Source organism: Dasypus novemcinctus, chromosome 2 (genome assembly GCF_030445035.2).
Source record: "Dasypus novemcinctus isolate mDasNov1 chromosome 2, mDasNov1.1.hap2, whole genome shotgun sequence".
NCBI lineage: Eukaryota > Metazoa > Chordata > Mammalia > Cingulata > Dasypodidae > Dasypus > Dasypus novemcinctus.
In genome coordinates this window covers 125,193,416-125,463,140 of record NC_080674.1, presented here as the reverse complement: position 1 = coordinate 125,463,140, position 269,725 = coordinate 125,193,416, and the positions used below count along the sequence as shown (strand labels likewise).

The following is a 269,725-nucleotide window of genomic DNA, read 5'->3' as shown; positions in this document are numbered from 1 at the left end:
TTTACCTGACTGCTTCAGGTCAGTTTAGCTGAGGAGATTGTTTATGCCATCACTAAGGTCTTCCCATTTCTAGTCTGGTCTTGATCTGAATTTGTTACAAGCAACTGAAAGAAGCCAAAGTCAGTTGGCATTAGAGTAGACATGGAAAAAGTATGGAGGTCTAGGAAACATGCTTAAGAGTAAGAGGAGGGCAGTGGATGTGGCTTAACTGATAGAACGTCGGCCTACCACACGGAGGGTCCAGGGTTCTATACCCAGGGCTTCCTGACCCGTGTGGTGAGCTGGCCCATGCGCAGTGCTGTCACACGCGAGGAGTGCTGTGCCACGCAGGGGCGCCCTTGCGTAGGGGAGCCCCACATGCAAGGAGCAAGGGCCCAAGGAGAGCCGCCCCGCATGAAAAAAGCACTGCCTGCCCAGGAGTGGTGCCGCACACACGGAGAACTGACAGAGCAAGATGACACAACAAAAAAGAGACGCAGTTTCCCAGTGCTGCCTGATAATACAAGTGGATGCAGAAGAATACACAGCGAATGGACACAAACAACAGACAATGGGGGTGGGGGGAAGGGAAGAGAAATAAATAAAATACATATTAAAAAAAAAGTAATAGGAAAAGAACAAAATATCGTTTCCTTGGATATAAATTCCTTGTATTATGTTGAGAGTTTTGATTACCTTCTCTATGGGCTAACTCTGACAAAATTTTAGTTAGCATTTTCACTCGTCCAATTTATTCTGCTTAAAGCTCATTATTATCTGATACATTAAAATTAATATCAATATTAATAAATAAATCTTTTTAAAAATTAAAAAATAAATTAACAAAGGGTGTTTTAGATAAAATATTTGCTAATAATTCCTGAGGGAAGGAGTTGTGTTTACACAGGTTGTTTATTAAATTCTTCTTTCCTTATCACAGATCTTAATCCAACCTTTATCTTCATCTGAGGTACCTCAAGGACTTGACTTTGGCAACACTGGTACTAATAGGCCTAGGATGTAGCCAGGGCAGAATACAGCTGTCTGCACCTCTTTGTGTACCCTAGGTCTTTGCCTATGGCATTTATTATCTATTAGCTATGTATTATTTGTTTGGTATTTCCATACCTGTCCTGGAGATAGCTCCTAGAACTCCCAGTGCCTGGGATGATGTCTTGCTGGAAGGAAGAGAGGGAGGGACGGAGGGAAGGAAGGAGCAATAGAGGGAGGAAAGGAGAAGATGGATTAGTGTAGAACTAGTGATAGGGTCAGGGAAGTTGGCCCAAATACTATTGTCATTATGTGTTCCCACCTCCTCTCTACCTTCCTGTTGCCTAAAGTTTTGTGCATCTGTCTAATTTCTTAGTAACCCTAGCCTTGGAAAGAAGTAATTCCAATATTTTTCTCTATTGTTATATGTGGATTCAGTCATTTTAGTTTCATCAGTAGTAACAGTACAATTGAAAAAAAAATTTTTTTTAGGATGTTCTGGGGATTTAACTAGGACTTCATACGTGGAAAGCAGGTGCTCAACCATTGAGCTACATCCACTCCCCAATGAGAGTTGTTTTTTTTTTTTCCTTCTTCTTTTCTAAAGAAGCTTTGGATTACATAAATATTACATAAAAAATATAGGGGATTCCCATATACCCCAACCCTTACCCCTTCTGCACTTTCCCCCATTAATAACATCTTTCATTAGTGTGGTACATTTGTTAAAATTGATGAACACATATTGAAGCATTGCTACTAAGCATGGACTACAGTTTACATTGTAGTTCATACTTTGCACCATATAATTTTATAGGTTTTGACAAAATGTATAGTGGCCTGTATCTGTCATTGCAATGTCATGCAGGACAATTCCAACGTCCCCGGAATGCCCCGTGTTACACCTCTTCTTCCCTCTTGGTTTTATTGTTTGTTTGTTTGTTTGGTTGGTTTTGTTTTTAGAAGGACCTGGGATTGAACCCAGGGCCTTGTATATGGGAAGCAGTCAGGTAACCACATGAGCTACATCTGCTCCTGAACAAATTTTCAATGTAGGCTATAAAATAGGCTGCGCTGAATAATTCACAGGTCAATTATAAATGGTCTTGCTCATCCTCCTTTTTTTATTTTATTTTGTTTTGTCTGCTCTGGCCACATCCTAGTCCATTAGCCCCAAGGAAAATTGTGTTTTTTTTGTTTTTTTTAGGAGGTACCAGGGATCAAAGCTGGGACCTGTACATGAGAAGCAGTGCTCAACCACGTGAGCTACATCTGCTCCCTCATCCTCCTATTTAATATTTGATTTTTATGTCTCTGTGAGCCCTTGCATAAGATCTCCTTTTTTTTTTTTTTTAAGATTTATTTATTTCTCTCCCCGTCCCCCCCCACCCCTGTTGTCTGTTCTCTGTGTCTATTTGCTGCATCTTCTCTGTCTGCTTCTGTTGTTATCAGCGGCATGGGAATCTGTGTTTCTTTCTGTTGTGTCATCTTGTTGTGTCAGCTTTCCGTGTGTGCGGTGCCATTCCTGGGCAGGCTGCACTTTCTTTCGCGCTGGGTGGCTCTCCTTACAGTGCATACTTCTTCTGTGTGGGGCTCCCCGATGCAGGGAACACCCCTGCGTCGCACAGCACTCCTTGCGCGCATCAGCACTGCGCATGTGCCAGCTTCACATGGGTCAAGGAGGCCCGGGGTTTGAACCGTGGACCTCCCATGTGGTAGATGGATGCCATAACCACTGGACCAAGTCCGCCGCCAATAAAAGCTTCTGAGACTGAAAAAGAAATAAAGAAACTTTACTTTAATTTCCCACTCTACTCTAACTTCTCCCTGGGATATAAATGTATTAATTTGGAACCACACCCACTTTTTGCCTTAAGGATTATATTAAATAATATATGATAAAGCACAACAAAATACGGTAGTTAAAATGACTTTCTGGAGTATTGATCTTTGACTCCAAAAGACAGTAGATTAAGTATATTCTTTCTTTCTGATAGCAAGATAGCTATAGCTCACTAACCTGAATAGGTTTTTTTCAAAATAGGATTTTTTCAAAAGATTATATTGTCAATCTTCTTAATAGTTTAAGGAAAACATATTGATTTAAATTTTTAAAAATATTATTGCAAAGAATAGAGAATATAGTCATATTGTTTAAAATTCAAAGGTACAAAAAGGTATATAGTGAGGTATCTCCCTCCTGCCCTTGTCTCCCAGTCACCTAGTCTTGGGTAGTCTTCCACATATATTCTCATACTGATTTTTTTGTATATTATTTTATTGTACAGTTGATATACTTTTTTTTTCTTTAGGAGGCACCAGGAACTGAACCCCGGACCTCACATGTGGAGGGAGGTGCCCAATTGCTTGAGCCACCTCTGCTCCCTGCTCTTTTTTTTTCCCTCTGCTCATTGTTTGCTCATTGTTTTTGCTTGTTGTCTGTTCATTGTTTTCTTTAGGAGGCAACAAGAACTGAACCTGGGACCTCCCATGTGGAAGGTGGGCAGTCAACTCCTTGAGCCATATCCACTCCCCCTCATACTGATTTTTGATACCTCCCACTTAATCTAAGCAGATCTTTGGCTGAACCCCTAAATATCAGGATTCAATTCTTTCCTAGAGGATTCATCTTCCCACTCCCTCAAGCCATTTGCTATAAATTGATTCACAAAATGGAAAAAAACAAATGAGTACAATGAAACTCCCATTTGAATGAACTTGATAGGACATCAAAATTGCTTAATCTAAATAACGTTTAAAAGTAGATTTCAGATGGCAACTTTTAAAGAACTAAACAAAGCAAGTGTATTGCTTCTTGGATTTGTCTGTCAGTGAGGAGGATGGTGTCTATTCAAGGTTTTTGTTTTGCTTTTTTAAGTCTTATCATTTGGAAGAATGTCAAGTTGGGCTTTAAGACTACTCCTGATGTTGATGGAAGGTTCTGGGTTCTGGGCTTCTTGGTTCTTGACTTATGTCACATTAAAGAATTTAAGGACGTACCATAGGTAGGCAAGGGAGTAAGGAGTTGATTAAAAAAGAAGAAAACAAGAAAAGTACACCATTCCAGGCATGGAACACATGTGTAGTCAAGAATGAGACTAGTGCCTGAGACCCCAGGTCAGGGCTTTTTAGTCTTTCCTCCTCCTTCTTCATAATGTTGGGGGAGGGGTTCCGGCTGTTTGCTGCTCTGATTGGTTGCCCCACCTGTCAGCTTTCAGGGGCCAATTATGAGGCATTTTAGGGTATCTGGGGCTTTTCCTTGACCCAGAATGGGATTATTCTCATGGCCAGGATTTCAGGGGATTCCTCAGGAGGTTTCTGGGCAGGGTCTCACACTATATGGTCTGCCAACCATGTTGTCTGCTGGGCCTCAGCTGCCTTCCCCTTTCACTATACTAACCTAATCTGCCTCACTAACAATGCCCCTCCTTTTACCTTTTACCCCTATTTGGGGCTCTTTGAAGGGTGTTACAGTGAAGATCTAAAGTAAAGTATTCTCCTCAGGGTATATGCTATGGGACCCAGTAAGACATCTTTCTCATGAAGGCTTTTGAGTACTTCTTGGAATTAATCCCACTTCACTGAGATTCAATAAAGCTTTACCTTACATTAAATTAAATATACTCTTACGGCAATATCCCAGGGTTTTATTAACTCTATTGTCATAAATTTATACTAACAGAACATGTGCTAACTAATTGGAACAGTGTTTTTATTTTTCATTATCAAGTACTGTAACCAGGCAACCAGGAATCAGATTAGAATCTGCTATATGCTTGACACAATTCTCATTGCCCTCAAGGACTCCATCAACAAGGTTAGAAACTCCTGTGACAATTTCAAGCAACTACAGAATTATTAGATCACCTGGTTAATGTATTTTTTTCTCAAAGTGCTTTGGAACAAGTGTTTCGATATTTCATTACTCATTTTAAAAACTATGATGCTTCAAATGGGTTACCTGAAATGCCATCCCTTGTTAGCACAGGCTTTTACCTGGTAGGCTGACAATAAGCTTACCTGGGCCCAACCTGTTTTTTACTGTAAGTGAGAATTTTAATAAAAATGAGCATTATATACAAAATACTGCTGCTTTATTTCTGGTATAAACTCTTATAAGGAAATTCATGACTGAAGGAAGGGATAATGAAATATCTGTTATCAGAGAGGTATTTTTGGTTTATGTCATTTAAAATTTTCATAATATGCTTTCTACCGCAATGCTGTTTGTTAGATTACTTATAAAGTGGTTATCTCAGAGACTAAGATACAGAGATAATGATGACAGAACTAATAGGAAACTACTGAATTGTCTAACATCCTTTCTCCATAGGCACAATTCAGGGAAGAAAGGCTCTTAGTACAGGATTTAAGCTCTAAGTAAGACTATTTGTTCCTAAAATTCTCATAAATACAGCAGATATAAGTATTTTTTTAAAGGTGAAAGCTATATCCTTGTATTTCATTTTAGCAGTGTTTTTAGGTATTTGAATCCCCTAAAATTTTCTCTCCAAAAAGCTGTTGAAGATCAGTGGGAATAGGGCAATGTTATTTTCTTACCTTCCTATGATTTCAAAAGTTTATGTTTAAATAAGTCTCCTGACAATTACTTTAGAACTGACAGATAATGACTCAAGTGGACCTGTTCCACATCTGACTCACTGAGACTCTGCTGTATCATTTGACTCATCTGCTTTTCCCATTTAGGAAATGTCTCTATAAATATATATAAGGTGCTTGTAAGAATGCTCAAATGCACAGATAAAAAAACGCTAGAAAATTACAAGATTAGAGAATCTAATATAGGATATAGATCAACTCTGAAATAACCTATTATGTGGCAAAACAAAAAACAAAAAACAACCCACAACAACATGAAGCCATAAAAACCCATTTAACTGCATGCTTCTGGTCATTAGGTTAAATGAGATAAATTGAAAGAAACAACCATTTGGTATTGGATTTAATTTTAAATTGTTCCTTAATTAAATCTAAAAATCCACAATATGCAGCTTATAGTAAATTAAATTAATTAAATCAGTTACTTATTCCACTTTTGCTAAGTAGAATTGTCTGTTTGCAGCATAAAGTTTTAAAAATTAACAAGTGTCAGTCTACTAAAACTATTTCTAGGGAGAGAAATTATGATGCAATGTGTAAACAATATGCTTTTATTTAAAATAAATGACAACTTTTAAAAAATAATAGACTTTCATTTTGAGAAGAGTTTTAGATTTATGAAAAATTTAAGATAGTATAGAGTTTCCACAGACACCACTCCACACACACACACACCCAGTTTCCCTATTATTAACGTCTTACATTCAGGTGAAACGTTTGTCACAGTTAAACCAATATTGATACATTATTATAAACTAAAGTTCATAGTTATTCAGGTTTCCCTAGTTTTCACCTAATGTCCTTTTTCTCTTCCAGGATCCCATGCAGGATATCACCTAACATTTAGTTGTCATGTCTCCTTAGGCTTTTCTGGGTGGTGAGAGTTTCTCAGATTTTCCTTGTTTCTTATGTTCTTGACAGTTTTGAGGAAAACGGTAGGTATTTTTTAGAATACTCCTCAATTTGGAATTTGTCTGATCTTTTTCTCATGATTAACCTGGGTTGAGGGTTTGAGAAGAAGATCACCCAGACAAATTGCCATTTTCACATCAAGGCTAAAATCTATCAACAAACATTATCACTATTCATGTTGACTTCCATTACCTGGCTTAGGTAGTGATTCTCCAATTTCTCCAGTGTGAAGTACTCCCTTTCCCACCCTCCTCACAATTGCCCTTTCCACACCGCTCTTCAGAAGGAAACCATTATGCACAGCCCACACAAAGAATCAGGAGATATACTCCCTTTCCTTGAGGGAGGGGTATTTACATAAATTATTCAGAATTCTTCTGCACTTTAAATCAGTCTCCTCTTCTCCATTTATTTATTCATTCAGTCATTTGTTTATATCAGTATAGAAACATGGATTTTTTAAAAAAATTATTTATTTATTTATTTCTCTTCCCTCCCCCCCTCTCCCCGGTTGTCTGTTCTCTTGTTTCTTTGCCCGCTTCTGTTGTTGTTAGCGGCACAGGAATCTGTGTCTCTTTTTGTTGCGTCATGTTGTTGTGTCAGCTCTCCATGTGGGTGGCGCCATTCTTAGGCAGGCTGCACTTTCTTTCTAAATGGGCGGCTCTCCTTACGGGGCACACTCCTTGTGCGTGGGGCTCCCCTACGCGGGGGACACCCCTGAGTGGCACGGCACTCCTTGCGCGCATCAGCACTGCACATGGGACAGCTCCACGTGGGTCAAGGAGGCCCCGGGGTTTGAACCGTACACCTCCCATGTGGTAGAAGGACACCCTAACCACTGGGCCAAATCTGTTTCCCTACACATGGATTTTTATTTTATATTTTAGTTTATAACCCATACTACTTTATTTATTTTGTTGTTCAAATTATTCCATCTTTCACCATTTGGCCAACTTTAATTTGATTCCTGTGTACCTTTTTATTTATTTATTTTTAGTTTTGTTCTAGTAATATATTTCCCCTTGTAACCACAATCAAATATATAATTCAGTGCTTTTAATTATATTCACATTGTTGTGCTACCATTGCAATCATCCATTACCAAAATTTTTCCATCACCCCAAGGAAACAATCTGTATGAATTAAATATTAACTCCCCATTCTCTATCTCCATGCTGGCCCCTGGTAAACCTGTGTTGTAGAATTCTGACTCTATGTATTTGCTTATTCTAAGTATTTGATATCAATGAGGTCATACAATATTTGTCCTTTTGTGTCTGGCTTATTTCACTCAGTATGATGTCTTCAAAGATCATCCATGTTTATGCATGTATCCTAACTTAATTCCTTTTTAAGGCTGAATAATATTCCATTGTATGTATATACTCCAATTTGTTTATCTGTTCATCAATGGATGGACAGCTGGGTTGCTTTCATCTTTTGACAATTGTGAATAATGCCACTATTATCATTGGTGTACAAATATCTATTTGAGTTCCTACTTTCAATTATTATGGTTATATACCTAGTAATGGGATTGCCAGGTTATATGGTAATTCTATACTTAACTTTCAGAGAAAACTCCAAACTGTCTTCCACATGTAATGTAAAGACATGAAATGTAAAGTGGCTGCATCATATTACATTTCCACCAACAATGAACAAGTGTTCCCAGTTCTCCAGATCTTCTTCAATAATTATTTTCCCATTTTTTAATAGTAGTGGTTTTAATTTATATTTCACTAATGGCTAATCATGTTGACTACTTTCTCATTAATTATGTGACATTTGTATGTCTTCTTTGGAGAAATGCCTTTTCAAGTCTTTTGTCTATTGGACTATATGCCTTTCTGTTGTTAAGTTGTAGGATTTCTATCCATATCTCAGGTATTAAGTCTCAATTGGACATATGAATTCCAACTATTTTCTCCCATTCTATAGGCATACTTTCATGATGAAGTCTTTGATGCACAAAAGTTTCATGTTTTGATTAGGTCACATGTATCTATTTTTTCTTTTCTTGCTCTTGCTTTTGGTGTAAAGTCTAAGAAACCATTTTATACACAAGATCCTAAAGGTGCTTCTCTATGTTTGATTCTAAGTTTTATCATTTTTGTAATTATATTTAGGTCTCTATCCATTTAGTGTTAATTTTTGTATATGGTGTGAGGTAGGGATCCACCTTCATTCTTTTACATATGGATATCCATTTTCCCAGTACCATTTGTTGAAGAGACTATTCCTTCCATGGACGTGGCATGCTTAAAAACAAAAACAAAAACAACAATTGGCCTTATATGAAGGTTTATTTCTGACCTCTTAATTCAATTCCTTTGGTCTGTCTTTTTACTAGTACAAAGCAGTTTTAATTATATTGAGAAGTAAGTAACATCGCATTCCTCAGAAAAAGTCACAAATTGGGAAGTCCAATGGAGGTAATGATGAATTCCCCAGAAGAAGCTGGCTGGCTGAGGTAGAGATAGAAATTCTTTCTGACTGCTGAAATTCTGAGATCTCCCTTTAAGGTTTTCAAATGATTGGATGAGACTTCTCTCATTGCTGAAGGTGATCTCCTTTGTTGATTGTAGATGTAATCAGCCAAAGATGCAATCAGCTGACTAATAGTCAAATCCACAAAATACTCTTATAATAATCATCAGGCCAGTACCTGCCTGATCAAACAAGTGGACACCATAAACCCAGTCAAGTTTGACATATAATTAACTACCACAGGTAGTTTCCAGGTTAGTTAATACAATGTATTAATTTCAATTATATCATTAAGGGTTCAGGTTTTTTCTGTTTTTCATTCTGTCATGTTTGGCATGTTGGTTCTTGCTTTTAGGGTTGCTACCTTACAGGCACAAGATAATGTAAGATGAGATGTCATCAGGTGAAAGAGGAGGAGTCATTTTCTTTGTTGAGTCTCTTTTTATCAACTAGGAGCAACTTCTTCCTCCCCCACTCCCTAGCAGGCTTCCAGTCATGCCTCATTGGCCAAAATTGCTTTTAACACGCCTATGTCTAAACTATTCATGAGTCACAATCCCTGGGGTTGGGACTGCCTTAGACCTGAGCAAATAGGGTTTCTTTTAACAAAGAATAAAGCTAGGATATAGGCTGTAAAGAAGGATGGCTGTTGGCTAGGCAACCTATAGGTTCTGCCACACAAGTCTATAGCAGAGAAAAACCAGAAACACAAACACAAACAGCATAGTGGTCTAGATCATTTATGTAGGAGCAAATAGCCTGACTTGTGTTACAAATTCTGAAGGATTTATTATGTGGCTGCCTGGGGTGGTGAAAAGGACTAGGAATTAGATAGGCCTGGTCATAGAAGTAACCTAATCTTAGAGAGATAAATTTCTCTGCAATTCAATTTCCTCATATGTAAGAGGGGCATAACAATGCCTGCTTCTCAGAGCTGCTATGAGGATTAAGTCCTATGATGAGCATAATTCACCTAGAACACTACAAGATTTAATGACTGTATATTTTTCCCCTTTATTGAAATTATACAATAATTCATAATGACAGTTCCAAGTCATCAATAAATATTACATTTTATTCTCTATTTTCTGTATTCAAAGCAGATATTTAGTATGTCAAGTCTAATTAATATAAGAGATACTAGGCTCATAAAATATAAAGACTCAGTCATCCAGATGACTGAAATGGCCCATGAATAATATTAGCTGCCAAAATTTCAGAACTTACTAAGAGAAATATCAAACTCCTGAAAGAAAAGTTAGAAAAGTGTCTTCAGGACCTTGTGTTAGGCAATGGTTTCTTAGACTTTATAGAAAAAAAATAGATAAATCAAAATTAAAAACTTTTGTTCCTCATAGGACTTTTTCATGAAAGTGAAAAGGCAACCTATACAACGGGAGAAAATATTAAGAAGCCCATATCTGATAATGGATTAATATCCAGAATATATAAAGAAATCCTTCAACCTAACAACTAAAAGACAAATAACTCAATTTAAAAGTGGGCAAAATACTTGAATAGACATGTCTCAAAAAAGATATGCAGGGAAGCAGACTTGTCCCAGTGGTTAGGGTGTCCGCCTACCACATGGGAGGTCCGCGGTTAAACCCCGGGCCTCCTTGACCCATGTGGAGCAGGCCCATGCGCAGTGCTGATGTGCGCAAGGAGCGCCATGCCACACAGGGGTGTCCCCTGTGTAGGGGAGCCCCATGCACAAGGAGTGTGCCCCGTAAGAAGAGCCGCCCAACGAGAAAGTAAGTGCAGCCTGCCCAAGAATGGTGCCGCACACACGGAGAGCTGACACAGCAAGATGATGCAACACAAAAAAAGAAACACAGATTCCCGTGCCACTGACAACAACAGATGCGGACAAAGAAGTAGATGCAGCAAATAGACACAGAGAATAGACACACAGTGGAAGGGGAGAGAAATAAATAAATCTTTAAAAAAAAAAAAGATATGCAAATGGACAGAAAGCATAAGATGCTCAACATCATTAGCCGAGCCTGGGTTTGGTTCCCAGTGACTCCTAAAGAAGACAAACAATGAGCAGGTATTGAGCAAAAACTACGAATAGACAATGAGAAACAATGAGCAGAGAATGAGCAAAAGCAAATGAGCATGGAGCAGATGTGGCTTAAGCAGTTGAGTGCCTGCCTCCCATATGGGAAGTTCCAGGTTGTTCCTGGTGACTTCTAAAGAAAAAACAAACACAATGAGCAGACAACAAGCAAAAAACAATGGGCAGATAACAAGCAAAAACAATGAGTAGAGAATGAGTGCAAACAGCGAGCAAAAACAAGCAAACAGATGAGGGAGCCATCTCAAGTGGGGGAAACACGAGAAAAAATATTAAAATGTATATAAAAATTAAAAACAAATTTAAAAAAAACCACAATGAGATACCATTTCACACTCGTTGGAATGGTTGTTATTTTTAAATAAAATAAACAAGTGTTTGAGAGGATGTGGAGAAATAGGCACACACTCAGTCATTGCTGGTGGCAAACTGTGGAAGACAGTTTGGCAGTACCTCAGAAACCTAAGTATAACAATGCCATATGACCTGGCAACCCCACTACTAAGTATATACCCCAAAGAATTGAAAGCAGAGGCTCTAACAGATATTTGCACACCTATGTTCATAGCGACATAATTCACAATTGCCAAAAGATGGAACCAACCCTAGTTTCCATCAACTGATGAATGGATAAATAAAATGTGGTCTGTCCATACAATGGAATATTATACAGCATTAAAATGGAATGAATCACCATGGAATGCATCACCATGGATGAATCTTGAAGACATCATGTTGAGTGAAATAAGCTAAACACAAAAGGATAAATATTGTAAGATCTCATGACTTGAAACAATTAGATTAAACAAACTCATAGAGTGAGAATCTGGAATATAGGTTCCCAGGAAACAGGATAGGGAAAAGGAGTGGGAAGTTAAGGCTTAAAATGTGCAGGGTTCCTTTTGGAATGGTGGAAATATTTTAGTAATAGATGGCGGTGTGACCCCAATTAACAGCACTGAAATATATATCTGAATATGATTTTTTAAAAAATATTTTATTTTACTTTATTTATTTATTCCCCCCTCCTCTTTGTTGTTTGGGACCACTGTCTGCTCTCTGTGGTGGCTCAGGCCATCAGCTCTCCACGGCAGTGCAGCCTATCAGCAATCCATAGTGGTGTGGGCCAGCTTGCCTTCATCAGCAGGCCCCAGGAATCAAACCCAGGGCCTCCCAATTGGTAGACGGGAGCCCAATTGCTTGAGCCACATCTGCTTCCCCTGAATATTATTAAAGGAGAAAAGTTAGATTAAAAAAATTTTTTTTTAAATTTAATAAAAATTTTTTTAAAAGCATGGAATTACACTACACAAACACTGAACTCTATGTTAAACCATGGACTTTAGTTAACAGTACAATTATAAAAATGTACTATCATCAGTTGTACCAAATGTTCCATAGCAATGCAAAGTATTGTTGATAGGGTGGTATATGGAAACCTGTATTTAATGCATGGCTGTTCTGTAAATTCACAAGTTCTTTAATAAAGAAAAAATATTTTGAGAACTTGCTATATTCTATGTACAATATACATTCTCTCTCTTTTTTTATATTGGGAGTGGAACATGCTACTGGAATCAAGTGGATAAAGGCCAAGGATGGTGCCAAACATCCTACAAAGCACAGGACAGCTTCTACAACAAAGTTTCTCACTTTTTATAATAATGCTTTGGGATAGGTATTATTATTACCCATATTTTATAAATGAGTAAACTGACCTTCTGAGCCTTGAGAAGCCCAAGATCTCATAGCCAGGAAGAACAGTACCTGGGTTTATCTGACTAAAGTTCATGTTCTTTTCAACCATATCCATTGCCTGAATAGAGTGAAAGAGTGCCTGTAAAAGTGCTATTAAATATTTATAAGATCCATTTACAATATCAACAAAAGATATAATGTATTCGGGAATAAATCCTTTTTCAAAGTTGTGCAAGTCCTTAAGGGAAGGGGGAAAAACTATTGAAAAATGCTCAAGGAGTCTTAAATAATTTAAAACAATGAAGAAATAAATAATGTTCTTGGATAGTTAGTGTAACGTACATTTGCTGTATGGCTTGATAATATTGGTTTCTGCTAAAAGAAAAAAGAAATGTGATGGATGAAACTCTTTAGATGTGCTAAATATAGATAAGTAGTTAGTATGTAGACTGTGACTGTGTTAAACAGATAGAAAGTGGTGGGAGGACCAAGAGATATCTAATATTCTCCTGATTTATAGATTCAATACACTCTCAGTCAAAATTCTTTACGTGTTGGAGCAAAAATTGGAAGTGTTTTAATTTTTTTTATTTATGAAATTTAACAAACATATTAAAATGTGTAGTGCATATGCTCACACAAATACAACACACACACAAGATGGTAAATTCTACCTATCTGCCAGAGTTATCTAGCTCCAGTTGCCCATAGCTGTAACCTGCTTGAAAAACCTAACTTTATTAGCTTTCTTTCTTCCTTTTCCCGATCTTACTTCTCCATTCCTCTCTGGTGCTTTCTGGGTGTCACTTTCAAAGCAAACTCCCTGTACTCATCCTTGTCTCAAGATATGTTTCAAGAGAAATCCAACCTAAGACATGCTTCCAACCACCCGAATATCCCATGTACCAAGAAATGGTCCTGCAAAATCTATACTACAAACAGTTTCAAAGGAGAATATTATATTAAAAATATATTGGGAAGCAGCTGTGGCTCAATCAGTTGGGTTCCTGTCTACCATATGGGAGGCCCTGGGTTCATGTCCCTGGGCCTTCTTGTGAAGGCAGGCTCATCTGAGGCTGCAGAGAGCCGCCTGCCTGCAAGCGCCCCTGAACGCTGCCTGGCCCGCAGACACCGGGGAGCACGGCCGGGCCAGCAAGCACTGCAGAGAGCCAACTCAGCAAGGTGATGCAACAAAAAAGGGAGACAAGCAAAAACACAGACAAGCACGCAGCAAATGGACACAGAGAGCAACGAGCAAGCAAGACGCCAAGAGGGGAGGGGAAATAAAATAAAATAAATACAGAAACAGAAGAACGCACAGTGAATGGACACAGAGTAGACAGCATGCAAAAAAAGCCATGGGGGGGGGGGCAGAAAAAAAATATATTAAGTTACACATCAAAAATAAAATATAGTGCAAATTCAGTTAGATCATTTTATTTACTCATATTTATATTTCAATGCTGAATTATTCCATTTTTATCATAAAATAAACTTTATTATTAATACAGTATTAGGTTCATGTGTGAGTTAAATTATAGACCATACATCTAAAGTAAGAAAGAAAAAAGAGAAGGAAGCAAAGAAAGGAGAAAGGAAAGAAAGCAAGGGAGGGAAAAATAAATCTATCTACAGGGTGAATGTTCTATCTTAAATGATCTTTATGAATCATTTAGATTCACATCAAAAACAATATTTGATTCAGAAAGCCATGCCTTCAAAGGCCAAATATAGGATAAATGAACACTTCAGCCCTGAGCTTTAACATTTTTTATTGATGGTAATATATATACATCACAAAGTTTCCTGTTTTACCACTTATGTGTGTATAATTCAGTGACCTGATTTTGATCTCAGACAAAAAAAGAGGAATTATCAGCAGAGTGGCTATGGCTCAGTGGTTGGGCACCTGCTTCACTTGTACAAAGCCCTGACTTCAATCCCCAGTACCTCCTAAAAAAAATAGGTACTGTCACCTCATCAAATGAGCTACTTATGGAAAAATTTAATAACAAAAAATCCTATTGTTATTTTTATTTTTTGCCTTTAATTTCTAGTTTAATTTCAGGACAGAAAGGAATAAAAACAGGAACATTTTCTGATCAGTGATAGTTTAATAAAAATAGTTTTTCACATAATGTAACAAACATCTCTCAAGCTTTTAGAAAAAGAATATCCAAACCTTTCCTCTAAACCTACTCTAGAGATGTAAATGCAAGAATAATGATCAGAGAAAACTGTAAACTTAGTGAAAAGGAAATCTGAATTTAAAAATGAATTATGGTTAGAAAATTAATCAGGGGAAGCAGATTTGGCTCAACTGATAAAGCATCTGCCTACCACATGGGAGGTCCAGGGTTCAAACCCAGGGTCTCTCGATCCATGTGGTAAGCTGGCCCATGCGCAGTGCTGATGCGCGCAAGAAGTACTGTGCCACTCAGGGGTGTCCCTGCGTAGGGGGGCCCCATGCCCAGGGAGTATGCCCTGCAAGGAGAGCCACCCCATGTGAAAAATGCACAGCCTGTCCAGGAGTGGCGCCACACACACAAAGAGCTGATGCAGCAAGATGACGAAACAAAAAGAGACACAGATTTCCAGTGCCACTGACAAGGATGCAAGCGAATATAGAAGAATACACAGCAAATGGACACAGAAAGCAGACAGTGCGGGGGGGGGGGGGGGGGGCGGGTAAGGGGGGAAAATGAATAAAAAATAAAAAATCTAAGAAAAAAAGAAAAAGAAAATTAATCAGCATCAATTGTAACAAATGTACTGCACTAATACAAAATGTTGAGCATCGAGAAAGCTGCATTTGTTGGGGTGGTGTTGGAGTGGGAAAATGTGTATGTTGGAACTCTGTACTTTCTGTATGAATTTTCAGTAAACTTACAACTGCTCTGAAAAATTTAATTTACTTTAAAAAATCAATTGGATTTTTTAAAAAATGGGGTAATTTCCCCCAGTATAACGTTGAATACAAGTGTTAAAGTAAACATCTTGCCTTATTTCTTTTTTATATTTTAAACAACCTTTTTTCAAATTCAGAAAGTAAAAAGCAGCTTAACAAGTATGGAAGCATTACACACATTCTGTCCAGGCACTTTTAACATGTGTAATTCTAAATCAAACTCATTTGTTCCTCCAGTGTTTAGAAAGATAGGCAGATGAACACAAATTGATCAAATAAATTGGTTTTGTTTGTTTTTTTAACATATAATTTAGTGATACATATTAATAAAACATAAATCCATCCAAAGTGCACAATCAATGGTATTGGTGTAATCACATATTTGTGCAGTCATCACTTCAATCATTCTTAGAAAACTTTCTTTATTCTAATAATAATAACAAACAAAAAACAAAACTCATCACCTCTCAATCTCTCTATACTTCCCCTGCCGTACATAGCTATGTTTTTTGTTAAGCTGCCTTCTCTCTAGTATATTTGTATTTATATGCTGTAAAAAGTCTTATATATGCAATATCACCCATTTTCATGCTTTACATGATATTTTACTATCTTATACAGTATCGTTTTACAGTTTTTACCTGTTCTTCTCATAATATACATGACCTTAGACTTTTCCTTCAACCACTTACTGTTTGGCAGTTCTTAAGGAAGTTGAATATAGACTTGCCAAGTGACCTGGCAATACCAATACTAGGTATATACCCAGAATAACAAAGCAGAGACACAAAGAGACATCTGCATGCCAAAGTTCATAGTGGCATTACTCACAATTGCCAAAAGCTGGAAACAACCCTGATGTCCATCAAGTGATGAAATGATAAAAAAAATTGTGTTGTACACACACAATGGAATATTATGCAGCAGTAAGAAGAAAAGAAGTCCCGCAGCATATAACAACATGGATGAACCTGGAGGATATTATGCTTAGTGAAGCAAGCCAAACACAAAAGGACAAATACTGTATGACTGTGCTATTATGAACTAAATATATTGTGTAAACTCATGGAGTTATTAATAATAATTAGAATATAGGTTACCATGAAAAAGAAGGAGGTTAGAGAAAGGAAAACATTTTTAATCTGTGCAGAATTGGTAAAAATGTTGTTTGTCAATCTTTGGAAATGAGTAGAAATGATGAAAGCACATCATGGTGTTTGTAACTAGCAGAGATATTGTATGACTATGACAGTGGAGTTCTCAGTTTGGTTGCATTGGTCAATGTGTCTGTCTCTATGCCAGTACCGTGCTGTTTTTACCACTGTAGCTAAATAATATGCTTTAAAATCCAGAAGTGAGAGTCCTCCAACTTCATTCTTCCTTTTAAAGATCTTTTTGGTTATTCAGAGCCCCGTACCCTTCCAAATAATTTTAAGAATTGGTTTTTCCATTTCTGAAAATAGGCTGTTGGGGTTTTTATTGCTATTGCATGGAATCTGTAAATCAATTTGAGTAGAATTGATATCTTAACGATATTTAGTCTTTCAATCCATGAAAACGGAATATCCTTCCATTTATTTAATTCTTCTTAAGTTTCTATTAGCAATGTTTTGTAGTTTTCGGAATACTGGTCCTTATATTTGTCCTTTATATATGTTCTTATATTTGATTGTTATCCTAAATAATTGTTCTAGTGGCTATTATATATGGAAATATTTTTTCTTATTTCCTTCTCAGATTCCACATTAGTAGTGTATAGAAATGCTATTGATTTTTGTGTATTAATCTTGTATCCTGCTACTTTGCTGAACTCATCTATTAGTTTTAGTAGCTTTACTGTGAATTTTTCAGGAGATTTTAGATATAGGATCATATCATCAGTGAATAATGAAAATTTTCCTTCTTCCTTTCCTATTTGGATGCCTCTTATTTATTTATCTAGCCTAATTGTTCTAGCTAAAACCTCTAGCACTATATTGAATAACAATAGTGACAGTGGGCATTCTTGTCTTATTCTTGATCTCAGCAGGAAAGCTTTCAGTCTTTCACCATTGATCACAATGCTACCTCTAGGTTTTTCATATATGCACTTTACTATACTGAGACTTCCTTCAATTCCTATCTTTTGGAATGTTTATATCAGAAAAGGGTGCTATATATTGTCAAATACTTTTTCTGCATCAGTCGAGAGGGTCACTTGGGTTTTCTTCTTCAATAATAGTTGGAGACTTCAATACACCACTCTCAGTATTGGACAGAATATCTGGACAGAGATAAATAGAGAACATGAATAACATGATAAACAAACTAGACCTCACAGACATCTAGAGCATTGCACACCAAAGCAGCAGGATATACATTCTTTTCAAGTGCTAATGGAGTCGTCTCCAAGATAGACCATATGTTGGGTCACAAGACAAGCTTCAATAAATTTTAAAAGATTGAAATTACACCACACATTTTCTCTAATCATAATGAAATTAAGCTGGAAATCAATAATGGATGGAAAAAGGGAAAATTCATAAATATTTAGAGATTAGACAATACACTTTTAAATAATCAGTGGGCCAAAGAAGAAATTAGAAGAGAATTCAGCAAATATCTTGTGATATTCCTAGAAACACAGGAACCACTTACACTGGCAATAGAAGAAACAGAACACCTCATCAAACCAATCACAAGTGAAGAGATTGAAACAATCATCCAAAACTTCCCAAAGATAAAAAGTCCAGGACCAGATGGCTTCACAGGTGAAATGTACCAATCATTCAAAGATGATCTAATACCAATCTTGCTCAAGGTCTTCCAAAAAATTGAACAAGAAAGAATGTTACTAAACTCATTCCATGAAGCCACATCACCCTAATACCAAAACCAGTTAAAGATTCTGCAATAAAAGAAATTTACAGACCAATAACTCTAATAAATATAGAGTCAAAACTCCTCAACAAAATATTTGGAAACAGAATCCTAGAGCACATTAAAAGAATTATACACCATGATCAAGTGGGTTTTATCCTAGGTATGCAAGGGTGGTTCAACACAAGAAAATCAATTAGTGTAATAAAACACATTGATAAATTGAAAGTCACCTTGGTATTGTAGAAAATGAAGAAGAAAAAAATGTTTAATCATATTCATATCTCATAAAACTAAACCAAATACTATAGTATTCACAATAAGATCTGCTATATAAACTTTAGTTTATAAACAAAATTGACATCATAAATTAATCAGAATGATCCAAGCCTCTTAGAGTAGAAATTTTCTTTGATATCTTGTATTTGTACAGAAGTTTTCTTCATAAAGAGGTTTTATTCCCCAGAGTTAGACTTATTTATAATTTCCTTGCACATGGTTCTACCTCTTTTATTTGAACCTATAATTAACATTATACCCATTAAATATATGTCCCAGAGACTTAAATCTTCTGGCAATTCATATGCCAGTTGAGCCCTGAATCTCAGCAGAATTGCAGCCAACATCTACTCTTCAGTTCATCAGATTCGCCCAGGATAACTAACAAAATGATGATGATGGACGACCCCATATCAGGCTATCTACAACTGCAAGCAAGATAGTTCCATCCATCTGCACCATGAGATCTAAGCCCCCTCTCAATAGGAAGCAGAGTGGACATCACCATCCCCAAATCCTCAAGGTTGAGGAATGAACAAACATAAGTGGGGAACACAGCTATGGACTAAAATCGACTTATTTTTATTCTAGTAATGGAGAAACTTTTAACATTGATATAAAAATATTGGTCACCAGAGGTTCTGAGAGGGTGGAATAGGTGTAACATGGGGCATTTTTGGGACATTGAAATTGTTCTGTATATTGCAATGATGGATACAGTCCTTTATATATTTTACCAAAATCTATAAAATTGCACAGTACAAAGTGTAAACCATAATGTAAACTATAGACCAGGGTTAATCCAGTGCTTCAATATCCATTCATCAACTGTAACAAATGTACCACACTAAAGAGAGCTGCTATTAATAGGGGAAAAGGTGAGACAGGGAAGGGGTGGAGTATATGAAAATCCCCCTATATTTTCTATGTAACTTTTTTGTAATCTAAAATGTCTTTAAAAATAGTTTTCTTTTTTTAAAGAACTTTCTTTGGGGGTGAAGAACAGAGTGCAGCTATTTATGAAATTGTACCTTACTTTGACCAATGAATTTGATTAACAAAGTTTCTTAAGACTTCCTTTGTCGGTCTCTGAGGTACCTTTCCTTCCAGTTGAACACACTGATCCTATTATAGAAAAATTCAATCCAATTAAAACTTGGGCTGACCCTGACCAAGAAATGATGCTTTTATGGCTAAGACTCAGCCCTATCATTGAGGAATATCTGGTATGAGTCTTCCTTCTGTGTATCTGCTATGAGCACTGGGCACTCATGAGTTTTAACCTGCTCTCTATGGTCCAGTAGTATCTCCATATCTTTCTTGGTTTTATTGTGTCATACTCAACCTCCTTCTTGGAGTCAGCACTAAACTTTTGTCCTAGGCTATGCCTGTTGTTAACACCAACTCCTGTGATAGGATTAGATTTTCCTTCTCTAGTCCCTAAGTGTGGTCTGGGGTATCACGAATAGATCTATCATCTGAAACCAGATGTTGTCATTTATGTGCTTAACTATCATTTTCCATTTGAATACTGGAAATCCCCAATAAACCATGTGAAACAGCCTTGAATTTGCTATTGCCATTTCATTTGGCTGTTGTCTACACTCACTGAGGGCTAACTTTCCAACTCTAACCTGAGAATTAAAATTATCAAAACACCTGTATCCAAGACCTGGCTTCGCTAATATTTGGTGGTTGAGGGATGACAAGCAGGATTGTTCAATATATGACCTAGAAGTTCTCTCTGGGTTGCCTATCTGGAGCTCAGGGCCACTTTGCCTTTGCCAGTGGAAGGGCTGTGTCTGAAACAACTTCTCATGGCCCCAGTATTTCCCTTTTTTTCAATGGGAAGGATTATGCCCCAAACCAATGTCCCACAGGCTCAACAGGTACTAGCAACAAGGTTCTCAGTTCTCTGAAGAACTGGCACCTAAGATCATAATATTCTCAGACTATATATCTTTTGCTCGCAAGTCTACTCTCAACTTGTTCTATAAAGGAGAGTACAACAAGGCCCAACCCCATTATGCATCCACCTGTTCCCTGGCCCTAATTCACCTCTTTGTAATACTCAGAGAATGGGAGTCCCTTCTGCTGTGACAAACACCAAGAGATACTGTTGATGTTTGAAGAGCCCTTGTCTTGCAGGTGATATTTTATTTCTTTGACACTGAGCTTTCTCATCTGTGGAAAAGGAAAATATAATATTTATCTCGTAGGACCGTTTTGAAAATTAAATTCATTCCATTCATTCAACCCATAAGTGAAACACTAATCATTTAGCTCTCATGAAAAAGTTTGCTGCACAGTTTAAAATAAATCACCTTCAAGAGAGTTGTGCTGTCATGAAAAAAGCATGGGCTTTTGAGTCACAGATTTGGATTTACAATCTGACTTTGCTGCTTTATGTCCCTGTGATGTTGAGTAAGTCAGAAAAGTTGGATTAAATGGGCTGATATCTATAAAAGAATCAAGTACACACTTGGCACCTAGTACATGCTCAAAAAATTTTTTTATTTGCCTTCCTGCTTCCTTGTCTCCCTTCTTCACTTTCTCCCTTCCTCCCTACTTCCATCCATGCTTGCTTGCTTCTTATCCCATTCTGATTTATCCTTTGTTGTGCAATAATCTTGACTGTTTCCTATCCACATCCCCAAACTGATATTAAATGCTTTCCAAAATTCCACCAATTTCAAATAAGCAGCAGGGAATGCAGGAACGAGTCCTCAGTGGATATGGGAATTAATCCTTAGTGGATAGTGCCCCTTCCTCCTACAAAGGGGAGGTTGAGCAATGAACATCCATCCTTGCAATAGTGATTTCTAACTCATTAAAAAGTTAACTTTAACGTGAGTTGTCATCAAATTTGTTATCATTTTACAAATCTGGATTATTCTCCGCTTCCCTCTTCTGGTGACTTTCTTCTTTTTAGTTTTCTTCACAGTATGGCTATAATTTGGGAGGATGTAGTACATAAATCAGTAATTTTGGAGTGGCATCCACAAGTATCCCCTCCCCCAACTCTCTTTATCAGCATTGGAGATGGTATTGTCATTTCACACAATAGGCTTACTAACATCAGTGAAACCAGAGATACTGGGTAAAAAGAATCCAGCTAAAGGGGAAAGCTCTGATAGGATAGTGGAGGGGTTTTCCCTCTTGGGATCTGAGGCAAATGACTTCAAGGACCAGGCAGTTAAGCAAATAAGTAAAGGGGCAGGTATAACAAAATAGGGAGTAATGGAGACTACAGCAATTAGAAAATATATGCCTGACCTAAAGACATTCAAATTTAAAAATATCAATCATTAAATAGGTTAGTGGACTAAATTTGACAGATGGACCTGCAGTTTGTAATCTCTCCAGGACTTACAGAACTTGGTTTCTAGGGAATCCAGCAATAGATAACAGTAGTAAGCCAGGAATGTGGTCACCATTAGGAAAGCCCAGCAAGAAGGGTTGTTATGGCATGTGGTTTGATGAAAGTAAGCCAACCTTTAATAGGGTTCCAGTTCCATGAATGAGAGTAGTAGGAGGCATGACACAGTGAATTGATCAGGCACTCTGTGATATTAGAGGAAACAAGTCAGGAAGGCCTGGTATTAGGCAGGTGGTCATTACAGAGAATCAGAATTAGGAAGCAACAAATGGCAAGACCAGATATCACTAATAATTGAATAATTTGCATGTTGAATTAGTGATCCTTAAATCCCTTAAAATTTTTTTATTGCTTCTTAAAATTTGATTTTTAAATTGGTTATTATGGGAAATATGGAAAAGCATAATGAAAAATAACTCTGAGACTTTCCTACTTGAGGAAGACTGGTCTGTTTCCAAAGCTTGGAGTCAGAGAAAAAAAACTGCACAGAACAATATTAAACAGGCAAAGATGACTTTATCTCAGGGCTGCAATAGCAGGGGCAATAATAAAGTAGAATTCACCTCCTTGGAAACAAAGGTCAGCAAGCTTTTTAAGGGCTGAGTGTGAGTTGAGGAAAAGCACTAGAAGATAAGAAGGGGGACTGATCACTGGGAAGGGTGAGAGATATCCTGAGGCTGGGTCAGCACCACTTTATTCAGAACATTTCCCTTTGCAACAATTAGGGGAACAGGTATAGCTCAGTTGGTTAAGCACCTGCTTCCCATGTATGGGGTCCTGGGTTTGATCCCCAGTACCTCCTAAAAATAAGCACACAAAAGAAAAAACCCTTGGAGTAATTAGGCCTCTAGGAGGCTGTAAGGGCCTGGAGACTGGAGGAAGGAGATAAGGAACTGCCTAATGAGGAGCTTCTTAGGTGCCAGGGTAGTAGGAAGGAGAGGGAGGGACGAGATTGAGATTTAGAATAATTAAGAGTCTAAAATTGTCTTTTTTCCTTTTTTCCCCTGCAGTCTGAGTTGTTTTTCTCTGCAATCCTATAGCAGCCAGATTAGTTTCAAGGTAATCTCAGGACCAGGGAGGAAGTGGGTTGGGGCAAGCAAAGAATAAGTTTGGCAGCTTGGTTAAGAGAAAGAAAAATGGTTGTAGTCACAGGAGTCAAGTGCTTCTTCTGTCTTTGGGAAGTGTACTTGGGGAATATTGGAACAGGAAAATGGAGTAGGAGCTAGAATTGGCCTGTCCAGGCCTCATGAATCATCTAGAGCAGGACTGATTTCAGATTATTTTGGATTATTTATTGTGATTTTTGGTTTGAAAATACTATAATTGGAACCCAGAATATAAAACCTAGCTCTTGTTAGGTAGGTTAGTATATGGAGAGAGGGAAAATAGCTGGGGTCCACCAGAGAACGTGGCCATGAGACCCCATCCGGGAACCCCCTGAGGGGAAGGCTGCTACTAAATAACAAAGACCCTGCTGAGACCCTGGTTACCAAGTCCCATTTGGAACTCTTTCCAGGGTCAAGAGGAAGTCCCAGGTAACTGCAATAGGCCTCCCATTGGTCCCCTGAAAGCTAACAGGCAGGGATTATAAGGCAACCAATCAGAACAGCAGACAGCTGGGGCCCCTCCCCTACAGTAGGATGAGGGAGGAGGAAAGGTTTTAAAAGGCCTAACCTGGGGCTCCAGGTATGCATCTCACCCTGCAGCAGGCCTGCACCATGTCTCAGCTTGTGGACTTATCTCTCTCCTTGTTTCCCAATAAACTCTTTACTCCATCTTACCCTATGGCATGTCCTTAAACTCTTTATGGGACCCAGAAGTCCAGAACCCAGAGCATGCCACTAACACTTGTCCCGTTAGTTCTTCAGTATCATAAAAATCTTAATTTTTTTTAGTTGTGAACTCTCAGGATATAAAATAATCATATATTAATATTACTAAAATACATGTCCTAAATTGCTTTTGAGAGGTTATCAACTATTTTGGATATACAAAATGATCTCCCACATAATGGATTATATTGTCTTGGAATAATTATGGTTTGACTGAATATATGTGTAGAGAAGGATATGAATCTTTTTAGTTCTCAACTGTTAGCCTCTTCAGTGTAATAACTGTGGGCCACTGTATGTGTTAGTATACCACTGACCTTTCAAGGACAGGTAGCAAGTCCTTTCAAACTATGATTATCTGCCTTGGGACAAAATTACCTGCTGATATATTACCCTGCTGAATTCTGATTCTGGAGCTTGTATTCAAAAGTTGTTATCTGAATGCAAGATTGAATGATTTTTTTAAAAAGGTATCTTGGAAAAGGAATGGATATTTATGGGAGAAACATTTCAACCTACTATTCTCTGGAATATTCTTCTTAAACTGCACACATACCTCTTCTAAAATAAACAAAATAAACCATGCTTCATATGCCCATATAATGGCATTTTCATTGAATAGGGGCTTTGTTTTTAAAGAGTCTCCAAAATATGAAGTCTAAAATCTTCCATGTGTGACTGCCACAATGCACCACTCATGTGTCCTAACATCTGACATCTGATATTCTAACATTATTTATATATTTAGGTTTACTTTAAACTTCCTCTTTTTGTGTGTGTGTAATAACCACATCTGCTTTAGCAATTTTGTGATTTTTAAACTTCCTTCTGCAAAAGGATTTTTTTAAAAAGATTTTATTTATTTCTCTCCCCTTCCCTGCCCCCAGTTGTCTAATCTCTGTGTCCATTCACTGTGTGTTCTTCTATGTCTGCTTATATTCTTGTTAGCAGCTCCGGAAATCTGTGTCTTTTTCTGTTGGGTCTTGTTGCATCAGCTCTCGTGTACTTGGCACCACTCCTGGGCAGGCTGCACTTTTTTCACACTGGGTGGCTCTCCTTACGGGGTGCACTCCTTGCGCATGGGGCTCCCCTATGCAGGGGTCACCCCTGCATGGCATGGCACTCCTTGGGTGCATCAGCACCACGTGTGGGCCAGCTCATCACATGGGTCAGGAGGCCCTGGGTTTGAATCCTGGACCTCCCATATTGTAGGCAGATGATCTACCCATTGAGCCAAATCCGCTTCCCTGCAAAAGGATTTTTAACACATGCATATTGCTTGTATAATGCCATTAGCTCTTTGAAAAGTTAAAAAATGTAGTAAAAGTGGTGATAAATTGAATAATAAGTTTTGTATTTTTTTTCTTACAATTACAGCTTTTGGGGAGTGAATGTGGCTCAAGTGGTTGAGTGCCTGCTTCCCATGTATGAGGTCCTGGGTTCAAAACCCGGTACCTCCTAACAACAACAAAAAAAGAATTACAGCTTTGAAGCATTTTATTATTAGAAAATTGGTAATCATATACATAAATTTATATGAACTTAAAATTCATCATACATTTACTTCATTTTTTCATTTGACCTCATCTTTAGCTTCATTGATTTTGGCTGGTAAATAAGGAGATCCTCCCTTGTCTAGATGAAATAAGAGCTTAATTTGTTTGAGTGTCTCTTATTTTTCCTTTATTGGCAGTAGGGCTTATATGTAGAATTAATGTTACTTCCTATTTTGTAATTTGAGCTCAAATCCACCTCTGTAGTAGCTACCACTGAAGGCAGATTTTGGAAGACCTGAAAATTTTATTTAGGCTCCATATGCTTCATGGTTTGCAAACATAATGACCTGCAAATCCTGCAGCAGCAATGCTTAGCACAACTGCTACCACTGTACTGGCCATGGCTCCAGCTCAGTTCCCCTGACTCTAGTGGGAGTACAGTTCATCCCAGCCCAGAGTTCTGTGGCCATTCACCTACACCTCTATCTGAAAGTCATACTCACACCACCAGCAGCTACAAACCTACAAGTTCATAAATTCTTAAAAGGATTTATGCCAGGCATATTTTCCCCATAGGTTTTAGCTCAAGATTTTATATAATTACTGATGGAAGAAACAATGGTAAATGTCTCTAGCTAAATAAATGGTGAATGTTTACTGGATTAGTTAAGAAACAGCAACCTGGGAAATATAAATTGTAATCTTACCTCTTTCTGATATAATTTCATAATGACAACCTATTCATTTAAGCCTAGGCTATCTTGATTTTTGTACCTTAGAAAACTCGAGAAAGCATATTAATAAATAACCACTTAGCATTGTGACAAGAATAAAAGAGACTTTATGATATCATGGAGAAAGAGGTCAAGAGTTAGAAAATCTGGCTTCCAAACATAGTCTTGTCACTATAAAAATAGCCATGTTAATCTAGACAAGTCACTTCATTTTTCAGAGGCTATCATTTTTCCTTATCTGTTAAATACAGTTAATAATATATATCTTATTTACCTTGCAAGACTCTAGAGAAGAACAAAATGAAATAATGTTGGTGAAAGGACATTATAATTTGCAAAGTGCTATATAAATGTTATATTTTGGAAATAATACCAGGAATTTGCTATAGTAATCCTCTGCTACAGCATGGAATTCAATATAATGATGCTCTATTTCAGATTGTTCAAAGGAGTGTGTCAGTGCAAACGCTACATCATGTCATCTTTGCAGGAATTTCTAGACTGGTATTGTAATGAAACTTCAAAGATATTTATTTTGGAATTCTGATTCCATTTCTGTCAAATCATATAGGTGATATTTCAATGATTTACATTTGTTTGGAAAAATATCAGACTTTTTCCCAATTCATCTGTCTCCCATTCCTTTTGTCCCACTCCCACTGGCAAAAATAATAAATAAACAGATCTTTATAGACACATCAATAGTCACCTTTGTGAAGCATTCCAAACTCTTGGAAGTCTATAATAGAATCAAAGCATTTTGAAAAGGGAAACGGACTTTGGCCCAGTGGTTAGGGCATCCGTCTACCACATGGGAGGTCCGCGGTTCAAGCCCCGGGCCTCCTTGACCCGTGTGGAGCTGGCCCATGTGCAGTGCTGATGCGCGCAAGGAGTGCCCTGCCACGCAGGGGTGTCCCCCGCGTAGGGGAGCCCCACGCGCAAGGAGTGCGCCCCATAAGGAGAGCCGCCCAGCGCGAAGGAAAGTGCAGCCTGCCCAGGAATGGCGCCGCCCACACTTCCCGTGCCGCTGACGACAACAGAAGCAGACAAAGAAACAAGACGCAGCAAAAAGACACAGAAAACAGACAACCGGGGGAGGAGAGGGGAACTAAATAAATAAAATAAATCTTTAAAAAAAAAAAAAAAAAAAAGCATTTTGAAAAGATCTCATGTAGCTGTTCTAGGTGGAGTGAAAGAGACATATAGCTGATGTGATGGCTCATTTTATTCACTGCCCCTTCTGATATCAGGCAAAATCTGGTTAATTCCAGGTTATAGTTTAAATCCCTGACATTTTTAAAATCAAGAGACACAGTTAATGGGAAGCAGATGTGGCTCAAGAGATTGGGCTCTTGCCTATCACATGGGAGGTCCCAGGTTCAACTCCTAGTGCCTCTTGCAGAAGATGAGCAAGGCAGCAAGCTGGCACGATGGACAGGTGTGGTGAGCTGTCACAGCAAGATGACACAACAAGGTGACACGAAGAGGAAAGACAATGAGAGATAAAACAAAGCAGGGAGCTGAGGTGGCTCAAGCAATTGAATGCCTCTCCCCCACATGGGAGGTCCCAGGTTTGGTTCCTGATGCCTCTTAAAGAGGAGATGAGCAGATATAGAGAGCACACAGCAAATGGACACAGAGAGCAGACAGCAAGCACAAACAATGAGAAAGGGGGAATAAATAAAATAAATCTTAAAAAAAAAAAGGACACAGTTAAGGAATTCTAAATCTTTATTTCTATTCTCCCCTTGCCCTTATATTGCAGACTCTTATAGCTACTATATATTTAATAGCTCTCTGTAACTTCCACATGAGTACTTTATTTTTTTTAAGATTTATTTTATTTATTTCTCTCCCCTTCCCCCCACACCCCACCCCAGTTGTCTGTTCTCTGTGTCCATTTGCTGCGTGTTCTTCTTTTTCTCCACTTCTGCTGTTGTCAGCGGCATGGGAATCTGTGTTTCTTTTTTTGTTGCATCATCTTGCTGCGTCAGCTCTCTGTGTGTGTGTCGCCACTCCTGGGCAGGCTGCACTTTTTTTCACGCTGGGCGGCTCTCCTTACGGGGTACACTCCTTGTGCATAGGGTTCCCCTACATGGGGGACACCCCTGCGTGGCAGGGCACTCTTTGTGTGCATCAGCACTGAGCGTGGGCCAGCTTCACACAGGTCAAGGAGGCCTGGGGTTTGAACCGCAGACCTCCCATGTGGTAGACGGACGCCCTATCCACTGGGCCAAGTCCGCTTCCGGTCACATAAGTACTTTAAACACTTTTATTATTGCAGTCTTCCTTATCTCATGTCAGCCAAAAATCTGAGTTCCCCCAATTCCTATTATCCCATCAGACTATTTAAACCATCAACCAATCTTTTGACTCTACCTCTAAAATACCTCTAAAATCTAAAATCTAAAATACCTCTAAAATCGGTCCATTTTTCTCCATCTTACCTATATAACCCTAGTCCAAGCTCTATATTTCTTTCCTCCTTCCTTTTTTCCCTTTTTCCCTCCCTTCCTTCCTTTCTCTCTCTCTCCAATACACATTTTTATGTACCATTAAGAGAAGTTGAAGATATGATACCTCTTAACTCCTAAACACTTCATGTATAATTCCCAAATACAAGACATTCTTTTATACAACCAGATATAAATTTTAAACCAGGAAATTAACATTGAAAAACACTGTTATCTAATCTACTGACCTTACTCAGATTTTCCCAATTGTCTCAATAAAATATATTCTCTTTTAACTACCTTCAATCTGCAGAACATGCATAAGGACTGTGTGCTCCCTAGCAGGTCATGAATGATTGGTCCATATAGCACTACTACAGTCTTATTTCTCTTAATTATTTACATTGTACCATTATGAAAATGCATGAAAAGTGGAGGCTTGGCGCTTTCTAGCATTGCTTTGCTGTCACATCAGTAACTTAAAATTTCTGGGTCTGTTTGCCTAGCTATAAAATGAGTAGGTTATAATATTTTCTGTGAGGGTACAATCATTATAAAACTCCATAATTCTATGAGAATGGTTTCTGCTTCCATATTTCAGTTTGAGTCTGAATTCTAGCACCATTCTGAGACTCCTTGTAAGAGCCGGCCGGGTTCACTACACCAAGGATAGAGTGATGAAAGTCACAGTTCCTGACCTCACGGTATTCATGTACTACTATAGGAGCTCACTTATAGGGTTGATGCTTTGGGGGAAACAAAGATGAGAAAACCTGGCCTCTCTTGCTAAAGGATTTTGACCCAGTATATACTGGTTGTGGAATTTGAACTTTAAAAATGAAAAATTAATAATTATTTTTGCAGTATTTTTCCTCGAGGGTATTTAAGGATGAAGAACAAAAGCAAGGGTGCTTTGCAAAGTTCATACTTCTCTTTACAACTCAGGCAACAACTCTAAAGGAGGGCCAGCTAGGGTGGGAGCTTAGAACTTTGTTACTGGCTCAAAGGAGACAAGCCAACAGAGGACATCTTAGATCAAGATACTCTCTGTGGCTCAAAGCTATCATAAGGGTGAAGTTTCTTCCCTGAATTTCGAGGCTGAGAGGTTTATCTCCTTAGATAGATAGTTTAACATATGGAATGATATCCATAAGCCTAGGTCATAGCTATCAGCTTCGGAATCTTTGATAAGGCCTGGGTGGGTCCCAACAGTCTCTCCTCCATCATCTTTTTGTGGGACCTCTCCACCCATATTCTTTGAACTTTGCTTCCCTTTGACCCTCTACCTTCCTTCCACCGCAGGGACAAATGCTTTATTTAGCATTACAGACAATAGTTTGGTAGGGTACTATCATAATCTCCTTCTATACTTAACATTTTCAGTTAATCTTCTCTCTTTTCTACTATCAGCAGGAGTTGTTAGAGGAAGGAAGAGGAGGAAGAGACGGTTCCTCCTAGTGGTATTAGTACTAAAAATGCTCCCAAGTACTCTTCCGTCGCCATTTTAAATCCAGCTCCATACAAGCTAACGCTGCTGCCCCGGCGCTGTCTGCGCACCAACCGGCTCTGCTGTCAACTCCGCCACTGTGGGGGACATGAATGAGTATAGCAACTTATAGGAATTCTCATAGGGATTCAAGATTAATGGGAGCAAGAAGCAGCAGGATGACGGAAAGATGTTTATTGGAGGCTTCACCTGGAATCAAGCAAGAAAGATCTTGTCTTTAGACAGATCTCCTTTAGAGTATTTGTCTCGTTTGGAGAGGTTGTAGACTGCACAATTAGGACAGAACTAGTCACTGGGAGATCAAGATGATTTGGATTGGTCCTTTTCAAAGGTGCTGCTAGTGTTGATAATGTTTGGAAACTGAGGGAACTCAAACTGGAAGGTAAATTGCTAGACCCGGAAAGGGTGAAGGTTTTGAAATGAGAAGATCCAACCTTCCCCCTCCCCTCCCCCCCCAACAAAAAAAACCTTTTGTGGGGGATTGAGCTCATATACTTCTTAAGAGCAAACAAAAGAATATTTTGGAGCATTAGGAGGGATCAAAAATATTCAAATTCCCACGGATGCAAAACGAATGGAAGAAGAGGATTTTGTTTTATCGCCTATACAGGTGAACAGTCAGTGGAGAAATTATTAGAAAATAGGTTATCAAATTGGTTCTGGGAAATGAGATATCGAAGTTGCACAACCCAAACAGGTGTTAGCAGATTTTGTTTAGTTTTTTTCACTATGCTGGAGAAATGAATTTTAAGAGCACCTCGGGTGAGTTAGGCCATAATTTATTCAGGTAGGGAGGGAAGAGAAATGCGAGAAAATAACAGAAAATAACAGAGCAGGGGTCTCAGGTAGTGAGAAAGAGGATGAAAAGGGATAAAGAGGGCTAATTTACAAGCTACAATTTCCCATAAGTTCCCCAGGGTTACTTGTGTGGCCACATGGCAGAGGGAAAATGGCCAAAGCAACACGCACAGAGAAAGACAAGTATGTAGACAAAAAGTGAGAGAGCCCGGGCACGGGTTTACCATTGGTTTTTAAACTGTTAATTATTCACCCTTCTGGTAATGGGAGGGGAGGGGGTTCCAGCTGTTTGTTGTTCTGATTGATTATCCCACTCATCAATTCCTTAGTGAGCACCCAATGGTAAAATTCCTAGAGAACATCCGGGCTTTTCCTTGTTTCCAGGAAGAAGTCTTTGTTCTAGGTAGCAAAATCCCAGGGGTGGGGTTTGTCCAGCCACCATCTTGGGGATTTCTGTTGTTCACGTGGACTCTGCCAGATTTCAGATCCGACTATTAATTCCCTATCTTCTTATCCTGCTTCTTAGGCATATAGGTGGCAGCAGAAACAACAGAAAGCAGGAAGGGGGTTGCAGATGGTGGAAGACGGGTACTAGGGGTGGGGGCAGAAACAGGAACCAAGTTTATTTAATTTTATTGACATGTAGTTCACAAGCTTTATAATTCACACATTTTTAAAAAGTGTACAATTCAATGTTTTTTAGTATTTTTTGCTGGTTGTCTGTTTTCCTTTAGGAGGCACGGAACCGAACCAACTGCTTGAGCCACATCTGCTCCCCTGGAACAAAGGTTTTTTTTTTTTAATAACTTATGATCAAGGATATGGAAATTATAATGGTCCCTATGGTGGTGATCAAAACTGTAGTGGCTATGGTTGATGTGATTATACTGGGTATAAACTATGGGAACTATGGCTATGGACTGGGATATCCAGACTACAGCAGCCAACAGAGCACATACTGCAAAGCATCTTGAGGAGATGGCCATCACCAAAAGAATTACCAGCCATTCTAAAGGAAGGCATTGGAGAAGAGAGGAGGAAATGCAAAAGTAACCCATCTTGCAAGACAATGTTGAATACTGGTCTTCTATTTATCTAAGATGATTATTTTGTAAAAGACTTTCTAGTGTATAAAACACAATTTGTACAACTGTATATAGCTGCCAATTAGTTTTCTTTGTTTTTACTTTGTCCTTTATCTGAGTTATGCCTCCTTGTGGATATTTGTGTTTATACAAATTTTATTTATATGATTTCATGTTAAACCTCAATAAATGCTTCCTTATGTGATTATTTTTAAAAAATCCTCTGGAGTGATATCTATACAATCATTGGTTCTAGTAAAAATACTTAGCAATCAGTAAGCCTTGGGTCCAAATGACCAATAGAAATGGATGGAAATAGACTAAAAAAGTTCTTTGGTTATTGAATCAAGAGGAGGGAACATGTACCTCTGGCAGCACATAATATAAATCAGCATTTTAATAATGAATATTGCTGTATCTATACATACTTGCTGATCATCATCTCTGCATTCAATGATCTCATGATTTATTCTCTTTTTCCCCTATATCAGTAACCACCTCTACCACAAAGGAAAATGACTGAATCTGTCCTTTTTGGTTAGGAATTGGAGGTTGAATTTTATTAGGTTTTTAAAATCTTTATGTGTGTTGTTTTGGGGCATACAAATATTTTTTGGTTTTGTATAATCTAATCATTTTTCCTTATGCTTTTGTCATATTGCTTTTACACTTATAAAGAGCTTTCCTATATAGATATCAACTAAATATTAAAATGTATTTTCTCTGAACTTATTAGGGATGGTATAATTTTAAAATCAACTCCTTATCTGCCACTTATTTTATTTTTTGATGTCATGCATAACTCTAACCTATTTATCCAAAGACCTCACCTTCCCAACATCAAACTTTGAATAACATGATTTTTCCATTGCAAAATTACATTCCCTATCCTTTTGTAGGTTCTTCTATATACTGCGATAAATTCTTTTCAGTGTTATCTATTTTGTTGCATTGATTGATCTGAATCATCATAGCTTTACATGCATTACTATTTAGGAGCAGAACAAAATGCCCCCTGGAATTGTGCAACATGGCTGCCTTGTCTAGAAGTGTCCCACTCTTTACCATCTCTCACAAAATTTTTCTTTCCTATTCTCATATATTTATAAGAAAAACTATATTGCAAATCTGGCCCCCACACCATTTAGGTTTATTTATTTTTTATTTTATTGAGGAAATAGATACTTACAATAACTGCATTCATATAAAGGATATAATGAGATTTGACATATTTGTCCCCCAGTGAAATTTCCACAATCGGTATACAGAACATTTCTATCATCCCCCAAAGTTTTCTGAGCAACTTTGCAAACAACTCTCCTGTCCTGGCCCCAGGGAACCATATGTAACAGTTTTCTGTTATTACAGGTTAGTTTATACTTTCCAAATTTTGTAAAGGTGAAATCATACAATGTATTCTTCCTTGTGTCTGGCTTCTTTAACTCCATGTAATGATTTTGAAATTCAACCATGTTATTGGATTTATTATGGTAATTCATTCCCCTTTTTTGCTATGGATTATTCCATTAGTATGGCTATAAAACATTTTTTAAATCTGATGATCAGTTGATGATTTTTTCCTCCAGTTTTGGGATATTGTGAATAAAGCTACTCTAAACATTCAGATACAAGCCTGTGTGTAAACATATGATTCCCTTCCCTTCCCTTCCTCCCCTTCCCTCCCCTCCCCTCCCCTCCCCGGCCAGGGATTGAACCCAGGACCTCATGTATGTGTGAAGCCAATGCTCAACCACTGAACCACACCGCCTCCCCTGAGTTGGATTTTTCATTTGTTTGCTTGTTTTGCTTTGTGCTTTTAGGAAGCACTGGGGATTGAACCTGTGACCTTCTGTTTAGGAAGCAGGCACTCAACCACTTGAGCCACATCCACTCCCCTGCTTTCATTTCTTTCGAGTAGGAGTGGCAGGGCTAGGTCCAATGGTAGATATATATTTAACTTTTGAAGAAACTGCCAAAGTAGTTTTACCATTTTACTTTTCCACCAGCAGTGGAAAGGTCCCATTTAGTTTTGCATTAACATTATAAAATTTGGGAAGAAACGACATTTTCACAATATCCTTTTAAAAGACAAATGCTATGTATCTTCAGTTTTCAAAATCTTTCAGTGAAGTTTGATTTCTTTTCATCATATAGGACTTGCTCCTTTCCTGTTAGGGTTAGTCCTAAGTATTTTATGTTACTGTTATGGAAACGAACCTTTGTAGTGTAGGTTCTAATGGCTACAGTTATTATTATTTTTTAAAAACTTCATTTTTTTTAGAATGGTTTCAGATTTATAGAAAACTTGTGAATATAGTACAGAAAGTTCCCATGTACCCAGCATTCAGTTTCCCCTACTAGTAATATCATCATTAGATGGTATATCTGTTACAATTAATGAACCAGTAATAATATATTTCTGTTAACTAAAGTCCATATTTTATTCAGATTTCCCACAGCTTTACCTAATGTCTTTTTTCTGTTCCAGGATCCTGTCTCCTTAGTCTCCTTTGACTGTGATAGTTTCTCAGACTTTCCTTGTTTTTGATCTTCCTATTTTGTAAAATTCCCTTCAACTGAGATTTTTTTTAAAAGGCATATTTATTGTGATAACTGATATACAACATAACATTTCCCATTTTAATCACTTCTAAGTATACAATTCAGTGGTGTTCAATTGGGATTTGTCAGATGTTTTTCTCATGATTGAACTGGGGTTGTGGGTTTGGAAGAATAATACAGAGGCAAAGTGCTCTTCTCATTGCACCATATCAAGAGCACACACAAGCAACATGACTAATCGCTGTTCATGTGGCCTTCATCAGCTGGCTGTGGTAATATTTTACAGGTTTCTCTACTGAAAAATCACTCTCTTATCCCCCTTTCAAAATATTACTTGGAAGGAAGTCACTATGCAAAGACCACACTTAAGGTGGGGAGTTATACTTCCCTCCTTGAGGGTGGAATATTTACATAAATTATTTGGCATCCTTCTGTGCATAAACTTTGCCTCTTCTTCCCCATTTATTTATTCAATCACTTATTTATATCAGCACAAACTTATGGATTTTTATTTTATTTGTTGTTTTATAATCCAATACTACTTTATTTTGTAGCTCAAATTGTTCTGCCTTTGGTTATTAGGAACTCTTCACTTGGTTCCTGTGTCCTTTGACATGCCCTCATTGTTGATTTTTTGGGGAGGTGGATGGAGGATACTTCCTTCCTTTCTGGCACTACAAGATTCTCCAGGCTCATCTTATATTTTTCTGCCCTAGTGCTAGAATCAGCCATTTTTCCAAAGAGCCCTGGTTTCTTTTATTGGAGAATAGTATTAGAAACCATTGTGCTTGTTGCTACTGGAAAGTGTTACTTCTAGGCCCTCCTGGCCCTCAGAGCAAGGAAATATATGTGCATATGCTAACTCATGTAGAGACACATATGTATAAATATTTCTGTATGTAATCTACTGTATCTTTATTAAGCTAAACATGTGTTCACATTGATGTCTTCAAATATGATCCATTACCACATGGATCATTCTAATTTCCTCCTTCTGTTTATCTGTAAACTCCCATTTGTTGGGGAAATAGTATTAAAAACAAAATCTTTTCCTAACCCCAGAAAACCTCTACACAAATGTAGAAGGAAAAGAAAAACTATTTTATTATTGAATAAACATTACATCAGATGTGATGCATCACAGGCAATCTGCTAAAGAGATTGCAAAGCCAGAAAGAAAACTTACCCTTTTTATATATCTAAGCAGATATAACCAATTAAATGCATATTGTCAAGATATCTTTCACATCTTTAGTACTAGAGGTAGGTTTACAATTTGGGGCTAGGAACCCCCTGGAAAATGAAACATAGACAGTGAGGCTGGTTAGTTTAGGGAATGAAAAGATGAGTCTGGGACCTGGCAGAAAACCACAGCTGTAAAACACATGGCCATGGGAACAGTTCCTAAGGGAAGGACCCCACAATATGGCTGCTGGAAGAACCTTGTGAGAATTCCTCCACTTGGAATGGGATTTCCTCTGGGATCAAGGTAGAGCCCCCGGCAGTGGACTTGGCCCAGCGGTTAGGGCATCCGTCTACCACATGGGAGGTCTGTGGGTCAAACCCGGGGCCTCCTCAACCCGTATGGAGCTGGCCCATGCGCAGTGCTGATGCACGCAAGGAAGTGCCGTGCCACGCAGGGGTGTCCCCCGTGTAGGGGAGCCCCACATGCAAGGAGAGCACCCCGTAAGGAGGGCCACCCAGCGCGAAAGAAAGTGCAGCCTGCCCAGGAATGGTGCTGCACACACGGAGAGCTGACTCAACAAGATGACGCAACAAAAAGAAACACAGATTCCCCTGCTGCTGACAACAACAGAAGTGGACAAAGAAGATGCAGCAAATAGACACAGAGAACAGACAACCAGGGAGGGGGTGGGGGAAGGAGAGAGAAATAAATAAATAAAATAAATCTTTAAAAAAAAAAATAGGAAGAGCCCTGGATATTCTTAAGGGGCCTCGCTATTGGGTCCCCAGGGGAATTGGCAGGTGGGTTAACCAATCAAAACAGCCAACAGCTGAGACTCCTCCCCCACACATTAACAAGGGGGTTAATAATGGTTTAAAAAGCAAGCAGAGACTAAATTGGCCCCCCTTTTTTTTTCAAGTTTAATCAACTAATTTAATTAGAATAATTTTTCTTCAAAGATTGTTATTTAAGTCTAAGGACCCTATTATTTATCATTATACTAATCCATGTTATGTTTTTTTTGTCTTTATTTTTTTAATGTTACATTAAAAAAACATGAGGTCCCCATATACCCCCCACCCCCCTCACCCCCCCACTCCTCCCATAACAACAACCTCCTCCATCATCATGAGACATTCATTGCACTTGGTGAATACATCTCTGAGCACTGCTGCACCTCATGGTCGATGGTCCATACCACAGCCCACAATCTCCCACAGTCCACCCAGTGGGCCATGGGAGGACATGCAATGTCTGGTAACTGTCCCTGCAGCACCACCCAGGACAACTCCAACCCCTGAAAATGCCCCCACATCTCCTCTCTTCTTCCCATTCCCTACCTCCAGCAGCCACCATGGCCACTTTCTCCACACCAATGCCATATTTTCTTTGATCACTAATCACAATAGTTCATGAATAGAATATCAGTAAATCCACTCTAATCCATACTCTATTCCTCCATCCTGTGGACCTTAGAATGGTTGTGTCCACTCCACATCTATATCAAGAGGGGGCTTAGATTCCACATGGATGCTGGATGCAATTCTCCTGCTTTCTGTTATAGACACTCTTGGCTCCCTGGTGTGGTAGTTGACCTTCTTCACCTCCATGTTAGCTGAGTGGGGTAAATCCTAAATTGGCCCTTTTTTAATTGCCTTTTTTCTCTCTACCTGGACTAGCATGCAAGTACACCTATGGACTTGTAATCTGTAAATTGCCCTTTTTTTTTGCCCTTTTTCCCCTCTCTGCCTGGACTAGCCTGTGAGCATACCTGGGACCCATAATCTGTTATTTTCTTTATCTTCTGCCATTTTTTTTAATAAACTACTTGCCTAACTAAACTGGTATGTTCTTAAATTCTTTTTTTGTAACAGCCAAGAACCTAGAGAAAATCTAGCAACTTATTTTGGCAAGTTCTGGGCTGGAGAAAGAAATATTGGTGAGTCTAAACTATTAACAGCCTGTTTAATGCCCTCTTTTGGCTATCCATTTTTAATGGGTTGCCCTTCAGGCCCCCATAAGACATAGTCCTGGGCTGAGCCAGTGGGCTGGGGAGTGGGACCTCTCCAACTGACCCCAGCCAGGGAAGTGGGGGCACAGGGCAAGGGCTCAAAGTAGGGCCCTGCCTAGACAGGGGTTCCCAGGCTGAGCTCCAGATGCAGCAGAACCACCGTTTTCAGGCATCTTCACTCTAAAGTTGTGGCCTTGTTAGCAGCTGCAGGCCTTGCTCCTAGACCTGGCTACCACTGCCTTCTCCCACCCTCACCCCTTGGCAGCAGCAGCCATGGCAGAAGGCCATCTTCCTACTGATCACATCCAGCAACCTGGTCTGGGATGGGGTAGGAAAGCAGTGGTGGGTAAGGCTGAGGTGGGTGTCATGGGGTGGCCAGTGTTCTCTTTCCCAGGGGGGTCATGGATCAGGGGCTGTGTTCATAATTCACCTCAACTCCACGTTTAATCTTTCCACTTCGGACCACTCAATTTCTCATTTCGGGTTTGTGCTTTGGAATGTCTTAGAAACTGAAAATGCATTTGCTAGAGAAGTTTTGCTTGTACTCTTAGGGTTCTTCAGGGCCCCAAGGCCTCTGTTAGCTGGAACAATTGACCTCTAATCTCTTAATGGCCTTTGATCACTGGGTAATTGGGAAACTCCCAGGCAGTAGAGGCACCAAGTAAGACTGCTTCTTATGACCTCTGAAAGAATAGGTGGAAAAAAAGGAGGATTTTTAGTCTTTTTCCAGGAAGAATCACATGCCAAGCTTAGTAGCTTCAGTCCAGAATCTAGTCCAGGCCTCTCCCAACTCTAGGTCATCCTGGGAACGCCCAGTTGTAAGGACTCTGACTCCTGGGGTGGTGGGAACCAGAGCAGCCAAAAGTCTCCAGAGTCTTAGCTTGGGCACTTCAGTTTGTGTAACAGTATAGATGGTCTCAGACCCTGGAATGACAGGGGTGCTGAGAACTGGGGCAGTAACTCCGATTGTCCCCCGACTTAAGTGCTTGTGTGCTTTGGTTTGGAAAGCAGCCAAACATTGCCCAAGGCTTAAGTGGATTGGTGCTTCAGTAACTGTTCCCAGCTTCTTCCACAAATTTGGCTTGGGTACTTTGGTCTGAATCCTGGATTTAGGCATCTCCCAAGACCTAGGCTGGGCATGGGGATGTCTGTTGTCAGTGCTCTGGATAAAATTCTCAGGACACTGAGACCAGAGCAGCTGCTCCAAATGGTTTGGAGTGAAAGTTTTAGTTAGACTTGGACTCTGGGATCCTGGGTCAAGCAACTAAAAGGTGCTTCTTCATTCTTCCTATAGTAATGGGCATGGTCTCTAGCCTACCAGTAGACTCCCCATAGAGGTGTCTTCTCAGAGATCGGGAAAACTTACCTGCTCATGATCTATGTGGCCACAGTATAGCCAAGAGTAACCTCCTCACATGCCGTCAATTAAGATTAAATATCTAAAAAATGCAAAGGGTATAAAATTCTCTTTTCTGTTTTAATCTGTGCTTAGATTTGTGTTTTACTTTGAAATCTGTGTTTAACTTTGTCAGTCTGTGTGTGCCTTGGAAATCAGATTTGGGTTTATCTGTTACAAATTGAATAAAGGTAACTTAAAAATGAGACTTTAAATGCCAATACTCTCTTGCAATTGGATTTAATGTATAAATCACAAGCGGAATTGGTTCAACTGCTAGAAAAGCAGAAAAACTTAGCAAAGTTGTTACTAATAAAATTCTTGTGGCTTAGTTAATAAAAGTACCCAGTTTGCTTTCAAGTGGAAACTATAACCAAGAATTAAAATCATTATATAGATGCCTTTATATTAGAAAGAGGCAGAAGGATAATGTCTGAAATTTGTATAACTGAGTGGATTTTGCATAGACTTCAGCTATTGTAATGGTAATCTTCACTAATTTACCTTTGATTATGTTTACTTCAGGTATAATCACACCTTTGTATGCTAGCTATTGTGATATTTATAAACTGAGTTTGCCTTTGTTTATGATTATGTCAGGTCTTTCTAGTCTCACCCCTTGCTTTTGCTTATAGTTATTTCATAACAACTTCTATCCCTTATGACTCAGGGGAAAGCAAATTTGAGACACTCCTGTCTCCTGTCCTTGCACTGGTATTAGTGACCCTGCTTTCTCTCGTGGCTCCAAGTGTGGACTAAACTGCTGCCTAGTGGAATACTTGACCCTGGGGGTTGAGCATCAATTCTTACAGTCCAGGGACTGCTGGATTCCTGTTATCTCTGAGGACTGCAAAGTGGGGGAGGTGAGACCTCCCACTTCTAGTGTTAGGATTCTTAAAAGCAGTAATTCAGGAGAGAAACCAGTTTCCCTGAGGCTTCAATGACTTCAGTGAGTATATACTGGAATTAGTATTTTTCATCCAAGGTCTGCCAAATAAAGTTCTGAAATAAAGTTCTGAAGCAAAGGAAAATTATATTTTGAAGCATTGGGGACTTTTTGGTTATAAGCCAGTAATTAAAGAACAAAATTCTTGTGCAAAACTGCATGGTTACAGTGCAAATTAGAATAGTTAAACATAGCCTTTGAAGATATCTTTTAAATGTTATTTTGCATCAAACTTATTTTGTAAGAGAATGAAAATTATGACAGCGAGTTCTATGTTTGTGTCAAACTGTCTATTCGTGTCTGTCTGTCAGATGGTAATATCAAATTAACAAATGAAAATTCTTAAAAGAGCTCTAGTCAAATTGTAAAATCAAATATGCAGTTATACATGTGAATAAGTATTTCTGGAGCCCAAATTAGGCTGACCAAGATGGAAAGGTCATACAGAAATCTAAATATAGAAACTATGGGAAAGGAAAAAAGTTTTTCCTAAGCTCTTTAACTTGCCTGACCCCCAGGGCCTTTTCTTTGGCAGAGGTGTGACATTGAAACTCTATCTTTCAAGCTGGGGAATTAAAAATCATAGTTTGTCTTAAAATTCCTCGATTCAAACATTTTAACAGCCATAAAATAAGGGTGGCTAATAATTCTATTACCAAATTTCAATAAGTAAAGAAAAAGTCCTTAAAAGCTATGGAAAGGTTTTTTGAAATATATTAAACAATTTATAATTATTCCAGAACCTAGAAGTCAGTTTGCCTTTAAGATTATTCACAATTAAACTTTATTAAGCCTTGGTGTTATCTCCTTAGGTTTATAAAATGCCAAGTAAATGCCAAGTAAATTAACATTGTATGTATTACTTTTTAAGGTGATGAAAGTTATAAGTTATGTCTAATGAAATTAAGTTAAAAATGTAGATCTTTTAAATGGATAATTTCATGGGTTGCTAATTATAATTTAATAAGCTTATTTTAAAAGATAAAGTAACCAGTCTATGTGGTTATGGTTAATTATAAGCAGTTTTCTTTTAAACTGAAGCATTTAAATGGCTAATACCAGGAGTTATTGGCTAGGCTGGTCATTGAGCCCTAAAACAGTAAAGGTATCTACTATATCTCTGGTTGTGCTCCTGAAGTGGATGGAGACTATGTTGCTATTTCAGACACCTGTAGCTGCCAGTAATGGTTTGATATGGACATTGCCTCCAGACTGGCTCTGTTTCATACTGTGGAAGGGTGCTGTGTATCAGGCCAGTAAAACACTGGAGCCTACCTTCCTAGCTTCTTTCTAGGTCAATGGTCCTGCAGCATACTGGCTGTGTGAAGGGCATATTAAGTGGAGCAATGATTATCATAGTCATGTAAGTAGAATTGAAACACAATTGGCATGTATGGTATTAATAGCAAACCTGGAGCTTAAATCTATTAAATTTCAGCTCAAAGAGAAACATATGCATTTATTAGTACATTAAAATTATTAAGTACGGTACCTATTTCTCTCCTGCTCTAGATATATGCCTAGTGATTATGCTGATATCTTTTCTATTCTAGATCATATGCAGAGGGATAGTGAACATGTTAAAAGTCCTGGTAAACTTCATTTTCTAAGTAGTTAATGAACATGCCTATAAAATAAAGGATTTAGGTATCTTGTCAATAGCTATTCCTCAGGAAATCAATAGTAAAGTAAATCCTGTTGTTTGGGAAACCAGGATACATGGAAAGACCCTCTGGGTTCTCCCAGTTTCCACTGCTTATAATACCAGCCAGTCCTTCTAGCCCTTATTCCAGAATCTGTCCCACTCTTACCCTGGGAGGACTGGCACATCCACATGCTGTCCTGCCAGAGCTAAGCATTTCCCAACAGAAGGGAAACAGCAAACTAGGTGGCTAGGACCCACTTCAGCTTAGCTCCTTAAAGATGGTAAATTGGTAACCTTTCCTCACCCAGGACCTGGAAACCACGTTCCAGTCAAAACCTGGCAGGAGAATAAGCCTCACTCACAATTACAGCCAAAATGGAAGGGACTTATTCTGTGGTTTTAATCACTCCCACAGCTATTAAAGTTAAAGGAATTGCCAGGTGGGTGCACTTACCCTTAATGAAGCCAGCTGCTCAAGGAAGTGCCAGCTCACCAGAAACACCTGACAGGATGTATGAATGCCAGTCCTTGGACAGCCTGAAACACTTCTTCAAGAGACAAAGTTGGAAAGCGGATGTGGCTCAACTGATAGTGTCCACCTACCATATAGGAGGTCTAAGGTTTGATATCCAGGGTCTCCTGGCCTGTGTGGTGAGTTGGCCCATGCACAGTGCTGCTGCGTGCAAGTAGTGCCATGCCATGCAGGGATGCCCCCCACGTAGAGGTGCCCAATGTGCAAGGAGTGCACCCTGCAAGGAGAGCCACTCCATGCAAAAAAAGTGCAGCCCACCCAGGAGTGATCCTGCACACATGGAGAGCTGATGGAGCAAGATGACACAACAAAAAGAGATACAGATTCCCAGTACCGTCTGACAAGAATGCAAGCAGACACAGAAGAACACACAGCAAATGGACACAGAGTGTGTGGTGTGGGGTGTGGGGAGAAGGGGAAAGAAATAAAGAAAAAATAAATCTTAAAAAAAAAGAGAAACAAAGCTAAGTTCTGTCTGTGTCAAAACCAGCTGTTCTCTCTAACTAACCCAAATGCCTATTGCTAGGGAAAGGGCAAGCCAGACACCCCTTAGGGAATCTTGTCTGGTTTCATTTCCTGCAGTTTTCCCCTATATAATGACTGAAGGGGCAATTCCTCTTCTCTTCCTCCTCTTAACTGTCTTAGGCATAAGCACCACCATGGAAAACTGAGCTTGGCAATTTCTATCCAATCCCATTGTCTATTACAATCTCTCCTTAAAACTAACAGCATAGAAGAAACCAGCCATGCCTTAGAAGCTCTAAGATAGCAGATGACCTTTCTTGTTGCTGTGGTACTGCAAAATCACAGGGCACCTAACATGTTAACAGCAGCACAGGGAGGAACATGTCTGTTCCTTAAAAAGGAATGCCATTTTTACATTGTTTGGAATAGTCCTAAACAACATTCAAAACCTACAAAATAAAGCCCACCAACTTAGGGAGGATGCAACCTTTGCAGGCACCTGGCCTTTCCTACTCTTGTGGTCCAGTAGTCCAATATCCTTTTAGTGGAACCCTGTATCTTCAAGATTCTAACTCAGTTTGCTTCTTCTAGAATCAGCACCTTGTTAACCACATGGGGATTTCATCCAGCTCCACTCACCATGCCAGATTCATCTTCCCTCAACTGTGATAGAATAGCAAGAGGGTTTTACATCTTGACAGGTAGGGGTTATGCCCCTAACCAGCAGGAAGTAATTACAGAAGAATGACCACTATCCTTCAGCACCCCCTTAAGAATAAAGGTATAAACCCTTGAGGGGGGAGTTGAGGCAGGTTAGTTTAGGGAATGAAAAGATTAATCTGGGCCTTGCAGAAAACCACAGCTGTGAAACACGTGGCTGTGGGAACACTCCCTGAGGGGAGGACCCCACAAGATGGCTCCTGGAAGAACCTTGTGAGAATTCCCCATTGGAATGGGATTTTGTCGGGGATCAAGGAAAAGCCCTGGATATTCTCAGGTGGGATAACCAATCAAAACAGCAAACAGCTGGAACTCCTTCCCTGAACGTCATCAAGGGGTAAGGTAATAGATGATTTAAAAAGCAAGCATGGGAAACGGACTTTGGCCCAGTGGTTAGGGCGTCCGTCTACCATATGGGAGGTCCGCGGTTCAAACCCCGGGCCTCCTTGACCCGTGTGGAGCTGGCCATGCGCAGTGCTGATGCGTGCAAGGAGTGCCGTGCCACGCAAGGGTGTCCCCCGCATGGGGGAGCCCCACGCGCAAGGAGTGCGCCCGTGAGGAAAGCCGCCCAGCGTGAAAAGAAAGAGCAGCCTGCCCAGGAATGGCGCCGCCCACACTTCCCGTGCCGCTGACGACAACAGAAGCGGACAAAGAAACAAGACGCAGCAAATAGACACCGAGAACAGACAACCAGGGGAGGGGGGGAAATTAAATAAATAAATAAATCTTTAAAAAAAAAAAATAAAAATAAAAAGCAAGCACATGATGGGAGTGAGGGTTGCTGGGGGGGGGGGAGTGGTGGGGTGGGGGTGGTAGGGTTGAATGGGACCTCATATTTTTTTAATGTAATATTTTTACAAAATCAATAAAAAATATATATATATATTACTTAGAAAAAAAAAAAAGCAAGCAAAGAGACTACATTGGCCCTTTTTTGTCCTTTTTTCTCTCTGCCTGGACTAGCACACAAATAAACCTGGGGACTTGTAATCTGTAATTCGCCTTTTTTCTGTCCTTTTTCGCTCTGCCTAAACCAGCCTGTAAGTATACCAGGGCCCCATAATCTATTATTTTCTTTCTTTTCCTCCATTTTCTTAAACTACTGACCTCACTAAACCGGTATATTCTTAAATTATTTTTTGTGCAGTTTATTTTAATAAAATCAGAATATGCACAACACATGCAGTGCTAGCATTGAAATTAATACAAAAAGCAACTCAAATTCTTTTTTATAACATAGCCACGAACCTAGAGAATATCTGGAAACAATGGGTGTGATATTTTCCTTTATCACATTAGAAAAAAATGACTTCCTTCCTTGAGGAAATATTCTACAGTGGTGAAACTTCAAGGAGCTTTATTTAACCTATAAAGAAAAGATCTACATACATTTCAAAGGGGACAGAGAAAGAACTTAGACATTTTCTAGACTAAATGCTTAAAGAAAAAGGGAGGGGGAAAGTCTCTTTCCCATTTTGCATCAGGAAAAATTAATTCTTCTTTTCCTTTTTTGATTTGTGTTTACACTTACACACTCCAACAGTGAGAAATTTGGCTACCACCAAATGCCATCCATTTTACTTAATTTTTCAAGTATATATGTACAGCAGTATAAAAATTGCTAACCTGTACTTTTGAAGGAAAAACTTTATCAAAAGAGTACAGTGCTTACATATAGTTTTATTTGCTTTATATAGACTCCATTCAGGGAGGCGGCTGTGGCTCAATCAGTTGGGCTCCCATCTACCATATGGGAGGCCCTGGGTTTGCATCCGAGGGCCTCCTTGTGAAGGCAAACTGGCCCACACCCACAGAGAGCTGATGGCCTGCACGCATGCTGTGGAGGGCTGATGCAGCAAGATGACGCAACAAAGGGAGACAAGCAGACACAGAAAAAAAAATGCGCAGCGAATGGACACAGAGAACAGACAGCAAAAACAAGCCACAAGTGGGGCGGGGGGATAAATAAATAAATCTCAAAAAAAAAAAAAAAAAAAAAATATATATAGACTCCATTTATTCCCAGAATTATATTTGACATATAGGAAATCTTGATTTTTTGCTTATTTCTCTAGTTTCTGGCTTACTCTTTATATTTGTCCTTATTAATCCTTAAAGTTTCCCTGTTGATTGTCTTATGTTTTCTAAATATATGTAGTATTATTTGGAGAAATCAAATTTTTACTCCTGTTCTCAACAGTAATATCTCTTATTCCAGAGTGTGCATGTAGGACTCAGGAATTTAATGTCTGCAACTGACCCTGGTTAGAGAAACACAAATTTTCATTGTATATGTGGCCATAAATACTTAAAGAATGTCAGCATTGTTATTTAAAAATAAGGATAATTTTCTTCTTTAGATAAGAAGAAGATAGAAAATATTTCCATCCTGGTTACTTTGATGACACTGAAAAAAATGGCTTTGTTTGAGACTAGCTGGGAGAAGTCTCTTATTTACATTAAAAAGAGAAAAACTTTTCATGCAGTTTTGGATCTAACAGCTTTATTGAGCAAGTCTTTCAGAAAGTAGAAGGGCGCTCCCCCAAGGAGTGGAAAGAGGAGGCTCATACATGGTGACTGTGGGACCAATTGAGGAAGTGTTCTGATTGGCTGACATTAAGTTTCCATTTTATCCCAAATTCCTCAACATTGAGGAATGAATAACACAAGGGGGGAGGGAAACCATGGACCAACATAGATTTATTGTTATTGCAGTTATTATCGTGTGGTAACAGAAGAACTTGTAACATTGATATAAAGATAGTGGTTACTAGAGGGTCAGAGGGGAGGGCTTGGGATGAATAGGTAGAACACAGGACATTTTTAGGGCATTGGAATTGTTCTATATGGTCTACAGACACATGACCCTGTACATTTGTCAAAGACTGTAAAGCTGTTCGACACAAAGTGTAAACCATAATGTAAACTATGGTCTTTGATTAGCAGCAATGGCTCAATATTGGTTCATCAATTGTAACAAATTTACCACATTACTGTAAGATGTCAAAAACAGGGTATATGAGAATCCCTATACTTTTGGTGTAACTTTTCTGTAATCTAAAACTTCTCTGGAAATAAAGTTTATTATTACAAAAATAGCAGAGAACTATATCATAAAGGAAAGTTTAATAATTTTAATATTATATTCCTTGATAAATGAAATTTTTAAACATTAATTAGATGCTCAGTATATAATAAACTACATAATTAGTCAAGGTTTTGCTTAGCATATTACTAGATATCCATGTAGCCTTTGATATTTACTCTAATTCCATGCTGTTTTTCATCTCAAAAAGTGGGGAGGCAGAAAGGAATAGGTGGAACACAGGACATTTTTAGGGCATTGGAACTGTTCTGTATGATACTGCAATAAGTCAAAGCCAATAAAACTGTACAGCACAAAGTGTAAACCATAAACTATACATGATTACTAGCAATGCTTCAATTTGTGTTATCAATTATAACAAATGTACCTCACTAATGTAAGATGTTAATAATAAGGGAAGTTTTATTTTTTCCCGAGTGGGGTGCCTTATCTGTTTGCTCATTGTCTTCTTGTTGTTTGTTTTCTTTAGGAGGCATTGGAACTGAACCCAGGACCTCCTATGTGGGAGGCATGTGCTCAACTGCTTGAGGCACATCCCCTTACCTCCCTATATATATATATTTTAAAGAACACCCTTTTTTTTTTTTAAAGATTTCTCTCCCCTTCCCCCTCGCCCCCAGTTGGCTGCTCTCTGTGTCCATTCGCTGTGTGTTCTCCTGTGACTGCTTCTATCCTTATCAGTGGCACCAGGAACCTGTATTTCTTTTTGTTGCGTCATCTTATTGTGTCAGCTCTCCGTGTGTGCGGTGCCATTCTTGGGCAGGCTGCACTTTCTTTTTTGCGCTAGGTGGCTCTCCTTACCAGGCACACTCCTTGCGCGTGAGGCTCCCCTATGCAGGGGGCACCCCTGCGTGGCATGGCACTCCTTGTGCGCATCATCACTGCGCATGGGTCAAGGAGGCCCGGGGTTTGAATCGCGGACCTCCCATATGATAGGCGGACGCCCTAGCCATTGGGCCAAGTCCGCTTCCCCTATATATTTTTTAACTTTATTTTCTATATTTAATAATTGAAAATATAAACAATAATTAAAAAATAAAAAGAAAACAGTTGAATAGGAACACATATCTCAATTAAATGTACTGTATACGTATACATTTTTTAAAAATCATGCAATACATTAAACAATATATTTGGTTCATAGTAATGTAATCAAACAGTATTTGTTCTTTTCTGTCTGGCTTGCTTCACTCAATGTAATGTCCTCCAGGTTCATCCATGTTGTCATGGATGAACTTTACGACTTCATTTCCTCTCACAGTTGCATAATATTCCATAGTGTGAATACATCAGTTTGTTTATCCATTCATCAGTTGATGCACACATGGGTTGTTTCCAACTTTTGGCAACTGTGAATAAGACCACTATGAACTTCAGTGTGCAGATGTCTGTTTGTGTCACTGCTCTCAGTTCTACATCTCTCTCTTTTTCATCTTTTAGGTTCAAGGCAGGTGGAAACTAGTTGTATCTATTTCTAACTCTCTAAAATGTTTTTTTAATTATTATTTTTTAGAGAACTGCACCATTTTCTTCTGTTTATTTTCTCTAAAGAACTTTTTAGAAGTACCTATTATGATTACCATATGAATTTTCTTATTGGACCTCTAATACAATGCATTATTTTATGTATAGATTTCCTAATAGAAACAGTTATTCTACTTTCCTGATAAACTCTACTTGATTATAGTTGATGATTAAATTATTACTAAAGGCAGTTTGCTAATAATTTACCACAATTTTTCTTATATTCATAAATGTAAATGGTATTTTTTTAAAAATTATTTTTATTTTTTTAGGAGGCACAGGGTTTGAGAACTCCTATGTGGAAAGCAGGTGCTCAACTGCTTGAGCCACATTCACACCCTTTGTCAAGTTTTTGATATCAGGATTTTCCTAGCTTCATACAGTAACTGAATAGCTTTCCATATTATCCTGTTTTCTATTTGAAATTATGCACTTGTAGAATCATTTGGTCCTAGCGTATACTGGAGGCAATTTCTTGATAACTTTTTCATGATACTGGTATATTCAGATTTTCCTTTTTTTTTTCTTTCTCACATCAATATTTGAAATTAAGGTTCTAGAAAATTATACATATTTTTTTGAAGTACCATTTACTTTTTACTTTATAATTTCTCAGAGGTCTTTCAGAGTAAAATATAAATATTTTAAAGGGATTTTAATAAATATTTTAACGGGATCTTTGGATTAGGCAGTCTACCACCAGGAGTGCCAATGGTCCCAATGAATTGAGTTAATTTGAAGTAAGAGATTTGAAAGCAGCCCAGTACTTCTCAGTCAATCTTTTCTCCCAATACTGCTGACTTCGAGAACTATTTGTGTCTATTCAATGCATACTTGTATAAGGAGACAGGCAAGTACCTTGGTACTGCAAATCTTGGTTAATCATTCCAATTTGTAAACTCTCAGTTTCTATGTGACCCTGGGAAATTACTGAATCTCTCTATTCCTCAGTTACTTTCTTTGTAAAATAGAGATAATCATAATGATTATCTCAAAGGGTTGTTGCTAAGATTATTTGAGATAGTGTATATGAAGGGCTTAGCATAGTTCCTTGCAAATAGATATGTTCAATAAATTTTTTTTCCTAAGACTAATTAAATTACTATTAATTAAACCATATTTTTCCAATACTAAATAAACTATTATATCTGCCAAGTTCTTTGGAGTAATTTACAGTCTGTACTTTATTTTCTATATATTTTATATTTACTTATCTAATATCCTTTAGAATTTAGTACTCTAAAAAAGAGGAAGGAGAGAGGAGAAAATGGTGGTAATGAATTTCTGCTATGGTGAAAATGTCCCCCAAACTGGATTGTGGTGCTTTTAAAAAGCAAATACATAAGCTAACAGAAACAGACTAGTCTGTTATAAAAAGATGGAGGAAAGAAATCCCATATTGCAGTGGTTCTCAACTTTGATGTTCATCTATTGAGTGACAGATTCTCTTTCATTAGCTTTGAGATAGAAATGATGTGATCTTGGATCAGGGTATAAGTAGGATGGGTGAGGAATGTTGGATTTTGAATATATATTGAAGGATAGAACCAAAGATCTGATGTGGGGTATTGGAGAGAGAAGCCAGGGATAGATATGTAGCCTTCTCATAACTCATCTCCTCTCTCATACTACACAGTTCTGTGTGGTATTAAAACTTTTCAATTAACAAATATTTGATGTCTAGCGTAAAATAGTATACTTGATGGTGAGGAGAAATACCAAGAAGTACAAGACAAGATACAAATTTCTGCTTTTCTAGATCAAGAAATTCATATAACGAAAGGAAGCAGGCATGAATACAATTTTCAATCAGTACAATCCCCACCTTTTGGCACTGAACAAATACATTAGCAGCTGTAGCCAGTGTGCGTTCACTTGGGACCCGTTTGGAGCCCAGCCATTTCTTAAATCACCATCCTAAGGCAGAAAATGCAGAAAGGTTCACCATCTGGGCGCTTTCTTTCTAAAAATATTTTTATTGTAGCAATATATAAACAACGTAACATTGCCATTGCAACTACTTTCAAGTATACAATTCTGTGGTATTAATTACACTCACAATGTTCTACCATGACCACCATTTACTACCAAAATTTTTCCATCACCTCAAACAAACTCTGTATCATTACTGTGGTATTTTGAGAGGGGATTCCCTTACCTGTCCCAACAACGCTACTAATCCCATAGGAACCCAAGCAGAGGTCAGTGCGCCCCTAGTCCTAGGTGAACTGTCCTACCCGACACTGACCAATAGGCTCGTCCCTTCCCTCAGTAGGGGCGGGATTTCAATCCTGGGCTCCGGAGTCCCGCCCCCTACGTGCCGTGCGTGCATTGCGACGTGAGGCGCGGGCTGAGTTTTCCGGAGCTGGGCGCCCCCAGATGGCGGTGAGGCCTCAATGCGACAGCCCAACCCGACCGTCCGCCATGGAGGCGCAGGAAGAGGCGCCAACGCCTGGGTACTCCGTCGCGCGGCCGTCTGGGACCTCGAGGTGTCAGACTCCGAACAAGGAGGAGCGGCGAGAGGGAGGCGGGGCACCACCGGCGGCCGCTGCAGACGCCAAGACGGACGGTGGCAGCGCGGACGGGCTCTGGGAGTTGCCGGTGGAGCCGACCGAGCGTAGGCCAGAGTGCAGCCGCTGCAGGTGACCGCAGGGCCGAGGGCGGGGACTGCATCCGGCGGCGGCCTTCGGAGAATGCTGCGGCGCCCCCTGCCGGGGAGGCCGTGGCGGTTCCGGCCTTGGACGCTGCCGGCTCTGGTAGTTCTGCGGTTGGGGCGGCGCGGTCAGCTGGTGGACAGAATTGGAATTAATCTGTGAAATGCCTGGCATAGCTCCTTAGTAAGAAACCTTTTATCCTGGGCCATGATAATTTAACGTTACTTCCTGCAAGACATTGAGTCTGGTAGAGAAAGTAAGGCGCGGTGGCAAAAATACTTATAATCGTTAACAACTTTTATGTCTGATAGTCATCTCACAGTAAAAAACATAAAATTGTTTGGAGGAGAGAGAAAAGCAAAAGGGCTGTTATATTAGTTAAGATGTGAAATCCGTTCATTCAGGAAAATTTATTAAGCATGTGCTGTGTGCCAGGCAGTGTGTGCTAGGTCCTGGGAATACAGCAATGAGTAAGCCATAGAGCCCCTTGCCCTTTGGGGCGCTTAGAGTTGAATGAAGAAGCTTTTTATTAAACAACATGTCCGATATTATTGAGTGCTCACAATGTGCCTGGCCATTTAAGTACTTTTTGGGATTCTTTGTACTAGTGTACTTCAGGATTGTGACAATTGTTTTTCCAGTTTATTTAAATTTCATGCTGTTTAGATAACCTTTTTTTTGCCTCCAAGGTGTTCAGGATCATTTCCCTTGGTTACTGAATGTTTCCAGCTATCACCTCTCTGTTGCCCTTGACAATTTAACCTTTAGATTGTGCATGTGGCATCAGCTTCCTGTGTTGCTTGTCTTTTAGGAGGCACTGGGAACTGAACCTGGGGCCTCCCATGTGGTAGGCGGGAGCTCAATCACTTGAGCCACATCAGCCTTCCCCGTGGTGTTTTTTTTTGACAGCATTCAGCATAACTCAGTTCTTGAAACACTGATCTCCTTTGCTTGTTTTACTCAAACTCTAAATCTGGGGTTTTAACCTTTTTTGTTCCACACACTCCTTTGCCAGTCAGGTGAAAACCACTGACCCCTTCTCAGAATGTAGCAGCAAATAACTTTATGATACTCAACATTGGCATGTCTTTAAATCAGATTTTAGGATTCTTCAGAATTGCATTTAACTACTTTCCCATAATTTCAGTACCTGATAACCTAACACGATTCAGTATCTGTTCAATTGGTCATTTTAGGCAAACATTTAGAAATTCGAGTTTTCCCATAGCCTCATAAAGCCATCTCTGCCATTCTTCCTGACCTTTTTGCAGGCAGTTATCCACACACTCAGAACATGCTACAGCAAAATAAAAATCATAGTAGGTCCACACTATACTGTGTATTATTTAATAAATATATCATATGTACACCAATACGTCCTCACCAGAATAATGTTTTTAAATGCATTAATTAATAAAATTACAAAGGAAATCAGTTACATATATTGAAATAGCAGTTTAAAATAAAAAAATTTAAATACTATATGTATGTGCTTCTTTTTTTTCTTTTTAATATTTCTCATTAGCTTTTTTTTTTTTTTAAAGATTTATTTTTATTTATTTAATTCCCCTCCCCTCCCCCGGTTGTCTGTTTCTGTGTCTTTTTGCTGCGTCTTGTTTCTCTGTCCGCTTCTGTTGTCGTCAGCGGCACGGGAAGTGTGGGCGGCGCCATTCCTCGGCAGACTGCTCCCTCCTTCGCGCTGGGCGGCTCTCCTTATGGGTGCACTCCTTGCTCGTGGGGCTCCCCTACGCGGGGGACACCCCTGTGTAGCACGGCACTCCTTGCGTGCATCAGCACTGCGCATGGGCCAGCTCCACACGGGTCAAGGAGGCCCGGGGCTTGAACCGCGGACCTCCCATGTGGTAGACGGACGCCCTAACCACTGGGCCAAAGTCCGTTTCCCTCTCATTAGCTTTTTAAAAAATTATTTTTTTTATTTCTCTCCCCGTCCCCCCTTCCAGTTGTCTGCTCTCTGTGTCCATTCGCTGTGTGTTCTTCTGTGACCGCTTCTATCCTTATTGGCGGCACCGGGAATCTGTTTCTTTTTGTTGTGTCATCTTGTGTCAGCTCTCCGTGTGTGTGGCGCCATTCTTAGGCAGGCTGCACTTCCTTTCGCGCTGAGCTGCTCTCCTTACGGGGTGCACTCCTTGCATGTGGGGCTCCCCTACGTGGGGGACACCCCTGCGTGGCAGGGCACACCTTGTGCGCATCAGCCCTGAGCATGGGCCAGCTCCACACGGGTCAGGGAAACCCGGGGTTTGAACCGTGGACCTCCCATGTGGTAGGCGGATGCCCTATCCCTTGAGCCAAGTCTGCTTCCCTGTGCTTCTTTCTTAATGCTTTAAATAATAATCCAATACATCAAAAATACAGGAAAGTTGAAGTTGAATTTTATTTTTTAAAGACATGTCAGTGTGCAGACCGTTGTTGTTTATCTTGAATAAGAACATTAAACTGTGGTGTAGTATTTGACCAGGCAACACACACATCATTTTGGACATGTAATTCAGTTCATTTTTTTCAGGACCCCTGAAATCTTTCCACAGACCCTCTGTGGATCCCTGGTTAAACACCCCTGTTCTAAATATTTGGTGTTTTCAGGTTTCAATCCTTGGCCCTCTTCTTTATTAACCCTACATACTTCCCATGGGTGATCTTAACAGTTTTCAGGGGTAAGTTATCACCTATACTCGGGTATCTCCACTCCAGACCTTGCTCCTCACAAGTGCTTACTGAGTGCTTTGCTAATCACTGGCCATACAGTTGAATACAGAGTCTGTCTGTCTGGAGTTTACAGCCTATTACTAGAGACAGACAGTAAATCAATAAACAAATAACTAAAAAATACAGTTACAGATAGGAAGAAAAAGGCAATAAAGGAAAGGAATGGGATACTATGATAGAAAACTGGATGGTATCAGAAGAGATCACAGAGAATATAGCATTTGTGTAGATATTTGAAGTAAAAGAAGGATCCAGTTAGAAGAAAAGCATTCCAAGAAGGGGAACAGGACAGAATGTGGTAATGTGGAGGAATAATCTTTATTACTGTGTTCTTAGAATATCCTAAATTGGATATTTTGAACTTTGGGCTGGACTGGACTGTAAGACTCAGAGGAAAGGGATCTTAAGTATAAGGATCTTTTTTTATTTTCTAGTGTATAGTATACATAGTGTATAGTTTACATAGCAGACACTCAGTAAACCTTTGAGAAGGATGGATCATTTATGTCTAGAAAGGACTTGTGTGTTTAGACCTAGGAGAAGTGTCAGAACAATTCATTTAAAAAAGTTATCTAAAGGGATGGGGAGGTAACATTTGAAAATGTTGTGGAGGGGACTCAGTAGGATGCTGGAAGAAAAAATGTTTCAAATACAAATCCAAGGCTAAATTATATGCTAGCTTTATCATAATTTTTTTATCTTTTAATTTTGAAATAATTTAAAACTTATGGGATAGTCCATACAAAGAACTTCAACATACCCCCACCACCCCATTACCATGATCCACCTACTTAATACCCAGATCCACCAATTTTAACATTTTGTTACCTTTGTTGTATCATTCTCTCTCTTTCTCCACTTTCTGAACATTTGAGACCAGGTTGCAAACATCATAATCCTTGAAAATGTAACGCTTCCATGTATATTTCCTAAAAAGCAGGATATTCACTAATGTAATCACCTTAAATGTAGTTATCAAGTTCAAGAAATTTATAGCTTATGTTATATATTCTAATTTAATATCCCAGTAATGTTCTTTTCTTCTCCATTCTTAGATCCCATCCAGTATTATGTATTGCATTTAATTATCATTATCTCTTTAGTTTATCTTTTACTTATTTAATTTTTATTGTGGATATGTGTATACAACATAAATTCATCCCAACCCCTCCCAAGCATACCGTCCAATGGGATTAATCAAATTCACAATATTGCAGTAACTTCACCACCATCTATTACTAGAACTTTCCCTTACCTCAAACAGGAATCCCACACTCATTTTGCATTAATTCTCCATTACCTTGCCTTTCACCCCTGGTAATCAGTATTCTTTCTGTTTCTGTGAGTTTGCATATTCACTGATATTTTCTTTGTGGTTACCATGGGGCTTAAATTTAATATCCTAAATCTACAACACTCTTGTTTTCTCTGATACCATCTTCGCTTCAACAGCGTACATACACTTTATTTCTGTACCCCTCTGTCTGCCACCTTTTTGCAGTTTCTGTCTTAAATTACATATTTATACATTGAGTACGAACCAGTGATTTAGCATTACATTTTAAAAATTTGCATCTTCTCTCTTTTTTTCTTTGTTAATCTAGCTAAGGGCTTATTGATTTTGTTGATCTCAAAGAACCAACTTTTGGTTTTATTTTCCCTACTTAAAAAAAATAGTCTCCATTTCATTAATTTCTGCCTAATTTTTATTATTTCTTTCCTTCTGTTTGCTTTGGGATTAGTTTGCTGTTCTTTTTCTAGTTCCTCCAGGTGTGCAGTTAGGTCTTTGATTTTAGCTCTTCTTTTTTAATACAAGTATTGAGGATTATAAATTTCCCTCTCACCACTGCCTTTACTGTATCCCATAACTTTTTTTTTAACAAATCATATTTATCGATGCATATTAATAAAACATATAATCTATCAAAAGTGTACAATCAGTATTTGGTATAATCACATAGTTGTGTATTCATCTCTTCAGTCATTATTAGGGCATTTTCATTAGTCCAATAATAATAATAATAATAATAATAATAATAATAATAATAATAAACTAACAAAAAATGCCTTATCACATCCCAGTCTCGATGCTTTTCCTGCCGTATGTAGCTGCTATTCTGTTTCTTAGCTCTAGTTTATCTGTATTTATAATTTGTAAAAACAGTCTTACATATACAATATTACCCATATTCGTATTTCACATGAGGTTTAATTATGTTATATAGTCCCATGTTTCATTATTTAGCTTCCTTCTAGTAATATACCTACCCTTAGACTTTCCCTTTCACCACTATCATATCCATATAAATAGCACTGCTAAGTACAAACGCTATGGTGTACTTTCACCTTTTCTATTCATTTCCAAAGATTTACGAACAACCGTTTTATCAGTTCTGTACAGATTAACTCTCAGTTTTCCATTCTCTGCCATTGCATTTTCTGGCCACCTGTATTTTTGTTATTAACTCAGTGAGTTTACACAGTATGTTCATAATGGCACAATCCTATAGTATTTGTCTTTTTGCATCTGGCTTGCTTCACTCAGCATAACGTCCTCTAGGCTCATCCATGTTGTCACATGCTTCATGACTTCATTTCTTCTCACAGCTACATAATATTCTGTCTTATGTATGTACCAGTTTGTTTATCCATTCCTTGGTTGGTGGACACCTGGATTTTTTCCATCTTTAGGCTATTGTGAATAACACCAGTATAAACATGGATGTACAGATGTCTATTTGTGTCACTGCTCTCAGTTCTTCTGGGTATATAACTAGTAGTGGTATTGCCAGGTCATGTGGCAAACCTATATTCAACATACGCAGGAATTGCCAAATAGTCCTCCATGGTGGCTGTACCATTCTGCATTCCCACAAACAGTGAGTAAGCATTCCTATCTCTCCACATCCTCTCCAACATTTGTAGTTTTCTGTCTTTTTAATAGTGGTCATTCTAATAGGTGTGAAATGATATCTCATTGTAGTTTTTTTTTTTAGGAAGTACGGGGAATTGAACCTGGTACCTCATTACGTGTGAAGCAGGCACTCAACCTGCTCCGGTCATTGTAGTTACCCACCCTTCCTCCCAGTTGGCTCCCTTATCTGTTCGCTCGTTGTTTTTTGGCTTTTTATTTGTGCTTGTTGTCTGCACATTGCTTTTTTTCTCTTTGCTCGTTTTATTTTTTCCTCTTTATCTGCTGGTTGTTGCTCTTTGATTTTTGCTCATTGTCTGCTTGTTGTCTGTTTTTTCTTTGGGAGGCACTGGGAACCGAATCCAGGACCTCTCATGTGGGAGGCAGGTGCTCAACTGCTCGAACCATACCTGCTCCCCAATGTAGTAGTTTTTTTTTTTAAGATTTATTTATTAATTTATTTCTCTCCCCTCCCCCCCTACCCTGGTTGTCTGTTCTCTGTGTCTATTTGCTGTGTCGTCGTCTTTGTCCGCTTCTGTTGTTATCAGCGGCATGGGAATCTGTGTCTCTTTTTGTTGTGTCATCTTGCTGTGTCAGTTCTCCATGTGTGCGGTGCCATTCTTGGTCAGGCTGCACTTTCTTTTGTGCTGGGCGGCTTTCCCTATGGTGCACTCCTTGTGCGTGGGGCTCCCCTATCTGGGGGGACACCCCTGAGTGGCATGGCACTCCTTGCCCGCATCAGCACTGTGCATGGGCCAGCTCCACGCAGGTCAAGGAGGCCCAGGGTTTGAACCTCGGACCTCCTATGTGGTAGATGGACGCTCTATCCACTGGGCCAAGTCTACCTCCCTTTAGTTTTTTTTTAAAGGAATTTTTAAAAGGTACATAGATCACACAAAATATTACATTAAAAAATATAGGAGGTTCCTATATACCCCACTTCCCACATCCCCCATTGCAGTTTTGATTTTCATTTCCCTAATTGTTAGTTGTGTTGAACATTGTTTTCATGCGCTTCTTTTTTTCCATTTATATTTCTTCTTTGGACAAATGTCTGTTCAAGTCTTTTTCCCATTTTTTAATTGGATCGTTTGTCTTTTTATTGTATGATGTTATTGCAGCATCTTTATACATTATGGATATTAAACCCTTGTCAGATATTTGATTTCCAAGTATTTTCTCCCGTTGAGTCAGCTGCCTTTTTACCTTTTGAGGTGCAAAGGTGTTTAATTTTATTAATTTTATTAAAAAAATGTAACATCTTGTATGATCTATGTATCTTTTTTTAAAAAAAGGCAATTAAATTTTAAAAATTCAAAAAAGATAAAATAGAATAAAATTTTTAAAATTTTAAAGAAGAACTCTGTTTCAGTTCCTATACAAGAATCAACATGGGGAAGTGGATTTGGCTCAACAGATAGAGTGTCTGCCTACCATATAGGAGGTATCAAAAAAGTGTGCTAAATGTATGCTATGGACCATGGTTGGTGGTAATAGCCCGATCATATTATTGCATAATCTGTAACATATGTTCCACCACGGTGTGCTATGTTGATGAAGGGGTGTTGTATGAGAATTCTATACATGTGCATGACTGTTCTGTAAGTTCACAACTTCTATAATAAAAACATATTTAAGAAATAATAATAGGGTGTGTTTGGGTGGAAAATACACCAAATATAAGATATGGACTATAGTTAGTAGCAAGACTGTGACAATAGTCTTTCATAATTTGTAACAAATATCTTACAACAATGCAAGGTGTTGATGGTGGGTTGATATATGGGGTCTCTGAATGATGTTATGCACATTGGTTTTGTAAGTTCACAGCTTTTACCTTATACTTATCTTTTTATGAATGTTCATGTATGAATGATATAAATAATAATAATAGGGTGGGTTGAGGGGAAAATATACCAAATGTAAGATACTTTGTTTAGCAGTAATATTTTGAGGTGCCCTTTTATTAAAAATGTTTCACAACAATTCAAGGTATTAGTGGTGGGGTGTGGTATGAGGACCCTGCATGCTGTTACACGTTTATTTAGTAAATTCACAACTTATACTATGCACTTATTATTTATGTATGAGTAATATACTTGGTAGCAGTTTAGTATAGTTAAGAATCGCAGAGATATCGGATTATCGTTGCAAACTAGTCTGTACCTAGGAATGATTAAATTATGATTAGGGCTTTGATCAGGCCATGTCAGTCAGTAGGGTGTTGAGTCCCACCCCTTGGTAGGTGGGGACTCACAGATAAAAGGCATGGCAAAGGACAGAGTTGAAGGGTTTGTAATGTTCGAGTTTTGATGCTGGAGTTTGATGCTGAGTCCTGGGAAGTAAGCTAACAGAGGAAAGAGAAGCAAAACCCTGGAAGAGAGGAACTCTGAGCCCAGAGAGAAGCGAGACCCGGGAAAAGAGGTACTCAGGAAGCCTGAACCTTCACTGACATGGGCAGCCATCTTGCTCCAACATGTGAAAATAGACTTTGGTGAGGGAAGTAACTAATTCTTTATGGCCTGGTATCTGTAAGCTCCTACCGCAAATAAATAACCTTTATAAAAGCCAACAGGCTTCTGGTATTTTGCATCAGCACCCCTTTAACTGACTAATACTTACAACAATAAACTTTTAAATGAAAAAAAAATAAAATGACCATCTCACTGGATACAGAAAAGGCATTTGACAAAATCCAGCACCCTCTCTTGATAAAAACACTTCAAAAGATAGGAATAGAAGGAAAATTCCTCAATATGATAAAGGGCATATTTTTTATATAAGAGGTTCTCATATGCCCTACTCCCCACCCCACTGCTCCCAAATCAGCAACCTCTTTCGTCATTGTGGTACATTCATTGCATTTGGTGAATACATTTTGAAGCACTGCTACACCACATGGATTATAGTTTATATTGTAGTTTACACTCTCCTCCAGTATATTCAGTGGGTTATGGCAGGATATATAATGTCCAGCATCTGTCCCTGCAGTAGCATTTAGGACAACTCCAAGTCGCAAAAATGCCCCCACATCACATCTCTTCTACCCTCTCCCTGCCTTCAGCAACTACCATGGCCACTGTCTCCACATCAATGATACAATTTCTTCAATTGCTAGAGTCACAATAGTTCTATAGTAGAATACCAGTAAGTCCACTCTAATCCATATGTTATTCCTCCATCCTGTGGACCCTAGGATGGTGATGTCCACTTCACCTCTAAATTGAGAGGGGGCTTATGTCCCACATGGCTGATGGATGTTCTTTCATTCTTTTGGTTATGGATATACAGTTCTTCTAGCACCATTTGTTGAAGAGACTGTTTTGCCCCACTAGCAAGGACTTGTTAGGTTTGTTGTAAACCAGTTGACCATAGAGGTAAGGGTTTATTTCTCGACTCTCAATTCTATTCCAGTGATCAATGTCTCTCCCTTTGTGCCAATACCATTGTCCCCCACTACCCCAGATGGCTCCTTTATCTATTTGCTTGTTGTTTTTGCTTGTTGTTTGCATGCATTGTTTGCTCATTTTTTCCTCATTGCCTGCATGTTGTTGTTGTTTTTGCTCCTTGTTTGCTTGTTTTCTGCTCATTTTTTTCTCATTGTCTGCTCATTGTTTTTGCTTGATGTCTACTCATTGTTTGTCTTCTTTAGGAGGCACTAGGAACCAAACCCAGGACCTCCCATGTGGGAGGTGGGTGCTCAACTGCTTGAGCCACATCTCCCTACCATGCTGTTTTGACCACTTTATCCTTGTAATATGTTTCAAGGTCAGGCAGTGAAATTCCTCCTTTGTTGCTCTTCTTTTTTAGAATGCTTTTGGCTCTTCGGATGCACTTTCTCTTCCAAATGAATTTGGTAATTGTCTTCTATTTCTGTAAGGGAGGCTGTTGGAATTTTGATAGGTATTGCAGTGCATCTATAAATCAGTTTGGGTAGGATTGACATCTTCATGATATTTAGTCTTCTAATCCATGAACATGGAATGTCTTTATATTTGCTTAGGTTGTCTTTGATTTCTTTTAGCATTGCTTTGTAGTTAGGTCCTGTACTTCTTTGTTTACATTAATTACTAGGCATTTAAGTCTTTTTGTTGCTATTGAACATGGAATTTTCTCCCTGATTTCCTTCTGAGATTGTTCAGTCCTAGTGTACAGACACATACTGATACTTGCGAGTTGATCTTATACCCTGCCACTCTGCTGAACTCACTTATTAGCTAAAATAGCTTTGTTGTAGACATTTCAGAATATTCTTTAAAAATAAATTCTAAATATAGGATCATGTCATCTGCAAATCATGAGAGTTTTACTTACCCTTTTCCTATTTGGATGTCTTTTATTTTTTTTCTTATCTAATTGCTCTAAGCTAGAACTTCTAGCACAATACTGAATGACCGTAGTGATAGTGGGCATCTTTGTCTTCTTCCCGATTTTAGAGGGAAAGCTTTCAGCTTTTCCCCATTGAGTATGATGTTGGCTCTAGGTTTTTCATATATGCCCTTTATCATATTGAGGAATTTTCCTTCTTAATGTGGTGTATTATATTAATCATTTTCTTATGTTTAACCTCTGTTGCATAGCAGGAATCAATCCTACTTGTCATGGTCTATAAGTCTTCTGATATGCTGTTGGATTCTATTTGTAAGTATTTTGTTGAGAATATATATATATATGTATTTGGACCTACCAGGGGCTGGAGATTGAACCTGGGACCTCATATGTGGGAAGCGTGTGCTTTGTCACATCGACTTCCCTGAGATGAATTTTTTTTTTTTTGTCTTTTGCTTGTTTTGTTTTTGTTTTTTTCAGGAGGAACTGGGGACCGAACCTGGGAGGTTTGTTAAGTTCTTGTATTTCTTGTAGAGTCAGTGTAAGTTGTTTGTATGTTGCTTGGAATTTGTCCATTTCATCTGGGTTGTCTAGTTTGTTGGCATATAGTTTCTCATATTACCCTCTTACGGTCATTTTTATTTCTGTGGGGTCAGTCATAATTTTCCCCCTTTTATATCTGATTTTATTTATCTGTATTGTCTCTCTTTTTTCTTTGTTTTTCTAGCTAAGGGTTTGTAAATTTTCTTGATCTTCTCAAAGAACCAACTTTTGGTTTTGTTGATTTTCTCTCTTTTTTTTTTTTTGTCTCAATTGTTATCTCTTACTATCTTCGTTATTTCTTTCCTTTTGCTTGCTTTGGGATTAGTTTGCTGTTCTTTTTCTAGTTTCTCCAGCTTTTCAGTTAGATCTTTGAATTTAACTTTTTTTCTTTTTAAATATAGGTGTTTAGGGCTATAAATTTCCCTCTCATCGCTGCCTTTACTGTATGCCATAAGTTTTGATAAGTTGTGTTCTTGTTTTCATTTGTCTCAATACATTTACGTATTTCACTTACAGTTTCTTTCTTGACCCACTGATTATTTAGGAGTGTGTTGTGTAGCCTCCACATATTGGCGAATTCCCCCCTTTCCCATCTATTATTGATTTCCAGTTTCATGCCATTATGATCTGAAGAAGGTGCTTTGTATAATATCAGTCTATTTTTTTAGTTACTGGTGTCAGAGTTTGAACCCAGGACCTAGAGTGTAGGAAGCTGGCACTCAACCACTGAGGCACATCAGCTTACCAATTTCAGTCTTTTTATATTTATCAAGAACTACCTTGTGACCCAATATGTGGTCCGTCCTAGAGGAAGATCCATAAGCACTTGAGAAGAATGTATAACTTGCTGTTTGGGATGCAGTGTTCTGAATATGTCTGTTAGGTCTAGCTCATTTATCATATTGTTGAAGTTCTGTGTTTCCTTGTCTTCTAGCTCTTTTGTCTAGTTCTGTCTAATGATGTTAGGGTTATGTTGAAGTCTCCAACTATTATTGTAGAGATGTCTGTTTCTCCCTTCAGTTTTATAAGAGCTTGTGTTGTGCATTTTGGGGCCCTTTGATTAGGTCTGTAGATATTTATGCTTGTTATTTCTTTCTAGTGGATTGTCCCTTTTACAAGTATATAATGGCCATCTGTATCTCTTGTAACTTTTTCACATTTATGGTCTTTTTTTCCTGATATTAGTATAGCTACCCCTGCTCTTTTTTGGCCACTGTGTGTAATACCTTTTTCCAATTTTTGCTTTCAGGTGATTTGTATCCCTGGGTCTAACACGAGTCTCTTGTAGGTAGCATATGGATCACTCATGTTTTTTTTATCCATTCTGTCAGCCTATATCTTTTGATTGGGGAGTTAAATCCATTCACACTTTATGATATTAGTGTAAATGCATTATTTACTTACATTTTATTCTTTAACTTTCCTTTGTAATATCTTATTTTTGCTAGCGTTTTTTTCTCTTTTGTCTATCCTTTCTGCCAATCCTGCCTTCTACAGTCTCTTTCAAGCCTCTCTCTTCATGCGCTGTGCTTCTTGGACATGTAAATTCATTTCTTTCATGAGAGTTGGGAAGTTATCAGCCATTATTCCCCCAAATACAATTTTTGCCCCATTTCCCTTCTTTTCTCCTTCTGGAACTCTCTTGAAACATATGTTGTTGAACTTTGTGTTATCATTCATCTCCTTGAACCCCTGCTTAATTTTTTCCATTCTTTTCTCTCTTCAAGTTTAGCTCTTCTGTCTTCTGCATCACTTATACTTTCTTTTATCATTTTGAATCTGCTGTTTACCGCTAGTGTTCTATTTTTTTAGGCGGTACCTGGGATTGAACCCAGGACCCTGTAAATGGGAAGCATGTGATCAACCACTGAGCTACATCTGCTCCCTAAATGAGAGTTGGTTTTTTCATTTGTTTGTTTGTTTTACCTCATTGATTTGATTTAGGTAATTTGCATGAAATTCATTGATAGTTGACTCAAATCCTGTTTCTCTTTTGGGGCTTTGTTATATTCCTTTGCTTGATCCATTTCTTCCATTTTCTTAGTATGGTTGTAATTTTTTGCTGTTGTCTAGGCATCTGATTAGGATGGTGGGTTTACTCTGATGCTCAATTTCTCTCTTGTGTGTAGGGTTTAGTGATGGGAGGTTGCGTGTTACTGCCTTTCTTTGATTCTTGATTCTACTTGTATTTAACTCTTTAGGAATTTCCCTACTTAGTTGCTCAAATCTGGGCCATGGACTCAGTAATGGGTTGCAGACCTACCTGTGTCCATAGGCCTTGGGGAAGGAGGCTATAAAGGTCAGAAAAAGCCTTTTTTACTTATTTACTTTTAATTTCCTCACATGCACTTCCTTGGTTTGCCAGCAGCTGGTGATCCTCAGTAGTCCTGTCAGTTAAAGACTGGTCGGAGTATGTTCACAACAACACGGACAGTCACAGTGTGGCAGAGACTCCTGCCTCAAGGCTATTCAGAACCTCACAATTCAGCTTTCTCAGAGGTTGTTCTCCAGCCTTTGCTGGCGGTTGTTTTCTCAGGTAGGAAATAATTCCACTCCTCTCCATGACCTCAACACCAGTCCTGGTCAGTAGGGAGGGTGATTGAGAGGGTCTCTTCAGTCCTGTGCCAGCTCCCAAGGCAAAAAATGGTGTGGCTCCACCTGTCCTGGAAGTGTTCGCGAGTCACAGCCAGCCACATTTGTTGGCCAAAAGCTGAATCAGCCTTAGGCAATGTCCCTCTCTTGCCTGTTTCCTGGGAAGGTAGAGACTTGAGGTTCCTTCTGTCTGTAGCCACCAGCCAGAGGCCAGAGAGTTCAAAGCTGTCTGCTTGGAATATGGGGAAGGTGCCTGTGGCTACAGCTGCAGCTTCTAGTTACTATCTTTCCGCTGAGATTATTTTCCTTTGCCCCTCTTTCTTCTGGGTTGTGTCCAGCCTTCCTCTGGTGTCCTAAACCCAAGAACCTTTTTTTTCTGCAGGCTGTTTCTGCCTGTCCTCTAGCTATTTTTCTGGGACAAAAGTGTGTCTTGTATCTGTACTTTGTTAATGTATCACATCTTTTTTGTCTCTCATTTCTTTTATTGCCGCCTCCCTTTGTGTATTGTTGGTTTTTCATGATGTAACTATTGATCCCTTTCTCATTTATATTTCTGTATATTTTAAAAATATTTTCTTTGTGGTTACCCTGGGATTTGTATTAAACTAAGTCTGTAACCTACTATTTGAAATGATGCCAACTTAACTTCAATAGCATATACATTCTCTGCTCCCATATCTCTCTGTTTTCCTTCTTTATGTAGTTTTTGTCACATTTCCTTTTTATATTTTGCAGGTCCATTACAAGGAAATATGATTATTTGCCAATCAATTGTATTCTAATTCCTACAGGAAATAAAGAGTAGAGTTATATAATGAGCAATACCGTACTATTGGGTTTTGCATTTATCTGGGTCAGAAATTTTGAAGTAAGCATGCTAGTTAAGGTTTTTTTCCCTTTTCTGGTGAGATTGATTACCTGTACTTCAGTGTCTAAGAGTTTATTACCAGTGCCAAGATATATTTATTGCCCATGTCTTTAAAACTTTGTGTAAAGAACTAGCCATAATTAAAATCCTAGTAAGACAGTGTAGAAAGATCTAAGATCAAATAATATAGTTTTCTTAGTTTGCGTTCTCCCTTGAGACAAATGTTTGAGTGTAAATAGTTTATTTGGGAGGTATAGGGAACATTGTAGAAGAGTGGGAGAAGTGATATGAGAAAGGTTTTCTAAGCCAGATACCCTAATAAGCAGTTGGAGCTCAGTCCTTTAGGGACACATGGGGAAACGCTGGGTAGTGTTTTAAAACGTATGCCTCACAATTATCCCACCTAGGGGCTGAGGAAGTTAAAGTAATTACACACTCCCGAGATGTTTGTGTGCAGCTCAGCTTTTGGGGTTGTGAAATAAGTCAGGCACAAAGAAGTGTGTATTAGTCGTTTTTTAAGTTGGCAGGGGCACATTGAAATGGTAGGGGCTGAGTAAATAATATGGATGATGCCCTGACAGTATCTCCTGTTAGAACCAAGAGAACTTTATCACAGATGTCATCTAGAAGACCTATTGCTAAAACAGAGAGGTGTTTGCTTGTGTTGATAAAATGTACTTAAAAAAGGTAGGTACTTCAATTCTTGATTACTTTTCCCTTTTTGACAATGAGCACAAATTATGTGTCAAGGAAAAGAAATGAAAAATAAGAATTGTGGCATCAAAGCCATTGGCTTGTTCATAGCACTATTATTTTTCTTGTGTGGCTAAGTAGCATTAAACTAAACTTAAAATCTTAAAAAAATTCGTACAAGTCTCTTTGTGCTGGTTTGAAGAAATGGACATTTATATAAAATGAAGAGAAAAACTCCAATAAATCAGCGATCGAAAATAGGTATTTTTTGGCGGTGGACTTGGCCCAGTGGTTAGGGCGTCCATCTACCACATGGGAGGTCCACGGTTCAAACCCTGGGCCTCCTTGTCCTGTGTGGAGCTGGCCCATGTGCAGTGCTGATGTGCGCAAGGAGTGCCCTGCCACGCAGGGGTGTCCCCCGCATAGGGGAGCTCCACACGCAAGGAGTGTGCCACGTAAGGAGAGCCGCCCAGAGTGAAAGAAAGTGCAGCCTGCCCAGGAATGGTGCCGCACACATGGAGAACTGATACAACAAGATGATGCAACAAAAAGAAACACAGATTCCTGTGCCACTGACAACAGCAGAAGCGGACAAAGACAACGCAGCAAATAGACACAGAGAACAGACAACCAGGGTGAAGGGGAGGAAGGGGAGAGAAATAAATAAAATAAATAAATCTTAAAAAAAAATGTATTTGGAATGTAGAAGCAAAAAAAGCGAACTAGACAACCTGTTGGATAGAATAAAAAAAAAAAGAAAATCGGTATTTTAAAACATAGGCAACTTTTAAGTAAGGGAGATGGGAAGAAAGAATAAGCAGTATGAAAATGTTTTCTGGTAACCAGACCCCCTCATTCTGTGCTTATTCTTCTCTGTAAAATACCTCTCTTGAAGGATAGCTGGTTCTTGAAACCACTTTAACCTTTGACCCCTTGCTTGTAAGGATGAATGTTTATGCTCTTCCCTTTAGTTTGCCAGTGGATTAAGGAACATAGAATTTGATTACATATGGACCTGGAGATTCAGTTTGATAAATCATGGATATTCTTTATTTATTTCAGCCATTAATTATTCAGTATCCATTCTGAATAAATGAACAGCTGGGGTCATACAAAAATGATTATGAAATTGTTTAAGAATTTATAATGGATTGAGTGAAAGAAAACATGTATCTAAGTAACTAATATATAAGACAAATTGTTGAAGTATAAAACAGGAGTTTGCAGAGGAAAGAGTGATAATTTGTTTTTAAGAAACTGGTATTTTTAAATATTTGCTTATATTTCTATAAAAGGAGAGAAGGTAAACAGTAGGTAGTTAACTTGAGTGTAAGATGGCTACTTTATAATAGGATTCTCAGTCTTAGTTTATCTGTTACTTTGTCATCACAGATTTAGTAGAGCTTTTATATAGCTGTTACAGATAATCATCTGTGGATGCAAGGCTTTTGTTCTCAGGGCATCTGGCCCCTCTGAGGCTTCTTTAATTTTAGTAATAACACTCACAAACTTTTCCTATAGATCCTATTGTAGGAACAAGCTTATTTCTAAGTCAGTAATCTATAAATTATTTTGATCACACCAGTTGATTAAAAAAATTAAGTTGTTTTTTTAGTAGATATACCTGTTTATTTGCAATTACAAAAATTTATTATGTACTGGTATATGTCTCAAAACATTCAAAAATAGATGTTAAAATGGATGAGATAATCATGAAATAAACTATTTAAAAAGTCTTACTAATTGTGATGGGCTCATACTATCGTTAACCATTTGTCTCAAGGCACATTATATACTTTGGTTGTAGTTCATTTTTAACAGTAGTAGATGTAAATCCACAGTTCACATAAACTTAATAAATACTGCTTTTTTTATATGGTTGGATCCCATTGGATTTCCTAACTAACAAAGAGTTTGCACTAGGAATAAGGAAGAAACAGTTCGTTATTCATTTTATAATTGTGTTATTAGAATTTCTTCAGTATAGATTCTTTCTGAATATATATTGTTTCCTCGTGTGTGCCACTATCAGCTTTCTAAGTTAAGTTTCTTCTTTCAGGATACTACATGTTAGGTTGACACATGACTATGTGATATTAACAAGCCAAAGAAAGAGTGTTAGTCCAGTGTTACTTTTCTTTTGTTTCTGAGATAAAAGTTTATTATAATGTTATATTAATAAAGGATTAATAATGGAAAACGGTTTCTTTTTTCATTGATTATGTTGAATAATCTCAGAAATTTCAAAACTAGTACTTATTGTTTAGATTAATTTCTTTAAAATGACAGCAGAGGGCACTCTGGTATTTTTAGCTTTCTAAAACCTATTGAAATTGGCAAGTTGTTGGCCTTTTTATGTGTAATGCATTGTGTCTATTCAAGTAATCCAATGAAAAGCTCTGAAATTCTTTGTTCTTTGCTTTTTCACTCTGTTAGGACTATAAAGATTTTGTTGAGTTTTGGAAAATTTGAGGTGCCTTATTTTTCTGGATTCTATTTTTTTGAGATTTTATTTATTTATTCCCCCCCCCACCCCGCTTCATTGTTTGCACTTGCTGTTCAGTGTCTGTTTATTGTGTGTTCTCTGTGTCTGCTCATCATCGTCTTTTTTTTTTTTTTTTTCAGGAGGCACTGGGAACCGAACCTGGGACTTCCCATGTGGGAGGGAGGTGCCCGATGACTTGAGTCACCTCTTCTCCCTGCTTGTTGTGTTTTCGCATTGTGTTTCCTTGTTGCGTCATTTTGGTGTGTCAGCTCGCTGCTCCAGCCATTGTATCAGCTTGTTGTCTTGCTCATCTTCTTTAGGAGGCACCAGGAACCAAACCTGGGACCTCTCATGTAGTAGGTAGGTGCCCAACTGCTTGAGCCACATCTGCTTCCCTGCTTTTGTTTAGTGGTTAGAAGAAATCCCTTTAAAATTGTAATTCTTGTATATCTATTTACTAACTTATAAAGTTTGTCAATGTGAAATTATCTTGATTAAAATCAGTGCTATGAGAAAAACAGCTTTCAATGTTATGTAAGAAATTTAATTAAAAATTTAAAAGCTGTTTTTTTGTTGGTCCTAGCACCTCTAGTTATAGGTCAGATATAATTTCATTAGTCTGCAGGCCGTAAGAGGTAGCATGCTTAGAGTGACGGATTACCTAGGTATTAGAGCATACGCTTTGGAAGTGAGTCAATCTTTGTCTGACATGAAGCCTCTGTATTTATTGCTACATCCTTAATGAGAATTGAAGAAAAAGCTTACTAGAGACAGTTCCCTTAGGGAAATTATTTGAAGATTCTACCTATTTTTAAACAATATAGTCAACATTAACTGAGTTGTATAGATTTTAAAGAAGATGATAAATACCAGTGAATGGAAAATTATTTTTAATGCATTGGCATTTTGTGAGGGGAGTCTCAACTCTTACTTTGATTGTGCTGTTTGTTTTTTAAAAAATTTTTAAGGAGGTCCAAGGGATTGTATCTGGGGCCTTGTTACATGGGAAGCAGGTACTCATACACTTGAGCTACATCCCCTCCCTGGTTGTGCTCTTTAAGTGAACTGAAAAAACAGCCATAAAATAATTACATTTTTATAACATCTGCCTGCAATTCAGTCTGCAATTCCCCAGAACATTCTTGGTGTCTCATTGTTACCAGAAGAAACTGAAAACCTGTAACATGCCCAAGATCCCATACAAGGCCATGACATGGTCAGTGATAAATTTTAATAGTTATGCCTCAAACCTGTCGCCAATTGACCTGTTTATATATCTTCAGATATTAGTTTTTCCTTTTAAGCTCTATATAAATTCTAGAAATAATTTGGCTGTTTTATTAAATGATTAGTCATTATTTTTATAAATAATCAGTTTTGATGTATAGTTATCTGGGTATTTCTTTGTGTGTGGATTTAAGTCTTTTTTTTTTACCAATCAGTTTTATTGATATGTCCCCTGCTCCCACCCTGCCTTTCGCTTCCTTACACTTTGCCCGCCTGTTCCTCGTAACCTCCCTGTATTATGGCCCTTCTCAGCAGCAGTTTGTGCTGCTGCCTCCCTCTGCCCCTCCTCCCAGCCACTGTTATCTTCCCCATCCCAGCCGATCGCTGTTCTCCCCGCCTCATTTCAACCACCCTCATCCCGTATCCGCCCCGGCACAACCTCGGAAACAACCCCCTCTGCCATCAATGGCTTACGTCATAAACCGCAGGTCCGCCCTTGCCTCTGCAGCCAATCCTCAGCTGCCCCGCGGACATGCCCCTCCCACAACCTCCCCGCCTCCATGACACTATAAAACCCCATGTACTTCCCGAATAAAATCAGACCTGCGCATAGACCTCGTCTCCGTGGTTTTTCCTCCATCGAACCGCGCGTCCCCCAAGCCTTGAGCCGCCTGCTGCCGCCCCGGTCCGGCCGTGGCGTAGGCCCGATCCCCGGCAGCGACTCGCCTGCAGCAACCTGCCTGCAGTGCCGCAGCGGAGGCCAACATTGATATATATTAATAAAGTGTGCAGTTCATCCAAAACGTACGATCAGTGGTATTTGGTATAATCATATAGTTATGCATTCATCATTTCAGTCATTATTAGAGCATTTTCATTACTCCAATAATAATAATAATAAAAACAGACAAATGAACAAGAAAATTCTTCACCTCTCAATCTGTGTTGCCCCTGATATACATAGCTACTATTTCTGACTATTCTTGCACAATTATTTGTTTATTAAGGAGTTTTACTGAGATATATTCACATACCATACAATCTATCCAAATTGTAATCAGTAGCTTTTAGTATAATCACAATGTTGTGTGTTAATCACCACAAAAAATTTTAGAACAATTTCATTACTCCAAAAACAAAAACTCCATACCTACCCCCTTAACATTTCTTCACCAGCTCTACATAACCACTAATCTAATTTCATCTTTATAAATTGATTTCTACTGACATTTTATATAAATGGAATCATATATATATAATATATAGTACTTTGTCTCATTTCTTTCCTTTAGCATGTTTTTTGTCTGATATTAACATTTTGTAGTATTAACATACATTTGTTCAGCTTCAAAGGCAGTCATATATATGCATTTTTACCCATATTCATAGTTCATAGGTGGTTTTACTATGCTTTACAGTTCCATGTTACATTTTTTAGCTTTTATGTTAGTAACATACATGACCTTAGACTTTCCCTTTATTCCCTCGCACCCCCTGCAAATGGCTCCCTCGTTCTGTCTGCTCATTGTGTCAGCCTATCTCTGCTCATGTGTCCATTTGTTTTCTGCTTGTCTTCTTTAGGAGGCACTGGGAACTGAATCCGGGACCTCCCCAGTGGAAGGTGGGTGCCCAAACTCTTGAGTCACATTCACTCCTAGACTGACTTTCCCTTTAAACCACTTTCATATACCCTCATAATGCTAGTTACAGATATTATGTTGGGCTTCCACCTTTTCTTTTCATTTCCAAAGATTAACACACATCCTTTTTACCAGTTCTGCACACGTTAATCCTTAGCTTTCCATTCTCTAACCCCATTCTGTTTTCTGGTGATGCATGTTCAAGTTAGTAACTCCATGAGATTATGCAATACATTTAGTTCATAGTAGCATACTTGTACATTATTGGTTCTTTTATGTCTGGCTTGCTTCACTCATCAAAATGTCCTCCAGGTTCATCCATGTTGTCATATGCTTTACAAATTCATTTCTTCTTACGGCTGCATAGTATTCCATTATGTGTCTACACCATAGTTTGTTTATTCATTCATTGGTTGATGGACAACTGGGTTTCCAGCTTTTGGCATTAGTGAATAAGCTGCTATGAACATCTGTGTGCAGATGCCTGTTCATGTCACTGCCCTCAGTTCTTTTGGGTATATATGCCCAGTAGTGGTATTATAGGGTCACGTGGCAAATCTCTATTCAGCTTTTTTAGGAACTGCCAAACAGTCCTCCACAGTTGCCTATACCATTCTACATTCCTGCTGACAGTGAATAAGTGTTTCTATCTCTCCACATCCTCTCCAACACTTGCAGTTCTCTTTCTTTAAAAAAAATTTTATGAGGTACCAGGCCCAGGAATTGAACCCAGAACCTTGTGCATGGGAAGCTGGCACTCAACCACTGAGCCACATTGGCTCCTGTCTTTTTAATAGTGGCCATTCTGATTGGTGTGAAATGATATCTCATTGTAGTTTTTCTTGTTTTAAAGATTTATTTTATTTTACTTATTTCTCCCCTCCGGTTGTCTGCTCTGTTGTGTCTATTCACTGTGTGTTGTTCTGTGTCTGCTTGCATTCTCAGTGGCACAGGGAATCTGTGTCTTTCTTTTGTTGCGCCGTCTTGCTGTGTCAGCTCTCTGTGTGTGTGGCGCCACTCCTGGGTGGGCTGTGCTTTTCGTGTGGGGCAGCTCTCCTTGCAGGGCACACTTCTTACACGTGGGGCTCCTCTATGCAGGGGACACCCCTGCGTGGCATGGCACTCCTTGTGCACAGCAGCACTGCACGTGGGCTAGCTCACCACACAGGCCAAGAGGCCCTGGGTTTGAACCCTGTGTCTCCTAAATGGTAGGCGGATTCTGTATCAGTTGAGCCACATCTGCTTCCCTCATTGTAGTTTTTATTTGCATTTCCCTAATTGCTAGTGAAGTTGAACATTTTGTTCAAGTGCTTTTTGCCTCTTGTATTTCACCTTTGGACAAATGTTTACTCAAACCTTTTGCCCATTTTAAAATTGGTTCATTTATCTTTTTATTGTTGAGTTGTGGCATCTCTTTATGTATCATGGATATTAAACCCTTATTGGAAATGTGATTTCCAAATTTTTCTCCCATTGAGTTGGCTGCCTTTTCAACCTTTTGACAAAGTCCTGTTAGGTGCAAAAGTGTTTTAATTTTGAGGAGGTCCCATTTACCAGTTTTTAAAATTGTTGCTCATGCTTTGGATGTAAGGTCCAAGAAACCTCCACCTACCAAAAGGTCTTTAAGATGTTTCTTTGCATTTTCTCCTAGTTGTTTTATGGTCCTGGCTTTTATATTTAGGTCTTTGATCCATTTTGAGTTGATTCTGATATAGGGAATGAGATAGGAATCCTTTTTCATTCTTTTGATTCTGGATATCCAATTCTGCCAGCACCATTTGTTGAAGAGACTGTTTTGTCCCATCAACATGGACTTTAGTAGGTTTGTCTAAAACCAGTTGGCCATAGAGGGGAGGGCTTATTTCTGGACTCTCAATTCTATTCCACTGATGGATGTGTTTACCTTTATGTCAATACCATGCTCTTTTGACCACTGTAGCTTTGTATATGTTTCAAGGTCAGGAGTGAAATTCCTCCTTTGTCCCTCTATTTTTTTAGAATGCTTTTGGCTATTTGGGTGCACTTCCCTTCCCAAATGAATTTGGTAAGTGCCTTTTCTATTTCTGTAAAATAGTCAGAATTTAATTGGTAATGCATTGCATCTATAAATCAGTTTAGGTAGGATTGATATCTTCCTGATATTTAGTCTTCCAATCCATGAACACAGTCTTTTCAATTGCTTAAGTCTTCATTGATTTCTTTTAGCACTGTTTTTTAGTTTTTTTTTGCAAATAGGTCTAGTAGTTCTTTGGTTAAATTAATTCCTAGGTATTTGAGTCTTTTTGTTATTGTAAATGGTATTTTTTCCTGATTGCCTCCTAGATTGTTCAGTACTAGTGTACAGAAATATTACTGATTTTTGCATGTTGATCTTGTGTCCTGACACTTTGCTGAACTTGTGTATTAGCTCAGGTAGCTTTGCTGTAGACATTTCAGAATTTTCTAAATAATGGGATCATGTCATTTGCAAATCGTGAGTTTTAGTTTCTCTTTTCCTATTTGGGTGTCTCTTTTTTTTTTTTTTTCCCTTGTCTAATTGCTTTACCTAGAACTTCTAGTACAATGTTGAATTACACTGACGACAGTGTTACCGGATTTTATCTAGGTTCTTGGCTATGCTGCAGAAATGAATTTCAAGAGCATGCTGGTTGAGTTAGGCCAGTACTTTATTCAGGTAGGGATGGAAGAGAAATGGGAGAAAATAACAGAGTAGGAGTCCCAGGTAGAGAGGAAGGGGGTAAAAAGGGATGAAGAGGGCTGATTTATAAGCTACAATTCCCCATTATAGATTATAAATCCCCACGTTTATTTGCATGGCCACGTGGTAGAGGAAAAATGGCGAGAGCAGCACACAGAGGGCAGGGAACAGGTCCAGAGGCAGGAGAGCAGGGTGAAAGTGCGCCAGGGTGAAAGTGCGCCCAGGGTGAGAGTGCGCTCAGGTCTTGTGGTTTGCTTTATAAACTATTAATTATTCCACCCCTTTGCTAATGGTAAGGGGAGGGGTTCCAGCTGTTTGCTGTTTTGTTTGATTACCCTATCCATCAATCCCTTAGTGAGGACCCAATGATAAAGTCCCTAGGGAACATCTGGGGCTTTTCATTGCATCCAGAAGAAATCTTTGTTCTGGATAGCAGAATCCTGGGGGTGGAGGTCTTCCAGCAGCCATCTTGGGGATTGCTGATGTCCACGTGGACTCTCAGTTTCCAGATGCCTCTGTTAATTTACTGTCTTATTAGCCTGCTTCAACAGTGGGCATCCTTGTCTTGTTTCCCATCTTAGAGAGAAAGCTTTCAGCCTTTCCCCATTGAGTTTGATGTTGGGTATGGGTTTCGTATATGCCTTTTATTGTATTGAGGAATTTTCTTTCTATTCCTATCTTTCAAAGTGTTTATATCCAGAGAGGATGCTGGATTTTGTCAAATAACTTTTCTGAATTGATTGAGTTGATCATGTGTTATTTTTTTCTTTCAGTTTGTTAATGTGGTATATTACCTTGATTGATTTTCTTATGTTGATCCACCCTTGCATACCCACAATAATTTCCACTTGGTCATGATGTGTCTTTTGATATGCTGTTGGTTCTCTTTGCAAGTATTTTGCTGAGAATTTTTGCATCTCTATTCATTATTGGTCTGTAATTTTCTTTTCTTTTTATGAAGCTAACATCACACTTAAAGCCTGATAAAATGTGTTGGGTATTTTCCCTCCTCTTCAGTTTTTTTTTGAAGAGTTTAAACATGATTGTTGTTAATTCAGTGTGTCTTCAACTGCTTGGTAGAATTCACCTGTGAAGCCATTTGGTCCTGGATGTTTCTTTGTTGGGAGATTTTTGATGATTGACTCTATCTTTTAAAATGTTCTTGTATTTTTGTAACATCAGTGTAGCTTGTGCATTTCTAGGAATTTGTCCATTTTATCTAGATTGCCAAGTCTGTTGGCATGCGGTTTCTCAGAATAGCCTCTTATGGCCCTATTTTTTTTTTTTTTTTTACAGCTTTATTTATGTTTTCCCCTTGCCCTCCACCTCCACCCTGCTGTTTTTGCTGTCTGTTTTCATTCCCTGTGTGACCTTCTGTATCTATTTCTCTTTTTGTCTTCTCATCTTTCTCCTCTAGGATTCACAAGGATTCAATCCTGGAGACCTCTGATGTGGAGAGAGTTTCTCTATCAATTGTGCAATCAGTTCCTGGTCTCTGCTGTGCTTCACCTTGACTCTCCCTTTTGTCTCTGTTTTGTTGCGTCATCATCTTGCTGTGTGACTCACTTGAGCGGGCACTGGCTTACCATATGGGCCCTGGCTTGCTGTGCAGGCACTGGCTCACCACGCTGGCACTCAGTTCGCCAGGCGGGTATCCACAGGACACTTGACTTGCCTCGTGGGCACTGGCTTGCCACGCAGGCATGCTTTCTCTTCTTCTTTTTCACCGGTAGGCCCCAGGGGTCGAACCCGGGGCCTCCCATATAGTAGGCGGAGGCCCAATCACTTGTGTCACATACCCTTCCCATGGTTCTTTCTGTTTCTGTGGGATCATTCGTAACTCTGCCCCTTTCGTTTCAGATTTTATTTATTTGCATCTTCTCTCTTTTTTCTTTGTTTGTTTAGATAGGAGTTTGTCAGTTATTGATCCTCAAAGAACTAGCTTTTGGTTTTGTTGATTTTCTCTTTTTTTCCTCAATTTCTTTTATTTCTACTCTAGTCATTATTATTTCTTTCTTTTTGCTTGCATTGGGAGTTGTTTGCCCTTCTTTTTCAAGTTTTTCCGGTTGTTCCATTAGATCTTTGCTTTTTGCTCTTTTTTAATATAGGCATTTAGGGCTATACATTTCCCTCTCAAAACTGCCTTTGCTGTTTCCCATACATTTTTTCTTTTTTTAACAGACCAGTGTTTTCAATGAACATGGGTACAAAAATCCTGAACAAAATACTTGCCAACTGAACCCAAAACAAATTTAAAAAGTTTTACATCACAATTAAGTGGGTTCACACCAGTCATGCAAGGATGGTTCAACACAAGAAAATCAGTGTAGTATGCCGCATTAACAAATTGAAGGAAAAAAACCCACACAATCACCTCAGTGAATGCAGAAATGGTATTTGACAAAATACAGCATTGTTTCTTGACAAAAAAACACTCCAAAAGATAGGAAAGAAGGAAAATTTCTCAACATGATGAAGTGCATATATGAAAAATCCACAGCTAACACTGCACTTAATGGAGAAAGGCTGAAAACTTTCCCACCAAGATTGGGAACAAGAGAAGGATGCCTACTCTCCCAATATTACTCAATACTGTGTTAGAAGTTCTAGCTAGAGCAATTAGGCAAGAAAAAGAAATAAAAGGCACCCAAATTTGAATAGCAGTGGTGATAGTGGTCATCCTTGTCCTGTTCCAGATCCCAGAGGGAAAGCCCTCAACCCTTCCCCAACGAGCATGATGCTAGCTGTGGACATTTCATATATGCCTTCTATCATATTGAGGAATTTTCTCTCTATTCCTGTCCCTTGAAGTGTTTCTACCAAGAAAGGATGCTGGACCCTGTTGAATGCCCCCTCTGTGTTGATTGAGATGATGATGTGGTTTTTCTCCTCCAGTCTCTCAGTGTGGTGTAATTATGTTGATTCATTGTCTTATGCTGAACTTGCCCTATACACCAGGAATAAATCTCACCTGGTCGTGATGTATTAGTTCCCTAATATGCTGTTGGATTTGGTTTGCAAGCACCTGCTGAGAATTTTTGTATCCATGTTCCTCAGAGAGACTGGTCTGTAATTTTCTTTTCTTGTAGTGTCTTTATCTGGTTTTGGTAGTAGGGTGATGCTGGCTTCATAAAATGTGTTGGGTAATTTTTCCTCTTCAATTTTTTGGAAGAGTTTAAACAGAATTGGTGTTAATTCTTTGTGAAATGCTTGGTAGAATTCACTTGTGAAGCCATCTCATCCTGGACTTTCCTTTTTTGGGAGATTTTTGATGACAGATTCAATCTCTTTAAATGTGATTGGTTTGTTGAGTTCTTGTAATTCTTGTAGCATCAGTGTATGTTGTTTTTGCATTTCTAGGAATTTGTCCATTTCATCAAGGTTGTCTAGTTTCATACAGTTTCTTATAATATCCTCTTATGGTCCTTTTTATTTCTGTGGGGTCAGTCATAATTTCTCCCCTTTCATTTCTTTTTTTTTAAAGCTTTATTTTTTATCACCCTTGTTGTTTGCATTTGCTCTGTCTGTCTTCCTTGTTTATTTTTATGAGGTACTGGGACCTCTGATGTGGGAGGGAGGTGCCTAATTGCTTGAGCCACTTCTGCTCCCTGCTTTGTTGTGTCTCTCATTGTTTTTCCTCCCTGCATCTCTTGTTGCATCATCTTGTGCCTGCCCATTGTGTCAGCTCTCTATCTTCTTTAGGAGGCATCAGGAACCTCTTTTCCTCGCTTTGTGTCTCTCATTGTGTTCTCTTTTCTTGTGTCTCCTGCTGTGTCAGCTTGCCATGCCTGCCCATTGCACCAGCCACACTGTCCTCTTTAGGAGGCACCATGATCTGAACCAGCAACCTTCCATGTGGTAGGTGGGAGCCCAGTTGCCTGAGCCATAAATGCTTCCCCACTTTCATTTCTGATTGTGTTTATTTTCGTCTTCTCTCTCTTTTTTCTTTGTTAGTTTAGCTAGGGACTTGTCAATTTTATTGATCTTAAAGAACCAACTTTTGGTTTTGCTGATTTTCTCTCTCTTTTTTTTTTTTTCCTCAATTTCATTTGTTTCTGCTCTTTATTGTTTCTTTCCTTCTTGTTTTGGAATTGATTTACTATTCTTTTTCTAGTTTCTCTAGTGGTTCGGTTAAATCTTTGAGTTTAGCTCTTTCATCTTTTTAAATATTATAGGCATTTAGGGTAATAGATTTCCCTCTTAGGTTGCCGTCACCGTATCCCATAAGCTTTGTTAAATTGTGTTCTTGTTTTCATTTGTCTCAATATATTTACTGATTCCACTTGCAATTTCTTCTATGACTCACTGATTATTTAGAAGTGTGTTGTTTAGCCTCCACACATTTCTGAATTTACCTGTTTCCTATCACTGATTTCCAGTTTCATTCATTATGATATGAGAAGGTGCTTTGAATAATTTCAGTCTTTTTATATTTCTTGAGAGCTGCATTGTGCCCTAACATGAGGTCTCTACTGGAGAAAGATCCATGGACACTTGAGAAAAATGTATGACTCACTGAGTTTGGATTCAACGTTCTGGATGTTTGTTAGGTCTAATTCTTTTATCATATTGTTCAAGTTTTCTTTTTCCTTATTTATTTTCTGCCAGTTGTTCTATCTAATGACATGAGTGGTGTGTTGAAATCTCCAATGATTATTGTAGAGATGGCTCTCCCTTCATTTTTGCCAGGGTTTATCTCATGTATTTTGGGCACTCTGGTTAGGTGCATAGATATTTATAACTGTTGCATCTTCCTGGTGGATTGTCCCTTTTATTAATGGCCTTCTGTATCTCTTATAATTTTTTTGCATTTAAAATCTGTTTTGTCTGATATTAGTATTGCTACTCCTGCTCTTTTTTGGTTACTATTTGCATGGAATAGCTTCTTCCAACCTTTTACTTCCAGTTAGTTTCTCTGGGTCTATGGTGAGTCTCTTGTAGGTAGCATGTAGATAGCTCAGGGCTTTTACCCATTGTGCAGCCTGTATCTTTTGATTGTAGAGTTTAATTCATTCACGTTCAATGATATTATTGTAAATGCATTATTTACTTCCAGCATTTTGTTTTTCGGTTTTCATATGTTATATTTTATTTTTGCCTGTCACTTTATTCTTCTGGTTATCCTTTCTGCTATTCTTTCTTCTATACTGTCCTCCAAACCTCTCTTTTCTCTGTATTTCTTTCAGGCTGTAAGGCTTCCTTTAATATTTCCTATGAAGTTAGGTTCTTTTTTTTTTTTTTTTAAGATTTTAAAAAAATTTATTGAAGTGTATCACTCATACATAAACATACATAAAGCAATAAATGTATAATAATAGTTGTGAAATTACAAAACGAACATAAGATGTTGTATCATCTTACAGGACTCTCATAACTCCCCCTACCACCAATAACTTGCATTGTTGTTAAATCTTTTTATCTAATGATTAAAGAGCATTGTTGGTCTGATGAGTCTCTACTCGCAGACCCCTGATTTCAGCTCTCTCGTTTGTTCTTTCTTTTTCTTTCTTTCTTTCTCTTTCTTTCACTCTCCTTTTCCTCTTTCTTTCATTCCTGATACCCTTTGGGCCCAAATCTCCAACAATAAATCTTTAAAAATAAAAAATAAAAAAAAACCTGGCTAAGAAAGAGAGAATACTGAAAAAAAGAGAGCATTGTCGAGATATTACTCCTAAAAAAAGTATTATCCCCCAAACCAATCCTATTATTATTTTCTTTACATCATTTATGTATGAATATACATAAACAATTAAGTATATAGTAAAAGTTGTGAACTTACAAAGCAAACATGCATAACATCATACAGGGGTCCCATACAGCAACCCTCCGCCAACACCTTGAATTTTTGTGAGACATTTATTACAAATTATGAAAGAGTATTGTCAAATATCTTATACTACTAACTATAGTCCTTATCTTAACATTTGGTGTATTTTCCCCCCAACCCAACCTATTATTATTTTTTAAATATATTTTTTATGACAGAAGTTGTAAACTTATAAAACAATCATGCACATGTGCAGAATTCCCAAACAACATCCCTTCATCAACACACCACAATGTGGTTTGTCATTTGCTACAGATAAAATAATATCATCTGATTGTTACCATGTCCCTAGTGTACATTTGGCTCATGTTTTCCATACTGCCTCAGTATCAACACAGTACATCTTTCGCATAGATGCAAGAGTATTATTTTATTGCTGCTAACCACAGTCCATATGTCACTCCAGCTATATTTTTCCCATGCTTCACATTCCCAACACCCTGCAGTAGTGATATACATTTGTTGTAGCTCATGAGGGACACTCTTGCATCTCTACCATCAACCACAATTCTCATCCACCTCTTGGTTTACTGTGCCGTCCAGTTCCTATATTATTTTCTAGCATTCTGTCAATTGGCATTTACATAACTAGACTGCCATTTTCAGTCACATCCCCATTTATAAACTAGCAGTTACTCACTGTGTGTTACCATCCACTCTATACATTTCCACACTTTTACAGTAAAGCTAATTAAAACTTCTACATACATTAAACATCAGTAGTCCACTCAGTCCTTCTCTTATCTCCTTTAAGAATCCACCACCTACCACCAGGTCTTGAAGATATTTTCCAATAATTTCTGTTAGAAGTTGTATGGTTCTTGCTTTTATTTTTAGTTTTTTTGATCCATTTTGAGTTAATTTTTGGAAAAGGTGTGAGATAGGGGCCCTCTCCTTTCAGCTATGGATGTCCAATTTTTTTGGCACCATTTGTTGAATTGATTGTTCTGCCTGAGCTGTGTGAGTTTGACAGACTAGTCAAAACTCACTTGACCACTCTCCTTGAGGGTCTGTTTCTGAACCATAAATTTGGTTCCATTGGTCTATTGTGTCTGTCTTTAGGCCAGTACCATGTTGTTTTTACCACTATAGGTAGGTATTATGATTTCAAGTCTGGAGATGAGGGTTCACTTTTCCTTTTTATGATGTTTCTGGCTATTCAGGACTCCTTACCCTTCCAAATCAATTTAATGATCATGTTTTCAATTTTTTCTTTAATGCTGGTGGAATTTTTATTGGGATTACATTAAATCTGTTTATCAATTTGAGTAGAATTGACATCTTAATGATATTTAGTCTTCCAATCCATGAGCATGGGATGTTCTTCCAGTTATTTAGGACTTTTTTGATTTAACATTGAGTTGCAGTTTTCTGAATACAAGTGCTTTACATCATTGGTTAAGTTTATTCCTGACTACTTGAGTTTTATCTGTCATATTTTATTTTCACCACTCTTTTGACACTTTTAGTTACTTTTATTGATATAATCTTCCTTTCTAGACTCTCTTCCAGGCCTTTCTCTCCTGTCTTTTCTTTTCAGGCTCTAGCAAACCCTTTAGTATTTCCTGGAATTCTGGTGTCTTGCTTAGAGATTCTCTCAGGTTCTGTTTATCTGTGAATATTCTAATTTTGCCCTCATTTTTTAAAGACAGCCTTGCTGGATATAAGGTTCTTGGCTGGAAGTTTTTCTCTTGTAGTATCTTAAATATATCAGACCACTGTCTTTTTGCTTCCATGGTTTCTGGTGAGAAATCAGCACTTAATCTTATTGGACATCCCTTATATGTTATGCATTGCTTTTCTCTTGCTGCTCTTACAACCCTCTCCTTGTCTTTGGCCTTTGATATTCTGATGAGTATGTGTCTTGGAGTTGGTCTATTTGGATTTTTTCGGATGGGAGTACATTGTGCTTCTTGGACAGGGATAGCTATGTTCTTCAATAGGGTTGGGAAATTTTCTACCATTATTTCTTTAAATATTCCTTCTGCCCCTTTTCCCTTCTCTTCTTCTGGGACACCCATGACATGTATGTTTGCACATCTTTTGCTGTCATTTATTTCCCTGAGACCTTGTTCAATTTTTTCCATTCTTTTCTTCATCTGTTCTTTTTTTTTAAAATTTTATTTTATTTATTCATTTAAAAAAAATATTACATTCATAAAATATGAGGTCCCCATTCACCCCCACTGCCCCCACCCCACCACGCCCCCCACAGTAACACTCTCCCCCATCATCATGACACATCCATTGCATCTGGTGAGTACATCTCTGGGCATTGCTGCACCCCATGGCCTATGGTCCATACCATAGCCTACACTCTCCCACGTTCCATCCAGTGGGCCATGGGAGGACATAGAATGTCCGGCAATTGTCCCTGCAGCACCACTCAGGACAACTCCAAGTCCCGAAATGCCTCCACATCTCATCTCTTCCTCCCATTCTCCGCCCCCAGCAGCCACCATGGCCACTTTTTCCACACCAATGCCACATTTTCTCGATTATTAACCACAATAGTTCATGAATAGAATATCATTAAGTCAGGTGTGCATAAGGGCAATCCTTTTGACAACCTCCAGACTCTTTTTTAGAGACTCATAGCCATATAAACTCATTTGTCCTTTCCATTTCCCCCTTACTTTAGGTCAAACAGCATTTTTAACTCCTGTTATTATATGTAGACAGGGATATTCTGCTGGTCCGCGCTGAACCTTTAATTCAAGGTCATTTTCTAGTTACGTCATCAGCTGGTACTTGGTAGTGATCCCTCGGTGCCAGGGAGGCTCATATCCGGGTGTCATGTCCCATGCTGGGGGAAAGGCAGTGCATTTACTCATCTGTTCTTTTGTATGTTCACTTTCAGAGGCCATTTCTTCAAGCTCACCAATCCTTTCTTCTGCCTCCTCAAATCTGCTGTTATATGATTCTAGTGTTTTTTAAAATTTCATTTATTGTACCTTTCATTCCCTTAAGACCTGCTATTTTTCTATGTATGCTTTCAAAGTCGTCTTTGTGCTTGTTCAATGTCTTCTTAATATCCTTAATCTCTTTAACCATCTCATTGAATTTATTAAGTAGATTTATTTGAAGATCTTTAATTAGTTGTCTCAACTCCTTTATGTCATCTGGAGGCTTATCTTCTTCCTTAAACTGGGCTGTAGCTTCCTGTTTCTTGTTGTGGATTTTAATTTTTGGTTGGTGTCTTGGCATCCGGTTTCCTAGAGTATTTATTCTGTGTGCAGTTTTTCTCTTTAGTTTAGGGCTTCCTATCATTTCTCCCTTGCCGGTTGTGCAGTAGGAGCCAAGCATGTAGTTGGTGCTCTAAGCTGTGAGGCTCAAGCTGCCCACATTGTACCAGGGAGCAATGAAGCTTCTTCTGTCTTTCTACTTTGCCAGCGGTAGGGACGGATTTACAGCTGTCTGGAATAATCCACGTGCAGGCCTAGACTGTAGTTGTCCAGAGAGACTGATGAAGCTTCACATCCCTTTCTCCCCTGCCTGGGGCAGGGATAGGGCTGCAGGTGTGGGCAGCAATCTATGCAGTGCAGGTCCAAGATAACTGCAGTTGCCCTGGTAGACTTCTGATTTTCAATCTGTGGCAGCCAAAGTTACCTGCAGTTACCTATATAGGCTGGTGCAGGGCTCCTCAGCTTCCTCCCCACCAGAGGCGGAGCTGAAGCCTAGGCAGGCTGCAGGCTGATCTGTGTGAAATAAACTGGTTCCTACCGGCACTGAGGGTTTTGGTCAGCCCAGCTTCCCCTCAGGCTCGGGGCAGAGTCAGAATGGTGGCTACTGGCCTCTTTCTGACTTGGGCTGGTTCACACCCCATCTGTTCCCAGGGTTATCCTTTAGCCAGCCAAGTCTACCAAATCAGTAGCCAAAATCGGCAGCCAACCGTCTCCTCCTCCCCTGGTTCTGGGAAATGGACCTTCCAATTTCCATCATAGAACAGCTCCTGTGTCAGTTTGTGCCGCCAGAGTCGGATAATTACCAGCCTCACCGGCTTGGCCGGTAATTTCCCGAAGAGGCTGGCGCAAGTCCCCGCAGCTTCCTCCCTGCTCGAGGTGGCACTGGGGCCTAGGCTAGACCTGCAATATGATCTGGATGGGAAGAAACTGGTCTCCACCAGCACTGGTGTTTTCAGTCCACTCTGCTTCCCCTCGTGCCAGGCGTGTAGTTAAGATGGCAGCTCCTTACCTCTTTCTGACTTGGACAGGCTCAAGCTTTAGCTGTTTTCAGGATTATACTGTAGCTCACTGAGTTTCCTGATCACTAGCTGAAATTGGTGCCCAGCTGTCTCTAACTCTCACGTTTTGGGGAAGTGGAGCTTTCGATTCCAGCTGTGGAACAGCTCCCAAGGCGGCTTGTGCCTCTGGTGGAGGATGGGCACTGGCCTACCAGGTAGGAGCGCTCTACTTTCGAGTCTTCTCTGCAGATGGGCAGTCTCCTCCTTCCACTCCTTCAAAGACATTGCAGGATGCTCTTCTGGTCTCCTGGAATCCCCAAACAGGTGCTTCAGCCAGCTCCAGAAAGCTCTGGGTGTTTGCTAACTGCCCTGTAGTAGGAGATGACTCTAGTAGCTCCTTACTCCCCCTGCCATCTTGCTGGTTGTCCTGTTTGTTTATTACTTGACTGTTGTTCACATTTTGCCATTTCTTTGTGTGTGTAGTAATTTTGGATGGCATAAGGGACCTTTTTGAATAATTTATTATAGAGACTTTAGATTTACTTACATCACTCCTAAAAGAACTATTATTCTTTTGTTTGAGCAGTTATCTTTTTTGGACTCAAACTCCATGCAGTATTTTCCTTGTAGTGGATGGCTTCTGATATCTCTATTTTGTCTTTTTTAGCTTTAGCCATGCTGTTTGGGGTCTACCTGCTTATGCGTAATACAGTCAGGATTTGGATAAAGTTCATACCCAAAATCGGCCTTTCTCCTTATTGATTTTTTTCTGTGATTTTCCCCTACACTGTCTGGGTATTATAGTTGTCCACTACCTTATCATCTGTTTCTTAAAAAGCAGTAAGAAAGTGCGTTTTATCCTATTTATTGATTAGTAAAAACTGGTACTTGCCTTCAGGGTAAAGTGGAAATGGGAATTGTAATCTCACTGTTTTAGTTTGCCAGTGCTAGTGTGACAAACACCACACAATGGCTTGGCTTAACAAACAGAAGTTATCTCATAGTTTTGGAGGCTAGAAGTCCAAACTCAAAAGTTTTGGCAGCACTTGCTTTCTGTGCATTTGTGACGTGCTCGCATTCTATGTCACATGATGATCTCTCTCTCTTCTTGTGCCTTTTCTCTGATTTCCTCTGTCTTCTGGTTTCTACTGAACTTCTGGCTTCATCTGACTAATCGTGTTTGGATTTCCTTTTTTTTTTTTTTTTTAAAGATTTATTTATTTATTTCTCTCCCCTTGCCCCCCCACCCTGGTTGTCTGTTCTTTGTGTCTATTTGGTGCATCTTCTTTGTCCGCTTCTGTTATTGTCAGTGGCTCGGGAATCTGTGTTTCTTTTTGTTGTGTCATCCTGTTGCGTCAACTCTCCATGTGTGCGGCACCACTCCTGGGCAGGCTGCACTTTCTCTCGCGCTGGGCAGCTCTCCCTATGGGGTGGACTCCTTGTGCGTGGGGCTCCCCTATGCGAGGGGCACCCCTGCGTGGCAGAACACTCCTTGCGCGCATCAGCACTGCGCATGGGCCAGCTCCACACCGGTCAAGGAGGCCTGGGGTTTGAACCACAGACCTCCCATGTGGTAGACAGTTGCCCTAACCACTGGGCCAAGTCCGCCACCTGGATTTCCTTTGTCTTACCAGGACTCCAGTAATGTGGATTAAGGCCTGATTCAGTTTGGCCTCATTTTTGTAGGATATTTGAAGATGCTATTCACAAATGAATCCACACCTCAACTAATAATAATATCTTCGAATGTCCTATTTACAAATGGGTTCACACCCACAGGAACACAGGTTAAGACATGAATATGTCTTTATGGGGGACATGTTTAAATCCACAACATTCATGTAATGGTAGTTCCTTTTATTTTATTTTATTATTTTGTTTTATTTAAATAATTTAATTAATTTAATTATTTTATTTTAATTTAATTTGATTTTATTTTACTTCTACCCCCCCATCATCGTTTGCGCTCACTGTGTCTGCTCTCTGTGTCCATTTGTTGCGTGCTTGTCTTCTTTTATTTAGGAGGCACAGGCCAAACCCAGGACCTCCCATATGGTAAGCAGGTGCCCAACTGCTTGAGCTACATCCTTTTCCCAGTCCCTTCTTTAATGTGTAGATCTGCCTCCAATCTCCCTGTCTTTGTTACTCCCCAGTACCTTTCAGATAGTGAAAATCTGGTTATCTGTCCACATCATATTGCCATTTGAAATACTACTTTGCCAAATACCTTTCGGTTTTATGCCTTCAGCATAGACAAGCATGATGCAACTAATTTCACTGATTTAAGGATGTTGTGGAGGATTTTATCATTGTATCATATAGTTTTCTTTTTATGAAAACACCCTGGGAGAAATGTGTTTTCTTTTTATTAGAAAAAGTTATGTTTCTTAGTGATTTATGATTTTTATCATATGGAATTTTAAGTGATATAATTGACCACACCTTTCCTTCTTTCAGATTCATTTTTGGAAAGCTTAGAGCCAAATTTATACTTACCTTTAGTAAATGTGTCTCTCTCTATTATATTTTTTTCAAAGCTTTTGCCTCTATTTTATTTCTCATGTGGTTGAGTGCCTGCTCACATGAATGAGGTCCCAGGTTCAATTCCTAGTACCTCCTAAAACAAAAATCAAAAACAAATAAAAAGAAACAGAAATAAAATCTGAAAAAAAAGTGTTTATAATGCATAATAAGAACTATTATAATTGATTGTAAAATTTGCCTTTCTTATCATCTCTAATTGTTAAGTATTTTGGGGACAAATACTATTAGGTTATTTAATTTAAGGAGACTGGGCTTTAGAAGTATTATAAGTGAATGGTACCTGAAAGTTGTTTTGCATTAATTGAAATGGTCATGCGATTTCCAGGGTTAGTGCCTGGAAGAAGCTGAAAAATATAGACTAGACCAAGACTGGAGCAAAATGAGGTGTTTTTTTTTTTAAGATTTATTTTTTATTTATTTCTCTCCCCTTCCCCCCCATTGTCTTCTCTGTGTCCATTCGCTGTTTGTTCTTCTGTGTTCGCTTACATTCTTATCAATGGCACTGGGAATCTGTGTCTCTTTTTGTTGTGTTATCTTGCTGTGTCAGCTCTCCATGTGTGCAACACCATTCCTGGACAGGCTGTGCTTTTTTTTGCGCTTGGTGGCTCTCCTTGCAGGGCGCACTCCTTGCACGTGGGGCTCCCCTGTGTGTGGGACACCGTTGTGTAGTACAGCACCTCTTGTGTGCATCAGCACTGCACGTGGGCCAGCTTACCACACGGGTCAGGAGGCCTTGGGTTTGATCCCTGGACCTCCCATATGGTAGGTGGATGCTCTATCAGTTGGGCCAAATCTGTTTCCTATAATGAGGTATTTTACTATTTTTAGTTTTTTTGGTGTTGGTGGTGGTGTTGTTTACCTGAAAGTTTCTTCTTTCCCATTTCATATGTAGGGCAAATTAATTTTTTGAATGGAAGTCAAATGGAAGATATTTGCAGAACTGAGTTTTAGGACTTAACTTATTTATTCCTTGAACTGTTCCCCAAATGATTTGAATTTAGCTATGTTTTTTAGGATAGTTTGGCTATTCTTTCATCTTTTCTAGCTCCTTTTTGTCTCTTTTACTACTTTAGTAGATTTATTTCCAAAAATCTCTTACCACAGAGGCTCAAAGGCAGTATGGTTATGGATTGTGTTTTATGTGCCAGGTCTAGGAATAGATATGTATGAAATAGACCCAATAGTTAAAATACTTTACGGTAATTGTTGTGATGATGATATATACAAGTGGCATTAAGAGTCTAGATGAAGGAACTTCTTGATTTATTTGGAAGAATTGGGAAAGGCTTCACAAATGCTTGAACTGATTCTTTTTTTTTAAGTACCAGAGATTGAACGCGGGACCTCACATGTGAGAAGCTGGTACTCAATCACTGAGCCACATCACCTCCCTCCCCTGAGGTTTTTTTTTTTTTTTTTTTGTATGTTTTGCTTTTTGCTTATTGTTTGCTTGATCTTTTTTAGGAGGCATTAGAAACTGAACCTGGGACCTCCCATGTAGGAAGCAGGTGCTCAACTGCTTTAGCCACAGCTGCTCCCTTGAATTGATTCTTTTTTGAACTGAGTCTTAAATGAGGAGTGGGTGTTTGTACGTAAAAATATATAATAATATGAGTTTGAAACAGTATATGTTATTACTGTCCAATAAAAATATATGTAAGCCATAAATGTGAGCCACATATATAATTTAAAGTTTTTTAGTAGACACATTAAAAAAGTGAAAAGAAACAGATGGAATTAATAATAATTTCTTTAACTCAGTATATACAAAGTTTTGTCATTTTCTCTTTTTTTCTGTTTTGATGTGTTTTTTTTTGTTTCCTCTCTGAGTTGGCTCCCTCATCTCTATGCTCATTGTTTCTGCTCATTGTCTGTTTTTTGTGTCAGCTCGTTGCATCTATTTGTCTTCCCTAAGAGGCACCAGAAACTGAACTGGGAAGTTCAGGTAGAAGGCAGGCACCCAACTACTTGAGCCACATCTGCTCCACTATCATTTTCAACATGTAATCAATATACAGTAATGAGATATTTTACTAGTCATATTTCAAGTGCTCAGTAGGTACATGTGGCTAGTGGCTGCTGTATTGGACAGTGCAGGTATGTGCAAAGCACAGGTGTGTGAAATAACACTTTTATACTTAAATTAGTTTGTATGTTTGCAGTGGAGGGTATGAGAAGATGAAATGATATGGAATGAGTACAGAGAGAAAGCCAAGGGTCAGATTATGGAGGAGCTTGTTTGTTATACCTAGAAGTTTGAACTTTGTTCTGTACAATATACAAAAGCCAGTGAAGAGTTTTAAAATTTTATTTTTCTATTTAATTAATTTAGAGAAATTGTGGGTTTACAGAAAAATCGTGCATAAAATACAGGGTTCCCATATACTATTCTATTAATACCTTTCATTGTTGTGGGGCTGGTGAAGAGTTTTAAGCAGGTTTGATTTTTAGGAATGATATCTTTGGTGCTGTGAAGAGGGTGGGTTGAGACTAGAGTCAGTAATACACAGTAAGGAGGTAGTTACCATGTTCTCTGTGAGAGGTGAGCTTGTGTGGGGTATAAGAGGTAAAGTCTGAAGTAAGCTTTACTTATATCCCTAACCTACAGACAGTATTCTAGATTGTACTATAGATTGCTCCTTCTGATTGTAGATTGGTTAGTCGGACATGTGACACTGTAGGATTTGATCATTTCCCTCTTACTTAACCTTTGACTTAATTATCCTGGAGCTAACTTCACTCATGGTTTTTCTGGTCAAACCAGGGGTTTAAAAAGAGTAAGATAGGCATAGGGGACCTCACATTTTATTGCTGCCATTTGCTATTTTATATATATATTTTCAACCTTATTTTGAGTGTTTGGAAGTTGTAGTACTTATCTGTGGTTGTATAACAAAACTCCCCAAATTCAGTAACTTAATTTATTATCTCACTTAGATTCTATTTTATTTTAATCCTTCCCCATAACTGCCCTCAGAGATGGCTCCCTCATCTGTCTGCTCCTTTTTTTTAGGAGGCTCTGGGAAGTGAACCTGGGACCTCCCATGTGGGAGGTGAGTGCCCAACTGCACGAGCCACTTCTGCTCCCCCTATTATCTCACATAGATTCTGAGGATCAGGAATTCTGGATTGGCTTAGCTGGATGGTTCTGCCTTAGGGTCTTCATGAGGCTTCTGGTTAGCTGTTAACTGGCGCTACATACTCTCAAGACTTGATTAGAGCTGGACAGTTAATTTTTTTGTTAAGCTGTCTTCATTTGGTATTACACTTATCATTAGGCTCCACTAATTACTAGTTTACTCTTCTATTGTTTTAGACAGTGCTGTAAGGGCTAATTTGCTCAGGAGTACGATCCAATTAAATTTGGGGAGAAAATGGATGTTGCTAAATGGTTGAGTGCCTGCTTCCCTCATGGAAGGTCCTGGGTTCAGTCTCTGGTGCCTCCTAAAAACAAACAAACAAAAAACTAATAACAAGCAAACAAACTATAAAACCAGCTCAGGGGAACTGATGTGGCTTAGTGGTTGAGTGCTGGCTTCCCATATACTAGGTCCCGGGTTTAATCTCTGGCCCTGGTACCTTAAAAAATAAAAACTGGGCACAAGTAGTTTTTCATGCCAGTCTTTGAGGTTTTTCTGACCCCATGAGTGCTCTTCTCCCCCTGCTCCCAGATGGCTCCCTTGTCTGTCTGCTTGTTGTGTCTGCTCATTATGTCTACTCATGGTGTCCGCTCATTGTCTGCTTGTTTTCTTTAGGAGCCACTGTACCTCCCCTGTGGAAGGTGGGTGCCCAGCCCCTTGAGCCACATCCAATCCCTGCCCATTGTGTCTCCTCATTCAACAGCTCATCTTCTTTAGGAGGTACTGGGAACCGAACCCAAGATCTCCTATGTGCGAGGGAGGCACCCAACTGCTTGAGCCACATTGGTTCCTCTGAGTACTCTTCTTAGCTGTCTCTTTCCTTGATTTTCATTGGTGAACTTGGCCTATATTTGAAGCCTCTTTCTGTTAAGAAGAGCCATTGTTCTCAAAAATCCTGTAGGCTTGAACTTTCCTATATTCTGTTTCAAATAGTCGGCTACTTTAAGGAGAGCTTTGGAACTCTCTTTTATTATAAATGTCCTTTCTTACTGAAAAAGCTCTCTGAGCCACACTAATCTGGGTGCTGGGCTGAGTAATACCTTGTGGTTTTCCTGGTTTGCCTCTCTTGGTTTGGAACCTCTGTCCTACAAGTGAGCTGGGGCAAGGGTGGTTGAGGCCCAGCATTCCCAGCCTACTGCTGTGATAGAGCCTCTGTCCTATGGGTAAGGGCTGGGTAGATGAGGGTAGAAGGAACTCTGTCCTCTTGGCCATACCTGCACAGAGTGGAGCTTGTATCAACTGGGGTGGGGAGGAGGTTGTAGGGAGCAAGTTTTGGCTCATATGCTATAGATAGATACTGTCCTTACCACGTTTTAGTAGATTTTCTTGAATGTTTGTTTATTTTTTCATTTGCATATGCCTTAAAGACAATTTCCTGATACTTTGTGTTTTTTTTAATTTTTAAAATTTTATCTTTTTAAAAAAATTTAAAGATACGTGGATCACACAAAATATGATTGTTTTTTTGTATAGTTTTTATCAACTTTGCTTCTTTTGCTAGGGAATGGATCCATGGAACTCATTATGTTATCATCCCAAAAGTGGAACCCTCCAGACTTCTTAATTCTAAATTTTCCTAAAGTTCAAAGATGTGTTCTCACTAAGAAAATTACCATTCCATGTAACTGAGGCTGATTATATATACAGGTTTTGGTTCAGATGTGAAACCCAGGCCTGCCAGTATCCGCATCAGCTCTTCTTATTCTCCTCTACTTGATATAGTAAAGTGGTTTTATAGTCATTAAATATGTGTAATGAGCTAAAAATGTTAGTCTCAGCATTTATTTTACCTATTTCTCTACTACCTACAGAAACCTACAGCTATTTACTTGATTAAATTTTGCAATCTCAGTATGTTAGTGTTTTTATATATTAACATAACATTTAATGCTTTTATTCATTCTTTCATTATCTTATAATCAAACAATTTATTGATATTTAAGTTGATAATCCAGTTAAATTTCAAACTTTTTAAAAGGCTTGTCTGATCTGTAGTCACATTTTATAAAAGAATTTTACTGAGATCTAAGTGAGTATTTCATTCATATACATAGCTTCATATAAAAAAATCAGAATCAAGAGTGTTTTAAAATATGAATGTACCTTCATCCTGTTCATCTTTCTGTGGAATGAGGAATTCTTTCTCATAGTAGCCCTGAATCTATTTCTTTGTCAGTGTACCCAGTTCTATCAACCACTGCTCCTTTCTTGTATTTTCTTGTTTTTATGATCACTGAAAGATTCTCTCCATCCCTATAAATCGGCTCACATTCTTGAGAAAGAATCTACTGTGGGACTGAACATTCACTTTGAATCATCATAGAGGTCACCAGAAAATTGATATATTGGTTTTTCTTGAGTTAGTCTTCTGCTATAGGTCCACTGGAAGTGGGAGCAGATAGGGTCATGTATAATGCATTTCTACTTCTACCTAAAGTATCATCTTTTTTTTTTTTTTTTTTTTTTAATTTTTTTATTTTTTATTGACTTTGTAATAATATTACATTAAAAATATATATGTGAGGTCCCATTCAACCCCACCCCCCCACCTCCCCTCTCCCCCCCCCCCCCAACAACACTCGTTCCCATCATCATGACACATCCATTGGATTTGGTAAGTACATCTTTGGGCACCTCTGCACCTCATATACATTGGTTCACATCATGGCCCATACTCTCCTCTATTCCATCATGTAGGCCCTGTGAGGATTTACAATGTCCGGTGATTACCTCTGAAGCACCATCCAGGGCAGCTCCATGTCCCGAAGACGCCTCCACCTCTCATCTCTTCCTGCCTTTCCCCATACCCTTTGTCCATTATGTCCACTTTTCCCAATCCAATGCCACCTCTTCTATGTGGACACTGGATTGGTTGTGTCCATTGCACCTTTATGTCAAGAGGAGGCTCAGATTCCACCTGGATGCTGGATGCAATCCTCCCATTTTCAGTTGTGATCACTCTAGGCTCCATGGTGTGGTGGTTGTATTTCCTCAGGAGTGTAGGTTGGGTAGTTTCCTGCAGAATAAAATAGTGGATATAACAGGTATTCAAAACAATTTCAGTTTTCTGTGTTGATGATAGCTAAGTGTGATTAGAACTCTCCTGTAGTAAGTGGGTATAGGATATTTTATCATTCTATTGTCCTTTCCAACTTCAGATGATTTAGAGGAGTTGACGGGTTCCTCTCTGACATGAGATGTATTCTTAATTTGGAATACAAATTAGTACAAGTGTTGCTTCATGAGTAAGCATGACTAATGAATATTCTTCCACTAAAGATAAGAATTTTTGAGGTACTTGAATCTATATAGACGGTAAAGTACTTGCTTGAAACTTTTTCAAAATTCTCGTGTCTAAAGTCTGATTAAATTCATTATTACTATTTCGTTTTTAAAGGAATCCAGCTGTAGCAAATCTCTTACACAATCAAGTGGGATTATGTTCAAGTTTTAGGTCATTGTATATTATTTTAAAAATTGACAGTTTTTCTTTTCTTTTGCTTTTTAGCCGGCCTCAAAAAGTATGTTTGTGTCCATTTCTACCAGTGCAACCGCTAAACATCTCTACCCATTTGTACATAATTCAGCATCCAGCAGAGGTGAGTTAGATTGTGTAAAATACAAATTCTAAATAGAATTTGAGAATGAAAGTACAAACACATAGTAAAACATATTCTTTCCTTCTAGCTCTTCAGTAATTTTGAAAATAAATTGATAAATGCTTTCTTTTTGGGAGGGAATACTTCCTTTTGTGTATTGTCTAACAGTATTATGTTTTAGAAACATAACATTTTATAAAAACTGTGTTACTACTAATAGTATAGAAATTTAGTACTCCAACGATTTTACATGAAGAGAAAATGAGATTTTGTGAGTAAAGAGCTTAGAAAATCATTCCTTTATTTATACATAGCTTATATTACTTGATGTCTTTTCTTGCTAAAATAGAAGTAACTGTCAGCATTTTAGTGTTATAAAATGACTGTATACAATGAATTTTAGGTGTCATTTAGATATGAATAGAACAAATATGTATATTTCATAATATATATTTTATATACAAAGAACTTTTATATCAATGCTTTCCCATAATGGTTAGAATTATAAGTATTCCAGTGTGTATGTGTATTTTTAACTCTTGATTAACTGCATATATGAAGAGGGAGAGGGAAGGAGGTCATAGCTAACAGATTTCAGTTAATACTAGTCTGGGCCCAGCAGAACAGAGAGGCAAGGAAAGAGGGCCTGTGTAGCTCAAGGCTGAAGAGACTAGCCGTATGCCTGATACCTCACAGCGGTGAACTCAGGAAGACAGTGGAGCAGCAGAAGCTGAGAGAGGAGGCCCAGTAAGAGACAAGCCCTATGCCTGGTTGCCCTCAGCTAAGCTCTGGGAGACCTCAGAGATAGGTGGCCATTGTCACCACATAGCAGGACCTCAGAAACAAGAGTAGCTGACTTTGGTGATAAAGTATCTTTGATGGTACCTTGATTTGGACATGCCTTGGAATTGTAAGCTTTTACCTCAATAAATCCCCTTTATAAAAGCCAACCCATTTCTGGTAGTTTGCATTGGCAACCCTCTGGCAAACTAAGACAGTAGAGTAGATGATAAGGAAATGATATGATAAAGCATTTCAAAGAGTAGATTTATGCATACAGAAAATTACTTAAGGATAAAAACAAAAGTTATGGGAAAAAAAAGTTCTGTAACAAGAAAGGAAATGTTCTCATGTTAAACTCTTTGGCCCTTGTGAACACTGTACATATAACCATGATGTGAACACTGTTTATTGATTTACTAAACATATTCAAGGGTGAGGAGTGGTATAAGATAGCTAAATCCTCATTTATTCTGAGAGGCAGAACTTATAAAATACAAAAGTTAAGAGTAAAGCCTCTGGAGCTAGACTGCTTGAGTTCAGATCTTTTATAAATCTGTAAAGTCCTTCCTTGGGCAAATTAATTAACCTCTCATTGCTTCAGTTTCCTCATCAGTAAAATGGAGATGATAAAAAGTACCCTTCTTTATTGATTTATTGTGAAAAGTAAATGGATCAATATATGTAAAACTCCTAGAATTGTGCATATTAACATTAGCTATTATGATGATGATAATTGGTAGTTTATAGAGAGTATCTAAAACTGATAAATCAAGAAATACCTATCTTATATACAAATATGGAGATAACTACCAGAAGAAATAGCTAAGAGTTAAAATGTCTCTGGGAAGTGGTACTGAGGAATGTATCAGGGAACAGATATGGCATTATAAATCTTTTGGCACTATTTAATATATATACACATATTAATTTGATAAAAATTTGAAGTGATTTAATCTGTGTCAAAGTCTAATAGGGATGTGAGGAAGGAAGAACATTTCATGAAACACTGGAAAATGTCTTAAAACTCCCATCTTACCTATCTCTGGTAGTCTCATTCATCTGCTCCCAGGCAGTCTTTTCAATCTCCTCCCCAGCTCCAGCCCACTACGTGTTCCTTTTAGTTAAAATCCTAGCAAATTCTGACTCTTCTAATTCCTTTTTTATTATGTAGATCACTTTAGCTTCTCCCACTGTCTTTATATTTTTGTTTTTACATGTTATTTTAATTAGCAAATAAAAGACTTGGGCAAAATAGGGAAACAAACAAATGTCCATGCAAAGAGCGTGTGTGTGCATTTCTTTGTGGTTTTTTAACACTGTTACTACAATATTTTTGTTTCTAATAATAGATATAAATAGATATATAAAATGCTAAGTTTTAGAATTAATAAATTCATAAGTTATAAAACAATTTTAAATCATTAGTTTGCTGAGTAACTCTGATGTTCCTAAAGCAAAACAAATAATATTTGGTATTCCTTAAGTACATTGTCATTTTTTAAACATACTAAAATAGTCAAATGATATATATGTATACATGCACACACATATATGAATTATGAAGAAAATACAAGTAGGAATATATAAATTGTTAACTATAAAATTGAATTGTATTTGTATATAAATTCAAACTGTAAACTGATTATAGCCAGTGACTGAGTATTATATTGTAGATCGAAATAATCAAGAAAAGTGGGAGGCTGAGGCAGATTAGCCAATCACCTAGCTCTACTAGCAACAACGATAGATTTCTTCTGAAAATAGGAAAGGTGGTTTTCAGTGTTGGGAATTAGGATTTGGTAAAAAACCACTGATTATTGTCAAGTTAATGGAATTTACAGAAATGACAGAAGAATTCTACCTCAGAAAATGAGAGGGACAAAGAAGCTGGAGAGTGCTGTAGTGAGGAATGAAGGGATGCCTTAGTTTCCTTAAAAGTCTCCAGTTAAGTAGAGGGTGGGGAGATTTCTAAAAAATTGATCACCCTACTTTCGATCTTCAGGTTTATTCAGTGGTCAAGTAGAACTATGATTTAAAAAAAATGAGTTCCTTTTAGTGTTAACCAGGATTATACACTAATCCATATTTAATAGTCTGAGAGGGAAAGAAACAAGGGTTGGAACCCTCCATTATAAGAAACCATGGCTCTTTGAAGAAATGGCTGATTCCAGAGCTGGGTTGGGAAAGTATAATTTGATCCTCGAGTATCTTGTGGTAACAGAAAGTAGGGAAATGTTCAAAAATGAACATGGGGGAAGCGGACGTGGCTCAGCTGATAGAGTGTCTGCCTACCATATGGAGAGTCCAGGGTTTGATCCCCAGGGCCTCCTGACCCGTGTGGTAAGCTGACCCACACACAGTGGTGCCACTTGCAAGGAGGGCCGTGCCACCCAGGGGTGCCCCTGCGTAGGGGGGCCCCATGTGCAAGGAGTGAACCCTGAAAGGAGAGCTGCCCCGCCCAAAAAGCGCAGGCTGCCCAGGAGTGCCACCACATACATGGAGAGCTGACGGAGCAAGATGACGCAACAAAAAAGAGATGCAGTTTCCCAGTGGCGCCTGACAATGCAAGTGAATGCAGAAGAACACACAACAAATGGACACAGAGTAGACAATGGCGGGGGCGGGGGGGGGGGAGGGGAGAGAGATACATAAAATAAACCTTAAAAAAAAATGAACATGGGTTATGTATAGGACATTGAAGCTAATTAAAAGGAGCTCCCAATAGACCTACAGCATTTGCACAGGAAGGATAGTTACTGTAATTGCTTATGGCCCATGAAATAAAATAAATTTCTGTGTTTACTACTGATGTAAATATGAATAAATAAATAACTGGGGCAAAGGCAAAGCTCTTCCTTAAAGTGGAATTCCAACTAACAAAAAAAATGATGGAAATAGAAAGTCATTTGGCATACATCACAGAAATGATTGTTTCAGTCAAGAATTATGAACAGATGCTAAAATTAGTGGACAAAAAATATGACCAACAGGAAATTGACATAGTTTCAAAGTATCCTCTTACAGGATATTATTCAGTGCCAAAGGGAAAATGATAAATCCAGGGTGTAAAAACTTGACAAATACCACCTTAGTCAAGTCATCCAAGTTAACATCACCTTTACAGGATAACTCAATAGTGTGTGTGTGCCGATAGGAAGTATTGAGGAAGACACAAACTGACTTCTGTGATATCCTTGTCCAAAGGCATATTCTGAATTAATCATGAAGAAACATAAATTTACCCAAATTGAGAGGCATTATTCACGATAGTTCACGGGCACTTTTTGAAAGTATCAGGGACATGAAAAACAAAGAAGGACTAATTAAAGAGACTAAGGAGAAGTGATAACTAAATGCAGCGTGATCCGGAATCAGATCCTAGCCCAAAACGAAGGCCATAATGGGACAGTTGGAAAAATTTGAATAAGATCTACAGATTAGATAGCAATACTTATATCAATGTTAATTTCCAGATTATCATTATACTGTTGTTGTGTGAGATGTTATCATTTGGGAAAGCTGGGTGAAAGGGTCATAGGAATATTTTCTAACACTTTTGCAATTGTTTGTATATCTGTAATTGTTTTTTTTTTTTAAGTTTTTTTTTTTCTTTAATGTTAAAAGACGCTCCCCCAGAAAAGATCAGGAATTTCTAACCTTCAAATTTGGGTTGTTTGCTGTGAAATGGTACAATCTAATACTTCTCCATCACTCCCAAATCTTTAATAAAATGCTTTGACCCTCCCTTCCAACAGGAAAAAAAAAGGTTGGAAAGGAATGTAGACGTACCTGTATAGAGAACCATTTGAAATATTAGAATAATGTGAAGGTTTTAAAAGATTTAATTAAAATGTTACTTGATCAATCTTCCTATAGAATAATATATATAGAATTATATATATTAACAAAAGTTGGGACTGGAGTATTTGCCTCAATATAAATCAGTTATTTTGATGACCAGATACAATAATAAATAATAGAGATGCAAAATGGATAATCATAATGACACTTGGTTTTCAATAAATTGGAGATGAATTGTGATTTAGAGGTTTTTTCTTTGATATAAACAAATGTTAATCTAAATATTGCTTTAAACACACATCATTACTTTAATCTAAGTTCCTGATATCATTTCTAGCTCACTTGGAAAAATATTTTCTCCATTATTCTCTTTTCAGTTTTTAAGACTATTTGAAAATTTAAATGCTAGCTCACTGTTCAGAGTTCAAACAATACATCCAATAAGTAACCTGAAATTCCACCCTTCCTCCCCACAGACAGCAATCAACAATCTTCTTTTGCTGCATCTCTTTAGTCATGTACACACATATAGTCATACATGTTGCTTTCATTATCGATGTTTTTTCTTTTAATTGAAGAGGCACACTACAAGAGAAGAACCTAATTATTAGAAGCAATGAGTATTAAACTATTTCAACAAAATCTAAGATTAGAGGAATAAAGGTTTAGAGAAAAGAGAAGTAAAGCTTTCTGAAGATTTAGTGTTTTGAGGTGTCGGAAGGAGCAGAGAAACAACGGTATATTGGAATCTCTTGATGGGAGTAGGAAATAGCTGGTATCTATTTTTATATAACATTTCTATTTGATTATGAGTATTGGGAAAGAAACGAAAAGTATACTTTAACTTCCAAATCTTTGGGTTGAATTGAGAAGAAATGGGGCAAATAGGTTTTTGATATAAGTAGGAAAAATAAAGATGAGGAAAAAACAAAATAAAATAAATATTTTTAAGTAAAGCCAGAGTTTGAGAAGTACATGAAAATATTCCATTTTTATAAACATATATGTACATTAAACTGATTATGTAAACATAAAGATCTAGGAAAAAAGTGTATGTCAGTTGTTAGGCTAAATAGATCAGGTTGAATTTTTTAAATTAATGATTGAGGCTTGTCAGACTACATAAAAACAAACAAATGTCCAAAACAAAAAACCCGGGCATATGTTACTTAAGGGAAGCAAATGAAGGTGATAAAGATAGGTTGGAAATAAAGGGGTCATTAAAGAAGGTAATGCAGGCTAAATAGAAAGCAGAAGTGCAAACATTAGTACAAGAGAGTCAAGAATTTATGGTTTGAAGCACTAAGCAGTATGAAGAGGGACAATAGCTAATGACAAAACACATGGTCTACACAGAAAATATAATCATAAAATTAGGAAAACTATTAGGAATATAAGACTTGATAAAATAGGGTAGGTTAGATTTGAATACATCTTTTAGAGTTGTAGTAGACTAAAGCCAGGCCCTAGACTTGTGTAATATAATCAGTAGACTCAGTTTGCCTGTATATTGAACCTTAAAGCCTTCAAATAGCAAAATACATGTTTTTTTTCCCCTATGTCCTTGGAAGATTTACAATGAAAAACATTATTTACTAAAAACTAAAAGTGAACATCCTTCAAATGGTGCAGCAGTTATAGTCACTCCCATTACATTGGTAATAAGACAGGAATGACTGTTATTGTCATTATTATTCCACATTATTTTGGCAGTTATAGCACATACAATAAGACAAGAAAATGATACAGTTGACAAAAGTGTTGGGAGACATAAAGATATAATAACTCCATTGATGATATCATCATGTTTCTAAAGACTCTGAAAGACCATACTAAGAACCTACTCAGAAATAAGTCTTTGGTTAGGTGATTTGATACGAGAAAAATATATCCTAATCAATAGTTACCTCTCTTGCAATATACATTTAGAAATGAAAATGGAAATACAAATTTCATTTATACTTTTTGCAAAAACTGTTAAATAGGAATAAATTTAAGAATATAGGATCTGTTGTTATGTATTAAAATAGTAATGATCTTAAATTCCCAAAACTTGTAAGCATCTTGATCACAAAGTAGAATGAAAACAAATTGAGAAAAATATGTTTTTGTGACATGTGATAACTGGATATTTGGCACTTCTTAAAAAAACCCAGTGAAGATTTGTCATGTTGAGGCAGATCAACCCCGGCTCTGACTTCTGGCTGTAATGTCTATTCTGCAAGATTGCTGCCATGCTTGTTGACACTCTGTGGTCAGACCAGTGCCTCCGGAGGATAGCCATGGATCTTTCACTGACACTGCATCAGACCTACCTCCCAAGCCCCACTTCTTAAAGTTATCCACCTACAGTACTGAGGTTATTGGGCTGATGGAGTTTAAGGACTTTGGTATCCTCCACTTTTAGATGTATTATGTGCCCTGACCTGGTTTTTGTGCATTCGTCATAGGAAGCTGCAATTAATCGAGCAAATAATTTTTTTTGAATCTTTTTTTAGGTCTTTATTTATTTTTTTAATGTTACATTAAAAAAACTAAGAGGTCCCCATATACCCCCCACCCCCCTCACCCCACTCCTACCCCCATAACAACAACCACCTCCATCATCATGAGACATTCATTGCACTTGGTGAATACATCTCTGAACATCGCTGCACCTCATGGTCAATGGTCCACATCATACCCACACTTTCCCACAGTCCACCCAGTAGGCCATGGGAAGACATACAGTGTCCGGTAACTGTTTCCACAGCACCACCCAGTACAACTCCAAGTCCCAAAAATGCCCCTCATCACATCTCTTCTTCCCACTCCCTATCCCCAGCAGCCACCACGGCCACTTTCTCCACACCAGTGCCACATTTTCTTCAATTACTAATCACAATAGTTCATGAATAGAATATCAGTAAGTCTGCTGTAATCCATACTCTATTCCTCCATCCTGTGGACCCTGGAATGGTTGTGTCCACTCCACATCTATATCAAGAGGGGGCTTAGATTCCACATGGATGCTGGATGCAATTCTCCTGCTTTCAGTTGTAGGCACTCTTGGTTCCCTGGTATGGTGGTTGACTTTCTTCACCTCCATGTTAGCTGAGTGGGGTAAGTCCAATAAACCAGAGTGTAGGAGTTGCAAGTCTGTTGAGGCTCAGGGCCTGGCTATCACATGGTCAGTCCAGAGATTCAGGTCCCCTGGATATACAGTAAACCCCAGCGCCAACTACAGATCTGGGAAAAGTAACAGGAGAGGCCTTTGAACAAAAATCACATTGGAATCCAGCTCCATCACACAGAAACACAAACTCCAAAGTAGGGCCAACAGACATGGCACTGAACTCCATCTGCCATGACCATAGAACCTGTGGGTCTCTTTAGCCCTCAGAAGAACCAATACCTGAGGTTGTATCTACTTTATCTGTCTCTAGGACTCTGCTGAGGTGTGCATAAGGGCGACCCCTCTGATAACCTCCCAGCTCTTTTTGGAGAGTCATAGCCATATAAACTCATTTGTCCTTTCCATCTCCCCCTTTTATTCAGGTCAAAAAGCATTTTTAACTCCTGGTATTATATGTAGACTGAGATATTCTGCTGGTCCAAGTTGACCCTTTTATTCAGGGTCATTTTCTAGTTACATCATCAGCTGGTACTTGGTAGTAATCCCTTGGCACCAGGGAGGCTCATCCCTAGAAATCATGTCCCATGCTGGGGGGAAGGTAATGCATTTACATGCTGAGTTTGGCTTCGAGACTGGCCACATTTGAGCAACATGGAGGCTCTCAGGAGGTAACTCTTAGGCACCCTACAGCTCTAGGCCTTGTTTTTATTTCAGGTGCACAGGCTCACAAGCATAGTCATTAGTATCAAGGGCTCATTGTTGGACCTTCCTTCTTTTTTGTTCTTTGCCATTGCACTTGGGGGATTTTTGCGAGCATAGTCATTAGTATCAAGGGCTCATTGTTGGACCTTCCTTCTTTTTTGTTCTTTGTCATTGCACTTGGGGGATTTTTGCGAGCAAATAAATTGTATTGAGCATTCAAACTTAGTTGAATGTAACCTAGTTTCAAATGCTGAGTTTATTTTGGATTTCGATCTGCTTTTGGTTTGTTACAACTGCATTTACACAACACCTGTATGAAGAAAACTATGTATTCTTATTGAAGAACATAAAAGAAGAAGTGGGCAAATGGAAAGATACTATATTTTTGGATAGGAAAATGAAATATTATTTTGAATCTCCTCCCACTCTTGTTAAATTTTGTGATTGGATAATTTTATCTTAATGTTTTTATGGGATAATTAAGACCCAAATATAACCAAAAGAATTAGGAACGAGAAAAATAGAAGAGACAAGTCTTAATAAATAGTGAAAGATACTTCACAACCATGAAATTAGAACCAAATGGTACTAGCATAGGAATAAAAAAATCAGTAGAGCAAAGTAGAGTCAATATAAATGAGGTTTGAGTAAGTAACAAAGTGGGCATGTAGTAGAAGCCCCAAGTCTGTCCAAATAAAACATTTGACTATAGAAAAATAAAAACTTAGAAAGGTATGGACAAAGATCTCACAAAGTCAATAGGAAAATGATAAATTGGAAAAATATTTGCTAAACATGAAGAGAAATATTGTTTGCATAACACAGAGAACTCTTACAAATTATAAATTAAGCATCAACAACCCAATTGAAAAATGACCAAAGGATACTGATGAATGTGCAGTTCACAAAATAACAAATATATGTGAAATATTACACAACACTTGACTTTTACATGAATTTCTAAGCTTTATTTTTAAGTAGAGAGAAGGCAGAATTTGAGAACTAAATAAAAAGATTCCATTTTTATAAACATATGTATATTAAGCTGATTGTGTGAACATGCAGTTCCTTGTGGAAGACATTAAGTTGTTAATACTGGGCACTTGACAGCTACTTTTGAATTGACATCTCAGAATGCCAACATCCAACTATAAAATTTAACTGAAGAACAACAAAAGAGACACTTAACATACCTTATTCCCTTCATAGTAGGAAGGGAAAGAAAATGGTTTATGTCACTTTATACAGTGTTTTTAAAAGATACCTAGACAACAACAATGCATTTAGGCACTTAATGTGTGTCAGTCAGTGTTCCAAAGCACTTAATAGATATTAAATTTAATCCTCACAACAGTACTTGAGATAGGTATTATAATCAACCGCTTTTTCTGGCTAAGGAAACTGAAGTACAGAGAAGTTGCCCATAGCTAACCAGTGGCAGAAGCAGGAATGAAGCCCAAATAATACTCCAGTCTATGCTGTTATAACCTCTACTGATTTCTGTAATCTGTTTTATGTTTTTGCTATCTTCAAATCTGGGATTGGCCGCTTTTTACTTATATTCTCTTTGGCTTAATCCTTCTAGATTTTTGAACGTGGAAAGTTGGAATTTAAAAAAATTTGGAACTCCTTTTTCCCTCATTAGAAAAAGAAAAAGAAGAAGAAAAATCCACAAAATCTATCCACAAAGAGTAGCTACTTCGGACCTACAAAAGGAGATTTATTAGATTGAGAGGGATATTTAATCAAGGAAAATGATTAAATAAATATTACTCTTGTAAAAATTTTGGAAAATGTGCATATTTGGCATTATACCACAGATAATTTATATTAATCTCCTTTGTTCTCTAAATAGTCTTGTGAACAAAAATAAATATACTTCTACAATTACATTTTAAAGGTTATATAGTAGTTATATATATTTTTTTGTTTTAAGAAATGAAAACATTCAGACTAAAATAAAATTTATAGAAAATCTCACAGAATCTAACTGTAGGATGAGTTGCTAGATCTTTGGTACTTCCCAACTCTTGACCCCATATTCTTAGGCCTTACCTGTGCTCCACTGTTGTCACTTTGCAAATTCTCCTTTGCACCAATTCATTGATTCATTCATTTGCAAATTTACACCTTATTCTTCACCTTAAAGGACTCTGTATGGTTCCATATGTCTTTCTAACTTGCTGCCTTCAGTTACAGTTAGAAATGAGAATTACTAAAATTATTTTTTGAGGTACTGGAGGGTGGGGATTGGACTCTGGACCTTGTGTGTGGAAAGCTGGTGTTCAACCAGTGAGCCACATTTTTCCTTTGTTTTTTGTATTTTCAGGAGGTACCAGGGACTGAATCCCGGGCTTCTCCCATGTGGGAGACTGCTTGAGCCATATCGCTCCCTCTAAAATTTTTACTATCTCTAAAGAGGTCTATGTGTATGAATTCGTGTATATCTGTCATCTGTATGTGTGTCTAATATCAGATTGTAAAGATTCAAGTTTATCTTTTTCTCTGAGTAGGGAAAACATTTATTTGTGATTGTTTTCATTCACAATTGCTTTTAGTACTCTTCAGAGTACTAATTTAGAGTAGTAGAATTCCATATTTTACTTCCTGAAGCAAATTCTTAAAAAATGATAATGGATTAATAGGGATTCTAGTTTTATGTCTTTCATAATGTCAAAAAAGACTTTCCAACTGTACTAGCCACATGTAACTATTGAGCACTTGAAATGTGGATGTGCTCTATATGTAAAATACACACCAGATTTTGAAGATTTAGTATGAAAACCAACAATGCAGAATATCTCAATAAAATTAAAAATATTGATTACATGTTGAAATGATAGTATTTTGTATATGTTGGGGTAAAGGTAATTTTACTTGTTTTTCACTTTTTAAAATGTTACCAAAAATTTAAGATTAGATGTTTGTATTAAAGGACAATTTAAATAAAAGCTAAAACATGAGTTTTAAACAAATAGAAAATGAACACATGCCAAGATTTTTAAAAACATATTAATTAAATTTAAGAGGGAACTGGTGGGGAGTGGGTATAGCTTACTCGTTGAGTGCCTCCTACCTGTTTCCCATGTATAAGGTTCTGGTACCTCCTTAAATAAAAAAATGAGGGAACTGGTTCTAGTTCAAAAGGGAATCCAAAGAACAGAGATATTTCTAGATCAACAGTACTGAAATAAATTTGCAAATGGACACAACTGGTTTTTCATGGCATTGGGGCAAAGGGAGTAAGGGGAAACTTGGAGACTTCCCTACACCAGACAGAATTTAGTTACATGTTTATGGACAATATTATTTGCGTTACTATCAGTTTTCTCCAAATTAATGTTAATCTCCACAAAGCTATAAAATATCCTAGTCAAAGATAAAGGTACAGCATTCCATTGAACGTATATCTAATAATGTCTTTTGCTTCTTCTAGCATCTTAAACTTTTCCTGAACAGTCTTCTCTCTTTTGATAGAAATAATGTCAGTAAATTTGGAATAAGCAAAAATGATTACTGGGAATCTCATATTGATAACTATGCTTTGTTTATAGGATACCTTTTATTGCACTGCCTTTGAGCTATTTTACAACTCTATAAATTGTGGATAACTGAGAGTAATGCAAAAATAAAAAATTCATGCAAATAAATTCTGCCTGGCGGAGTTTAACTTGGCTTCCTTCTTTTCTTGTGACAAAAGTCAGTTTTCAGGTTCATTTGTAAATACATTTCCATGTCCTTTTATTTCATATGAATTTATAGTTCTGTAACTTGTCCTTTGAACTGGTTGTAACAACTTACCAGTTCTCTCATATAATTAATGAGTTAAATAAAATCTTTGATCCTTATTCATCCATGTTATCATGTGTCCCAGTTTAATTTCATCTTACAGCACATAGTATTCCATTGTAGTATTCCATTGTATGTATATACCACATTTTGTTTATCCATTCATTGGTTGATGGACACTTGTTTCCATCTTTTGGCAATTGTGAATAATGCTACTGTGAACATTGGTGTGCAGAAGTCTGTTTGCATCAATTTTAGATTTCTCTGGATATTTTCCTAGTAGAGGAGTTGTGGATCCTCTGGATATTTTCCTAGTAGAGGAGTTTATGTTTAGCTTCCTGAGAAACCGCTAAACTATCTTCCACAGGCTGTACCATTTTACATTCCCACCAACAATGAAAGAGTGTTCCTCTTTCTCCACATCATCTCTAGCACTTATTGTTTTCAATTAAAAAAAAAAAGGCCATTCTGTGTGGTATGAGATGGTATTTCTTTGTTATTTTGATTTGCATTTCCCTAAAAGCTAGTGATTTTGAACATTTTTCCATGTGCTTTTTGGCCATTTGTATTCTCTTTAGAGACCTGTCTATTTAAGTCTTGCCCATTTTTAAATTGAATTGCATATTCTTTTATTGCTGAGTTATATTGTTTCTTTATATAGAATTGAAATCAAACTCATTTTGCATATGTGGTTTCCAAATATTTTCTCCCATTGAGTGGGCTGCTTTTTCTTTTACCTTCTTGGTGAAGTCCTTTGAATCACTAAAGTGTTTGAGGAAGTCCTGTTTATCCATGCTTTCTTTTTGCTCATGCTTTCAGCATAAGGTTTATGAATCTATCACCTACCACCAGGACTTGAAGACCTTTCCCTACATTCTCTTCTAGGAGCTTTATGGTTAAAACTGTAAAATGATTTTATCATTAGGACTTTGATCAACACTGAGTTACTTTTTGTATAAGGTGTGAGATATGGGTCTTCTTTCTTTTGACTATGTATATCCAGTTCTCCTAGCACCATTTGTTGAATAGATTGTTCTGCCTCAGCTGGGTGGGTGTATTAGTCAGCCTAAAGGAGTGCTGATGCAAAGAACCAGAAATCTGTTGACTTCTATAAAGGGTATTTATTTGGAGTAGAATCCCTAGGCTCTAAAAAGTCCAACGCAAAGTTACTTCCTCACCAAACTCTGTTGCTATGTGTTGAAGTAAGATGTTTGTGAGGGTTCAGCCTTCCTTTTTTCTCCTAAGGCTCTGTGGTCCCACTTTCTTCTTCTAAGGCTCCTCTCTCTCCCTGGAGTTTGTTGCTTTGTTCTCTTCACAAGTTCAGCTGTAGACTATCAGGTTCATCTCTTTTCCAAGGGCCTCTCCTCTGTCTATTGAGCTGTCTCTCTTCCTCTGTGTTTTTTTCTGTGTGTCTCCTTCTGTGTGAGAGTCTGTTTCATCATCCTACCAAAGGGGCTGGGACTCAATACTGAGTCATACTCTAATGATGTGATTGAATGGAAGCCCTAATCTTAACATAATTTAATCAGACTTCTCAGCTGAATCTAATAGAATCAAAGAGTTATTACACCCAGAGGAACAGATCAGTTTACATACAATCTGTGTCTCTTTTTGGAAGTCATAAATAATATCAAACTGCCATAGTGGGTTTGATAGCCTTGTCAAAGATCACTTGACCATAGATGAGAGGGTCTGTTTCTGAACCATCAATTTGGTTATATTGGTTTATGTGTCTATACTTTATGCCAGTACCATGCTGCTTTTACCACCGTAGCTAGGTAATATGATTTAAAGTCTGGAGGTTAAGAGTCCGTCAACTTTGCTCTTCCTTTTGAAGATTTTTCTGGCTATTTGGCACCCCTTACCCTTCCAAGAAATTTGATAATTGTGTTTTCCATATCTTTAAAAAAAAGCTGGTGGAATTTTTATTGAAATTGTGTTGAAACATGATTGTTACTTCTTCCAGGTGAATTTCCCCCTTTATTAATATATAATATCTTTCCTTATCTCTAATAACAGTTTTGCTTTTCAAGTCTCTTTCATCAGATACAAGTATAGCTACCCCAGCATTTTTTTTGGTTATTGCATGCATGGAATATCTTTTTCCGGCCTTTCACTTCCAATCTATTGATATCCTTGGGTCTAAAGTGAGTCTCTTGTAGACAGCATATAGATGGCTCACATTTTTTAATACATTCTGCTAGTCTGCATGTTTTGATTGGGTAGTTTAATCCATTAATATTCAGTATTATTACTGTAAAGGCAGTTCTTTCTCGCATTTTGACCTTTGGGTTTTATCTGTCATGTTTTATTTTCACCACTTTTTTTACTCTTAATTACTTTTACTGATATAATTTTCCTTTCTAGACTCTCTTCCAAGCCTCTCTCTCCTGTCTTTTCTTTTCAGGTTTTAGCACTGCCTTTGGTATTTCCTGCAAAGCTGGTCTCTTTGTTACAAGCTAACAGTTTCTGTTATCTGTGAATATTCTAAACTTGCCCTTAATTTTGAAAAACAGCCTTGCTGGACATAATAGTCTTAGCTGGCAGTTTTTTTCTTTAGTGTCTTAAATATATCATACCCCTGTGTATTAGTCAGGGTTCTCTAGAGAAACAAATCAACAAGAGATATCTGTCAATAGTATGCAATTCTATGAGTCTCTCACGCAGCCGTGGGTATGCACAAGTTCAGACAGGCCACAACCAGGGCTGCAGTGAAAGTCCAATGAAGGTTCTTGACAAGTTCTGGGAGATGTTGGCTGTCCAGAGACGAGCTGGGAAAGTCTCTCTCAGTGCTGCAATCACTTCCCCTTTTAAGGGATTCAACTAATTGGATTAAGCATCACTCATTGCTGATGGCAGTCTCCCTGACTGATGTAATTAAAACCAGCTATCTATGATTTACCATTGCAGTAAAGTCAATGGTGACTAAAGTCCATACATGCCCTTGTATTACATTTAGCCCAGTGGTTGCTTGACCAAACAACTGGGTGCAATTACCTGGCCGAGTTGGCACAATAGCCTGACCATCACAGTCCACCCCTTGTCAACTTGGCAATCATACACATTACCTTAAACCATACTTAGTCTCTAAGTAAAAACAATAACAGACATGCATATATATATATATATATATATGTATTTCAACCTAACAGTGTTCAACTCTCCTGCGTATAACCGGAAATGCATTAATTCCATACAGAATAGGGTGCAAGTTCTTGGGTGATATTCACTCTCAAACTTGACGTTCTCAAACATTATGACATGAAATGGATACAACTTGTTATAAAGGGAAAGTTTGGTGAAGAGGACAAAGAAATTCATTTTGTGTACATAAACAATCATCATAATGAAATAAGGAAGAAAGTTTCATGACCATTATAGTTCTCGTTTCTGGTCGAAGTTCATATTTATCACTACCTTCTTCCACTACCCATTCCATGTTTCCGTTACCCTCAGCAAGCACTTCAGCTGGCCATGGTTCTTTGCCTGGTGGGGTGACCCAAACTTTCATTCCTGAAGATACTGGGCCATTGTTAGTCCTGCTTGGATTGGGTTGTTGCAATTTTCCATTGACTTTAATCATAGGACATGACAGTACTAGGAGATGCCCTAGAGCACCTCCTGTATTCCAGGCAAACTCTTTTTTACCCCCATTATGTAGATGCAGTCCTATTTCCCCTTGATAGTCAGGATCAGTCACCCCAGTCAGTACAGTAATTCCCTTCTTTGACTCTTGATTCAGAGGTAAGAGGAACCCAAAGTGGCCAGGTGGCAGTTTTAACTTCCAATTCAGTGGAATCATTGCCGTGATCCCTGGTGACAGACTCTTCCTTATGGGACTAAAACCTGTAGACCAGCAGAGTTTGAGGTTGCAGGGAAAGGAAGCAAAAATTTTCCTAGTGGGTCACTAGGGGTAATAGTGAGTGGTGCCACTTCCATTTCCACCCCTTGATTCCTGGATCCATGGATCCTGGTTATGGGAGAAACAGCACCATAGAGTGGATTCTGATTTAGAGCATACACAGCCTCCTGGAGAACATTGCCCCAGCCCTTCAAGGTATTGCCATCTAGTTGGCACTGTAATTAAGTCTTCAAAAGGCCATTCCACCTTTCTATCAGTCCACCTGCTTCAGGGTGATGGGGAAAATGGTAAGACCAGTGAATTCCCTGGGCATGTGCCCATTCCCATACATCATTTGCTGTGAAATGGGTTCCTTGATCAGAAGCAATGCTGTGTGGAATGCCACGATGATGGATAAGACATTATAAGGCATCCATGGATGGTAGTTTTGGAAGAATCATTGTGTACAGGAAATGCAAACCCATATCCAGAGTATGTGTCTCTTCCAGTTAAAACAAATTGCTGCCCCTTCCGTGGTGGAAGTGGTCCAGTGTAGTCAGTCTGCGAACAGGTACCAGGCTGGTCACTTTGAGGAATGGTGCCATATTGAGGGCTGAGTGTGGGTCTCTGCTGCTGGCAGATTGGGCACTCAGCAGTGGCTGTAGCCAAGTCAACATTGGTGAGGAGAAGTCCATGTTGTTGAGTCCATGCATAACCTCCATCTCTACCTCCATGGCCACTTTGTTCATGAGCCCACTGGGCAATGACAGGAGTGGCTGGGGAATGAGGCTGAGCATTAGCCATGGAGTGGGTCATCTTATCTGCTTGATTATTAAAATCTTCCTCTGCTGAAGTTAACCTCTGGTGAGCATTCATGTGAGACACAAAAATTTTCATGTTTTTTGGCCACTCAGAAAGGTCAATCCACATACCTCTTCCCCAGCCCTCTTTGTCACTGATTTTCCAATCATGTACCTTCTAAGTCCTGGACCATCCAGCCAAACCATTGGCAACAGCCCATGAATCTGTGTACAAACCCACCTCTGGCCAATTCTTCTTCCAAGCAAAATGAACAATCAGGTTCACTGCTTGAAGTTCTGCCCACTGGGAGGATTTGCCCTCACCACTGTATTCAGGGATGTCCCAGAAAGGGGCTGCAGTGCTGCAGCTGTCCACTTTCAGGTGGTACCTGCGTATAATACAGAACCATTTGTAAACTCTTGGTACCAAGCTGTATTAGTCAGGGATCTTTAGAGAATCAGAATCAACAAGAGATATCTGTTAATCATCTGCAATTCTCTAAGAGTGTCTCATGCAGCCATGGGGATGTACAAGTCCAGGTTCCACACACAGGTCACAACCAGGGGCTGCAATGAAAGTCCAGTGAAGGGTCTTGATGAGTTCTGGGAGATGTTGGCTGTCCAAAGATGAGCTGGGAAATTCTTTCTCAATGCTGGAATCACTGCCCCTTTTAAGGGATTCAGCTGATTGGGTTAAGTGTCACTCATTGTTGATGGCAGTCTCCCTGATTGATGTAATAAAAACCAGCTATCTATGATTTACCACTGCAGTAAAGTCAGTGGTGACTAAAGTCCATACATGCCCTTGTATTACATTTAGCCCAGTGCTTGCTTGACCAAACAACTGGGTGCAATTACCTGGCTGAGTTGACACAATAGTCCAACCATCACATCCTGTCTTCTCTCCTCCATGGTTTCTCATGAGAAATCAGCACTTAATCTTATTGGGTATCCCTTGTATGTGATGCATCGCTTTTTCCTTGCTGCTCCCAGAACCCTCTCTGTTTTTGACATTTGACATTCCCATTAATAAGTGCCTCAGAATAGGTCTGTTAAGATTGATTTGGATGGGAGTATGCTGTACCTCTTGGCCATGGATATGTATATTTTCTATAGGAAATTTTCAACCGGTATTTCTTCAGATATTCCTTCTGTCCCCTTTTCCTTCTGGGACACCCATGACACATGTTTGCATGTCCCTTGCCATCATTTAGTTCCCAGAAACCCTGTTCAATTTTTTCCATTCTTTATTATTTCTTTTGTGTGTTCACTTTTGGAGGCCATGTCTTTATACTCACTGATCCTTTCTTCTCCTTGAGTCTGATGTTTTATGCCTCTAGTCTATTTTTAATAAAGGATTATTTACTTTTTCTTTATTTATGGCTCCCTTCCCCAGATGTTCTGTCATTGTTTGCTCACCTTCTCCAGGAGGCACTGGGAACCGAACCTGGAACCTCCCACATGAGAGGTGAGTGCCCAGTGGCCTGAGCCACATCTGTTCCCCATAGGCTTTGGCATCTGCTGGCCTGTGGCATTTGCTCGTTGTAGTAGGGGCAGAGAATATCTTCTTGCAATGGGAGGTAGGGTCTAGCGTGTTGTGGTGGGAGGTGGCGTTTGCTTATCTTCTTTTAGGAGGCACTGAGCCTGAACCTGGAACCACTCTTGGTAGGTGGGCACTGAACTGGTTGAGTCACATCCTCTTCCCAAGTCTATTTTTAATTTCATTGACTGTACCTTTCATTCCCATAAGATCTGCTATTTTTCTATGTATACTTTCGAATTCCTCTTTGTGCTCATCTAGCATCTTCTTAATATCCTGATCTCTTCAGTCATTTCACTGAATTTATTAAGGAGAGTTCTTTGAACATCTGTGATTAGTTGTTGCAACTCCTTTATGTTATCTGGAGGCTTATCTTGTTCCTTTGGCCCATATCTTCCTATTTCTTGGTATGGATTGTAATCTCATGTTGGTGTCTTGGCATCTGGCTTTCTATTATATAGGTATTTATTCTGTGTCTACTTCCTCTCTTTAATTTAGGGCATTCTTGCCCTTTTTCCCTTGCTGGTTGTGCAGGAGGAGCTAAGGATGTAGTTGGTACTGTAAGCTCTGGATGCCAATGCTGCCATGTTGCCTCAGCAACCGATGAAGCTTCTTCTACCTTTCTCCTCAGCCTGGAATAGCGACAGAACTGTAGCTGTGTTTAGTAATTCAGGCTGTGCAGGCCAAGGCCATCTGTAGTTGCCTGGAGAGACTAATGAATCTTCATGTCCCTTCTTTCCCTGCCTGAGGTGGGTATGGAGCTTCAGGTTTGGGCAACAAACTATGCCATGCAGGTCAAAACTGAACACAGTTCCCCGGGTAGACTGATGAAGCACCGGCCCCCTCCTCCCCTGCCAGGGATGGGGATGGATCCTCTGGAATGACTAACATCTAATCTGTGTGGGTCAAAATCACCTGCAGTTCATCTTAGAGGCTGAGGGAATACTGTTCCTTCTGCCCTTTAAGGGGTGGGGATATAACTACAGGCACCCAACAGACCAGTGTATGTGGGCCAAAAGCACCTGCAGTTGTTCAGAGAGGCTGAGGAAACAACTGCCCCTTCCTATCCCATTGGAGTGTGGGGGTGGATCCACAGGTACCCAACAGTCCAGTCTGTGCAGGCCAAAAGTACCTGCTGTTGATGTAGAGGCTGAGGAAACACAGCTCTCCTTCTATCCTGTTAGGGGTAGGGATGGAGCTACAAATGTTTGAATATTCAGTCTGTGTGGGTCGAAAGAACCTGCAGTTGCTCAGAGAGGCTGGGATGACACTGTGTCCCTCTTGTCCTGTTAGGGGCGGGGTGAAGCCGTAGGTGTCCAGTAGTCCAGTTCATGCAGGCCAAAAGTGCCTGCAGTTGCTCAGAGAGGCTGAGGGAACACGGCTCCCCTCCTATCCTATTGAGGGGCAGGGATAGAGCTATAGGTGTCTGAATATCCAATTTGTGCTAGCTGAAAGTGCCTGCAGTTGTCCGGACAGGCTGGTGCGGGTTCTCCCAGCTTCCTCCATGCCAGGGTGGGGCTGGAGCCTAGGCTAGGGCTACATACAGTCTGATCTGGGTAGAAAAAGCCAGTCCCTACCTTCCCTGTGATTTTCAGTCAGCCCTGTTTCCCCTCTTGCTGAGGGTGGAGGTAAAATGGTGGCTACCAGTTACTTTCCAACTTGGTCAGGTTCAGACTTTTGCTGTTCTTAAGATTATACTTTAGCCAGCTGTATTTACTTTCCAGCAGCTGAAGTCGGTACCCAACCATCACTTCTTTCCCTGCTTTTGGGAAATGGAACTTCCAACTCCAGCCATGGAATAGCTCCAGAGGCTCCTTGCCAGTGGAGGATAGATACGGCCTCCATGGCTTGGAATGTTGTATTCATGAATCTTCTCTGCAGATGGGAAGTTCCCTCCTTCTGTTCTTTCAAGAATGTTGCAGGATGCTCTTCTGTTCTCCTGGGTCCCCCAAACAGGTACTATAGATGCTCTGAGTGATTACTAACTGCCCTGTGGGATAAGCTGACTCTTGGAGCCCCTTATTCCGCTGCCATCTTGCCCCTCCTCTCAGTTGCATTATTCTTGCTGCTGAGTTTTATCAGACCTATCACAATTGAAAGTTTATATTAATCACAGCCATTTTAATTCTCTGCCTTTTACTCATAGTTTTTGTCTCACTTGGATGCTTGCCTGTGAATCAGCCCTCAAAAGAGTTTGTGCTTCCAGTAAAGAATGACCTTGTAACAGTTTTGTAAATTTTTTAATGTAGGATCAAAAATACAGTTGAAATTATAAATATATCAGTTTTGTAAATTTCTTTAAGGAAGGATGCTTTGCTTTGTATTTAAATAGTGGATAGAAATCTGTAATTACTTATTTTATAAAAGCGAATCCAGGGAAGTGGATGTGACTCAAGTGACTGGGCTCCCACCTACCACATGGGAGGTCCCTGGTTCAGTTCCTGGTGCCTCCTAAAGAAGACAGTGAGCTGACATGATGGGCAGGAATGGTGAGCTGACGCGGCAGGATGATGCAACAACAGACACAAGAAGGAAAACACGAATGATGCGCAGAGCAGAGAGTGGAAGTGGCTCGAGCGATGGGGAACCTCTCTCCTACATTGGAGGTCCTGGGTTTGGTTCCTGGTGCCTCTTAAAGAAACAAGGAAGACAGACACAGCAAGTGCAGACAGCAGAGGGGTGGGAGGAATAAATTAATAAAATAAATCTTCAAAGAAAAATAAAGAGAATCCAAATGTTATAAAAAGATTTGTTATGGATTGAGCTATGTCTCCCACAAAGATGTATTTGGGGTATTTGGGTCCTAACCTCTGATTCTATGAGTATCCTATTAGAAAATAGGATATGTGAAGATGTTATTTGTTAAGGAGAGGCCAAATTGAATCAGGGTGGGGCTTAATTCAATATAATACAGTCCTTATAATCGAAAGAAATTGGGCACAGTAGTAGCAGATAGATAGGTCAAGACATGGCCATGTGATGGAGGCAGAGATTGAGTTATGAATTAAACACGTCCCTAGCAGAATGTTGTAGACCTCAGAGAAAGCATGATCCTGCTGACACTTTGATATTGGATTTCTAGCCCCTAAAACTGAGAGGGAATAAATTTCTGTTGTTTAAACCAACTAGTCTGTGGTACAGTTACAGCATCTCTGGCAAACAAAAACCAGGGCATTTCGTATGTCTGATAATAGATTGATATGAGGAAAATATTTAAATTACCAAAATTTGTTGATTATAAAGCAATACATATATCGTTATTGCAAAATCTGTATCATGTATAAATATACATACATATCTTTGTGTGTGTATATAAAAGTTCAAAATATGTGATCTGTAGTAAAAGACATGAAAATTGTATGTAAAGTATGAATCAAATGCTCATAATAAAATTTCTGAAGTATATCTGTGTAAGTAAAATATGATATAACTTTTCAATTAAAGGAAAACAAAGTGTTGCGGACAGTTCCTCTGCTAGCAGCGTGCCTCCCCCAGGACAAGTGTAAAGTGAAGACTGGTCGTCGCTTCAGTGAAGAAAGGTAAATTAACTTTTAGGGCAATTTAAAATAACTCTTTCTCATGTAAATCTTTACAAATGGTTTCCTTCAACATAGTCATAGACCCATAACATGATGCTTTGGAAATACTGAAAAAAATAAGTTCTGCCATCCCCTCCAAACAAAATAATGTAATATCAAAACAACAAAATAGAATGAATATAAGAATAGTAGCGTTATCTGAATTCCTTAGAAAAAGATGTTGAACCTTAGACAAATATGTATTGTTTGTTTCATTTTTTAGAAGTAGTAAACTTAATTTTTAAAGCAGTTTTAGGTTTATAGAAAAATTGCGTTGAAAGTACAGAGTTCTTGAATATACCCTGCCCTCCCCCCAGGTTTCTTAGCACTTTGCATTCGTGAGGTACCTTTGTTAGCAATTAATGAAACAGTGCTGTTACAATTATACTATTAACTATAATCTGTAGATTAAGTTAGGGTTTACTATGTTATTCTGTCCAATTAAAAAAAAATTCTAGTCAGCATATATACTGACTGAGATATCCCCTTTTAGCCACTTTAAGAAAAAAAAGAGGGAAGAAACAATTTTCAAAAATGAAAGGGGGGTGATCACTGTTCATCCCATGGACGTTATAACAAAGGAATACTGAAAAACCTCATTTCCCACAAGTTGGTTAATTTAGATAAAATGAACTGATTCTTCAAAAGACACAAACTACCAGAATTTACACAAGGAGAATAGATAACATCTGTTAAAGAATAAATAGATCTACATCTGTTAAAGGAATTGAATCAATTATTACATACTCCAAAAATGAAATCATCAGGCCCAGATGGTTTCACTGGTGGAGTCTTCAATATTTAAGGAAACTATAAATTCTCCACAATCTTTCCAGATAATAAAAGTAAAAATGGTATTTCCAAACTCATTCTGTAAGGCCAGTATATTAGTCAGCCATAGGGGTGCTGATGATGCAAAATACCAGAAATTGGTTGGTGTTTATAAAGGCTATTTATTTGGGGTAGGAGCTTACAGTTACCAGGCCATAAAACATAAGTTACTTCCCTCACCAAAGTCTTTTGCCACGTGTTGGAGCAAGATGTCTGCTGATATCTGACAGGGTTCAGACTTCTTGGGATCCTCTCTTTCCGGGGCTGGCTTCTCTTTCCTTACAACCAAGCTCCTCTTTGTGTTTACTTCCTGGAGCTTCAGCTCAGAACTCCAGCATCAAAACTCTAACATCAAAACTCCAGCTCTCTTCTTTTACCATGTCTTTGATTTGTGAGTCCCCACCTACCATGGGATGGGGACTCAGTGCCCTACTGATGTGGCCCAATCAAAGCCCTAATCATAATTTAATCAAGTAGAAGTGAAACTTTAGACAGACCGGTTTACAAACATAATCCAATATCTGTTTTTGGAATTCATAGCTATATCAAACTGCTACAGCCAGCATTAGCAAATACCCAAACCAGACAAAGACATTACAAGAAAGGAAAATTACAGACCAATATCTCTCATGAACACAAACACAAAATGCTCAACAGAATGTTAGAAAATTATATCTGACAATGACTAAAAAGAATTATACCACAACAAACAAGATTAGATATTCTAGGTATGCAAGACTGACTTATTAAAAAATCAATTAATGTGATTCATCACATACATCATCAGGCTGAAGAAGAAAATCATATGACCATATCAATAGATACAGAAAAAGCATTTGATAACTCCAACACCCAGGTCATGATAAGAAATGCCCAGCAAACTAGGAATAGAGGAGAACTTTCTCAACTTATTAAAAAAATCTTTAAAAAAATTAAAATTATTAAAATACTTATTGTTGGGAAATTGTATGTTTTCCCCTAAGATTAGTTAAGAAGATGTCTCTTTTCACCACTCTAATTTAATAAAAGTTGTAGAGATTGAGAAGTAATAAAACTGTCATTATTTGCTGATGACACAATTGTCTATGTAGAAAATTCCAAAGTTTCAGCAAAAAATCTCCATTAATAATAAGTGAGTATACCAGGGTTGTAAGAGTCAAAGTTAATATACAAAAATCAATTGCTTTCTTACATACCAGCAATGAAAATTAGATATAGAAAAAGTTTTTAAATACCAGTTACAATAGAACTCACAAATAAAGCAGGTATAAATCTAACAAAATATGTACCACACGTATATATGGAAAACTCTTAAGAATTCTTAACATATTGATCATAGTATTAAAATTTCCCTCACCGATAATTCCAACATGTATACCATATATGAGTCTTATTCTCATGCTTGCTTCATCTCTTCAGTTTTTTTTTAATGTTGATTTTTTGTGTGTGTGGGGATTTGAAGCTGTATATCCTCCAGAAAAAAACATATTCTTAAATCTAATCCATTCTTGTGGGTATAAACCCATTCTAAGTAGCACCTTTTAATGAGGTTACTTCAGGTAATTCTATTACTGGAGTCATTTATAAGAGATTGAAATTCAGACAGAGAGAGAAAGCCATGGGAGCAAGAAGCTGAACTCAGTGAAACCCAGAAGAGAAGGAAGAGACCAGAAGATGCCATCATGTGCCTTGCCATGTGACAGAGGACCCAGGCAACCAGTCGTCAGGAAGAAAGCCTTACCTTGATGATGCTTTGATTTGGACATATTTCCAGGCTTCAAGTCTATGAGTGAATAATATCCCATTGTTTACCCTGGCCTATTTCATGGTATTTGCCTAGAAAACTAAAATAGTGTGGCTAGGAATTTTTGTTTGAAAGCTGGAAAACTTGTATTAGGTAATAGAAACTGAGGCAAATAGGCCTCTAGTGTGAGAATTTATGTTAATCTTTCTGGGAGTTGACCTTCATTTAATGTTTACTGTAGTCGTAGATGCTAAAGTATTCAAATTCCTCTGGGGTCCTTGTTTTGTCTCTCCTGTTGACTTTGCACAGTCCTCCTCAGAGAGTCTGTGTATTGTATCCTTTTCAGCTGTAATCCACTATTATTATACTAAAGCCATGTTGGTATGGTGGTAAGGTGTGGGACGGAGCATTATGTTATTTTCCAGTTAAATCTCTGTCTTTTAGTGGGCTTGTTTTTCTGGTCTGTGACCTTCACAAGTGTTCCTTCTTATATAGCTCCCCTCTGTCCCTTAGTGAGAAGAAGGCTAGAAAAGGCTAGAGGAATATCCTTCTCATACCTTTATTAGACAGGCTCTGATAAATTCTTTTCCTCCTCCTGCCAGAGCTAGACTTGAATCTCTTGCAAATCTTCACCGTGAAAATCTAATGAGGTTCCTAGAGGTAAAGCCAGTGAAGGGATGGGCATCCCTCTATGACTGTGGCTCTTCATCAAAATTACTCCTTCATCAAAATTACCGTTTAAGTGTGAGAAAGCTACCATTATTCTTATCATTTTTCTCCTTTATGTAATATGTTTCCCCTCCTTTCTCCAAGATTTTTATGCTGTAAATAACATTAATTAAAATAAAAATGGTATGTATGTCTTTATATTATGCAGCTTGGTGTTTTCTGAGCCTCTTGGTTCTATGAACTGATTTTTTTAATTCAATATTGAATAATTTGAGCTATATGCTTTTAGATTATCTTATCCATTTTCTCTGTCCTTTCTTTCTGGGACTTAAATAGTATGTAGTTAAGAGTTTCTGGTAACGTTCATATGTTATTGTAGCTTTGCTCATTTCTTTTAGTCTTTTAATTGCTCTGTGCTTCCTTTCATAAAATTTATGTTGACCTATCTTCAAGTTCACTGTTAACTTTCTTCTCTTTTCACTTCTAGGATTTCTGTTTTATTCTCATCTAGACTTTCAATATATCTCCTATTTGTCATCTCTTGATTGATCATATTCATCTTTTCTGTAGACTCCTTAACTTTTATATTATAGTTATTTTCAAGTCCCTATTTGTTATTTCCAGTGTCTAGGTTTTTTGTGATCTTATTTTAGTGCTGGTTTTTTTCCTTCTGCTTTAGGTTATATATTTTTGTTATTTTCCTTGTCTAGTAAGTTTTAATTTTATACTTGATAGTGTGAATGAGCATTGTAGAGACTCTAGATTATGTTTTCTTCTTCTGAAGAGTGTTGATTTTGTTCTATCAAGTAATTTATTTACTGATCAATCATGATACTGTGGAGGCTTGGTTTTAGGCTTTATTCAGGTAGATTAGTTTTAATTTTCCCTCTAGTCCTGGGGCCATAGTCCTTTGCCCTTAAGGTGCAACTGATAATTTAATGGGAAAAACCCTGGGTAATTACTGAGTGTTTCCAATTCAGTGCGATTTAAAATTCTACCTCTGTCTCTACAGCATCTTACAGATGCTTAAATCTTTGTCCAGCTCTTTTTAGTCTTCCATTTTCACCCTAAGCATACATTGATTTAGGAGTCAGCATTCCAAAAAATTCAAGGGGAATTCATGAATTGTAAGATTTCATCTTATGTGGCTATGTCTGTGATTTCCCTTCTCATTTTCTGGCTACCCTGGTATCCTGGTATGCCTATGAATGTCTTGTTAACCTAATAATTCTGTTTGCCTGGCTTTTTCTGCTTGAGCTCTGTTCTTTTTTTGTATAAATGGGAATTTTCTAAGGGAAAATTTTGACTAAATGCTTGTCTTACTTTATTACCTTTCAGGAGTTATTTTCTCTATAGTTTTGTCTGCTTTTGTTTGCTTACCCATGCCTTCATACAATTGTTTTTTGTTTCTTTCAGGAGTTTGTTATTGGTAGGAGGTTTAAATTGGTACAGGGTATTGCATTATTATGTGAATTAGAACTCTTTGTGTGCTTCTGAATTTCCACATTTACTTTTTCTTTCCTATTTATCAATGAATGGCAGTTCTATGTACATTGTTACAAGGGCTACAAACCCAGGGACTGAATCGTCATTCTCTTTTCTTATAGATAATCAAGCAACATTGCTTCTATCGCATCCATAGTTTTAGAAACTGTCCACTTCTCATTATATCATCTGCCATTACTTTAGATTATGCTGTCATCACATCTCACGTTTATTACTCCCCTGAAATCTAGTTTTGCCTTTCTAGCACCCATTATCCAGAATGACTTTTTTCAAGGATAAATCTGGTCATCATTTCTCTATTTGATAGTGTTGTTTACCACTAACTTTAGTATAAAGTTTCAATTCCTTTCTACGTGTGCAAGGCTCTTTATAATTTTTTTTCTTTAGCCTTGTCTATAACCTGCTAATCCCTTTTCTTTTAAGCTGTAGCCTCAGCAAACTAATTGTTCTAAATATTTTGCATGCTTACTGTCCCCTCTGGGCTTTCCTGAAAGAATATTCCTTCTTCTTAGATTATTCCTCACTCTACTTCATTGAGCTCTTTGTGTTTTAGGAATCATTTTAGATGTCACTTCCACTGGCAAGTCTGGGGGTTAGATAACTATTTGCCTGGCATTCATATTATCTCATATTTTTAATTAATAGACTTTATTTTTTATAACGGTTTAAAATTTACTGAAAAAATGAGCAGGTAGTATAGAGAGTTCCCATATTACTTCCCCTCTTGACAGTTTCTCCTATTATTAGTGTCTTGTATTCTGTGGTATATTTGTTACAAGTAATGAACCAGTGTTGATACATTAATATTAGCTAAAACCCATAGTTCACAGTAAGATTCACTCTGTTTTACAGTTCCATTGGTTTTGACAAAGGTATAATGTCATGTATCCACCAGTACAGTATCATTCAGAATAGTTTTTTTGCCTTAAAAATCCCCTGTGTATCACCTATTCGTCTTCCTCTGTACTTGAACTCCTGGAATACACTTTTTTTTTTATGGTCTCTATAGTTTTGTCTTTTACAGAATGTTCTATAGTTGAAATCATAGACTATACAGCCTTTTCAGACTGACTTCTTTTACTTAGCAATATGTGTTTAAGATTTTTCTGTTTTTTGTTTGCTAACTAATTTCTTTTTATCACTGAATAATATTCCATTGTGTGGATGTACCACAGTTTGTCTATTTATAAATAAAACTTCTGTAAACATTCGTGTGCAGAGATTTTTGTATAGGCACAAATTTTCAACTCAGTTATGTAAATACCTAGTAAATACCTGTGATTGCAGAGTTGTGGGTAATAAATGAGTGAAAAGTAAACAAAATTTTTTGTGTTTTGACTCATACATTATGGACTAATTAGTTTATCTATTTGATGACACAAATGACTAGATAAAGGGAATTTTCATTAGAAAATTTAGTAAATTTTTTAAAGACCTTTCCTCCACACAATTTAGTAAAGAATGTTTTGTTTTGTTTTGTTTTTAAAGAGATCCTGAACTTTCAACTATTTGCCGCAAGTCTGGTACATTAGTATTATACCCAGGGGCTGAAGCTGCTAATTTGGAAGAATTTATATTAGATTCTCCTATTTATCCTTCCACAATCATCATCATTGATGGTACATGGAGCCAGGCTAAGGACATTTTCTATAAGAATTCCTTGTTCCGACTTCCCAAACAGGTAAACTACTATTTTATCAGAGAATAAAACAAAATTATAATTATGTATATTGTATATATTTTCTGTGAGGTGATACACATACATTTTCATATAATAAATTTGTGTATATTTATATCTATGCATGTATATAAATTTGTATATGTACATATATTTAGAAAATTTGAAATTTGTCTTCCTTTCTCAATTTCTGCTGCCAGAGTTCACCGTAGTTTATACGTTTTGCTATATTAATAGTCTCTCAGATTTTTAATCAGAGAAGTAACTCAGGATTCATTTTTTTTCTATATATATTTATACTTTCATCAAGAATGTTATATTTAAATTTTTAATTTAGTGTATTACCTAGTTCTTATTAGAAATGGCTGAATTTTTATGAATTTTTTTTATCATTCATTGTTATGATAATATGGTTTATCCTTCACTTGGTTGGTATATTTAATTATGATGGTATATTTTCTAATATTGAACCATTCTTGTGTTCTTTGAATGAACTCTGCTTGGTTATATATTCTTTTGGTGTACTGCTTAATCATTTTATTTAAAGGTATCACTTTATATATTTTACACCTTTATTATCATGTTTGAATATGAGGTGATATTAACTTCATAAAATAAATTGGGGAGATTTTTATATTTTTCTGTGGCCTGGAGTAATTTAAATAACATTGTTAATCCTTATTTCTTAATAATTAGATGAAACTCATTGGCCACGGTCCCTTTAAAAACAGTAACTTTTAAATTCCATTCAGACTTGTCTATGGAAATTATTCAAACCTTCTCCCCCCACAAAGATTTATTTATTTATTTATTTTTTATTTCTCTCCCCTTTCTGTCCCCCCCCACCATTGTCTGCTCTCTGTGTCCATTCGCTATATGTTCTTCTGTGTCCACTTGCATTCTTGTCAGCAGCACCAGGAATCTGTGCCTCTTTTTGTTGCTATATCTTGCTGCATCAGGTCTCCTTGTGTGTGGCACCACTCCTGGACAGCCTGCTCTTTTTTTCATGTGGGGCGGCTCTCCTTGCAGAGGTGCACTCCTTGCATGTGGGGCTCCCCTACATGTGGGACACCCCTGTGTAGCACAGCACTCCTTGAGTACATGAGCACTGTGTGTGGGCCAGCTCACCACATGGGTCAGGAGGCCCTGGGTTTGAACCCTGGGCCTCCCATATGGTAGGCGGATGCTCTATCAGTTGATCCAAATCTGCTTCCCTTATTCAATTCTCTTTGTATTGATTTTTAGTAGCTTTTGAATTTTTTTAGGGAATTAATTTTTTATTAAATTATTATTATTTTTTTCTAAATTGATTATTACAGTCTCACAAATAATTTTTAAATAATTATTTAGATCCCTTCTGGTTGTGTCCTTTCTCATTTCTAATAACTTTCTCACACACACATTTCTTCTGTGAAGAGACTCAAAGGAGAATTCTCTGTTTTTTTGGTTCTTTTTTCTGATTTTGTAAGGTTTTTAGTAAGTTCTTTAATAATGAAGGAGAGAAGACTGCATTTTTTCTTCTGAGCATAACTTTCATTGTTTCTTATTGTTTTGGGTTGAAGACTTCTTTTTCAGTATTGACATAATTTATAATTTGATTTCTTTCTAGCCATGGTTTGTGGCCACTGTTGATATACTAAAGTGATTCAAGAACGTTATAATGTTTTGGATAACTATGATTTCTGTGTGGATAAGTACATAGCGGATTTTTGTAAAAGTTCTATGAATATAACAATGTACATTCTCTATTTAAAGAAGTAAGGATAACATTATTATCTTTTTAAAAGTTTGCCAAGGGAAGCAGATATGGCTCAAGTGATAGGGCTTCCACCTACCATATGGGGAACCCAGGTTCGATCCCTGGGGCCTCCTGGTAAAAAAGAAAAGAGAAAGCATGTCTGATAGCAAACCAGTGCCCACATGACAAGCCAAGTGCCCATGCGACTGCCTCTGTGGCAAGCTGGGTACCAGTGTGGTGAGCCAGCACCCTGGCAAGCGAGTCATGCAGTAAGATGATGATGCAACAAAGGAGAGACAAAGGGGAGCGTCAAGGTGAAGCATGGCAGAAACCAGAACTGAGGTGGTACAGGTGACAGGGAACCTCTCTCCACATCAGAGGTCCCCAGGATCAAATCCTGGTGAATCCTAGAGGAGAAAAAAACGAGAAGACAAAAAGAGAAATAGATACAGAAGATCACACAGTGAATGGACACAGATAGCAAAAACAGCAGGGTGGGGGAAGGAGGAGGGAGAGGGGAGGGGAAAAATAAGTACATTAAAAAAAGTTTGGTAATTTCACTTTTCTTTATGCTTTTGTATTTGGTATATTGAAAAAAGTGTATATAATTTCTGTCCTTATGTATTTTTAATGAAGTTTTCCTTTTCCAGTAGTTTTTCTTTTTTTTTTTTTAATTATATATATGTATCTGTTTGGTTGTTGGGTGTATACTAGCCATGCACTTAGTGAATAACAATGAAATCCTGACTTCTGAGGTATTAATCTCACATTCCTTTCTAATTTTCATTCCCTTTACCAAAACATAGACATGATTTTTAAATGAGGTTCAAATATATAAAATGATTTTTAAAAGTAGTTAATACTTTGAATACTTTGTATGGACAAGACCACTTCCAAGGGCTTTACATAGTTACATATGCACATATTTACACAGTAAGTATTATTATTAATTTAGATAACAGAAGAGAAAATTGAGACAGGTTTATGTAACTCTAAAATATTGAATGTGTTTCATAAGAACCAACAAATAAAAAGCATGGGTGCTGTTAGATTGTGGCATATTCCATGTAAAATTTCATGTTCCCATTACATTTAGATATCTCCCAGTACACACACAATGTCTAACAAAAGTGTTATATCTGCAAAATATTTTATTGCAGATATTTGAGTTTTTCCCTTTTGCACAGATGTGCCATATCTACATCTCTAATCTTTCATTTTGTGGTAAATACATGACTACAACAGAGATTAAGCACATAGTTAAATTTAAAAGATTAAAACCTATTTTTAAAAGTGAAATTCTCAAAAATGATTTTTCTCCTTTAAATTGAGCAGCAGGTAACAAAATATGTAAATTAAAAATTTTCCCTGTCCTACTATGCCTTACATTTCTATCATTTCTTCTTTTGGTCTTTGCTTATCAAACCAGAAGCAAATATGAGTGGAAATTATTTAACCTTGAGATGGGTAATTACTTACTACCGTAAGATAAAACCAAAATATTTGAAGGACGCATCAGGCAATTTTGATTACATGGGGGGAAATCATCAAAGTGAAAAGGCAAATTACTTTCTGGAAAACTACATCAGATGAAGGCTTTATAAGCTTAGAATTCTTAGAAATGAATAAGGTGAAGTTGAAATCTCAATTAAAATTAGGCAATATATATGAAAACAAAGTTCAGAGCATAGGAAGTAAGTATATTTATAAATATAAATTACCCTAATTAAATGAAAATAAGATTCTAATTTTAAACTTCTAATGTTGAAATAACTTCAAACTAAACAGAAAAGTTTTAAGAATAATGCAAATAACCTCCCGGGTATGCTCTTCACTCAGAGTCCTCAAATGTTAACATTATACTACTTTTGCTTTATTTGTGTCTCTCTACATATATATGTATAATATTATATTTTTCTAAACCATTTGAGAGAAACCAATAGAATCCAAATTTTCCTTTTTAAAATTGAAATTTTGCTAGCTCTAGACCAATGAGATTATCTTTTCCTAAACTTTTTTTGGGGGGGCCCAGAATTTTAAAACAAAAGTAATTTAAAACCTAAACCAGTTTATAAAAATTCATGTTAAATATCTTGAGATACTTTCATCTTACTATACTTTGAAAATATGGATCATCTTAGAAATAATGATATGTATAACATTTTAGATTCTTAGGCATACAACCCAAATACATCAGTATGGCTTGGTTAGACAAAACATTTCAAGAAGTTAGTTTCAAAAATTGGTATCTTTCATTTTTCTAAAATATATGTAGATAGAGTTGAAAACTGGATGGACTTTTAGAAGTAACAGTATATTTTATATATGTCTAATATTTAGGACTTTGATCCATTTTGAGTTGATTCTTTTTTTTTTTTTTTTAAAGATTTATTTTATTTATTTAATTCCCCCCCTCCCCCCCCCCCCCCCCGGTTGTCTGTTCTCTGTGTCTTGTTTCTTTGTCTGCTTCTGTTGTCGTCAGCGGCACGGGAAGTGTGGGTGCGCCATTCCTGGGCAGGCTGCACTTTCTTTCGCGCTGGGCGGCTCTCCTTACGGGGCGCATTCCTTGTGCGTGGGGCTCCCCTACGCGGGGGACACCCCTGCGTGGCAGGGCACTCCTTGCGCGCATCAGCACTGCGCATGGGCCAGCTCCACACGGGTCAAGGAGGCCCAGGGTTTGAACCGTGGACCTCCCATGTGGTAGACGGACGCCCTAACCACTGGGCCAAGTCCATTTCCCGAGTTGATTCTTAAATAGGGATTGAGATAGGGTTCTCCTTCATTCTTTTGGTTATGGATATCCAGTTCTCCCAGCATTATTTGTTGAAGAGACTGTTTTGTCCCATTAACATGGCTTTGGTAGGTTTTCGAAAACCAGTTGGCTGTAGAGGTGGGGGTTTATTTCTGGACTCTCAATTCTATTCCACTGATAAATGTGTCTGTCTTTATGCCAGCACCATATATATATATATATATTTTTTTTTAATTTTAATTTTTAAAAATATACTTAGATTACATAATTGTTACATAAAAAATATAGGGGATTCCCACAAGCCCTGCTCCCCACATCTCCCACACTTTCCCATATTGACAACATGCGTCATTAGTGTGGTACCATTGTAGCTTTGTAATATGTCCTAAGATCAGGCAGTAAAATTCCTCCCACATCGCTCTTCTTTTTTAGATTGCTTTTGGTTATTTGGGTATACTTTCCCTTCCAAATGAGTTTGGTAATTGCCTTTTCTATTTCTGTAAAGTAGGATGTTGGAATTTATTTATTTTTTTACATTGTAACACATGCGTGAAAATTTTTTTGTCTGATATTAACATTTTGTAGTTTTAACGTAACATTTGTTCAGCTTCAAAGACAAATGTTCTTCTATATGCAAATTTACCTATATTCGTATTTCACATGTGGTTTTACTATGCTATACAGTTCATATTACATTTTTTAGCTTTCCTTTTAGTAATATACATGACCTTAGACTTAGACTTTCCCTTTAAGCCACCTTTTTACCCTCATAATAGTACTACTAGTAACAAACATGATGTTGGGCTTTCACAATTTCCATTCATTTCCAAAGACTAACACATATCCTTTTAACCAATTCTGTACAAGTTAACCCTAAGCTTTCTATTCTCTAGCCTCATTCAATTTTCTGGTGACCCATATTCAAGTTAGTAACTCTATGAGATTACATAATATATTTAGTTCTGTACAGTTATACAATATTTGTTCTTTTGTGTCTGGCTTGCTCCCCTCAACATAATGTCCTCCAAATTCATCCATGTAGTCATATGCTTCACGAGTCATTTCTTCTTAGAGCTTCTTAATATTCCATCTTGTGAAAACACCAGTTTGTTCATCCATTCATCAGTTGAAGGACAACTGAGTTACTGCCAGGCTGTTGGAATTTTGGTTGGTAGTACATTAAATCTATAATGCAGTTTGGGTAGGATTGACATCCACAATATTTAGTCTCCCAATTCATGAATACAGAATGTCTTTCCATTTGTTTACATCTTCATTGATTTTTTTTTAGTGTTGTTTTGTCGTTTTTCTGAATATAGATCCTGTACTACTTTGGTTAAATTGACTTCTGGGTATTTGAGTCCTTTTGTTGCTATTGTAAATGGAATATTTTCCCTGCTTTCCTCCTTAGATTGTTCAATATTGGTATAAAAAACATCACTGATTTTTGTGTGTTGATCTTGTATCCTGCCACTTTGCTGAACTTGTTTATTGCTCAAGTAGCCTTATCTTAGATATTTCAAAAATTTCTAAAGATAAGATCACGTCACCTGCAAAGAGTTTTACTTCCTCTTTTCCTATTTGGATGCCTTTTATTTATTTTTTCTTGTCTAATTGCTCTAGTTAGAAATTTGAGCGTAATATTGAATTACAGTGGTGACAGTGGGCATCCTTGTCTTGTTCCTAATTGTATAGGGAAAACGTTGAGTCTTTCCCCATTGAGTTTGATGATGGCTATGGGCTTTTCATTTATGCCTTTTATCATATTGAGGAATTTTCCTTCTATTCCTATCTTTTGATGTGTTTTTATCGAGAAAGGATGCTGGATTTTGTTGAATGCCTTTTCTGCATCAATCGAGATGGTCATGTGTTTTTTCCCTTAAGTTTGTTAATGTGGTGTATTATATTAATTGATTTTCTTATGGTGAACCAGCCTTGCATCCCAGGTATAAAGCCCACTTGGTCATGATGTATATGTCTTTTGATTTGCTGTTGGATTCTATTTATAAATATTTTGTTGAGAAGTTTTCATTTGTGTTCATGAGAGAGATTGGTCTGAAATTTTCTTTTCTTGTACTGCGTTTATCTGGCTTTGGTATTAGAATGATGTGGCTTCATAAATGTGTTGGGTAAATTCCCCCCCTCTTCATTTTTATGGAAGAGTTAACCTGGGTTGGTGTTAATTCTTCTCAGTGCTTGCTGTAATTCACATGTGAAGCCACCTGGTCCTGGACTTTCCTTTGTGTAGCTTATTGATGTCTGATTCAACCTCTTTAAATGTTCTTGGTTCGTTGACTTTTTGTACTTCTTATAGTGTCATTGTTGGCTGTTTATGCATTTCTGGGAATTTGTCCATTTCATCTAGGTTGTCTTAATTTGTTGGCATATAGTTTCTCATCCTTTTTTGATCCTTTTTATTTCTGTGGGCTTAGTTGCAACATTCCCCCTTTCATTTCTGATTTTATTTATTTGTGTCTTTTCTCTTTTTTGATTTGCTGTTCTCGCTAGGGGTTTGCCAATTTATTGATCTTAAAGAGTCAGCTTTTGGTTTTGTTGATTTTCTCTTTTTTTTTTGGTTCTCAATTTCATTTATTTCTACTCTAATCTTTATTATTTCTTTCCTTCTGCTTGCCTTGGGATTGGTTTGCTTATCTTTTTCTAGTTTCTCCAGCTGCTCAATTAAATGTTACTTTTAGATTTCTTCTTTTTTAATATAGGCAATTAGGACTATAAATTTCCTTCTCAGCACTGCCTTTGCTGTATCCCATAAGTTTTGATAAGTTGTGTTTTTGTTTTCATTCACCTCAATGTATTTACTAATTTCATTTACAATTTCTTCTTTGACCCACTGATTGTTGAGGAGTGTGTTGTTCAGCCTCCACACATTTGTCAATTAACCTGTTTCCTATCTATTACTGATTTCTAGTTTCATTCCATTATGGCCTGAAGGTGCTTTGTATAATTTCATTCTTTTTATATTTATTGAGACGTGCATTTTGACCTCACATGTGGTCTATCTGGAAAAAGATCCATGAAAACTTGAGAAACTTGGCTATGAGGAAAAGAAGTGACATGAGGTAGAAGCTGGATTTAACTGTGAGGTCAGTAGAATGTGTTTTACCTCTTTGAAGTGAGAGAGACTTTTAAGCATGTTTGAAGACAAATGAAAAGGGTTGAGAGGAGAGGTCAAGTGAACCATGAAGAGTAAGGAAGTTTGCTAAATGTTTCTGAGGAAAAAAGGGATAGAATTGAAAACATCGGTGGTGGAATTGGATTTAGAAGGAGGGAAAGCTGTTTTTTTGGAATAGGAGAGAAGCAGAATGGGTCCATAATTAATTATTTTTTATTGGAGAAGTTGTATGTGTACAAAACAATCATGTATAATGTGCAGAATTCCCATATATCACCACACTACCAATAACTTGTATTGTTGTAGAACATTTGTTACAAATTATGAAAGAACATCTTTAAAATATTACTGCTAACTATGGTCCAAAGCTTACATTTGGTGTATTTTTTTCCATAAATCATCCTATTTTTAACACCATGTATTAATATTGCATATTTGTTATAGTTCATGAGAGAACACTGTCATATTTGTTACTGTTAAACAGGTCCACCATCCATCACATGGTTCACTGTGTTATAAAATCCCATACCTTGTACACTCTGTCCAAAGTGTACATCAGTGGCTCTTAGTTTTGTCACAGAGTTGTGCTGTCCTCACCTCAGTCAGTTTTAGATTACTGTCTTTACTCGAGTAGAAAACAATTCCATATGCCCTTTTTTTGATTCTTAGCATTGATATAGTACCTTAATTTTAAGTGTCTGTTGTAGAAAAGTAATGTATTTAGTTATTCACCATATTTATTGAGTGCCTGATATATGCCAAGTACTGTTTTAATCATTAAAGATTCAGTGGTAAACAAAACTTACTGGTTTTGAAGGATATACTCATTTCTGTTCTTGTGTGTGTTCTTCTAGAATCTAAAGTTAATATCTTTATTCTCCTTCTGAATAACAGTAGACCTTAGACTGTTTTAACTTCCATTCCCACATATAGATATTGTCCAGGAGTTTTTTAATCCCACTGTGGTAGATTGAATTATGTACACCAACAAAGATATGTTCTTACCCTTAATCGATGTTCCTGTGGATGTGAACAAATTTGTAAATAGGACCTGTTGAAGATGTTGTTTGACATAGAGGTGCAATGGACACAACCAATCCAATGTCCACATAGAAGAGGTGGCATTGGATTGGGAAAAGTGGACATGGTGGACGATGGGTATGGGGAAAGGCAGGAAGAGATGAGAGGTGGAGGCGTCTTTGGGACATGGAGCTGCCTTGGATGGTGCTTCAGAGGTAATCACCGGACATTGTAAATCCTCACAGGGCCCACTGGATGGAATGGAGGAGAGTATGGGCCATGATGTGGACCATTGTCTGTGAGGTGCAGAGGTGCCCAAAGATGTACTTACCAAATCCAATGGATGTGTCATGATGATGGGAACGAGTGTTGTTGGGGGGGGGGGGGAAGAGGGGGAGTGGGGGGGTGGGGTTGAATGGGACCTCACATATATATTTTTAATGTAATATTATTACAAAGTCAATAAAAAAAAAAAAAAGATGTTGTTAATTAAGGTATGGCCCAGTGAACCAGAGTGAGTCTTAATTCGTGTTACTAGAGGCCTTATAAAAAGAAGAAACCAGAAGCCTGAATTCAGAGAATGCCATGTAGAAAGAAGTTGAAGTCAGTGGAAAATGGAAGAGCAAATACAGGAGGAGTTCAAGAACTCTGTTGTCAGTCTTTTTAATTTTAACCATTCTAATAGGAGTGCAGTTATATCTCATTGTATTTTAACTTGCATTTGCTTTTCCCTGATGATTAATGATGTTGAACATCTTTTCATGTTCTTTCTTGCCATCCATATTTCTTATTTGGTGAAGTGTTTTTCTGTTTTCCCCCCTTTTTATTTCAGGTTGTGTTGGGTATTGAATTATGTCCCCCACAAAAGACATGTTTAGGTCCCAACCCTTAGTACTGTGGTGTGAACCTATTTGTAACTAGACCTTTGAAGATGTTATTTGTTAAGGTGTGCCCAAACTGAATGAGGGTCGGTCTTAATCCAATATGGCTGAAGTCCTTATAAGCAAAGGAAATTGAACACGAAAGGAGAAGCCACAGAAGAAGCAAGAAACCACAAGTCAGTTGAACCTAGAAGAGAAAGACGATGCCACCATGTGCATTGTCATGTGACAGAAAAGCCAAGGAACCCCAAAGATTGCCAACTAGCCTTAAGATACCCTGGACAAAGCAAACCTTCTAACCTCTGAAACTGAGAGCCAAAAAATTTCTGTTGTTATGTCAACTCATTATATGATATTTGTTTTAACATCTGGGAAACTAAAATATTTTGATTGTTTTATTATTGAGTTCTAAGAGTTTTTAATATATTCTGCAAATAAGACCTTCATCAGATATATATGTTGTGAATATTTTGTCCTAGTTTGTAATGTTGGTTTTGAGAGCAGAAGTTTTTAATTTTAGTTAAGTCCAATTTATCAATTTTTTTAATGGTTTGTTTTTTCATGTCCTAAAAAAATCTTTGTCTACCTGAATGTCACTAAGATTTTCTCCTACATTCTTTTGGAGTTAGATATTTTTGGCTTTTAGGATGAATTAATATTTGTCTATGGTGTGAAGAAAGAGTCAAGGTTCATTTAAAAAAATATATGGCTATCTAGATTTTCTAGCAACATTTGTTGAAAATCCTTTCATTTCCCCATTGAATTACCTTGAGCCATTTGTTGAAAATGCATTGACCATGTATGTGAGACTCTTTATGATTTATGTGCTGTCTTCTGTTCCATTGAGCTATGTATCTGTCATAGCAGTACCACACTGTCTTGATCACTGTAGCTTTGTAGTAAATCTTGAAACCAGATAGTATAAGGGCTCCAACTCTTTTCTTCTCCTCCCTTCCTCTCACCTGTCCTGTCCTTCCCTCCCCTCCCCTTTCTCCACCCCCAAATTGTTTCAGTTTCCTAGGTGCTTCATATTTTTATGTAAATTCTAGAATACTATTCTCATTTTCAAACAAAAAACTTACTAAGACTTGGATTGGGATTGTGTTGAATCCCAACTTGGGATAGGTAAAGTGAAGTAGTTTTTTTAAATCAGATTTATAGTTCAGGAATTTTACTCTGCAGTAATGGATTAGTAGTGAGAAGAAGTGTAAACAGGGTAGTTTGGCAGTTATTGCTACAGTTCAGATGATAGATGATAATAACTAGAAGAAAAGCACTTGTAGTGACCTAAAGAAGAGTAGATACTTTTGAAACCGATACCAGTTTTCTATTATTTCCATAACAAAATTACCATAAATTTAGCAGCTTAAATCAACATATATTTATTATTTTATAGTTCTGTAAGTCAGAAGTCAGATACACATATCACTGGACTAAAATCAAGGTGTCCACCCACTGTATTCCTTTCTGGAGAGTCTAGGGTCAAATCCTTTTCTGCTCATTCAGGTTGTTGGCAGAATTCATTTCTTTGTGGGAGTATGTCTATGATGACTGTCAGCGATGGGTCATTCCCAGCTCCTAGAGACAGCCCACATTTCATGGTTTGTGGTCCCTTCCTCGATTTTCAAAGTCAGCAATGATAGGTTAATTGTCTTTCATCCTGCTTCCTTCTTTTTTATTTCTTTTCTCACCTAGCCTGGGAAGGTTCTCTTATTTTAAGAACTTGTGGTTAAATTATACCCACTTAGATAATAAAGAATAATTTCATCTCAAGTTTGGTCCTTAACCATAATCACACCTTCAACTTCCTTCTTCCATGATAGTGACATATTTACATATTTGCATATGGACATCTTTGAGGTAGGTAACATTATTCTGCCTACCCACAAAACCTTTCTGGCCCATATAACTGGGTGGGTCATTCCTTTGGTTGGGATAGCTGAGTGAAGAGCATGTTTGAGATAAGATAATGGTTTGCATAGAGATTGCTAGTAGGCAGTGGGAAGTACAGGTCTGGAATGTGTGTCTTTTCAGAGGCTACAGATTTGGGAGTCATCAGGGTTAATTAGAACAAGATGAGATTGTTGAGGAAGAATGTATAGTCTGAGAAAGGCAGAAGATCCACAGTGAGATTAGTGACTGCTGTTACTAGAGATTGCTAGCAGAGAAGGAGACTGAGAAGGAGTTAGGAAGGAAGACATCTGGAACAGAAATGGCATCACTGAACCTAAGGAAGACAAAGGTAAAAGAAGGACACCCTAGTTAGCATTGCCATATCCCTCAGAAGTAGATAGAGTAATTCTATTTGATTTCCCCTCCCCCAAAAATACGTGCTCAAAAGTTGAAAAAATGATTACTCTTATAGAAAAAGTTCTCAAATTTTTTTGATGCCTTACTGATATTTTTAGTGGGACCCCCTAGGCCTAAAGAAGTAGCCAACAGTACTAATTATTTAATTAGGGCCAAATGACTTAAGTATTTCTAAACTAACAATTTAGTATTTGTGGGGCACTGCACAAATTTTTAAACCTTGGAATCAAATTGGGTAATACTCCCTCATTCTGTTCCACATTGATTTTCCTGTAGTACTTAACTTTTTATCATACTAACTGTGGAAAACCTAGCTTACAAAGATAGGATTTCATTGAGAAGAATATAGTAATCTAAAGTTGGAACTGTGCTACTGCTACTGGCAGAAGTCACTGTGTTTTTCTCAAAAATTTAAAATATCCTAATATGCCCCTGGAAGGTGGCAATGGTATGCCAGGTGCCTTGGTGCATAGTTTGAGAACCTGTTGAATATTAAATATTAATATTAATACGTCAGTATGTATCTTCTGAGAAAGGACTTTTTTCTCCATAACCATAATGATTAGCTATGATACATAGTTATAGTATCTAATACAAATCCATATTCAAATTGACTAACTTGTTCCAATACACTGGATACAATTATGAAAAAAAAGGGGTGAGTTCAAGTCTCCACATTCACAACTTAAGCACCACATGAAGGGCATGAAAATTTCTGTGTGTGCCTTGGAACAAAATCTTATTTCTTGAGCCACAGACTTGAGATTTCTGAAAACCAGGCCCAGAATCTCACTGTGTGAGTAGCTGAATTAAACGTAAACTAAATTGCTAACCTTGAAGGGTGTCTGCTGTTAAAGTGAGGACATTGATTAGAAAGGAATGGACACTGAAAATTGGAGTGGGGACATTTGGTTTGATAATGATGGCAGTTTGAACATTGAAACCCTAGATTCTGCTGAATCTGCCAGATAAACTATGATGGTCTGCCCTGAGGAACCAGCCTCCCAACTTCCAGTCTGCCCAGAGAAATCAGCTTCCCGGCTTCTTGGTCTGCACTGAGAAACCAGCCTTACAATCTCCAGCCTGCCCCAAGGAATCTGCCATCTAACCTCCACCAGAAGAGATTAACCCTGCTGTACAGGTTATTAAAACCTGTAACCACCTCTCTTGAGCAAAAGGTCCTCACTCTTCTGTCTGAAGAAATTAATCCTGTTTTGCCAGAAGAAACTGCAAAGGTAGTTGGTTTGCAAGACAATTCTAATTATTCTTGTGGTCTACCCCCATCAGCCCACTTTTCTTCCAAACTATAACTAGACTTAAGTCCCAATAGGGCCCAAAAGGTGAGGTACAAAATATGACTGATGAAGCAGTACACTATACTCCAAGAGAACTGCATGATTTTTCCAATTTATATAGACAGAATTCAGGGGAATATGTATGGGGATGGATTTTAATGGTGTGGGATAATAGTGGAAGGAATATAAAGTTGGATGAGGCTGAATTTATTGATATGGGGCCATTAAGCAGAGATTCTGGGTTTAATGTTGTGGCTCAAGGGGTTAGAAAGGGCTCTAACATTTTGTTAAGGTGCTTGGCTGACATATGGATCAAAAAGTGGCCTACATTACCTGAGGTCAAAATGTCAGAACTGCCTTGGTATAATGTAGATGAGGAGATCCAAAGGCTTAGAGAGACTGGAATGTTAGAGTGGATTTATTATGTAAGACCTGCTCACCCACCCCAGGAATGTCCAGAGGACACACCTTTTACCAGGACTAGGAAGAGTAAATCGGTGAGAAAAACTCATCCCTGAAGAGCTTTGTAGGTCATATATTACTGTTGGAACTGCTATCACAGAATTTAGATCCTTAAAGACAATGGGGGATGATCAGATCCCAGACTGGGAAAAACCAAGTGGCAGCACTTAATCACCAGAAACAAGGTGGGTGTGACTACAATAATAGACAGCAGACTCAAAGCAACAATCAAAATAGTCTGACTCACAGAGACCAGTGCATTGGTAGTAGATCATGGGTACTGTGGCAGTTTGATATTGTTTATGAATTCCAAAAATAGGTACTGGATCATGTTTGTAAACTGGTCTGTTCTTCTGGGTGTGATGAAATTATGATTAGGGCTTTGACTGGGCCACGTCAGTAGGACATTCCATCCCTGCCCACCAAAGGGGCTGGGACTCACAGAGAAACTGCACCGCAAAGAAGGGAGGTTGGAGTTTTGGATGCTGGAATCCCAGGAAGTAAATATGCAAGAGAAACGAGGAATAGAGACATAGACATGGCAGAAGGCCCAGGAAGAGAGATGAGGCATTAGCCTGATTGGTAACAGCTGGCCTTTGGAACGAGTAGAGCAGCTGAGCCCAGAGAAAATCGATCCCTGAAGAGAGAGGCAAAGCTTAGAGTGCCTCATTGTCTACAGCTGACCTTGTGGAGAGATCAGAGCAGTTGAGCCTAGAGAGAAACGAGCCTTGGAAGGGAGACTAGACTTATCCCAGCCTTCAGCTGATATTGGAAGAAGCAGGGAAAATGGAGTCTTAAGAGGAAGAGGAGGTGGTGGACTTGGCCCAGTGGTTAGGGCGTCCGCCTACCACATGGGAGGTCCACAGTTCAAACCCTGGGCCTCCTTGACCCATGTGGAGCTGGCCCATGCTGGTGCGCACAAGGAGTGCCCTGCCATGCAGGGGTGTTCCCCGCGTAGGGGAGCCCCATGCGCAAGGAGTGCACCCTGTACGGAGAGCCACCAGCGCGAAAGAAAGTGCAGCCTGCCCAGGAATGGTGCTGCACACACGGAGAAGTGACACAACGAGATTCCCGTGCCACTGACAACAACAGAAGCGGACAAAGAAGATGCAGCAAATAGACACAGAGAACAGACAGCCAGGATGAGGGGGGAGGGGTAGAGAAATAAATAAATAAATCTTTAAAAAAAACCAAAAAACAAAAAAGGAGGAAGAGGAAGGCAGCCATCTTGCTCCAACACCTGGCAACAAACACTGGTGAGGGAAGTAATTTAGGCTTCATGGTCTGGTAACTGTAAGCGTCTACCCCAAACAAATACTCTTTATAAAAGCCAACACATTTCTGGAATTTTGTATCAACACTCCTTTGGTGGACTAATACAAGTAACTAGAGGTAAAATAAATGGGCAGTCTACTAAATTATTATTATTTTTTAAAGATTTATTTATCTCCCCTTCTCCCCCCCGCCCCAGTTGTCTGTTCTGTGGCTATTTGCTGCGTATTCTTTGTCCGCTTCTGTTGTTGTCAGCGGCACGGAAATCTGTGTTTCTTTTGTTGTGTCATCTTGATGTGTCAGCTCTCCTCCGTGTGTGCGGTGCCATCACTGGGCAGGCTGACCTTTATTCGCACTGGGTGGCTCTCCTTAGGGGCGCATTCCTTGCACTTGGGGCTCCCCTGGGTGGGGACACCCCTGCATGGCACGCACTCCTTGCGCGCATCAGCACTGCGCGTGGGCCAGCTCTACACGGGTCAAGGAGGCCTGGGGTTTGAACTGCAGACCTCCCATGTGGTAGACAGATGCCCTAACCACTGGGCCAAGTCCACTTCCCTAAATTCTTAATGATTAGTATAAGCAATAGAGTTCTAGGTCAAGTAGACCAAAAAACCCAAAAAACAAAAAACAACAAACCCATTTAAAAAATGCTGATAGGTTAAAAATAAAAGAATGAAATATAATATACTGTGTAAGAACTAAACCTAAGAAAGCTGGGGTGATTATATTATTATCAGGCAAATAAACTTCCAGACAAGAAATATTGCCACAATTAAAGAGGGGTAATTCAAAATTACAAAATGGCCATGTTCATGAAGAAACCATACTAATTTTAAATACGTGTGCAATCAATAAGAGCTCCAAAATTCGTGAAGCAAAATCTGACAGAACTGAAAGGAGAAACAGGCAAATCTACAATTATAGTTGGAAATGTCGATACATCTCTCTCAGTAACAGATAGAACAAATAAACAGAAAAGCAATAAGACTTGAACAACAGTATCTCAAAATTGACTTATTTGACATTTGTAGAACACTCCAACCAAAATAGAGGAATTATTGTCAAATGAATGCAGATAGAGCATATACTGAAAATATGTCTCAATAAATGTCAAAAAACTGAAATTGTACGAACTGTGCTCACTGACCACAATGGAATAAAATTAGAATTTTTTTTTTTCATTTAAAAAGTTCTGGGTTAACAAAACAATCATGCATACCATAAATGTTTCTCGTACATCACTCCACCACTAAGACCTTACATTATTGTGATATATTTCTTACAAATAATGAAAGAACAAGGTCAAAATGTTTCTGCTATCTTTATTCCATAGCTTATATTTGGTGTATTTTTCCCACAAATCATCCTATTAGTGACACCAGGTTTTAGAATTGCATATTTGTTATAGTTCATGAGAGAATGTTCTCATAGTTGTACTGTTAACCACAGTATGTCATCCACCATGGGGATGACTGTGTTTTAAGGTCCCTTGCCTTGTTCAATCCATCCAAAGTATGCCCTCAGTGGCTCTCAGTTTCAACATAGAGTTGTGCTGTCATCAGTTCAGTCCCCTTCAGAATGTTTTCATTACTCCAATGGGAAAAGTCCTGTACTCTCTTATACCCCTCTGTAGATGAAGAACCTTTGTCATTACTGTGAAAATATTACAATATCTGTTAACTACAGTCAGGTACATTAGTTACATTAGTATTTTTAGTTACATTAGTATTTTTCTCATGTATTACGATATTCTTAACATCCTTTTTTAAAAAGATTTATTTATTTATTTATTTCTCTCCCCCCCACTCCCCCGCCCTGGTTGTCTGTTCTCTGTGTCTGTTTGCTGCGTCTTCTTTGTCTGCTTCTTTTGTTGTCAGCGGCATGGAAATCTGTGTTTCTTTTTTTGTTGCATCATCTTGTTGTGTCAGCTCTCCGTGTGTGCAGCACCATTCCTGGGCAGGCTGCACTTTCTTTCACGTTGTGTGGCTCTCCTTACTGGGCACACTCCATGTGTGTGGGGCTCCCCTATGTGGGGGACACCCCTGCGTGGCAGGACACTCCTTGCGTGCATCAGCACTGCGCGTGGGCCAGCTCCACACGGGTCAGGGAGGCCCGGGGTTTGAACACGGACCTCCCATATGGTAGGCGGACGCCCTAACCACTGGGCCAAGTCCACTTCCCGTTAACATCTTATAATAAAGGAAAATACTTGTATTATACTGTTAACCACAATTCTCATCCACCAAATCACTATGTTAATATAGTCTCTAAATTATCTCTAGGGAAACGGACTTTGGCCCAGTGGTTGGGGCGTCTGTCTACCATGTGGGAGGTCCGCGGTTCAGACCCTGGGCCTCCTTGACCCGTGTGGAGCTGGCCATGCGCAGTGCTGATGCGCGGGAGAAGTGCAGTGCCGCGCAAGGGTGTCCCCCGCGTGGGGGGGCCCCACGTGCAAGGAGTGCGCCCGTGGGGAGGGCCGCCCGGCGTGAGAGGAGGGTGCAGCCTGCCCAGGAATGGCGCCGCCCACACTTCCCATGCCGCTGACGACAACAGAAGCGGACAAAGAAACAAGACGCAGCAAATAGACACCAAGAACAGACAACCAGGGGAGGGGGGGAATTAAATAAATAAATAAATCTTAAAAAAAAAATTAATAAATAAATTATCTCTAGCTTACTTTCAATTGGCATTTATCTCCCTAGTCTACTCCTTTCAGCCACAACCACATTTATAAATCAGCAGTGTTAGTTATACTTTCTCTAATGATTTACCATCAAGTCTATCCATTTCCACATATTTAAAGTCAACCTTATTAAACATTCTGCATACGTTCAGCATCAGATCCCCCTTTTTAACCTGCATTCTTTCTCCTAGTAACCTACACACTATTTGCTCATTGTAGTTAGTTATATTAGTGAGACTGTATACTATTTGTCTTTTTATGTCTGGCTTATTTCTCACAACATTATGTCCTCAACATTCATCCATGTCATATACATCCTGAATTCATTTCTTACAGCTGAATAGTATTCCAGTGTATGTATGTACCACGTATTGTTTATCCGTTCATTGGCTGATGCACACTTGTGTTATTTCCATCCTTTAACAATTGTGAATATTGCTGCTGTGAAAATCAATGTGCAAATATCTGTTCATGTCCTTGCTTTCAGGTCTTTTGAATATACTCCTAGTAGTGTGATTGCCAGATCATATGCAGTTCTTTTTTTTTTTTTTTTTTTTTTTAATTTTTTTATTTTTTATTGACTTTGTAATAATATTACATTAAAAATATATATGTGAGGTCCCATTCAACCCCACCCCCCCACCCCCCCCCCAACAACACTCGTTCCCATCATCATGACACATCCATTGGATTTGGTAAGTACATCTTTGGGCACCTCTGCACCTCATATACATTGGTTCACATCATGGCCCATACTCTCCTCTATTCCATCAAGTGGGCCCTGTGAGGATTTACAATGTCCGGTGATTACCTCTGAAGCACCATCCAGGGCAGCTCCATGTCCCGAAGACGCCTCCACCTCTCATCTCTTCCTGCCTTTCCCCATACCCTTTGTCCATTATGTCCACTTTTCCCAATCCAATGCCACCTCTTCTATGTGGACATTGGATTGGTTGTGTCCATTGCACCTCTATGTCAAGAGGAGGGTCAGATTCCACCTGGATGCTGGATGCAATCCTCCCATTTTCAGTTGTAATCACTCTAGGCTCCATGGTGTGGTGGTTGTCCTTCTTCAACTCCATCTTAGCTGAGTGTGGTAAGTCCAATAAATCAGATTGTAGGTGCTGGAGTCTGTTGAGGCTCAGGATCTGGCTATCACATTGTCAGTCCAGAGATTCAAATCCCCTAAATATATCTTAAACCCCAACATTAACTGCACCTCTAGCACATTAGCATGAAAGTCTTATGAAGGGAGATCCCATCTGAGTCCAGATTCATCACACATAAACACCATTTCCAAAGAGGGGCCATCTGCCCTGGTAGTTAACCCCATCGGCCATGACCATAACTCCCATGGGTCTCTTTAGCCCTCAAAGGAACCAATATCTGGGGATTGTATCTGCTTTATCTGTCTCTCTGACTCTGCTCAGTTGTGCATGAGGGCAAACCTTCTGCCAGCCTCCAGCATATGCAGTTCTATATTGAGCTTCATGAGGAATAATCAAACTGTTTTCCACAGTGCTGCACCATTTTACATTCCCAGCAACAGTGAAGAAGTGTTCCCATTTCTCCGCCTCCTCCCCAGGACTTATAGTTTCTTGCCTTTTTGATAATGGTCATTCTTTCTTTAAGGTGTGAAATGGTATCTCATTGCAGTTTTGATTAGCATTTCCCCAATAGCCAGTGATGCTTAACATTTTTCATGTGTTTTTGGCATTTGTGTTTTTGGAAAAATGTCTATTCAAGTCCTTGACCCATTTTTAAATTAGGTTGCTTGTCTTTTTATTGTTGAATTGTATGATTTGTATATATCATGGATATCAAATCCTTATCAGATATGTGGTTTCTGAAAATTTTCTCCCATTGAGTTGGCTGCCTTTTCACTTTCTTAACCAAGTCATTTGAAACATAAAAGTGTTTCATTTTGAGGATATCCCATTTATCTGTTCTTCCTTTTGTTGCGTGGTTTGGGTGTAAGATTTAAGAAACCAACAACTATCACAATATCTTGACTGTGTTTCCCTTCATTTTCTTCTAGGAATTTTATGGTTGTACCTTTTATATTTAGGTCCTTGATCCAGTTTGAGTTAATTTTTGTATAAGGTGTGAGATAGGGGTCTTGTTTGTTTCTTTTATCTATGGATATCCATTTCTCTCAGCACCATTTGTTGAATAGATTGTTCTGACCCAGCTGGGTTGTTTTGACAGCCTGGTTAAAAATCACGTGACCATAGATGTGAGGATTTATTTCTAAACTCTCAATTCTATTCCATTGGTCAATATGTCTATTTTTATGTAAGTCTGCTGCTTTTAGCAGAGCTTTAAAGTCAGGAGGTGAGAGTCTTCTAACTTAGTTCATTTTAAAGTTGTTTTTGGCTATTTGGGACTTTTGCCTGTCCAAATAAATTTGATAATTGACATACACTTATGGGATTCAGCAAAGGAAGTGCTGAGAGGGAAAATTATAGCCCTAAATGCTTATATTAAAAAAAAATGAAAGAATTAAAATCAAACATTTAATTGAACAACTGGAGAAACTAGAAAAAGATCAGCAAACCATTCCCAAAGTAAGCAGAAGGAAAGAAATAATAAAGATTAGAGCAGAAATGACGAAATTAAGAATTAAAAACAATAGAGAAATAAACAAAACCAAAAGCTGTTTCTTTGAGAAGATCAATTATTGACAAACCCCTAGTTAAACTATCAAATAAAAAAAAGAGGGACGATGCAAATAACTGAAATCAGAAATGAAAGGGACAAAGTTATGACTGACCCCACAGAAATAAAAAGGATCAGGAGAGGATATTATGAGAAACTGTATGCAACAAATTGGACAGCCTAGATGAAATGGACAAATTCCTAGAAATATACGAACAACCTACACTGACAGTACAAGAAGTACAAGAACTCAACAAAGCAGTCACATTTAAAGAGACTGAATCTAAGATAAGAGCAGAACTAAACGAAATAGAAAATAAGAAAGCACTTGAACAGATAAACAAGACCAAGAGCTGGTTTTTTGAGAAGATTAACAAAATTGACAAGCCTTTAGCAACACTAACAAAGAAAAAAAGAGAGAAGATGCAAATACACAAAATAAGAAATGAGAAAGGCGATATCACCACTGACCCCACAGAAATAAAGACTATCATAAGAGGATATTTTGAAAAACTATATTCCAACAAAAATGACAATCTAGAGGAAATGGACAAATTCCTAGAAACACATAAACAGCCCATATTGACAAAAGAAGAAATTGATGATCTTAACAAACCAATCACAAGCAGAGAGATAGAATCAGTTATTAAAAATCTCCCAACTAAGAAGAGCCCAGGGCCAGATGGCTTCACAGGTGAATTCTACAAAACATTCCGGAAAGAACTGACACCAATCCTGCTGAAACTATTCCAAACCATCGAAACAGAAAGAACATTACCCAACTCCTTCTATGATGCCAACATTACCCTAGTACCAAAGCCAAACAAAGACATCACAAGAAAGGAAAATTACAGACCAATTTCTCTAATGAACCTAGACACAAAAATACTTAACAAAATACTTGCTAATCGTATTCAACAACACATTAAACGAATTATACACCACGACCAAGTGGGATTCATCCCAGGTATGCAAGGATGGTTCAACATAAGAAAATCAATCAACGTAATACACCATATAAACAGATTGAAGGAAAAAAATCACGATTATATCTATTGATGCAGAAAAAGCATTTGACAAAATACAGCACCCTTTCTTGATAAAAACACTCCAAATGATTGGAATACAAGGAAATTTTTTGAACATGATAAAGAGTATATATGAAAAACCTAAAGCCAATATTGTTTACAATGGAGAAATCCTAGACTCCTTCCCTCTAAACTCAGGAACAAGACAAGGATGCCCACTGTCGCCGCTCCTATTTAACATTGTCTTAGAAGTCCTTGCTCGAGCACTGAGGCAAGAACCAGAAATAAAAGGCATTCAAATTGGAAAGGAAGAAGTCAAAATTTCATTATTTGCAGATGACATGATCCTATACATAGAAAACCCTGAGAGATCTACAACGAAGATTCTAGAACTCATAAATGAGTTTAGTAAAGTCGCAGGTTATAAGATCAATGCGCAAAAATCAGTAGCATTTCTGTACACCAATAATGAGCAAGATCAGGAGGAAATCAAGAAACAAATACCATTCACAATAGTAAATAAAAAAATCAAATACTTAGGAATAAATTTAACTAAAGAGGTAAAGAACTTATACACTGAGAACTATACAAGATTGTTCAAGGAAATCAAAGAAGACCTAAATAAATGGAAGACTATTCCTTGTTCATGGATAGGAAGACTGAACATTATTAAGATGTCTATCCTACCAAAATTGATCTACACATTCAATGCAATCCCAATAAAAATCAATGCAGCCTTCTTTAAGGAACTAGAAAAACTAACTATGAAATTTATTTGGAAAGGAAAGAGACCCCGAATAGCCAAAGACATACTGAAAAAGAAAAACGAAATTGGAGGAATCACACTACCTGACTTCAAAACATACTATAAAGCTACGGTGGTGAAAACAGCATGGTATTGGCATAAGGAGAGACATATAGACCAATGGAATCGAATTGAAAGCTCTGATATAGAACCTCACATATACAACCACATAATATTCGATAAAGCCACCAAACCCTCTCAACTGGGAGAGAGTGGCCTATTCAACAAATGGTGTCTGGAGAACTGGATAGCCATATGTAGAAGAATGAAAGAGGATTACCATCTCACACCTTATACAAAGATTAACTCAAGATGGATCAAAGACCTAAATATAAGAGCCAAGACCATAAAAACCTTAGAAAGCAGTGTAGGGAAACATCTACAGGACCTTGTAATAGGTAATGGATTTATGAATATCTCACCAAAAGCACGAGCAGCAAAAGAACTAATAGATAAATGGGACTTCCTCAAAATTAAAGCCTTCTGCACCTCAAAGGAGTTTGTCAAGAAAGTAAAAAGGGAGCCCACACAGTGGGAGAAAATATTTGGCAATCATATATCTGATAAGAAACTTATAACTTGCATATATAAAGAACTCCTATATCTTGAAAATAAAAAGATAAACAACCCATTTAAAAAATGGGAAAAAGACTTAAACAGACACTTCTCCGAAGAAGAAATACAAATGGCAAGAAAGCACATGAAAAAATGTTCCAAATCTCTAGCTATCAGGGAAATGCAAATCAAAACCACAATGAGATACCATCTTACACCCATAAGATTGGCAGCTATGAAAAAAACAGAAGAATACAAGTGCTGGAGAGGATGTGAAGGAAGGGGAACACTCATCCACTGCTGGTGGGAATGCAGAAGGATCCAACCATTCTGGAGAACAGTATGGCGGTTTCTCAAAAAACTAGCCATAGATTTGCCATATGACCCAGCAATACCACTGCTGGGAATATACCCAGCAGAACTGAAAACAAGAACACAAACCAATATATGTACACCAATGTTCATAGCAGCATTGTTCACTATTGCCAAAAGTTGGAATCAACCCAAATGCCCATCAACAGACGAGTGGATCAATAAAATGTGGTATATACACACAATGGAATACTACTCGGCTGTAAGAACAAACACACTACAAACACATGTGATAACATGGATGAATCTTGAGAACCTTATGTTGAGTGAAGCAACCCAGACATTGAAGGACAAATACTACATGACCTCAATGATATGAAATAAACAAGCTGCCCTAGATAGCAAGAGACTGAACGATAGGCTTGCAGGAAATCGGAGGGTGGAGGAAGGATATGAGCCGATGTCTGCAGGGGTGGAATTTAAGACGAGATGGTGGTAAGTATGAACACAAAGAAGAGATAAAAGGGGGGCAAGGGGTTGCCTTTGCTTGGGGCTTTGCGGGTTTGAGGGTGGCTGGGGAGGGACGGATGGGTAACGTTGCTCAAAAGTGGGGGGAGGGTGGGGTAGCATACGAACCAGGAGAGGGTCAGGTGTTGGTGAAGAGTAAAATGCTGAGAAAATCATATCAAAATATAATAAAGAGGGTTACCTGTTTAGAATGCTCGGAGGGGAGGGTCTGATGCAGGACGGGCTCCTGGGGAATGTCTAAATGCTCATTCTGCCAGAGTGGGTGACACCATGGGGTAGAAACCCAAGTAGTGAGAGTGGGGGTGGACCCACATCCTGGGGAGGACTAATGCCATCCAATAGAGGGAACTGTATCCCTCGAGAGAAAGGGTGGCTCCCAGGGCATTGGGGCAGTTGAGCAAGTTAGGCCCTGAACACTATTCCATCTATCTCTGGAAGTGGCTCCTCAGGAAACGGAGGTTGGCTATCACTGAGGGCACCAAGGTGGAAGGGAAAATGGACGTTAAATGTGTGGAACCAAAGTAAAAGGGGGGTAAGAGAGGAGTTTCTTGAGAGTACACAAAGATGGATATAAAACATGTAATATTACACCATAACATATAGGAGATGACAGACTGATAATGTAAACCATAATGTAAAACATAGGATAACTAAAAATGTAAATAACTGTGTATCCTAAAGTATGCACCATAATGTAAGCACAGATGTCACCTTGTTAGAAAGCTAATGTCTCAGACTCTGTACATCACTTTAAGTAAATATGATATGAATAGGGCGTAAGAGTATCACTGTGGAAGGGAAAAGGTTTTCTGGTGGATGTGTGGGAGTGCTGTATATTATATATATACATTGCTGTGGTCTAGGACTCCTGTGAAGAAAAGCTGAATAATTGGGGGGGGGGGGGGGAAAAAAAAAAAAAGAAGAAAAAAATAGGATGTGGAATTTTTTCAAGTCAACATTCTTTATCTAAGTTCTTTATCTAACTTTATCCAAGTTCTTTATCTATCCTTTAAACTCATCGCTATATGCCATTCCCTAGTAAGGGACCATGACATTATATTGGGCTTCAAATTTCGGGGAGTTCTGGATCACAGAGTGTTTCAATAATGGCAATGGAGGGATACTGGTATGGGATACCAATGACAGGTGATATATGACTGACAGGGAGTTGTACAGAACATATGTCCAGGGTGCATGGTAATGTTTGGATATACTCATAGTGGCAACAATTAAAAACCACAGTAGGGGGGGTACTGGGTTCCTGGCCAGTGGTGCTCTGTCGTGGTCCCTAGGGGAGCAGCGACAGTCTCCCAGGTACAGTGGTGGGGACCGGGAGGGAGTGAGGGTTCAACAGTGAGCCCCAGATGCTAATGACTATGCTTGTGAGCTGATAAACCCAAAATAAGAACAAGGCCTAGAGCAACTTTGTGCCTGGGAATTTCCTTCTGTCAGCCTTCATGTTACTCAAATGTGGCCAGTCTCGAAGCCAAACTCAGCATGTAAATGCAATGCCTTCCCCCCAGCGCGGGACATGACACCCGGGGATGAGCCTCCCTGGCAACGAGGGACCACTATCAACTACCAACTGATGATGCAACTGGAAAATGACCTTATACGGAAGGTTCAATGCGGATCAGCAGAATATCCATGTCTACATAAAATACCATGACTTTAAAATGCTGTTTGACCTAAAGTAAGGGGGAAATGGAAAGGAGAAATGAGTTTATATGGCTACGAGTTTCTAAAAAAGAGTCTGGAGGCTGGCAGAAGGTTTGCCCTCATGCACAACTGAGCAGAGTCAGAGAGACAGATAAAGCAGATACAACCCCCAGATATTGGTTCCTTTGAGGGCTAAAGAGACCCATGGGAGTTATGGTCATGGCCGATGGGGTTAACTACCAGGGCAGATGGCCCCTCTTTGGAAATGGTGTTTATGTGTGATGAATCTGGACTCAGATGGGATCTCCCTTCATAAGACTTTCATGCTAATGTGCTGGAGGTGCAGTTAATGTTGGGGTTTAAGATATATTTAGGGGATTTGAATCTCTGGACTGACAATGTGATAGCCAGGTCCTGAGCCTCAACAGACTCCAGCACCTACAATCTGATCTATTGGACTTACCACACTCAGCTAAGATGGAGTTGAAGAAGGACAACCACCACACCATGGAGCCTAGAGTGATTACAACTGAAAATGGGAGGATTGCATCCAGCATCCAGGTGGAATCTGACCCTCCTCTTGACATAGAGGTGCAATGGACACAACCAATCCAATGTCCACATAGAAGAGGTGGCATTGGATTGGGAAAAGTGGACATAATGGACAAAGGGTATGGGGAAAGGCAGGAAGAGATGAGAGGTGGAGGCGTCTTCGGGACATGGAGCTGCCCTGGATGGTGCTTCAGAGGTAATCACCGGACATTGTAAATCCTCACAGGGCCCACTTGATGGAATAGAGGAGAGTATGGGCCATGATGTGAACCAATGTATATGAGGTGCAGAGGTGCCCAAAGATGTACTTACCAAATCCAATGGATGTGTCATGATGATGGGAACGATTGTTGTTGGGGGGGGGAGAGGGGGGGTGGGGGGAGGGTTGAATGGGACCTCACATATATATTTTTAATGTAACATTATTACAAAGTCAATAAAAAATAAAAAAATTAAAAAAAAAAAAAATAAAGAGACTGAATCAGTCATCAGTAATCTCCCAACAAAGAAAAGCCCAGCATTTCGAGAAGAATTAATACAAATCCTGTTTAAACTCTTAGAACAAATTGAAGAGGAGGGAAAATTACCCAACTCATTTTATGTAGCCAACCTTGCCTTAATACCAAAGCCAGATAAAGATACTGCAAGAAGATTACAGACCAATCTCTCTAATGAATATAGATGCAAAAATTCTCAACATAATACTTGCAAATAGACTCCAATAGCATATAAGAAGAATTATACATCACAACCAAGTGGGATTTATTTCTGTTATGCAAGCATGTTTCAACATAAGAAAATCAATTAATGTAATATACTATATTAATAAATTGAAGGAATAAACCACAGGATCATCTTGATGATACAGAAAAGGCATTTGACAAAATCCGTCATCCTTTCTTGATAAAAACACATCAAAAGATATGAATAGAAGGAAAATTCCTCAGTAAGATAAAAGGCATGTATGAAAAACTCACAGCCAACATCATACTCAGTGGGGAAAGGTCGAAACTTTCTCTCTAAAATTGGGAACAAGACAAGAATGCCCATTGTCACCACTGTAACTCACCATTTTGTTAGACATTCTAGCTAGAGCAATTAGACAAGGAAAAAAAGGCATCCAAATAGAACAAGAGTAATTCAAACTCTCACTAGTCTCAGATGACATGGTCTTATGTTTAGAAAATTATGTTTAGAAAATTATGTCTGAAACGTTTATGACAAAGCAACTTGAATTAATAAACAAGTTCAGCAAAGTGGCAGGATACAAGCTCCACATTAAAGTAAATACTGTATCTGTACACTAGTATTTATGATCTGAGGAGGAAATCAGGGAAAAAATTCTGTTTACAATTGCAGCAAAAAGACTCCAATACCTAGGAATCAATTTAACCAAAGAGTATGGAACTTATATTCAGAAAACTACACAAAACAGTGTAGCACAAAACAGTGCTAAAAGTTCTTTTAGCACAAAACAGTGCTAAAAGAAGTGAATGAAGACCTAAAGAAATGGAAGACATTTCGTGTTCCTGGATTGGAAGACCAAATATCATGTGTGTCAGTCCTACCTAAACTGATTTATAGATTCAATGCAATACCAATCAAAATTCCAACAGCCTACTTTACAGAAATAGAAAAGGTAATTACCAAATTCATTTGGAAGGGAAAGTGTACCCGAATAGTCAAACACATTCTATAAAAGAAGGGTGATAGTGGAGAAATTTCATGTCTGACCTTGAAACATATTACAAAGCTACAGTGGTCAAAACTACAATGTAAACTGTAATCCATGTGGTGCAGCACTGCTCCAAAATGTATTCACCAAATGCAATGAATGTGCCACAGTGATGAAAGAGGTTGATGATGTGGGAGGAGTTGGGGGGGTTGGGGTGTGGGGTATATGGGAATCTCATATATATTTTTAAAATTTTTTTAAAAAATTTATTTTTAATGTTACATTAAAAAAATATACCTCCCCCCACTCCCCTCACCCCACTCCTCCCATAACCACAACCTCCTCCATCATGCACTTGGTGAATACATCTCTGAGCACTGCTGCACCACATGGTCAGTGGTCCACATTACAGTTTTACACTCTTCCCCCAGTCCACCTAGTGGGCCATGGGAGGGCATACAATGTCCAGAAACTGTCCCTGCAGTATCACCCAGGACAACTCTTATATTTTTTAATATAACTTTTTTTGTGATCTATGTATCTTTAAAAAATAAAAATAAAAAACAAAACAGCATGGTATTGGCATAAAGATAGGCACATTGTTCAGTGGGATAGAATTGAGAGTCCAGAAATAAACCATCACCTCTACTGCCTAATGGTTTCTACAAACCTACCAAAGCAATGTTAATGGGACAAAACAGTCTCTTCAACAAATGCTGTTGGGAGAACTGGGTATCTATAATAAAAGGAATGAAGGAGGCCTCTGTCTCACTCCCTACATAAGAATCAACTCAAAATGCATCAAAGACTTAAATATGAAAGTCATGACTATAAAACTACCAAAAGAAAATGTAGGGAAGCATCTTAAAGATCTTGTGCTAGGTGGTGATTTCTTGGACTTTACACCCAAAGCTTGAGCAACAAAAGAAAAAATAGATAAATGGGACCTCCTCAAAATTAAACACTTCTGCACCTCACAGGGACTTTGTCAAAAGGGTAAAGGCAGCCTACTCAATGGGAAAAAATACTTAGAAATTATGTATCTGATAAGGGTTTAATATCCATTACATATAAAGAGATGCTACAATTCAACGATTAAAAAAAAGGAACCAATCGAAAAATAGGCAAAAGACTTGAATAGATGTTTGCCCAAATAAGAAATAAAAAAAGCAAAAAATGCACAAAAAAATGTTCAACATCACTAGCAATTAGGGAAATGCAAATTAAAACAACAGTGAAATATCATTTCATGCCTATTTAGAATGGCCACTATTGAAGAGACAGAACTACAAAGGTTGGAGAGGATGTGGAGGGATAGGAATGCTAATTCTCTGTTGGTGGGAATGTAGAGCGGTACATGCTAGAGGACTGTTTGGCAGTGCCTAAAGAAGTTGAATATAGATTTGCCACTTGACCTGGCACTACCACTACTGGGTATATACCCAGAGGAACTGAGAACAGTGCTATGAACAGGCACCTGCACACTGATGTTCATAGTGTTGTTATTCACAATTGCCAAAAGATGGAAACAACCCAGCTGTCCAGCAAATGATGAATGGTTAAACAAACTGTAGTATAGACACACAACGGAATATTATGCAGCTGTAAGAAAAATTGAAGTTGTAAAGTATATGACAACATGGATGAACCTGGAGAACATTATGTTGAGTGAAGCAAGCTAGACACAAAAGGACAAATACTGTATGATTACTATGAACTAAATATATTGTGTAATCTTATGCAGTTACTAAGTTGAATATGGGTCACCAGAATATAGAATGAGTTTAGAGAATGGAAACTGAGGGTTAACTAGTGCAGAGTTGTTAAAAAGGAAATGTGTTAATCTTTGGCAATGAATAAAGTTGAAAGCACAACATAATTTTTGTACCTAGCAGTGCTAATATATTGGTATGGCAGTAGTTGAAAGCTAAAGTCTAAGGTCATGTAAATTACTAAAAGGAAAGATAAAAAACGCGACATTGCACTATGTAGCATAGTAAAACATCCTATGAAATACAAATATAAGTGATACTGCATATATAAGATTGTTTTTGTTTGAAAGTGAACAAATACATGTTAATGTTACAAGATGTTAATATCAGACAAAAATCCCCTACACACATTTTGCTAAGTGAAAGAAGCCAGGCACAAAGTAATATATACGGTATAGTTCCATTTATTTAGTATGTAAATATAAATCAGTTTATAAAGATAAAATTGGGTTAGTGGTTATGTAAGACTGTGGAAGGATATAGGGATTGTGAAGTGACTGCTAAGGGCTTTGGAGTTTTTCTTTTTGACATAATGAAACTGCTCTAAAACTTTTTTGGTGATAAGGCACAACATTGTGATTATACTAAGACCCATTAAATTACACAATCTGGATAGATCGTATGGTATGTGAATATATCTCAGTAAAACTGCTTTCAAATAAATAAATATGCAAGAATAGCTAGGAATAGCAGCTTTGCACAGCAGGGGAAGCATAGAGAGGTTGAGAGGTGATGACTATTTGTTTTTTATTATCATTTTTATTATTGAAATAATGAGAATGCTCTAATGATGACTGAAATGATGAATGTACAACTATGTGATTATACCAGATACCATTGAGTGTACACTTTGGATGGATTTTATTCTTTTCTAATATGTTTCAATAAAATTGATTTGCTAAAACAAAACAAAGATACAGAAAGTAGATTTTACATGTCTTACAGTGAATGTTAATTGTAATCTATTGCAGCAGAGCAATATGTAAAAACCTTTTAAAAATAATGAAGTAGGCAATGTTAAGACATTTTCAGCAAATATATCAATATTTAATAAGTTTTCTCTCCACAGTCAAAAAAACAATCAACAAAATCAGTCACATGATCAGAATCCAATGTACAACAGAAATCTTTTAGGTATTGTGTCACAGGATTTGAACTTGCCATTTGACCAGTGATAGAATGGTTTGAATTCTTGCACAGAAAAAGAGTGTCATTTTTAATGGTGAGATGGTAAAATAAATTATTTCAGTTGTGAAAATGTTAGAAAATTTTGAGGAAAATACAAAAAAACAAAATTTACAAAAAGATCTTCAATTAAGCCACCATACAATACCAAAGATCAGTTGATTCAGAATTTGAGAAATTGTGAGTACTTTTATTTAGCTTTAGATGAGTGATTTGAAGTAAGAGATACAAACTGCTTTGTATAGACATACTTTAGGTAAGCCCGGTTTTATGAAGAAAGGTTGTCAGCTGTGACCTAAAAAACTGAACTCATGATATATTTTTTAATCTTTCAAATCTATCAAAGAAGAATTTTGACTAAATAAGAAGAAATTAGTTTTTCTCCTAAGGGCAGAGCCCCAGCTATGTTAGATAGAAAATTCATATTTATTGGAATATTCAAGAAAAGAGTGATGCATTCCTTAATTGCTTTGTTTCATTATTTGAGAATTACTGCAATTATCTGTACTTAGTTTTCTGAAATAGTCTATAAAAACTGTCACGGATATAGTTGTAAAAATCATTCCATATATATGTGCAAATGCTGTGAATCATCACCAGCTTCTGCAACTATTGAAAGAAATAGGAGACAATGATTTTTTTTTAAAAGATTTTTTAATTTATTTTTCTCCCCTTCCCCCTGCCAGTTGTCTGCTCTCTGTGTCCATTCGCTGTGTGTTCTTCTGTGTCCTCTCACATTCTTGTCAGTGGCACCAGGAATCTATCTGTGTCTCTTTTACTTGCGTCATCTTGCTGCGTCATCTCTCCGTGTGTGCAGCGCCACTCCTGGGCAGGCTGCACTTTTTTCACGCTGGGTGGCTCTCCTTACTGGGCGCACTCCTTGCGCGTGGGGCTCCCCTACGTGGTGACACCCCTGCATGGCACGGCACTCCTTGTGTGCATCAGCACTGCACATGGGCCAGCTCCACACGGGTCAAGGAGAACCGGGGTTTCAACCGCAGACCAACCATGTGGTAGACGGATGCCCTAACCACTGGGCCAAGTCCACTTCCCTGCTTTTGCTGCTTTTATTCAACACTTTTGGAGACCCTCAGTCAATACTATATAACAACAAATATGTAGGGAGAAGTAGGTTTGTCATTTATAAATAAGATTGGGTACACAGAAATTCCTAAAGTATTAATTAAAATGTATTTTAACTATGGGTGAATTCATCATTTTTGCACAGTACAAAATGAGTATATAAAAGTTAATTTCTCTTATACATCTGTGACAATTTGAAGTTGTTTTATGAATCCCCAAAAGAAAAAGATTATGTTCTTAAACTTATCTGTCCCTGTGGGTGTGGTACCCTTTGATTGCATTAGATTTACTTTATGTCACTTGATTGTATTGCTTTTTATTCGGCTTTGTCAGTGAGGCATAATTCAGGTTGAGTCTCTGCCCACTTGCTGGGTCTTAACCAGACACAGAGAGAGACACACAGAGAAAGGAAGCTCCATGTTTGATTCTGCCTTGTGAGAAAGGGCTGTAAGATTACTAACAGCCAAAGCTTAAGTATGAAGCCTCTGAGAGTCTGGGCCCAGGGAGCAGCAGCTCAAGGCCGAAGAGACAAGCCGCATACCTTATAACCCACAGCTGAACTCCGGAAGAAAGCAAAGCAGCTGAGACTGAGAGGAGGAGGCTTGGAAAGAGACAAACCCTATGCCTGGTTGCCCCCAGCTGAGCCCTGGGAGATAGTAGATTCTGGAGGGGAAGACAGGGACTTCCACAGAGATTGGCAGCTGTCTTTGCCATGTGGCAGGACACCAGGATCACTAGTAGCTGACTTAGTGAGAAGGCATCTCTGCTGATGCCTTGATTTGGACAAATTTTACAACCTCAGAACTGTAAGCTTCTACCTTAAATAAAATTTCCATTATAGAGCCAACCCACTTCTGGGGTTGCATTGGCAGCCCTGTGGCAAACTAAGACAACATCCAGGCAACAAATAATTGGAATTAGTTTAAAAAACACACAAAAATATTACCACGTACAACAATGTTATAAAATACTAATTAGGAAAAAATATAATTATGTCATGTAAGGCTACTAGACTAAAAGAGTGGACATTAGACATTAAAATGATTATAAGAAAATGCGTTGAAAAACATCATGTCAGTGAGTTTTAAAAATCATTACTAAATGATTTTTGGTAATTTTAAAGTTGCTTTTTCAATTTATGTCATACCCCTTTCATTTTCACATTAGTAATACTGACTTGACACAGGAATTAATGAAGTTCTTTACTGTAGATCAAGGGTTCTTAGCCTTTTTTTGTTCCACAGACCCCTTTGCCAGTTGGGTGAAAACCACGGACCCCTTACTAAGTCTACACTATACTGTATATTATTTAATAAATGTATCACACCCACACTAATACGTCCCCACAAGAATAATGTTTCTTTGAGATTTCAATTCAAGCTCACAGACTCCCTGAACTCCTTCGACGGACCCCTTGGGGGTCTGTGGACCTCTGTTTAAGAACCCCTGCTGTAGATGGATATAGTTTTGAAACAAATATGCTTTTGTGTCTATGTCAAATCAGCTCTTTCAAAAAGAGGAGCTGATGTGAATATTAAAGAGGATGACTTTTTGGTATATGATTGTGTTATTGGAAAACTTTGAAGTATATTTAGAACAACCTAGATGTGTGAATTACTTTTTCTACTGTAATGTGAAATGACTTTGTGTTTGTACATATCAATTATGGTAACTTTTTGTGAGCCATTTTATGACACTGATGGTGGTAAAGCTCCTAGTTGCTTGCATTCTTTCAGAGAAGTACATTATTCAGAGACATTCTGCATAACCACAGTTGAGAGTAGGTTGTGAGCAGCAGTGTATGCACTGTAGGCTTTTTTGCAACAACTGTCACATTTGGCAAAGGTAATGCTAGAGAAGCACAGCATTAAATTGGCCCAGTGGACGCAATTAATTCAGAGAAAGAAGAGCTGTTTGCATAGCAGGTATGCTTCACATAGTTAGGCAGCTGGTATAATTATGTGCCTCAATTACAGGGCATGGTGGGTAAAACGTTTTCTCTTTATGAAATGATGTGGATTACATAGTGGGAACAGATGGCTAAAAAATACTTGACCTTTCAATATTTTGCCCTGTGAATTATGAAGATATATTTTTTAAATAGGGAAGTTTTTTTTATAGGTTTGGAGAACAACCTGTATACAATTGGAAATAAAATTAGCTAATTGAGTCAAAAGGAAGAAATAAGAAAAGATCCATTTCATTGTAGCTAAGGTTACTAATACAATTCATTATTGATAAAATTTTTATATAAATATGCAGGCATTTTTCACCCTGTAGAATTTCACATTTAGCCCCTCTACGTATTCTACTCTTTTCTTATACCTGCTTAATAATGAACTAAACATATTTTGAAGCAAACCAATTTTATTGATACATACCAATAAAGCATTCAGTTCATCCAATCAATGGTATTATTCAATAATAATAAAATAACAAACAAGAAAATTCCTCACCTCTCAATGCACACATTTTAAAAAGCACTTTTATCATTGCATACACTCACAGTAAACACTGATCTTGCAGAGCACCATTAGCACCATTTTGAGCACATGGGGAATACAGGAAGCAGCCCCTGCTGCTGGAGCTCCTGACGAGTTAGCTGGGAAACTGCTCAATAGTGTATGACTTTGCATCTTGGAAATCATGATACATCCTCAGGAAAATGTGCACTACCTGGAACAAATTGGCTTATAATGCAAATTAGGTCTCCACTGTAGCAGACTTCGTTAACCGGACAGACGAGGACACCTGTGAGTGTATGAATTACTCTTCCTTCAGAACCTTGCTGCTTCTGGTTTGGTCCTCTGTGTGGGAACCTTAAGTTAAGTGTTTACTTTGGAGCCTGGGAGAACTTCTAAATTTCCTAGAGAAGTTTGTTGTCTGTGTGTGAAATGGGGAGCAAGTGTGACGTTTCATGGTCACATTAAATAACTACCTGTTGGCACTTCGAGGTGATTGTCTTTAGCATTTAACATTACAGGCATAACACTTTGAACAATATAGAGATGCGCAGTTGAACTTAGAAGTGGCAATACTAGCTTCGTGTAATAAAAGAAGCATTAAAAAAAAACCACTTTTATCTATGCTTTTGACTTCTCAATTAAAGAAAGTAGTTTGGGCACAAAATGCATGAAATCAGGATTTTACCTTTTAGTGTTTTGCTTTAGTTTATATCCTTAGGATTTCATTCTGTCTGAAAGTAAGGTTCATGTGTTTTAAAAGATATATAGAAACTTAAATGAATATTTGGAGTAAATTTAAAATCTTAAGAAAGTTTATAAAATGTGAATCACTGAAAGGTATATATAGGACTATCTTTTAGAACTTTATGGTGTTTAGTGTAATAAAATTTGTAGGACAAGCTGTATGGTATACTGCTTATGAGCCTAGGTCCTGATGTCAGAGTGCTTGGTTTCATACCTGGTTTTACAACCTTCTTGCTGTTTGATTTGGTGTGTTTCTCTTCTCTGCCTTTAATTTCCTCATTTGGAAAATGGTAATATAATAATAGTGTTTACTTCATAGATGTTTGTGAGATTTAAATGAGATAATACATGCAAAGTGTAGCTGTAGGGACATGGTGAATATCCAGTAAGTATTATTTATTGATCTTATATATAATGGCATTTAATTACTTTTGACTTTTAATTACTCAAACCAGATGACCTTGAGTTTCAGTAGAGAGCTGAGTAGTTTTTCATTCTTTCCTCAAAAGCTGTTTTTTTTTTAAGGGCTATGTTTTAGTCTTAGAAAGCAAAGACTTAGTCACAGTCTTGCATTGTAATAATTAAATAGTTATTGAAAAGACTATAACTATTTTTGAAATCTAATTTTTTGTAGGAGTAATATGGACACATGTTGAAAATTGAAAAGATAGGACAGAATATACAGGAAAAGTCCTCCTCCCATCCCTTGCCCCATCTCCACCTTTCTCTTTCCCAGAGGCAAAAAATATAAGATTCTTGTATGCTTCCAGAGTTATTTTATTCACATACAATCACATATATATATACATTTCCCCTTTCTTACATGTGTGGTAGGTTCCTGCTTTCTTAGGACCTGTTTTATATCTGTAAATGAAAAGCTTCTTCATTTTTTTTTCAATTTTATTTTTTTTCCTTCTTTATTTTCTTTTAAATGTTACATTAAAAAAATATGAGGTTCTCATATACTCCTTACCCCACCCATGCCACCCTTCCCACATCAATAAACTCTTCCATCATTGTGGCACATCCACTGAACCCGGCGAATACATTCTGAAGAACTGCTGCAGCACATGGACAGTGGTCCACATTCTAGTCCGCACTCCCCCATCCACCCAGTGAGCCACGACAGGACACACAATGTCCAGCATCCGTCTCTGCAGCACCACCTAGGACAACTCCAAATCCTGAAAATGCCCCCAAACCTATCTCTTCTTCCCTCTCCCGACCATCAGCAGCCACCGTGGCCACCTTCTCCACATCACTACTACAATTTGTTCCCTTACTAATCACAGTAGTTCCCCAGCAGAACACCAGTAAGTCCACTCTAATCCATACTGTATTCCTCCATCTTGTGGACCTGGGATGGCTATGTCCAGTCCCCCTCTACATGAAGAGGGGGTTTAGATTCCACATGGATGATGGATGCAATTCTCTTGCTTGCTGCTGTAGGCACTCTTGGCTCTCTGGTATAGTGGTTGACCCTCTTCACCTCCCTGTCAGCTGGCCAGGGTAAGTCCAAGAAACCAGAGGGTAGGAGCTGCAAGTCTGGTGAGGCTTCATTCATTTTTATAGCTGCTTATGTTTCATGTATGGATGTACTGTAATTTGTTGCTTGTTGTTAAATTATTCCTCCTTGGCCATTTCTTTTCCTGTTTCCTTTTCTTCTTATTTTTCTGGTAATAACTTTGTATGGATCCTGTGCTCATTTCTTTCTTCCTTTCTTTTGTTTGTTCATTCATTTGACCTTCTTTTATTCTTTCTGTCTCTCTCATCTTTGGATGAGGTGAGTTTTTCTTGCCTGTTTTTTGCAGGAGGTACCTAGGAGGAATTTTCTTTGTAACCTTGGAATTGTCTAAGATTTTACCAAAATTGTGATCCATAAAAGAGCAAATTGATTTGGACTTCCATCAAAATAAAAAATGTGTGCTTTTCAGAAAAAGCTGTTAAAAGATTGTAATGAGAAGTCACAGGCTGAGAGAAGGTATTTTTAAAATACATTCAAAAGAAATTACATGTAGTGTATGCATATAAATGCATTAATCTGTAAGTGAACTGAGAAGTGTATATTTCGCTAAGATTTTAGTGGCTTTGAAAAAATTTTATTAAAATATTCTTCAAGATTTGATTAATAAGATTAAATTTAAAAATTTGTTTTTTTTATTTTAAATTTATTTTTAAATATATTTTTATTACAGAGGTTGTTATCTTACAAAACAATCATGCACAAGTGTAGAATTCCCATACAACACCTCTTCAACAGTATATCACACCTTTGTGGAACATTTATAACAAATTATGAGATGTTATCATCAGACTATTACCACTAACTATGGTCCATAGCATACATTTGGCATATTTTTTCCATATCCCCTATTATTAACTCAGTACATCTTTGGCATTGATTGAAGAATATTACAGTATTGCTTTTAACTATAGTCCATAGGTTACATTAATTGTATTTCTCCCATGCTTCTCCACATTCCCACCATCCTGTGGAATAGTGATGTATATCCATTCTAGTTCCCAGAAGGACATTCTTGCATTTGTGATAATAATCACAATTCTCATCCACCTCTGGGTTCACTGTGTTATTCAGTCTCTAGATTATTCTCTAGCTTTCTTTCAATTAACACATCCCTAGACTATACTTTTTAGCCACAAGGGTATCCAGATATTAAGTTTGATAGAAATTATAATGTTAACATATCAAAGGCTATGCCAGTTTATTAGAGCATCTGCTTATTCACATCCACGGAACTAATGTCTAAATTCTGGCAAAACTTGTCCTATCTCATTGTTTGAATTTGCATTTTCCAATTTACTGTGAAGAATGGGCATTACTTTATGTTTATAAATACATACATACATATATACATAAGAGCCATCCTTGATTTTATCTTGTAGGAAAAAATGCCTCTGTTTTCTAAACTTCAGGATATAGGGGAGGTTTCTAGAATGAGTATGACTAGCCTGGCTCTTCATAGGTAATTATTCTAAAGATTGTTCTAATACATACTCCTTGGTCTTCTTTTGAGTTTTTTTGTAATTTTCTATAGCAGTTTTGAGCTGTGGTTGACTTCATTTTTACCAATCAGATCCTATCCACTTTCTCTCTGTTCTTCCTGCATTCTCCAATGAACTGGTATCCCCTTTTATGGTTTTAAGTATTCTTATGGATGACTGCACATTTGTTTGTCATTTCTGTTTTTCTATCATTGTAAGGAATTTTGGGTGGGAGGGAAGAGATTCTTGGGCTTAGGCTGCCATCTTGAATTAATCATACATATTTCTCAGATATGCTTCTGTAGTACTTAGTTAAGGAAATGGAAGAGCAGAGAGTTTAGGTAACTTACTCAAGGCCACACTGTTAGAAAGTGGTAGGCCTAGTTTTGAAATCAGTCTGGTTCCAGAGAGTTCTTAAGCACTATGCTGTTGTGAAATTTTTTTTGCTAGGGAGGCAAAAAGTAGGTACCGCAATCAATTGACTAGAAAACAGATGCTTAGCTGGAGGGTAGTTGTAAGGAAAATATATTATTTTCTCTTTGGAATTCTTTAGCATCTTTTAGAATAATTCTGTCTTGAACTCGTGGATTGACTATTTTCTTTTCGATAGTTACTTTGAGGTATATTAGGTTATATTAATATATGCTGTCCAATTTTGAAGTAAAGGGCACATTTTTCCTATAAAGTATATAAATAATTTCCTTATGTCTTTTTATTCTCTTTTGTTGATCTGCCTAGTTTGGGGCCAGCATAAATCTAATTTTTAAATTTTAAGGCTTTAATATATTTTAACATCTGGTAGAGCTGGCACTTATTACAGTCTTCAGAATTTTCCTGGTTTCCCTGACTGAAAATATTCCTATTTTCAGTTCTAACAACAACAGTAATTTCATTGATATTTCTTTGAAATCCTATTGAATTTATAGATTAATTTAAAAAGAATCAGTGACTTTACGACATCGATTCCTTCCTTTCCTTACAAATTTTACATTTCATTTTCTTTCAACTCTTCCTTCTCTCACATTCCCCTGTAGAGATTCAATGTTCATGTATATCTTCTCGCTCATTTCTTGAACCCCGTTTTTTTTGGTTGAGCCCCATTTTTGGTGCACCACTGGATTTTGTTTGCCAGTGAATAATCTAGGAGTTATGCGTCAGTATAATTCCTTTTTTTCCTCTTCCCTTCTCCCCTACCCTGCTGGTTATCTGCTCTCTCTGTGTTTTTGTCTGCTTGCATGCTTATCATTGTACCAGGAATCTGTGTCTCTTTTTGTTGCGTCATCTTGCTGCGTCAGCTCTCCATGTGTGCTGCACCACTCCTGGGCAGGCTGTGCTTTTTTCATGCAGGGCGGCTCTCCTTGTGGGGTGCACTTCTTGTGCGTGGGGCTCCCGTACGCAGGGGACACCCTGCGTGGCACGGCACTCCTTGTGTGCATCAGCACTGCGTGTGGGCCAGCTCATCACATGGGTCAGGTGGCCCTGGGTTTGAACCCTGGACCTCTCATGTGGTAGGCGGATGCTCTATCAGTTGAGCCAAATCCACTTCTGCGTCAGTATAATTCTATGTGTAATTTTGATATATGGCTCACTCGTGGGATATTGTCATTCTGTGTCTGAATTTATTACTCTTATGCTGTATTCTTTGAAACAGATTTGGATGATTTTGATGGTTTATTATTATTTTTTAAGCATAAAATTTTATTACTGGAAGGACTGCTTTTGACCCAAATTTTCAGATGATGGAACTAAATTTCAAGAAATTGAGGTGACTTGTGTGATATTACACAGTTGATTAAGTTTATTTGCAAGGGATATTTTTAAAAAGACAAGTAACAATTTAGCAGTTTTAGACTCATAACTTATGTGACTGTTCTACAAGGGATCACATTATTAAGGCATTTTGCTTCTGAACACCCATCAATTAATTACCTTTCTAAAATACACATTTATACCCACCCACAGAGAAGCATAACACTTTTAGAGGTTTGCTGTAGTTCACAAGCTTCTACTGTGTCACCTACTCTGGGGCAGACATTATACTAAGTTCTGAGGATATAAAGTTCTGCAAGGAAGTTGAGGTCCTTGCTTTTAAATATATATGTTGCAAATAAACTTAAAAAATGGTCCCTCTTTTTCAGATTTATTGTATCCTAAGTAGGTAAGTTATATTAAAAAATTGTGAAATCATATGAAAAGTCAGTTTTTGAATTGTGTTGTTTAAATCAGTGCTATAAAATGAGAGTATTTTAGCTATCACTAATATCCTAGTATTTTTAAAAATATTAGGTCAGAGTAAGACAAAATAAGAAGCATATTTTTCCCTGAGATTTAAGTACTCTTCAACTATTGCTGGGTTACTTTTATTTTTCTTTCATATAATAAACTTTTATTTTGAAAGAAGTTTTAGATTACAGAAAAGCAACATCAAAAGTATAGGGGAGAACCAGTAAGATGGTGGCTGAGTAAGGAGCATGTAACAGCATATGCTACAGGGCAGTTAGCAAACACCCAGAGCTCTCTGGAGCTAGCTGAAGCACCTATTTGGGGGTTCCAGGAGACCAGAAGAGCATCCTGCAGTGTCTTTGAAGGAGGGGAAGGAGGAGACTGCCTATCTGCAGAGAAGACTCCTAAGTAGAGAGCTCCAGTCACGGAGGTCAGTGCCCATCCTTCACTGGAGGCACAATCCACTATGGGAGCTGTTCCACAGCTGGAATCAAAAGCTCTACTTCTCCAAAACGGGAGAGGAAGAGACGGTTGGGCACCAATTTCAGCTATTGATGAGGAAACTCAGTGGGCTACAGTATAATCCTGAGAAAAGCTAAAGCTTGAGCCTGTCCAAATAGAAAGAGACCAAGAGCTACCATCATGACTCTGTGCCTGGCACAAGGGGAAGCAGGGCAGACTGAAAACCCCAGTATTGTTGGAGATCAGCTTCTTCCCATCCAGATCATATTACAGCTCTAGCCTAGGCCCCAATGCCACCTTGAGCAGGGAGGAAGCTGCCGGAACTTGTACCAGCCTCTTCGGGAAATTACCGGCCAGGCTGGGGAAGCTGGTAATTATCCGACTCTGGTGGCAGGAGCCGCCCCAGGAGCTGTTCTGTGATGGGAATTGGAAGCTCTGTTTCCCAGAACCAGGGGAGGAGGAGATAGTTGGCTGCCGATATTGGCTACTGATTGGTAGACTTGGCTGGCTAAGAGATAACCCTGGGAACAGATGGGGTGTGAACCAGCCCAAGTCAGAAAGAGGCCAGTAGCCACCATTCTGACTCTGCCCCCAACCTGAGGGGAAACCGGGCTGACTGAAACTCTCAGTGCCGGTAGGAATCAGTTTCTTTCACGCAGATCAGCCTGCAGCCTGCCTAGGCTTCAGCCCCACGTCCGGTGGGGAGGAGGCTGAGAAGCCCTGCACCAGCCTATATAGGTAACTGCAGGTAGCTTTGGTTGCCGTAGATTGAAAACCAGAAGTCTACCAGGGCAACTGCAGTCATCTTGGACCTGCACTGCATAGACTGCTGCCCACACCTGCAGCCCCATTCCTGCCCCAGGCAGGGGAGAAAGGGATGTGAAGCTTCATCAGTCTCTCTGGGCAACTACAGTCTAGGCCTGCACGTGGATTATTCCACATAGCTGTGACTCTGTCCCTACCCCTGGCAAAGAGAAATTTGGAAAAAGCGTCATTGGTCCCTGGTGCAATGTGGGCAGCTTGAGCCTCCACAGCTTACAGCACCAACTACGTGCTTGGCTCCTATTGCACAGTCAGCAAGGGAGAAAGGATAGGAAGCCCTAAACTGAAGAGAAAAACTGCACACAGAATAAATACTCTAGGAAGGCATATGCCAAGACACCAACCAAAAATTACAATCCACACTCAGAAACAGGAAGCTATGGCCCAGTTAAAGGAACAAGATAAGCCTCCAGATGACATAAAGGAGTTTAGACAATTAATTATGGATGTTCAAACAAATCTCCTTAATAAATTCAATGAGGTGGCTAAAGAGATTAAGGATATTAAGAAGACATTGAACGAGCACAAAGAAGAATTTGAAAGCATACATAGAAAAAAAGATCTTACAGGAATGAAAAGTACAATCAATGAAATTTAAAAAACATTGGAATCATATAATAGCAGATTTGAAGAGGCAGAAGAAAGGATTGGTGAGCTTGAAGAAATGGCCTCTGAAAGTGAACATACAAAAGAACAGATGAAGAAAAGAATGGAAAAAATTGAACAAGGTCTCAGGGAACTAAATGACAGCAAGAGATGTGCAAACATATATGTCATGGATGTTCTAGAAGGAGAAGAGAAGGGAAAAGGGGCAGAAGGAATATTTAAAGAAAAAATAGTAGAAAATTTCCCAACCCTATTGTCCAAGAATCACAACCTACTCCCATCTGAAAAAATCCAAATAGACCAATTCCAAAACACATACTCATCAGAATGTCAAAGGCCAAAGACAGAGTTCTGAGAGCAGCAAGAGAAGAGGAATGCATAACATATAAGGGATATCCAATAAGATTAAGTGCTGATTTCTCACCAGAAACCATGGAGGCAAGAAGACAGTGGTCTGATATATTTAAGATAGTACAAGAGAAAAACTTCCGGCCAAGAATCTTATATCTGGCAAGGCTGACTTTAAAAATGAGGGCGAAATTAGAATATTCACAGATAAACAGAAACTGAGAGAATCTCTAAGCAAGACACCAGAATTCCAGGAAATACTAAAGGGTGTGCTAGAGCCTGAAAATAAAAGACAGGAAAGAGAGGCCTGGAAGAGAGTCTAGAAAGGAAGATTATATCAATAAAAGTAACTAAAAATGTCAAAAGATCGGTGAAAATAAAATATGACAGATAAAACTCAAGTAGTGAGGAATAAACTTAACCAATGATGAAAAGCATTTGTATTCAGAAAACTGCAACTCAGTGTTAAAACAAATAAAAAAAACCCTAACCCCCTCAATAACTGGAAGAACATTCCATGCTCATGGATTGGAAGACTAAATATCATTAAGATGTCAATTCTACTCAAATTGATATACAGATTTAATGCAATCCCAATAAAAATAACACCAGCATTAAAGAAAAAATTGAAAACACGATCATTAAATTTATTTGAAAGGATAAGGAGTCGTGCATAGCTAGAAACATCATAAAAAGGAAAAGTGAACCCTCATCTTCAGACTTGAAATCATGATACCTACCTATAGTGGTAAAAACAACATGGTACTGGGCTAAAGACAGACACAATAGACTAATGGAACCAAATTTATGGTTCAGAAACAGACCCTCACTGGTATGGTCAAGTGATTTTGACTAGCCTGTCAAACTCAACACAGCTCAGGTAGAACAATCCATTCAACAAATGGTGCTGAAAAAATTGAACATCCATAGCCGAAAGAGGGAAAGAGGACCCCTATCTCACACTTATCCAAAAATTAACTCAAAATGGATCAAAAAACTAAAAAGCAAGAACCATAAAACTTCTAGAAGAAATTATTGGAAAATATCTTCAAGACCTGGTGTTAGGTGATGGATTCTTAAAGGAGATGAGAGAAGGACTGAGTGGACTACTGATGTTTAATGTATGCAGAAGTTTTAATTAGCTTTACTGTAAAAGTGTGGAAATGTATAGAATGGATGGTAACACACAGTGAGTAACAGCTAGTTTATAAATGGGGATGTGACTGAAAATGGTAGTCTAGTTATGTAAATGCCAATTGACAGATAGCTTGAGAATAATCTGGGAACTGGATAGCACAGTAAACCAAGAGGTGAGTGAGAATTGTGGTTGATGGCACAGATTTGCAAGAGTGTCCTTTGTTAGCTAGAACAAATGTATATCACTACTGCAGAGTGTTGGGAATGTGGAGAAGCATGGGAAAAATACAACTGGAGTGACCTATGGACTGTGGTTAGTAGTAATAATATAATATTCTTGCATCTATGCAAAAGATGTACTCTATTGATACTGAGGCAGTATGGAAAATGTGAGCCAAATGTATGCTATGGACATGGTAACAACTAGATGATATTATTTTTTATCTGTAGAAAATGACACACCACATTGTGGTGTGTTGAAGGAGGGGTGTTGTTTGGGAATTCTGCACATGTGCATGATTGTTTTATAAGTTTACAACTTCTGTCATTAAAAAAATATATTTAAAAAATAATAATAGGGTAGGTTGGGCAAAAAAACCACCAAATGTAAGATAAGGACTATGATTAGTAGTAAGATTTTGACAGTGTTATTTCAGTTTGTAATAAATGGCTCATGGCAAGGTGTTGGTGGAGGGTTGATGTATGGGACCCCTGTATGATGTTATGCATGTTTGCTTTGTAAGTTCACAACTTTTACTGTACACGTAATTGTTTATGTATGTTCACATATAAATGATATAAAGATAAAAACAATCAGATTGATTAGGGGAAAACTACTTTTGTTCAGTAGTAATATTTTGACAGTCCTCTTCAATCATTAGTTAAAAAGGTGTAAAAACAATGCAAGTTATTGTTGGTAGGATGAGATATTATATATATTTGTTTGATGTTATATATGTTAGGTTTGTAAGTTCACAACTATTATACACTTACTGTTTATGTATGTTTATGTATGAGTGAGCGATATATTTGAATAAATTTTAAAAAATGTATAGGGGAGAACAACCAGCAAGATGGTGGCAGAGTAAGGAGCTCTTAGATTCACCTCATGCTACAGGACAGTAATCACCCAGAGCTATCTCAAGCACCTGTTTGGGGGCTCCAGGAGACCAAAACAGCATCCTGCAATATACTTGAAAGAATGAAGTAGGAGACAGTCCATCTGCAGAGATTTGTGAGTGGAGCAGTCCACGTCCTGGATGCTAGTGCCTGTCCTCTGCTGGCCGCACAAGCTGCCTTGGGAACTATTCTGCGACTGGAATTGTAAGCTCCATTCCTGAAACGGGAGGAAGAGATGGTGGGTCACTGATTTTAGCTACTGATTAGTAAATTCAGCTGGCTAAAGTATAACCCTAAGAACAGCTAAAGTTTGAGCCTGTTCAAGTGGGAAAGAAGCTGGTAGCTGCCATTTTAACTTTGCCCCCAGCATAAGGGGAAGCCGGGCTGACTGAAAATCACAGTGACTGTAGGGACCAGCTACTTTAACCTAGCTCGGCCTGCAGCCTTAGCCTAGTCTTCAGCCCCACCTCTAGCAGGGAGGAAGCTGGCCCACCCTGCACCAGCCTATCCAGGTAACTGCAGGTACATTCGGCTAGACAGAGTCAGAATTCTTCTGGGACAATTGTGGTCACTTTGGACTTGCATGATATTGATTGCTGCCCACACCTGCAGCTCCATTCCTGCCCCAAGCAGGGGAGAAGGGGACATGAAGTTTCATCAGTCTCTCTGGGCAACTACAGTATAGGCGTGCATGACTTAGATTAGTATACTCGGTTGTGGCACTGTCCCTACTCCTGGCAAAGGAGAAAATTGGAAGAAGCTTCTTTGGGTCCTGGGGCAGGAAGAGCAGCTTGATCCTTCACAGCTTACAGCACCAGTGACATCCTTGGCTCCTACTACAAAACCAGAAAGGGAGAAAGGGCAAGAAAACCCTGAAATAGAGAGAGTGCACCCATAATAAATACATCTGGTAAGCCAGATGCCAAGACATCAACAAAAAATTACAGGCCACACCAAGAAACAGGAAGATATGGCCCAGTTAAAGGAAAAAGATAAGCCTCAAAATTATATATAGGAGTTGAGAAAACTAATAATAGATGTTCAGATAAATCTCTTTACTAAATTCAATAAGATGGCTAAAGAGAATAAGGATATTAAGAAGACATTGGATGAACACAAAGAAGAATTTGAAAGCATACATAGGAAAATAGCAGATCTTATGGGCATGAAAGGTGCAATAAATGAAATAAAAAATACACTGAAATCATATAATAGCAGATTTGAGGAGGCAGAAGAAAGGATTGATGAACTTCAAGGCATAGCCTATCTGAAAGCAAACATACGAAAGAATAGATGAAGAAAAGAATGAAAAAATTGAACAAGATCTCAGGGAACTAAATGACAGCAAGAGATGTGCAAACATACGTGTCATGGGTGTCCCAGAAAGGGAAGAGAAGGGAAAAGGGACAGAAGGAATATTTGAAGAAAAACACAACTTACTTCCATCTGAATAAATCTGAATACACCATCTCCAAGATGCATACTAATCAGGATGTGAAATACTAAAGACAAAGAGAATTCTGAGAGAAGCAAGAGAAAAGCAAAATACCCAGTAAGATCATCCGAAACCACGGAGGCAAGAAGACAGTTGTATGATATATTTAAGATATGCAAGAGAAAACCTTCCAGCCAAGAATCTTATATCTGGCAAGATTTTCTTTCAAAAATAAGGGAAAGTTTAGAATATTCACAGATAAACAGAAACAGAGAGTTTTTAACAAAGAGACCAGCTTTTCAGGAAATACTAAAGGCAGTGCTAAAGCCTGAAAAGAAAAGACAAGAGAGAGAGGCTTGGAAGAGAGTCTAGAAGTGAAAATTATTATCAGTAAAAGTAATTAAGAGTAAAAAAGAGTGGTGAAAATAAAATATGACAGATAAAACTCAAGTAGTGAGGAATAAACTTAACCAATGATGTAAAGCATTTGTATTCAGAAAACTGCAACTCATTGTTAAAAGAAATAAAAAATGCCTGAAATAACTGGAAGAACATTCCATGCTCACAGAATGGAAAACTAAACATCATTAAGATGTCTATTGTTAAAAAAAAAAAGCTTTTATATTAGTCAGCCAAAGGGGTGCTGTTGCAAAACACCAGAAATTGGTTATTTTTTATTAAGGGTATTTATTTGGGGTAGAAACTTACAGTTACCAGGCCATAAAGTATAAGTTACTTCCCTCACCAAAGTCTGTGTCACATGTTGGAGCAAGATGGCTGCTGATGGCTGCCAGGGTTTAGGCTTCCTGGTTCTTCTCTTGCCAGGGCTTGCTTCTCTCCAGGCTCAGGGTTCCTCTTTTCACAGGGCTTGCTTCTCTCTGGGCTCAGGGATCTTCTCTTCCTGTGGCTTGCTTCTTTTTCGTCATAACCAAGCTCCTCTGTGTGCTTACTTCCCAGGGTTTCAGCTCAAAACTCAAACATAACAACATTAAACCTCCCTACTCTGCAGTGTGGTTTCTCTGCGCATCCCTGCCCACCAAAGAGGTGGGGAAGAAATTTCCTACTGATGCGGCCCAATCAAAGCCTTCATCATTATTTAATCAAGTAAAAGTCAAACCTCTGAATTCAGTACACTCTAATATGCCCACAGGAAAAGATTAGTTTAAAAACATAATCCAGTATTTAATACCCTGTAACAACATAACGCTGTGTCAATAGAGATGATTGTGTAATTTTTTTTCCTTCTATCTGTTAATGTTGTGTATTACATTAATTGATTTATTATGTTGAACCATCCTTGTATACCTGGGATAAAGGCCACTTATCATGATTTTTTTTGATGTGATGTTGGATTTGATTAGCAAGTATTTTTTTGAGGATTTTTGCATCAAAGTTCATTAGAGTGACTGGTCTGTAGTTTTTTTGTAGTGTCTTTACGTGACTTTGGTATTAGGGTGATGTTGGCATCATACCTGGGATAAAACCCACTTGATCATGTTGTATAATTTGATTGATGTGATGTTGGATTTGATTAGCAAGTGTTTTTTAGAGGATTTTTGCACCAAAGTTCATTAGAGGGATTGGCCTGTAGTTTTCTTGTAGTGTCTTTATGTGGCTTTGATATTAGTGTGATGTTGGGATGATAGAATGAGTTAGGTAATGTTCCCTCCTCTTCAGTTTTTTTAAAGAATTTAAACTATATTTGTATCAGTTCTTTCTATAATGATTGGTAGAATTCACCTGTGAAGTCATCTGGTCTTGGGCTTTTCTTGGTTGGAAAGTTTTTTATGATTAATTCAATCTCACTACCTGTGATTGGTCTGTTAAGTTCTTTTATCTTTTTTCATCCATGTAGGTTGCTCGTGTGTTTGTAGAAATTCATCCATTTTATCTAAATTGCCCATCTTGTTGGCATACACTTTTTTCAAAATATCCTCTTATGATATTCTTTATTCCTGTGTGGTCAGTGGTGCTCTCCCCTCTCTCTTTTCGGATTTTATTTATTTGCATTTTCTCTCTTTTTTTTCTTTAATCTTCTTAAAGGACCAGCTTATGGTTTTATTAATTCTTTCTAATTTTTAAAATTCTCAATTTCATTTTACTCTAAACTTTGTTATTTCCTTCCTTCTGCTTGTTTCGGGATTAATTTATTCTTTTTTCTAGTTCCTCCAGGTATGCAGTTAGGTCTTCATTTTAGCTCTTTATTTTTAAACAAAATTCCCTCTTAACATTGATTTAGCTGCATCCCATACATTTTGATATGTTGTTTCAAGGTAGTTTCTGATTTCTCTGGCAGTTTGCTCTTTGACCCATTGATTGTTTAAGGGTATGTTGTTTAACTTCCATATATTTGGGCCTATCCTGGTCCTCTGTCCTTTATTGATTTCCAGCTTCATTCCGTTATAGTCAGAGAAAGTGCTTTATATAATTTCAATCTTTCTGTATTCATTGAGATTTGTTCTGTGACCTAACATGTGATCTATCCTGGAGAATGATCCATGAGCACTGCCAAAGAATGTATATCCTGTTCTTTTAGGGTGTAATATTCTGTCTAAGTCCATTATGTCTAGTTCTTCTGATATATTATTCATAGTCTCTGTTTCTTTAATGATCCTGTTGAGATGTTCTAATGGTGATAATGATGTATTGAAGTCCTCCACTATGATTATAGAGTCATCCATTTCTCCTTTTAGTTTTGCCAGTATATGCCTCTTGTATTCTGGGGTTCCCTGGTTAGGTACATAAATATTTATGATTTTTCTTTCATCTTGGTATATTACTCCTTTTATTAACATATAATATCCTTCTTTGTCTCTTACCACAGTTTTGTCCGATATTAGTATAGCTACCCCTGCTCTTTTTAAGTTACTGTTTGCGTATAGTATTGTTTCCCAACCCTTCACTTTCAACTTGTTTTTGTTCCTGGGTCTAAGGTGAGTTTCTTTTAGACAGCATTACCGATGAATCACATTTCCTTATCCATTCCACTAATCTATGTTTTTTGATCGGAGAGTTAAATTTGTTAATGTTCAGTGTTATTACTGTAAAGGCAGTATTTACTTTAGCCATTCTTTCTTTAGGCTTATATATTCCATACTTTATTTTTATTTCTCTTTTTATCCTTTTAGTTACTAATAATCTTCCTTTCTACACTCTTTCCAGCCCTCTCTCTCTTGTTTTTCCTTTCAACCTGCAGAACTCCCTTTGGTATTCTGTTGTGTTTCTAACTTAAATTTGTCATATGTATGTATTTGTATAGCTTTTCATTGACTTCAAGGAAATGTGAAAAAAAATCCTTTAAAATGTGAAGGACTGAGAACTTCCAGTAAACCAAGATGGTGGCATAGGATGCTCCAGGATTCTATTCTGTATTAGTCAGGGTTTTCCAGGGAAACAGAATCAATAGGAGATATCTGTCAATAGTAAGAGCTTTTTATCAGAGTCTCTCACGTGACTGTGGGGATGCACAAGTCCAGGTTCCGCAGGCAGGCTACAACCAGGGGCTCCAATGAAAGTACAGTGAAGGTCCTTGATGAGTTTCTGGGAGACATTGGCTGTCCAGAGATGAGCTGGGAAATTCTCCCTAAATGTTGAAATCACTTCCCCTTCTAAGGCATTCAGCTGATTGGATAAAGCATTACGCATTGCTGATGGCAATCTCCCTGATTGATGTAGATGTAATCAGCTCTCTTTGCAGTAAAGTCAGTGGTGACTCAACTCCATAAATCCCCTTGTATTACAATTAGCGTAGTGCTTGCTTGACCAAACAACGTAGGCGCAATTACCTGGCTAAGCTGACACATTAGCCTAGCCATCACACATTCCTATACATAAAACTAGCAAAAGCTGGCAGAACCATCTTACTCAGAGCTCTGAAAATAGTTAAAGGATTGCATAACTGGGCAATTGTCAAATCAAGAAAATGAAGCTTTAAATAGTAGGAGAAGCTCAGTAACCTAGGTGGCCTCTCCTCTGACCCCACCTCAGTGTAGTTCAGAGCTGGCCTGAGCTGTCACTGTGGGTTCCTGGTCCTGTTCTGGAGAGTGCAGAATAACTCCAGTGCTTATACTGGATTACCTGTATGTTACTGCCAGTCTGTTGCTGGCAACGTGAAAGATTGTACCAGGACACTGATTTCTGGCTCATCTTCCCAGAACTTGACCTGCATATATCAGCAGCTTACACACAGTTAAAACAGTATAAAGAACAATTAAAGAAACTGTCCTAGAGCAAAAGATTACCATTTTTAAAACATAGATTAGAGCACCTAGGGTGTGTATGTGTGTGTCTAATAGGAAGCAGAGGGGGATTTTGGATTCCTGTATGGGGTATCCCTAGGCCAGAGGCACAAGCCCAGAATAAGACAGGTTCAGAAAAGGCAGCGAGAAGTCCACACTTTCGCCTTGGGCTGATCTTCTTTATATGATGGTTAAATTCTGAAAAAGAACACGAGCCATCACAGAACCAATTTGCAAGGATCATGAGAGATGTTTTTTGCATTGGTTTATTGTGTTTGTTAGCTTGTGGCACTCATGGAAATGGCTGTCATATCACTAGCTGGAAACAAACTTAGACACACACAAATCAGAGACTGAATTCCAAAGCTAGCTTGTAAAAATATTGATATGTATGCAAAAAATGATTACATGACAAAGAAATAAGATATGATGACCCACCACAGAAACAAGTTCAAAATCCAGAAACCATTAACAAAGAAGAACAGGCTTTGGACATACTGGACAAAAACTTAAAAACACAAACAAACATCCTCAATATGCCCAAGGAGGTAAAAGAGAACAAAGAGAAGCAACTAAGGGATATCAGGAAGATAATGAATGAATAATGTTAACATCTAAATAAAGATATTAAAAGGAATCAAACAAATAGTGGAGTTGAAGATCACAATAATAGAAATAAAAAATTACCTAGAGGGCTTTAAACAGGTTAGAGCTTGTGTAAGAAGAATCCGTGAACTCAAAGACAATTGAAATGATTCAAGCAGAGGAACAGAAAGAAAAAGAATTAAACAGAAAATAGGAAACACAGCCTTTAAGACCTGTGGGACATCACAAGGAATTCCAGAAGAACAAGAATGGGCAGAAAGAATATTCAGAGGAATGATAGCAGAAAACTTAACCAAATTTAATGAAAGACAAGAATGTGCACATTCAAAAAGTCCAATAAATTCCAAACAAGATAAACATAAAGACTATCACACCTGGACACATAGTAGTCAAACTGTCAAATGCCAAGGACAAGGAAAGAGTTCTGAAAGTTGTAAGAAAAAAGCAATCTGTTACGTACAAAGAAGCCCTAATAAGATTAAGTGCTTATATCTCATCAGAAGCCATGGAGGTAAGAGGCAATATGGTGAAATATTTAAAGTGCTGAAAAGGAACAGTTGCCAACCAAGAATTTTATATCCAGCAAGATCTTCTTTCAAAAATGAGGGAGAGATTAGGACATTCCCAGATAAACTAAAGATGAGGGAGATAATCACCTCTGGACCTTCCCAAGAAGAAATGCTAAAGGGAGTTTTTAAGATTGAAAAGAAGGGACACTAGACAGTGGATCAAAGTGGCAAAAAAGAAATAAAGACCTCTGGTAAAGGTGATGTTATAGTTAATTATAAATGCCAGGACTATTGTATTATGTTTTTTGGTATGTAACTTTATTTTTTACTCCTTATAGGTTATAAAATGTAAATGCGTAAAAAGTAATGACAAATCTATGGTTTTAGACATACAGTGTATAAGGATATAATTTGTAACAAGTGCAACAGTAGATGGGTTTGGGAGACAGAAACTTTATACTATAGAAGTTAACTTGGTATCAGATCAGCTGTTATTGCTATAGACTTAGGGGGTTAAATTTAAACAAAGAAAATATTAGAAAAATATATATAGAAGGAAATGAGAAGGGACTCAAAATGGCACACCAGCAAAAAAATAAATAAAGTAGGCATTAGGGGAAGAATTGAGGGTCAGAAAAGTGTAAGATTTACAAAGGTCAAATAACAAAATGGCAGAAGAACTCTTGCATTATCATCGCCCAGCGTGAAAGAAAGTGCAGCCTGCCCAAGAATGGTGCTGCACACACAGAGAGCTGACACAAACAAGATGACGCAACAAAAAGAAACAGATTCCCGGTGCCGCTGATAAGGATGGAAGCAGTCACAGACGAACACACAGTGAATGGACGCAGAGAGCAGACAACTGGGTGGGGGTGGGGAGGAAGGGGAGAGAAATAAAGAAATTGTTAAAAAAATATATATCATCAGTTACTTTAAGTGCAAATGGATTAAACATGCCAGTCAAAAGGCAGAGATTTGCAGGATGGATAAAAAGTACGACCCAATTATATCCTGTTTATAAGAGACTTACAAAACAAGTTACAATAAATTTAAATATATTAATTGCTCCAGGTATCTTCTTTGACCCTGATGGGATGAAGCCAGAAGTCAATAACAGGGAGAACTGGAAAATTCATAAATATTTTTGAAATTGAACAGTCTACTTTTAAGCAACCAGTAAGTCAAAGAGGAATCACAAGAGATATTAGGGAATATCTTAAGACAAATTAAAGTAAAAACAAAATATACCATAACTGATGGGATGCAGGAAAGTTAGTGCTGAGAGGGCAGTTTATAACTCTGTTTATGTAATAAAAGAAGAAAGATCTCAAATCAGAGACTTAACCTCACAACTGGAAGAACTAGAGAAAGAAGAGCAAACTAAACCCAAAATGAGCAGAATGAAGGAAATAGCAAAGTTGGAGTGTAAATACATGAAATAGAGAATTTTTAAAAAAAGCGAAGAAAATCAACAAAACCAAAAATTGATTCTTTGAAAAGATTCATAAATTTAACAAGCCTTATAACTAGGCCTGACAAAAAAAGGAAGATGCAAATAAATCAGAAATTAAAGGGGACATATTAATCTGACACCACAAAAATAAATGGGATTATAAGAATATGCTATGAATAGCTAGCTGCATGTGAACATATTACATAACCTAGGTGAAATATGGACAAAGTCCTACAAACTGCATTCACTGATTCAAGGTTGCAGTAGGCCAATAGCAAAAAGATTGAATCAGTAATTGAAAACCTCCTAAAATATAAAAAGCCCAGCAACAGATTGCTTCCCTGATGAATTTTACCAAACATTCCAAGAAGAATTAATACCAGTTCTGCTCAAACTCTTCTACAGTGTTGAAGAGGGCGAAACACTTCCTAACTCATTCTATGAGGTCAGCATCTTCCTAATACCAAAACTAGATAAAGATACCAAAAGAAAAGACATTATAAACCAGTATTCCTTATGAATAGAGATGTAAAAATCTTCAACAAAATACTGGCAGACCTAACCCAATAGCATGTTAAAAGAATTATACAATATTACCAAGTAGAATTCATTCCAGGTATGCTAGTGTGGTTCAATATATGAAAACTAATTAATGTAATATTCTGTATTAATAGAAGGGGGGAAATCCCACATGATGATCTCAATTGACAAAATCCATGTTTGACAAAATATACCCCTTCTTCATAAAATCACTTAAAAAACAAAGAATAGAAGGAAACTTCCTCATCATGATAGAAGACATATATGAAAAACCCACCTGAGAGTGAGTTACTACATGGTGTGTTGTGGGAACACAGGCTCAGGCACAACAGAAATTCCTAAAAATGATCACTTTATTACTTAGACAGCACAAAGAGAGTCCAAAAGAGCAGGGGAAGAGATCCCATCCTGGTTAGTTTTCCAGGAAGGTAAACTGCTTGGATCAGGGTCGGTGGATGACAATTCTGCATGGACTGCTTCAGGACAGAGATGAGAGATGCCTATGCTGCCAGAGACTTGGGTATTCATACAGCCCAGGAGGAGGCAGCCCTGCCACTGAGCTAAAGCATACATCAAGCTACCTTGTGCAGAGTGTTGGTGAGCATCATCAGTTAATAGGTAAATGCAAATCAAAGCCTCAGTGAGATATCATTTCACACCACTAGAATAACTACAGTTAAAAAAAAAGGAAAATTACAGGTGTTGGAAAGGATGTGGAGAAATGGAACACTTGATCTTTGTTGGTGGGCATGTAAAATGGTACAGTCACTGTGGAAAACAGTTTGGTGATTCCTCAGAAAGTTAAGTATAGAATTACCATATGACCCAGCAATCCCACTTCTAGGTATAAACCCAAAGAAATGGAAGAAGGGACTTGAGCAGATATTTGCACATGGATGTTGATAGTGGCATTCTTCACAATTGCCAAAAGATGGAAACATCCCAAATGTCCATCAACTGATAAATGGATAAACAGAATGTGGTATAGTCATACTAATATAATGGAATATTATTCATCCACAAAAAGGAATGAAGCTCTGATCATGTAACTACATGGATGAACTTTGAAGACATCATATTGAGTGAAGTAAGACAGATACAAAAGGCCAAATACTATATGATCTTGCCTATATGAAAATAGGTAGAATAAGCAAATTCCTAGAGTCTGCATCTAGAATATAGATTACCAGGAGTTGGAGTGGAGATACAGAATAAGGAGTTAATGCTTAAGTTGAACAGAATTTCTTTTTGAGGTGATTGAAAATTTTAGTAAGGATGGTAGTGATGGTAGCACAATGTTATGAATAATTATATATTTGAATGTGGTTAGAAGAGTAAATTTAAGACTGCATATATGTTACTAGAATAAAAATTTAAAAAATATATCAGGACTCTACAACACAAATAGCCCTAATGTAAATTATGGGCTGTAGTTAATGCAATCATATTAATATTCTTTCATCAGTTGTAGCAGTTACCACACTAATGGAAAGTGTCAATAATAGGGAATACTGAGTATCTGAGGTGGGTTATATGGGAACTTATGCTTTCTGCATGATTTTTTGGGATAAACAAAAATTCTTTAACTTAAAAAAAATTTTTTAGGGTAGAGTTTTTATAAGTGAGCCTTTTGATAACTGGGAGCACAGCCTTTTGTAATTTTTACACATAATAAATTTACTGGGATTTTAGAATTAGGAATGAATTTAAAAAATGGTTTATCATCTCTGGTTTTTTAATAGCCAGCTTTTATGTTACGACACTATTTTTTTTTTAAACTAGAGAATCTGTTTTAACATCTGTCTGATGCTAAAGCCAGACTTTTTTTTCATGCTGGCCTTCCCCCGTCTTACATCTATTTATTTATCTATTTATTTATTTATCTTAAATCAGAAAAAATTTTTTAAAAGAAGCTTTAGGTTATAAAAAGGAGAGTAGTCCCATATGCCCTGCCCTTCCACCTCCCACACTTTCCCACATTAACAACATTCATTAGTGGGTATATTTGTTACAATTGAACACATATTGAAGCATTGCTGCTAGCCATGGACTATAGTTTACATTATAGTTTACACTCTGTCCCACACAATTTTATAGGTTATGACAAAATGTATAATGGCCTGTATCCATCATCACAGTGTCATGCAGGACAATTTTGGTGTACCAAATGTGCTCCCATGTTATACTATTTCTTCCTTCTCTTTTCAGAACCTCTGGTGGCCACTGCCTTTATATCAATGATAAAAATTCTTCTATTGCTACAATATTAATAAATCCATAGTAGAATAATAAGTCTATAATAGAATAATAATAAGTTTTCTTTAGTCCATTGTTCATTTCCCAGTCCTGAGGATTTGGGGATAGTGATGCGTACTCTGTTTCTAATTGGGAGGGTGCTTAGATCCCGTGAGGCAAATGGATGAAACTATCTTGCTTGCAGTTGCAGACACTGTTTTTTGGGGATGGGCATTATCCATCATCATCACCTTGTTAGTTTTCCTGGGTGAGTCCAATGAACTGGGAAGTAGTGTTGCAACTCTGCTGAGATTCAAAAGCCAGATTTTACAGTTGAACTAAAGTGAGGAAATAAAAGGAGTGAAGTGAATTGACAGATTGGGGCCAGAAGAAAACTGACTCTCTTTCAAGGGATAGGTCATAAACTCAGATAATGAATCTTGCTTCCAGAAGACTGTAGAAGTAAGACTGCTACAGAGAGGAGGGTTTTTATATGTGAATTCCAATGGTAAAAGCTGTATGCTTCTAAAAGAAAGTTTATTTCAGGCTGTTCTAGACTAGTGTTATTTTAGAAAGCTTGGAAAATTGATGAATTTTCCTAGAAGCCTAGAAGAAAACTGATCAAATGGCTAGAAAGTTTAGTGGCTCTTAAAAATTGAAAAGCAAAATGTTTTAGATAGTAATGAAACTTGGCTGATTATAGCCTAAATATAGAGTATAAGTAATCACCACCAAATTATAAAAATATAGCGTGGAGGTAGAGGGGTGGGCAGGAAGGCAGGAATGAATTAAATGTTCTAATTTTCATTTTCAGGCCTTTTTAAATTTAGTTTAGATTGACAATTGAGTTAACTAATTTATGCTTTATAATACACGAATTATAAAGGAATTTCATGTTATATTAGTAATTACAGTTAATAAACATTTTGAATTATTCTTATACTTATTTAATAATAAACGAATTTTCTTTTATCATCATACATGTTTCTTCACCATTTTCTTCTATCTCTCTGCCTGTATCTCTTTTCCATCTTCCTCATTGATAGAAATGCAGAGTAATTTTTAATATGATCAGACCTAAAACATTAGTTAAATCTGCTTTAATAGATGCATTTCAAAATTGAATAAATTCTTTAGTGAATCTTTTATTTTATAATGCCCATTTAGCGTCTTCTCTGAGGAAAGAAAGGATGCAATATTACAGGAGAATTCTTTGAACAAAAAGCAGTCAGAGTAGAAGAACCTTATTTCCTACTTGAGACAAAGAGAAGGGAAGGGATTGAGAGACAAGATGGCACAGATGTCACACTTTTGTTGGTGTAAAGGAATGAGATACTTATAAGACTTCTGGGGTGCTAGAAATGAGAAGATGCCTGATTTTAATGAGTTGCTATGTATTAACCTGTGATCTAGTTTCTGACTGTAAGTCTTTTTATTTTTGATACATAGGAATTCTATATAGATTCTAGATATACATTTTTTGTCAGATACTATGTAAGTGTCCTCTTGCTCTAGTGTTTAACAACAGCAACAACAAAAGGATATTATTTTAAAACTACTGGCAATTTCTGAAGGAAGCTAAGTAATTAGTATTTTTAACCCTGGCTTTATAGTTTTAAATTCAAAAGAAAATTCAATTCTTTTGTTTTTGATTTCAGGTGCAGTTAAAAACTAGCATTTCTAGTCAGTATGTAATTCGGATGCAACCAACTAATAGGTGCCTTTCTACACTGGAGTGTGCAGCTGTTGCTCTTTCCATCTTGGAGAAAAATAACTATATACAAAAGGTATTAGAAGGTTATTAATTTTGAAAGTAGAATTTTGTTATATTTTATCTAGAAAATTTGGAAATACATAACTTGTTAAATCTGTAGCTCCAGTAACCAGGTAGAGTACATCTTTGAAAGATACATTTCCCCCTTTGGTGTTCTTATGGGTTAGTTTAGCTTTCCAGATTGCATTATTTAATATTTATACTAAGCCATGCCAACAGCATTTATAATATGCTAAATTGCATATAAGTAGCACAATATCAAATTGAGGGTTTTTTGATAGATTTTTTAGTATTTTGCATTCTTTTGTACTCATCTTTTTTTTTTAATCAAAAGAACCTTCTACAACAACAACAATATATATATATATTTGCATTGGTACTTTTATTTGGAGAAGTAGTCCAATTTTCTTTTCATCTTATTACCCTTGCTTATAGTTCAAAAAGATGTTCTTTTTGACACAATGCCTGCAAAATATGAAAAGGTTATAACCTACAAATCATAATTTAGTTTAATTTACATGAACCTGATTTCATATACAATAATCAAAATGAAAAATGTTTCAGTGAGCTCACTAACACCTCAGCTTTTTAGAATATTAAAAAAGGAATCTTTATTGTGACTTCTGTGAGACTAACAAAAAATCTTTTGTCTGAATTTAATATCTAACAACAGTTGACAAAGTTTAAAATACTGAATGTTGCTACAGATTTAGCAAGCTATGCATTTCCAAAATCTCTTTAGATTTTGTCATTGTTGTCTGTGGATCAAATTGAAAATAAAATCCGAAATAACCATGAGGTCCTGGAGCTCTTGTTCTGCTTACTTTGGTCTCCAGGAGTAGACATATTATGGTGGCCAGGAGTATAAGAAGGTTGTTTGATAATCAAATGTTTGTTTTGGGAGGTGCTGATAAGATGGTGGGTAGGAATGTGAACCGAAGAAATGCATAAAGTTGTTTATTATCACAAAAACTGACCCTCATCCAATTTATAGTAAAGTGTGCTTTCATAGTGAGGAAACCCCAAGTCTAGCCTATGCAAATCTGGTTAAACTGAAAAAATAAAAAACACACTCCTCTATGAAGCACAATTTTTGTCTAACAAAACATAGGAGTTTTGTTCCCTTTTTGGAGAGTAACTCTATGACATACTTTTTCTTTTTAAACAATATCCTTTTTTAAAAAACAAATTTTACTAATACATATTAATAAAGCATACAGTCCATCGAAAGTATACAGTTAATGGCATTTGGTTTAATCACATATCTGTGCATTCATCAATTTAGTCATTATTAGGTGATTTTCACTATTCTAATAATAACAAAAAACAAAACTTCATCACCTCTCAGTCTCTCTATGCTTCATCTGCTGTATATAGCTGCATAATCCTGTCCATAGTTTGCTTTGGTTGTATTTTTGCCTGATATTAATATCTTGTAATGTTAACATACATTTGTTCAATTTCAAAGAAAAGCAGTCTTAAATATGCAATATTACCCATATTCATATTTCACATGAAGTTTTACTATGCTATACAGTCCCATGTTACATGTTTTAGCTTTCCTTCTAGTAACAGACTTCCCCTTTTGATAACACTACTAGTTAAAAACACTTTTATGTGCTTTCATCTTATATATTCATTTCCAAAGATTTACAAACAACCTTTTACCAATTCTATACAGATTAACCCTCAGCTTTCTTTTCTCTAACCTTATTTTTTTTTTCTGGTGACCTATATTCTAGCTATTAACTCACATTAGTTTACACAGTGTATTTGGTTCATAAGAGTGCACTTGTGTATCCTACAAATACTTAAAAAAAAACCTACACCAGAAATTATCTTGGGGTCTTTATCATGCCCACAGCCTGTTTCTTCATTCTTCACTAGACCTATATAATACAATTCTTTGCAGACATCTGCTTTGTTGGGTTTCTATTGTTTTCTTGTAATGGTTGCCACCCTGGGATCCTTTTAATCAGCAGCCAGTGAGAAAGTTTGTTATCTGAGTTTTTTCCCCCTTAAAAATTTCCTCTAAGATGGTAGAAATTTTTATAAGCAAAACTATATATAAAAATAAAAAGAATTTCTGTTCATACTACGTATACCATTAGCCCTTGACATTTGCTTTAATGCAGATTTGTAAGTACAGGGTGAACTTAGCTCAAACTTTGTAGATTGTTATTGATAATTGGTGTGCTTATTAAGTAATCCTATAGAAGATGAATTAAATATCAAAGCAATTTACTCTCAAATGATTTCAAGGCCCACATGACACCAATGTCTAGAGATATTAATTCTAACCAGCTGTTTACTTTTAAATAAGCAATTTCATTTTGGAAAACAAGTTTAAAAAAACAGATGTATATAGGTAATGTGGTTAATATGGTCTTATTAGAGAATGTTTATAGTCCCACTTGTATATGAAATGTGGTTAGAATATGTTGATTGGGTATTGTCTATATATAGGTTACATCAAATATGTAAAAGTATAAAAACTTCAGCCACATTTTTAAAAGAGTACTGCCTAATATTTTTGTAAAACCTTCTTGAAGGGAAAGGTAGCTCTCTATGTGATAATTTGTTCTCTATTTTACTTCAGACTTTATTTTAAAAGTCATGTCTGTTAAAAAAAATAGAAAGAACCCCAAGTTTCTGGTTCATCATTCTGTATTCTTTTTTTTCCTCTAAGATTTATTTATTTATTCCCCCCCCCCCCCCCCCCCCCCCGCATTGTCTGCTCTCTGTGTCCATTCGCTATGTGTTCTTCTGTGACTGCTTCTATCCTTATCAGCAGCACCGGGAATCTGTGTTTCTTTTTGTTGTGTCATCTTGCTGCGTCAGCTCTCCATGTGTGCGGCGCCATTCCTGGGCAGGCTGCACTTTCTTTTGCGCTGGGCGGCTATCCTTACGGGGTGCACTCCTTGCGCGTGGGGCTCCCCTATGCGGGTATACCCCTGCGTGGCAGGGCAGTCCTCACGTGCATCAGCACTGTGCGTGGGCAAGCTCCACACAGGTCAAGGAGGCCTGGGGTTTGAACCGCGGACCTCCCATGTGGTAGACGGACACCCTGTCCACTGGGCCAAATCCGCTTCCCACATTCTGTATTCTTAACCTCATTTTTTCAAGTTATCTATTTTGTTGCATATACTGATTGTTAACTATTCAATGAACAGCAAGTGAACCCGTATTTAATAAAGAACTTTGAACAAGGCTGTAAATGCCAGTTACATTATTTTCAGTATTTTTGGTTATATTTAAAAGTACATTATAATAAAGCATACTTTTATAATTAAAGTACACTCATATAGTATTTGTCCTTTTGTTTCTAGCTTGCTTCACTCACCATAATGTCTTCCAGGTTCATCCATGTTGCCATATGCCTCACAACTTCATTTCTTCTTACATCTCTATAATATTCTATTGTGTATCTATACTACAATTTGTTTATCCATTCATTAATTGACGGACACATGGATTGGTTCCATATTTCAGCAACAGTGAATAATGCCACTAGGAACAATTGTGTGCAGATGTCTGTTTGTGTCACTGCTCTCAGTTCTTCTGGATGTTTATCTAGTTGTGGTATTGTCAACTCATGTGGCAAATCTATATTCATCTTCCTTCAGAATAGCCAAACAGTCCTTTACAGTGACCATACCACTCTACATTCCCACCAACAGTGTATAAGTGTTCTTTCCTCTCCATATCCTCTCCACCACTTCTAGTTTTCAAATGACAATAACTTTTTATTAGAGGCATTTTAATAAAATCTTAAGATGTTAGAGGAAAGTAGGTAGCTTGATTTCATACAGGTACACTCCTCAAAATAAAAAACTTGCCGCAGAATAGCCTTGTTTGTCCGTAGATTCATCCTTATCCTTTATCCCAGGGGAGAAGTTGTTGAAGTACCTGGAAGTATTATGATATAGAAGCATAGCTACCCCTTAGTAGCACAATATGGACTTTGAAGTGTGTTTGAGTTACAACTTCATCACTTACTATCATCATTTTTTACAAGTGGGCAATTCAAGTCAACTCTTTGTGCTTGTTTCTTATGTAATATACAAACAAATACCTTATAGGAATGTTGTGATAATTTGTATTAATTACCTAACACATGTACACTAAAGAAGAGTTAATCCTTTTGTCCATCCTTGCTCTTCTGATCCTTGCTTATAAAATGATGAAAGTTTGGTCTAAAAGTGGTGACTTTTATTTAGCTACTAGAACATTTGCCAGGGCTTTTGATACCTTGGAAGCCTTGAACTTGGGGACCTTTTTTATTTATTATGGGAGCTCTTCTAATTAGGAATTTTTCCTTATGAATATCTATAGATAGATATGGCAGAGCTTTTTGCCACAGCATAAGTGCCTTAGCTCTTCCCAACACCAACAGTTAGTAACACTAACAGTGGTTACTTAAAAACTGACAATTTGTACCCACAGATAAAATAAAGGATTTATGAAACACTTGATTTTTCCCCAAATAAACATTTTAAAACTAACTTGTTTTTTAAGTAAGAGATTTTGTTTCACCTGAAACAATCTGTCTCTCATATAGCTTCACAATGCCACAGATATCATGTCCTTAATTGATATAGGAACATCATTTTAGTATACTCTGGTAATAACCTTATGAGGTAGGCATTATTTTCCCCATTTTACAGATAGAGAAAATGAGGCAAAGGAAGGTTATGTAACTTATCTGGGAACATATAACTAGTAAGTGATTACATCAGATCTATAGTAACTTACAACTCCAAAAATGAAAATGGTGTAACACAACTGTGGAACCAGTTGCTACATGGTATGCCATGGGAACAGAGGCTCAGGCACAATAAACACTTTCAGCAAATGACCACTTTATTACTTACATAACACAAATGGTCATAAGAGCAGGGAAAGAGATCTTATCATAGCTAGTTCACTAGGGAGACCAACTGATTTGGTCAGGGTTGGTGGATCGTAGCTCTTCACTTTCCACTTTGCATAGGAAGGGAAGGACAATATGTGCTTCCCAAGAGTTAGTTTTTTAAATATATCCCAGCAGGAAGGGTTCCTGCCACTTTGAGTGCCCACGTTGATACACAGCTGGGGCTACTTGTTCCTGGTTTGGGGTTTAAGTTTGGTCTGGCTGGTCCATTAGACCCAAAGTCTCTCCCACCTCAGAATAGAAACACCTTGAAATATCTGCACACAATAGAAAAGAGGTTGGGAAGTAGGGGAGGACTGGGAGAAGGTCTGTGGCATGTCTGTGACTTCCCCAGCAATAGCAAAGGTCTATGCCACTCTCTCGCTACCTGACCATGGGGTTGCAGTCACTCAGGAACCCAGGCTGATGGAGGTGCTATCTGGACACATCTTCTTACTCTCATCAAGGTAAAGGCAAGGGAAGGTAGTGAATCCTATGTTTTTAACACCTCTGCTCAGAGATGACACATTATTCAAGCTCACATTTACTTAACCAGAACAAGTCCTATGGCCATGCCTAACTTCAGAGGCTAGAAAGTACAATCTGATCATGTACTAATTAGATGGAGTGGTATGTTTGTGAATAACCTTCTTGACTACCACAGAGATAAGTGGGAATTCTTACCCAGATCTGTATAACTCCAAAGTTCATTCTTTTAATTGATGAAATTTTATCTTTATGTTGTAAGAGTTGGAGGGCCTTGATACCATAGGTATTTTAGTACTCACCTACCTATGAAGAATTTACTAAAAATGATGAAATAGCAATAAAATCTTTTGTTGTCTCAGTCTCTATATAGTTAAAAATGTCTCCTAGGTAAGATGTTTCAGATCCGGTCTAGAACCACAAGTTGACTGTGTAAACTAATATGTAGTCATTTCCACATTCCCTGTCTTGTTTTCATACATTTTTTAAAAAGTATGATGGTCTACCTAAGGGACTTTCTACAATAATGTGGTGTAAATCTTTTCCAATGTTTTTTTTTTTTTTTGTTTTTTTTTTTTGTGATTATTGTTAGGAACTGTTTGGCTGCAGGTAACAGAGCTCTTAATACAGTGATTAAACCAAATGACTCTCTTTTTTCTCATATAAAGAAGAAATGCCAAGGTGGGCAGTCCAGGGCTTGTAAGGCAGCTCAGTAAGTATATCAGAGTCCCAGGTTTCTTCTGTTTTTCTCTCACTCATCTTATGAATTTGGCTTTAATCCTCATATTAATTGCTAGTAGTCATATGATGGTCTAATATTGTGTTCCAGTCTATAAGAAAAGGCAAAAAACCTTTGCCCTCTATGTCTGTCCACTTTTAAATAGGATCTCTGGAATCTTCACCCAAGGACTTCTACTTACATCTGCTTGGATAAAACTGTGTCATGTATCCAGGGTAATGTTAGCTAAGAACATTGCCACCTTGAATAAAAATTGGGTTCTTTAAATAAGGAAGAAAGGAATGGATATAGAGAAGGAAGTACCAGCAATTGCTTCAGGTTATATGAGTTCTTTTTCTCCCACTTATATTATTTGTGTGGGGGGAATAGATGTTTAAAATTTTGTAGTTAAATCTACCCATTTTTTTCCTTTGTTCCTTTGTGGTTTAGTGTATTCTCAATCAAGTTTTTTACTTCATTATTTTAAAGCAGGGGTTCTTAAATATTTTTTGTTCCACAGACCCCTTTGCCAGTCAGGTGAAAAACAAGGACCCCTTACTAAGTCCATACTATTCTGTGTGTTATTTAATAAATATATCACACCTGCACCAACATGTCCCCACAAGAATGGTGTGGTTTTTTTGAATTTCAATTCAAGCTCACAGACCCCTGGTTAAGAACCCCTGTTTTAAAGGTTTAGTTAGATCAGGGGTCCCAGTCCATAAGGCAGGATCTGACCTAAAATGTGTTTAAACACTGGCATGGTACTTTTTGTTTTGTTTTTTAAATTTTGAATCTAAATAACTTTTGGTAGGGCATGTACTCCAGTTCTTTAACAATTTCCACCATTCTCTGTTGTCTTAAAGGCTTATCCAATTTACATGTTTATGTTACATGTGTGGCTCTGTAGGTATTTGAATTTAGACAGGGGCATGCATCTACAATCAGAATTACTTCAAATGCTCCAAAAACCTTGATAGTAAAGTGTGTATAGTACATGAACCAGTGTGAGAGATTTGGTAAACTGCTTATTTACTGCTGTAATCATCTTCTGTTAATAGGTCTGTGGTAAAAGCTGAATTAATTAATTTGATGCACTTATCTTTGTATATAAAGTCTCTTTTAGCCTCTTGTAACAGATTATTATAAATGGTAACAAGTTTTCTTGGTATTTTGAATAAATGTATAAAATTAAGTTCAGAATTTACTACTTATATAGAAAGTCAGTATTTCTCTAATTAGAATAAGCAGACAGAGTCAGAATCTAGAATACAGGTTACCAGAAGACAGGGTGGGAATAGAGGATAGGGAGTCAAAGTAAAATGTACAGAACTCCTATTTGGAATGATGGAAATATTTTGGTAATGAATAGTGGTGATAGTAGCACTACATGGTGAAATATGTATTTGAATATGGGTAAATGGGGAAATGTTAGGTTATATATATGGTAATAGAATAAAATTTTAAAAAAAATCTATCAAACTGTGCTACATAGTGAACCCTAAATTAAACCAGGGGCCGTAGTTAATAGCCCAGTCATAAAAATGTGCTTTTATCAGTTGTAACAAATATATCACACTAATGGAAGGTATTAATAATAGGGGTGGCTTATGGGAATCCTGTATTTTATGCATGATTTTTCTGTAAACCCTTAACTTCTCTAATAAAAAAAATCAGTATTTCTGTCATTTTACTAGGATTCCTTAGTGGTGTGCAAAGTATGAATTTACAGGTTTTATTTATTTAGAGTTATATATTTATCACAATATGTATTGCTTTTTATAGTTAAAAGCCAATAATAATGAAAAAGAAACATAATAAACCTTGTTTCTGAAAAAAGAAATGTAGATAGACTATTATGATTTGTCACATTTTTGGTATCTTTTTTTTTCCTTAACAGACTTTACTTCGACCTCTTCAAGCATTATGCTCCTTCCAGCTTCAGCATGGTGCTCAAATTCGCCTCAGCAAGGAACACCTGCTGAGAAATGGATTATATCCTAAACCCATGCCAAAGAACAAACGCAAACTCAGAAAAATGGAACTGTTAATGAACAGTATTAAAATTTAGTATAATTGTTCTTATGGTGCTAGTTTACCTCTCTTCAGCTGACAATACCAAGTTAGGTGTGGATGCATTTTGACTCTATGGTTTTAGATGGTCTGTGAGAAGAATGAGAGTTGTATACTAATCTCACCCAGAAGAAGGAAGTAAACCAAACAGCCATAAAAACAAAATAAAAAAATTCACTGGCTCTTTGAAAAGCAAGATTTCATACTGTATTTGTTTTTTTTTTTTAAAATGTACCTCTAATACATTTTTAACCTATAATTTAAAATGTGATTATTAGTTGCTGAGCTGGGTTAGAAGTTATTGTTTATAAAATGGAAGGAAATTGTTGTGCTGATTGGAACAGTATTGTTTCTATTACTGTTTATAGGTAATTTGATGTAGAACTACAATAGAGGGGTACCTACATCAATTTGCAGACTTATACATGAACTTTATGGTTTGAAATAAGTAACAAAAGAAAATAATGATAATCAAGTAGTGTAGATTGAATTTGCTTTTTTCAGTATACCAGTAAAATAGAATAAGGAAATAAGTATTCTTTGGGGGCTAACCTTGAAGTCAGCTGAATGTGATTTTAGCTGTTCTGTTAATCACACTAGTTTTTAAGAGTTGCATATAATATGAAATACACATTTTCATTTTCAGTTACTCTAGATAAATTTTGAATTTTCAGTATTCATTGAACAAGTTTATTGACTTGATAGAATGGTTTTATTGAAGTTTTCATATTTGTTAATGAAAATATAATACAACTGTAATTCTGAGCCCTATAACTAAGACTATTTCAAAAAACTTTTTTAAAGGGGTAAAAATTTTCAATTTGAGAGAACAAATTCCCCAACTATCCCTTAGAAAAATGATATATTCAGATTTTGCATAGAATAGGGAACATATATGTAATGTGCATTTACATTTAACTTAAATCCACTGACATTATGTGCACATTTTGGCAAGAAGAGAGGGTTTTGTTTTTGTTCTTTATTTATAACTTACAGAGTTTCCAGCATCCAGTTTTAAATTGTAAGGAAAAAACAGAACATTGCAATTTAGTAATTTAAAGGCGAGTTTGATATATATTGTGTGTGTGGGTGCATAAGCATGCACCCATGGTTATTTTCAACAGATGTCATGCTCATTTATTTGTTTATTGTTGACCTGGATTAGACCTTAACTAAAACCTGTAATGCTAGTCAAAATTAAAATGCTAATGAATGTTCAGGGAAACTATGCAAAAATTTTATTAATTAAATATTAAACTAAAGTTTAGGTTTCTGTCTTCTGTCTTTGACTTTTTTTGGATTTAAAAACAAGTTAGCTCATTTATAATTTTAAAAATTCCATATCAAATGTTTAGCTAGCTATAACAGAAAATAAATAATATATAATAATGTATAATTGTTTATTAACAAATGAGTTAAAGCCATCTTGCAGTATTTTTTTCATGTCAAAGTAAAGTTCATAGATTTCTTTTAGCAATTCTTAATACTTTTTAAAAGAAAATTCCTATATAAGACATCATTTATGTCTCAAGAACTTCAGTTTGTGTTGATTTTTTAAGAATAATTGATTTTTATTTTTAAATAAAACATTTCAGAATGTTTTCAAAAGCCTAAAATTTAGTTTTTGGAAATCTATATAAGTTTTCTTTAAGAAAGTATATAGTTTTCCAATCAACCTTTTACTTACTTTACCGGCCTTTTTACAAAGTGATTCTATTTATTTCATCTTTAGTCTACAGTGCTTGCCATATCTGTTATCTGCTTTAATTAAGCAGTTTAAGTTTTTAAAACTATTATTTTTTGTTTACTATAAGTTCTCAAAGTGTGTAGCATTATGTATTTTAACTCCAAATTTAATTGGCTTATGAAAATGGTTACTTTTTTATTGTATTGGTTGGCTTTTAAATTCTGATGCCTTTTAATTGCATAATTTGCCTGGGACTAGTTCAGATTTTGTGATTTGTAGCTGATAGTAGGCTTTACGTATATGCTGTAAATGCACTCAGAGGTAGGGTAGACTGTTTTGTGAGTGATTTAAACCATGTGACTCAGGATAGTATATCATCTTATACAAAGTGACCGTGCTTTGCTTTTAGTCAGTTGCTTCTCAGTGGGTTGAAAATCATTGTGTTTTAACGAGTGATGTTTCTTGGGGAGTTCCACCAGTGACTGGTGGGGAGGTAGTATAAAGGGTTGCGAACCACAATATTTGAAGTGAGTCACAGTGCTTGGCAGCTTTCAAAAGCTTACAAAAGCTCTTATGTAAAGTGTGAGAGTTATATTAGGAAAAAATTTCCCCAACTGATGCCAGATACAACTTTGTCCTTAGCCATGAGGACATAGCTTTTTCTAAGATTTTGTTAGGGGTTTTTTTCTGAGATTTTGGAGAGAAGCAAACTACTAACTACTACTTTTACTAGTGAATTATGTAGAACATATGTAGTTTTTTTCAGTTCCTTCATCACATATTCCCATTACTGCCCTGAACAGGCTATTTAAAAATGTAATCCTGTCCATTGAGTGATGCTGAAGGAGGTGAGTTGTTGACCTTTGGATTCAAATGTCAGTGATAATAAAAGTAAATTTTATCCATGTTATAAGTAAGAAATTAGGTCTTATAAGTGTACTCAAAAGTTTTATATAACCTTTACTTGTGTAACTGTACTTAACTTTACCATGTAGATTTATTCCTTAAAATTAGGTATAAGTGGATTTTTAAATAAATAAGTAACACTGTGTTTTAGGAGTAATGAGACTTTGCATTTAATTATGTCCCATAAGCAGGTTTTTTGGTAGAGTGAATCACTACCTCTTAATTTGTCCAATATAAATTTGCATTTACTGGATTTACTTAAAGCATGCTCTCTCCTCTCCCTTCACACTTTCTTCCTCCTTCCCAGATTCCTCCTCTCCCTCTATCACCCACTATCCCCTTTCCTACTCTCTTTATTGTGTGTACTGGCTCTTTTTCTTTTTCCAAATAATTCGTGTATTCTTTATTAAACATTTTTTAAAATAAAAGATCCTGTGGTCATTTTTACAGGTTAAAATTTTATATTATAAATTTGTGCAAGAAGTCAGGCACTGCTCTGTGACTTTTTAGAACATACTGATTACAATTACCCTTACTATTAAAAATATCTAAAACATATTAGAGAAACAAGTAATTGTTTATTAGTTTTAACAACATAACTATTTTTAAAAGGAAACTTTTAAAGGTAAGGGATTATTTTTAAACTGAACTAGGTACCCTTTGAATAAGAAATACTATCTGGTTTACTGATTTGTTATTTTTAAGTTTATTATGGATTTGAAGCATTTTAAATAATATATCTGTCTTAGAATTATTTCTATCACAGATGCATTCATTTATTTTGCATGCTAATAGCATTTACCCATTTCTGCCTCTGAATATAGTATTTGCAAGGTCAAATACCCCTTGCATTTTTTTGTGTAAATGTAATTTTAGGGAGAAGTATAAATTGACTATGAAGAAAGGGCAATAATTTACAATATGGCCATCAGATTTAAAAGAATTTTAGGGCAATTTTGACTTTAAAATAGTTTTATTTCTGAAGTCACTTTTTTTCTTGGTAAAAATTTATGGGGAAACATTTTCACTCTTATAAAAACCCTTGATTTTGAATCTAAAATGTCCACTCTGCTTTTTTCTCTTTCTGGGGTAATTATAAGTGTAGAAATGGAAGCATTGTTTTAACATTATATTTTAGTAATTGATTTTTAAGTAAATCTCTTGCAGATTCAAATTCTGTGTAGCAAATGATGACAGGTACCATCACCCAGAACATATATTTATCCTATAAAAGAAAAAAATCCATTTAATGAATAAGGGAAGAGTAAAGATTAATAGAAATAATGAATATTTTTAAGGTAAAATAGATAACAAAGTGACCATTTCTTTAAATTTGTAAAGCATGTGTTCAGTTAGTTCAAATAAGAGAAATCGAGTATGATGTCACTTTTTGGGTTTTCATCTTGTGCTAAATGACTTCATTATTATTTTTTTGTCTATTTAATTTTTATTGTTATTTTTTAATTCATGAAGAAGCTTTAGATTATGTAAATGTTACATAAAAATATAGGGAATTCCCATATGCCCCACTTCTCCCCCTCACACTTTCCCACATTAGCAACATCCTTCATTAGTGTGGTACATTTGGTACAATTGATGAACACATATTAAAGCATTGCTCCTAGCTGTGGACCATAGTGTAGTTTATACTTTGTCCAGCACAATTCTGTAGGTTATGACAAAATATATAATGACCTGTATCTGTCATTGCAGTGTCATGCAGGATAATTTCAGTGTCACAAAAATGCCCCCATATTACATGTATTCTTCCCTCTTCCTCTTCTCAGAACCTCTGATGGCCCTTGCCTTCATATCAATGATAAAAATTCTTCCATTACTAGAATAATAATAAGTCTATAATAGAATAATAATGAGTCTTCTTTAGTCCATTGTTTATTCTCCAGTCTTGAGGATTTGGGGATTGTGATGTGCACTCTGTTTCTATTTGAGAGGAGGCTTAGATCCCATGAGGCAGATGGATGAAATGATCTTGTTTGCAGTTGCAGATACTCTGTTTTTTGGGATGGGTGTTGTGTATCATCATTGCCTTGTTAGTTGTTCTGGTTGAGTCCAGTGAACTGGAGAGTAGGTGTTGCAACTCTGCTGAGATTCAGGGCAACTAGCACATGAGTGGACCAAAGATTTAAGTCTCTGGGGCATATATTTAATAAGTATAGTGTTAATTATAGGTTCAAATAAAAGAGGAGAAGAGCCATGTGTAGGGAAACTGTAAATGTGTGTCTAACTTTGTCTTCATTACTTTTAATTGTGTTGGTCATTTTAACTCAGAGTATTTTAATGTCTTTTCTGATGGGGTATAGTAGTAGATTTTACTTAGAATTAAACATTTATGATTTATAATATCAAATAATTCAATAAATTATTAATATAATTAACAATTTTGTTCCCATCTTAGAAGAATTAGTTAAATCATTAATGACTTAATAGTATTTTGGGTAATGTTTTTACTATCTTTTGTTGATAACAAAAGTAGAGTCTTTGGGATATATTGGATAATATATTTCCATGTTTCTACCATTATTTTGGATAATGTTCATGATAATATTGATAGTGAAATAGGCTTGTGTTTCCTTAAAAATATCAAGTTTCAGTATTAGCAGTTCCTGTAAATTCTTTTATGTCTGTTAGTAGATAGATCTTATTTTGGTTAATTTTTGTTTCTCAGTATTCAGTCCAATAAAAAGTATTAATTCATTCAACATGTTTTTTAAAAAATTATGTTTATTTTTATTCCCTTCCTCCCGTCCCCCAAGATGGCTCCCTCATCTGTTTGTTGTGTGCTTGTCTTATTTAGGAGGCACTGGGAACTGAACTTGGGACCTCCCATGTGGGAGGCAATTGCCCAACTGCTTGAGCCACTTCTGATCCCTGCTGGTTGTGGCATCTGCTGGTGGCAGCATCTGCGGCATCTGCTTATTACATCATCTGCTGGTTATGGCATCTGCTTGTTGTGGTGTCTGCTTATCTAATTTAGGATGCACTGGGAACTGAACCAGGACTTCATATGTGGGAGGCAGGCACCCAGTTGCTTGAGCCACATCTGCTCCCATCAGCACATTTTTATTTAGCACTTCCTATGTTTCAGACGTTGTTTTATATACTAGAGAGTACTAGAAAGAATCCCTTTTTCCAGGAAGTTGATGTTTTGGTGGTTGGAAACAGACTGTCATCAAATAATTTCATGTACTGATAACTGTTATTAAAGAGATAAAATAGGGTCCTGTAGTAGAGTATGAAGATACATAGAGCAAGCTGCTTTAGTCACAGTAGAGAGGAAAGGCCTTGCTGAGGAGGTGACATTTTAGTTTTGTGCTAAGTAATGAGAAGTTATCCATATAAATAACTCTTGATGAATTTTTCAGAGAAAGGAAACAGACAATACAAAGGCAGAGGGGTCAAAAGAGAAGATTTTTCTTTATTTTTTAAAGATAGGTGATATTAAGGATAGCTATTAGCTATGTAGGTAGATTGTTCGACTTGCTTGAATAAAAATAAGGTAAATTTCATCTGATTACATCCATTTTCCCCCTGTAAATCAAGTGATAAAGTCACTAGCTGAGTGTAAGGTGAGATTTATGATCAGTTGTAACAAATGTACCATACTAATGAAAGATGTTAATGAGGGAAGGGGGGTTATATGGGAATCCTCTATATATTTTATGTTACATTTATGTAATCTAAAGCTTCTTTAAAATTAAAAAAAATTTTTTAAAAAGTTGTGTACCCCCAAAAGATATGTTCAAGTCCTAACTCCTAGTTCCATGAATGTGACCCTGTTTGGAAATAGGACCTTTGAAGATGTTATTAGTTAAGGCAAGGCCAAAATGGGTGAGGGTGGGTCCTAATCCAATATTACTGGTATCATTAAGAGAGGAAATTTGGACACAACTCAGTAGGAGACAGAAGTCGGCTATGTGACAGAGGCAGGATAGAATTATGTCATGAATTGTTGGCAAGCCACCACCAGAACCCTACAGACTTCAGAGGGAGCTGGTCCTGCTGACACTTTGATTTGGATTTCTAGCCTGTGAAAGTGTGAGAAAATAAATTTATTGTTTTAAGCCTTAAAAAATTTGTATATGGAGAGAAAAAGCATGTGAGATAGTTATCTAGAGAGTTATTTAGTAGGGAAGGGAGTAAGATTATCAGGCATTGTTGCGTACCCCTTTCAGATGTATGATTATAAATATGAAGTAGATCTTGTTAACATGCATATTGTGATTTTTGCCCCCACATTGACTGTGCTGAATAGTCCTAATAAGCAGGGTTTGGGAATTGTTAGATAAGCACAAGAGAAGGAGAGAGAGAATAAGGGATTTGACGGTGTTGTATTATAATGCTAGACCATAGACTGTAGACTGGAAGGAGGACATCTGGACCACAGATAATGAAAATTGTTAGGGTCATTGATTGGAGGTCTTAATAAGGTCAGGGAATTATTGGAGTCGGGATTCTATAGTAAATAAGCTAGAAGGTGTTAGAGAACAGGAAATTTGAAATTGAGGTTTCAAAAGTTATTACTGATGCTACGGTTTTGTAGAGGAGTAGATATTTAGAGCTAGGATGGCCAAAGAATCAAGAGACTATGGAATTGGATAGATTACTTATGGAATGTGAAAATCCCCAAGAATAACAAGAATTGTGGTATAAAGAGAGGTAGTAAATGAGCTACTGAATTCATCAATGTGTGAGGGATATTGACTGGAGGTTAATATTTAACACCAACAATGAGGGTAAGGGGTATTAAAATCTGATAATTCATTCTAAAGGGGCTGGAGTTTTTTGTTTTGTTTTTTTTTAATGAAAAAAGGAGGAGATAGAGTTGAGAAGCAAGAATGGCTTTCAAAGAGGAAGCTATTCCTGTCTCCAGGCTTTGAGGTATGAGATATATGGGAGGAAAAACAGTCACCATTTGAGAGGGCTACAGGGGAAGCTATGTGTTCAGGGGACAACAGGCTTCATTTATGGTATGGGAAACATTTAGAGGTAATTTTCAAAGGATAGGAGAGTTTACTCATGATTAGGTTTATCACTTAAACTGGGACATTTTTACCTAGTGGAGGAGATACTGGAAAAACAGTAAAGTGATAGAGTAATATGCAAACTAACATATAGTTGCCCTATCAGTGATTGACCATGGATTTTAGAAAATAAAGTGAAGGATTTGTAAGAGTAGAAAAATAGGAAATGTGTTGTATCCTAGTGGTCAGCCTTTATGATGATGGATAATCTGGGAGCTTTGCATTTCTGATTGGGTTGAGATGTTTGAACATGTAAGGCATGATGGCATTCATCCTGATATCAGAGCATGCAATAAGTGTTTATATCCTAAGAGGGATTGTTTATGGGGAATGGCGGATATTGAAATATAAAGTGAGTAAAGGTCATGTAACATACTGGTGGTATAAATGAGTCCTAAGGAAATCTGGAAACAGTTTTCATTTTGAAATATCTAGTCTCATCATTTAAATACCTTATTATTTAAAGTCATTTTCAGAGACATAAATAGTTTCATTGTTACTAATTTTAATATTTTAGGGACTTCAACTTTCCAAAGTCCTCTCATATCTTCCCAATTTAGTTACATTCCTGTGCTACTTGAAGTTTTAGGAGGCATTTGACAAGGTATCTCCAGTCATTTGACCTTCTAAAGACTTAAAAGACATGCTGAAAAATCTGTAGGAATCTTGGCAGGGAAATGGGGGTATTAGGCAACATCACATGGGCTTGAACTGAGAAAACTAATTGGGTGGGTAAGTACACCAAATTAGGAAGTTTAAGGGATCATGACAAACTTGTATCTAACTGGTCTGATTCAAAGTGAAAGACCTTGTCTAGTGAACCATGGATGTAGCAGCTAGAGAGGAACATAATCCATTTTAAAAATGAAGTGTGGAAAATAGATGATATGGGAGGTAAGTGTGCCGATAGGAATACTTGTTATTGTTAGAATTTCATTATGGGCCTTTTGGGAGAAACCGATGGTTTGAACTAAGATAGTATCAATGATGGGAAAAGTGAAGCAATTGGAGATGAAAAGTGAAAGGCTAGAGGTGAGTCATAAGTAACTTGTGTTAGAACAATCATAAATTCTGGGAAAAATATTTTAAAAAAACTTTTTGAAGGTACTGGAAAGTGATGAAAATCAGGCAGAAACGAGGGGGTTTTTTTTGTCCTTGAAAGAAGGAATCTTTTTTTTTTTGCAAGCAGAAAGTTTATTGACCCAATGGAAGGGGTCTAAAGAATAGACTTCAGCATCCCTCCCCCCCACCGGCATAATGGGGGTCTGAAGAGAGACTTCAGCCCAGTGAGCTTTTTTTTTTTTTTTTAAAGGAGGTACTGTGGATTGAACCTAGGACCTCATACATGTGAAGCAAGTGCTCAACCACTGATCTATACTTCCTCCACAAGAGCCACTTTTATATGACTTTTCCTTGAAGGAAGTATGGGTGGGTAGACTGTGGACAGAGTTTGAGATTGCTAGAGTGACTGGAAATTGAGATGGAGGTGGCAAATCCTGGAATAAGCCCTAAAATTTGCATAGAATCAGCTTAAATTATTGTCTGAGTCATGAATTTTTTTATGAGTGGGTGAGACTCCAAGGAACCAAAAGGAAAGCAACAGCTGAAAGAACTGGACAGATATTTCATTGTTGCCATCTGCAGAAGAGAGTTTGGAAATTTAATTCCTACCAAATTAGAGGAATTTGATATATACCTCAGACTTTCGGTAAAACCCAAAGGCCACACATTTGGAGAAAATAATAAATTCTGGGACTAAGTGATTAGATATTAGGACTAAGCACAAAAGAGAAATAGATCCAGCCTAACAAAGTGTAAACTCAAGACTCCATAAATTAAATGTGATTTAACTGTTAGAACAAAATGCAATACTCTTCAGAAGATAACAGTTCCAGCGCTTCTACAATGTATTGTTCGGTGTCCAATTATATAATAAGAAAGTGCTAAATAGGTGAAGAAACAGGAAAATTCTGCCCATGGTCAAGAGAAAAACTAGTCAATAGGGACAGATCTTCAAATTACTCAAAAGTTGGAATTAGTAGGCAAGGGCTTTAAAATAACTCTTAGAAATATGTTAAAGAGTATACAGGAAAATATGAATATATTGGGTATAGAAAAGGGGGAATTTCAAGAAATTTGGAAACTGTCTATGCCTTTCTTTGTATATAATCTATATCTCTATGAACCAAGTGGAAATGCTGGAACTGAAAAGCACTGTATCTGAAATGGGAAAGTCATTGGATGAAGATAATAACAGATTGGATAAAACAGGGAAAAAAAAAGGGTTAGTGAATTTGAAGACATGTCTATAAGAACTATTAAAGATTGAATATTATTTTTTTAAAAAAGACTGTGTCTCAGTAATCTGTGGAACAGTATTAAGCAGCTAACATGTTTAATTGGAAAGAAGAGAATATATTTGAACAGTATTTAAACAATGAAAAATTATCCAAAATTTGATAAAAAAATAGTAACCCACGGATCATGTCATTTTTAAAGTGCTAAATATGAAATTCAATGTCCAGTAAAACTGTCTTTCAAAATGGAGGCAAAATAAAGATAGTTTTAGCAAACCAAAGCTGAGAGAATTCATGTCCAGCAGACCTGCACAACAGAAATTCTTAAAACGTTCTTAGGAATGAAGAGAAATGATGCCGATGGAAATTGCATCTACAACAGGAAATGGCACTGCATTTTACTATAGAAATGGCATAAATGTAGATAAATATAAAAGATGATTTTTCTTTTAAAATTCTTTATAATCAGTTGTTTAAAGGAAAAATAGTAAAATGTGGGGTTTATAATGTATAGAAGTAAACTATAGGAAAATAACAGCACAAAGGATTCAAGGGAGTGCAGATGGAATTAAGCTTTTGAAGTATAATATTAATTCACAGTTGATGAAGTAAATTGAAACCTACTGTAAACCCTATAATTGTGGTATTCAACATGGTAGCCACTAGCCAAATGTGACTATTTAAGTATAACCACATGTGGTTATTTCTCTTTAAAAATTCAGCTCAGTTGCACTAACCTCATTTTAAGTGCTAAATAACCATATGTGGCTAGTGGCTACTGTGTTAAACAGCTCAGGTAAGGATCATTTCCTTCATCACAGAAAGTTCTATTGGATAGCACTTTTCTAGAACAACCACAAAAACAATTATTCGAAGAGGTATAACTAAAAAGCCAATAGAGGAAATAAAATGAAATGCTAAAACATATTCAGGTTACTCAAAGGAAGACAGGAAAGGAAGAGTTAACATCAAAGAACAGAGAGGACAAATAGAAAATGAATAGCAGGTTGGTATATTTAATTACAACTATATAAATAATTGTATTAAATGTAAGTGGACCAAACATACCAATTAAAAAGCAGAGCTTGTCAAACTGGATAAAAATAAGACTGTGCAGTTTATAAGAGGCACTAAACACTTAAAAGACAAGAAACGTTGAAAGTAAAAGTATCGAAAAAGATATGCAAACTAAAACTAGAGCGTCAATACTGACCTTAGACAAAATAGACTTCAAGACAAATACTATCAAAGACAGAGTCTCAATTCCTTAATTATGACCAAACTCTTCTACAGTTTTCCTTAATCCATTGATCCCCATGGCTCTTGTTTCTTCCTTCTATTTCATCTTTACTCTTGCATCAGAAATGGCCTGTGTTTTCAGCTGATTAGTGTTTTTTGTTTTGTTTTAGAAGGTACTGGGGATTGAACCTAGGACCTCATTAATGGGAAGCAGGTGCTCAACCACTGCGCTATGTCTGCTCCCCAATAAGAAATGGTTTTTCATTTGTTTGTTTTGATTTTAGGAGGTACTGGAGATCGAACCTGGGACCTCATACCTGGGTAGCAGGCGCTCAACCACTTTAACTACATCTGCTTCCCAGCTGATTAGGTTTTTCAGCATGCTTTCTGTTCATAGAAATTTGAGCAGTTCATTTTGAACTGACTCTATCCCTTTTAGTCCAAACTATTATTTTCCTTTGAAACTTTGTGGGTTTCCTATGCACCAAATTATAATTTGCTTCATTAACTAAAAGTCACACTGACAGATTTCTTTGAGACTTGACCCTTTCTGTTTTGGATTGCATGTCTGGGTATTGCAGGACCACACCCTTAAGATTTATTTTTTGTGTGAAGGAGTTTTATTCCAATCTTTGTAAGAGGGCTTACAGCCACTATCTTGATGTGATCTTTTATCCTGAGCCTATATTTGCTCTGAGGCTCATTTTTTTAAAGGTAAATGTATTTAATTTTGATTATTTTTTAAATCTAAAGTTGCTATTTTTCACATTTGCCAACAAAAAAGAATATTGTACATAAAATGCTAGCAAAAAGTAGCAAAAATCAAATATACATGGTTTTCCCTTTTAACTAGAATTAAAAAAATGTTTAAAGATGCTTTAGATTACATAAATGTTACATTAAAAATGTAGGGGATTCCCATATACCCTGCCCACACACACACTCATTCTTTAAGAAGCTTTAGGCTCCATGGTGTGGTGGTTGTCCTTCTTCAACTCCATCTTAGCTGAGTATGGTAAGTCCAATAAATCAGATTGTAGGTGCTGGAGTCTGTTGAGGCTCAGGATCTGGCTATCACATTGTCAGTCCAGAGATTCAAATCCCCTAAATATATCTTAAACCCCAACATTAACTGCACCTCCAGCACATTAGCATGAAAGTCTTATGAAGGGAGATCCCATCTGAGTCCAGATTCATCACACATAAACACCATTTCCAAAGAGGGGCCATCTGCCCTGGTAGTTAACCCCATCGGCCATGACCATAACTCCCATGGGTCTCTTTAGCCCTCAAAGGAACCAATATCTGGGGGTTGTATCTGCTTTATCTGTCTCTCTGACTCTGCTCAGTTGTGCATGAGGGCAAACCTTCTGCCAGCCTCCAGACTCTTTTTTAGAAACTCGTAGCCTGTTTTGGAGAGACTGGCTTCAACTATGCTTGAAAACAAAATTGTTTCTTCTTTAGCTTATTTCTCTCATGTAGTATACCTTATAGGAGGCTAAATGAAGCCTTTTGAACACTTTTCAGCATTCTGCAGAGAAATCACCAGACTCATAAGTTCATTCGGTATTTTTTCTATCTTTCAAGTTGCTACAGGTTATGGTCTCACTCATTGTTCTAGCACAACATAACATGAGTCTCCCTTTTTCCAGGCTCCAAATAACAATTTCCTTCATTGACAGATTGTTTGCCTTTCAGATACCACCAAGAGATTGTTTGCCATTCCCCCAACCATTGTCAGAAGCCTCCTCACTGCTTTTCAAGCTTCTGCTAATAGTCTCCTCACTGCCTTTTTCTTGGATATCATCAGTTTGTCAGTCTTCACTTACTAATCTGATGGTATTGTAGTCATATTTTCCTGATTTCTAATGAGATTGATTTTCTTTATATGTTTATTATCCACATGTTATTCTTCTGTTAATTGCACATTTGTATATACTGCCCGTTTTCTTAGTGAGTTGTCTTTTGCTTACTGATTTGTAGAAATCCTGTGTAGGATTCAATTTACAATATTTTTCTTTCTTGTTAATGTTATAACTTGTCTTCCAGTGTGATTACATCAATTGTGACTACATTTTTCAAGTTCTGTTTTTTTTACAGTAAACTTAATGTTAATTTCATCAATCTTTATGATTCGTGCTTTTATTGGTCTTGTTTAAGAAATCATTCTCTATCTCATTGTTCATGGTATAAACTAAACTGTAAATTCCGTTCCAATATCTGTTCTCCCTTTCTTCCATAGTAACAGTATCCTGGGAAGAGTGCCATGCTACATGATTTCATTTTTGAGCATATTTTGTAGCTAGTTGGGTCAATGATAAATAAGAGGCAGGTGTTGGATGGGGCTTTCAGGAAGCCTCTATAGGGGACACACACCTTCCCCATGGAAAGGCCCAGCGCACCAGTATCTTGTATTAGAAGTATAAGAAGGTGTTTAAAAAAAATGACTCCACAAAGGTGCAAAGACAAGTCAATAAAGAATAGTCTTTTCAACAAATCATGCTGGAACAATTGGATATCCATAAGCAATAAAATGAACCTCAACCTAACCTCACATGATATATAAAAGTTAACTCAGTAATAGGGGAAACTATGTGTGTGTGTGTGAGGTTTATATAGGAATTTCCTTTTTTTTTTTTTTTTTTTTTGAGGTATCAGGGCTGGGGATTGAACTTGGGACCTCATATGTGGGAAGCCATCACTCAATCACTGAACTATACTGGCTCCTGGGAGTTGTTTTTTTCATTTGTTTGTTTTTTAGGAGGTACTGGAGATTGAACCTGGGACCTTATACATGGGAAGCAGGCATTGAGCCACTTGAGCTACATCTGCTCCCCCCTAAACTTTTTATGTAACTCTAAAACTTCTCTAAAAATAAAGTTTATTATTTTTAAAAAATGGATCTTAGACCTAATGTAATATCCCTAATTATAAAACTTCTAGAAGAAAACAGGAAAAAAATCTTTGTGACCTTAGATTAGTCAAGATATCTTAGATATGGCACTAAAAGCTCTAGTCCAAAAGAAAAATATTAATATATTTGGCTTTATAAAATTAAGATCCCGCAAAAGAATGAAAAGACAAAACAAAAACTGGGAGAAAAGATTTATTCATTTATTATAGAGAGCTTGTATTTAGAGAGGTAGGGAAGGAATGTGTTGCTTTTTATTATTCTTTTGTACTATTTCATTATACACATATATAGTGTAAAAGTAGATATCTAGATGTATGTAGTAAGATGATTTTTGTATTATATATTACTTTTATATTACTTTAAAAATACTTTCAAGATTACTAATAATACACAGTGAGTTTTTTGTTATGTACTTTGAGGAAATTGCCAAGTCGCAGCAAATTGGTGGTTACTAGCACTCGATCTTGCATTTTTCTGATTCCTGAGGCCTCCCTGTTAACTAACACACTATTTACTATGTTTTATGATTAGCTGCCCTAGATTATCACTATGTATCATATACTCATATTGTGGTACTGGTAAGCCTACAAGTACAATTCTGTTAGAACTCTATCAGACTCATTTCTTGTATACCCCAAATACTTATTTGAGTATAAGAAAATGGATCCTTGCTAAAAGTCATAACTGGGCCATAAGTCGAAGGACAGGAAGCAATTGAATCAAGTTATGTGTAAAATTTATGGAGACTTAGAAGAAATATTGATGTGAATCAGGCAGGGCAGGAATTATCTTCTCTTTCTCTTGGTACCAAATATTAAATATCCATTTCTTTATTACTCAATGATTAGTACCAGCAACAGAAGTACAGTTTTTCTGCAGCTTTCAGGTTTTTTTCATCATTCAGCCTAATATCTTAGTACTACAGCCCCCAAATTACCTTTATAACTTTAATGACCTTCTCCACTTCTTTCCAACCTCCCACTCCATGGTCCCCTATTCCAATTTATCACTTGTTACACCTTATGGCATGTTCTTAATCTTAATCCATATTTCTGTGAGTTTTAACCAATTTGTAAATAAGACTTTTTGAAGATGTTATTAATAGTTAAGGTATGGCCAACTGAGTTAGTGTGGGTCTTAATCCGTATGCTTGGGGGCGTTATAAAGAGGAAACAAGTCAGAAGTCTTCGGATACCAGAAAATCAGACACAAGGAGAGAAAGATTGATATATGATGGGAGATAAAGATGCAAGCAAAGGAACCCCAAGGATTACAGCAAGCCAGCACCAGAATTCGATAGAATTTGGAGAGAAAGCATGGCCTTGCTGATGGCTTTTGGACTTTTAGCTTTCCAAACTGTGAGCCAATAAATTCCTAGTGTTAAGCTAATTTATTGTGTCTTATTTGTCATAGCAGCCTGGTATATTAAGACTGCTCTAACTTGAAAGTCACTTTTTTTTTTTAAAGGAAATATGAGGGATTGAACCTGGGACCTTGTACATGGGAAAAAGGCTCTCAACTGCTGAGCTACAACCACTCTCCAATGTCACTTTTTAATATCTGATAATCTACCTTCCATCTAGTTGCAAGTAGTATTCACTAAAATCATTCTTCAAATTCATCAGGAATTCTAGTTCAGAGATCCCTGTACTTTCACTCTATCAGACCTTCATTTTCTAATTTTTCTTATTTACCATTCATTCAACAAACATACATTTAGCACCTAGTGCATATCAGATACTGTTCAAGGTATTGAAGATAAAGCAGTAAACAAGCAAACTCTTGCCACTATCCCTAAATTTTGTGTCCTTCTGTCTTTGAGTCATACCTTCTGGCAAAACTAAATCTGGGTGAACTATACATGTTGTCTCTGTCTCTAATGCTTTTCCTTCCATCTTTGCCTAGTTAACTCCTAACTCATCCCTCAGAGCTTGAATTAATAACAGTTATCTCAGGAAGCCCGCCCTGACTGACCTTATCAGGTCAGATAGCCCTATTATATACTCCTGTGGTGCTGTGTTCTTTTAAATACCATTTCGCAGTTACAATTTTCATTTATTTGGAAAAGTCTTTGATTAATGTCTCTTTCCTTAACAGCAGTATATGTTCTGTGAAGTTTTTGCTGCAGGTTATGTCCCTATGGACACAGACCCAAGGGTTTAGAATAATATAGTGCTCAGTTCATAATGCTCAATATGTATAGTTGTTGAATTAACAAATAAGCAATGGAATGGTTTCTAAACTTTTTATATCTTGGTGTTTAAAACCTTGTGACATATGTTTGATATAGAATAGGGATGCTTGTTTTAAGATGAGGTGAAAATAATAAGCAAATCCATGCTTACTATTGTAAAGTTACTGTTATCTGAAAGAATTTCCCTTCTATAAAAGTCCTTCTTTATGCATCTGAAGATAACAATATAGAAGAGACTATCTTGAATAATAAAACTAGTAGACTCCTTTTCTACATATTATAAGATGAAATTTTATTCCAGTTTATCTCCTGGGAAAGAACAAAACAAATCTTGTCAAAGGAAAGTTCCTTAGGTTTTCACTCTTAAAGATTTTTTTAAAGACTCTAAAAGTACAGTAGAACTTGCATTTATTTGGAATGACTGGGGAATGTACTGTTCTTGCATAATTGCATATCTGAGAGTTAAGATACATACAATACATCAACTTTCAAACAATTTAAATATATTTAACATTAAAAAGATATTGGGTATTATCAATATCTTTCTGAGATTGCATTGCAGAAGTCAGTAATCCAAATTGCTACTTGTCCAATGATATATGTTTTAAAAAATCAAGCTGTTAGGAGAATTTGACAGTGCTACGTTATTTTCACATAGATACTCGTTCTTAAAAAAAAAAGCCAACTTGTACAACCTGACTATCCACTTAATTCTCTTTTTGTCATATAAATGTCTACTAGTAAAAGATAAAATGCTAATCCCAAGCAATGATGCTGTTATTTTTCTTTGACTTTTAATCACAGTGGCAAGCATTAGTAGTCTTTACTAAATCCTTTTATCCCGCCTGGGTCTTTATAAGGAAGGATATAGCAAAAGTAATATTTTATATATACTTGTTAGATTAAAGTATTTGTCTCAATCCTTGTGATCTAGCCATAAGTTCCTTAATTTATAGCTTTAGAAACCACATACTTCCATTTCCTTTTTGAGTGGAGAATGGTATCTGATTTTCCCTCCTGAGCCCAGGATGTTGCTCTCAACATGTGGTGAATCTCTGTCAGAATTGAATAAAAGCTTCATTAGATGTTTCTTAGAAAGAAAATTAATTTTCTTTTCTTAACCTATGTACTTTATTAACATCAAAATATAATTTGGGAAAGTAGTGTAATACATGTTGACAGATCGTCCTTCAGAGAAATTGTTCCAGTTAACTTGGGTGATTTCTACAGGAAAATGCCTTGCCTACTGCAAAATTTAGATAAGACAGTGGCAAGGGATTGAACTGACCAATGATTTTAGTGAGGAAATCATGTTGAAACCAAAATACTCTGTGTAAAATATATGATATTTTTAATGCTTACATTTAATATTTAATCCAGCCCTGAAGGATAGTCTTTGAAACACAAGTTCAGTTACCTGACTGGCATTTCTATATGCTGTAATTAGAGCTGTCAAAACAATACCTTAAAATAGAACCAGAAGGAGCTTGAGTGCATTCTGACTGGAATTATACTAGTATTACTTGATGTGAATATAGATTTGCCCCAGAAAGTGAAGTGAAAAAATGCCTTCTGGTTATAAGTACATCACAATACATGACACACCACTCACACATGCACATGCATGTGTGCACACACACACACCATAAAGGAAGCATCATTTTTTCCAAGGCAAATGGTGAGCATTTCTTTTTTCTTTATTTAGATACTTGTAAATAAGCAGGCATAGTCAAAGAATTCATGAAGAAAAATGGTAGAAAAACATTTCTAAACTAAATTATGGGATAAAGAGGCTTCAAATATAGTTATAATATGGAAATGAAAATAGGTCAATATCTGAAAAAGCTAAAATAAGTATTCATATATCTGACAGAACTGCTTTTAATTTCTAATCTTAGGCTTGCCTGCAATAACTCAAATAAGTGAAGAAATGGCTAAAAGATCTCTAATCGCCTTCCTGCTAGACATTTTCCCAAAAAATCAAAATCTGAAATGTGAATTTCCTGATTCACAAGCAAAATTCTCAGTTATGTATTGCTGTGATCCCACTAATCAGCCATGCAGAATTGTAGTATTTTATAAGGGACTTCTTTCATCAACTTTTAATTTTTTCAATTTATTTGCCCATTTATCTGAGAAATAATGTAGCATAGCTCTCCTTTTTGCTATTAGAGTAAATTAGCCTGATTTTATTTTGTCAGGCTCCTGATTGGCAGATTTTAAAATTCTGATAGAAATTCTTCAATAGATTCTGTGGCAGCGTCTCAAATATAATGTTAATGCTGGATCTATCCATTCCTTTTATGTAGAAAACAAATGAAAAGATCTATATCATCATATCAGAAATTATACTCTCAAACTGTCTGACTTGCTCAAAAGTTAAGAAGAGCAAAGAGAAATATTAGTCCCTTTAGTATTCAAATTTTAAAATATGTGTGATGCCTTTTGAAGGAAAAGCCACATTTCTTCCTTAAGGGTTTGTGCTTAAAGCCTTACTGTTCTCTCTCCAGTTACTCCACTCAACTTTGTTTTGTGCCTGTCTCCAGTACTGAAGATGAGTACTGAAGATGGACCAGTTAATGGTTTGTCACTGTGATAGAGTGTAGGGGACTATAGGGGGCAAACCTAACACAAGAAGAACTGTTAAGAGAATGAAACTCTCAGGACTAGAGCATGAGGAGCCTTGAAGGGCACTTGACCGTTAAAATAGTAATTATACCATACCAAGGAAATACCTTGGAGCCTCAAGCAGACAGACTACTGCTGATTCTTGGTATGCAGAAAGGGTGCTCTGGGTGGTGTATATACTGCCCAGGTTCCTAACATGGCTGGGATCTGTACCACACAGGAGTGGCTGCCTGTCACGATGTGGAGTTTTCTTCACTGTGTCTCTGAAGTTCCTGATTAAAAAATGAATGAGGTCTCTCAAAAGGGTAAACATGCTTGGCTAAGAAAGAAAAAGATGTGCTTACTGGTTTGCAACAACTCTCATAAACAGGAGGCAGCAGGAGAGAAGAGGGGCATGAAGCTATTGAGGAGGAGGAGTTGTAGCCCCCTAAAATGATTCACCAATGGCCATATGTCTTGAGAACAACTAGCCCCTCCTGTAAGTCACACAGATTCCTTCATGAAGTATTTGTCATAGAAGCTTTAATGAAATTATAAAGATGATTTCCTAACAAATATACATGTTTGCATACATCCCAAGGAGAGCCATTGCCCTCACAGTGAACAGGTCAGGAGGTTATACATGTATTCCACAATATTTCAGGAATCTTTTTCAAATTGTATCCAGAACCTAAATCACATTTTATTTCATATTCTGAAAGGTAAAAACTACCTCTCAATTGTTGATTTACTATTCAAAAATTTTAGCTCAGAATTAGAAGAAAATGGAAATCAACCAAATTTTACCATGAAAACATGGTGAAGAAATTATAGTTCGTTTCTTTTGAGTAAGAACAAGATCAAACACTTCAATACTTGTATACATCAAGCCTTATTATCCATGTAGCATTAATTCTTCATGAAGGATTCCATTGACTTGAAACAAAAAGTCAACATTCACATTACTGATGAGTCTGGCACCTGCACATTGTAAAGCTTCAGGATTGGGAGATTTCTTTTGATTTCCTTCGTTACTTAACTAATATCTTCTGTAACAATACATTTTTCTGGCCAAAAATTATGTTTGTTTATTTTTTTGCTCAAAATAATTGCTTAAATTTTTCATGTTAATTTTATTTTCATTTATCTTTCTTCATCTCAATTGAATTCTTCAATAATCCAAACTGTCTTAATGAACTGTTTTACCTTTTCAACATTTTCATAGATCTTGCAGGTCACTAAACACCTTACTACTTTGTGCATAATCTTGGGCATCTTTTCCTTTTCCTTTAAACCTTCTGACACAGCCCAAAGAAACATACCTTGATATTACTTCATCTAAATGTAATTAAAGCTTCATTTAAAAGGTCAAGATATCTTTCAAGCAATAATCTTTTTTTATTTTTGATGAAAGTTATAGTAATTTTTAAGCTAACCTAAAACAGCAGGAAGGCACAAGATCAATAACAAGATTAATAGGTTGATCTTGAGGATGTAACTGTAAGTTGTAATGTAGTAGCATTCTTTGATTTAATTAGTGTTCTTTTCTATAAGAAAAATAACCAGCTTCCCACTGTACATTGTGAAGCCCCTTCCTTCTCTTTTACTGGACCCTGTTCTATCACCTATTACTGAGATTTATGACCAGGAAAATCCCTAGTAAGTGTATTTATAGTTAGATTTCTGCCCTGTCCAAACTCCAGTTTTATCTTCAACCTTAAGGAGCAGGGCTTGACCATATTCAAACCTCAGATACTCTCCTTCATCCTTCTCATCTAAAGCCTAGATCTGTTTAATTAGTTTCTTCTTACTTCCTCTCTAAAACCTCATCTTGGTCCACTTAAAATCCTTCTAAGAGAGGATGACCAGACAGCACACAGACAGATAACCTAGAGTGGGAGAAGTAGTTGCAGGTGCATGGTTCCCAAATGCCCTTTACTTTCTAGAGCAGTGCACAGAAACTTAACAGGCCTGGGTAGCAGGCTACAGGCTAGGGGCTTAGTCCTTGGAATGGGGAGCTTATAAGTTATTGGGGAAACACCACCCCTTTTCTTGGCATGATTAGGAGCTGGAGTCCAAGCTTGAGGGTTACAGCTATATAAAGCTCCATTGTGGTAGTTTGTATCTATGTACCCCAGGAAAACACGTTCTTACACTTAATCCATTCCTGTGAACACAAGCTCATTGTAAGGAACTTTTGATGAGGTTATTCAGTTAAGAAGTGGTTCAACTCTATCAGGATGGGTCTTATTGCTAATGCTGGAGTCCTTTATAAGCAGAATGAAATTCAGACAGAAAGCCATGGCAAGCAAGAAGCTGAAACTAAACAGGACCTAGAAGAGAAGGGAGAGGCCAGGAGAGGCCTTCATATGCATTGCCATGTGATACAAGAGCCCAGAACCAAGGATCACTGGCAAGTAGACACAGAGCACCATTCTTCAGGAAGAAAGCATCACCTTGAAGGTGCCTTGATTTGGACTTTTTCCTAACCTTAAAACTGTAAGCTGATAAATTCATTGTTTAAACCAACCAGTTGTGTGGCTTTTGCTTGAGCAGACAAGGAAAAAGCTATACAGATGATAAATAACTAAATCATCTATCTGCAGAAGGTCAGGCACCTCTCTGTAAAGCCTCCTACTTGGATTTTACCTCTCATAGACTAAGGCGGCCATTGATAGAAGACAGCTAATGTTGCCTTAGTCCACTTCTAATCAGGGCCTCACATTCCTCTTACCAAAGTATTCAGTTATCAATCATAAGAAAGGTGATAGATGACATGTAATTCTTCTGTGGTACTTCTTTCCTATTTTGTCAGAGGTAAAACTGTCAAATTCATTCAAGAGAGTGTTCTTTGATGGTAGAGTTGGAGAGGTAATGACAAACAATTTCTTTAGGGGTTATGACCGGGGCCTGTGGACTAATATATTTGTACAGCATGTATAGTGCTTAGATTAATTTTTTTGTTGTTGTTGCAGAGCAGGTATAGGTTGGTTGAGCACCTGCTTTGCATGTATGAGATCCCAGTTTCAAACTCTGGTACATCCTTTATTTATTTTTATTTTGAGAAGGAAAAATGATTTATTGACAGCCAGCTGGACTCGGGACCTTTCTGTTTCAAACCCGAGCCCTGGTATATCCTTAAAAAAAAAATGTTGGCATTTCACATTGGGACTCTCACTTAAAAATTCACATTTCTTACTTCTCTAAAAAAAAAAAAAAAAAAAAAAAAAAAGACCTCTTTGGGCCTGTATTCCTTCATGGCAACTGTCAACTGGAGGTCAGTTTCCATTTCTCCCTGGCCTACCACAGACATTTGTGTTTCTGCTCTTGTTTTAGATTCCAACTGATATAACTCTTACAGTCAAAGAGGATACTAAGAAAGGTATTTTCATGTTCCCAACAGTACTCTTTTAGGTTGTTTATTGTAGGTAGAGCTGGTAATATATTGCTCTCATCATGTCTGTCTGATCTAATGATACAAAAATGGAAATGATTAACAGTCATAATATTGTTTCTAAGATTTTTTTCAGTTGCTACTGTGGATGTGGAAGTTTGCTAGATATATTATCACAAGTCTTTTTGGTGGAAAATGGTCATATTTCAACATTTCAGTATGAACTGGGTTGACTGGCTGAGAATCTTTGTTCCTTGTAGCTGAGGAGGGTTTGTGAGGCCATAATTTGCTGCTTCTTTCTGTACTTAAAATGTATTACTTGGGAAGCGGACTTGGCCCAGTGGTTAGGGCGTCTGCCTACCACATGGGAGGTCTGCGGTTCAAACCCCAGGCCTCCTTGACCCGTGTGGAACTGGTCCATGCACAGTGCTGATGCCCGCAAGGAGTGCTGTGCCACGCAGGGGTGTCCCCGCGTAGGGGAGCCCCACACGCAAGGAGTACACCCCTAAAGAGAGCCGCCCAGTGCAAAAGAAAGTTCAGCCTGCCCAGGAATGGCACTGCACACATGGAGAGCTGACACAACAAGATGATGCAACAGAAAGAAACACAGATTCCCGTGCCGCTGACAACAACAGAAGCCGATAAAAACAAGCCTGCAAATGGACACAGAGAACAGACAACCGCGATGGAGCGGGGAGAGAAATAAATAAAATCTTAAAAAAAACTCCTTTTGATTACTTCTTTTGATTACTCCTTTTGATTCCAAGTGGAACACTTGAGGAAAAATTTCATTGTATAGGAATAATTAGCAAACCACTTTGAAGGAATAATATCTATCTTGAACCAATACCAAGGAATGTATTGTAACCATTTAACAATAAACCAACTCTAAAAGTTCATTAGTTGTATCATATGGGACAACAGAATGAAGCAGCAGGTTAATAGAGCTGTACAAAGCAATGAATCTAATTGATCCCAGATATAGAGATTGCTCACATTCTTTACATGTCCCTAAAATGTTTATATCTGGAGGGAGTTGGGGATATTGAATATTCATGCCAAAGACTAAAGCAAAAGTGGTTATGTTTCTGTTGCCTTCTTATAAATTGGAAGAGTTTTTATGTGACACTTTATATTTTTTCTCCTAAATTGAGGTAAGGTGTTCAAAGCATATATTACAGTGTGAGCATCTGAAGTTTTCTAATTTTCGAAGATGAATGTAGAAGTGTTGAAGTGTCTAGTTTTCTGGAGAGAATCAAGCATAGGGGTGTGGTATGGTACAATAAATGAGAGAGAAACTGATGTGTGTAGGATTTCAAGGAAGAATTCGGACTGAATTGGAAATAACCCAGTTTATCTTTGAGACGAAACTGAATATGGAGTTAAATGCCAAAGCCTTTTTTTGTTTACTTAGCTATGCATCTGCTTTCCTGGCTGCTACTAACATTTGCATTTTTTGAGACATTGGAATTTCAAGGTTGTAGTGAACAAATCAATAAAAATCACTCAAAGAATTGGGCAAATCGTAGTTTCATTGACTTTTTGAAAACTGTTGATCTGAGTGTAAAGTGGCACTAGGAAGCAGACGGGGGCAGATAGGCTTTAGATTGTAGACATTCCTTTCCAAGGTCATGGTGGTTCTTTCAGTGCTGACTGAAGGCTGTAAGGACTGCACAGAAGTACCCCTTCCTTTTTATTTTCAATTTCTAACAAACAGTTAAGTTACACCACCTCTTGGAAACATCAGTTGCTTTCATGATGAAATCAAATATAAATCATTTGAGCTCTTAATATGCACGTTTTAATTATGAAATCATCTCAAGTGGTTATATTCCTGCAAAACACCCACATTTATAACTTGAAGATGTAAAAATATACTGATTACCATATTTGGTTAATTACAAAGCAAGTTAAAATAACAACACATTAATGGTAAACAGTATATTTCAGACTGGTCTGAGTATTTTTATTCTGAACATTAAAGGGAAAAAGGCTTAATTAGGAAATTTAGAAGCTTATATTTGAAGTTTTTGTACTCTAACTATGGATGCTTGAAAAGGAAAAAATGCAAGATGAGTAAAATCTCACAGGGCACCAGTCCATCTTATTGGAAGTCTAAAACCTGAGAGAGTAATTGTCTTAATTTACTAGTCAGAGGAATGCTTTTGAAGCTATAAACTGATGTAGAAATCAACATCATGCTTATGAGCCCAAATTAACAGGGACCAATTTCTCTAAACCAGTTTCAGGCTTAGATCTAATTAATTCTTGCATCCCATATTGTCATACAATAAACATTTTCAAATGAATGACAAGAAGAACGAAAGATTATTTTGGATGCCAAGATTCTGGTGCAGTGTCAGATAGTGTCAGACAAATTTAAAAATTAAAAACATTACTGAATATCCCAAATCCAGGTTACTTAGTAATCTAAAAATTCATATGTCTAAGTTAAGAAGGCATTTTTAAATCTCTCTGAATCCTGATTTGTGGAAGTAGGCCTAATCCTAGAAGGAATGAAGACTTTGGAGAAATCATTTCTAGCAAGTATTTTTATCTGGATGTAATCAAATTAATATTATCATTAAAGAACCTCTGAAAACTGCAAGAGTATGGGGGATGGAAGAAAATCATAAATCCTTCTCCCTAATACACGATATATGGAAGAAAAGAAGGACCAGTTTTGCTCAATTTGCTTTATTTGTAGTAAGGGTTTTATGTTCTGATTTTTCTGGAAATCCCAGAACTTTTCTAACACTAGTTTGTAGAGCCTCATTTCTAAGGAGCTCCCTTTGGGGTCACTGCTCATTCTATGCTTGTACAGTGCCACAAAGTACAGATGGGCAAACTATGACCCAATGGCCAAATCATGCTTATCACCTGTTACTCTACAGCTCTGGAGCAGAGAAGGCTTTTAAAAATTTTAAATGGTTGGAAAAATTAAAAGATGAATAATATTTCATAACATGCGAATATTATGGAATTAAAATTTCAGTGTCCATAACTAATTTTTTATTGGAACACAGCCATGCTCACTCATTTTCGTATTATCTATGGCTGCTTTTGTGTTACAACAGGAGATATGAGTTGCTGTAAGAGAGACTACTAAATTACTCACTATCTGGCCCTTACAGAAAAGTTTGCCGACCTCTACTCTAAAATCATGGAACTTATGAAGAGAGAGTATCTGATATTCAATATCTGGGCATCAACAGCATAAAATCTGTGGCAATTGTAAAAATGCCTGTTCCTGGATCCCAGTGCTGTACTATATACTGAATAGAAATCCATGAGCTAGAACTGTAGTCTGCCATTTTTAATTAGCTCTCTAGTTGAACACTATGAAATGAGAATCTCTGCTTTTTTTCAAGAAAACCACACCGGGCTCCAGGATATGTAAAGTAGACTTAGTCTATTTAGCAGACTTCCTGGCTCTGCAGGAAATGTCATTTACGGATTGAGATAGATTGGAATATTATCTCTGTATTCTACATCTTTCTGTGATCCTTCTCACCTGCAGAGCTCTTAGGAAGCTTTTCTATTGAAATAGGACCAGTAGTTTTATTGTATAAAGTGAATGTCTCCAAAGTGGGGAGCACATATAATAGGAGCCTGCAGTCCTGACTTGGAGAAAGAAAATAATAGAATTGTAAATTTTCCTTGTAATTTACTTTATACTTTTTTTTTTGTAAATGAAATACATGTATGTAATTTAAAAATGAAAATGTTTAACAGAATTACTCACTGATGGCAGAACAAGCCTTCTTTTTGCCGCCCTTCTTTGTGAAAGCCGTTCTGCTGGGACCAGGTTGGAAAGGGAGAGCACAAGGGATTGTCCATACTACTATTACTTGATTTCTCTATTTTAGACATTATCTGTTGACATCTATTATGAAAGACAAGGATTTAGTTTTCCTGTGTTCTTCTTATTCTTAATTTTTCTCTTACTGCCATTTCCTCAGTATGGTTATATAAAAATTTTGTTTAGCTTAAAATTTAGTGTTTACATTATTATGACAATAAGGACATTATTTATAACTGAGCCACAAAGTGTACTATGATTATTATCTATTTCTTATACAACTTTAAATTTTCTCTGGAATTAATAATTGCCTCATTTTATCTATTGCCCACTGAGTTATTCCCAGACTCTCCTCCAGAATTGTAAAACTTCTTTCATTGGGTTCAAACATAGAAGTTCCATTATTTTCTTGGAGCTGTCCTTTCTCAGAGCCCTTTGTGTTCTGCTTCATTGTGGACTGGTTGCTTTCTGGGTCTCCTGTATAGCTATTATTCTGTGACTTTTCTTCACCATCTTTCCAGGAATTTCTTTATTGATTTCCTACTTTCCTGGAACTTGTGTTATCCTTTTTCTTGGTTTACTCCCTCATTTTGATGGATCCCATTTTCTAATAACTTCCTCATAAAAGGCATGTGGGGGAGCATTCCCACCCCCCCTTCATAATGCATCGTTCCATCTACCTTTCTTTTTTAAAGATTTATTTTTATTTATTTATTTCTCCCCATCCTATTGTTGTTTGTATTCGCTGTGTCTGTTAGTTGTGTGCTGTGGTCTTCTCTTTTTAGGAGGTACCAGGAACCGAACCTGGGACCTTCCATATGGGAAGGAGATGCTCAGTTGCCTGAACCACCTGTGTGCCCCACTTTGTTGTGTCTCTCATTGTGTTTCCTCACTGTGTCTCTTGGTTGCATCATCTCACTGCATCATCTTGTTGCCTCAGCTCACTGCACCAGCCCATCACATCCGCCTGCTGTCTTGCTTATCTTCTCTTGGAGGCACTGGGAACTGAGCCCGTACCTCCCACATGGTAGGTGGGAGCCTAATTGCCTGAGCCACATTTCCCTCCTTGTTTCTTTAGGAGGCACTTGGAACTGAACCTGGCACCTCTGATGTGGGAAGGAGGCAACTAATTGCTAGAGCCATTCCCATTCCCTGCTTTGTTGAGTCTCTCATTATGTTTTTCTTCTTGTGTCTCTTGTTGCTTCAGCTTGCCGTGCCTGCCCATCGCATCTGCTTGCTCTCTTGCTTGTCTTCCTTAGGAGGCACAGGAAACCTCTGCTCACTGCTTTGTTGTGTCTCATTATTTTTCTTCCTGTGTCTCTTGTTGCCTCACTTTTTGCATCAGCTTGCTGCACCCATTCCATCTATTCTAACTTCCAAAGTTTGCTGTTAAGAAACCCAATGCCATGCTGATTCCTGATCCTTTGTTTCTCTCTGGAGACTATTTCTATAAATTCCTTTTCCATCAGTGATCTGAGATTTCAGAATTATATGCATTATTATAGGTCTTTATTCATTTATTGTGTAGAGCATTTGGTGCTTCCTTTCAATCTAGACTTCATATCCTTCAGTTTTGAAACAATTTTCTTGTATTACTTAAATTTCAGTTCTCTTTTCTTTGTGCTTTCTTTCTAGGATTCCTATAAACTAGATATTGGACCTCTTATGTTGATTTATTTTCTTATTTCTTTCCTATTTTTCATCTATTTTTGGTTCTATTCCTGGAATATTTTTAAAACAAATCAATTTTATTGACACATATTCATAAGGAATACGATTTATCCAAAATACACAATCAATGGTATTTGGTATAATCACATAGTTGTGCACTCATCCCTTCAATCATTATTAAAGCATTTTCATTATTTTAATAATAATAATAGTAATAAACAAAAAACAGACAAGCAAACAAGAAAATTCCTCACCTCTCAATCTCTCTGTTTCCCCTGGCACATAGCCGCTATTGCTGGTTATTCTTGCACAATTATTTATTTGCTTATTAAGTAGTTTTATTGAGATATATTCATATACCATATGATCTATCCAAAGTGTATAATCAATGGCTTTTAAAAAAATTGAAGTATATTATTCATACATAAACAATAAGTGTATAGTAAAGATTGTGAACTTACAAAATAAACATACATAACATCACACAGGGATCTCATACATCACCCCTCCACCAACTCTTTGCATTGGTGTGAAACATTTGTTACAAACTATGCAAGAGCATTGTCAAAATATTACTACCAACTATGGTCCTTATATTAAATTTGGTATGTTTTTCCCCCAACCCATACTATTTTTTAAAATGTATTTTTGTTACAGATATTGTGAACTTGCAAAACAGTCATACAGATGTGTAGATTTCGCATACAACTCCACAACCTCGTGGAACATTTGTTACAGATTATGAGATAATATCATCAGACTATTACCACCAGTCATGGTCCATAGCATACATTTGGCACACTTTTTCCATACACCTCCATTATCAACACAGTACCGCTTAGCATTGATGCAAGAATATTATAGTATTGCTGTTAACCACAGTCTATAGGTCATGCCAATTTTAGTTTTCCCATGTTTCTCCATATTCCCATCACCCTGCAACAGTGATGTACATCTGCTCTAGCTCACAGAAGGACTCTCTTGCATTTGTACCCTTAACCACAATTCTCAACTGCCTCTGTTATTCAGTCCCTAGATTATTCTTTAGTTTTCTTTCTATTGACATTTACTTCCCCAGACTACCTTTTTCAGTCAAAATCCCATTTAAAACAAGTTGTTACTCATTATAATGTATTACTATCAACTCTATCCATCTCCATACTTTTACAGTCAAGTTAATTAAAACTTCTATGTAATTAAGCATCCATAGTTCTTCTCAACCCTTCTCTTATCTCCTTATAACCTATGGTTTTAATTCCATGTGTTTATTATCTGTATTTAGATCATATTAATGAGACCATGCAATATTTGTCCTTTTGCATCTGGCTTACTTTGCTTAGTATAATGTCTTCAAGACTCATCCATATTATCACATATATCCTAATTTCGTTTCTTCTTACTGCAGCATAGTATTCCATTGTACCACATTTTGTTTATCCATTCATTGGTGGATGGACACTTGGGTTGTTTCCACCTTTTGGCAATTGTGAACAATGCTGCTATGAACATTGGTGTGCAGATGTCTGCTCATGTCCTAGTTTTTAGTTCTTCTGGATATATTCTTAGTAGAGAAATTGCTGGAACATATAGCAGTTCTATATTTAGCTTCCTGAGGAAACACCAAACTGTCTTCCACAAAGTCTGCACCATTTTACACTCCCATCAACAGTTAAGGAGTGTTCCTATTTCTCCACATCCTCTCCAGCACTTATTGTTGTCTGTTTTTTAAATAATGGTCATTCTATGTGGTGTTAGATGATATCTCATTGTTGTTTTAATTTGCATTTCCCTAATAGCTAGAGATATGGAACATTTTTTCATGTGCTTTTTGGCCATTTGTATTTCCTCTTTGGAGAAAGGTCTATTTAAATCTTTTGCCCATTTTTAAATTGGATTGCTTGCTCTTTTATTGTTGAGTTGTATGATCTCTTTACATAGAATGGAAATCAAACCCTTATTGGATAAGTGGTTTCCAAATATATTCTCCATTGACTGGGCTGCCTTTTTACCTTTTTGATGAAGTCCTTTGAATCACAGAAATGTTTAAGTTTGAGGAGGTTCCATTTATCCATGTTTTCTTTTGTTGCTCATGCTTTTGGTGTAAGGCTTAAGAATCCATCACCTACCACCAGGTCTTGAAGATGTTTCCCTACATTTTTTTCAAGGAGCTTTATTGTATTTCCTTTTATATTTAGGTCTTTAATCCATTTTGAGTTAATTTTTGTTTAAGGTGTGAGGTAGGGATCTTCTTTCTATCTTTTGGTGATGGATATCCAGTTCTCCCAACGTTTGTTGAATAAACTGTTCTGCGCCATCTGGGAGGGCTTGACAGGCTTGTCAAAATTCACTTGGCAGTAAATGTGAGGGTCTGTTTCTGAACCATCAGTTTGATTCCATTGGTCTATGTGTCTATATTTATGCCAATACCATGCTGTTTTTTTTTTTACCACTGTAACTAGGTAATATGATTTAAAGTCTGGAAGTGAGAGTCCTCCAACTTCACTTTTCCTTTTTAAGATGTTTCTGGCTATCTGGGGCCTCTTACCTTTCCAGATAAATTTGATAATTGTGTTTTCCATTTGCTTAAAAAAGACTGGTGGAATTTTTATTGGGATTGCATTGAAGATGTATATTAATAAGGGTAGAATTGACATCTTAGTGATATTTAGTCTTCCAATCCATGAGCATGGATTTTTCTTCCAATTATTTAGGTCTTTTTAAATTTCTTTCAGCAATACATTATAGTTTTCTGAATACAAGTGTTTTGCATCCTTGGTTAAGTTTATTCCTAAATATTTGATTCTTTGAGTTACTATTGTAAATGGAATTTTTCCCCTGACTTTCTCCTCAGATTGTGCATTATTAGTGTGTAAAAACACCCCTGATTTTTGTGTTTTGATCTTGGATCCTAACAATCTACTGAAATCATTTATTAGTTCTGCTTTGTTGTAGATTTTTCACAATTTTCTAGATATATAATTATATCATCTGCAAATAGTGAAAGTTTTAATTCTTCCTTTCTAATTTGGATGCCTTTTATTTCTTTTTCTTGCCTGATTGCTCTAGCTAGAACCTCTAGCACTATATCGAACAACAGTGATAACGGTGGGCATCCTTGTCTTGTCCCTGATCTCAACAGGAAAGCTTTTAGTTTTTCACCATTGAGTACAACATTAGCTGTGGGTTTTTCATATATGGCCTTTAACATCTTGAGAAAATTTCCTTCAATTCCTATTTTTTGTATTTTTATCAAGAAAGGATGCTGTATTTTGTCACATGCCTTTTCTGTGTCAATTGATAGGATCATGTGATTTTTCTTCTTTGATTTATTAATGTAATGTATTATGTTGATTGATTTTCTTGTGTCAAACTAGCCTTGCATGCCTGGCATAAAACCCACTTAATCATGATGAATAATTCTTTTAATGTGTTGTTGGATTTGACTAGCAAGTATTTTATTGAGGATTTTTGCATCTGTATACATTAGAGATATGGGTCTGTAATTTTCTTTTTTTGTAATATCTTTATCTGGCTTTGGTATTAGGGTGATATTGACCTCAGAATGTGTTTGATAGCACTCCTTCTTGTTGAATTTTTTCGTAGAGCTTGAGTAAGATTGGTATTAAATCTTTGAATGCTTGGTAGAACTCACCTGTGAAACTGTCTGGTCCTGGGCTTTTCATTTTGGGGAGCTGTTTGAGGACTGTTTCAATCTTTACTTTTGATTGGTTTGTTGAGGTTTTCTATTTCTTCTAGTGTCAATTTAGGTTGTTTGTACGTTCCTAGGAATTTTTCCATTTCATCTGCATTGTCTAGTTTTTTAGCATAAAGTTGTTCATAGTATCCTCTTGTGATCTCCCTTATTTCTGTGAGGTCATTAGTAAGGTTCCCCTTTTCATTTTTTATTTCATTTATTTGCATCTTCTCTCTTTTTTTCTTAGTCAGTCTAGCTAAGGGTTTGTTGATTTTGTTAATCTTCTCAAACAAGCAACTTTTGGTTTTGTTAATTTTCTCTATTTTTTTTGGTTGCAATTTCATTTATTTCTGCTCTGATCTTAGTTATTTCATTCCTTTTATTTACTTTAGGATTAGCTTGCTGTTCTTTTTCTAGTTCCTGCAGCTGTGTAGTTAGGTCATTGATTTTAGCTCTTCCTTCTTTTTTAGTGTAAGCATTGAGGGCTATAAATTTTCCTCTCAACACTGCCTTTGCAGCATCCCATATGTTCTTTTTTTTTTTTTAAAGATTTATTTATTTCTCTCCCCTCCCCCCCCCACCCTGGTTGTCTGTTCTCTGTGTCTATTTGCTGCATCTTCTTTGTCCACTTCTGTTGTCAGCGGCATGGGAATCTGTGCTTCTTTTGTTGTGTCATCTTGTTGTGTCAGTTCTCTGAGTGTGGGGCACCATTCCTGGACAGGCTGCACTTTATTTCACGCTGGGCAGCTCTCCTTATGGGGCGCACTTCTTGCGCATGGGGCTCCCCTACATGGGGGACACCCCTGCATGGCACAGCACTCCTTGCATGCATCAGCACTGTGCATGGGCCAGCTGCACACGGGTCAAGGAGGTCTGGGTTTTGAACCACGGACCTCCCATGTGGTAGATGGATGCCCTAACCACTGGGCCAAGTCTGTCGCCCCCCATAGGTTCTTATATATTGTATTCTCATTATCATTCATCTCGAGATATTTATTGATTTCTCTTGAAATTTCTTCTTTGACCCACTGATTATTTAAGAATGTGTTGTTTGATCTCCATATATGTGAATTTTCCCTTTATTTGCTGCTTGTTGATTTCCAGCTTTACTCCATTATGATCAGAGAAAGTGCTTTGTATAATTTCAATTTTGTTGAATTTATTGAGATCTGCTTTGTGTCCCAACAATGGTCTATCCTGGAGAAAGATCCATGAGCACTTGAAAAGAATATGTATCCTGCTGTTTTGGGGTTCAATATTCTGTATATATCTATACGGTTTAGTCTATTTATCATGTTATTCAAGCTCTCTGTTTCTTTATTGATATTCTGCCCAGGTGTTCTATCCAATGCTGAGAGTGGTGTATTGAAGTCTTCAGCTATTATTGTAGAGATGTCTATTTCTCCCTTCAATTTTGCCAATGTTTGCCTCATGTATCTTGGGGCATCCTGGCTAGGTGCATATATATTTATGATTGTTATTTCTTCCTGGTGAATCATCCCTTTTATTAATATGTAATGTCCTTCTTTGTCTCTAATAATAGTTTTTCTTTCAACGTCTGTATCATCTGATATAAGTATAGCTACTCCAGCTTTGTTTTGGTTACTGCATATGTGGAATATCTTTTTCCAAACTTTCACTTTCAATTTATTGTGAAAAGTGGGTCTAAGGTGAGTCTCTTGCAGATAACATATAGATGACTTATATTTTCTTATCCATTCTGCCAGTCTGTGTCTTTTGATTGGGGAGTTTAATCCATTAACATTCAATGTTGGGAAGTGGACTTGGCCCAGTGGTTAGGGCATCCATCTACCACATGGGAGGTCCACGGTTCAAACCCTGGGCCTCCTTGACCCATGTGGAGCTGGCCCACGTGCAGTGCTGATGCACTCAAGTAGTGCCCTGCCATGCAGGTGTGTCCCCGACTAGGGGAGCCCCACGTGCAAGGAGTGTGTCCCATAAGGAGAGCCACCCAGTGCGAAAGAAAGTTCAGCCTGCCCAAGAATGGCACCACACAGACAGAGAGCTGACACAAGATGATGCAACAAAAAGAAACACAGATTCCCATGCTGCTGACAACAGAAGTGGACAAAGAAGAACACAAAGCAAATAGACACAGGGAACAGACAACTGGGGCTGGGGAGGAAGGGGAGAGAAATAAATAAATAAATAAATAAATAAATAAATAAATAAATCTTTTAAAAAATTCAATGTTATTACAGTAAAGGCAGTTCTTATTTCATCCATTTGATCTTTGCATTTTATCTGTCATTTTATATTTGACACTTTCAGTTACTGTTACTGACACAGTTGTCATTTCTAGACTCTCTTCCAGGCTTCTCTCACCTGTCTTTTCTTTTAAAGCTGTAACACTCTCTTTAGCATTTCTTGCAAAGCTGGTATTTTTGTTATAAACTCTCTCAGTTACTGTTTATCTGTGAATATTCTAATCTCGCCCACATTTTTAAAAGATAATCTTGCTGGGTATAAAACTCTTGGCTGGCAGATTTTCTCCTGCAGTATCTTAAATATATCATACCACTGCCTTCTTGCCTCCATGGTTTCTGATAACAAATCAGCAATTAATTTTATTGTATATCCCTTATATGTTATGCATTGCTTTTCTCTTGCTGTTCTCAGAATTCTCTCTTTGTCTCTTGCATTTGAAATTCTGATTAGTATGTGTCTCAGAGTTGGTCTATTTGGATTTATTCAGATGGGAGTACATTGTGCTTCTTGGACATGGACATCTATGTCCTTCAATTGGGTTGGGGAATTTTCCACCATTATTTCTTTAAATATTCTTTCTGTTCCTTTTCCCTTCTCTTCTCCTTCTAGAACACCCATGACATGTATGTTTGCATGTCTCTTGCTTGTCGTTTAGTTCCCTGAGAGCCTGTTCAATTTTTTCCATTCTTGTCTTCATCTGTTTTTTTGTTTGCTCACTTTTGGAGGCCATGTCTTCGAGCTCACTGATCTTTTCTTCTACTTCCTCAAATCTGCTGTTTTATCCCTCCAGTATATTTTTAATTTCATTTATTGCACCTTTCATTCCCATAAGATCTGCTATTTTTCTCTGTATGCTGTCAAATTCTTCTTTGTGCTCATCCAATGTCTTCTTAATATCCTTGATCTCTTTAGCCATCTCATTGAATTTATTAAGATTTGTTTGAACATCTAAGATTAGTTGTCTCAATGTCTTTATGTCATCTGAAGGTTTATCTCATTTAATTGGGCCATCTCTTCCTGTTTTTTGGTATGGATAGTAATTTTTTGTTGGTATTTTTGCATCTGGCTTGCTAGATGTATTTATTCTGGGTGCAGTTTCTCACCTTCGTTTAGGGATTTCTTATCTTTTCTCCCCTGCTGGTTGTGTAGTAGGAGCCAAGGATGTAGTTGACTATGGAGGCTGAAGCTGCCCACTTTACCCCAGGAAGTGATGAATCTTCTCCCACCTTCCTCCTCTGTCAGGGATAGAGACAGAGCTGTAGCTATGTATAATAATCCCATTTGGGCACAAGACTATCTGTAGTAACCCAGAGACACTGATGAAGCTTCACACCCTTTTCTCCCCTACCTTAGGCAGGGCTATAGTTTTGGTCAGCAATCTATGCTGTGTGGGTCCAAAATGACCACAGTTGCTCAGGTAAACTGATGTATCATCAGACCCTCTCCCTACTGGGAGTGGGAATGGACCCTCTGAAGTGCCCAACAGTCTAATCTCTGTGGGCCAAATATGCCTGCAGTTGCCCTAAGAGGCTTAGGGAGTACTGTCTCTTCTGACCTTTAGGGGTTGGGAACAGAACCACAAATGCTCAACAGTTAGTCTTGTAGGCTGAAAGTACCCACCATTGCCGAGAGAAGCAAGCACCAGCTCCTTCCTATCCTATTGGGTGGTAGGGGTGGTTCTATGGGTGCTCAACAGTTCAGTCCCTTTAGGCTGAGAGTATCTGCCATTGCCTGGAGAGGCTGAAGAAACACCAAACCCTTCTATCCTCTTAAGGCATGAGGTTGGATCCACAGGCACCCAACAGTTCAGTCCCTGTTGGCTGAAAGTACCCACCATTGTCCAGAGGGGCTGTGGAGACACTAAACCCCTCCTATCCTATTGGGGGTGGGGGTGGATTCATAGGCATCTAATAGTCCAGTCAATGCAGGTTTAAAGTCTGCTGTTGCCCAAAAAGGCTGTGGAAAGACCAGTCCCCTTCTTTCCTATTGGGGGGTGAGGGTGCATCCACAAGGACCCACCAGAACCAGGCTGTGTGGGCCAAAAGCACCTGCAATTACCCAAAGAGGCTGGGCAAACACAGACCATCTCTTGTCCTCTTGGGGATGGAGGTGGAGCCACAGGTGTTCAACAATCAGACTTGTGCAGCCCAAAACCATTGCCCTGAGAGGCTGAGGCAACACCAGCCCCCTCCTATCCTGTGGGGGGACAGAGATGGAGATGGGCTCAACGGCACTCAAGAAATCTATGTGGGCTGAAAACTCCTGCCATTGCCCGGAGAGGCTGAGGATACCCAGCTCCTGTCCTATTCTCTTGGGGTGCAGGGATGCAGCCCAGGAGTCCAACTATTCAGCCTCTGCCAGTGGAGAGCACTTGCAGTTGCCTGGAGAACCTGGTGCAGATCCTGCCAGCTACCTCTCTACTGGTCTGATCTTGGTGGAAAGAAGCCCATTCCTAACTTCATTGGATTTTAGTTAGCCAGGCTCCCCCTCATGCCAGGGGTGGAGTCAAGATGGCAGCTACCAGACTCTTTCCCACTTGGACAGGCTCAGACCCTAACTGACCCTAGGATTATACTTTAGCCAGCTGAGTCTACTGATCAATAGCTGAGGTCAGTGGGCATCTGTCTTTTCCTCCACCATTTATGGGAAATGAAACTTCGAACTCCAGCCACAGAATGGCTCCTGAGGCAGCTTATGCCCCTAGAGTAGGATGGGCACCAGCCTCTGCGGTGTGGCTTACAGCTTCCCAGAGAGGTGGTGCAAGTTCCTCCAGCTCCCTCCCTGCCAGAGGTGGGGTTGGGGTTTAGGCTAGACCTGCAATCCAACCTTGGTGGAAAGAAGCTGGTCCTTATAAGCACTATGATTTTCAGTCAGTCCCACTTCTCCTCATGCCCAGGGTGGAGTCAGAATGGTGGCCACCAGCTTCCCTCTCACCTGGACAGGCTAAATGTTTAGTTCCTAGGATTCTACTTCAGCCCACCAAATCCACTAATCAGTAGCTGAAGTCAGTGCCACTCAGTGTTTCCCCCGTTTTTATTGGGGGAAATGGAACTTCCAACTCCAAACATGGAATAACTCCTGAGGCGGCTTGCATGCCACAGGCACTGACCTCCATAGCATGGAGGGCTCTACTCAAGATTCCTCTGTGCAGATGGGTAGTCTCCCTCTTCCATACTGTCAAGGATATTGCAGGATACTCCTCTGTTCTCCTGGGTCCTCCAAAATGTGCTTTAGGTAGCTCTGGTTGACCACCAACTGCCCTGTTTCATGAGCTAACTCCAGAAGCTCCTTACTCTGATGCCATCTTGGCTCCATCCCCATCAATGGCTTTTAGTATAATCACAATGTTGTACATTCATCATCTCAAAAATTTTAGAACAATTCATTACTCCACACCCCTTAACATTCCTCTCTCAGCCCTCCATAACCACTAATCTAATTTCTTCTTTATAAATTGATTTATATTTATATTTTATATAAATGAAATAATAAAATATGTAGTATTCTGTGTCTGGTCTCCACTGAGTATAATTTTTTTGGTCTGAATTAACATTTTGTAGTATTAAACTGCATTTGTTCAGCTTCAAAAAAAAATGGTCTTCTTATATATGCAATTTTACCCATATTCATATTTCACATAATATATTTATATTTCACTTAATATATTTGGTTCATGATAGGGCAATCATACAGCATTTGTCCTTTTGTGTCTGGCTTGCTTCACTCAACTTAATGTCCTCCAGGGTCATCCATGTTGTCATATGTTTCATGACTTCGTTTCTTCTTACTGTTGTGAAATATTCCATTGTGCATATACTACACAATTTGTTTATCTGTTCATCAGTTTGATGGACACCTGGGTTGTTTCCAACTTTTGGTGACTGTGAATAATGCTACTATGAACATTGTGTGCAGATCGCTATTTGTGTCACTGCTCTCAGTACTTCTAGGTATGTACCTAGCAATGTTATTGCTGGGTCCCATGGCAAGTCTATATTCAACTTCCTCAGGAACTGCAAAACAGCCTTCCACAGTGTTGTACCATTCTACATTCTCTCCAACAGTGAATAAGCATTCCTACCTCTCCACATCCTCTCCAGCATTTACAGTTTTCTGACTTTTTAATAGCAACCATTCTAATAGGTGTGAAATGATATCTCCTTGTAGTTTTGATTTGCATTTCCCTAATTGCTAGTGATGTTGAACATTTTTTTATGTGTTGCTTCACCAGTTGTATTTCTTCTTTGGACAGTTGTCTTTCCAAGTCTTTTGCCCATTTTTCAATCAGATAGTTTGCCTTTTTATTGTTAAGTTGTATGATCTCCTTATATATCATGGATATTAAACACTTATCAGATATGTGATTGCCAAATATTTTCTCCCATTTGAGTTGGCTTCCTTTTCACCCTCTTGACAAAGTCCTTTGAGGTGAAAGAGTATTGAATTTTGAGGAGGCCACGTTTATCTATTTTTTTCCTTTGTTGCCCCTGCTTTGGGTATAATACCAAATACCACCTACACAAGATCTTGAAAGTATTTTCCTACATTTTCTTCTAGGAGTTTTGTTGTTGTTTTTATATTTATGTCCTTGATCCATTTTGAGTTAATTTTTGTAGAAGGTGTGAGAGAGAGATTTTCTTTCTTTCCTTTGGCTATGGCTATCCAGTTCTACCAGCACCATTTGTTGAATAGACAGTTCTGGCCCAGGTGGTTGGGATTAATAGTTTTGTCAAAATTCACTTGACTTTAGATGTGATGGTCAATTTCTGACTTCTCTGTTTGGTTCCATTGGTAAATCTGTCTGTCCTTATGCCAGTACCATGCTGTTTTTACCACTGTAAGCAATGTGTGTTAAAGTCAGGAAGTGAGAGTCCTCCAACTTTGGCTATTTGGGGCCCTTTACCCTTCCAAATAAATTTGATTATTGCTTTTCAATTTCTGCAAAAAAGGTTGTTGGGATGCATTGAATCTGTAAATTTGTTTGGGTAGAATTGACATCTTAATGATATGTAGTCTTCCAATCTTTGAACACAGAATATTCTTCCATTTATTTAAGTCTTCAGTTTCTTTTAGCAATGTTTTGTAGTTTTCAGAATACAGGTCCTTTGTGTCCTTGGTTAAGTTTATTCCTAAATATTTGATTGTTTTAGTTGCATTATTTCTGCAATATTCTGTCCACCTTATCTTCCAGTTCATTTACTAATTATTTTGTGCTAAGATATTTTTCTTTCCAAAATATCTTTCTTTTTCTCGGATCATTTTTGGATTGTATGACATACCTTTCTTGTTCATGTATACAATATCTTTTTAGAACTCTGTGGGTATATATGGTATGGTTTGCTTTTGCCTTTTTTTTTCTTTTTAAGTTTGTGTTTGTTACTTGTGCCCTGTTTCTTCTGAGTGCCTTTTTTTTTTCTGTTGATTTTGGTTTCTGTTTTACATGTAAGAGAATTTCCTCAAATTTCTGGTGACTCTTCACTCTTTGTTCATATTAGAGAATGAGACCCTAAAAAGCTTAATGAAATTTTGATGTGTATGATTAAGGCTTATCTGTTTGTGAACTTTATTATAGGGTAATAAGGCAACGAGCAGAATTTTTCACTCTGGAATTGCCAAATGTCTTTTGAAATGAACTCTGTTCTCATGAAAGGATGGGATAAAACTGATTGCAATTATTCTGATAGCTAGTAAAGTGAGTGGGCAATTTACAAATGTCTATATGTATAATTGTACTTACTCACTCTAATTTCAGTACAATGCCTAACTCAACCATGCAATGTTTTTCAGGAAGTAAACTTGGGGAAGCAGACTTGTCCCAGTGGATAGGGCATCCGTCTACCACATGGGAGGTCTGTGGTTCAAACCCTGGGCCTCCTTGACCCATGTGGAGCTGACCCATGCACAGTGCTGATGTGTGCAAGGAGTGCCATGCCATGCAGGGGTGTCCCCATGTAGGGGAGCCCCACGTGTAAGGAGTGTGCCCCATAGGGAGAGCTGCCCAGTGTGAAAGAAACTGCAGCCTGCCCAGGAATGGCACTGCACACAAGGAGAGCTGACACAACAAGATGATGCAACAAAAAGAAACACAGATTCCCATGCTGCTGACAACAGAAGCGAACAAAGAAGAACACGCAGCAAATGGACACAGAGAACAGACAACTGGGGGTGGGGAGGGGAGAGAAATAAATTTTAAAAATCTTTTAAAAAAAAGAAGAAAGTAAACTTGGTTGTCTTCTCCTGGGATGTAGAGTTTGGGATAGTTTGTAAGGGGACTCATTTAGCTACATGGTTTGGAGATGGGATCTTCCAACCCATCCTTGAGATTTTAGCTCCGCCACCAAGCTTTCTTCTATGTGGCACCTCTAGTTTTTAACTCTTTCTTGGAATTCTGTGTTGTGGATTGGCTTGCTTCCATTTCTATCACTTCACTTTCCTCATACTCCCAGTGACTTACAAAATTTCAGTTTTCAGTTGTCTCTAAATCTTTTACAGTTACATATATAGGGTTGGGAAAAGAACAGTGATAAATGTGCATGTAAACCCTACAAGGTTTTTTGGGTGGTATATAACTCTTTATTTTTTCAATGATCTTATTAAAAATTCATTGGGATATGTATTATAATGTACTGATATGGTAGTAAAGTAACATGCACATAATTTATAAATATATAAATATATGTACATTTGAAGGTATACGCAAGTGTTTACTGATAGAGATATTCAATAAAATAAAAATTAGAGTGTCTTCCAGGAAGATGGCATTGGAGTAGGGTGACAGGGCCCAATCTCATACAAAAATAATGTAGGGAGGAATAAAAACAGTCTGCGGGAGCTGCTTTGAGGGTCTGCAGACCAGGGAGTGCTGCATCCCATCCAGGAGGGAGAGGGACAGAGAGAATAAAGGGTTCGAAATGAAATTGTGAGTTACTAGCCCCAGAGGCTGGGAATAGCACCCATCCCCCACCCTCAAGGAACACAGCCTGGGTAAAACCCATGGCTCACTGCCTCCACCTGAGCCGAGAACAGATGTCTTCCTTCCTCAGAGGAGGGGGGTATAGTGGAGGGTGGAAAGTGGTTTCTCTTCAGTGAGTTTTGCCAGCAAAGACAATTTTGAATCTCTATTCAAGCCTGACCAGAATCACCAGGGAGTGTAAGTTGAAAGAGACACCTCTGTGAAGAGGTTCATGGATGAGCACCCTCTGCTGGCAGGCCAGGAAACTATGAGAAGTAAAAACACTCTTTGGAGTCTCTCATGTCCCAGGCTCCCTTGATCTGGTCTGCACCCCATTACTGGATCTCTGGCCCTGTTTTGATAAATTAAGCTGAGCAATCTTAAAGATTTAGAATAAATTGAAACAAAAATCAAAGAAAAGCTGTAAAAAAAATTAGGCAAGTCAGAGAAATCAACCATCAGAGTAAATTCATCAACATAATGAGATGCCTAGACATCAGCAAAGGATCAAATAAGAAATCCTGATGAGATACAGGATTTAACACAATCAATTATGATCACAAAAATATCCTAAAAGAGATAAAGAATATTAAGAAGGCACTAGGAGAGCATAAAGAACAATTGGAAAGCCTAAAGAGAAAAGTAACAGAGTTTATGGGAATGAAGGGTACAAAGGATGAGATAAAAAGTATATTAGAGGCATATAATAGCAAATTTGAATTGGTTTAGAAGGAATAAGTGAGTTGGAGGACAGAGGATTTGAACTTGAAAAGACAGGAGAACAGAAAGAGAAAATAATGGAAACATTGAACGGGTCTCAGGGAATTGAATGACAACACAAAACAAAAAATACATGGCAAAGGTGTCCCAGAAGAGGAAAAGAATGGAAAAATGGCAGAAAGTATATTTGAGGAAATAATGACCAAAAACTTCTAACACTTATGAAAGATATAAATATTAATATCTAAGAAGGACAGTGCACCCCAAACAGAATAAATCTGAATAGACCTACTCTGAGACACCTACTATTCAGAATGCCAAATGCAAAAGATAAAGATTCTGAAAGCAGCAAGAGAAAAGCAAAGCATCATATACAAGGAAAGCTCAAAGAGACCCAGTGCCAATTACTCATCAGAAACCATGTGGGTGAGAAGGCAGTGGTATGATATATTTAAGGTTTTGAAAGAAAAAAAGCTGTGAGTCAGGAATTCTTTTTCTAGCAAAACTGTCCTTCAAAAATGAGGGTGTTTATGACAAACTGAGAGAGTTTGTTAACAAGAGACCAATTTACAAAAAATACTAAAGGATTTCTGCAGCCTGAAAGGAAAAAACTAAGGTGAGAGAATTGGAGAAGTGTGTAGAAATGAAGAATATTAGTAAAGGTAACTAAAAGGGTGAAAAGACAGATAATAGTAAGATATGAAAACAGAAAGCCAAAGGATAAAATGGATGAAATAAGTAATGCCTTTACAGTAATAATATTTTAACATTAATGGATTGAATTCCCCAATCAAAAGACAAAGACTGTCAGAATTGATTGAAAAAAAAAAAAGCTATCTATATGCTTCTAGAAAAGACTCACTTTAGACCCAAGGATAAAATCAGGCTGAAAGTGAAAGGTTGGAAAAGATATTCCATGCAAAAAGTAAGCAAGAAAAAAAAAAAAAAAAAGATTTGGGGTAGCAATACTAATATTGGACAAAATAGATTTTAAATATAAAACTTTTATAAGAGATGAAGGTCATTATATATTAATGAACAGGCAGTTCACCAAGACAAAATAACAATCATATATATTTATGCACCTAACTTGGGTGCCCCAAAATACACGAGGAGACACAAAACTGGCAAAACTGAAGGGGGAAATAGATGTTTCTACAATAAATAGTTGGAGACTTCAATACACCGCTCTCAGCATTTGATAGAATATTTAGAAAGAGGATTAATAAGGAAACAGGCTTGAATAATGTGATAAATGAACTAGACCTAAGAGACATTGGAAAAGCCTTATACCCCAAAACAGCAAGATATACACTCTTTTCAAGTGCTTATAGATCTTTCTTCAGGATAGACCATACGATGAAAATTGAAATGACACAAAGCACTTTTTCTGATCATAACAGACTATAACTGGAAATCAATAACAGGCAGAAAAAAGGGAAAATTCACAAATATGTGGACATTAAACAACACACTTGTAAATAATCAGTGGGTCAAAGAAGAAACTGCAAGAGAAATCAGTAAATATCTCAAGATAAATGAAAATAAAACACAACATAATAAAACCTATGGGATAACACAAAGGCAGTACTGTGAGGGAAATTTATAGCCCTCAATGCTTACATTAAAAAAAAGAAGAAAGAGCTAAAAATGAAGACGTAACTGCACACCTAGAGGAATTAGAAAAAGAATAGCAAACTAATCCTAAAGCAAGCAGAAGGAAAGTAAAAAAGATTAGAGCAGAAATAAATTTAGAAGAAAACACAATAGAGTTAATCAACAAAAGCAAAAGTTGGTTCTTTGAGAAGATAAACAAAATTGACAACCTAATCTAGACTGACAAAGGAAGAGAGAAGATGCAAATGAATAAAATCAGAAATGAGAAGGAGAACATTATTACTGACCTCCACAGATATCAAAGAGGTAAGGAAAAACTGTATGCTAACAAACTAGACAACATAGACAAAATGGGCAAATTACTAGAAATTCATAAACAATCTACACTGGCTCTAGAAGAAATAGAAAACCTCAACAAACAAATCACGAGTAATGAGACTGAAACAGTCATCAAAAATTTCCAGAGAATGAAAAGGCTAGACCAGATGGCTTCACAGGTGAATTCTATCAATCATTCAAAGATGATCTTATATACCAATTTTGTTCAAACTCTTAAAAAAATTGAATAGGAAAGAATGCTACCAAACTCATTCTATGAAGCCAACATTACCCTAATACCAGTATCTTTTTTGTAGATAAAGATACTGATGTGGGCTATGGGTGGAAGGCTCTTTGTCTCTTCAGAGATAACTAAGTTGTTTGACTTGTGGGTGTGGAACGGTAAGAGGCTGCAGTCCTGCCCTTAGGGACAGTGGCAGCGGCTCCAGTCCCAGGAAATGTTTAACAATGCAAGGGCTATAAACTTTAAGTATTTAGGGGAAATGCAAAAAGTAAATATGCTAAAAGCTTATCTAGACTATCTGGAGTCCATGCTAAAAGCTTACCTAAGATGTGGAAGAGATATATGCTAATTGAAGCCTATTGAGAACTGAAACAAAGGGACCATTTGGCCTTTCCTCTCTGTATAAAAGACGTTTGAAAATCTTGTTCGGGGCTCGGGATTCAAACTGAAAGCTCCCGAGTCCGGCCGGCCGTCAATAAACCATTTTTCCTTCTCAAAATCATTCCTGAGTCCTGGCCTCTCTATACTCAAATAATTGAACTTCTCTTAAATTCCACAACAATACTATGAAAAAAGAAAATTACAGACCAATATTTCTAATGAATATAGATGCCAAAAACCTCAACAAAATACTTGCTAACTGAATTCAAAAGCACATTAAAGAATTATATCAAGTGAGTATTATCCCAGGTATACTAGGGTAGTTCAGCAAGAAAGTCAATTAATGTAATACATCACATTAAAAATTGAAGAAGAAAAACCACATGATCATCTCAATTGATACAAAAAAGGCATTTGACAAAATACACGTCCTTCATAAAAACACTCTAAAAGATAGGAATAGGAGAAAACCTCAACATGGTAAAGTGCATATATGAAGAATCCACAGCTAACATTGTTCTCAATAGTGAAAGACTGACAACTTTCCTTTTGAGATCAGGAAGAAGACAAGAATGCCCACTTTCACCACTGTTAGTCAATATCGTGCTAGAAGTTCTAGTTAGACCAATTACGCAAAAAAAGAAATAAAAGGCACCCAAATAGAAAAGGAAGAAGTAAAACTGTCACTATTTGCTGGTGATATGATCGTATACATAGAAAACCCTGAAAAAAGGCACAGCAATGATACTAGAGCTAATAGATGAGTTCAGCAAAGTGGCAGGATATAAGATTTATACACAAAAATCAATAGCATTTCTATACACTACTAATGAGCAATCAGAGGAGAAAATTGGAAAACATTCCTTTTACAATAGTGACTAAAACCATCAAATATCTAGGAATAAGCTTAACCAAGGACATAAAGGACCTGTTTTCAGGAAATGACAAAACATTGCTAAGAGAAACAAAAGACCTAAATAAATGGGAGGACATTCCGTGTTCATGGATTGGAAGAGTGATATCATTAAGATGTCAATTCCACCTAAAATGATTTACAGATTCAACACGATTCCAATAAAAATTCCACCAGCCTTTTTTTTTTTTTTTTTTAACAGAAAAGCAGAAGCCAATTATCAAATTTGTTTGGAAAGGTAAGAGGCTCAGAATAGCCAAAATGTCCTTACGAAGAGGAACGAAGTTGGAGAATTCTGACTTCCTGACATTAAAGCATATTACTTAGTTGCAGTGGTAAAAACAACATAGTAAAAGATAAATGTACTGATTAATGGAATTGAATTGAGAATTCAGAAATAGACCCTCACATGTATGGTCAAGTGCTTTTTTGACAAGACTATCAAACATACCCAGCTGGGTAATGAGTCTATTCAACAAATAGTGCTGGGAGAATTGGATATCCATAGCTAAGAGAAAGAAAGACAACCCATATCTCACACATTATACAAAAATTAACCTAAGATGGATCAAGGACCTAAATATAAAAGCCGCAACTATGAAAATCCTAGAAGAAAATGTAGGTAAACATCTTCAAGATACTACGGTAAGTGGTGGTTTCTTCAACCTTACACCCAAAGCATGAGCAACATAAACAAAATAGGTAAATGGAACCTCCTCAAAATTAAACACTTTTGCTTCAAATGACTTTGTTAAGGTGAAAAGGCAGCCTACTCAATTGGAGAAAATTTTTGGAAACCACATATCCAATAAGGGTTTGATTTTCATGTTATATAAAGAAATCATACAACTAAACCATAGAAAGACTAGCAACCCAATTTAAAAATGGGCAAAGGAATTGAGCATTTTTCCAAAGAAGAAATTCAAATGACCAAAAAGCATATGAAAAGATGCTCAACATCACTAGCTATTAGGGAAATGCAGATCAAAATTTTCATGAGATATCATTTCATGCCTTACATAATGGCTCTTATTAAAAAACAACAGGAGAGTGGATGTAGTTCAGAGGTTGAGTGACTGCCTCCTATATACAAAGTCTCAGGCCCAACCCTGATACCTCTTAAAAAAAAAAAATTTAATTAAAAAGTTTAGAAAAACCAAGAGAAAAATCCCCCCAAAAACAAAAAGCCAAAACAATCCCTCAAAACCAGAAAACTATGTGTTGGAGAGAATGCAGAGAAGTAGGAAGATTCCTGTGCTGTTGGTGGGAATGTAGCGTGGTGCATTGTCTGTGGAAAACATTTTGGCGGTTCCTCAGGAAGATAAATATAGAACTGCCATATGATCTGGCAATCCTATACCAGGAATATATTCAGAAGAACTGAAGCTAGCATGCAAACAGATGTTTGTGTAATGATGTTCATAGCAGTGTTATTCACAATTACTAAAAGATGGAAGCAACCTAAGAACCCATCAACTGATGAATGGATAAACAAAATGTGGTATATACATATGATGGGATACTATTCAGCTGTAAGAAGAAATGAACTGGGGAAGCACATGACAATATGGATGAACCATGAGGACATTATATTGAGTGAAATAAACCAGACACCAAAGGACAAATATTGTATGGTTTCACTAATATGAGCTAAACATGATGTATAAACTCATGGAGTCAAACTATAGAGTATTGGTTACTAGAGGACATTAGGTTGCGAAGGGGGAGCTGATGCTGAATGTATGTAGAATGCTTAATAATGTTGATGTACATGTGTGGAAATGGATAGAGTTGATGGTAAAGCATTAGAGAAAGTATAACTAATGCTGCTGATTTATAAATGTGATTGTGACTGACAGGGTATTCTAGGGAAGTTAATTGAAAGGAAGCTAGAGGATTATATATGGACTGTATAATGTGATTTTGATGTAGATGAGGATTGTCATTAATCATGCAAATACAAGAATGTTCCTCTATTACAAGGTATTAAAAATCTGGAGAAACATGAGACAAATAAAACTAAAGTAACTTATAGACTATAGACTATAATTAACAGTAATATTGTAATGTTTTTACAGCAATGACAAAGAAGTTACTATATCAATGCTAAGGTTCAATAATGGGGGTGTATAAAGAAATATGTTTTTTTAAATTAATGAAAATGTTCTGAAATGGACTGAGCTGATCCATTGATGATGAAACTGAGAGCCCCTGAGTATATATTTTGGATGGATTGAACAAGGCAGGGTACCATATAACACAGTGAACTCTGAGGTGAATGGTGTACCGTGGTTAACAGCACAAATATGAGAAAATTCTCTCATGAACTATAATAAATATACAATAGTAATACAAGGTGTCACTAATCGGATGGTTTGTGGGAGTACAGTGAAATATAAGGTATGGAATAGAGATAGTAATATTATGAAGATGTTCTTTCATTATTTGTAACAAATATGTCACAGCAATGTAATGTGTTGGTGGTGGGGCAATGTATGTGAATCCTGTATGGTATGTATGATTATTTTGTTAACTCACAGATTCTCAAATAAAAAAAATCATTTAGAGAGTACTCATATTAAGGATATATATAATTAAATTTTTGAAAATCTTTGTATATAAACATAGAAGTTGCACTGAATGAATAAGATACACTAATAGTTTTGCAACAGCAAAAAAACAGCAAAAAAAGTTTAGTATTACAGCTTTATATGTACATAAACTCAATAGTACTAAATGAATCATATACATTTCCAGAAGATGCAACTGGATGGACATTTCAAGAATTATATTTATATAGTCCTGATTTATGGGAGAATTTTCTCATAATTAGAACTATTCAAAAATGAGATGTTCTGCTTTGAGATTATATTTTTAGTGTAATAATCTGTTTTTTTTTTCCTGTTTTCTTTTTTTTTCATGCCTATTTATGTCCAGTCTCTAGAGATAACTGTACCTGAGGTTTCTCTTTTGGGTGATTTACTAGTCTAGAAAAGTTGTAAATTCCCTCCCAAGTCTACTATTCTATGATTTAAAGTCAGATCTGAAGTTTTACAGTATAGTAGCCAGTTTTGAATAAGGAAAACAGAATCCAAAATAATAGTTGTGTGTATATTTTGTAATTATAATTTCATCTTTAGTATTTATAGCTAAAGATATCTCATTGGTATGACTCACAGGCTTTTCAACAGAGTTTACATAGTGCTCCTTGAAACTTTCACAGCAAAGGACTGTCTTGGTGGGAAAGGCATCCATCCATTTTAGTGGGCTATCTTTCATGTGGAACAAAAGTCATTAGATGTCTCAGGCTGGCAATATAGTATTAATCCTTATCTTGAGGACACTAAGGTTTATGTAATACCCAGGTATCAGTCAATTAGACCAAGGATAAAACAAGTCAATTTTATGAGTCTTCATGAGTCAGGCATTTGATTATTCTGAGAAATCAGGGGTCTGACTCCTTTCAATGAAGCTTTCCTTCTGCAGTCGATTAACTGCTGACTCTTGTTCTTCGACCCTTACTAATTTTGTTGAATGGTGTGTCATTCCTTATCTAGAGTGAGAGGGAGTCTTTCCTTTAAATATCAACAGCTTATAAGGTTAATGGGGGCTCCATCTATTCTAGACCTGGTTAACGGTCCTGATGTGTATATGTAGAGGAGGATCAGGTCTTGAGCCTGATGCCTATACATTTTTCAAGACGAAATGGCAAATTTTGGCTCTTTTTTTTTTTAAAACTCATACACAAATGGTTGAACAGCCAATACCAGCACTGATATTTACCAATTGAAATTTGATTTTATCTTCACACTTTTTCTTTTTATATATGTTATAGTCTTGCAAATATATGTAAATAGAGGTCAGAGGCTTAGTAATTGAATTGTTCTTGCCAGGTAAGCATTAGCTGATGCTATTTCATTTTAATTTCAGTCTCTAAGTACCAAAAAATTTGATGGTTTATTTAGAATAACAACTTTGGACCTAATCCTTTAATTGGTATAAACAATTAGTACACCCACTTAAAGGCTGTTACTGCTGGCTTCATATAATTTTTTGGGTGTCTTTCAGATCCCTATGTCCATTTCCCAGATTTTGTACAATTTGTTTTTCTGGGTTAAGGCATATAATTATACAATATTATGATAATCTTAAGAACCATTTTCTAAAATTTTACTCAGGTATATGAAGAGTTAGATATTAGACAGTCATGGAATGAGGAATTCAGTGGAATGGAGTTATTGCTGAATGAGCTATCCAAAGTAGAATATTACCTAACAAGACTGAGAACTGCTCTCCAACTTGATACCTTATCACATATAATTAAACTGAAATATGACATTTACTGACTCATAGTACATTTAGATAGTGCAGAAATAAGTTGAACAATTTAGAGAGGCAGGATGTAGTATAGACTTAAGAGCACAAACTCACTATTATCCAGATTCCTCCACAGAGTATCTATAAAATACTAAAGGAATACTAAGAATTTATTTAACCCTCATCTGAGTCTGAAAAGCTTCATCTTTTGCTTCTCTGCAATACCTACCTGTACTCTTAACTGGGTCTGGTCATATGCAGGCCTCTGAATACCCTGTGTTATTTCTGATTTCTGTACCTTCATTGTTTTCTCTCTGCATAAGGTTTTTACTTCTTAGTCTGTGGCTTAGTTTGCTAAAATCTCCTGGAAGCAATATACCAGAAATGGATTGACTTTTACATGAGGATTTATTAGGTTAAAAGCTTACAGTCCTGAGGTCATCAGTGTCCAAATTATGACATCATCAGGAGATCCTTTCTTCCCAAACTGCCACTGTGGGTGATCAGGCACATGGTGGCATTCACTAGTCTCTCTCCTCTCCTTTGGGCCTTGTTGCTTTCAGCTTCTGGCTAAAGTGGCTTCCTCTCAGCTTTTTTTTCCATTGATATAAGCTCCTGGCTCTGAGGACCTTCTCTTTCAGCTTCTAGTTCCCTCTCTGTTTCTGCAGCTTTTTTCCTGTATCTGCAGCCTTTTATTCCTTCGTTTATAAGGACTCCAGTAAGAGGATTAAGACCTACCTTGGATGATGCAGTCTAATCAGAGGACCTTAACTGAAGAAATTTAATCAAAATGTCCAGCCTACAATAGGATTACACACACAGGAATTGATCAACCCTAAGGGCATAATTTTCTGGGGTCCACAAAAGCTTCAAACTGTCACAATATGCCTGGTCATTATTCAAGACAGAGTTCATATATTTTCTTTTCTGTGAAGCCTCTGACTAACCAAAGTGGAGTAGATAATGCCTTCCTTTAACGCCTTCCTTTGTGCCACTACTGATCAATTATTAGCTCTTGTCCCACTATATCTTTATATTTTATTAAAATCCAGGTCTGTACTTAAGTGCTCGATAAATGTTGAGTGGATGCCATTACCTTTGCTTAGAATGTGTTAAATTAGTTATCAATTGCTGCATAATAGCTGCCCGTAAATTAAAACTGAAAATAACCCTGATTAGTCTGGACCATTTTTTCTGTTGGTTTTGCTTGAACTCACTCATATTACTATAGTCAGCACGTAACTTGTCTTGGAATAGATTGTTTAAAATGGGCATCAGTGGGATAATGTGTTGGGAGCATCGATGGGCTAGTTGTGGTGATTGAATCTCTTTTCTTGTAGTTTTTCACCTGGGCCTTTTCACATGATGGTGGGCAAGTCCCAAAAGACCAGTGCTTAGAAAGCTTTGTTTGCTGATGTTCCATTGGCCAAAGCAGGTCATGTGGCCAAGCTCACTATGAAAGGGTATTTTGCAAGGACTTGGATGTCAGGAGGTATGGTTCATAGGGAGCCACTAATGTAGCAGTCTAGCATACATACTTACCTCCATTACCTGACTGCTAAAAATCTATTCTTCAAAATTCGTTTTGATCATTTTTTTCCTTCAAAAAGCCTTCTCTGTTCTCTCTAGGGTTTCCTTAATGTTTCTAAGGCACATGAGGTTGTCTTCTATTATTCCCCCTAGGAGCAGCAGTGAGATGCTCATTAAGAACTTGGAGAACATATTAATCTATACTCCACTGTGTGGCTAAGAGTCTTCAGAATTGGTTCCACCAAAGTTCAATGGACACCTAAGACCAAAAAATGAAGCAGACCACTCCATACAGCAAAATAATAGCAGTGTATTAGGGAAATTACAGGCCAGAACACTGAGCCTAGGTGATGGAAAGACTTTCAGAGTAGTGCTCTGCCCCACCCAGGGGTTACAGGAGAGTTATTTCAGGCAAGAACAAGGAAGACACAGAGCAAAGTTGGGATCTGCAAGACATAACCATGTCTCTTTGAAATTACTGACTTGTGGGAAGTGGACTTGGTCCAGTGGTTAGGGTGTCCGTCTACCACATGGGAGGTCCACGGTTCAAACCCCGGGCCTCCTTGACCCGTGTGGAGCTGGCCCATGTGCAGTGCTGATGCACGCAAGGAGTGCCGTGCCATGCAGGGGTGTCCCCTGCGTAGGGGAGCCCCACATGCAAGGAGTGTGCCCCATAAGGAGAGCCGCCCAGCGTGAAAGAATGTGCAGCCTCCCTAAGAATGGCACTGCCCACACGGAGAGCTGACACAACAAGGTGACACAACAAAAAGAAACACAGATTCCAGTGCCGCTGACAACAACAGAAGCGGACAAAGAAGAAGACGCAGCAAATAGACACAGAGAACAGACAACCAGGGCGGGGAAGGGGAGAGAAATAAATAAATAAATACATCTTAAAAAAAAAGAAATTACTGACTTGTAGCAGGAGTGGTTCAGATAGCTATCATGCTTAGGAATGTGCACATGCACTTTAAGATGCACTTGGGATTTTTTTGCTCTTATCTAGGAATTTACGGTTCCTGTGGCTTATGGCCTCACGTTCATCTTGTTTCAAAAATTTTAAGGCATCTTTCTGGAAATAGGGAAATAAGATCCCTTGGACACTTTAACTGTATGACCTATAATACAGGATTTAATGCATATTGTCTCACAGGTCAAATCAGTCCTTGTTTAAGGTATTAAGATATCCAAAAGAAATGCATTGTTTCTTAAATATCAATTTTGAAAAGATGAAAACAAAACCCCCCAGCATTCTGTGCTGAAAAAGATTCAGGGAGAAGGGAGCTTTTAAGTTCTATGGGGATAAAAGTATTACAACTATTCTCTAAGGTAATTTGGCAGTCTGTATTGAGACCTTAAAAAACTCATGTTGAGTCAAGACCAATTATTCCACTTCTAGAAAATCATTCTAAGGGAATAATAAGAAATGATTGTGTACAAAGATATTTGTTATTGCATTATTTATATAAAGAAAAGTAAAAACAATCCAGATAGGTAAATGGTGAAATTAAGAGACAATCATATAGTGGAATATTATGCAACAATTAAGAAGTGGTTTAGGAAAAAAATGTAATGGTTTGGGAAATTGCTCACAATGTGAAATATAAGTGATTCAAATTTATATAAAGGATTAATTCAATTCTATGAATTGTTGTATGTGTAGACATGAGTGTGTGTGTATGTATATGTGAGTGATCAGTTCACTATCAGCACATGTAGTGAATACCTGCCCTGTGTGAGGCACTCTGCTTGCCACAGGGGCTTAGAGGGAAAAGAGAAAGACCTGGCCATTTCCCTCACCCCCCTTACAGATTAATGGAGAAGACAGATGTTAAACAATGCTGATGAGGAGATCCAAGATAGTGGAGTAAGGAGTGGTAGGGTGCACTCATCCTCCAGAAATGGTAAAGAGACAGGCAGGCTTGCCAGGGAAAGGGGAAGCAGCAGGGGTTCATGGGAAGTAGAACAGGGGCTAGTGAGGGAGGCCTTGCTGGGTGCTAGGGAAGCAGTGGGGCACAGGGGAAATGGCATGGGAGGCCTGTGAGGGAGGCAGGTGCAGGGGGAAGCAGCGCATATGGCTTGTGAAGGAGGCATCACTGGGTATAAGTGGATGCAGGTGGGTGCAAAGGTAAGTGAGATGGTGGTTCTTGGACTCTGGAGGACAGGTGACCGTGGTACAACATCCAGGAAGGAGCAGGACAGGGAGACTGAGGGAGGCTGCTACAGAGGAACTGACTCTTTGGAACTTTTTGCATCCCCATTGTGGGTTCCTGACCTGGTTTTGATCAGTAAACACAGGCAACTCTAAAGATTTAGAATAAGCTGAATTAAGTGTCAAAAAAGAGCCTTAATACAGCCAAACAACAACAAAACCTTAGGCAAGAGAGAGAAAGTGACCATAAGAGTAAACTCATCAATATTATCAGATGCATAGACATCAGCAAAAAATTATAAGCTATACTAAGAAACAGGAAGATGTGGCCCAGTCAAAGGAACAAATTAAAAAGTCAGAGGAGAATTTGGAATAATTAATCAAAGATGAACAGGCAAATCTAAATCAATTCAAGGAGATGAAAGAGATAAAAGATATTAAGAAGACACTGGGTGAGCATACTGAAGAAATTGAAAACAAACAATGAAAAATAATAACTTATGGTAATGAAAGGCACAATAGAAGAGATTAAAATACTCTAGAAGCACACAACAGCAGTAGAGGAAAGAATTAGCAAACTAGAGGGTAAGACATCTGAAATTTCACAGAGAGAGAAAAAAATAGAAGAGGGTCTTAAGGAATTGAATGACAGCATGAAGCACATAAATATACATATTATGGGTGTCCCAAAGGGAGAAGAGATGAGAAAAGGGGAAGAAGGAGAGTTTGAGGAAATCATTGCTGAATATTTCCCAACTCTTATGAAGGACATGGATGTACATGCTCAGAAAGTGCAGCATACTCCAAATAAAATAAACCCTAGCAGAACTACTTTGAGAAAAATACTAATGAGGTTGTCAAAAGCCAAAGATAAAGAGGAATCCTGAAAACTGCAAGAGAAAAGTGATCCATTACATATAAAGGATACTTGATAAAATTGAGTGCTAATTTCTGATCAGAAACCATGGAGGTGAGAAGACTGTAGCATGACATATTTAAGGAATGGAAAGAGAAAAGCTGCCAGCTAAGAATTCTATACCTGGCAAAATTGTCTTCCAGAAATGAGGAAGAGATTAAAATATTCACAGATAAACAAAAATGGAGAGAATTCATCAAAAGTCCTGACCTACAAGAAATACTAAAGGGAGTTCTACAGGTTGGAAGGAAAAGACAGGAGAGGAAGGTTTGGAGGAGAGGGTAGAAAGAAGATTATCAGTAAGGGTAACTAAAAGAGTAAAAAGAGACAAAAATAAGTTCTGACATATAAAGGCCTAAGGATAGATTGCTTGAAGTAAGTACTGCCTTTAGAATAATAACACTGAATATTAATGTATTAAACTCCCCAATTAAGAGAAACAGTTTGGCAGAATGGATGAAAAAATATGATTCGGTTATATGTGGTCTACAAAGAGTTGCCTTAGGCCCAAGTACATAAATTTGAAGCCATGACCCTAATATCAAAGCCAGGTAAAGATGCTAAAAGAAAATTACAGACCAATCTCTCTATTACATTTACTATTCTTATTTTTTAAATTAAATTAAATTAAATTATTTAATTATATATTTTTAAAGTTACTAGATCACATAAAATGTTACATTAAAAACAAGTGGTTCCTGTATACCCCACTCCCCACCTCCCCACTCCATCATTTTTTAAGTGTATTTTTTTGAAGATACATAGATCACAAAAAATGTTACATGAAAAAATATGATGTTCCTATATACCCCACACTCCTCCACCCCACTCCTCCCACATCAACAACCTCTTTCATCATTGTGGTACATTCATTGCATTGGTGAATACATTTTGGAGCACTGTTGCACCACATGGATAATAGTTTACACTCTCCCCCAGTGCATTCACTGGGTTATGGCAGGATAGATAGTGTTCAGCATCTGTCCCTGCAATATCATTTAGGACAACTCCAAGTCCTGAAAAAACCCCCACATCACATCTCTTCTTCTCTCTCCCTTCCCTCAGCAACTGCTGTGGCCACTTTCTCCATATCAATGCTACAATTTCTTCCATTACTAGTCACAATAGTTTTATAGTAGAATGTCAGTAAATCCCCTCTAAATCATATTTTATTCTTCCACCCTGTGGCCCCTGGGATGATGATGTCCACTCCATGTCTATATCAAGAGGGGCTTAGATCCCACATGGATGATGAATGCAATTCTCCTGCTTGCAGCTGTAGGCACTCTTGGTTCCCTGGTGTGGTGGTTGACCATCTTCATCTCCCTGTTAGCTGACCCAGGTAGGTCCAATGAATCAGAGAGTAGGAGTTGCAACTCTGCTGAGGCTCAGGCCCTAGTTGGCACATGGATAGTCCACAGATTCAAGTCTCCTGAGTATATACCAACCCTAGTGCCAACCACAGGTTCAGTAAAAGTGACAGAAGAGGCCTGCGTAGAAAGATCACATCTGAATACAACTCCATCACACTCAGGAACACAAATTCCAAAGTAGGGCCAACTGACATGGCCCTGAACTCCAGAGCCATCTGCCATGACCATAGAACCTGTGGGTCTCTATAGCCCTCAGGAGAACCAGTGCCTGAGGTTGTATCTACTTTGGCTGTCTCTGGGGTCCTGCTGAGGAGTGTGTAAGCATGACCACTCTGATGACTTCCTGACTCTTTTTTGAAGACTCTTAGCCATATAAACTCATTTGTTGTTGCCATTTCCCCTTTTATTCAAGGTCAAAAAGCAGCTTTTAACACATGATGCTATATATAGGCTGATAAGATGGGAGCATAGGGATACCTTTGGGTGGCTTTGCGGGCTTGAGGGAGACTAAGGTTTAGAGGATTGGTCAGATGACCCAAGGAACTAGGGGGAGAGCTTGGGGGAACAGTTGAACATGGGAGATTGTCAGGTATGTAGTTGGAACTATAATATTGAGTATGGCTCTGTCTATGAGCCTGTGTGCCTAAAATATGAACTAGGCCTAGAGCTGTAGGGTGCCTAAGAGTTACCTCCTGAGAGCATCCATGTTGCTCAAATGTGCCCACTCTCTAAGCCAAACTCAGCATATAAATGCATTACCTTCCCCCAGCATGGGACATGACTCCCTGGGATAAGTGTTCCTGGTGCCAAGGAATTACTACCAACCACTAGCTGATGATGCAACTAGAAAGAGACCTTGAATAAAAGGGTCAACTCAGACCAGCAGAATATCTCTATTACATTTAGATGCAAAAATCAACAAAATACTTGCTAACAGAATCACATTAAATATACACCATCATCAAGTGGGTTTTATCCCAGGCGTGCAAGGGTGGTTCAGTGCAGGAAAATCAGTCAATGTAATACACTACATTAACAAATCAAAGGAGAAAAATTGCATGCTCATCTCAATTGATGCAGAATAGTATTTGACAAAATCCCGTGTCCTTTCTTGATAAAACACTTTGAAAGACAGGAATAGAAGAAAACTTCTCAACATGATTTAGGGCACATATGAAATATCTACTGCTAACACCATATTCAATGGGGAAAGACTGAAATCTTTCCCTCTAAGATCTGGAACAAGACAAGGATGCCACTGTCACTACTGTTATTCAATATTGTGTTAGAATTTTTTGCTACAGGAGTTAGGAAAGAAAGAGAAAAGACATTCAAATTGGAAAGGAAGAAGTAAAATTTTCACTATTTGCAAATGACATGATCCTATATATAGAAAATCCTGAAAAATCTACAAAAAAAAAAACTACTAGAATTAATAAATAATTTCAATAAAGTGAATGCAAAAATCAATTTTCTTTCTATACACTAGTAATGAGCAATCTGAGGAGGAAATCAGAAAAAAATTCCATTTACAATAGCCACTCAAAAAATTAAATATCTAGGAATAAATTTAAGGATGAACAGGACTTGTACACAGAAAGCTATACAACATTACTAAAAGGAATAAAAGAAAACATAAATAGAAGGATAGTCCATGTTCATTGATTATAAGACTAAATATTGCTAAGACGTCAATTCTACTGAAATTGATTTAGAGATTCAATGCAATACCAGAGCCCCTTTTGCAGAAATGGAAAAGCTAATTATAAAATTTATTTGGAAGGGTTAGGGGCTCTGAATAGCCAAAAACATCTTGAAGAAGAAAGGCAAAGTTGGAGGACTCATGATACCTTACTTTAAAGCATATTTCAACACTACAGTGGTCAAAATAGCATGATATTGGTGCACAGATAGACATATTGAGCAATGAAATTGAGATGAGAGTTCAGAAATAGACTTGTTAATGAACAGCCAACTGATATTTGACAAGGCTGCCAAATCCATTTCAACAAATGGCACTGGGAAATCTGGATATCCATATAAAAAAGATAAAAGAGGATCCTTGCCTCACACCTTATACAGAAATTAGCTCAAGATGGATCAAAACCTAAATATAAGAACCAGGACTATAAAATTTTAGAAGAAAATGTAGGAAAGCACCTTTAAGATCTTGAGATAGGCAATTGTTTTATAAACTTTACACCCAAAGCATGAGCAACATAAGAAAAATTAGATAAATGGGTGTGATAGTTAGGCTAATGTGTTACCTCAGTCAGGTAATTGTGCCCAGTTGTTTGGTCAAGCAAGCACTCGGCTAATACCAATACAAGGACATTTATGGACTTTAGTCACCAGTGGCTTTACTGCATAGATAGCTGATTACATCTACATCAATCATGGAGATTGCCATCAGCTTTAGCCAATCAGTTGAATGCCTTGAAAGGGGAAGTGATTGCAACATTCAGGGAGAATTTCCCAGCTCATCTTTGGACAGCCAATGTCTCCTGGAAACTCATCAAGGACCTTCATTGGATCCCCTGGTTTGCAGCCTGCCTGTGGAACCTAGACTTGTGCATCCCCACAGTCACATGAGAGACTCATATAAAATGAATACTATTGACAGATATCTCCTGTTGATTCTGTTTCCCTAGAGAACCCTGACTAATACAGCTGGACCTCCTCAAAATTAAAAACCTTTGTGCCTCAAAGGAGCTTGTCAAGAAAGTAAAAGGCAGCCTACTTAATCGGAGAAAATATTTAGAAATCACACATCTGATAATGGTCTAATAAGTAATATATATAGAGAAATCTTACAATTCAGAAATAAAAACATAAAAATCCAGTTTAAAAATTGGCAGAAGACTTGAATAGAGATTTTTCCAAAGAGGAAATATAAATGGTTAGAAAGCGTATGAAAATATGCTCAACATCGCTAAATACTAGGGAAGTGCAAATCAAAACCACAGTGAGATATAATTTCGCACCTACTAGAATGGGTACTGTCAAAAAACAGAAAACTACAAGTGTTGGAGAGGATGAGGAGGAATAGGAACACGCATTCACTGCTGGTGGGAATGTAGAATGGTGCAGCTGCTATGGAAGACAATTTTGTGGTTCCTCAGGAAGCTAAGTATAGAATTGCCATATGATCCAGCAATCCCACTCGTGGTTATATACCCAGAAGATCTGAAAGCAGGGACATGAACAGATATATGTATACCCAATGTTGATAGCCACATTAGTCACAATTGCCAAAATATGGAAGCAACCCAAGTGTCCATCAGCAGATGAATGGATAAACAAAACGGAATATTATTTGCCTGTGAAAAGGAACGAAGTATTGACACATGCAACAACATGGATGAATCTTGAAGACCTTAAGTTGAGTGAAATAAGCCAGTCACAAAAGAAAAGGAATTGTATGATCTCATTAGTATGGACCAATTATAAAAAGCAAACTCAAAGAGGTGGAATCTAGAAGATAGGTTACAGGCATACAGAATGGGGAAGCTGATGCTTAATCTTTGAGGAATTTATAATTAGATTGATTGTAATGGTTTGGAAATGGACAGAGGTGATGATAACACAATAATGTGAGTATAATTAACAGAGCTGAAGAATGTGTGTGCACAGGGTTGAAAGGGATGTTTTGGGTCCTATATATTAGTAAAAGGAAAGCTAGAAGATAATACAGTGAACCCTTTGATGTATGAGGATTGTGGTTAATACCACAAATACAATAATGTTCTTTCAGGATCTATAACAAAAGTACATCGCTAGTACAAGGTGTTAATATAAGAGTGGTATATGGGGGAAAATGCACCTAAAGCAAAAATGGACTGTAATTAACAGTAATATTTTAACATTCTTATATCATTTATAACAAAGGTATCAAACGAAGGCTAAGTGTCAACATGAGGGGGCCGTTTATGGGAATGTTGAATTTTTTATTCTTAGACAAAGGTTATATGCCACAGAAACAACCAAATTTCCTTGTCAGTTATACTGTTTATTCTGAGGCTTCTCTGAATGTGCATGCAGCCAGTTGCAAGTCAATCTGATTTTAAAACTAATATCATGGTACTTTGAATACTTTAATTAAAATGATGTCAGGAAAGTGGCTGTGGCTCTATCAGTTGGGCTCCTGTCTACCATATGGGAGGTCCTGGGTTTAAGTCCTGGGGCTTCCATGTGAAGGCAGGCTTGCCCACAAGCCGTGGAAAGCTGCCGGCCCACAAGTGCCACGGAGTGCTGCCTGGCCCGCAAGTGCTGTGGAGAGCTGACTCAGCAAGGTGATGCAACAAAAAAGGGAGACAAGTAAAAACACAGAAGAGTGTGCAGTGAATGGACACAGAGAGCAGACAACAAGCAAGCTGCAAAGGGCAGGGGGGCGATAAATGAAAAATGAATATAGACACACAGAAGAAAGCACAGCGAATGGACACAGAGAGTATATAGCAATCAAGTCTCGGTGGGAGGAATTAAAAAATGATATCAGACCCCATATAATTCTCTGGGCATATTAGATTATATTGGATTCAGAGATTTCACTTTTATTTGATTAAATATTGATTGAGGCTTTGACTGGTCCACATATTAGAATATTGAGTCCTTGTCCCTTTCCTGGGCAAGGACTCACAGAGAAACTACACTACAGAGAAGGGAGTTTGGAGTTTTAATGCTGGAACCTGGGAAGTAAGCACACAGAGGAGCAGAGAGAAGACTCAATTAGACAAGGCAGAGGCCCTGGGAGGAAAGATGAGTCATTTGCCTGAAAGTCTACAGCTGGCCTTTTGGAGAAAGCAGAGCAGCTGAGCCCAGAAAGAAACAAGCCCTGGGAAGGGAGGAACCCAGGAAGTCCACGTTGGCAGCCATCTTGCTCTAACACATGGCAATAGACTTTGGTGAGGGAAGGAACTTATGCTTTATGGCCTGGTAACTCTAAGCTTCTACCCCAGATAAATACCCTTTATAAAAGCAAACAGAGTTCTGGTATTTTGCATTAGCACCCATTTGGCTGACTAATATAATGCCTAAGAATTACCTCCTGAAAATCTCCTTGTTACTGAAGTGTAACATCTCTCCAAGCCAAACTCTGGAAATAAACTCACTACCTCCCCCCCACCCTCCACCAGATGTGGGACATGACTCCCAGAGATAAACCTCCCTGGCAATGAAGGATTATTACTGTTAATCAAGGATGCATTTGGAGAAAAACCTTGATCAAAAGGGGGAAATATTAATAAAAATAGAGTTTTTATGGCTAAGAGATTTCAAAATGGGTTGGGAGGTCATTCCAGAGGTTACATTTATGCAGATCTCAACCAGACTTCACAAACTGCCACAGTAAACAAAATCTCAAATAAAAATGCTCCTGAGGGCCTGAGGGCCCTAGGGATGTCTGGATACCATAAGCAAGCCACAGGGTCACATGAAATCAACACCCTCTTGGTGGGCTCTATCTGGGAAAATATGAAAAACTATCTCCTCAGTATAACATAGTTATTCTCATTTATAAATCCCTTAATTATGATTCTTCTACTTCTTTTATCTGAACCTATAATTTCCAATTTACCTGAAGTATATTTCTCAGAGACTTAAAGCCTTTGTATTGTTCCTATGCTGATTGATTCCTGAAAACTCAGCAGATATGCTGCCAACTCCTACTCTCCAGTTTCTCTGGCCTGCCCTGGACAATGAACAAAATGATGATGATGGACCAGCCCCAACCCAAAAGGAAAGAGTATCCTCAGCTGCAAGCAAAACAATTCCATTCTTATGTCCCATAATAGATAAATACTTATTCAGCCTGAAGCAATTGGAATGGACATCATCTCAAATCCCTCAAGATTGAGGAATGAACAAAAATAAGAGGGAGTATAACCACTGATTATATAGCAGATTTATTGTTATTTTTAGTTATCTTGTGTTAACTGAGTTACTTGTAACACTGAATATATAATACATTTTTAAATAAAGAAAACAAAACAACAAAAAAAAAGATCTTAAAGAAGTATGGTGGCCAAGTGATAAAAAACAATAGTGATGATGCTAAGTAATTGCGGTAATAGCATGGTTTACCTTGGAAAAGGACTGAAAAAAACATGAATGGAGAGAGCATGAGAGCCTGCTGATTTAAAGAAACTGAAGAGTTTTGAGACAGAATGAATATTTTTGGGGCATGGGGGTAAATTGTAGGTGTGAGAGATTGAGAATGAGGCAAATGAGGTAAAAGGATTTTTAAGAATTTCTCCTATATATAATCTTTCTTTGTCATTTCATTTTCCAATAGACTATTGCAAATATTTAAGTTACTTTTCAATTATTTTAGATGCTAAACTGAAATATTTTGGGGTGTGGTACCATACTGACATGAGGCACTGAAAATCCTCAGATTATTATGTGAGAGAAGAGCCCCCAGATTACTATGTAAAACGTATGTATGCAGAAAGATAGCTACATACACATCTAGCACTATGGATCTGTCTATCTTCCTATCTTTCTATCTATCATCTATCTTCTTTACACTTGTAACAAAGGTGGGAGGAAATGCATTCCAAAATCTAGGAGGTTATTGTGAGTGATTTTCATTTTGTTCTTAATTTGTCTGCAATCATAAAACTATGTACATCCATTAAAATGTGGTACATTAGAACTTTAAAAACTGAGTTAATGATGAAGAATGTTGGCCAGAAGGGAAAGTAAACCTTTGCATTGGCCAGGGGAACTGTGATTGTGGTCTTAACTATTCCGTTATCACTAAGTCTCTCTAGTGTGAAGATGGAGGCCTCATGTTTGTCATAGCCTGAAGTCATCAAATGTGTTGCATTCAAATAAAACCCTTGTTTTGATTATTTATTCATGCGAACAGTCTTCTCAGTATAATGGAGGTTGATAATGTGTAGGAAGATCTGTTTTCAGAAGTAGAATTAGTTGGCCCTGTTAACTCAAAATCCTTTGGTCCATGATTCAGGAGACAATGATAAGTTTTACTGTAAAGTAATAAATTAGAATTCTGGGTTATGCATTAGTGCTGATGAGCTTTATTAACACCCCAGAGACAGAATTCACACTCAATTTCCTCACAAATATCAGATTTCTGAGCTTTCCAGTGTCCCAACCAGACCATGTACAGGAAATTTACCAAGATAAGGTCATCCTGAGATGCTTCTTGGCGTTTAGCCAGGTGGCTCATTCTCTCAATGCTCTGACCTGAGTATGTGTTCATTTTTTTCAAAATTGTTCATTATTTACTTACTCTATAGAATCTTTTCTATTTTCTTGTTTTCTTTACCAGAGAGTGAAAGCTTTGGAGGCACATAATCTGTCCTAATTTTTGTGTTTATTTAGCACCCAGCTTAGTGTCTGGCATAAAGTTGCATTTAATTAATACTTATTGAATGAAAACATATACGTTAATAGAAGTTAATTATCAGATGAAATGAAATATATATATATATTTATATATATCAAGACAAGTATGGATAGATTTTGGATCATCTACTCTTTTGGATTATTTATAACCTACTTTTCTTACATTTGCCTAATAATCAAATAAACACATTTGTTAACTACAATTCTATTTTCTTCTTTTGCCATATGGAATCATCTATGTGAGCAATATTGCAGTGTTTTTAGAGGTAGGCAATATTTAAGGATGCACTGAGCAAAAAATGGCCACCACTGTTTTGGCCTTACAAAGCGTCACTTGTAAAAAACTTCAAGACAAGATGGGTGGGTATAATCCAGTAAAACCAGAAGTCAGTCTATCCATAGCTAAAGTCTATTATAATGACATTGTCTTTTGTTATTTTAAATGTCCACCCTCCCATTAAAAAAAAATCTTCAGAACAAATGCATTGAAAGTTCAAGAATGAGGAATGCATTAGCATTTTCTATCCTCAAAACAATGTATTCATATAGGGGGAAGAATGATAAATACCTGTGACCTCCTTGAAGTAAACCTCCATTGAATTTTTTTTGGAATAAAATGAGGCTTGTAGTGAAGAGTTCTTTGGGAGGCCCTTCAGGTTCCCCCTCCTCCAACAGGATTTCTTTTTTCACTCTCAGTAACTCTTGTGCTCTCAAGACAAAAACAGCTAATAAGCATAAATATGAACAATGGGTTCCACATGTATCAGACTAATTTCTCAAATTTCCTATCCATAGCTGTAGCTACTGTCTACACCTCTGGGGAATGCGGGCAGGGTTGTGTGGTCAGCCCCACAGTGAGAAGGCTTTCTTGGTTTCATTGGACACTTTATGACCATTGGAAAATGAACACTTTGAAGGCTTTCCCCATCTCAGGGTGTATGAGTTGTTGTACAGAGAAAAAGAGCCAGACTGGGCCAGACCAAGAGGAGTTAGGCTGACCTTGTGGACATGTCCCAGGATGGCTCTGGCATTGATCTGGGATGACTTGGGTTTGAAGATGACAACCTAATATGTGGCCAGATTACAGTAACTGTTTGTACTAGACTCACATTGGTGGATATAGGAATGTGTGTGAAATATGTTTCACCTACTCACAGTTAGTAATTTTGTTTTTTTGTTTTGGGTTGCACCTTAAATCACTTTTTAAACTATGTCTATGTATTTTATACATAATTAGTATTATCTGGTGTTATCTAGACCAACGGTAATAATTATCCCTGAGCATAATCTCTGAAATATCCCTGAGAATAATTTATGAATTTCGTATCATTCAAATTCACTGTCTTTAATCATTGCAATTTCCAGAGAAAGTTTTTATTCTAGGGGTAAATGTTTCATTGTAGATTTCAGTGACAAAAGGTTAAGGCAAAGTTTTAAAAATTTAAGAAAAATTATGGAAAATTTTAGTGAGAAAATATGTAAGAAAAATTGAGGAAAAAAAATCACGTTTGGGTTTATAAGAAGGCAAGAAGAAATAGTTCAATGTACTTTAGAATACAGCTGCAAAAAATTGGAGTGCTATGTTCAGGAAGAATTCATAATTCCTGAGGTTTATTCCATAAGAGAAAAACAGAATCTAGAGGTAAAAGTGAAGAGTACTAACTGATGCACAATTATATTGGTTCCATAAATATTCATTTTTACACGTTAACATCTCATTTATCTGAAATAATTACAGCTAGTGATATTCGTAGTTATTAACAGAAAACCCAACAGAAATGGGCCTAAGCGAGAGGGGAATTGAATAACTGTTGAAAGTTAAAGATGTGTAAATAGAGCTGTTTGATGATGGGGTTCATTCAGATGGTATTCCCAGGACCCTGCTTTTCTCTCTCTCATTCGTATGCTTCCTCTGGATTGTCTTCCCTCATTATCACTAACATGGATGCAGCTATCACAGTCCTCATTACCTCCTGCCTCTTTTCCAGTTGATCCTGTAAAACTTCTGGGAACTACTCTGATTGAACCGATTTAGGTCACTTGCTACCCCTACTGTGAAACCGTGACTGTGCAGTGACTGACTTAGGTCTGGTCATTGACTTCTTCCTTGGAAACTGAACAGTCCACATGGACTGAAAGAGAACAGGGGATACATTCTCAAATGAAAATCAAAGGCATAAGAAAGGGTAATGGAAAGGCAAAAATAAATGTTTAACATATGTACCAACATGTACCTTATGTTAAAACATGCTCATTTGCCTGCCTTCTTAAATAGTTTTTTTCTTAAAAGAAATAATATAATCTTTTGAAAAAGCCATAACTGGGTCAACAATTTTTTTTTTCTCAATATTTCATAAGATTTCAAATTTCATGGCCTGTTGAGGCTAATAATGTTTAACATTCTTTGCATGAAAATATTTCTAAAAACGTGTATTGGGACAAAATAGGAAATGTACTTTATGTTCTATCTCTTCCCCTTCTCCCTCCTAGGAATCATAGTGAACTTCTCACAAATGGTGCTCCATAAGCTGGTGTCTTTCTGATGCAAACCCATTGGGTGGGTAGGGAATGAGGTTTTGTCAGGCAAATGGTAGATTGCTCTTCCATAGGAAATTCCTAAGTCAGGGTCAGATCTTGGCAAATAAACTGGAATGAGAAAGCCTGTATCCAATGGCCCTGACCACATGATTTGTTAAGGTGCCTCCATGCGTTCACACCTTACTTCTTGGTGTCAGAAGTGAGGGACAGTCCTAAACAAGTCAATTTAGTGATTTTCTAATGCCTGGAATCTCTTTGTTTCATATTGTTTTTACAACAAATTTTCTGTCTTCATATTTGTCAAGGGAGACAAATATGTCGAGGGAGATACATGCGTATCTGAATTTATGTGACATTTTTAACCCTTACCACATTTGTTTTTTGTCTAGCACAGGACCTTACCAATAATTATTTGCCTTTTGTCAGGATAAGTCTTGAGAATTCAGTGGTTGGTTACTCTGATCTGTCCACATGTATGTTTAAGACAGCATATAGTTTCAATTAATAGAAAGACACTAAAAAAGGATGCTGATAATAAAGGCTGTGAGACTTAATTGGAGGTAAGTATTCCTAAAAGCATTTAACCTTATTCTATCTTTTTTTTTTTTAAACTTTATTTCAACTTCAAAAAATAAAATAGAAGGCAAAAAGCAGCTTAATAAATTATGAAAGCATTACTTTAAAAAAATCCTGTCCAGGCACATTTATCTTATTTAATTCTAAAAATAAACTCAATTGTTTTTCCAGTTTTCCAAAAGATGAATAAATGAGCACAGATTAGTTAAATGATATGACCAATGCCTCTTTGTTAATGAAGAAAATGAAAAAAAAATTCTCGATCATATTCATATCTCATAGAATTAAATCCCATATTCTTTTTCTGACCTTTAGCATGATGCCTTTTTTGCTTTTGCTGTAAGAATATTACAATATTATTGTTAACTATAGTCTAAGTTACATTAGTTGTATTTTTCCCATGTATCACCTTATTCTAACAATAGAGGAACATTTTTGTATTTATGCTATTAACCACAATCCTCATCTACCACCAAAGTCACTATATTATACAGTCCCTAGATTATCCTCTAGTTGTCTTTCAATTAACATTAACCTTCCTAGACTACTTCTTTCAGCCACAATCACATTTATAAATGAGCAGTGTTAGTTATACTCATTGTAATGTTACCATCTTTTCTTAATATGAGGCAACTAGACTCTTTCCCTCCCTGCAGATGACCTCAGTTTGTGATCCTTTCTATTAGTTTCATAATATTTCTCTCTTCTTGCTGACAACTGTCACGTCTTTTAACTATCAGTGAAGGTGCTTTTAGGAGACTCCCAAGCTTCCATCTTATTTGCTGGCTCTAACGAGGGCTTGAGTGGCTTGGATATAATTCAGAGGCATGTGTTTAAGGCACTGACTTTGGAGCATTTAGTTTGACTTTCTGGGTGTCTTTTTCTCCCTCTTATTTTTAAAGTTATTTGCTGAGTTCTGGATATGATAAAAAAAAAAAAGGTGGAGAGGTTGACTGACAATTTAAAAAAGGCAAATATCTAATTTTTAGTTTGAAGGACCTTTCGTAAAGCAATTTAATTTTAAAGACGTCCAAGCTTTATGAATGAATAGTCTTCTTTCAGTATTCTGTTAAAAATAATATTTTAAAATTGATTGAAGAAGTTCACTGAGTTAATGCATGTGCATTTTTGGTTGTTGTCAAAGAGAAGTGAAATAAAAAAACTAATAGGCAGCTCTGGCTTTGGGCCAAACTGTGATATAGATGACGTTTGCCTTTGGGGCCCACATAATCCACTTCTGTTGCTCTTCTGTTTCCTGAGCTCCAGTATCTACCTGTCCTTGCCTCTGGACACCAAGGGCTCTCAGGCCACTCTGCAGTCCAGGCTCCTCTCTGCTCTGTCCACAAAGGCCTTCCACCCTCAAACTGGGCAGCATGCCCTAGATTTGGCTCTCTCAACCAGCTATCTATACAAAGTAGATTGCTAATTTTATATTTCAAATCCCAGCTAGCTGCCACTACTGGAATTAAGTCCTGCTAAGGTGTTAATGAAGTATAATGACTTAATATCTTGTTTTCCCCAAGGATGTTTGCATTTTAATAACACTTAAGTACCATTTACATTTAATCTAAAAGAATGATCATCCTAAAGTAGAATTTCAGGCAAGTCTATGGTCCAATAGTTAAAGGAAGAGGGGCAGCTTTCTACATCTCTGGGGCAGCCCTTCTGCTTGGGCTTTCTTTATGTTTTGCTCTCAGTAGGGTTTTTGGGAAATCTTCCTTTTTTTTTTTTATTGACTTTGTAATAATATTACATTAAAAATATATATATATGAGGTCCCATTCAACCCCACCACCCCCACCCCACCTCTCCCCCCCCCCCCCAGCAACACTCCTTCCCATCATCATGACACATCCATTGCATTTGGCAAGTATATCTTTGGGCACCTCTGCACCTCATGGTCAATGGTCCACATCATGGCCCATACTCTCCCCCATTCCATCCAGTGGGCCCTGTGAGGATTTACAATGTCCAGTGATTGCCCCTGAAGCACCATCCAGGGCAGCTCCATGTCCCAAAGACGCCTCCACCTCTCATCTCTTCCTGCCTTTCCCCATACCCATCAGCCATCATGTCCACTTTTCTCAATCCAATGCCGCCTTTTCTATGTGGACATTGGATTGGTTGTGTCCATTGCACCTCTATGTCAAGAGGAGGCTCAGATTCCACATGGATGCTGGATGCAATCCTCCCACTTTCAGTTGTAATCACTCTAGGCTCCATGGTGTGGTGGTTGTCCTTCTTCAACTCCATCTTAGCTGAGTGTGGTGAGCCCAATAAATCAGATTGTAGGTGCTGGAGTCTGTTGAGGCTCAGGACCTGGCTATCACATTGTCAGTCCAGAGATTCAAATCCCCTAAATATATCTTAAACCCCAACACTAACTGCACCTCCAGCACATTAGCATGAAAGTCTTATGAAGAGAGATCCCATCTGAGTCCAGATTCATCACACATAAACACCAGTTCCAAAGAGGGGCCATCTTACCTGGTAGTTAACCCCATCGGCCATGACCATAACTCCCATGGGTCTCTTTAGCCCTCAAAGGAACCAATACCTGGGGGTTGTATCTGCTTTATCTGTCTCTCAGACTCTGCTCAGTTGTGCATAAGGGCAATCCTTCTGACAGCCTCCAGACTCTTTTTTAGAGACTCGTAGCCATATAAACTCATTTCTCCTTTCCATTTCCCCCTTACATTAGGTCAAACAGCATTTTAAAGTCATGTTATTTTATGTAGACAGGGATATTCTGCTGATCCGCGTTGAACCTTCTGTATAAGGTCATTTTCCAGTTGCATCATCAGTTGGTAGTTGATAGTGGTCCCTCGGTGCCAGGGAGGCTCATCCCCGGGTGTCATGTCCCACGCTGGGGGGAAGGCATTGCATTTACATGCTGAGTTTGGCTTTGAGACTGGCCACATTTGAGTAACATGAAGGCTGACAGGAGGAAATTCCCAGGCACAATGCTGCTCTAGGCCTTGTTCTTATTTTAGGCTTATCAGCTCACAAGCATAGTCATTAGTGTCAGGGGCTCACTGTTGAACCCTCACTCCCTCCCGGTCCCCGCCGCTGCACCTGGGAGACTGTTGCTGCTCCCCTAGGGAACACGACAGAGCACCACTGGCCAGGAACCCAGTACCCCCCTGCTGTGGTTTTTAATTGTTGCCACTGTGAGTATATCCAAACATTGCCATGCACCCTGGACATATGTTCTGTACAGCTCCCTGTCAGCCATATATCCCCTGTCAATGGTATCCTATACCAGTATTCCTCCATTGCCATTGTTGAACCACTCTGTGATCCAGAACTCCCTGAAATTTGAAGCCCAATATAATGTCAGGGTCCCTTACTAGGAAATGGCATACAGCGATGGGTTTAAAGGTTAGATAAAAAATACGTGTTGACTTGGAAAAAATTCTACATCCTATCTTTTTTTTTTTTTTTCCCCCCCCCTAATTATTGAGCTTCCCTTCACAGGAGCCCTAGACCACAGCAATGCATATATATAGTATACAGCACTCCCATACATCCACCACAAAACCTTTTCCCTTCCACAGCGATACTCTTACACTCTATTCACATCATATTTACTTAACGTGATGTACAGAGTCTGAGACAATAGCTTTCAAACAAGGTGACATCTGTGCTTACATTGTGGTGTATACTTTAGGATACACAGTTTTTTACATTCTTAGTTATCCTATGTTTTACATTATGGTTTACATTATCAGTCTGTCATCTCCTATATGTTATGGTGTAATATTACATGTTTTATATCCATCCTTGTGTACTCTCACGAAACTCCTCTCTTACCCCCCATTTACCTTGGTTCCACACATTTAACATCCATTTTCCCATCCACCTTGGTGCCCACAGTGACAGCCAACCTCCGTTTCCCGAGGAGCCACGTCTAGAGATAGTTGGAATAGTGTTCAGGGCCTAACTTGCTCAACTGCCCCAATGCCCTGGGAGCCACCCTTTCTCTCGAGGGATACAGTTCCCTCTATTTGATGGCATTAGTCCTCCCCAGGATGTGGGTCCACCCCCACTCTCACTACTTGGGTTTCTACCCCATGGTGTCACCCACTCTGGCAGAATGAGCATTTAGACATTCCCCAGGAGCCCGTCCTGCATCAGACCCTCCCCTCCGAGCATTCTAAACAGGTAACCCTCTTTATTATATTTTGATATGATTTTCTCGGCATTTTACTCTCCACCAACACCTGACCCTCTCCTGTGTTCGTATGCTACCCCTCCCTCCCCCCACTTTTGGGCAATGTTACCCATCTGCCCATCCCCAGCCTCCCTCAAACCTGCAAAGCCCCAACCAAAGGCAACCCCTTGCCCCCCTTTTATCTCTTCTTTGTGTTCATACTTACCACCATCTCGTCTTAAATTCCACCCCTGCATACATCGGCTCACATCCTTCCTCCACACTCCGATTTCCTGTAAGCCTATCGTTCAGTCTCTTGCTATCTAGGGCAGCTTGGTTATTTCATATCATTGAGGTCATGTAGTATTTGTCCTTCAATGTCTGGGTTGCTTCACTCAACATAAGGTTCTCAAGATTCATCCATGTTATCACATGTGTTTGTAGTGTGTTTGTTCTTACAGCCGAGTAGTATTCCATTGTGTGTATATACCACATTTTATTGATCCACTCATCTGTTGATGGGCATTTGGGTTGATTCCAACTTTTGGCAATAGTGAACAATGCTGCTATGAACATTGGTGTACATATATCTGTTTGTGTCCTTGTTTTCAGTTCTGCTGGGTATATACCCAGCAGTGGTATTGCTGGGTCATATGGCAAATCTATGGCTAGTTTTTTGAGAAACCGCCATACTGTCCTCCAGAATGGTTGGATCCTTCTGCAGGGAAATCTTCCTTTGCATTCAGGCTGACTGGGGGTTACTTTCTAGCTTTGTTCCTGCCAGGTCCGCACACATGGATTGACCCTATTGGCTGCTATTCCCACCAATTCTTTTTTATTTATTCATTTATTTTATTTTTATTTTTAAAGAGGCTTTAGGTTACATAAATGTTACATAAAAATTTCAGGATTCCCATATGCCCCACCGTCTCCCCCTCCCACACTTTCCCACATTAACAACATCTTCCATCCATGTGGTACATTTGATATACTTGATAAACACATATTGAAGCATTGCTACTAACCATTTTACATTATAGTTTATGCTCTGCCCCACACAATTTTATAGGTTATGACAAAATGTATAATGGCTTGTAAAGGAGTTCCCTGGGTAGAACCCTAGTCCAGATTTGGCCCTCCTACCACCTCCACTCCACCTGACCATTCTGAAGCTATTCTCCCTCTGCTTCTTGGTAATAGAAATCTGTTGCCTTCTATCTGGAAATGCACCAGAAAGTCATCTTAGAATGTGGACTTTGTGAATGTTAATTCCTCCCTTGGGCTGCTGACTCTTCTCCCATGTTTTCTATTTTCTCTTTCTCTCTATCTCCCAGCATCCTGCACTGCCTACCCTGCCCTGTAGTTATTGTGGAAATCAGTGGAGTTATAATACAGAACACTGTATATGCATATGGATTCCACAAAGCATTTTGCAGTAAAGGAAGATTCATGATTTGAGCCTTGGTCACCTCCAAGAGAATAATACTCATCGCACTCCACCACAGAGGCACACCCTCTCCCTCTTCACCCAGAATCTTCATTTTTCTAAGATAAAACACCCCATCCCTCCTAGGCTAGGATTATCAGATTCTTCATTATTCTGATCATGCTCTTCCGGGAAAATCCACTTTGTCAAAATTTCCCAGTAAATGTGGTGTCCAGAGAGGAACAACATACAGGTAGCATGAAAAGTTCACACAGGTGTTCTATCATCTAGCCCACATTTCTCCATCTTGTCCACAAAGATATCATGGGAGACTTTATAAAAATGCATGACAGAAAAATGGATTCACCATATCAAAAAGGAAATGAAGCTATGTGATACAAAACATACACACAAACACAAAATACACACACAAACACATTTAAGTTATAATATGAACAAAATAAAGTAGTCCCCAAATGCCCATCAACGGATGAATGGATAAATAAAATGTGGTATATACATATAATGGAATACTACTCAACTATAAGAACAAATACAGTACAAACACATGTGATAAAATGGATGAATCTTGAGTACGTTATGTTGAGTGAAGCAACCCAGGCATTGAAGGACAAATACTACATGACCTCTCTGATATGAAATAAGTAAACCAAGCTGTCTCAGAGACCTAGAGACTGGATGATAAACTTAAAGGAAGTTGGGGGGGGGGGTAGAGGAAGGTTGCGAGGTGACACCTACATGGGTGAAATCTATGATAAACTGGAGGTAAGTATTTGTACAGGGAAGGGATAAATGGGGGCTTAGGGATACCTTTGGGTGGGGCTTTGTGGGCTTGAGGTGGGCTAGGGATGGGAGGATGGGTCAGATGACCCAAGACATTGAGGGGAGGATGGGGGGAACATTTTAACATAGGAGATTTTCAGGTATGTGGTTAAAATTATAATGTAGAGAAAACTCTTTAGAAAATATAATATGGAAGGTCACATATTTAAGATGCTTAAGGGGGGGGCATCTGACACAGGGCAAGCTTCTAGGGAGTGTGCGGGTGCTCATTTTGTCATAGTGGGTTACATCACTGGGTGGAGACCCATACAGTGAAAGTGAAGGTATATCCACATCCAGGGGAGGACTGATGTTCTCAAACAGAGGGAATTGTATCTCTCGAGAGAACTGGTGGCTCCCAAAGGGTTAGGGCAGTCAAATATGTCAAGCCCTCAACATTCTTGCAAGTATCTCTGAATATGGTCCTTCAAGTAATGAAGATTGATTGCCATGGTGGGCCCTGAGGGGAGGGGGAAAGAGACATTGAATACATGGAATCAGTGTAACTGTGGGGCAATGGAGCCCCACAATGGAGTTCCACAAGGTCATGCAATGATGGATATGGGGCATGTTAAATTATACCAAAAATGTATAAAAGTCTATAGGCTAAAATGTAAACCATAATGTAAAACATAAGGTAACTAAAAATTTAGAAAATTGTACAGTCTAAAATATAAACCATAATTTAAACCCAAATGGAACCATGTTTGAGAGCTATTGTTTCAATATCTGTACATCAGCTGCAGCAAATATAATATGAACATGTAAAAAGATCATAGCTGGGGAAAGGACAAAGGGTTTGATGTTCAATATGTGGGAGTACATTTATTGTATATGTGAATTACTGTGATCTAAAACTTTTGTGAAGACAAATTTAATAAGCAGAAAATAAAAGAAGAAAGGATATAGACACAGAGGAAGAAATGGAAGAAATTGCCTTGCCACTGTACATACAGGGCAACATTTATAGCAGTGATGAAAGGCAAAATGTCAAAAACAAACCTTTTCATTTTTTCATTTTTTGACACCCCAATTTATTTTTCCTTTATTTAATTTTTCTAAATTACTATGTATTCTATATCTAACCTTTAAACCCATCACTATGTTCCATTTACTATCAATGGAACCTGGCAATATATTAGGCTTCCTTTTTGAAGAAGTTTTGGACTACAGAGAGGTTCAACTATGGTGGGGGAGGAGGACTTGTTGGGGTGTTATTGGTGGGGGGCACATGGTTGGGAGTGAGTTCTCCAGGACATGTATACAGGGTACACAGAAAGTTTTGGATATTTTCATAGTGGTATCAGTTGGAAACGACAGCTGAGAGAGTGCTGAGTTCCTGGCAAGGGGAGCTCTATCACATTCCCCAATGGTACAGCAACAATCCCCCAAGTGTAATGGCAAAGACCAACAAAGACGGATGGTCCAATGATGAGCCCTTGATACTGATGGCTCTGATTATGAGCCTGTGTGCCTGAAATATGAACTAGGCCTACAGCTGTGGGGTGCCTAAGAGTTACCTCCTGAGAGTCTCTATGTTGCTCAAATGTGGCCACTCTCTAAGTCAAACTCAGCATTTAGATGCTTTGCCTCCCCCCTCTGTGTGGGACATGACCCCCAGGGATGAGCCTCTCTGGCACTAAGGGATTACTAACAAGCACCAGCTGATGATGTAACTAGAAAAAGACCTTGAATAAAGGGGTCAACTCAGACTGGCAGAATATCTCAGCCTACGTGTAATATCAGGTGTTAAAAACTGCCCTTTGACTTTGGATAAAAGGGGGAAATGGAATGGACAAGTGAGTTTATATGGCTATGAGTCTCTAAAAAAGAGTCGGGAGGTCATCAGAGGGGTGATGCGTATGCACACCTCAGCAGGGTACCAGAGACAGCCAAGGTAGATGGAAACTCAGGTGCTGATTCTCCTGAGGGCTGCAGAGACCCACAGGTTCTATGGTCATGGCAGATGGCTCTGGAGTTCAGGGCCATGTCAGTTGGCCCTACTTTGGATTTTGTGTTCCTGAGTGTGATGGAGTTGTATTCAGATGTGACCTTTCTACACATGCCTCTTCAGTCACTTTTACTGAACCAGTGGTTGGTACTAGGGTTGTTGTATACTCAGGAGACTTGAATCTGTGGACTGTCCATGTGCCAACTGGGGCCTGAGCCTCAGCAGAGTTGCAGCTCCTACTCTCTGATTCATTGGACCTACCTGGGTCAGCTAACAGGGAGATGAAGGTGGTCAACCACCACACCAGGGAACCAAGAGTGCCTACGGCTGCAAGCAAGAGAATTGCATTCATCATCCATGTGAAATCTAAACCTCCTCTTGATGTAGAGGGGGACTGGACATAACTATCCCAGGGCCCACAGGATGGAGGAATAGAGTATGGATTAGAGTGGACTTACTGGTGTTCTGTTGGGGAACTATTGTGATTAATAAGGGAATAAATTGTAGTAGCGATGTGGAGAGGGTGGCCATGGTGGCTGCTGAGGGTAGGGAGATGGAAGAAGAGATATGGTGTGGGGGTATTTTCAGGATTTGGAGTTGTCCTGGGTGGTGCTGCAGGGATGGATACTGGATGTTGTGTGTCCTGCCGTGGTCCACTGGGTGGACTGGAGGAGAGTGTGGACTACAATGTGGACCACTTGTCCATGTGCTGCAGCGGTGCTCCAGAATATGTTTGTCAGGTACAGTGGATGTGCTGTGATGATGGAAGAGTTTGTTGATGTGGGAGGAGTGTGGTGGGTTGGGTGGGGAGTATATGGGGACCTCATATTTTTTGAATGTAATATTTAAAACAAAATAAAGAAGAAGAAGAAAAAAAGTAACAGAGAACAACTAGTATCAGCGATCCCATTTCGTCCTCAGTCTTGCATTCCATTCAGTAGCAGGAGAAAATAAATCTAAAACTTGCCAGTTCTTGGTATCTTGGTAATTTGGTCTCTTCTCTTTTTAAGTAGCCTGTTTTAGGTTAGCTCAGTGTCTTCTGGATACATATTCATTCCACTTCAAGATTCAAACAAGCAGAAAGGGCTATTTCTCTCCTCTCAAAGATTTGCCTCCTAAGGTTGCATATGCATTTCAGTGTAGGCCACCTCAAGAAGATCAGTGGAGGGTAGCTTGTCTGTGTCTCTGTGCTGCCTTCGAGGTATTCACTGGTCATTGTGGAGATGTTCCTTATATCTTTTGATCATCCAGTGTCTTGTTGGTATCTGCTATAGGAAATCAGTAGCTGGTGAAGCTCCCTATAACAGCTAACATCTACCTGCTCCTTCCCTCATCTTAGCAGGTTCTCATCCTAGAAGATAAAACTGAAAGAGACAGAAAGGATGAAAGTGAGGTGATGACTGTGTGGAGCTGATAATGAGCCATGCACTTCAGGGCATTGTCTTGGCCAAAAGTTGGAACAGCAGCTGTGGCTCTGGCTGCAGAAAGAACTATTCTTAAAACTTGCCCCAAAGGCCCCTGTCCATTTTCAACTGGTATTTTGGAGGTGCAGAGTGAGCTATCCATAGGAACCCTTCTGTAAATATTCTGTGATCCCAGTGTGTAAATCTGTGTTTCAGAGCCTCAGTTTCAGAAGTGCAGGGATCTCAATACAGGTGCTAATACTCCAGATTTTATTTTGTGAAAGCAAACCAACTTTTATTTTTTTAAGAAAAGATTTATTTATTATTTATTTCTCTCCCCACTCCTCCACCCCCAGTTGTCTGCTCTGTGTCCATTCGGTGTGTGTTCTTCTGTGTTTGCTTGTATTCTCCGCGGCACCGGGAATCTGTGCCTCTTTTTGTTGTGTCATCTTGCTGCGTCAGCTCTCTGTGTGTGTGGCACCACTCCTGGGCGGGCTGCGCTTTTTTTGTGCAGGGTGGCTCAATGAGCGGTGCACTCCTTGCGTGTGGGGCTCCCTTACACGGGGGACACCCCTGCGTGGCACAGCACTCCTTGTGCATGGCAGCACTGCATGTGGGCCAGTTCACCACACGGGCCAGGAGGCCCTGGGTTTGAACCCTGAACCTCCTATATGGTAGTGAACCCTGAACACTCTTTCAGTTGAGCCATGTCTGCTTCCCCAACTTTTATAATCATAGAGGCCATGGAACAGAGTGGATAGAGCACAGGTTGTGAAGTGAGACTGGGTTTATTTCTACTGACTCCCTATGCGACCTTGGAAAAGTCTGTATCTTTATGAACCTCAGTTTCATTGTCTATAAAACATGGGTAATACATGCCTGATTAAAGAAAATAATATCCATCAATAACTGGCAGCTATAATTGTAAATAATATCTGTAAATACAAATGCTGTTTTTTTCCTAACATTCCCAAGAGGTAGCAACTTCTTTTCTTTATCATTGGTTGGCTTCCTTAAGTATGACATTTCCCCCAATACAACCATTTTTCTTCCAGACAAATGCTTTCTCCTTGGAGAGGTGCCCCTCCCTCTTCTTGACAGAGCCCAGAGGATCCTTGTGCACATCCTTCTGCTCCCTCCCCCTGGGGCTCTGGATCACGTTGCCTCTGCATCATTGTCATCATTACTCTGCCCAGGGCGGACTGGTAGCAACTCCCTCTGTGGCTTGTTGACGTCAGTTCGTCAATTTGGGGGATGTACTATATGGATTAAGAAAAGGCCCCTAATAGTTTTCACTTTCAGGAGGCCAAATGTTTTTCAAATCACAACCAAAAGGATTTAACACAGGGAGGCCGGGCCTGCGTCTCTGAACTCTCACTCCCTCCAGGCCTGCAAGTATTTCCTGTTGGGCCTTCTCTGTCACACTTTAAGCCTTCCCTTGCTGATCTTCCTTTTTACAACCCCTCAGCCAGGTCCTCCTCTCTTCTGTAACCAGTGTGCAACCAGGGATGATGGAAGGGAAGGTAGAGCACTCCTGTTCTGTGAAGAACAAGACCAGTTCTATGCTGAACTCTTGTGGTTTTTGTAGGAGGTGTTTTCCAGCAGGTTCTGGATGTTTCCTCTTTTTACTTACTTCGATTTCTGCAGCAAGAGTTATAAACACAGAAAAGCAACTAGCTTTCCTAATCTACTAATCTTTGGTCCCCCAAATACTCCCGGAAGTCTAGCACCCTGGCTAAGCAAATCTGGTTCAACACACAAGAGTTGCCTAGCGTTTCCTTTCCTCTTTATCTGGGGAAGATGGCTCTGAATACTGATTTGCCTTTTGCCTTCTCCAAAGTCTTTCCCTTTGCCTGGCTTACTTTGGAGGGTATGGGGAGAGCCACAGTGTTGTGGAACCTTGGTAGAATAGTCATATCTCTTTTACTGACAGAGAGTTCTCAAGCTTTTGGACCAAGAAGTAGGGTAAGAAGTGCTCCTGGTTTTCCCAACATAGCAAAATGGTGGTCTCAAGTGAAGCGTTTGCTGTATTAAAAGTCAGCTCAGGGAGCTGATGTGGCTCAGGGGTTGAGTGCTGGCTTCCCACATATGAGGTCCAGGGTTCAACCCTCTGCTCCAGTACCTCAAAAAAAAAAAAAAGGCAGCTCAAAGACATTTGGTCTTGTCCCTATGAAATCTGTAAAGGTCAGTAAAGACCCTGCCAGATCTCTTTTTCTAGGAGTCCATGGTTCTACAATACACATGGTTTACAGTTTTGGGGAAAATGAGGCCAACAGTGTGTGACTAGAAACCTGCACTAGAATGAAATACCAGCAGGTGGCACTAGTGGCATTTCTAAAGCGCCCCTTCAGACCATGAGGTAAATGATGCAGCACTTGCTTTCTTCCAACTGTCTAAAAAGTGAAACAACTGTGTTTTGTTAACACCATGTTATACAGAGCTTTTTTTGTGTGTGGATTTCTGCTTTTATCCAAACCATCTCAGCCTACTTTCCTGCCGTGTTAGGAGTGTTACTTACAATGAATTCAAAGGCCGGAAGATTTTGTTTGTTGAAGTTTGCTCCGTGTATTTATGATGCTTTCTATTCTTTGAAGCTTTGACAAAAACAGCCCCAAATTCTCTGGGAAATAAGAGACCCCTTTTGTTTAGCAACTGTTCTCCCTGCCCCCTTTGCCCACTTTGGGAACGTTCCAGGGGTCTAGATGCAAGGTTCTTATTGTCCGCCCTGTCAAGCTTTTGCTTGTCAAAGCTTTTAATATTCTTCGTATGAGTTTAATATAAAAAGGCACCAAGTTAGTGCTGCTGTCACATGACTATTAGGCTGCTTCATGAATAAATAACTCTGTGTTATATTTTTAATAGTAAAAAAAACTTCCTTAAAAAGGGACTTGAAAGCCACTGAGAAACTTGAGAACTCAGCAAGACGCCTCCCTATCTATTCCATTTTGTTTAAAAGAGTGAGAATTTCCAGAGGAAGAAGTTGGCACCAGTTGTATTAATGGTAACATAGAAATCTGTTCCCTTATCTATTTAGTTGTAGCTTTCTGGAACAGGGCCTGCCATTCATGGGAGAACTACAGGCGGCAAGGTCTGCAAACTTTTCTGTAAAGGGCCAAATAAATATTTTAGGATTTGTGGGATATACGGTCTTGTTACAGCTACTCAACTCTGCTGTTAGAACTGGAAAACAGTCATAGGCAATATGTAAATGTATGAGCATGGTTTTGTTTCAATAAAACATTATTTATAAAAACAGACAGCAGGCTGCTTTTGGCCCATGGGCCGTAGTTTGCAGACTCCTAAACTAGAGGAAGGGAGACAACTTTTTCCTTCTCTAATATAGACATTTCCTTTCCAACCTCCATGTCTTTCTAAAATGGTAGCTGAGAGTTCTCCAGATGTGTTTGGCCTAGTCCTAATAGATTTCCCACTGACTCTTACTGTACCTATAGAAATAAAAGGAAAGAAGCAGCTTCTCTTTCCTCTGTGGCCACCTCACATAAGGAAAATCATTGCTGAAAGTAGGGAATGATGGATCTTTATTCTATCTCCTCCTTGGTTCTGAAAAGCAAGGGTTTTGTATTGCGTCAAATAGATTCGGCATCATCTTCTGGTTGCATTTGGCTAACATTCATCCTTAAGGAGTCAGTATACTATGGCTTCTGGGCCAAATCTGGCCCACTGCCTGCTTTCGTAAATAAAGTTTTATTGGAACAAAGCCATGCTCATTGCTAACATATTATCTGTGGCTGCTTTTGTGTTATAGTGGCAGAGTTGAATAGTTGCAACAGAGACCATATGATCTTTAAACTATCTGGCCCTTAACAGAAAAAGTTTGCCAAATGTACAGCAGTATTTCTCAGACTGTGATAAAGGACTTGTTCGTCCTTTTCTTTCTTTCTTTTTCTGGTTCCATCATGACGATATGTGGTTTTACTGCACATGACTGGTAACAGCTTGTGTCACATGAGAATTACCACATAAGTTCCATAACCTTACACTGGTCCATGCCCTATGAAGAAAAGCACATGTGATTGGATGTGGCCACAATGTCAAATGACTATGAAAGTTTTAAAATGCTCATTCTCACATTTCATATTTACTGCACTAGGAGCATACCGTAGAGCAGCAGCACAGTTCTAGAGCCATGCTGCTACAAGTGTGGTCCTTGAATCATCAACATCACGTGGATGCAATTCTCCTGCTTGGAATTGTAGGCACTCTCGGTTCCCTGATGTGGTAGTTGACTGTCTTTACCTTCCTGTTATCTGACCTGTGCAAGTGCAACAAACCGGAGAGTAGGAGCTGCAACTCTGCTGAGACTCAGGGCCCACCTGAGAAAAGGCCAGTCCAGAGATTGAAGTCTCCTGGTATACACCAACCCCAGTACCAATCACAGGTTCAATAAAAGTGACAGAAGAAGCATGTGTAGAAAGTTCACATCTGAGTCCAACTCCATCACACTCAGGAATACAAATTCTAAAGTAGGGCTTACTGAAAACACACTGAACTCCAGAGCCAAGTGCCATGACTGTAGAATGTGTGTGTCTCTGTAGCCCTCAGGAGCACCAGCACCTAGGGTTGTATCTACTTTGGTTGTCTCTGGGATCCTGCTGAGGTGTGCATAAACACGACTCCTCTGATGACCTCCTGACTCTTTTTTGAAGACTCTTAGCCATATAAACTCATTTGTCTGGATCTAAGCCCCTTCTCGATATAGACATGGAATGGACATCACCAACCCAGAGACCACAGAATGGAAGAATAAAATATGGATTTGAGTGAACTTACCGGTATTCTACTACAGAATTATTGTGACTAGTAATGGAAGAAACTGTAGCATTGATCTGGAGAAAGTTGCCACGGTAGTTGCTGAGGACAAGGAGATGGAAGAAGAGATGAGATGTGGGGGCATTTTGGGGACTTGGAGTTGTCCTAAATGATATTGCAGGGGCAGATGCTGGATATTATATATCCTGCCATAACCCACTGAATGTACTTGGGGAGAGTGTAAACTATAATGTAAGCTATAATCCATGTGGTACAGCAGTGCTTCAAAATGTAGTCACCAAATGCAATGAGTGTGCCACAATGATGAAAGAGGTTGTTGATGTGGGAGGTGTGGGGATGTGGGGTGTGGGGTATGTGGGAACCTCTTATATTTTTTAATGTAACATTTTTTGTGCTCTATGTATCTTTAATAAAAATTTAATAAAAAAATAACAACAACAAAAACACATGTTCAAGTCCTAGAAAAAAATCTCTTGGATGTTGGATGTCTTGTTACAATGCAGATCCTCATTCATTTGGTAAAGTCTGGTGTGGGGCTTGTCATTCTAACACATTCTGGGTGATGTTGATGCTAATGGTTCATGGACCACCCTTTGGGTGGCACTGCTCTAGAGGCATTTCTAAAAGTGGTCAAATTAGATGTAAAATACAGCCTGTATTCACAGAATGGTGCTGGCTACATTAATCCCATTTTATTGATGAGAACTATGTTACTCAGAAAGGTGAAGCAGTTTGCACTGAGCAACTGTATTAGTCAGCCAAAGGGGTGCTGATTCAAAATACCAGAAATTGGTTGGTTTTTATAAAGGGTATTTATTTGGGGTAGGAGCTTACAGATATCAGGCCATAACGCATAAATTACTTTCCTCACCAAAGTCTATTTGGGGCAAGATGGCTGCCGACGTCTGTGAGGATTCAGGTTTCCCGGGTTCCTAAATTCCTGGGGCTTGCTTTTCTCTGGGTTCAAGGTTCCTTTCGTCCTGGGCTGGCTTCTCTTTCCTCTGTGAGCTTACTTCCCAGGGCTCCAGTTTAACATCAGAAACCCTCGCATCAAAAGCTCCAACTCTGTCCTTTCCCATGCCTTTTATCTGTGAGTCTCCACTCACCAAGGGGTGGGGACTGGGTGGGGACTCCACACCCTAATGATAACGCAGTCATGCTCAGGTACAGATCAGATTATAAACATAATCCAGTATTTCTTTTTGGAATTCATCAATTATATCAAGCTGCTACAGCAACCTAGAAAGAAAAAGAAATGCAGTTAACCAAGGGGATGCCTAAGAATGTAGACCCCTGTACCCTACCCCACACAATATTTTAACCCAGAAGTAAGCTTTCCTAGTGCTGACCCTACCCTTGCTTGCAACTTAGCTCAAATCAAATCACTAGTAATATTGATTATAGCCTGTTAAACAAGTGTGGAACATAAAGAGAAATGCAAATTACTTTCAACCTTTCCTACCTTCTTTCCCACCCCCATCTCCTTCATTTCCTTCCTCCTCTCACATTATTATGTGTTGTTTGGAGAATCTCCAAATCTTGATTTGAACATGCAAGTCATTGGGACTGAATATGTCAAGCAGGAAATGGAATCCTTTTTATTCTTGTAATATTAGCACATCAAAAATATACTTAAGTAAAGAAATCAGCAGGCAAGGGCCTATCTGCATCATTGGGGGGGATGCTCTTGTAGCCACATATGCCAGGCTTTAATGCACTTGCATTTAGAGATGTGTGTCACTAGAGCTGAATTCTGAATGTTTCCTGCCTTGCCTTTGTTGCTGTTTATCAGGAGCTTTCTGTGTAGTTCAGCTGCTGCTTATCCATTTAAATGATCTAGGCCATGGAGAAGAATGGAAAAAGAGGCTAGTAAGGGAAGCTTAACATCCTGGGTTACCTACCTTGAGAAGTTCATTTAGGAGCCAAATCTCCTCTTAAAATATTCCCCTCATATAGTTCATTAAAAATACGGATGATGTTTCCTCATCGATTCTACAGCAAACATTGTTTTTGTACATAAGCTGCTGCTCTATGATTTTCCTTTTCAGAAATCAGTTTCCATTGGAATTAGTTCAGAATGTATCAGATTAAAGTTGTAGTGATGCTGTCTTCTAAAATGAGGGGCCAACCCAAGGCAAAGTCATTTGTAGTAAATTATCCTGGCTTCTTTTATATTTTCTTTTTAATGGTTTTTCAGAGATAAAAAGATTAAAAAACATGACAACTTTTCTCTGGTGGTCTGACCAATGTTGGAGTAACATCACAATGACATTTGAAATGAGTGATAGCACACTATTAACGAAACACTGTTGGGTTATTTGTGATGCTTCGTGTGTTGAACATATTACTGAGGTGTGAAGGATCAAAAGGTAAGTATCCTTTTCACTTGAATTCTCAGAACATTTCATCCTAGGAAAATTCAGAAAATTATCAAGATGGAATAGATTTCCATGGCTAAAGGGCTTTAAATTAATCAACAAAAGACTAAAATGAGGAGAAAGAAGACACTGCACTCAAGACATCCAAGCTTTTTTCTCCTTCCCAGCCGTGGACTATGACCACCTATTCTCCTGTACACTCTTCTCATTAGCGGCAGGACCCACCCACACTTCCTACGGACATTTTATCTATTTATTTATTTTTCATATAATTAACAATTTTCACAGAAGTTTTAGATTATGGGCCCTGATCATATCCCACATAGAAAATCACGCACTGGTTTTAAAAAAAATTGCTTAATTAAATTAATTAACTATTATTTAAAGATAATTAGATTACATACACACTGGCTTTTAATGTTCCTCTCTTGCTCAGGGAATGGTACTGGTGTCAGGTGATTTATTTGATTTGTTCTTCCTCTGGCCAAAGAAGGGGGCAGGTTCTTCTGATTCCTTTTATTGCATCTGTCCCTGGACCAGAAGCCCCTTAAAGACTGAAAACATGACTTATTCATTGCAGTATCCATGGCCTTTCATGTAGTAGACACTCAATGCATGCTTGTTAAACTGTTTATGTTCAGAAGGAGGAAATAGAAAAGAAAGCTGTTATAATATTACCTTTGCAAATGAAGAG

At 37.8% G+C, this 269,725-nt stretch overlaps 1 protein-coding gene and 1 long non-coding RNA gene across 2 annotated transcripts; one reads left to right on the top strand and one right to left on the bottom strand.

Annotated features, from left to right (window-relative positions):
• Positions 1-31,640: 31,640 nt before the first annotated feature.
• Positions 31,641-50,551, bottom strand: LOC131273667 (uncharacterized). Its single transcript, XR_009180935.2, has 3 exons — positions 50,351-50,551; positions 50,018-50,109; positions 31,641-31,791 (listed from the first exon to the last, which is right to left on the bottom strand). It is a non-coding gene; the product is annotated as an uncharacterized lncRNA (long non-coding RNA).
• On the top strand, positions 50,498-189,510 carry DTWD2 (DTW domain containing 2). The gene is made up of 6 exons (XM_004477701.4): positions 50,498-50,834; positions 92,759-92,849; positions 114,665-114,759; positions 121,037-121,229; positions 178,185-178,313; positions 186,317-189,510. Exons 1-6 carry the CDS (start codon positions 50,572-50,574, stop codon positions 186,485-186,487), a joined length of 942 nt encoding a protein of 313 aa, XP_004477758.2. The 5' UTR covers positions 50,498-50,571; the 3' UTR covers positions 186,488-189,510.
• Positions 189,511-269,725: the final 80,215 nt, after the last annotated feature.

Coding starts and splice junctions, on each gene's coding strand:
- DTWD2 (XM_004477701.4), top strand. CDS start 50,572: ATGGCGGTGAGGCCTCAATGCGACAGCCCAACCCGACCGTCCGCCATG. Junction 114,760..121,036: donor CGTCGCTTCAGTGAAGAAAG/GTAAATTAACTT, acceptor TTGTTTTTAAAG/AGATCCTGAACTTTCAACTA. Junction 178,314..186,316: donor AAAATAACTATATACAAAAG/GTATTAGAAGGT, acceptor TTTCCTTAACAG/ACTTTACTTCGACCTCTTCA.